General features: G+C 41.1%; 2 protein-coding genes across 15 annotated transcripts; both read left to right on the forward strand.

Annotated features, from left to right (window-relative positions):
* The first annotated feature begins 12,025 nt into the window (after nt 1–12,025).
* Nucleotides 12,026–197,339, forward strand: Nrg1 (neuregulin 1). Of its 14 annotated transcripts, XM_032918891.1 has the most exons (15): nt 12,026–12,530; nt 55,658–55,835; nt 64,519–64,640; nt 70,682–70,732; nt 73,747–73,797; nt 166,134–166,263; nt 177,916–177,974; nt 182,347–182,424; nt 184,327–184,350; nt 188,950–189,052; nt 190,629–190,755; nt 192,892–193,022; nt 193,761–193,964; nt 196,100–196,241; nt 196,613–196,728. In XM_032918891.1, the coding sequence occupies exons 1-14, from the start codon at nt 12,431–12,433 to the stop codon at nt 196,218–196,220; spliced, it is 1,479 nt and encodes a 492-aa protein (XP_032774782.1). In that variant the 5' UTR covers nt 12,026–12,430; the 3' UTR covers nt 196,221–196,241; nt 196,613–196,728. The 14 variants fall into 14 exon arrangements, with proteins under 14 accessions (XP_032774782.1, XP_032774773.1, XP_032774783.1 ...); XM_032918882.1 differs by lacking the exon at nt 196,100–196,241 and having other exon boundaries at nt 196,613–197,339; XM_032918892.1 differs by lacking the exon at nt 182,347–182,424.
* Nucleotides 197,340–242,499: 45,160 nt separating this feature from the next.
* Nucleotides 242,500–243,057, forward strand: LOC116914640 (oogenesin-3-like). The gene has a single exon (XM_032919034.1). The coding sequence runs from the start codon at nt 242,500–242,502 to the stop codon at nt 243,055–243,057; it is 558 nt and encodes a 185-aa protein (XP_032774925.1).
* Nucleotides 243,058–288,358: the final 45,301 nt, after the last annotated feature.

Consider the following 288,358-nt stretch of genomic DNA (forward strand, 5'->3'; position numbering starts at 1 on the left):
GTGAAAATAAAAGTTCCTAGTTCTATAGGTGAGAAGTCTGGACACAGTATAATTTGGTGTGGTACTTGTGGCCTCACGAGATTAAACTCAGAATGGTGACTGCGTTTTATTGTGACCTGGAGCTTAGGTCCTTCTTCCAGGCCTAGTCAGGAAGTTGACAAGATGGTTTCCTGTGAGCAGTCAGAGGGAGTCCTCCGTTTTCTCGTCAGTTGCCGGCTGTGGAAAGCTCTGTGTTCCCAAAGACTTAAAGGTCTTAAAGGTTATAGGGAGATCTTTTTTCAGACCAGCAGAAGAAACTTTCTCTCCATGAAGGGCCCTTTATTAAGGGCTCCTTTGAGTAGGTCAGAATCCTTAGGCTGGATGGAAATCCTCACCATTTGATTCTATTGGAGGCAGGGAGGTCATATAGGCTATGTTTAGTTGGGAATAAGAATTGTGTTCATTATCTTGCGATTCTGTTTGTCATATCCATAATGCAATCACCTCTCAAAATACATGAATATTTGGTTCTAGGAGACCATGTACATGCAAGCTGCATACGCTCAAAGCTGTTACATCAAATGACATAGCATTTCCACATTACCTACAGCTTCCCCAGTGTACTTGAAATCATCTCTTATTGTACCTAATTTACTTATTGTACCTAACACATAATATTTATAGATGTTATAGGATAATGGTGGGAAAATTACTGTGTATACTCAGTCCACAAACCATTTTTGCTTCTAATTATTTTTAAGCCTCAGTTGGTTACACTGTGTCCCTCAATCCTGTTGGAATCAGGGGATAACTCTATTGTACTAGACTGAGTAACTTTTAAAAAAAATCCATCTCTCTGCTTCCTCTGACTGGGATATGGGAGATTTTTAAAGACCAGAAAACCCATGATCAGTTCCTATTAGGAAGTGGATTTAGAGCAGTGTGGTGAATATGAAGCCTAGAGAGATGCACAGGTTTTTAATCACTATTCTTAGCAGAAGTACTGGCAGTATGGCCTGGGACCATTCAAAAATTAATTCAGTAATTAGAATGGTAAAATGCTATATTTATTAAGCATAAAGCATCTTTTTGCGAAGTTGGCCTGAATTCATAAAGAGATTGTGGGAACATCTATGCTGGTTGGCAGGAGCCCAGGCCACTAGAAGTCAGGGGACAGTAACATCCAGAAGATCTGCCAGGCTTTGCATCACTGACTTCGGTCAGAGCACTGCTCTTGCTCTGACCTCACAGGGGTGAGTGGACACGTACAAGTGACGATAACGTTCGTTTCACAGACAATGCACGTCTGCGAAGCGATAAATACAACCAGAATTCTGATCGCCTGGAATTTTCCCAAGGATAGGCTCCTCTTCGTCAGGTTTTCACCCAGGTCCATGGCAAAGTCAGCAACCCTGCTGCTTCCTCGACACTTGAGGTTTTTAGAAACTAAGACCACGGCTGCGTGCATAAATTTAATTTTTACAGAAATTTTCACAAACGAAGTTTCGCATGGGGTTTATAGCACGTAAACTACCACGCTCCGAGTAATAAGTCTATCTTTATGTGAGTATTTGTTGCTGTAAGGGTATCGAATGCAGATACCCTTAGATCAAATGCTATAAGGGTATTTGCATAAGCAAAAGGCTGAGGTTGATGTAAGCATATGAAAGTAGGAAATCGAAGTGAGTGACTTTGTTTTGGAAACCCTGTGAACTACAAATATATATATATTTTTATTTTTGGCTCAATAATGCTGCACATGCTACTGGATATCTAGTCTGAACTGAAGCAAAAAGTCAGACTTGGCCAACGCTGCATGTTTTCTGTAAAGGAAAATTAAGTACAAACTTGGAATTCTTTACATATGTTTAGATTCTGCTCTCTCTCTCTCTCTCTCTCTCTATATATATATATATATATATATACATATATATACATATATATATGTATTTATATATATTCACACCCGTCTGTAACTTCAAAATGCGATACCCTCTCCCAGACATATGTATATGTATATACGTAGAGAGAGAAAAAGAGAGATGTATATGCATACATTTGTACACATACATACTCAGAGACATGCACACACACACATTACACATATTTCATTACTTCATAATAGAAAGATAGCTTTGAAGTAAAATAATAAATAACAAATTGAAATATATACATATATATTTACTTTTACTTATAAAAAATTATAAGTAAAAGATCGCCTGAAATTTAAAGTATCTACTTATGGTGGCTCATGAAGAATCATTAAACCAGAATATGTTACAATGAGGAAGTCGAATGTCGAAAACATATGCAAACTCTGAAGCTTTTTTAGAGCACACACACACACACACACACACACACACACACACACACACACACACGGTTTGAGATAAACAGCATCAATTAGCTCTGATTGGGAACATCAGAAAAATAAAATCAACAACAGAAGATGTGAGTTTTGATTCAAACATTATAGAAACCTACCACACAAATATGAGGAAGAGATTCAAGGCAGAGAAAACCCTCCACAATGTGACTGGCACTGTAGAGTTAAAGGTATGTGCAGTTTGGTGTGGCCAGAGAACACCAGATGTACAGAAGAGGCAGAGGGAGGCTACCTGTCAGTGAGACCAGGAAGGACATGCCCAGCTTCCACGGAGAACTTTCAAAGTTACGGCAGCAGGAACCCAGTAGAGTCTTCCCACTAAGGCCTGACAGGATAATAACTGTATTTTAGGAGATTAACTCTGGTCGCAGGAGGAAGAATAGCGGGCGGGCTGTGAGAACTGAAACCACAGGAGTAAAAGGAGAATTTCCAAGTTCAGGTCGAGAATGCGAGGATCCAGAGAAGGGTAGAGGTGGAGGAGGTGGAGGAAAAAGGTGGAAGGAAGGAGGGAGGGAGGGAGGGAGAGAAGGAGGGAGGGAGAGAAGGAGGGAGAGAGAACTGAGATGCCCCACAGGTAAATGGCCAGGGACTAGGAGACCAAATATCTGGAGGTAGTCAAGAGAAGCAAGATATAAGAAGAAAAATGGAAACCGTTCCTGAACAGTTGAATTTGGCCTTGTATTCTGAATGTGTCTAGTTTGAAATAGTTAGAAATCCAGTCTGGGGAGGGTGAGAGATAGCTCAGTGGTTAAGAGCACCGAGTGCTTTTCCAGATGACCCAGGTTCAAATCCCAGCACCTACACGGCAACCCACACCTGTCTGTAACTCCAAGATGTGTCACCCTCACCCAGATATAAAACATGTAGACAAAGCACCAGTGCACATTAAATGATAAAAAAAAGAAAGAAATGGAGTCTTGGAATCCAGACAAAATTCAGGGTAGTAGATATACACTTGTGGATTAACGTTTGAGCTCATGACAGTGAGGGGCATTTTATAGGATTAGCGTGCAGTTAAGAAGAAAAGCATTTTAAAGAGCGGGCCAAGGGCCAGCGGTGCTTAAAACCGGCAAAAATAAAAACCTTCGCGAAAGAGACAAGAGAATTTTCACCAGCTACTCTCCGAGTCCCGTGGATGACAATTGAACAGGAGTGGATACTCATCAGCAGGCCCGGGCAGGAGGAAGTCAAACGCGGTCTGTGAGTACTGACCAGGTTACTCCGGGAAGGTGAGGCCGCGACGGATTCCATGAGAGCATAAAACAGCAAGAACTAGAAATGTTTGTTGTGAAAGGAAAGGCTCATAAAAAGGTTTCCTGTTACGGAATGATGCGTTTAGAAGATGGGTTTCTCGGGGCGATCTGGTACCGCAGTGCGCGGGACAGGTGCACACAAGGGGGAAAGGAATCCCTTGGCAATGTTTTAATGGAAAAGGGGTAGATACTAGAGGGAAAGGGGGCATTTTAAAGCGAGTTAAAATAGGCTGTCAGTTATGTTCCATACATGAGAGGACTGAGTAGAACCAAACCCATAACCCCCATAATACAGACACGCCGGTACCTTCCGTTTAATATAAAAAAATTCTCAGCAAATTGCTGACTCAGCAAGCGCTGTTTCTTAAAATTTTGAGTGTATGTGCATGTGGGGTGTGTGTGTGCGTGTGTGTGCGTGTGTGTGTGTGTGTGTGTGTGTGTGTGCGTGCGTTCATGCGTGTGTGTGTGTGTGTGTGTGTGTGTGTGTGTGTGTGTGTGTGTGTATCCGCTGAGGCCGGAAGGCTTTCTATTTCTCCTAGAAGTGGATGTCCAGTCAGTCGAGAAGTGCTGGATGTGGGTTCTGGAAGTCACCTTCAGATTCTCTAAAAGCAGTGCTCTTCCCCTGGAGCCCTTTCCGGTGCCACAGGGGTGCGCTTATTGTCATGTAAATAATGGTTCTTCATGTCTTTCTGTAGCACCTTCTCTCAGAAATATCAACAAGATGGGCAAACGGAGTCAAACCATCCCAGAATAGGAGAGAAGCTGCCAAAAGCAAATAACTTTCTCTTCCCCACTGCAAAACCAGGGCTGGTTTGGGTCAGTCTCAAAGATAGGAGTCTCACAGGACTACAATCACCTGGGTGTATGGGTCTCATGTTTTATGGGATCCCAAAATAGTGTAGTACAATCTGGGGCCAAAGAAATGTCACTGAGAAGTACGAACTCTGAACATGTTCTTATGTAGTCATTTGAATAACTAAAATAAACTCTAGGGTTTCTGTACATCGGATAATGTCCTAGGTGAGACTAAAACTTCCTGTGCCTTATAACGGAGGTGTGTTCAAGGCTGGGCATGCAGTTAAGTGGCGGAGTGCTTGCCCTACCATGTACAAAGCCCTAGGGACACAGGCACACGAACATGCACTCGCTCACAGGTAAACACTGATGTGTGCACAGGTGAACAGGTGGTTTCATCTGTACCCTTGGGGAAGAGTTGGAGCAAACCCAGTCTTCATGATCAAGCAAAAAGGCAACACTTTAATACTTTCCATATGAATATTATCTTCTGTATGTTGCTCACCGGCTTTTTGTTCTCTCTTCTCTTCTCTTCTCTTCTCTTCTCTTCTCTTCTCTTCTCTTCTCTTCTCTTCTCTTCTCTCCTCTCCTCTCCTCTCCTCTCCTCTCCTCTCTCTTACCTTTCTTTTCTTCCTTCCTTCCTTCCTTCCTTTCTTTCTTTCTTTCTTTCTTTCTTTCTTTCTTTCTTTCTATTTCTTTCTTTCTCTTTCTTTCTTTCTTTCTTTTTTTCTTTCTTTCTTCCTTCCTATTTCTTCCTTTCCTTTCCTTTTCTTTCTTTCTTTTCTTTTTTGGACATTCATTTGGTTTTTGTCAGGTTGGTTAATTGTTTTACTAAATCACCTTTAAAAGTTATCTTACTTTCTTGTTATTCTTGTTATTAATACTTGTAAATTTCTTTTCTCATATGAAGGAGGCTTGAAAGACATACATGATTTTTAATGTACCCACGCAGAAGTTCCTATATTCAGAGTGTTGACAGTTGGTCTGTAAAGTATTCTAACTTCCAGGTCTAGATCCAGGCTGGAGATGACTGGAACATTCCACTGAGAACTTCTCAGTTGGCTCAGTTGGGAACAAAAATCCCTTACCAAGGGATTCAGATCTTTGAAGTATTGGGCCCAGGACATACGGGAACACAGAAGGGTCATTTTTATAAAGATTTTAGTAATAAGTTTCAAATTACGTGTGAAAGAGGTTAAAATACTTGTGGTGTTATTCCTTGCCTGGGCCAGAAGTGGAATAGCGTGGGTCAGCTCTTTGCAGCCCAGCTATCCTAATGACATTTCCTATAATCTGTTTTAGAATGCTTCCTACCAGGTGCCTTTTATGGAACCTACAGAAAGGAGTTGACCTGCTAAATTACTCTTGCTGTTCAAATATTTGACATGCTAATTCATCACCCACAGCATTTAATTTATATTTTAGCATCATTATACATTTAATAGGGAGGACACCTTTTCCAGTCACGAGAAAGTGGATTTCAAAGGAAAAATGCTAACCTTGGAGAGGATCTTGTGGGCTGATGCTTAAAAGCCATCAAGGCATCTGGTTTCTCTCTTGGCTATATATTAAATGCTCACAGAGTCTGAGCTAGGAGGATTCACAGAGAAACCCGTTTTCATCTGCTGCGTGAAGTGAATACAGACAGTGGGACACAGCAGGATGTAAAGAGGACTTACAGCTGAACTCCAAGCTGGTTCCAAGACCGTGAGGGAGGGCCACTTGATTCAGGGACTGAATGCAGGCAGCCCACTGTTGTGTGGAATGAGAAATAATCTGATGGAGAGAGAAACTGTCTATCCCAGGCTTGGGGCAAGGAGAGGTCATTAAGCCTGCTCACAATGCTCTGTTTGCAGGTTTCGACCAAGGGAATAAATGAAGCCAGTAAGAGTGGCACACAGGTGAAACTCACAAAAGCAGCAATTTAAAGAGACATTTAAATGACACCTTGACATTTTGTCATTCTGTGGGAGCCACCATCTCACCTGTTAGAGACTGGAGAGATAAGTGAAGATTTTTAACTTATAATGTTTTGAATTCTCCCTCTATTGAGTTGTTGTTTTATGGGTTGTGAGCATGCCTTGTGCCCGCAGAGGTCAGAAGAGGGCAGCAGATTCTCTGGGATGGGAGTTACAGGTGGTTGTGAGCCACCATGTGTGCTGGGACTTGAAATCAGGTCCACTGCAAGAGCCACAAGCCTTCTTAGCGGCTGAGCTAATTCTCCGGACCAAGATTTTTATTCTTCAATTTGTTTTGAAAAGGGTTTCTTTTATTGGCTACATAGAGGGCTTCTCTATTTACACACAAATATATTGGGTTACACCCCCAGCATTGTAATAAACGAAAATCAATCAACCAATAGATTGTTTTAACAGAAGTTACCACAAAATGCTAGGCTTGATAATTATATGCATAATTACCATTTAAAATGAGATCAGGAAGTACATATTCAAATGTATCTCACAGTCTTATGGGACGTGGGAAGGAAATTGTATTGGTCTTAATCTGTTTACTAGTTAACAAATTATATACCGGCTTAGAGACATGCAGTGTTAGACAAGATTGGTTATAAAATAGTCTGCCCTCAGGGAGATGCATGCCCAGTAGAAGCAGATTAGTAAATACTTCACAAAAAAAAAAAATAATAATTACAATCTGGGAGAATTGTTATTTAGGATTGAAAAACGTGCCCCTGCCTCCAGGCTCCTGCCTGGACTTCCCTCTGAGACAGACTGTGATCGAATGGATGGGTCAGTCAAGTAAGCCCTTGCCCACCTCCGAGTATTGCCAGTGTTTTACGACAAGCAGCAGGAAGCAAACGCAGTCAGGTGGCATGCTTTTCTCAAAGGGAATTAAAGTACTTTAGTAAAACACTGTGTTCTATATTTGCCTCATCACCAGAGAGATACGATATCAGCTAAATTTACAAAAGAAAAGGACAGTTTGGACTTCAGCTTGGTGACCACACTTGCCTAGCAGTGTAAGGACCTAAGTCCAATTGCAGAGATGGCAAAGGAAAGAAACAGAGCAGGGTTTGGGGAGGAAAGTAAGTAAACATTAATATTAGCCGCATCATCTATTTAAGCTGTGGACCATGGGAGCATCCTCATGATTAATCGTCGTTAATAATAACGACAAACAAAGGTGATTGTCAGCGCGTCGTAACCGTTCAAGTCACAGGAGCAGAACCACCTACCCATCCTGTTTTAGAATGTTTGAGACTATAAATTCACAAATTTGTTATACAAATTTCTTCACAGCAGACAGAATGTGATTAATTAGCGACAATTATTCATTGTTTGTTAAATGTAATGGAGGAATCACCTCAGTTTTTGCTAGGGCGCCATGCTTTTCAGGAGTACTTTGTTCAGCTTTGCACGAATTTTTTGCTTATGTGTTAATAGGGACAGTGTGTACAGGGATATTGTCTAATCTCTAAATCTATCATTGTCCTGTACATTATTATAACCATGGTAGAGATGACAGAATATACTTGGAGTTAGTAGAGGTGACTTCTTCATGAAGCTAATGACTTTTCAAGACCTGGGTACTGTCACAAGCCCCTTTAGTGTTCTTGTACCCATGTTGTTGGTTTGTTCCTGGGTGTGTGGAGTTAGCCCAGGACTCCTCATACTGAAGCATACATGTATCTCTGATTTCCACTGCCATGGCAAACCTGTGTTTCTACATTTGCATTTTGGCTCTGTTTTCCTTCGAAAAGTTTGGGCAAACTTATGAGCTTCAGGCTTTAGAAGATGTATGTAGCCTTGCTGAGTTTTCTTTATATATTTCTCAGAAGATTTTAGTTTTAGGTGAACCAGGACAATATTTGTGTTCTTCCACTGTCCAGCATTGCCCCGGGAGACGCTTGGTACACAGGTGAATCACACAGATGTGGACTTGACTCTGGGATCGTTTCCTTTCATTAATTCAGGTGCTATCAGCATCAACATCCGTCACAAAAGATTTTCAAAAAAACAATCTTTTTTTTTTTTTTTTGGTTCTTTTTTTTCCGGAGCTGGGGGCCGAACCCAGGGCCTTGCGCTTCCTAGGCAAGCGCTCTACCACTGAGCTAAATCCCCAACCCCTTCAAAAAACAATCTTTGTTATCCCATTTTACTTATTCAAACATAAACCTCTGTTGTTGTTTTACTTTAAAAAGCAAAAAGTATCTATCCGAAGTTTCAGGTTTAGCTCTCATTCCTGTCAAGAATGTAAGTTTGGGGGAAAAAAAATGAAATCACATTAGTTCTTTTTTTATTTTGTTTTTTTCTTTAATTTTTTTCTTGTATCAGAATGGAAAGGGATTATTAAAAGGACATATTCAACCAGCTTTGTAGATTCTACGAGTTCTCAAAGGCAAGACTTGAAGTAGAAAACTGCAGTGGCAAACGATGGCACTTGTGAAAGCTGTTGGTTTACAGAGGACCCCTACACCTCACCTTCATGTCTTGGGATGATTTCAGAACTTCCTGATCTTCTGCCAGTTGACGTATGTTGACACTTTGGTGTGTCAGATGGTAGCCGGCAAGTCATACATGATACCTGTTCCAGGAGCCGAGCAAAACATAACAAACTCATTAAAATCACAAAGTTATTTCACTTTGAAATGTTTTGATTAAAGCTAACATTTAATATATTCTATTTAACCCGTTATTTTCGTTACATTTTGGTTTGTGTTGTTTGTGATTTTCTTCTTCTTTTTTAAATTTTTTTTTTTTCTTTTCTTTTTTTCGGAGCTGGGGACCGAACCCAGGACCTTGCGCGCGATTTTCTTCTTTAATGGAGACAGAGTCTCCCTGTGAAGCCCAGGCTGGTGTTACAGCCCCTGGTGGTACTCTTGCCTCATTCTCCAGAGTTTTAGAGATTACACCTAAAACTTGCTTTTATAGTTTTTTTTTTTTAAAAAAAGAACACTTTTTTTTTAAAGCCCTTAAGCCCGTTCCAAGGTATTTTTAAAAACACAAAACCATTTCATTTGCTGCTTAATGACCACAGAAATGAATAATTTAAGGACAATTTTCAAGTCTTGACAAATTTCATAAATAATTTAGCTACCAAAGAAAATGGCTTCTTGGTTAATCTTTCGGTTGGTTGTAAATCACGTAGTAAAATACACTCAAGAAATTAACACGAAATGGCATAGAGAATTAAGAGTTAAACAATACATTAGTAGGGGAAAAAAATGGCTTTGCGGTGAATTTCCTGCTAATTCAGCTTCAATTGACAATAACACAGGACTCCAGAATCTGGGCCTACATCTGGAAGCAGCGGTGAAGTTCAAGTGACACTCTATTATGTGTCTTGAAAGTTCTGTCAACACCTACTGCAATTCTTGTGTCCGCTTCTCCCCCTCTCCCATCATCATCGAACCAAGAAAAAAAAATCATGTAATGCTAGTTACTCTTCCTTCCTCGTCAAATCCATCCTTACTCACCCCCCACAGTTTCCATGGGAACACGGCTGGTATTTTATTCTGAAGTTACTGGAGCATCAGTCATTTTTCTTGGTTAAAATGGTTTGGAGGTTTGTCACCCGTCACAGTGGTTTCATTCAAACAGAAAAATTTCAGGAGGTGTAGTCTCCTTTGAGCCTCATGGAGATACTCGCACCACTAAGAAGGCATTCTGGGAAAGTAAGTATTCAGACCCGGAACAAGAGATAGAAGTTGGTGTTCTTGTAGCCTTGGGTTTTGATTACCCTAAGTATTTGGGAAGATCTTACATTTAGTTTTTAAGTTCCAAAGTGCAAGTTTGTTTTCCGGTCCTTTGGTTCTAAAATGCTGGTGTTTTGACAACATGTGGTTAGTAAATCTCAGCTCTCTAACTGCCTCACATCCTCCAGACAAACAACCCTGTGAAATGAAAAGGTTTCTACTCTCAGCTGCTTGCTGCCCCTTGCTGGCTGAGCAGTGGCCCCTCCTGGGAAAACGGAGTTATTCCAGCCGGCTCTGGGGCCACTTCCCCTCCACTCTGAAAAGCTGCGCAGTGCTTTTCCCAGAGTCAGAAACTTTCCTGGGGTTCTGCTGCTTGTTTGGCACAGGGAGATTGGTATGTGGTATTTGCTGGAAGGCTACCAAGAGGTCTGGACGCTAAAGGTTTAGAATAAAAAAACGATGGCAGTACTATAGAGGTATCTTAACAATTGCACCCATCTCACAGAGTTTGATTCTTAGTCCCGGGAATGTTAAAGTAAGATATAAATGATTCTTAAGACGATTTAAGTGAACACCTTGCCCGCTTCCCTTCCCACCCATGTGTGAAAGGTGTACTCTGGATTTCACCTTTCTTGAAATCATGGCAGCCAGAGAACACAGAGAAAGCTGTAGACAGCAATGGGTCTGTTAGTGTTAACTCCAGGAAGTCAAAAGGAAGGAGACAAATCACCCTGAAAGTGGGATAGCTGTAGAGTATTGATCGTTGGTGTGAGCTGTTCCTCGACCACAACTCTATACCACTGTAAATGAGCAGGCTAAGTTGGCCACAAGTGTGTGTGTGTTGATGACAGTGTCTCTACATGGAGACCATTGTGAATCACTTCTTGGTGCGACTACTCTGGCCTCTGACTCCTCCTCAGAGTTCTCCACCTGGGTACAGGAAAACTAGAATTCACTAGCAGTTCTCAGAAAGTCTAATGGGGGCGTGTGTGTGTGTGTGTGTGTGTGTGTGTGTGTGTGTGTGTGTGTGTGCGCGCGCGCACGGGCAGGGTGGGTGGCATTAATGAACTAAAGATCTGGACTACACAATTCATTGTTCTACGGTCCCAACTCACTCCCTCACTCGAGGATCTGACCCTACCCATACACCTTAGACACGTTACTGTCGATGGTGAATTATGGCTCATTAGTTCTTTTGGAAATTAAGTTGTAGAAAGAGATACGTGTGCTTAGGAAGAAGCTAGAGTGAGTATTTAAAATGGAGATGTGAAATCCAATAGTCATGCTATTAGGCACAGGAAGGCAGACACGTGCTCAAGTGGCTGATGGTACGAAGTGCAAACTGTTCATGCTTGAGGTTCACAGAACCCTTCCTCAGTACCTCAAACTCCCTTCCACCCCAAACTGCACCTTCGCCCTTAGTGCCAGAGAGAAACTTCCCTAAAGCGAGAGAGAAATGAACTCTGAACCCTTCTGGGAAATAGCAATTGTTCCTCCCCCTCCCTGGGATTCCAGGTCTCCAGAGCAATCATTGTGGAGCAGGTGCTACAGTTACAAACTTTTCTCCATCTTCCACCCTTTACTTCCCCTACCACGCACTTTTCAAGGCTTGGATCAGCTCCGCAGCCTGCCAGGGACTGCGAGCACCAGCGTCCCTTCCAGGGCTCTCCAGACTGCTCGGTTCGGTCTGGCGGCGGCTGTGGCGGTGTCAGCGCAGCTTCCAGCGACCCCTGTCGGGAGTTCCCGGCAGCCGCTGGGCTCGGCCGCCCCCAGCCTGGCCCGGCTGCCAGAAGAAAGGGGCTGAGCCGCGATCGCCCAGCTCAGGCTCCTCCCGGTGGCGTGTCTGCGCCTCGGGGTGGGGGTGTGGTGGGGAAGAGGGAGGGGGCGAGGCGAGGGGAGGGTGCGAAGGAGGCGCCTGCGTCCAACCTGCGGGCAATTGAAAAAGAGCCGGCTAGGACTTCCCCAAAACTTGTGGGAACTCCGGACCGCGCGGGCAGCAGCAGCGGAGCGCAGCGCAGCGGCGGCAGCTGCCGGGAGATGCGAGCGCAGACCGGATTGTGATCACCTTTCCCTCTTCGGGCTGTAAGAGAGCGAGACAAGCCACCGAAGCGAGGCCACTCCAGAGCCGGCAGCGGAGGGACCCGGGACACTAGAGCAGCTCCGAGCCACTCCAGACCGAGCGGACGCTCCAGGTGATCGAGTCCACGCCGCTCCCTGCAGGCGACAGGCGACGCCTCCCGAGCAGCCCGGCCACTGGCTCTTCCCCTCCTGGGACAAACTTTTCTGCAAGCCCTTGGACCAAACTTGTCGCGCGTCTCCGTCACCCAACCGGGTCCGCGTAGAGCGCTCATCTTCGGCGAGATGTCTGAGCGCAAAGAAGGCAGAGGCAAGGGGAAGGGCAAGAAGAAGGACCGGGGATCCCGCGGGAAGCCCGGTCCGGCCGAGGGCGACCCGAGCCCAGGTGAGTGCCAGCCGCTCCGCTGCTCCCAGGCGGGCACCTACTCCGGTCCCGTGCGTCCCTGCTCAGCTCTCTTGGCGCCTGACCCGGTCCCCGAGCTGCGGTGCGGGGGCCGCCTCCACCTGGTGCCCGTGCGCTTCCCGCACCCCGAGCCTGCTGGCCATCCCTCCCGGGCCCTTGGGGTCGGCTGTGCGCCGCGCTCCCGGGCTCTGCCCTCGGCCCCCGCGTCAATCGCGGAGCCCAGCCCGGGAGTGCGGCTCCGATTGCGGGATCCCTACGGGCTGCGCGTGCCCTGCGGCCGGAGGACTTTGAGCGGGCTCGGTCTGCCCTCTAGCGAGAGAAGCGGGAACCGGCTCTGGGTTCGAGAGCCTGCGCCCCTCCGCCTGGGCCCGGGCTGCGCAGAGGGTGGTCGGGGAAAGGGTGGTGTGGGCGCCCGGGCGTCGGTGAGGTGGGCGGAGGGAAGCGGTTGGACAGCCGCTGTGCGAGCCTAGGATCGCTCTGATTGCGTGCGGCGATAGAGAAAGCCAGAGCGGCTGAGAGGGATTCCTAAAGGTCAGCGAAGCACGCAGAACCTGACCCGGTGCCAAGATTCAGGTCCGCTCTGAATAAATTTGGCTTCAGCTGTTGAAGTTTTTCAGGGCTGCCCCGATAAAAGATGGCTAGTTTAGTTTCCCAAGAGACGTCAGAAAGGAACAATTTACCCCAGGTTTTGAACCCCATTGCTTACCGGTTATAAATGGAATGAAAAAGGGGTGGGGGGAGTTAAGGTTTTTTATTACCAGATCTTTTAAATCCACCATCAGAGCGCAATCTAAAGGCCACTGCCACCCAAGATATCTCAAGGGAAGGCTATTACACTGACTTGGTCAGAAGAAGTATAAAAGGTCGCCTGTGACCAAAACTTGTCAGAGTTATTAAATAGATGCTTAAGGGGTGGCGCCTGAAAGGGTCTTTACCGTCCCTCTGCAGTCCCCTACGGTGGATCTGGATGCCTTGTGACTCTTAGAGCATCCCCAACACATTGTGAAGTACTTCAGGGAAACTAACAACACTTGTGCAGTCTGTGCCTAAAGGAGATAAGCAGAAATATCTGCTCCGTGCAGGAAGAAAACAAACCACATTTTCTTAGTGCGCTCCTTGGATTCGCTCAGCATTTCAGAACCTGGGTTGTTGGCAGGGACCCTAAGCAAGGTTTAGAACAAAACAGAAACCGAACAGAGAGTAATTGTTTAGCCCCTGGCCTGCTTAAAAGGCGCTGCTGATCTGTTTCACCTTAATTACCCCGCGTGAGCCTTCCTGAAGGTAGACGGATGTTTTCCCAATATTTACTGTATATTTTGGAGATTAACTGCAACATTGTACTCAATAAAGTACGGAACAACAGGGATCTGGGTTAATGTCATCATAGTATGTTAAAGAGACCCAGAACCGTAAAGGTATAAAGAACTTTCTGTTTCACTTGTCACCACTTGTGGCTTTTATCAATGGTTTGCATGGGCTGCTTAGACGGGTGGTTCTCAACCTGTGGGTCGCGACCCTAGGGGGTGCGAACCAAAGGACCCTTTCTTTCTGCGGGAGATTCATAACAGTAGCAAAATTACAGTTACTACGTGGCAACGAAATAATTTTATGGTTTGAGGAACTGAATTAAAGGGTTCAAGCGTTAGGAAGGCCTGAGAGCTTAGTTGCTCTCCTGAATTGAGATGGGGTGGTGGCTTGACTAGGAAGCGACTCTTTCAGTAGCAAGCTTTATCTCTCAACTAGGGCGCTAAGTCTACAACATACCTCAGATGTTTTAGTGAAGGCAGTGGTTCAGGTGGGGAGAGGTTAGACGTCTCAGGGCTGTCTGCAGCCTTGACTCACCTGGTGGGCATCCGTCTCAGGGCTACCTAATGTTCTTAGGGAAGTCTAGAGTTTCTTCTCTGGCTCCCTTGTGTATCTGTAGCCCCACAGCTGTGACTCTAAACCAGACTCCATGATATAATCTTCCCCGTTTCCCAGAAACAAATTGGGATGATGTCTGTGGGCTAGATTTTAGTTTGTTTCCTATCATGGTATGATTGGGGGCAGGAGGGGTGAATGGAGAGACACTTTGCTCCCTCCAGAGAACATTTTTTTACCCCCATTAGGATTCTGTCAACAGATTAAACCAGATTAAGAGCATTTATTCTTTTGGTTTGCAAACGGTCACCTTGAAATTTGCGTTACGTAGAAATTCAGGGCATTAGATTGCCTTGCTTTGGATATCACTGTTTCTGCCTTTGCCTTGTCACTCTTCCTTCTAATGGTAAGTCCCAGTCTGATTTTCCCTATTGAAGAAGATGAGTAGCTGTGATTTGTGGGGTAAATCCACGCTTCTTCTGGTTCTGGATCTTCCCTCTGGCCCGTGAGTCCAAGGAACCGTCAATAGCCTTCACATTTGCCAGGTAGTCAAATTTAGGATTTGCACGGACAGCCATCTCTTGAATTGTTCCTAGGTGTCACCCTTTCCTTAAAGCAACCAATGAAGTGCTACGTGTGTCCTTGGCAATGCAACGCTGAGCTTTTCACGCCAGTTTTACCACAGCGGAGATGGCTGAGGGTGCTTAGCCCTGCTCTGTACCTTATCAGACGCATAGGCATGTGGGTGGGAACTCTTCAGGAGAAAAACACCCTGTAAACTGCTACATTGACAGATGTAGTGGATGATTGTACAGACCTGGCTGTGTTTCCTATCTGCATTTTGAGGTAATTAGCCAACACTGGACTGCATGCTGTTGTGGCTGCTGATGTCCAATAGGATGATCTACTCTGTGATGGTAACTGTCATGGGTCCCATGTCTTTGAGGTCACAGATCTTCTTTGTTCAGAATAAACAACCTAAGGAAAATCCTGGGTTTTGTGTCACAGACCCATGTATCAAGGGTCCCCTAATGTCCTGAGCCTCCTGCAAGCTGGCGCTCCCAGATCCTGCCTCTGACTAATTCACTCAGCTTAGCATGTTCCTTTAGAAGCCCGAATTACAAAACTGGTTTTTCTTTTATCCTATCAGTTTGCCAGTTGACTCGCGACCTTCCTTAAGACTGCTGATGTTTACCATATGCTGTGCAGTATGCTTTTGGTCATTGTTTTGACTCTTAAGTGACCTGTAGCAAACCTGTTATTGTACCTGTTTCAGATCTAGAACTGTGGGCTCTTTTTTCATGCCTGCTGGAAGGGGTATTTGTGAGTGGAAAACTTCAGAAACTTAGTATCCCTAATAGACGCAGGCTGTGCATGCCTCGAATGATATCATCCACCTGTTTCCTTAACTAAATGGCTCCAAAGGCTGAAGTGCCTTGTAAACGTTCTTGGAAATAAAGTGCCCCGTCACTAACAGGGCAGTCTGTGTTTACAGAAGGAGAAGGAATGTCCAGTGATCTGTTTCAACCTGGTCACTTGTAACTGTTTACATTATGTAATCATTAAAAACATTAAAGCTTATTTATAGAACAAAGTGGGACTTGTTATTGCGAACTAAAAAAAAACAGGAAGAGTGAGGAAAGGAAGCTTGGCTACTGCTTTAATATATACAGAATGATAATGGTACTAATGAGGATGAGGAGAACATATATATGCTTATGTATATACGTGCATGTGTATGTGTGCTTATATATGCACGTGTATATGTAGATATGCACATGTGTATATGTGCTTCTATATGCACCTGTCTATGTAGATATATCAGACAGTCTTGGGCCATCAGGTGAACAGTAAATATATTTCCAGTATCCCCAGTCCTTTTCTATTCAGAACAGTGAAGATTATTATACATTACTTAATGTCTCCATTAAGACAATACTGTTAATGTTCCATGTAGCATATTACATGCATTGTATGTTATATCGTTTTTAAAACAGAAGATACAAAAGTGTCCTAATGTTAGGCAGAACTAAGTCCTAGTCCTTAGTTCTCTAGACAGACTGCTTGGAAGTAAATTTGAGCATGGCCAAACACCCGTTAGCTGTAAATTCATGGGAAAGTTACTTAATCTTTCTGTGCCCAAGTTTCCTTTTTTTGTAAAGTGGAGATAATTCCTGACTCTCTGGAGTGTGAACAAGATAACCCAGGAAAGCACGCTGACTATTGCCCAACAGGGAATCAGTACACAGTAAATACAAGCTGTCTTTATCAGATTACTCAAGGAAGGAATTGTTTGCAAGGATATGTGACATAATTTTCAGAATTCTCCTTTTATGGGAAGGAAAACCCAGTGCTGACCTCGGGTTAGAGTGGATGTAAATATTAATATGCACTACCTGTAACGAATGAGAAAAGTGAGTACATCAAGTTTCATAACTGCATATATGTATTATGAAAACATTGCCGAGCTCAATCTAAATATTGAAAGTAGACTGAGGTGCAACAGGATTTTATCTGGCAGGAAAATGTTGAGGTTTCAAGCTGCAAGATTTTGAAACCCGATTCCTTTTCTGGCAATGCTTTAAGAGTTGCTGTTCAAACCTCCTTTTGTAGTACAGAATATGTCGCCTTCTCCCTTGGGACTTGTCTAAGCCACTAAAACACAGAGTGGGCATCATCATGTCCCTTGCTATCTTTCTCAGGGAGTAACAAAGTGAAGCTCGTCCACCTTGGTGCAGGTATTTTGAAATAGAAGCAAAACAAGGAATGCAATAAATCCACATTTCTCGGTGTTTGCTCTTTTTTCCTGCCTCACTAGAATGATTGTATGTCATGTTTCAGGTTCTGGGAATAGAAGTGTCTCTTATCAGATATATTACCTTTTACCAAAGAAACAAGCTAACTTGGAATTTAACAATGCTGACAGTTTAGTGGCTTCTGTCACTAGAGAAGAAATCACACCATGTTTCAGTATTTTTTGGGGGGGGGAGTTATCAAATTTGCTCCAAGAAGTGATAACTATACTTCTCTTGATTGGTTAACCCTGAAATGCTAACCCTTGAAAAATAGAAGAAGGAAAAAAAACCCATTAAATTGTATTATTTTACTTTATTTTTACCATGGGAAAATATATCTACTAAGTATACTGTTAATATGCATAAAGCTAACTTTCCCTAAAGCGCCAAGTGGCATTTCCGCCCATTCTAATCGGTTTTGTATCTGCATGAGTTTTAATTGGCTGAAATGAAAGAACAAAAAGTGAGCTACCGAAATACCAATAGATGTCACTGTTTGTTGCTTTAGAAGATATGAGGTGTTAGGAGAAAAACAAACAAAAACAACAGCGCAACAAAAACAACAAAACCTACCTAGATTAGTCCATTCTGTTTATCAAACGTGAAGCTAGCTACTATTAAAAGCTTGTTGATTTAGGTTATACAATACTCTTTTGTTTGCAAAACTACATTTTGTTTGTGAATAATCAATCTGTTTCTTCTAAATATGAAAAGTGTCTTGCAAGCAGGAAGACCTCAGTTTGCTCTCCAGAGTCCACATTCAAAATAAGCCTGGTGGTGTCTGCATGTCAATCTCGCCCGGGGGAGGCGGAGTCAGGCAGGTCCAGGGGCTTTCTGGGAGACAGCCTACCCGGCAAGTTCCATGCCAGTGAGAGACTGGAAAACAAACAAACAAACAAAGCAAAACTGTATGGCCCATGAGGACTGTCGTCTGTCCTCCGCATGCCAGCCACGTGTGTGTGTGTGTATGTGTGTGTGTGCGCGCGCGCGTGCAAGCGTGCTCGCACATCCCTGTACACATAGGAACAGGAACAAACACAAGTGTCTGTACATTCAGTTCCCCCAAGAATTCAGAATGTAGGTAGAAAGTTTGCTGATCAAGGCTTTTGGAAAACAAAGTAGCAAACTTATTTGAGAATTTTGTGGTATATGGGATGGGTTTCTCTTGTATTTCAAACTGCGAGCGAGGCCCATTTCTCAGGCCCTCTGGATGACAGGAGTTAGGTTTATTTTCCAGACTGGTCAGATACTCATCGGTTTCTTTCTTCCTCTTAGAAGTGACACCTTCCTCTGGCCTCCAGAGGGTGCTCCGAGAGCACTGTACTGCTAATTCCCCAAAGACAACTTCTGCCTTTTCCTTTTTCACTTTTTGCAGGATTCTGGGCAGAATGGTAAAATGAACAGTGTCTTGGTTTAATCAAGGTTATCTCATTTGGATAGATTTCTCACCCCACCCTCAACTAGTCAGCAACTCCTCCCCCTAACTAGACAATAACTCCAATTCCTTAAAAATTCTGCATCGGGGATATTCTCAGACTTCATAGTGCTGGTGCTTACCAGGATGCTTCATTTGGTCAGAATAATTCTCGTTGTCACTTTTCTCCAGAGAGCCAAGCATCTACAGGGTCTTTCTAGGCACCCCCTGTCCAGTTAGATGCAAGTGGTTCTCGTGAGGAAGTTTAGTTACATTGAACAGTTTTCACCTCGACCTTGGGGAAGCTCCCAAGTTGAATAAAAGGTATTTGGGGACAGATTTGTTACTGTTGTTTTATCAGACACAGAGGCTGTCTGTCCCATTGAAGAAAGCTCCTTTGACACAGACATTTCCAAAAACAGGTTAGAGTTGTTCCAGAGGATGTTGCATGAAAGTTGGAGTAGCATCGACCCCTAACTCCTTACTTATGGGTCTCCCATTGTGTGTCTATATCTGTGTATGTGCACTTGGATGCAGGTGCCCATGGAGGCCAAGAGGGGGCGTCAGATCCCTTGGAGCAGGAATTATGGGTGTTTGTGAGCTGCCCAGAGTGAGTGCTAGGAATGAAACTCAGCAGGCTACCTTAACCTCTGAGCCATCTCTTTAGTCGTTCATAATTGAGTCCACCCTCTGCTGGCCATATCTGTCTTGATCCCCACATTGTATCATTTCGTTTTATAAAGTGTGATACAGTTTACATTGCATATTGCTGGAAAGGAGAGCTTACTAGGAGGAGTAGCCTTTTCTCTGCCACAGTGTCCCCAGTGCTTTCCAGCTTCCAGCTTCAATAGGAAGGCAGCTGACTGTGCCGGCAGCTGTCCGAGATTTACTGTAATGATGTTGGAGTCAGGGAATGTTATTAGGCTGAACCATATGAAATTGTCAGTTTTATAGGTCATGCATGGCTGATTACCCCACATGTCAGAGAGTTCAGGATCAGATTTTTCTTTCAGTAATTTGACGTTATGCCTTATTTATTATTTTAAGTAATGTGGTGATAATGATAACTCTGAAAGCGCCTTAGAAATTTTTAGTAATGAGATTAGATTAAAAGTCATGCACGAAAGCTACACGAGGGAATAATGGAGGAAGTAGCATTTTCTGCAGTCGGTAGGTAGGTTAGCCTCCTCAGACAGCTACAGAGGAAGAAGTTTCTGTAAAGTTACAGGGTTGGCCAACTAGCGGTTTTTACACAGAGGGAAAAAAAATGGCCATTTTGACTGAGAAGAGAGTCTTGTTTACCTTATTAATACACTTTTCCATGTATATTTTCTTTTTAATGATATACTTACTCTTGTGTGCTTTGGTGTTTTGGGTGTTTTTCCTATATGTGTCTGTGTCAGAGCCCCCAGAACTAGAGTTACAGACATTTCTGACCTGTATGTAGCTGCTGGGAATCGAACCCAGGTCCTTTGGAAGAACAGCACGGTGCTCTTAATCACCGAGCCACCCCTCCAGCTCTCTCATACTCTATCTTAATCACCAGGTTTCTACAGAGAGGTACTCCAGGTGTGATTAGGGAACATTGATAACTGGTAAAAAAAACAAACAAAACAGGCTTTATTTTATTGAATAGCATGAAACTTGGAAAGACATTCATCCCAACACTTCCTTTATTTTATTTTATTTTGTTTTTTGTTAGGCAGCGTCTTTCTTTGTAGCGCTGCCTGGCCTGAGCTTGCTGTGTAAACCACATTAGCCTCAGACTCACAGAGATGGCCGGGGTCTGCTCTTTCAGTGGCAGGATTGGGTCATTTCACTTTTACCCTATTCCATCAGACTGGGTTTCCCCGTAGTATCGAGTGAAGATGGGTTTCCTGATGTTTATAGTAATTTATTCATTCTTTAAAACATATTTATTCCATCTAACGTGTGTGTGTGTGCCTGAGGGTGTGGTGTTCATCTCAAGCGTGGAGGAGATTTCAGAGGTCAGAACCCCTGGAACTAGCATTACAGGTGGTTGTGGGCTGCCATGTAGGTGCCGGGCACTGAACCTTGGACCTCTGTAAGAACAAAACCTGTGCTCTTAACCGCTGAGCCATCTCGTCCTTTTATAAGATGGCTATATTTATAAACTGAAGATTCAGGTAAAGCCTGACTTGAAAATATACTTTTTCGAATGCTAGTCATCATTCTCCAAATGTCCCAGTTTTAGAGTCCAAAGTGAGAGTTATAAAGTACAACACAATATTTTTAGTTATTCTATAGTGAATCTAAAGCCCGTCATCAAATGGAATTTCTTCATTCCAGTTTTGAGAGCTTGGGCTACAGCTCAGTGGTAGAGTTCTCACTTAAATTCCAATTTTGAGGGGTTTTTTTTGTTTGTTTTTTCAAATAAAGGCAATTTAAAAATATATAGTGAAATGTTCTGAATATTAATTCTCTTAAAGAACTCCCAAAATGAAAGTTGAAATTTCTACACACTTAAAAACTTTTGTAACTTCGTGTTTCAATTTGGCTTAATATAAGATGTGAATATTAAATTAGTTTTAGAAAAAAACTTCATGTTTTGTAGGAATGATTTATTTTTATTTTATGTGTATTGCGAGGGCCTGCACGAATGTATATGTATTACATGCATGCCTGGTGTCTCTGGAGGGCAGGAGACGGTGTTGTACCTCCTGGAGCTGGAGTCACAGATAGTTTTAAGCTAACTGTTGTGTGTGCTGGAAACTGAATCTGGGTCCTGTACAGAGATGCTCTTGACCACCGAGCATCTCTCCAGCCTAACCCTTTAAAGAAGTCTCCACGGGAAGAACATCACACATTTAAGTTTTAAAGATTCCACTGAAAACCTGCCCAGTCCCAAACTTGGAGCCTCTCAGTGACGTTCCGTGTGGTCAGAATGAGGAGTTTGGAGCCATGGAGCTTTGATCAGTGTTGTACACTCTCAGTATCAATTATCTTTTTAATCAGTTATCCTACACACAGAAGAAGAAGGAGAGGAAGAAGAAGACAAGAGGAGGAAGGGGAGGAGGGGAAGGAGGGGAAGGAGGGGAAGGGGGAGAAGGAGGGGAGAAGGAAGGGCAGGAGGGGAAAGAGGGGAGAAGGAGGGGCAGGAGGGGAAAGAGGGGCAGGACGGGGAGGAGGAAAAGAAGGAAGAAGGAAGAAGGGAGGAGGGAGGAGAAGAAGAAGAAGAAGAAGAAGAAGAAGAAGAAGAAGAAGAAGAAGAAGAAGAAGAAGAAAAGAGACAGTAACAATGACAGCTATCAAAGTTGATAAATAGTACCTTTTTATCCTCTTCTGAGTTAATTAGAATGAAGTGATGCTACTTAAAAAACAAAGAAATCTCCCGATTTTGTACTTGAAAATGTTTAACTTAACTGTTTCATATGTTATTTATTTCAGAATTTTCCCTTGACTGTAGTTATAAGAAATTGCAGCTAATATGTAAGGTCACAAGAAAGGCATCCAGAGCCAAAGAATAGGAGGTGTCAGATGAAAGGTATTTAATAGAAAACTGTCATTCACCACAAGAGCACTTTTATTGAAACAGTGCGTGTGCTATTATGTAACGTTACATTAAATTCTTTCTCTGTTCAAGTTTGTCTGCCCTTGGAAAGTTTTCTAGTTGCCACTGAGCATGTCTGTTCTTCCCTGCCTGTTTGGGTTCCTTGGGCTTTCTTTCTTCCATCCATGAGGACAATGAGGTGTTGGTAACCTTCTTTAATAGTAACTGAGAGAATTTCAGCTTCAAAATAAGTAAAGTTATTTCATATAATTTCATAATCACCATGTGATAATTTGTATTAAGTTCAACAGTGTTATAATATTTTTATCAGCCTCTCCCTTTTTTTAATTTTCCATCCTCTCTCCACTTCTAACCTGGAGGGTTTACTTTCTTAGTATGAGTTAATACTACATTAAGGATTATGGGTTATAGGTAAGAGGATTGTACATCTTTACTATTTTTATTCTTTCATGCAGATTTCTGGACACTAGCCATTTGTAAGCTCGGCTGGGCTGAATATGAGGCTAAAACATGAACCTGTAGTCAACAGTTCATATGGAATCCAGGACAGGACATTTAAAACCATAACTGAATGATTCTAGCAAGCTTGAATGATGTTTATGCTAAATAACCTAGTTTTATATCTCTCAGCTCATTAGCATGAAGTATGGGTGATAATATTTTCTATCCATTCATTTATTCATGTGCACATGTATGTGCAATGTGTTTGAATGTACACTGTGTGTGTGAATGCACACTGTGTGTGTGTGTGTGTGTGTGTGTGTGTGTGTGTGTGTGTGTGTGAATGGACACTTGGAACCTTGTGTGGAGTGGGCAGGGGACAACTTGTGGAAACTGGCTCTCTCTCTATCACATAGGATCTAGTGATCTAACTCAGGTTGTTAGGCCTGGCAGCCAGCACCTTTTCCAGGGAGCCATCTCGCAGGTTTCTACATTTTGAATTTACATCTCCACGTTCTGTGAGGTGTTGATAGAATGAAATCTCCTTGAAAGGATATTCTTGAATTCACATGCTGGTGTCCCCACCCCCACTTGTGACAGTTGATTTAATCTTGTCCACTCAGGGACAGTATTGATTCTTGTATTAGTCCAGAGCCAAGCAGATCTTTGTCCTCTTCCAAGTTTGTCTGTCCTCGTCACCTTAAAGTAAAGCTCTCTTACCTGAAGGTGTTCGCTAACATGCGGCAGTCTAAACAAAATGATCTTGCAGTGTTCCTGTGTGTGTGTGTGTGTGTGTGTGTGTGTGTGTGTGTGTGTGTGTGTGTGAATGTGAATGTGTGCCCATATACACATAGTGCTATTAATCAGACTCAGGGCCTTGAACATGTTATCTAGGAATCATTGTGCTGTTACATTAGGAGTTTTGCCCTATCCCTGACAATTCTTGTCTTTGAGTCCAACCTGGTAACATAGACCTCTCATCCCAGTTATTCAGAAAGCTGAGAGGCAGGATGGAGACATTAAAGAACTACCTGACCTACAGAGTGAGTTCAAGGTCCATTTAGATATTTTCTCAAAAGTAAAAGGAGGGCTGGGGTGCAGTGGTGGAACACTTGATTTATGTGCGCAAACCCTGGGGTTCCGCAGTACAGCCCCTCCTTTTGTTATCTTTGCGTTCAGTGCATTTCACATGCCTCAGGAAATACTGATTTGAATAGAATCCATCAGATGTTTCTAAGACACATCAGTGGTAGTGTGGCTTGGAGACTGATGCTAGTTTTAGGAAAGAGAAATACCTGGCTTAATCCTGACTGTGGCAGGGATCTCATTGACCATTAGAATAGAAAAATGATTATTAATGGACAAGGTCCTGGCTGTGTCTCTGATTGCTTGGTGTGAGTCAGACGTGATTCTTCCATACCATGACTTGGGCCTCACGTCCACATTTACAGTAATCTATGAGATTCATGGCTCCAGTCCTGGGGTTAAGGTTTTTTATATTGTGATTGATGTAGAACCAAGATTAAAATGACAGTTTTATTTAAAATACCAATTTTATTAATAACATATCCTAAGTACTTTTTCAATCTCTTTTCCTCTAATGTTATGTTCTTCATGTAGTTACGAGCGTTTATGCCCGTAGGAGGTAACTTCATTAACACTGCATATCTTTTTACTGGGTCTTATGCATAGAGGTTCTTGGTAAGTAATTGTGCTAGCACCATTTATGAAATATGGTTTTTGTAATATTGGTGAAGGTTTTATATAAATATAGAATACATTCATACAAAGAACAGCTAGGGATTCTTAATTTGAGGGACTTGTACTGTACTCTGCATAAGTTTGCAGAGCAAATGAATGAAACTAATATATATGACTTTATATACATTTCCACATGTGTTATATATGTTCTATGTACATATACATGTGTATATGTATTACTATTGGCTATTTCCAGAAACATAAGGATAAGTGATTATATTCTGTGAATTGATTTAATAGTCATTTTATTGTATTATGAGGCATAGTATAGTCATTGTCTGAAGTAGATTTTCATTAGTATAGTAAGTAGATCATAATTTTGTGCATATACATAAGATCTGCTGTCATATTCTTTTAGTTTATTCTATTTCTTTTAGTTTAGTCTATTTTTTAGTTTATTCTCTGCCAACAGTGAAATACAAGTATATTGATAATAAGAATGGCATTTCACTGTCAAAATTTTTGATTTAGCCTCCACTCAAAAGTTTTACTTTTAATTTTTTGGTTTATTTGGGAGATTATATTTTAATTACAATAATCCTCTCTTCCCTTTCCTCCCTCCAGATCTCCACATGTCCCCTTTTCCACTCTCCTTCAAATTTGCGGCCTTTTTTCTATCAGATATTATTACATGCATTTTTTTAATAACTAAGAAAGGGAGGGTCTGCATGAGGCCCATGAGATGGTAGATTTTTATGAACAGCTATAATTTCAGTAATACCAAAAATTATTACCACCTACTTCTGGGAGAAAATATTGAAGGCCTATATTTTGTCCTCAGAAGGATTAGATCAAATACAGAAAATAGATTGTGATTATGGCTTGGAGTGAGGTCACCTTGCCCAGGACGTGGACTCTTCTCTGGGGAAACCGCTTGTGCGTTATCTAGCCACTTTGGGAAAGAATTATACTTATAGGAATTATGGAAATGAGCTGGTGGGTTTGTCAGGAGAAAACCAATTATTTGAATACTGAGTTGAATGGAAAATGAAATACATGCTTTTCCATATATTAAATTCAATAGGAACAGGAGACTTATGTCCTGAGGGTTTGATTTGTTTTTAAGCATGTTGATTACATTGCGTGTTCCCAGTTGTCCTCAATTTGACAGGAAGAGAGTATCTGTAGAAAATAATTACTCTATTTCGATACTTGGGGGAGAAATAGTGCATTTTAAGTGGACTATTTATTATACTTTTAACTGTCCAGCAAAAGAGACCATGACCATTTCTAGAGATAGATAAGGGTCTCTGACTTGGGGAGTGCGCGAGCAAAAGCATTTGACTTCCCGCAGTGTTCTGCCACTTACAGAAGAAATATGAGCCTTAGATCTTGCCCAGTTTCCTCTTCATAAAAGCCCGACTTCCGCTCTTTGAGAAAGAGGCCACATTCTGTAAAAGAAAAGGTGTTTTCAGTGTTGACTCCATTCTTTCTCTCATGCACAGTGTCAGAGGAGAGAACCACTAACTGCAGGATAAAACTTTGTAGTCTGGGGACGGCACTCTACAGAGACAGAAGGCCATTGGCCCTGGTCTCGCAGGATATGGATTAAGACATGCTGTTTGGGAAGACTTCAAGGTGCCTGTGCCTCTGACATGACAGGACTCAGCAGAAGAGAGGCGCCTTTTGTGTCATTTTATATAGGTTTTTCAAAATTACTGTCAACTTTAACACAGACAGATACGTCATTGCCACGCGCGCATGCGCGGTCTCACAGCCAGGTGCGGTAGCTTCTCTTTCTCAAGACACAGATGAATGGGGAAAAGAGTTCACCATCCTAAGTTGTCTCACAGGTCTCGCAAGGCAGAGATAACTCTGAAAGATCCCCAATGTTTTGCTAGTTATGTTAGCTAACTTTGAAAATTTCCCTTATCGATCCTCAAGAATCTAGTACTTGGTTAAGAACGGAACAGCTCTTTGTTGTCCTAAATCAGGGCACGTTGGTCACTGAAAGCTGCTTTCTTATCACTGATGGCTTTATGAAAGTTTTTTGCATTATCTTGAGAAATAAAGAATGTGAAGTAATTACATGTTAATTTCATGCTTTAGGTTCTGAGTATCAAGTTTGCACATGCTCAGACATGTGATCCGATAGTCTTATGGTCATAAATGCTTCCTTTGGACTTAGTTTCAGTGGGGCTGAAAGTCTAGTGTAGCGCAAATCACGGAATGCAGAGCTCCCTGGCTTTGCTCCCAGCACCTCAAAACAAGAGTATTAATAATCACAACTAGCAGTTATAATTGACCAGAGCTGCTTCCTAAGGTGGTAGATTTACCTTTCTATAGGATAGCTTCTTACAATTACTCATTGAAGTGGCAATTCTAAGCTTGTATGAATTCTGAGCTATTAAGCCACACACGAACAAATGTAAATAACCCATCATTCCCTGATGAGAGGTTAGAAGAATTTTTGAGTGGTTTTAGGAACTTACGTTAGTATCTTATATCTCCACGATTTTTAGTGGAGGCTGATATTTCCTTAGAACTAATCTTTCCTTACACAATATGATGTCATCAGAGGCCAATATGGAGCTGGGACGTACTCTGAAGTGTGCAAGTGTTAGTGACAGGTTTAGAACTATCAGTTGTGACAGCAGATTGGCTCTTGTATCATTCTAGAAAATGCCAGTGCAGGTCACCATCACCCTAAACTGACCAATCACTATGTTTGTGGCTTAAATTTTCATAATTTATTTTAAAACTCTCAGAACATATTAATCGGTGCTTAATGATTCTGCCCAAGGAATAGGAATTAGAGGTTCTTTTCAGTCTAAAAGTCTTACTCATCCTGAAATACTTTTGTTCCATTTTGTCTTATGAACTTAGAGGCAGCTAAGAGGTAGATAGATACAGTGTAAGGAGCTAATACTCATAGATTATTTTGCCCATTGTCTGCACATAATGTTTGTATGTTACTACATATAGATATGTACCAGTCATTCCCAGCAAATGAAATAATCTTCATATTAAAAAATCTGTCCAGTAGAGGTAATGCCAATTGTGAACTTGACACTCCTAGGAAGAGGGAGACTCAACTGAAGAATTGCCTCCCTTGGGTTGGTCTATGGGTCTTTGTATCAGGAAGGTTCTTAATTGCTAATTAATGTAGGAGGGCCCAGCACAGTGTGGGCAGTGCCATCCTGGGCAGTTGGATTTGGACTGTATCAGAAAGCAAGCCAAGCCTTCTTCATGGGGAGCAGGCCAGTAAGCAGTATTCCTCCATGAACTTGGTGTTCCCTCATGATGAACTATGAACCATAAGGCAAATAAGCCCTTTCCTGCCCAAGTTGTTTTTTGGTCATGGCTGTTTTACATCAAGAGAAAAGGAAACGAACACACTACTTAAACATGAGGTTCCTGTGTATACCATCAGTCTTGAGTGTTAGTACTAGACGGTCACCTAAGTGGTCATCTGCTTGTGTGGTGATGGTGATGATGATGATGATGATGATGATGATGATGATGATGATTTTAGATAACAAAAATTGTTGGGTACAAGAACATGGATTCCAGAATTAGAATCCAATCTTTTAGATTTCAGCACAGAGATTTTAGTTATTACAATATTATGATATAAATCTAAGGTTAATTCTGGATATGAACTCACATTCCAGAAGTTTGGGCATATTGGGCTTTTAGAAAGAGACACAGATTTCCGTGTCATTAAGTGACATGTTGGGGGACATGGCTGATATGATTGTACTTTAATACCAGCTGTAAATCTAAGTCGACCACACCTTTGTATCTTCCTGTTCCTTATTACAGCTTCTTACACAATACACTTGGTTCCTTCTGGAAAGATGGCCACTGAGGTCATAATGTCTTGACATGGGAGATGACGGTATTAGAATCGTGGTCACGAGTGGGATTCCTAGGTGCCATGAGTGCGAGCTGCCGCAGTGCTCTCAAAGCCCTTCATGTAGGATACCCTCAGATAGAGAAGAGAGGCCTGGGTGTGCTATAGATGCTCTTCCTCGTAAACCGCATTCTCATCCCCAAAAGGCCAAGAACCTTTGTACCTAGACAGCTGCAGAGACATGGAGTCACCCTCGGAAATGTTAGCTACTGGACAGCCACTGATGGATGTGCCATTTACAACAACCCAGTGGCCAGAGACTTTCTATTCTATTACTGTTTTCGTAGGGTAAACGTTCTGTTTTTACTGGATGGATTTATTATTTATTTTAGAAGTTAGGTTGTTATTGCTACTACTACTATTACTACTATTACTACTACTACTACTACTACTATTGGAAAAGCTTAGTAGGGATGAGAGATGCAATACAATTGTGGCTATACTTATTATTTACTTCTCGTCATTTGGATTTGGCTAACGTACCCAAACTAAAGAAGACTTGGCCTATTGTAGGTTTTGTCTGGGCCTCAAATGGAAATTTCCCAAGGGATGGAGGGAGTAAGTCTTCAAGTTGGAGCTTCACAGGAGGCTGGCACTCTGTGGGTTATAGCACAGGGAGGAGCTTTGCCTGGAGGATAATGCAGCTCCTTTGAGGCTAGTAGAGACACATAAAGGTTGCTGACTCATGCTCAGCCAGCTCCATTAATGAGGGAATTAAACAGTGGCTAGAAAGGGACCGAAGAGTCCATTGGGAGTGCATCCAAGGAACTGTGAGGACAGCTACTGCTCTCTAAACGCATGGGTTGAAAGCGTTTCTGGGTCATACACAGGAAGTGCTTTTGGACCTGGGCTGATAGTACTAGTGAGTGAAAAACCTTGTCAGTGAGTGTGAGCATGTGCTTGTGCATGCATGAGTGTGTGTGTGTGTGTGTGTGTGTGTGTGTGTATCTGTGTGATACAGAGAGACAGACAGACAGACAGACACATGGAGAAAGGCAGAGAAAGACAGAAATAAAGAAACACACAGATCTATAGACAACCTTCTCCTGGAAGGAAGAGGAGTAGGAGCCTTGGTCAAGAAGGCCCCTATGGTGGCCCAGATAGGATTCTAGGCAGTGATTAAGAGGGAAACAGCCCATGTTCCTGTGACTTTAGCCATCATTTTTATATTTAGGCATTGTCCCCTTCTCTGGTAACCAACAAGTAAAAATCTTAGGTGTAGCAGAATCTGGTTTTAGGTGGTCTCTAGTCTTGTGTGGTATGCTCCTGGGTCATTGTTACATGGAGTCTTTGGTGGTTAGTAACTTTGGGATGCTAAGGTTAGTTGGAAATGACTGCTCTAAAGACCTAGGCAAGTAATAAACTGGTGTTGTGAGGAACACAGTTTACCTCCCATGGAGCAACTCTTGGTAAGCAATGCAGTAATGAAGTGTAATTCATCTTAGCAACCACCTCGGTTATGGATGTATGTGAATAACTTAGAGAAAATGTGGAAAAGAAGTATTGCTAGTATACCATAAAGTGTATATACTACATATAGAAAAGTTCTCCATGGAAACTGGGTACTGCCTGTGAATTGTAGCCCCTCAGCTACCCTTTACTTATTCCTTCCAAGCAGGTTACAGAGATAGAACTTTATGGAATTTATGCCCTACTGGATCCTGGGAATACACGAAGAAGTAAGAACTAAAGGCGAGGAAGTACCCTTGAACTAGATTTTAGTAGCAATTAGTTTTGTAATGATGGCGCTAGAATCAAGCTCTGATACATAGCAATTGTGTGCTTTAACCCGGAGTCTTGTCCTAAGACTCAAGAAAGTAAGTATCTGGAATTTTGTCTGTCTCCTCCTCCTCCTCCTCCTCCTCCTCCTCCTCCTCCTCCTCCTCCTCCTCCTCCTCCTCCTCTTCTTCCTCCTTCCTTTCCATCCTCCTTCTTTCTTTCTTCTTCCCTCCATCCCTCCCTCCCTCCTTTCTTCTTTTCTTCCTTTCCTCCTTTCTTCCTTCTCTCTTTTTTGTTCCTCTTATTTTTTTGTTTGAAGCTCAGGGCTTGAACTTTTGACGTTTTAGTTTTCCTTACTGTGCTGGGGACAGTACCAGGCCTATTCTTTTCAGGCCATTACTCCCCTCCTCATCTTCACCGTAGCCCTGTTGGTCATTTTAGCCGAGCAAGCCCAATATTCAGCCGCTGTACAATACCGTGTCTTTCATATGTGGTAACTGGGTTGTCATCAAGTACATTGGTGAAAGGACACCTGTTGAGATTTTCATTAGTAATCCCCCAGTGAATCTGTTCCCCTATCAATAAAGCAGGTATTTCATGTGGCAGGCTGCAGAAAGCTGGGTCAGTAAAACAGATTATGGATGTGTTTATTAACTTTTAGTGATACACGGGAAGCTCATTCTCTCCCACCCTTTTGGTATGGCTTGGAGGGAACCTAGAGTCTTGTACACGCTAGGCCTTGCTTCACCACAGAGCTATATCTAGCTCTGAGTGGTCACATTTTGATTGCTTTTTTAAAAATAAATATATAAAAGTATCATTGAGTGTCCTTACTCCAAAGCATAAGATGCCCAATGTCATCATAATCCTAAGTAATTAATTAGATATAGGATATAAGTCAAACATCAAAGGAGGACCAAGAAAAGGTTGACCACACACACACACACACACACACACACACACACACACACACACACACACGCAAGAATCAGAAGCTTCATCAGTGGTCCAGAGATATTTAGTTGCTGCAACTCCAGCCCCATTTGTCACTGGGAAAGAATCAATTCTACTTTTTCCCTTTCTTTCCCTGTGGCCCAGATCCAGGAAGGTATTTTAATTGATTGGTGGGAAGATTTTAACACAGACAGAACTTACAAGGTAAGTGCCATTATTTCTAGTACAGTGGCTTCCCCACATTATTGGGTAATAAAGCAAAGAGCTGCCGAAGGTTTCGGAGTTCTTTTCAGAAATGGATCTCCTCTTTATTGCCATTACCTTGAGAAAGAGTTCAGACAAAGGACTTAGTCAGCATGCAATTATGATATTAAGTACCGCATAGAGCTTGGTCCAGAACTGAGACGAGGCTGTTTGCCACTGTGCTTTCCTAATCAGGAGCCATTGAGGAGTCAGCTGTGGGTCTGACCGCCACTCTTTGAAGGTAATCTGCCTTTCTTCTCTGGGAGCGTCTCCGTCTCCGTCCTCTTGGCTCCGAGCCTTGAGTTTCGCTATGATGTGTTCAGGTGTGGGTTCCTTTTTCTTGACTTACTTGCCATCACCACCAGGCTTCTTGGACATTTAAGTCTGTTTCGTTCTGGAAAATTCTCTCGTCCTTTTATCGTCAACAAATTTTCCGCATCTCACTCTCTCTGACACTTGAACTAAAAGCGTACTGGGCTGTGAAACTCTGCTCATTATATTTGTTGTTGCTGTTTTTTTTTTTTTTTTTAATTATTGGATTTTTTTAATTTACATTTAAAATGTTATCCCTTTTCCTGGTTTCCCCTTTAGAAACCTGTTATCTCCCCCTGCTTCTATGAGGGTGTTCCCCTACCCACCCACCTCCCTACCCTGACATTCTCCTACACTGGGGCGTCGAGCCTTGACAGGACCAAGGGCCTTTCCTCCTGTTGATGCCTGACAAGGCCATCCTTTGCTACATATGCGGCTGGAACCATAGGTCCATCCCTGTGTACTCTTGGGATGGTGGTTTAGTCCTTGAGAGCTCTGGGAGCTCTGGTTGGTTGGTATTGTTGTTCTTATGGGGTTGCAAACCTCTTCAGCTCCTCAGTCCTTTCTCTAACTCATCCAAACCTTTTTTGCAAATTTGCCATTATTTATCTGATTCTGCTGTTTCTCCTGATCTGTCCTTTACTCACATGGCTCTGCGCAGTCTTTGTTAAGAGTTCAAGTTCTTCATTTTAATTATAGCTCTCCTCTTCCTTTCCTTTTTTTTTTTTTTTACAAAAAGTTTTATTTTATTATATTCGTGTATGTGAGCATGTGTGAGCATGTACTTGCAGGTTCCTACAGAGGTCAGAAGAGAGTGTTGGATATCCTGATGCTGGCAATATCTATCGATGGTCGTAAACCCCATTGATGCTGGGAACCAAACTCTGGGGCCTTCTGTAAGAACAGTGAGTGTTCTTTATCACTGAGCCACCTTCATGGTCCCAATCCCTTCATCCACTTCCAGTTGTTTTGTTTGATTTTTTTCAAATTATGTATATTACATTTTGTTTTCCTGATATCCAGACAGATTTATTTTCATATTTAGTTTTACAGATGAAGTAGAAAGCTTTTGTGTTTCCTTGTAATTTTTAGTCTGTGGTGGTTCTCACTCTCCCCTTGCTTCTTTCTTGTGTGTTTTTTTGACTCTCCTGGTCATTACCATTTAAAAATTTCCAACCTTCTTTAAGGCAATCGAGTAAAGGTGTATTTCTCCTACATACTGCTGGTCACTCCCAAGTCCATGGTTGGAAGTTCTATGTCTACTAGATATGCTTCTCAGGCTTGCAAGAACTGATCTGTGGTATAGACAGTCACTTGGATTCATGGCCAGGACAATTTGTTTCATTCCCTGGATCTGAAAGCTGGGAAGGCTTAACCTTGGTTATCTGTGAATACAGTTTTGTCTGCGTTCTGTACAGACAAAGCCCTTGGGGATCTCAACTTATAATATACTCTTCTCTTTAGCTATGTATCCTAGTCCTTCAATATTATATCATTCCCTAGGAGCAGATGTCTTTAAATAAGTCTTGGCAACATGATTGGTCATTAGCTTATTCATAGAGTCCTTTCCTATCATGCAACAAGACCCTCATTTCAGTTCTCAGCACCGAGAAACAGGCTACCTGGTCTGGCTATTTTGCTATGTCTTTAAAGTTCAGCATTTTACTCAAAATTAGTTCCTAGAGTTCTCTATCCAGTCAAATCTTTTCAAGGTGATATTTATTATATTTAATTTTATTGGTTCTTTCCAGAAGGTTATTGTGAAAATGTACCTTCAATTACAAGAGGGGTTTATTCATGGTTAAGAGGCTGGCCCTTTTTGGTACTCTTAATGCCTTCAGAAAGATCTGCTGACCTGAAGAGTGTTCATGGGAGGGCTTCCAGAAGGTGGCATTTTGAGAAAGAATTGACTATCATTGCCCTTTGGATAAGCAAGCTCAGTACCTTTTCAATTTTGAGAAGATCTCTAAGGAATACCTCTAGTATTATTTTCCTCTAGTGAAAATAGGCATGGAATTTGGAAGCCAAAGGTCAGTCCTGAAAATATCAACGAAATATGTGCAAAACGTGGCCCAAAATATAATTTGAAGTTGGTCATGGTGTTACGAATGTATAATGCCAGTACCTAGGAAGTTGAGTCAGGAGGATTGTTGTGAGTTTAAGGCAAGCTTGTACAACAGGGTAAGTTTCAGGCCAGCTGGGCTATGTAGTGAGACTTTATCTAGAAACTAAGCGAATAAAACTAAATAGCCAAGCAAACAATGCAAACATGTCCTTGGGTTTTCACCACATTTGTGAGAGAAAGGACAGTGTTTTCTCAGGGGTCAGCGGGACCCGGAAGTACAAGTCTGTCATCTCAACTACTGGAGAGAAGGAAGGAAGAGGATTTCAAGTACAAGGTTTGCCAGGGCAGTTTAGTGAGACCCCTGTTTAAAAATAATAGAAGAAGAAGAAAAAAACAGGCCGAAGATATTTGAGTGCTCATCTAATCCAGGACACATGAGGCCTTGGTATTTGAATGCTTGGCCACCATGGAGTTGGAACTGTTTGAAAAGATTAGAAGGATTAGGAGGCGGGGTCTTGCTATAGGAAGTGTGTCACAGGGGGTGGGCTTATGGATCGGAATGTAGCTCTCAGCTACTGCTCCAGTGCCATGTGTTCCACTAGGTTCCCTGCCATGATGTTAATGGACTAAGCCTCTAAAACTATAAGCCACCCCTCCCCCCCCCAGTTAAATGCTTCTCTTTCTTTGTAAGGCTTGCCATGGTCATGGTTTCTCATAGCCATAGACTAGTGAGTAAGACAAAGTCCTGTTATCAGTCTCTGGAATCGCCCTTGCCTTTTCCAATCCATAGTCTTAAAGAGAATATGATATATGATATGATATGATATATGGTCATATAAGAATATGGTATAAGGTCATATGATTTGTCTATGTTTTCCAACCAGGATGGGGCCAGGCTCCTGCCTGTATGTCTACTGTCCGCTGCCACGTTTCTCCACAGATAGACCTGATGTTCTGCTTCCTGTTCAACCCATGACTTGCAGACTTTGATATCCCTTGATTCAAAACCTATGTCAAATGCTGTGTGGCACTCAAAGGTTGTTGTTTTACACAGCAGTGCCCTTATGTCGGGTCATTGTCCTTGCAAATACATCCTTGCCATTTCTTGTGCTGTGTGTACCACACAGACTGAGGGAGACATTGACATTCTAGTTGAGCTGGCTGTGGATGGTCTTGCTGCTGCTGGAGTTCTGGCTGGAGAAATAGATTCTCTAAAGGGGGAGGAAGAACAGCTGTGAGGCCCAGAGAATATGTTGAACGCAAGTAATCATATTTGGCAGGTCAAAGGTAAGCTTCAGCCTGCTGGGATTTGGACTATATCCTGGGCTAAAGTAGTGTTAAAATTAACTCCAGGTGTTCCTGTTTGTCTTAAGGCTGGAGTATTATTAGAGCAAAAATATAATGTGTTTGAGGATGTGAGTGGGAGGGAATCAGTGCTGCCCGCCCGCTTGGGAATAAAAGTGCTTATAAAAGTGCCTGTTCTCTCTTGATAGTTCTTGCTTGTTTATAAGCACCTCCATCTCCAAGAGATTTCCATCACTCAGCTAACAAGGGGACTGTTATCGCCTCTGTCTTCAAAAGACTGCTAACTCACTGAGTGCCTTCGAGTGTAGAATCTGGACTTCCTCTGTGTATGCACACATTCCTAAGTTAGTTTGTAGATGAAGATGCTCTGAGTCATGGTCCTTGGTTTGAAAAAAACCTCAGGTATTTCCAACAGACAGGTGGTAAGAATATGCCCAAGCTGAAACGGTAGATGTTAGAACATCTGTTTCAGGGGAGCCGCTTCTACTGGTGGTGGAGGAACCAGGGTTGCGGTTATGTTACTGAGGAGACTTGTAAGGCAGCAGTTCTCAACCTGTGGGTCTCAACCCCTTGAGGGGTCACATATCAGATACACAGCATATCAGATTTTTATATTGTGATTCATACATAGCAAAAAAGTTTATGAGGTAGTAATGAAATAGTTTTATGTTTGGGGGCATCATCAGAGCCTGAGAAGCTATATTAAAGGGTCAAAGCATTAGGAAAGTTGAGAACCATTGTTGTAGGGGGAAGTTACTCTATATGTGTTTCCTCAGTAGTGAAGACACTTTTGACCTGAACCTCTAGGGTAACTTACGTCTTTTTTTACTTGGAGTCATTCTGCTTGGCAGACTGTAATTACCCCATGGCATCACCATCTTTGTCTTTCTCTTCCTGTTTCTACCTCTGTTTTTTTACCTTGGTACAAACCCCAAGGCAAGTTGTTGTCTGTCTTATTGTTTCCCAGGGAACAAGTGTCTCACGGGGAAAGAGCATGGAGCACAAGTCAAGGTGACCCTGGACTTCATAAGCATTCTCTTGGAAGCCAGCCCAACATAGGTTGACTTACTTGTTGTGACTGTGTCTCTTATATAATCAGAGCTCCGCCAATATCAAATATGACTTGGCATTTTCAAGTTGAATATTCTAAGGGAATATTCTTTATTTTCCTACTGTGTTTTCCATACCTGAATATAGGCCATGGTGTCTCTGGTAACTCAGAAATGCTCTCAGGCAAAGTCTGGAGTTCACCACCCTCCATGCCTCTGATGAGCTCTTTTTGCTTTAGTCAGCTCGTTTCCCTGTCTGTTCAGTTTTAGCTCCACTCCCAATTTGTTCTCTGTGCTGCAAAGTAAGTTACCCTGTAAAGTTTGAGTTGGGCCACAGCAGTCTCTTGCTTTAAAGGCATTTGTAACTCCCTTTTACTTATTTACTTAACCTTCTAACTACCGTTCTATTCTTTATTCCACAATAAGAATTTACTAATTCCAATCTAATACTGGCTAGAGAAGTGATGGACATATGACATTATAGATAGATAACTTAATAAGACACAAAGAGTAAAACAAGCAAAATGCCTGCCTTTCTTTTGCTGTTTCATTTTTCTTTTTTCTTTCTTCTTTTCTTTTGTTTCTTTGTTTTGATACAGGGTTTTTCCAGATAGCCCTGGCTGTCTTGGAACTCACCGTGTAGACTAGTCTTGCCTCCAATTCAGAGATCTACCTTTCTCTGCCTCCCAATGCTGGGATTAAAGACATAGGACAACACTGCCCAGCTGAAAATGCCTTTCTTAACACAGCTGTATTCTGGTATTTCTTGGGAGAAAATATGGTTCTCTGGATATAGTCACTGAAAGGAGCTAACATTATACAATTCCAGATATAATGTTCCTGTTCCCTTCCTTCCATTCTCCTACATACTGAATCTCCATCGTATGATCTCAGCAGAAATAAATATGGCTCAGTGGTTAAGAACACTGGCTGTTCTTCCAGAGGTCATAAGTTCAATTCCCAGCAACCACATAGTGGTTTACAACCATCTATGGGGGATCTGATGCCCTCTTCAAGCAGGTAGATATATGTGCAGCAGAGTACTCATACATTGTTAAATAAATAAAAATTTAAAAAGTACTTTAAACAAACCATGAACGAAGTGGAGAAGAAAAGAACTTGCTAAACAGAAAACATGTTTTGAAAAAATGGCAAAGGACAAGGGATGTTCATCCTCTCGTTGCTACCAAACAGGAGTTTCTCAGAGGTGTGATTGGTGAACCTTATGCCATTTTACCAACAGTTTTGCCATGAGAATGAATCCCAAGAACTTATTCGGGTTTGATTAGCTGGCAAGTTTGTATATCTCTAAATCCCTATCTAGGAGAGAGTCTCTGAATCCTCTCTTTTATGCTTTTTTTAAAAATGCCATGGTTTGACGATTTTTCTCTTAAACTATTTTGCACACTGGAGCTGCTATACCTTCCAATTAGGTGACAACAATATGTTAATGCTTTCTAAAGTTTAGCTTAGAAATATAATGGCACATCCTCAGAGACAGTTGTGTCTGCTTTCGTTTCCTGAGAATAAGTTAATTTTACCTACGTCTCTCAGCTTGGCACTGCAAGGCCCTCGTATAACCTGCCCAACTTTCTGTGGACATTTTCCCCAGGCTGTTCCCTCTACTCCACTCTTGGTGTTCATTGTCCTTCTGATAGCAGCACAAGCTCACAGATCGGCAATGCCATGCAGAACGGTGTTATTACATGGAAGGATCCCCTTGAACTGGGAAGGGTGGGGACATAAAAGAGCACATACCTGGCTTTATCATGTGAAAAATATTGGATTTTTCTTCCACCATTGTGGGGAGTGGGATACCCCTAATGGTGGAAAGAGAGAAATGTTAAGCAATAGTTACTTTCTGGGACCCAAGACTTCTTCCCTGAAAAGAAATGAATCTCGAGTTATTTATACAGCTCACTTTGTTACCATTTGTAAGTCCTAGTTTATATCCCATTCAAAACTTAAGGTAGGATCCACATAAAGGTCACCAGAAGCTTGGCAGGGGTCAGGGGTCATAGGGTGGCACACATCTGGAATCCCGGCATTAGGGAGGCAGAGTAAGATTTATCCTCAAGGCTAGTCTTTACCATGCAGTAAGACTCCATCTCAAAAATCTACACACCACTCCCTTTCCCACAGAAAATCTCCTCAGGGGTCACAACACAAGCTCCTACATTCTGCAAGATGCCAAAGTATAAATACTACGTAGCAAATGGAATTTTTATTCTGGCCATTTATGTCCTAAAGACATAGAAGTCCAGCCAGTCATAGGTCAACGCTTAAATCCAAGCACTTAGGAGGCAAAGGTAGATGAATCTCTGTGAGTTTGAGGCCAGCCTAGTCTATAGAGCCAGTTCCAGGACAACCAGGGCTGCAAAGTGAGATCCTTTCTTGAGAAAAAAAAATATAGAAATATTTGTCTTTAGACCTTTACTTAAAACCCGCTCCTTTTTTTGTTTTAGGAAACTGTTGAGGTCTTTTAGTTTTAAACTTAGTTTCCTTGGGAGATTACTAATGGTCTGTTGGTGTGTGTGTGTGTGTGTGTGTGTGTGTGTGTGTGTGTGTGTGTTAATTTTTTTCTGAATGTGTAAAGTCCCAGTGATTCACAAGTGTGGCCTCATGACCAGCAACATTTACATCTCCAGGAAACAAAATTGCAGTACATGGCTACTGGCCTAGCCAAAGCTCCTAGTGTGAGAACTGAAGAGATATGGCCCAGCAACCTGGGACCAAAAAGCTCTTCAGTGATCCCAATACTCAACAGAGTGTCCGCACCATGAGGAATCCCAAGGCAGAATCCCAGTTATCATAAAAATTCCCATAGGCAATACTGGGAGAAGGATTGTCTGTGTATACAATGTAGTTAGTGCAGGAGATTATATTAGAAAGGGGGAAAACCCACGATACTCCATTCAAGAGCAAAAGGGGCAAAGGGGTTCCTACGGTGCCCTGTGGGAGCCTGATTGAAACACACGGGTCGGCACACACGAAACAAGGATGCGGAGTGCCAAAGGCACATGCTCACCATCGATGCCTCAGTTAGAGTAATTGGGGCAGGGTGGCCACCATCATTCGTAGGCTCGTCTTCATTATTTGCTTGACTTCGAAAATGTTTCCTTTTGAGAGACTGTACAGCAGGCTCGCCATTGGTATTTGTCAGAAAAATATTGCAAACTTGATCATTACTTGCTTGATTTGTTTTTTCCTGCACACAGACACCATAATCCCTGAATTTATTTCCTGTGATCTTCTTTCAAAATTCATCACGAAGAAGGGCTTATAGAGGTCCCTAGTTTCTTGTCAAAGATTGTATATTCATTTATTTAACAAATAATTATTGATGGCAACATCTGCTATGTGCTAGAGAAAAACAATGAATAGCATAGATATGATTCTTACCTATACTGTGTTAATTTGTATGTTAATGAGGGTTTTTTATATACAAAACTTCAAAAAGAGTAGGCCTCACCTCCCATTTTTAAATTATGTTTTCTACTTATATTTCATTCAGTTCATCAGGGAAAATTTGAAATGGGATTTCTTTTTTTATTTGAGAGTCTCATGGAGCCCAGACTGGCCTCAAATTTGAACTTCTTATCTTCCTGCTTCTACAGGAAGGTAGAAAGTAGGAGGTTACAGGTAGGCAAGACCATGCTTCCCCATCTGTCTTCTGGGGATCTAACTCAGGACTTCATGATTGTTAGGCAAGCATTTTGCCAATAGAACTACATCTCAGTCCTTAACTATATTTCTAAATATGTATTTGTTCCACTCTGTTGTTTAAAAATAAATGTTAAAACTCAACCAATATATTTTAGATGCAGTTTCATTGCTAATTTAAACTCTCAGTTTAGAGTTAATGGAATCTTGATCCTCGTTTTGAAAGGAAACCTTTCTTTAAAGATAAAGTATCACCTAATTCTTGATAATTGTGGACTGTTTAGGTAGTCAATATTAAGATCATGCCAAGTGAATAATTACTATGAATCATGGTGTGCAGCACCATGGTATAGTGTGTGTGTGTGTGTGTGTGTGTGTTCACCATACTTTGAACCAGTCCTCTATGGAGTAATTATGGTACTTAGTCTTTCCTGTTCATGAAAGGAGAAAACAATTAAAATGTAACAACCTGGCCAGAATCCTGCACACACATGTTAGCTCTACTTAGTAGGACTTAGAAAAGACTCTGAGGAAGGTGGGTTCAGAGGGCTGAAGTTAGGAATGAACATGGCACAGTTTTTATATTATCTTATAGACAATAAAGTAAGTCAGTGAGGACAGAACTTCTGGTTAAAGGTAGAGCAAAGATGTTTCCACTTGAACCAGTAATAATAGGTGCAGGGCTGCATTAGATCCCTGTCTAGCATTCCTCACTCACTGGGAATGTTTTAGGATCATGCCTCCTTGGCAGCTTGAGGTGCTTATAAATTCATATTGCTCAGCTATGAATAGCATACGTGGAAGATTTTCCACACCACTTCTTCACCTCAGCTCGGGCTCTGTATGTAGGACCATGACCGTTTCACAGCTCACTTTCAGGTCTTAGCTTCCGGGACTTGACCTGCTCCTTCTCCAGCTCGAGGCTCCTCTCCATGCCTGCCTTTGTCCTCAGAACAGCCTTCATGGACACCTTTGACTCCACACCACTAGACAGGGAGCAGGGTCTAGATTTGCTTTTGCTCATCTCTCTCCTAGGCTATATTTATTGTATGAACCTCCACACTGACTAGCCATGATTTTTTTTTTTTTCACTTTGTCCATTTCAAAGCTCAGTCCAACCTTTCCTTGGGGTTGCTGATGGGAGTGCATTGAATGATTGGCAGTTCAAGTAAAACTGGATAAAAGTTCAACTGTGAGATGATAAAGTAAACCAGTACAACGAATCACACAATGTATGCTCTCAGTTGTCGATCTGCACCTCGCGAGAGTCAGGGTCAGACTTGGAGTCCAGTCTGTGATTCCAAACTCCATTTTGGTGTTCTATGTGGTTCATTGCTAACCCTTAGTTGATGCTCTGTCTTCCGTTTTCTTACATTCTTAATCTTAATCGCGTGTCTCTTCTTTCCTAGTATTCTATCCTAATCCACTTGTATTATTCTCGCTTCCCCTTTTCACAAAACAATTGCGACATGTTTTAGAAGAGCAGCGGAAGTGGCCCACTCCTTGGGTCTTCCTGTAGTCAAATCCCTCAACGTTTCAATTGGAAAGCTGCTAAGTAGTTCCCATTATAAAAGGCTGGCACAGTTTTACAAACAGTAAAAACGATCCCAGAGTCCTCACAGGTACAGATTATTTGTAGTATCCCCCAGACAACCTAAGCAAGAAATAGTCAAGTCTCAACATAGGATACTATCATAGTACACAATATATAAAAATATATAAAAATATAATATAATAAAATATATTGTGTACTATGATATTACCATTATATGGATTTCCTTCATTGTTTTATAGTTCTAAGGCCAGCATAGTTCCTGTTCAACTGTGGTGCCTTAATCCAATGTATACTGACATTTCAATCCAGGCTCTCTTTATTATTGTAGAAAATCCTTGACAGTCATTAGGAGCATGAAACCATAACCTATCAAATTGAAACAGAAGTAGAGATTTAAAACAACACAATGATTTACTTACTTTTATTTTATATGTATGGGTTCTTTGTGGACCTGTATGTCTCTATCACATGAATGCCTGGTGCCTGCAGAGGCCGCAAGAGGGTGTCAGATCTCCTGGACCTGGAGTTGGTTCTGAGGTGCCCTATGCATACTAGGAATTGAGTCTAGGTCCTCTGAAAAGGCAACAGATGCTCTTAACCACTGAGCCATCTCTCTAACTCCTTCCAAAGAGGAAACCTTTTAAATGACTGTTCTAACAACAACAACAACAACAATAACAGCATTTTTGTGTATTAGATAGATGTGGATGTTCTGATTCCAAATGGCAGAGATCTCCCATGATTATGTATCTAACTTTATGTTCTATGAGCCTTAGTTGGTTCTGGTGGTGACACTTACAGCTAAGGTGCTAGGCAGGCAGAACAGACAGGTCTCCAGGGCTCACTGATCTGTCAGCTTACCTACTTGGCCAGTTCTAGGCCAAGGAGAGAAAAAGGTGGCAGCGCCTGAAGAATCGGTCATAGGGCTTTTGTTTCTGTTTTGTTTTTAACATGCTTTCCAAAAGATTTTTGATAAATGTACTCAAATGTATATCCCAAGTTACCCCAAGTTCAGCATTTCATTTGTGTGATCTCTGACTTGCTTTATGCTACAAGTTTGCTGGCTACTTCAGGATTCGTTGAGCTCCCAAACATCATTCGGAATGTAAAAACAAACAAACAAAACAAAACAAACAAAAAACAACCAACCTTGGGAAAAGCAACTTATGCTTCTGTCTTAAAGAGGTGGAGTTCTCTGCTGTTAAGGGAAAAAAGATGTCCCAGGAACAGATGTGAACCCAGAACACACCCAAGGCCAAACAGACTAATGCTAACAGCAAATTCTAAATCCCCTCCCTTGCTTCCTCGGCATATGTTCGTCATCTGATCCTTCCCTGAATGTTTCAGTCAGCTTCTGACAGGGTCCATTCTGACTAGACATTCCCCGTGGTATGGGTGTGCAGGATGAGCACTGCCCCCTCGTGACGGCTCTTTTCTGGGCTCTTCCCCTTTTCCTGTGACGCGTGCTGCATTGCGTGTGAATGCTGCTTTGCCTCTATGGCTGGCCGACTGCTTTCTTGACTTTCCCACTTCTGTGGTTACATTGGCCTGCTAATTGCCTAATCCTATCAAAGTTGCCTTCCTGGAAGATCTGGGGCTAGAAATGGGGCAAGTATTGGGATGGGGTGGGCAATGGTAATAAAACGAACTGAAATGTGGCATGGATACATGGGAAAATGTTTTACATTTCTCAGTTGAATGGATGTTTGCTCCATTTTGAGTAAAGTAACTCTGGCAAAAGGATCTCAAAGCACAGATCAAAGATGGCGCCTGCCTAAGGTCCCAGCATTGTTATTCTTGGTTCCTTGGGAACAAATATAAAGAAAGCAGGTAAGGGGGTGGCCTTCTTATGAAGATTGAATGGAGATGTACTAGGGCAGTAAGGGAGATAGAAGTATCTGACTGTTAGCTTCTTTCATAAGATCTTCCTGAATTACAAAGACTTTCTCTTTGTCCCTTATGGCTTTCCACTCTCAATGTAGGAACAACATAACATGTCTTATACATGGGACCTATGTATGAGGGGAGTGCAGGCACACGGAACCTCAAGACATTTTTCTTCTTCCTCTCCTTTTGCCACCATCATGGTTACAGCTCTCTTGATTGGATGCTGAGATCAAGGTGTCGTTGTTCATAGGTTTGGCCCTGTAGTTGTTAAAGAACAGTCCTCAGGACCTGCCTGTTAGCTGGGCTGAGCTGTATTCTTAAGCATCTTTATTTCTATGGCTTTTGAATTATTTCTGGAGGGTTTTCCTCAATATGAATAGATTCACTTAAACTTCTCTAGACTTGCTGAGCCCTGCTGGTTCTGTTTCACAGTGTTCCCTTGTATTATGTAAGATATCTGAGGTATATCAATGTTATGCAAGAAATAGCTTTCCATAGAAATTAAGTTTAAACACAAATTAGTGAGTGATTTCATTTAGACACAAACCAGAGTTGAATGTAGTATTTCTGAAGCCTTCATTTTGTTTAAATTGTCCTACTTATTAAAACATGGTCTGTAAGTGATATATTTTTTTCAAAAGCAACAATTATTGCTGTGTAAATTACATAGTCACTAGGAAAGATCTTGCTTCATTAACTTAAGTGTCTGGTTAAAGCCCATTCCTACCAATATACAGGCTTGGTTTCTTGAAACCAAAAAGCCTAGGAAATGTTGAGAGAAGTCCTTCCTTGATTTAAGAACAAACAAACAAGCAAACTGTGTCCTGTTGGCATTAGGACGTTTGTATTTATTCAACGGTCGTGCTTCTGTATAAAAATTATGCCTGTAATTTTGCTTCTACCTTCTGCTCAGAGTGTACATGGAGAAGGATCGCTTTTCTGGCTGGCTTTGAAGCCTAGCAGCCTGAACCATGATCGGAGGTGAAAGAGATAAAATGGTCGCTGGTATTTGTGTTCAGGGTTGACCTTGATTTTCTGAGCGTCCGGTGGCTTGACAGTGTGCTCCTTAGCATCTGTAGCTATGTCAGGTTTCTTTTCTGGACCATGAGTTAGAATATCGGGGAGGTCAAGAGAGAAATAGCCAGCAACATCCAAGTATATCTTCTTTTTATAACCTAAAGTCCTACATAGAATAATAAGATAGACATTTCATAGTTGCTGACATTCAAAAAAAAATCAGCCCACTTGGCATGGAGAATTGTCTTCGTTTTCCCTTGCTGTTGAAACAGGCTTTTGTAACTTAAGGGTTAATACACATTGCTGTCTTTCAGTTCTAAAGGGTAGGATTTCAAGAGGAGATTCACTGAGGGTTAAATGAGGTAGTGGCAGGGACAGGAGGGTCTCTTGGAGCATCCATCTTGCCTTTGCTTCTTGAGATGGCCTGAATTGCTTGGCTCAGGGCCTCCTCCTCTTTGACTTGTACGATTTTATTACAATAAGGAGGAGAACCTATCTTCCTTTAAGGCTCACGTGATCAGGTGGGAGCGCCTGTAGAGTGCAGCATAACTGTCCTTTTTAAGATCCTTAGTCACAATTCTCAGGTCTCCTTTGCAACTTCTAGGCCTTTTGGCCAAGAACTAGGGTCAAGTCTTTGCATGTAATGTGACATTTCCTGGGCTTTGGGGATTAGGATTTAAGAATCTTTGGGAGTCCTTATTCTGTCTGCCACAGGAATGAAATGTCTTTTCTTTTGTCTCAGCTCCAAGAAGGCTGTTACTTGAAAACCTTCTATGAGTTTGGAAAGCTTCCTAAACTGCTAAAATTTTCTAAGGAAATTGTTACTGTCGGCTTTCAAGGTGACTTTACGTCAGTGTATTAGTATCTAACAGCTTAACGTTAATTAGTTGTTTGCATATTGACTTAATTAGCGACTTTCAGGTTCAAATTTAAGTAGAAAACTACATGACAAAACTGGATGGACACAGCCACCCAAAGATAACTCTCTCTGTTCTCAGATTGTTCTGATGAAAGATTTATTTTATAAATCAGATTACAGTGGAATCAGTCAGTGTGTTCTTCATCTGTCTCTCCATAACCAAGATATAAGTGGCAGGATACTGGGGATCATGTTAGTCTTATTTATGTCTGTCTGTCCAGGACTTAAAGTAGTGGGAGCTCCAGGGGAATGCACGATAACGTGTGCATGGTGATTGGAAATCATAGAATGTCTAAGAGTTGAAGTTATTAATATGAAGGGGCGAGGATATGGGTACTAGAAGAAGGCCTTATAGATCAACATGGAACACTCTAGTGTCTTGTGCTAAGAACGAGTATATAGTGTTAATATGACATATATTGACAGCTCCAATAAATCCAGTATGTGTGGGGTTTCTTTTATAAATTCTGTGCATTAGACAGGAACTAGTAGCTTGTTAGACACAGTGCACCGTTGCTCATTTATTCTCCTACTGAGAAAACATTACTGTGCTAGTTAAAAAGAATAAAAGATACAGTTGAAGAGTGAGCTTCTTGTCCCCTTGGAACAAATCCTTGTAAAGATAGCAAGCATTGAATTAAATGGAATGGTAATGGCTTTATGGGAACACAGGACAGAGATGCTTCCTGTAAAATTGAACTTAGTCATCATGAGTTCTAGGGGGGGAAATCATTTTAGATTTATAGACAGGTTACAATGATAAGAGAGTTCCTTTAATGTTACATAATCCTATTATGTTGCTCAAAAGAAGAAACAGGCCTTAAAACTGAAGACCTTAGTTAGAGCGCACCAACTTCTAGCGCTGAAGTGAGATAATCTAGAAAACTCCTCTGTGAACAGAAGGCCAAATTATAGCAGCATGCGAAATGCCACCCGGGTACTCGAAGGTCTCTCGGGGTGAAAGTGGCTCTCTCAGAATGCAGCTTTAAGCATCTGAGCCTGACATCTATATTTTAAATTCTACTAGAGGAAGTTCGCAGACCAACAGTTCTCACTGTCAATTTAGTTAATCTCTGCAAATCTGTTATTTCTTTTGTGCAAGGTACCAGGGATGGAACTTAGGGATTCTTATTGACAGGACAAGCTTTGTACTACACTGGCCCTCGGGCTTCTAAAGGAAATGTCCTTGGCAGTGCAAGCTGGACACATCCCCTTCCAGGCAGGACACAGCGTTTGGGTTCTTGCCCTCAGCTTGTGTTCAGCAAACCCACTTTGCAGATCAACATGGTGAGGCTCCGTCATGTAAAGCACCTGTGTGGTCATGGAACGTTCAGTAGGAAACGAAGAACTGAAACCCGGGTCTGCCTGGCCGGCCCGAAAGCCTGCGATTGTAACTTTTTTTGTCTCCCCACCCCCTTTCATAGGCTTCCTGATTCACTTTCCCGTACAGTGTCGGAGAATAAGCATTTTCCAAATTATACTTATTATGCAAAACTTCATTTCCTGTTTTATTCTAAAGCTATTTGCTTAGTACGTCAGAAGTTTTTTTTATGAATTAGTGTTCCGTGAATCTGTTAAAAAAAAAAAAATGCCGGGGTTGGGGATTTAGCTCAGTGGTAGAGCGCTTGCCTAGCAAGCGCAAGGCCCTGGGTTCGGTCCCCAGCTCCGAAAAAAAAGGAAAAAAAAATGCCTTGGTTCTCTAAAGACCCCAGTTGCTTCCCGTTCTTGTCTCTTAGGATCCCACCATCTTTGACTGTTGCTCCTTTTGTCTGTTTTAGTGGCTTTTTAATAACTGCCACCTCTTCAACCCTCATCCCCAAGAATTTCTGTATATGAAACTTTGTCCCTCTGGCCTTTCCCGTGAGGGCAGAAGTAAAATGGTGAGCTGCTTCTCTCTTCAGCTGTCTGAGGACCATTGGTAATGGTGGAAGCCGCAACGATCTTTAAGCTCTCAGAAAGTGCAGAGACAGTCTATGTGCTTTAGCAAATGTAAAAGCATTCCCCTTTGCAAGTGTAAAAAGGAATATTTTAATGACATCAATGAACTAAATGTCATTCAGTTTGAACAAAAAAGTGGCTAAAATGGTAAAAAAAAAATTAGCACTTCAAGATCACAGTAATGTGCTGGAATGAATATAAAGAAGATAAATCTTAGCATGTTGAAGCCATGCTTACCTGGCTATTCAAGTAAGAAGTGCATCAGTATTTGCAGTAAGGGGGGATGGGAAGAGCAGGAGGAGGAAGAGGAGAGGAAGAGGAAGAGGAGGAAGAGAAGGAGATGAGGCAGAAGAGGATGAAGAAAAGGATGATGAAGAAGATGAGGAGAAGGAAAGGATGAAAAGGATGAAGAAGGAGGAGGAGGAGGAGGAGGAGGAGGAGGAGGAGGAGGAGGAGGAGGAGGAGGAGAAAGAAGGAGAAAGGAAGAAGAAGAAGAAGCAATTAGAAGAAGAAAAGGAAAAAAGGCAGCAGCCAATTATAAGAAAAGGAAAAAGGCCCATATGTCAATAATTTGCTAACAACATCAGTTGTCATTTTTTTTAAAGGTTATGTCATAGGTCTATATAACAAATAAGGAAGAAAGACTTACTAACAGAAAAGTTAGTTTTAAAGCTCATATCAACAGAGATTTGCTAGACACCCTCAGGTCAACTCATCCCTGATCCGTGCATCCCAAGTAGACAGCCTGCCCAGAAGCCTGCAATGTCTTCATTGAGCTGAAAGAGAGGGTCCCTAATTGGGGGCAGCTGTGACCACAGCCCTAATTAGCCAGCATCCCAAGCTGCTGGCAACCTGGCCATGACTTAATCCAGCCCGTTGTCATGGTGCGTTGCCTTTATAGAATGACATTAATCTGTTAGGACCCTTTTGTTCCTGTGTCCTCACCTAGGGCTTCTCACATTTCAGTGAACACAGGCATAAGAGAGAGTTCTTTGGCCCTTGTGGCATGAGGTATGTGTGACAGATGGGTAACCACGCAGTCTGAGGCATTTTTCATTTTTATCACAGCGATTTCATGTATTCTACTTTCTTTTATTTTCCCATAAATCATGAAGGTCTCTGAGAAAAATTATACAGATCGCAGGAATTATACAGATCCCCTTTTCTCCCAGCCTCTCTTTCATGTTGGAAGTGAGTACAGAAATGATCCTACCACTCGTGATAGCCCAGAATTCTTGGGGGGACGGAGAATAACTTTACTATTAAATCTTTTAAGTCAATCTTGAGGACTTTTTTTTTTTAACCATAAAATATGAAGTTTTGTAAAGAACTGTTTCTGGACTCTTGGGTCAGGTTTGTATGCCAGGTTGGGGATCAGGCGGGATGGGGCTTCAGAATACCAGCCGTGTGATGACAGGCAGGCTACTGTCTTTCTGTTTCCGTTTGTTCGTCTGCAAACCTGGTATAAGTACAGTAACACTCCAGCCCTGAGAGTGTTATGTAACAAGAGGCGATGAGTCTAAAGCTCTTAGACCCAAGCCTGGCACATAACAGACGTTCAATAGGCCCTTACCATTCTAAGGGGATTTACTGGTGCAAGTACTAAGAGGAATTTATTTACCACTCTTCTTCTGTTTTGAGGAACGCTGTAATAGTGGTTTTTTTTTTTTTTTTTTTTTTTTTGGAACTGGGGACCGAACCAGGGCCTTGTGCTTGCTAGGCAAGCGCTCTACCACTGAGCTAAATCCCCAACCCCTGTAATAGTGTTTTTATGCGTTTACTCCAAGTGAACTACTGAGAGTAGATCAGAGTTAAAACAGTTCCGGTTGTGACGTGAGTTGTTTGGTACCTGTAATCCCAGACTGGCCATGCAGGAAGCTCGTGGCTTTAAACTGTAGAGAAAAGAAGGCTGGCTAATGGCAGCAAGCATAGTAACACCAATTTTGAGTATGAAAAATTGCTCTTATCTATAAATTCGCACGCATCCTCCTCCACCCCCTGCCCATGTGCCTCCGTGTAGAGGAATGCGCTGAGTTCCGTCATAATTCTTCAGAAGCTGCATACAGGCAAGAACAGGCTGCTGTCTGCTCACCAGCAGGTGGGAAGGGTAAACATTTGCCTCATGCGATGTCTAAACCAGGACTGCTCAGAGGAGAAGGAGTCGGATGCAGATGACACATTCGGGGATATGTGAGAGCAACGTTTATTTTGGGAGGCAGGAGTAGATGCCAGCCACATAGAGGGGACCCAGCTGATGGAGTGGAGCACTAGAGACCTGAAGGCAGAGAGATGGGGGAGTGACATGTAGGTGTAGCTTCTCCCGTAGCATGGAGGATGGCTTGAGCACAGTGAGCAGTCTCTGAGAGATGGCCGAGCTACATTTGTGAAAGGTGCAGGACAAAGGTCTTAGCTGATACAGGTCAACACACTCTAATAGTGATAGCCACGTATGGGAAGGTCAGAAGGGCACAATGAATGAAGAGGCAAAACAGCACACTTCATAATCTCCCATTTAGCCCTACATCTTATGAGTGGTGCATGGCAATGTCGTCCCACAAAACACCGCTAAAGAGGCCATTAATCCCACATGCGTAGACATACCCTAGGTGGATATCTATCGTCTTCCGTAATCTCTCTCTACTCTTAAGCTTTGAGACAGGGTCTCAGTGAATGGGAAGCTCCCGTTTGTCTTGTCTAGCTAGCCACATAGTCAGCTGTACCCACCTCCCCAGTACTGGGGTTACAGGCATGCTCTACTGTGCCTGGCTTTTCATATAGGTATCCCCAGGTCAGTGTTCCCCTGCTTGCGTCATGGGTACTGTACGAAGTATTCTTTTCTCCAATTCGCAGGCTTGGGTTTCCAGCCAACCTGTGGAAGAGCTAGGCCCCTGACATCCTCTCTTCCAGCTAAGACATTTGAGAATTGGATACAGTTCCGATCAAAGACACACATACACACACACACACACACACACACACACACACACACACACACACACACACACACACTCCTACCTGTGTGGGCACAGGCTTTGTAAAGGTTTTCTGTAGAGACAACTTTCTTGGGACCACAAACAAAACGCTATTGCTGTTTGATATTTTTCAGATTCCCAACTTAATTTGTTCAGCATGGAGAGCTCTTCAGATCAACTGCAGAGCACAGTGATAACAAGTTAATTCTGGGCAGTCAGGTCCTTCAGGGAATAGAAGAAACAGCCTATGTTGTCACGTGTAGCTCACATCTACATGTTAAACTTTTCCCGTCTTAACTGCACAGTTGCACTGCCAATGTTGCAGCAGTGAGCAGATCTGAGAAGTACAGAGGAAATCCCGAAACAGGGTCCCTTAGTGGTGGTTCTCAACCAATGGGTCACAACCTCCTGTCGGGGGTGGGTGTAATGACCCTTTTCACAGGGGTCACTTAAGATCATTGGAAAATACAAATATTTACAGTGTGATTCATAACTAGACAAATTACAGTTATGAAGTAGCACCATAAAAACTTTTATTGCTATGGGTCACCACAACATGAGGAACTGAAAGGGTTTTAGCATCAGGAGGGCCGAGAACCAGTCTTGGATAAAACATTCTCTTTCTATTTTGCTAGTTCACTTTTGCCTCTACCATGAATATTTGATTACCAATTAAATTATTGGAAGGAATGAACATATCGCGTTATGTTTTGGTATGAGGCGGAGGAAAACTTAAGTATTTTGTATGGCTGTCACCAGTTTTTTCCAAGTGTGTGACATATAAACTATAGACAACAGAAAAGCAGAAGGAGACTTTTAAAATACTCTCAGCATACCTGCTGTAATCTTTTAGAACTTTTTCTTCTTGTTCGACTGTTTGTCTCTGTTAATGCATTACTAAGGGCGTAGACATGTTCCTGTGATGTTAACCAAGTTTAGGAAGAAATAAATTTAGGAAGAGTCTGCTTAGAACCAGCTCCGTCATTAGATCATTTTAGAGTGTGAGGCTTTTACATTCTTAGGAACACTTACAGAGCAAAATTATGAGCTGTGGTAGACCAGACCCAAATATATCATGGCCAAGATGCTCTGGACACCCACATTTAAAACATTAACTTGACATTGAGTTTGCCTTCAATTATCTTTAAATTTACAGGCCATTTACTCTTAGAAGAATTGAAAAACGAGATTATTTTTTTCAGTTTCAAGATTCAAATATTTAGTTAAAGATGCTGACTCTAATTTTTTTCAACCAGCCCTGGGCTTATAGTTTATTCCTATTAGAAAGCAGTTGGTGAAGTAATTTAGAGTTTAAAATTATATTTTTATTTTCTCTTATGAGACTGAGTGGATTACCTGCATGGATGTATGCACACTATGTATATACAGTGCTTTCAAGTATCAGAAGAAGGCGCCAGGTTTCCTGGAACTGGAGTTATGTACAGAGAGTTGTGAACCACCATGTAGGTACTAGAAACTAAATCAGGTCCGCTGCAAGAGCAACGATCGCTCTTAACGACTAAGCCCTCTCTCCAACACTAATTAGCTTTTTAATGAAATAAATAGTATTATATCATTAGAATAAAGCACATGTCTGAGAGACACATTTAAATACAATCCACTTCCAATTAACTATTTTAAACATCCCTGGCTAAAATTACCCTGCTGAAAATTGCCTCTGGATGAATGAGAAAGCACACAAAACATCAGGGCTCAAATAATTGCTTTGAAGTTTTATGAAAGATCTGAGGAACATTCGAGGCTGTTGATCTAAAATCACAAGGAAGGATTTATATTGTCTTGATGTCCTTTATGTCCTGGAATTTGGGCTCTTCTAGGTGTGAGCATTGCTAGTTTCTCTTGTGGTTACCATTAGCAGTAGTACTCGTCAGTCAAGGATGCAGTCACATGCTCCCTTTGGGGACCATGATTTTGCTTCTCCATCCACACTGTGGATGATTGTTACTCAGTTTCTTAAGAACTGACCCCTGATAAGGTAGATATCCTTATGTCTTAAATGTCATCCATGCCATGGAGAACACACACAGGACAAATAGAATACTTAGGAATGCAAAATGAGAGAGCAGATAGGAATAGCATCTTCTGTGAGACTTGGAAGGGCCTGACACACAGAGAGAAATTAAAAGTAGTTGCAAATAGTGTCCTCATGGGTACACATTTATTTATTCATCCAGGTCAGTTGGGGAAGCAGACATATTTAAGACCTTATGTATAAAGGCCTTTGCCTCTGTGCATTGTGTGCCTTCTCATAAGGGAAGGGATGTTTGCCCTCCCTTAGGGGCTATTTGGTTAGGACATGCAAGATATAGACCTAACAGGATTAGCCCCCAAAGTCAAGGTTATGGCATTAACCTACTTAACAATTTCAGTGTAACACTTATCATAATTAAAAGACAGCAAGGGTGGTTCTTGATCAATTTCTCTTCACAACTGTAAACTTGCCTAAATTATTAAGTGAGGAGTGAATCAGTAGCATAAGGTGAGTGTGCCTGTAACCAGAGTGGGAGGGGAACATTAGGTCCATGTTAGCCTGGGCTATATAGGAAGGTCTTGTCTCAAAAGGGAAAGGAAAAAATAAAAGCTCCTTAAGGTAACTGGAGATGCAGCTCAGTGATAGCCTAGTTCCCTGGTACATGTGTGGCCTGGGTTCATCCCCAGGACTTCAGGGCAAAAGAAAAATGCAACTCACCAAAAGTTGGAACCTTCTATTTCATGTCAGAAAGACCAGATGAGGAAGGCACAGAAGCAAAGAGAAAACCAAGGCTTCCTTTTCTCCTTTCTCTGCATACGTTCTCTTATAAATAGTGTAGGTATTTGCATGTACTTATGACTCATTAAACCGTCTCAAGTTTTCTTGAAGGCTTTTCCCCTAAGATGTCAGCAGATGCCTTCTAAGAACAATATTCTTTTTCATGACCATAGTGCAGTAATCCCACCAGAGAAACTCAACCCTTGTACATTATTTTTATTTGGGTTTCCGTAATAATTCCAATGATGTCCCCCTCAAGTGTGCTTCATAGAGTAGCTCCACTTTTGATTGATAACTCACGTTAAATCTCCTTTTAGTCTAGCCTGGCTTCGTGGTTGTCATTAGTTGCTCACAATATTGAATATTAAAGGCTTAAAACAATTTTATGGAATAGCCCTTATTGACTAGATCAGTGTGAGAGAGAGAGTGTGTGTGTGTGTGTGAGAGAGAGAGAGAGAGAGTGTGAGAGAGAGAGAGAGAGAGAGATTTCAAGACTGTAAAGAAATAAGAAATAAAGACTAAGGCTGGAGAGATGGCTCAGTGGTTAAGAGCACTGACTGCTCTTCCAGAGGTCCTGAGTTCAAATCCCAGCAACCACATGGTGGCTCACAACCATCTATAATGGGATGTCCTCTTGTGGTGTGTCTGAAGGTAGTGATAGTGTGCTCACATATATAATAATAATAATAATAATAATAATAATAATAATAATAATAATAATAATAATAATAATAATGACTAAAGAGAGAAGGTGAAGAAGAAAGAGATAGGAGAGAAAAGGATAAGGGGAAGGGAGGGAAAAATTTGACATTTACTCCAGGAGAAAATATTTATGCAAATGAGAAACAATAGTTTTATAGTTTGTGTTCAGACTTTTTTGCTGATTTCGAAAGCAAATACCTGGAGTGGTTAAAAGAGGGAACACAGACTTGCTAGGTTTAGGTATCTCTAACTAGTGGGACATTTTGTTTACTAAAGCAAGGGACTAGACCTTGAGAATTTTGGTAGAGTTTCAACTTTAATTTAAAATCCAGCTGCAAACCTCCTTTTAGATACATAAATGCAACAAGTTATTCTTCTTAATAAGTACGAACTAGTTTCTTTGTTGCCACTCGACTCTCTCCTGTTGGTTTCTTCTAAACCTTTCAGCAAAGTCAGACAATTAGAAATGACCTTAAACAAAGCTAATGGAGACAAATACAGGTGTTTGTCAGAAATATTAGAATTTTGTGTTTTTAAAACTTCCGGAGCAGAGAACCATATCTCACAAGTAAAAGCTCTGTGAAATTTGTTCAGAAAGCCAGTCTAACTTTGAGGCTGTCAGAAAAGGAAAAGAAAAGAAAAGAAAAAGAAAGGAAAGGGAGGAAAAACAGAAAGAAAGGGAGGGAGGGAGGGAGGGAGGAGGAGGGAGAGAGAGAGGAGGAGGGAGGAGAAAAGATGGGTACTGGTTGGTAGGGGAAACACAAAACAAGACCAATATAACCTTCAAGTACTGAAACTTGGGAGCATCTGGGTAAGTTTCCTAACCTGCTCCTGTGTCTGCAACATTATGTTCCTGATGCTCTACCAGCCACCAAATAAACGAGGGGGGGGTGCTTAGAGGGGGTACTGTTAAGAAATGGCAGCAATCAAAGGTTTTAGCTTTCAGTTCCTGGACTCTCTTCTGACAGTTTTGAGGTTTGCCTTATAAGAGCTGAGCTGTAGCAAAACAAAGAGCCTAAGAAGCAAGGTATCCACTTCCTGTTCCTGAGTAAGGCGACCTTGATTGTGTCCCTGGACTCTCTTTACCCAGGGAGTAATTATGCCCTGGGTCAGTGAGGCAGAATCTCATTTACTTGGTTTGTTTTCTGGGATTTCCTGTTAATTCCTGAACTGAGCAGAGAGGTAGACTTTGTCATCCCACCTTTGCAAGACTCAGCGGAAACTATGAGCTGTTGAGGTCTCGGGTTCTGTGGTGGTTGATCATTAAATAAGTCTGTGTGTGTAGATAGAAAGCCATCTTTTTCTTCTTTCATTAAAAATGTTTTATTATAAAAACTCAAGTATACCCTGTAGACCTTTATAACAAGCCGTCACTCAGCTTCTCGGTCGTCTGTTTTCATATTTATGCTCCTTTATTACTAATCATCACCATATGATTTTTATCTATACATATCATAGCACATATATATATCGAAATTACATGTATATTTTGCAGGATAACATAAAGTATCCTGCACAAATGGAAGCATAATTTTGCTATTCACAGCTTTTGTTCTGAAGAAACGCTAAGTGTATGCAGTGCCCAGGGTGTGGTGGTGCTGGTCCTCTGGAGCAGTCAGTCACTATCTCTGGTGTAGACACCACAGGTCTGCTCAGGAGCGATACTGCTGAAGGTCTTCGAATCTTGCCGAGAACAGCTTTGTGGGTGGGGACGACACCTTTGATGCTTAGTGAGATGAGCCCAATGATAGTTTCTACAGATGCCAGAACCAAGAGGGGGAAAAAATAGTGTTTACTTTCAAGTCAGTAATTTATAAAATTCATTTACTGAAAAATGTATATGGTAGTCCCAATACCTTCCTACAGAGGTTAGGCTAGTGCGTGATACGGAGCCATGAAGGTGCTCTGAAGAGGAAAAGTGTGGTTCATGCCTCTCGTAGCACTAAGTCATTAAATCATGCGAGTAGCTACTAAGAATGTGGTTTTAGAAATGAGCTTTTCACCCAGGTTCTATACCAGCCTCTTTTCATGCTTCGTTTTTATTTATTTATTTACTTATTTATTTTAATTTGGACATTTTATTTTTCTTCTAATTTTTGGGATCCATTTTGTTCCACTCATTTAAATTAATTCACATATATTATACATCCATTAATTAATATATTAATAATTAATAATTAACGCAACACATTAATAATTAATATAACGATAATTATAATTACTATTATTAGTAATTGCTAATTAATAATTAATATTTATGATATTAATAATTAATATAAAACTTTGATAATGGGACCTGATCAAGCTCCTCCAACATGTTTCCTTTTGAAAGGCCTGGTGATCACAGCTTCTTTTCCTCCTCCCTTTCTTTTTTTTCCAGCACTGCCTCCCAGATTGAAAGAGATGAAGAGCCAGGAGTCAGCTGCAGGCTCCAAGCTTGTGCTCCGGTGCGAAACCAGCTCCGAGTACTCCTCACTCAGATTCAAATGGTTCAAGAACGGGAACGAGCTGAACCGCAGAAATAAACCGGAAAACATCAAGATACAGAAGAAGCCGGGGTAAGTAAGACGCCTTTCGTAGCAGAATCCGTGCCGATAGCGTAGGGCCAAAGAGGACAGAAAATTACGAAGACCCCAGTTGTGGATTTACCGTGACACACGAGGTATGGTGAACCGAAGGAAGGAATTTTGATTGTAGAGTAGCCAGACATTGTCTTATCAGGTAGAAAAGAACTTGGGAGTTTGCGATTCTAACGACTTTTGGATGAAGAAATGGGACCCAAAGAGAAAACTGTATGTAGGAAGTCGGATGGGGCTGGGCGGGAAGAAAAGGAAGAAGGAGTTAGTGGCAGGTACAGTAATCCTCACAGAAGGTGAAATTCAGTCTCCTTAAATGATGTTTTAGTGTTGATGTCTAATGCACTTAAAATGCCAACTTCGTTATAAAGCTCAACAATTACCTTGATTTATGGGATACAGTGAGTTTGGACTATTTTTTCAAAGGGTTAATACATATAATTATGTTTTATAATAAGATATTTTAGCTAACAATGAAAGGTCCATCAACATTATAGCAGATTTAGACAATGTGGTTATCTTTGCAATCAAAGAACCTTACGTTTTCTTCCTCCTTGAGCATGGCCGTGTTTGCAGCATGACATGACACTTGTGACAACTCAGTGGCTTTGTTAAATGTCTCCTCTGAGTGAAGGCAGTTTCTACTCTCCCAACAGTCTCTGTCTTAATCTATTTCCTTCTTTACGAATCCCTTCCACAGGGACGGAAATACATTTTGAGGAAACTGGGGAAGGGGATAAGCTGTTACATGTTTTTTGCTTATAAGCTGTTCATTAACCAACATGATGCCTTTAACGTGGTTGTCATCTCTGAGAGGTTTTATTCACTCCCATCTGAGAAGACTGCTGAAGAGGCAGGTTTGATAACGACATCAACAGCAGAGGAAAGCCCACCTCCTCTCTTTGGATTGCATAAGCTGTAAACCAAAAGTTGCGACACACGCATGAGCAAAGTGGCAGCACAAAATGGCTCTAAGGAGAATGTAATCGAACGTTATCAAACTGTTTAATTACTCAGATGACAATAATTAGGGATTGTTTCCTAGTTCTTATGGCTTTATTAATTGTGCCATTTTTCTCTTGTTACTGATCATGTCAGCAAGATCTGTTGATTTGGAAATATGTTAACAGGTGAGACGAGAGACTGCAGATCACATTGTGCATCGGTGGTATTTCAGACACAATATCAATGGCCAAAACACCTGAAACAATTTTTTTTGACATACTGATGTGTAGAAACAACAGTCGTACTGGATAGTTGTTAGCACATACCTTTAACCATAGCTCTCCAGAGCGGAGGCAGGCTGAGGCAGGCAGATCGTCAGTTCAAGGCCAAACTGGTCTTCAGATCAAGTTCCAAGGCAACCGGGACTACACAGAGAAACCCTTTCTAACCATTTCATTAAAAAAAAAAAAGAAGAAAGAAAGAAAAGAAAAAGAAACAACAGTGTTCCAACATACAGTAAAAGCATTTGTGTAGTTGGCTTATGATGGTTAATTTTGTAGGTTGGAAAACTAAGAGTCCAGCCTAGTGCGCACCTGTAAGCCTAGACCGGAAGACTGAGAGAGCAAGATCACCACAAGTCTGAGGCTAGCTGAGCTACATAGCAGGAGTCTGTCTAGAAACAAACTGAAAAAAAAAATGGAAAGAAAAATTGAGGGTCAAATGGATTGTGCTTTACCTGGAGACATGGCACTTGTAAAAAGCTCACTATTTTTTTTTTTTTAATTTCTTATGCCCCACTCTGTCTTTGGAAGCGGGAACCAGGAACCATGGAGAAAGGAGGCACAGCAGAAGAGTTGAAAAGATAATGATTGTGAAGCTTAAGACAAAACCTACTTGTTAGATTACTGGATTGAACCGGTTTTGCTGTCCTGATTTCATCAATCGGACAAATTAAGTTATAGATACATACCACGTGGTCTTTCATTCATAGCTGTGAGCTGGCCCAACAATAGCAGGAGTATTTAAGAGTTTGTGAGGGGCTTCATGCCAGCAACGTAGCCAAATCAAAGAGGGAGATGGCCTCATCCTCGTGCACAGGCTGTCCTGAATTTGTGTAGAGATGATCTAATTTAATCCTAGTAAAACATGGGAATTTGAGACTGCGCACTGAAACACCCTGTTGGAGTGATTTGGGGAGCAGAAATTTTTTGAAGCGCATGTATACTCCATCTCATAGGCGGAAAGAAGCAAATAAAATTGAGTAAATAAGATGAGGGGAAAAAACCCCAAATGTGAGAAGACTAACACAGTGTGCTTCTGAAGGGGGCACGTGTGCGCTTAAAAGCTTAACCGGTTGCCTGGCTTGAGTAACAGGTAAAGTAAAGTGCCATTAGCATTCAGGAAGGTGCATTCATATTGGCGGCATAGGTCCAGACAGCTCTGAGCACTGTCTACATACTAATATAACTCCCACAATATCCGAAAGGCCAATGTTCAGAAATTACTCGCTTTAATTCCAGCCTTGCTGCAAAGAAGTAAATGGGAAGAAATGTATTCAGGCCATGTGACTGTAAATTACCCTTGGCATGCATGTGTGCTCGAGCGCGCACACACACACACACACACACACACAGTTCATATATTTGAGCTAAAAATAAGGCCTGCTTTGTATAGCGTATACGGCTGCTTCGGAGAAGATCACCTGATTATTTTTCACAGTCAGACAACTTGTCATTTCTGAAGCTCTTTAAAAATAGTGTTGTCAGATTTTGGAGTAGCTAAAAAAAGAAATCTAAATTTAACATTAGCAAAATGCTGTGGCATATTAGTCCTGTAAACAAACAGAATGGACATTATTATTATTATTATTATTATTATTATTATTACATTGTTTAAAACGCAATCACCCTCGAGAATGAATTTATGCCAGTTTCTTTCTGTGGGTCTTAATGCTAATAAATAAACCGAGAATTTAAATAGGTCAGTAGTCCCTAATGTTCATGTTATTTCATATGACTATTATATGAAGTCAAGAATACAGAGGTTGGCATTAGTTCAAGCTATCCATAAAATCTCTTGTCATTTTTCATGTTTAAATATAAATAATACTAGGTACCTAGACCCCATGACTAGGAATATGTTTCAGTGGTTAGCTGGTCACGTGACTTAAACTTACTCTCCTGCTGTGAACAGCTGAGCAGAGGGGAATTTTCATTCGAGGTGTAGGATTTCCCTGGGAGTCTGTTTCCATCAAATGTTGACTCCTTCAGTCCTTAGTCTAGGCCTTTTCCTTCTTTTATTATCTGATTGTTCATGGCAGCCAAAATTTCCCTTTAATCCCTTAGTGTTATGAAAAGACTTCACAGCAATATATAGTTTCAATCATTGTGTAAACTCATCTCCCCCTTGAACTCTGTCTCTCCTTAAGAAACAACTTTCCTGCATGTTCTCCCTGTGAGTTCAAATTTACATTTAAGCCTTTGTTTGTTTTAATTGGTAAGCCACGTGTGGGACCAATCGAAAGAAATGGAAACCACTCTGTGTTGTGCATCTATTTATTCTGTTCTTGTTGTCTGTGCCTGGTGGGTGATTTGGATCAAGGAAAGTAGTTGAAGGCTTTTGGCATGTCAGATTGGCCTCGCTGAAATATCTGTTCTGGATTAGCCTTGTGAAAGGCAAATTTCTATTTCTTGTCTGTTTCACTCACACATGTTTATGTAACCCTCATTTTGTTTCAGCTTTTCATTGCAGCTCATATTTTAATTTGGGTTGGAAGTGGTTTTGCTTATTCAAAACCCTTTTGAAGATTTTACAAGTCATCTGCTTTGGGGCTGGTGAGGTGGCTCAGTAGGCAAACAGGTGCTTGCCACCAAGTTGGCTGACCTGTGCTCAGCCCCAAGAACCCACATAAGGGCAGAAGGGGAGAGCCAGATACCACAGGTTGTCCTCTGGCTATCACACATGAGTGGTGGGAAGAGTGTCCCTTCACACACAGAGAGATAGATGGATGGATGGATGGATGGATGGATGGATGGATGGATGGATGGATGGATAGATGGATGGATGTTCTATTGTTTTCAGAGGTCATATTTTGGATGAAGAGCTTTATATCAGAAAAGTTTATATACAGTCTCCTTCTTAGCCACTCAAGCACTTTGGCAGGCCATTGGAGTGCTGTATAAGGAATCCCAATTTCCTTATACACAGAGTAGTCATTTTGTATGGTTTATGTCCTCATTTCAGTATGGGTATCTTGCTCTATCTTGTCTAAGAAGTTCCCGTTTTCCTTCTGCACCCTTCTCACAGAAAGCAGGTTGACATCTGAATCATACTTGAAGACATGCATACACACACACACACACACACACACACACACACACACACACACACACACTCATGAGCTGCATAAATGGAGACTTTGTAAGAGTTTCTTTGGCAAATGGCTCTCCGGTCTTGATTCTCTCTATGAGAACACCAAACTCTTTCCTAGATTCCCAATCTGGTTCTGGATCACCAAGATTCTCCTTTGTAAGACTACCTGATATTTCCCCTTTTCCCTACAATGCTCGGTTTTCATAGGACACTCAGTCACTCTCAGTCGGGTGATCTATTTAAATAATTGCCCATGCGACATTCAGAGGGCTTGCTTGTGGGACTTGTTCCTTTAACAGAATCCTTTCTCTTGTTAGGATTTCTAGAGTCTCTCCAGTTGTAGTCACCTTCTTCTAATGTCCCCGAGTTAATGGTATTTTTCATTGGATGTCACGCCAAAATACATTTCAGCGTTCCAGCTGTGACCCAGCCAGTTCACGATGTCCTAGGACTTGTAGCCAACTTGATTTGTACTCTGCGTGAGCAGTAATTTAACCCAAGAGTAGATGCATTTTTCCTTCATTTCTTACTCAGTTTTTAAGAAATAGCTTCTTTAAAAGGCCGGTATTAAAGAAACCCTTGCCTCTTTTGTATTTCTACACCAGTTTCTGAATCTGATTGTATCTGTTACAAATCTTCATGAAGCTGAGTCTTGGTCTTGGACTATTGGTGTTCTATGCTAGACTCCCAGGGATGTTCTCTACGGTAGTGATTGTATGGCCACTTCTAATGCCTGGAAATGCACCCCAGGGCTTGTACGAAACTACCAAGAAGTATGTACTTATATAAAGAAACCTGCTTTCCATTGTTTCATGGAATATTTTTTCTGAACACAGAATAGTACATACACACACACACACACACACACACACACACACACACACACACACACACACACACACCACACACCACACACAATCCCTCTGTCTATCATAGCATTTGATTACATTACTTGGGTTTGTGTTCCAGGAAGCATGGCCCAGGCTTATTAGAAGAATTTAGATTTTAAAAGTATCATTTTAAAGATTATGCCAACTGGAAATTTAATTACCTTGTTTCTTATAGTTCAATCCAGTTCAATAGTTAAAATATTAAATTGTGCAGGGTCAAGAAAGAAGTCTTTATATACCAGGGTAAGATTGTTCCTAGATTTATAAATTGGGAAGATTGGGGCTTTTTGGTTCTTGTACAGCCTTGAAATATTGCTCTAGTTGATTTCCAGAATTTTGGGGCTTAAAATAAAAAGTCCCTGAGGTTTTTTGTTTATTTGCTTGATTTTTTTTTTTTTAGGAATTAATTCTTCCTCTGATATAAAAGATGAGGATATTTTCTAATTTGCTTCATAATTTGCTGTAATAATTTGCTTCATAATTTCACAAATCAGACATCAAAATTCTTTCAAAAACTTTGCTGTACTTTTAGCTAAAAATTTTTATTGCAATGTTTATGCTTACAGGGTTTTTTTTTCTTTGAAAGTATCTACCATGAGGCAAACTTATCACAGACAGGCCAACTGTATAGGAAGTGGATTATCCATTGGGAAATGTATACTTGAGTTTCCTAAAGCTGGCCCCATATCAGAGGAGCCTGAGAAGCAGTGTCGTAACATTGTTACACTTGAATACTCTTACTTATTTTTAGCATGGAGTATCTATCTACTTGTGAAGATGTATGCTGTCTTACAGAGATACTTTAGGGAAACTTTTCTTTGAATAGCCTCTGTAGTTAATGTGTGGCTATCCCCCACACAGTTCTTGCTAGTCCCATTACTTAGATACACAATGCTCTCACTAGTAAATCTTTCTGATAGTTTCTTCTGTGGCCTATTATTTTCCAGAAGTATGACTAGGTGTGCTATGTGAAAGAAAAGACATTGGCTAGGTTGAGAGATTTTACTGGATGATCAGAGTCTTCTTACTCACATTGAAAGTTCTGAGAAGCTTGAAGGAGGTGGGTGGGTAGAACGTTAATGGTTTCCAAAGTTTTGGAGTGTAGAACCCATTTGTTATGGTTCCCCTGTCCTCCACCCCTAACCCCAAACTTGTAAATTTTACTATTGATTTTTTTGGGCATTACAACCAATGGAGGTAACTTTTCAGCCAATGAATTGACCTGGCCATGGCTGCCTGGGGTCTGTATCGCCTAAAACTTTCACTACCCCTTGCACATCACATCCCACTTCCTGCTGACTGCGTTTAAGGATGTCAGGTCCCATGACTGCATAAGCAGGAACATCCAGAAACTTCTCTGATCCATTCATACATGTACCCAGTATTGCTTGAGGATCTATCAGGAATAACACAGTTTATGTTATGCTTTTGTGGGGACACAGGAAGCTTAAAATTATAGACTGTCTGGTCTGAAGTGTATGTAGTATGTCTGGGCAGGAGACATAGTGAGAGAACTGGAATGAAAAAGGTTTGGAACAGTGAGAGTAGAGGTGGCCAGAATCTAGATATGGAGAGAGAACTTCACTTGCATGGTTTGACCCTGAAAAGCCTGACCAAGTGCTGGACACTGAAGGTGGCCTTTGAAGTCAGCTAAGATCATTAAGGTAGAAACGTAAGGCACTCAGTGTGGGGGCAAAATATGAGGGGCACAAGACCGTGAGGTGTGAGTGTGGAATTGTGGATGCTGCTACCTTCTAGGCTAGAGAGGAGGAGGAGTAAAATTTGGAACCAGAGTTTCTACCTGGTGATTGTAGCACGTGGCAAGATGACTATAAAGAATGGAGAAAATAGCAAAGCATTAAAGCAACCACAAATATTGTCACCTTCCCTTCCTGTCCTCTTTTTGTCCCATTGTCCTTGCTACAGGGCATGACTCCCAGATTCCAAGCTAGAATACAGAATCATGCTTTAATAGTCAATGTAAGCTCAGCTCATGCCTATTGCTTGGGAGAATGAGTATCTTAACTAGGGTTTTATCGCTGTGAAGAGACACCATGACCAAGACAACTCTTATAAAAGAAAACTTTTAATTGGGGCTGGCTTACGTTTCAGAGGTTTAGTCCACAACCATCAAGGTGAGAACACGGCATGGGCAGGCAGACATGGGGCTGGAGGAGCTGAGAGTTCTACATCTTGATCTACAGACAGCAGAAGGAGACTGAGTCACATTGGCCAGACTTGAGCATATATCACCTCAGGGCCCACTTCCACAGTGATAGACTTCCTCCAGCAAGGCCATATTTCCTGATACTGCCAGTTCCTTTGAGCCAAGCATTCCAACACACGACTCTACAGGGGCCACAGCTATTCAATCAAACCACCACACCGAGGCAGGAGGTTGCTCAAGTTATCCTTTCTCTCCTGAGTTTCAGGCCAGCCTGGGCTACTATGGGAAACTCCCCAACTTCCACCACATGAAGTCCTTTGCAAACACTGAGCTAATCCTGTTAGCTCTGAGCTTTTGTAACCCATAGACAGCTTAAATTACAGGCCATGTGCAACAGTAAAAGTGACAAAAGTACACATTACAATGTATCCACATTAAAGAAATGGTGAATATCGATTTAATGTTCAGAGGGTTATAAAAGTGTACTACTGTAGCAGGAACATTTATTCCAGGGTTCAGAACAATTCGTGTAGTACTTTGTCCCTGGCAATGGCAGGCTTCAAGGATGATAACTTTTGTTTCTTGTTTCTTAGAATGATAAATCTACCCTATGAAAAATTACCACGTTTCTGAATGTTATCCCACTGAGAAGTTGTGGAGCATTCTTATCTACCATAGATAGCTCATTAAATCTATGAGGCTTATAAGAAAACATTTTAAACATTTTTTTCTTTTCTCAAACCTTTTAATGTTTGAGATTATAATCAAATGATGACATCTCCTTTCCCCAAAGCCTAAAATCTATTTACTCCTTCCCACAATCCTTCAAACCCATAGCCCCCATTGTTCAGTAATTATTACAGGATGCATATATATATGCATAATATATATATATATGTATATATATATATTCCTCTTGGTCAGTCCATGTAATGCTACTTGTATATATGTTCTTCTCAGGGTGAGGATATGTATGAGGGAGGGAGGAAAGAAATTTTGCCAGCTAATTTTAAAGAACTCCAAGGCATAACGTGATTAGCAGTAAGTGGCAGAGAATGATGGTTGTAACCAGAAAGGACCAACCTTATCCACCTATGGGATAAAGGCAACGCTTGGTCTGGCTGAAGCATCTAGCTGAACTGACACAATAGCAAGTGATAGTTTCACGTTATATGCATAGGGTTGGATGGGAGAGTTTGAAAATTCTGAAGCAGAAAAGTGTATGAATTATACCGACCCTAAGGATGGGCTTCGGCCACTCACTTACCCTGCTCTGGTCTCTGTCTCACAGGAAGTCAGAGCTTCGAATTAACAAAGCATCCCTGGCTGACTCTGGAGAGTATATGTGCAAAGTGATCAGCAAGTTAGGAAATGACAGTGCCTCTGCCAACATCACCATTGTTGAGTCAAACGGTAAGACCCTTGCTGTCCTGTTTCTCAGTCTGTGACAGGAGGGATGGAGACGTGGGATAAATTGATGAGTGAAGTCTTATCTTGTACAAAAGGAAAACACGGGAAAAGAAGATAAACATTATTGGCATCTTTTGTGTTCTCTGTCAAGGTCTTTATTGCATGTGATGATATAGATGACATATGTGGACTACGTAGTTATAGAATATATATTATATACACATGCATTCATATATATACATATATACACACATATATATACATATACAGGTACAACAAATGTATTTAGTATATGTATAATGTGTATGTATATGGTATACAAACACATGAATGAATGCATCTACTTTAATTATATGCAAGTCCTGACAAATTTTAGTGTTCCAATATGCGTTTTTAAGTGATTATACCAAACCCATAGAGAGTTAGATACATTGACCTTTTAAGGCTGTTAGTTTTGAAATTAGGAACACCTTAGAGGCAATAAATTTCCTACTTTGCAAAAGCTTATCGTTGAGCTGAGAGCTGATCCAGGGAGGCTTTGCTAAGCAATGAAGGACTCAGAGGAGAAGTACTACCTGCCAATTAACACTTCCCCCAGGTCTCCTAGGACATCAGAGGGTGACAGTTGCTGGCTGTGTCGTCTGTGACTCAGTATCAGGACCTCTGAGGATCATGTCTAGGGGCTGATGATAGTCCGGCAAGGTTTCTTGAAACCTTGGTTCTTTCAAGAACCTTACGTTGCGTTTTGTGGCTTTAAATGATTGTGCATTTTTGCAAGGCCAATCCTGATTTCTCTACTTCTCGGAAGAGATATGGGTCAGGAAAATCCAGGTTCGTGCCTATTCTTCTCTGGCCTTCCAAAGAACATTCCAGAGTGGCATAATCAAATCCATTGCATTTCATTTTAGATACTTAGCTCTTTTGGGAGAAAAGGAAAATCCACAAAAAGTAGTTTCAATCACTAATTTTAGAAACCTTGCTTATGATAGTTCAAATGTGAGTGCCATTTAAAACATAAATGAGCAAATACAATGTCGCTTTGTAGTCAATCCAGATTAGTCAGGGTGTTCGGCTATTATTACTTTATTTCACATGAAGTTTTATAGAATTGGTGCACAAAATTCAAAATTTAAGGTTTCATGAACTTCAGCAGCTCATTCTTTTCTCTGGTTGAATTCATGATTTTTGAAAACAATAATTTGTCTTTTTTTACTTGAGAACATCATGAACTCTATGTCATGTTTCGAAAATTGTCCTTTTCATTCTGTTTTAGTATATCTTTACGATAAATGATTATGAATTATGATTCCAACATTTAGATTGGATTTTTGTGACCACATATACTATAAGCAAAATAAAATTAAAGTTAGTATCGTCACTGCTTGTAGTATAATTATGGTGATTATTCCATGACTCCTGGTTTAAAGGATTAAACAGTGATAGGTCGACCACTGAGTTAGTCCTGGTAAAAAATCCACAGGATCCTTTTCTATTGTTACTTTGAGATCATTAAAGTTTGATAAGACTCATTTTCATGTTTCTTACATAAAGAGCTCTCTAATCACTACCAGTTCTTGGTCTAGTGGTCGAGCTTGAATATATAGTCCAGATAAAGTTTATGTTTGAGAAATGAAAGTTAGAGGCATTTATAATATTGACTCTTTTTTTTTAACCTGACAAAAATAAAAAGTTCATAGCATATTTTATAGAGTATATATGTATTTTTTTGTTGTTGTTGTAATTCTAACATAGCAGTTTATGTTTACACTTTGGCTTCTCCAGGGCTCTCTTTAAAATCTTCTTTGAGATTTAACTCCTTTTCTGTGGCTGGGTCCTTGGTCTCCTAACTAAATAAGGGCTAGCAAGAATATGATTCACAGGGATTGTGCAACACCATGCCATAAGACCCAGAGAATTTACCCCTGGCCAGATGTTTTGTCTACTGCTCAGCCAGTAGAGATGAGGCCCCGCCCACATGTGACTATGTAATCTATCTAAATTAGCACCTAGATATAAATTAAATAATAAAAATGTAAGAAATTCCCTTTTTTTTGTAAATTTATTCCAGTGGAATAGTGGCATTATTGCCAAAATACTCAGGTGCTTAGGCAAAAAACAAACAAACAAACAAACAAACAAAAACGCATGCCTAGTCACTCTTTTACTAAGCTACATTTGAAAAATTTGTTTATCTTTTGCCCTTTTCTGATGCTGTTTCACTTCTTTGGGGAATTTGAAAAGAGAATTTGCATGTGCAAACATATGAAACCTGCAAGTGCCCTGATGATTCATAGAAACATTGTGTCAGGTTGTAATCGTCCTGCAGTGAATTCTAAAATGCATGATGGCAGGAGAAAAAGTCACGCACATTCTCTCTCAGCTCATACGTTCTGGGTTCTTTTTTATCTCGTCATTTGACTTGCTCTTCTTCTAACAAGTCCTAATTTCACAATTACTTCTTAGCTAACAAATGCTAGGACAACTCTTCTTGGATATCAGAATAAAGGGACAAAGACAAGAACCACAGACATAATTGTCTGCACACTGATTAAGTAATGCCATCTTTTTTGAAAGGGTAATATGGGAGAATATAGTCAATTATGTCTTTTCTTATGTTTTCTCCTTTGACAGGAGGAAAAAATTATGAGATACAAGCTGTCATAGGAATAATTGAGTGTTTAGCCATCGCTCTTCCTTGTGAGAAACAGAAAAAAAAAAAGATTTTTTAAAAAATAAAGTTTAAATAGAGAATCATTAGTGTTTTAAAAATTTGGCTATGTGGACCATGGGCTTAGTTAGCCCTTTCCCCCTCTCCCAAACAGTGTTGTGGGAAATATGCCTATTCATGAACAGCTTCCAGAATCACACTGAAAAGAATGTCAAATAGGTTTCATATTTTTATTAATGTATTTATTTATTTTAATGCAGGGTCTCAGTGTGCAGCCATCTCTGGCCTAGAACTTTCTATATAGTCCAAACTGGCTGTGTCCGGAGCCAAATAGGGTTTATAATTCATTTGTCATTCTCTACATATGTCTTGTTATGTAGGGTGCTCATAAAAGCTAATAGGCCTTAATAATATGATTAGAATATGACAGTTCTTGCATAGTACACTGACAGTGTTTGTTAATTTGAAAACTTCTCAGCTGCTTATACATTATGGACAATACAAATTCAGATACTCAGACATGTTCTTAGGTTCATGTTTTACCATTGTAAATAAGTGCGGACACTTTAAAAATTATTTCTAATCGCAGTTTTTGTATGCATAGTAGAGACATAAAAGTTCAGGGAAAATAAAGAATCACATAATGTATATTAAATGTGCACAGAGACATCGTGTGTGTGTGTGTGTGTGTGTGTGTGTGTGTGTGTGTGTGTGTGTGTGTGCATTTTAGTGAATGTTGATGCTCTCATTATGCCCATGACAAAGTCTTGAACAAGTCATGTATTTGTATTGATTAAAAAAAAAAATCACTTTCCAGAGAACATTTATCAGCCATTGCAATTTGAGACTGGATGTAATTTACTAAAGTAATCCATGAAGAATGCCACAATGTTGTTTATGGTCTCATGTCTGCTGAGCATGAGTTGGTCAACAGTGTTCAGTTCCTGATGATTCTGAAGCCTCACTATTTACACCACGAGTAGACGTTTGCAAGTGTAACGCGCCAACTTACTGTGCTAAAACGCTCTGCTTAGCTCGAATCAAGGAGACCGTAGCACTTAACGATTTCTAAATCTGTAAGTGGGATGTAAAGTTCCAATCACACCGAAAGCAAACAAGTTTCCTTTGTTTGTTTTTAAATCTTTGACTCCTGCACACAGAGGGAAAAAGATTTCTGTGTAGCATTAACAAGTAATACCATTACTAATTAATAAGATCAACTTTTCTTAATAGGAAAGATCCTTTAAAAGTATCTACTGTTTTTTAAAGATGAGTTATTTTTTTAAGCTCTGAGCTTGCATTTCCTCGATATTAATTCAGGAAGTATTTTTTGCAGAAACCACAGTCATTAAAGATGCTTTAAAGATCTCCAGAATAAATATCTAATTTAGGAAGAGGGTTATTTTCAGTAGTCTCCATGTATAAGTATTGTAACCATTCGCTGCTATGAACTTTGGCTAATGCAACATTCAATTACAACAGGAAGCTATGGTTAACCTGCCCTCTTCCGAGGTCTTTCAGAATGGCTCTTTTTTTTTTTTTAATCTTCTTTGAAGGTCATGGTTGTCCAAAACCACTTACCAACAATCACTTGGTTTACCAAAAATAAATATGAAGGAAATTTTGATGTAGGATTGGGTTTGGGGCTTTGCCCAACCCTTTTCAGGCATTGTTAGAGCAGAGTGTCAATGTAGTGGTCAAGTCATTGATGCATTCTAAGGGCACAGTGAGGAGGCACCTCTTGGTGTGGGCACACAGTTTGACAGCACTACGTGCCTTCCAGGGGTGCCCATGGAAGAGCAACGATTGTGAATCTTGGATTTGGGAAAAAAATGTTTCTCTAAGATTACATGTTTCCAAAGAAGAATAACTTTGTTTTATTGTTGACAGCCCCAAATCATTAAAGCTACTTGTTGCTGATTCAGGAACAGGTGTCAGCCCTTGGTGGCGCTGAGAACATCCTCTCCACTGCCCGCTTCATGAGGGAGTTTCAGAGAAGCCCTACATCCTCATATACAAGCCTTTTTTACTTTGTGCTATTTCTAGTGGGTGTTAACACTGGTTGGTGTAGGAAACTTGGATGTCACAAAAGCAGTCTAACTCTGCCACTAATTGTCCTTAGAACCCTTGATGAAGAAAGATTGATCATCCACACTTAACTTTACACTAAGAGCTTAACATCTGTGCTGAGCAAAGACACATTTCTGGTCATTGACACTTTTACCCACGATACTTGACATCGCTCGGGAATCTCATGCAACTTTTTCTTTCCTCCTAGTTTCTCAAACTTTTTTTTTGTCCCTCGAGAAGTTTCAGAAGTTGAAGGACTATTATCACTTCAATCTTCTTTCCGGCTAGGCTGGTCCCATCATGGTGGCAATGAGCACGCCCTACTGTAGGATGAACCATGGATTGATTTAGATGTAAAATGGTAGCTCACGTGACCTTCTCAGGATTTTCAGGCAGATGTAGTGACTTTCATATGGTACCTGGCTATCACAGGAGACTCAGCTTAGTTTTGTCTTGGCCAGGGCGGACGAAAAGATATAGCATTTGGTTACTTAACAGACAGTCAAGGTTGAATGATTCCTTCATTATTCCTGGGCATCTTGCCAGTACCACAAAACTGTCTTTCAAAAGAAAAACTTAAATCTGACACACTAAAGCTAGTCTTAGAACTACATACTGAGCTGTTTAGACAGTGTAACCCCTCACCCCTTTATTTCTTTCTTAAGGCATTAAGAAAGCAACTTCATTCTTAAATCAGTCTCATAATTCTCGGGGTAATGAATGACATTCTCTACTATGCCCCATTGTCTTTCATTCCTTCAGGGATCCTATCTGGCCACGTATGCCTTCGTCCAGAGTAGCCAACATGTATCAGATGATAATGCTACCATCTTGAAAAATTCTGACCATTCGAAGAATTCCATGCTAGAACTCAATGTTGTTTGCCAGTCCCTACCACCACCCCCACCACCACCCCCAAAAAAAATCATTGCATGCTTTCATTTTTGAACACAACAGTAAATTTCAAAACTCCTCAACATTAGAGATTCCACCTCGGTTTGGTATGACAGTGGCTTTGACGCTCTTAATTCCCCATTTCTTTTTCCTTTCTAAGAAACCCACTATCTGTCTCTCAAGCACTCCTTTCTTCCTCATTCTCCCCAGGGGGAGCAAACGGTTCCTCATGATTGCGTAGCACAATGCATCTCACGCTCTTCCTCCACAAAAGGAGAACTATGTATCTGGACGTCTTCAGCCACCGCTCGCCCTTCCCCACACTCGTTTGCAGTTGGGTTGCAGGCGATGGTTCCAGCTCCTAGCCTCCTGCCCTGCCCCATAATCGCCTGTCACCTTTTGTTTCTTGCAGAGTTCATCACTGGTATGCCAGCCTCAACTGAGACAGCCTATGTGTCCTCAGGTAAGGAAGAGATCCTGGCAAGTTTGACTAACCGGTATGAGAGGCTTGCCTGCTGGCTGCTCGTCATACTAACCAGCACTCCCCTTGCATCCAATTTCCAGCTGCTCCTGTCTTCTGCTCCAGTGTTTTTCTCGGCTTCCTTCTGCCCTTTTGAATTTTACTTAAGGCTGGATGGTTCTTTGCTGCAGGTCTGAATGGTGGCTCGAGATACAAACCAGAGAGAAAAGGATCAGATCTATATGCTCCTTGGTGATGTTAGACAAGTTAAAGGAAAATCTGGGGTGCAAGATGAGATTTTTTTCTCTCTTTTGGGGTGCTTCTCTTGGTTGCTTGGGCAAGCCATCGGATTGAGACTCTGTGCCTAGACGGTGGACCCAGCATCTTATGTCTGACCTTTGAGATGCCACTGATAAGTTCTGCTTCACTACTTTTGAAACAACGGCAACCAGAACCCATAGCTTGACTTTTCAAAACTGTTACTGTAAGGTTCTGTTTTCTTTTCATTTTGCCTGTAACATTTGCTGATGATCGGTGCAGTCTGAGGAGACATGAGCTCGTTTCACCCAGCTCTACAAAGCCGTACATACAGTTCACTAGTTTATCTACTAGTTGTGCAGCAGCGACGTAATCAGCTGTGTTTTCAGCTGGTTTAAGACAGACCTTTGCTATGTGGCTCGGTCTAGCATCCCTCTTGGGATCCTCCTTTCTCTGCCTCCTAGGTTACAGCCATGTAACCACCATGCCCAGCTATTTAATTTATTTCTTTTACTTTTGACATTACAGGTCATTATATCATTTCTCTCTTTTCTCCCCTCCCTCAAGCCCTCCGATACACCCCTCCTTGCTCTCTTTCAAATGCATGGCCTGTTTTTTTATTAATTATTGTTATATACATATATGTATATGTTGCATATATGTATATGATTCCTAAATAGAACCTGTTCAGTCTATATAATGTTGCTTGTCTACGTTTTTGGGGCTGACCACTGGTATTAGATAACCGGTTTGTGTGTTTTTCACTTTGGAGGACTATTTCTCCCACGCTCTGCGTTCCTTAGTTGCCTGTAGTTCTTTATGTAGGGTTGGAGTCTTGTGACTGTCCCCATCCACTTTGCCATGTCTGTTGCTGCCCTTATTCATTCACCTCACGTCCAGGCAGCCATGCTGTTGAGACTTCATGGGTGTTGTTCCTAACATTGCTGGGATAGACAGTTTTACCACACGCTCTCTGAGCCTCTGCTGTTGATATCTTTCCACCCCCTGTTTTGCAGTGTTCCCCGAGTCTTAGGTGTGGGAGTATTTTATAGGTGTGCCCACTGGGACTGAGTGTCTCAACTCTACATTTTGATTGGTTGTGGTTTTCTGTAATGGTCTCCATCTATTACAATGAGAGTTTCCTTGATGAGGGCTAAGGAGTACAGTTAACTTTATTTTTGTGATTTTTATGGTTAATAGAACCTTGTGAAATTTAAAAAAAATAGTCTTTATTTGGTATTAAGTTTATGGACAGTTGAGATTGAAAACTCAATTCATTTTAATATTATTATTTAATTAAATAGAATTCTCCTTCCTTTTCCCCTCCAAACTCTCTGATATGCTCTCCTTGCTTTCTTTCAAATTCATCCTCCTGTCTCTCTGCCTCTCTGAGTTTTAGTGATAACTTGTTTTTATCTGGTTTCTTTCAATTGATGATGATAACCCATTTGCTAATTTTGACAAAATCATGACACTGCTCATTATTTTTCCTCCTTTTTACACACGAGGAAAATTAAAGCACTAGGAACATTATGTCGTTATGTCGTGTGTCTCAGAAAGGAGAAGGGTGGGTGCCCGGAGTTGAGTACTCTCTGCAATGCTCCCCACTCTATTCTCCGTTTGGCATAGTTGGTGTTTTCCACCACGCCATACCTTTTGACAGCTATAGTAGTTCAGAGAGCCCTACGCAACCTTCTCTTCCTTCTCCTCTTCCTCGTTCTCTTCCTTCTTCCCCTTCCCCTCTTAGTAAGAACTGATTTCTTCAAAACCACTCTTCAGAATCTGAGAGAAAAGGGTGGTGTGGGGTAGGGAGAAAAGAAAGACAGGAATGGGGGAGGGGATGTTTTAAGTGGGAGGAAACGAAGTGAAGTAAATTCTGTCAGCTGTCATTTGGACATTTGTGCAGTGTAAGGGCTGCATTATCAGGTCGAGTAGACACTGTTAGGAGATTGGCCTTCGAACGTTCTATGTTCTTCTGTGGGGAAGTTGGATTGTCTCTAGCATTTCCTGAAAGGTGACGGGAATATGCTGCTGGACCTGTCGATTTTCAACTTTCTTCAACACTGAGCTTTATTTGCTGTTGTTCTGATTTCCTGAGGTTGAAAATCTTTAAGTCTCATTTTTTTTTCTCTCTCTGTCTTCTTTATGGTCCATCAATTCTAAAATGATATTTTGTTTTGTTTTGTTTTGTTTTCCTCTTCTCCATCCTTGCTACTTAAGCAAATCTTGTCCTTCCCTAGCTTGTTTTGCTTGTTCAGCATGTTCTGTTGGCTCCCCATGTGGCTGCTGCACTGAGACTTGAATGGCCTCCGTTTGGCACTGCATGGGTCAGGATGTTTATGCTGACCCAAATTCCCCTAAAATATTTTCACTCTTGTTAACTGACTGTGAAAGCTGACCATTCTGCTGCCGTGGTATTTCTCTATACCTTTAAGCCTATATATATATACCTAAGAGAAAGGATGATCTTTTCCACCTGTAGTGTGGCTTTGCTAAGAGTAGTATTTCTCAAAAGCTCATGTCACAGTTGGTCTGTGGGATCGCCTGACAGAAGGGTTCTCTCCTTTTCTACCTCTTTCGGAAGTCTCTTTGCTGTCCTTGCCTCGTCCGTGCTCCCATTGGTTTTTAGGGATGCTTCTGTTTGGCTCTTTGCACTGCATTTCGGCCCAGCTTTTCTATGCCACCCCAGAGCCTGGTGACATTCTCATTGTTAAGCGGCATGACTCAATAAAGCTTCACTCCACTTTTATGTTTTATAGAGTCTCCCATTAGAATCTCAGTTTCAACAGAAGGCGCAAACACTTCTTCATGTAAGTATCCTTACTTATACTCGCTAGCCTTTAACGGAAGGTAACACCTTCTGCCAGAGAGCGTGTTCACATGCACCCTTGGACTTCCTGGAGCTTAGGACAGGACGAGATCTCTGTCTGGAGTAGAAATGGCTTCCTACTGTGCTTCAGACTAACTAGATATAGATACCTGCTCCCTGCCAAATATATTTCAGAGGATACCATGATACCACATGCATATCAGTTTCTGGATAATCTGGTGCCCTTGAATATTAAAAAAAAAAGTTGCATAGCATCTGAAGCCTAGTTAGGGGTAGATTTTTGTGGGGTGTGTTTATTTGTTTGTGCGGTTGGTTTGGTTTGGTTTTTTGCAGCTTGTCTTGACATCTTTGGCAACTGCCAAAGGTCCTATACCTAGTTGCTTGGGACTTCTATCCCAAAGTTCCTCAGCTTCGTATTACAGTAAGACAGAGTAAGGGAAATATATATAGATGCCCTTAATTAAAATCGATAGCTAGTGAGTAATTGTGAAGAGGTTGGGAGGCGTGTCCCTAGGCAAGATCCCAGATAAGTTTGGCTTGTTTACCATGAAATGTGCTTCGTGCTTGTAGACTTCTTCCTCTGTTAGATGGATTGGTGCTGTGTACGAAGTCAAGGGAGCTTAAAAAATTGCCAGTGATTAGTAAAACTAGCTCCTGATGCTTATTAGCTGAAAGCATTGAATTAAATTTTGATATAAAACAGGGGGGCATATTAGATCTTGACAATAAAACTGAGAGCTCTTCTTTCTTTTTAATTTAGTTCTTAATTTAAAGCATTTCTTTGATGAGCTCTTCATTAAATGCATGTCCATGTTCCTCTCCCAATTTGCAGAATGTGCTAAAGAGACAGTATCTTACTTAGCAGCCATGGCAGAAACCCAAAGGCATTTGGCACTTTTTGTAACTCACCTCAGTCTTTCAGTCTGTTCACATAGATGATATTTGGTAGTAAAGCTTTCCCCTCCAGGTTAGTAGAGCAAAGCCTGAAACTCTATGATATTAAAACACGTTATTTACTAGAAGTATGGGTTTCATCTCCAGCACCCAGATTAAACAAAATGAATCAAAAATCTATCAATGCCTGAGTTTACCTACACAGAGCAGCATTTAACCGGCTGGATATCAGCAATCTAAGGATATCAAACAGGAAATGAAATTCTAGGAGAGCTAGCAGGCTACCTCAAGCCCCTTGATACATATTCAAATGACAATTCCTGCTGGCCTGCTCACAATATTGGTTATTTGATTCTTCTTATGGAATCATTAGGACAAATGTATGGATTTTATAAAATGACTCTAAGGAGTCGTATTGAGCTTCGCTTTAAAAAATGATCCATCGAAGAGAATGCTAGGCTCTTTTCTTTGGCGTATTTTCTGGAAATGATTTCTCCCTATATGATTCCTTGGAATGATGTCGTTGAGACCCTTGTGACTGGAGCCTTTCATGCCATCATGGGTAGGGTGGTGGACAATGTCCTTAAACACATGCGAACACTTCTGGAAAGGACAAATTAGTTTAATTTTGGTTTTCCAAGACTTTGGGGATCTGAAATGAACCTCCAGTTTACATATCTGTTGATTATAGTGCTATGGAGAGTTTGGAATCTGACTCTGTCTCTTGAACTCTCAACAGAGTTACTTCTCGCTGTTTGGTAACAGCTTAGGAGTAAGAAAGGCTGCGTTTCTGTATGTCGTTCTCCTATGTCATGCTGTTCTTGGTAGGTCATTATTGTTGAACTGATTAGCTAATCCTTTTCTCATCTCATGAATATAAGCTCTATAATTCGAAATTATAAACCGAGTGCAGGATTCTAGGCCTACTGAGAACAGTACAGGGAGTAAGGGAGGGTCAGAAGACTCACTTCAAGACAGCATTAGTACATCAGATTTAAAATTTCAAAATTTTTTTTTTAAAGTAAAAAACTATGGAAAAGTTCACATCGGTAGCCTGAAATTTCCTGGGTAGGTGAGGCTGGCCAGGGAACCCAGAGGTCCACCCGCCTCTTCCTCCACTTTCCTTTTATTAGGTGTATCATCATACCCAGATAGAACTTGGGTCCTCATATTTACAAATACTTCATTGACTCAGAACCCTACCTGGGTGGCTGAGTCTGTTTGTCCCCTGGACACTGCCGGTCCCAGACACCTTCCCTGATGATGCCAGACCCAGAGCAGCCCTCACTTTTCTAACTCAGAATGGATTAGAAAGAAGAACCAGTAGCAGTTTAGAGCTGTCTGCACCATTATGGGAAAGTCAGCACCAGCGTTAATGTACACTTTCTTCTGGTCTGAGTTTCCCACTCTGTCTGGCTACTCACCTGCTATCCCTCTGTGTACTCAACACACCACACACACTCTGGTCCCACACTTCCCATACAGACACACTTTGGGTTTTGCTTTGTTTTATTTTCTGGTAAGAAATAAGGCTTTTGTGACTAAAAGAGCTATATGGATGGCCCAATAAGTGTCCTGTTTCTCTGAGTGACAGATTTTCTAGGAGCCTTGCTCTATAGTCAGTAGAACTTGCTTGCTCCCTCTTTCATAGACTCAGCAAAAATGTAAATGGATTGTTTAGAGCCACCGTAATGATTCCGCACGGAAGTGTCAGCTGCCACTGACCCCATTTTGCAGACAATTCACTTAAACGCTATAAAAAGTGTAATTCTGACAACAATGACTGCCTTGATTTAAGCTTTATCCGTTCCAATCCAATGCATGAGTGAGAGAAGCAATAACGACAAGGCTTCATGGATGGTCAGGAAAAATACCGTACTCCTGGTAAACAGCACTAAATCGCAATGTGTGTTTCAAGTAATATAACAGCGGCATTCTCCGTCATCATTACCTTACTGTGTGCTGGTTACTGCGCCCTCCTGTGGCAGCTCAGGGCTCTCTCTCTCTAAACCTCTGACACTTGTAAAGTGTCGCTCAAAGCTACCTTTGCAGCAGGGTTCAAACCCAGACAATGTACTCCCTACCTGGTCTAAGGTTTTGTTTCCTCAAAGCGAAAGCCTTCCACATTTAAAGGAGTGCGATTCTGCAAATGGATGGGAAAGCAGTCTTTAGTGCAGAGGAGGGTGTGGGTGTGGTAGTGGAGGTCATTTGAGTCGCCCTAGACTGGTTCAGTTTGCGTGCGCAGTTACAAAGATGGACGGCAAGGCCCGGCAGGTGAACAAACCGGAAGGGGATAACTAGTCTGTGGCTACAGGGAGAGCTTAGCAGGTTACCTAACTTCCTGAGCCACGCTCCCTTTCTGGGTCTGTTACATGTTTCAAACACATATTGGGCACCGTAATGAGAGAAAACAGATGTAAATGGTTCTGCACAGCTGGGGCTCACGGGTGGTCTGTCCCTTGTACACGTGGAAGAGAGTGAGAGGCGAAGAATGGACGTATTCTTTGAGTTTGAAAAATTTTATCCTTCCAGTTGGCGAAGCAAATGAGTTCATGATTTTCATCCTCAATGGGGAGGTTGAAGGTCCTGTGCCAGGAAATCCCTGCCACTTCGATACATCATATATTCTCAGCAAAGGCTGCATTTTAAAAGAAGATGTCCAGGAAGTCCTCTTTGAAGTCTCTGAAAGAAACGAACAGCTCAGTCTTAGATTTGGCACCCACTCGAGCGAGCTAAAAGGGCAAAAATGTCTTTTGTCTGTGTCTTAATGAGACACAGCTTTAGCCCTTGGGAAGAGCACAGTGATATGGATTGACGAGCTCGGACCACGTCTGGCTGGCCCGTTGGACATTAGAGTTATGGTTCTTATCTTCTACCTTCAACTGTAACCAATGGAGCCACTTTAAAGGTGGAGAAAACCGCCCTGATCTTCGCTAAATATTTCTCAGCTGGGAAAATGGCATTTCATTTCTAGCTCTCTGGTGGTGGTAAACTGAGCTCTTGTACTGGAAAGCTCCTTCTAAGTGCCTATTGTGCTCAGGTTTCTTCAAACATGGCGTTTCCGAGGGGATGGTAGTTACGCCCACTGCGACCGCTGAGAAATTACTGTGGTGCATATAGCCATGAGATAATTCAGAAGGAAAATTGGCCAACTGGCATCGTTTCACTCTTTCTGGTTGCTTAGATAGAGGTTTAGGGGCAATTCAGTAACTTGTGAAGGAGCTGGGACATATACGTCCCATCACTCCTATATACAGACAAACCACCGATGTGATGTTTAGCTCATTCTTTTTGTAACTGGCTATACATTGATTTTTTTTTCCTACTAATACTTTCTAGCCATGAGCTACGATTCTTGAGTTTTGTGTTACCCCACTGCAGTTACTCACTGCCTCTCCCTGTAGTCCACTGCTAGATGGACCCTGCCTGTTTTGTTTTTTTTAATCAAGATTAACTTTTCGTATTTGATTGAAAAATTAACCTTGTAGAAAACTATTCTTTTGAACCTAAAAGACGTGTGTGCACATCCACACATGTGTGACCCATATGTATAATGGGTCTCTTGATATAACACATTTTTTTTTGCCAGACACATTTTTATAAACTGAGTCAGCTGTACAGAGAGCTCTGTAGGTTTGATTTTATTCTTGAAGCCAGTGGTTCTCTCCCTTCCTAACACTGCAGCCCCTTGATATAGCCATGTTGTATCAACATGACGAGCCCCAACCATAAAATTACTTTCGTTGTTACTTCGTAACTGTAACTCAACTACTGATATGAATTGTAATGTAAGTATCTGATATGCAAGATATCTGATATGTGACCCCTGTGAAAGGGTCATTAGACCCCAAAGGAGTAGGTAATCCACAAGTTGAGAACAACTAAACAAGCATGGGGATTGCCACTCAAACACTTGTGAGTCTAAATTCAAAGACTAAGTAGAACAGACATTGAAAATGAGTCTTCTGAGTTCAGATCATGGGCTCGTAAGAAAAAGCTTTATGAGATCTATGACACTGTGAGGGAAGACCTTTTTTGTTTTGCTTAAAAAAAAACATCAAAATAGAATTGTTATAAGGACTCAAGAAAATAATCTATTTGTCCTAGGTAGCCTAAAGCTAAGACTTATGAAGAAGTATATTCTCCACAATCAGCCAAGTAATGAAGTGGGTAAGCAGAGGCTTCAATTGGTGGTAGAATTAGGGAGAGCCATTCATTCAAGGCTAATACTACAAACCCAGAAGAAGCAGTTGGTCTGGAGCCATTGAGAGGCTTGGCCGTTGGTAATAATGTGGATCTGTTTCACAACATGCTCTTTGTCTTGGGGATACTGTGTTAAGGGGAAGCTGATCTCCCCAAACATGAGACTCTTAACTCTGGTAAATTCAGTCCTCAGGAAAGCTGTCTGGGCTATTCAAGGCCAGGTGATCATTTATTATCCACTTCATAAATCATGAAATTATTTGCATGATAGTTAAATTTCTAGGAGCCATTTATTAGGTATGGAGTGATTATGTCCCTGTATTTTTTTTTTAAGTTATTTTGAACCCATGGATACATGACTGAATCTTTGTCAAGTTAAAATATCTACTCAGACATTTATTGTTTCTGTTTACTGAAAACCTTCGAAGTCTTCAGCCTTTCAGGGCACACAGTTTCATTGTTCCTTGTAGTCAGTTACCGTGAGACAGAGCATCAGGACAGCCTGCCTCTATATGTGTTGAACTATTCAACTGCCCAACCTTTTCCCTACCCTTCCCTCTGCCCTGCCACTGTGCGCAGCTTCTGGCAAATTCTCAGAACTTCTGCTCCCAACTTCTTTGGGAGCAAAGACTCCTGTATATGACTCATGTGGGTGAGGCCATGCAGGATCTAAAAGAAAGAAAGAAAAAAATCCGTGTTAAAAGGAGGTTTGCAGAATTGGTCATTTTCTTTCACCAGAGTAATCGTGTATTGAAAGAGGCTGTTTCAACGGAAAGAGAAAGAGGATCACGATTGGCTTACTGTGGTTAGCGTTTTATAGCAGGTGTGGTCGAAGTCTGAGGAAATGCTGATTGTGACTTTATCAGGGTCAGAGACACTGGGGAGGGAAATGATGGCCGAGAAGTTCATCCGGCATTCCCCACTCACATCCCTGCTCTCACACTGCAACCAGCATGAGAGCTGCCTGGTTATTCATTCATTTCTTTAACAAAGGTGCTGTGTGTTCACATCTCCACTAATCATGGACAGGGCTGCTGGACCAGCACTTTTCATTTTATCTCTCGGTCTAGAGAGGTCAGCAGTGTCTTAGAAACCAATTACACAGGCTCACGGGCCTGATGGCCCCAAGATGCCTTCACATCCATTTGGCTCTTTAACTCGCTTGTATGTAGGAAGGGTTGGTTTAATTGTATTTGTTCATCAGATAGGGGCCCACACCCCTGGGTTTGTTCAGTACCGACTGCCAGGAGTTTTATTTGAAACAGTCAAAAGTTTAATCAGTCCTTGTTTAGACATTTTAAAGGAATTAGGCCATTTCAATAGATAAGTAACAGGAGGGCAGAACTGAGTGACAGTTGAGCTCCAGGATTGAAATGTGATGTCACCTTTTCTGCTCCTAAATCTCTAGAACTCTCTTTCTCTTTTAAAGTAAGCTATATCGCCCATAATCCTGTTTCTGCTGTGGTTGGTCCACCATATGCTAGGTGGTGTGTGCTTTTTCTGGGGTTATAGGAAAGTGGGGACAGGCATAGTCTACAGCTGAAGAGGTCTGCAGTGAACTGCAAAGGTCAGTTGTGCCAGATGGTGCTGGTCTTGTGTAACAACACCCAATCATGACATAAACTAGGTAAAGCGAGGATATTATTAAGCCAGGGGTTTAGAAAAAGACTGTTTCGGAGAAGCCATTTGAAAAGAAACTATTGAGTAATGATGTCTGTCATCTTTAAAAGGAGCAGATCATTACACTGTGTGGAAATCTCAGCTCAGCAAAATGACTGTCTTACTAGGAAATCAGAATCCTGAAATGTCCTTCACATTTCTGATGCTATTCCACAATTTACCACTAACTGTGAAATACTAATAAGAGGCGATGGGACTAAAACACAGGACCTGGGGACAGGAAGGCAGTTTGAGAATTTAGAAACTTGGCTGAAAGCTTTTAGAGTAACATCATCACGACATCACAGTCGAATCACTGTTGATTGTGCAAAAGTCACGGCAAATACATAGGTGGCTCACAGGGACGTAGCCAAGGAAATGTTTATACTTAGACCGTGTGGAAACGTATGGAGAGTTATCATTTCTTAGTTTCATTTTCATTAAACAGTAAGACTTCATTGAGAAAAATAACTTCCAGTGATTATTAAATTGACTCGAGCGAAAGTGCAGTAGGGAATTTTATGATGCGATATGGAAAATTAAGTAGAGGAGGGGATCCACTTGTTAAATTTAGATCATAACAAGTTGAAAGCCAAAACTTGCCTTTTTGATAATCCCCCCATCATTGAGAGTAACAACTAATTAATAAGAAATCCGTGTTCCATTTGATCATGTTTCAAAACCTACAAATTCCCTCTATGAGAAGTAAGATATATTAAGGAAAAAGAAACCCTTCAAGATGGAGTTTTTAAGATCTCATTCTCTAATGTCCAACATAAATCTTATCATGTATTCAACCAGATCCAGCTATGTAGTCAACCTGCAAAAATCTATGTCCTCCACAGGCCATGTAGCTTTGAGAACAGATACTTATCTTAAAAATCTATTTAAAACCCATATTCTACAAAGCTAGAAGTTGCTAGCATTCTTCGCCAAAATGAAGCTGCAAAAACTATATTATCCCACTATGTTGAAACGAGCAGTCCCTCTTTGTCATGCTCTAAGTGTTAGATGAAGAAAGGAAGAAGAATCTTGTTTTGTTAGATACAAAATTGTCTAATCATAAAAGAATTTCTGTGACATTTGTGTATCTCCGTTACTTGTGCCCAACAGATTCTCTCTACTGTCTCCATGGCAGCTTCTTAGGCTAACTTTCCTCAAAGCTCAAAAGCAGCCATGTGTCTTTGTTTGGACTGTCTTCAATTCAGCTGTAAAATATAAACCACACAAACTCTTCCTGGATCTGTCTTACGATGAGTAGATGTAAGGGAGGAAGAAGTCCCTTATGTGCACATGTGACCATGTGTGCAAACATGATAAGCTCTGTGAGGGACCTGAGGATTCAACGGCATAAAAGAGGCTTACCAGAGTCTTTGAAATAATTCAACTTCAGGCACAAATGTCTAAGATTGGGCAATATCATATTTCGTAGAAAAAAATAAAAGCGAAACCCAATACCTGTGTGTGGGAACAGTTAGCCTCAAAAAAGCATCTTGCTGTTTCTTTAAAAGATGAAGAATATTGTCTGGGCCTTTTGGTATAAAACTTGCATGGGGAAATGACTGATAGAAGTTTCTAGAGGAGAGTGTCTTGTGAGGACTGGTTGGTGGTGCTGTGAATTCTCTCCCCATGCGCAGTACCAGTAGTCATCTCTGCAAACTCTGAGAAATGGTGCTCTAAAATTGGGAGAGAAATTGTCTCCTTAAACTGTAAACAAATATAAGGGGCTTCAGATCTTTTGCTGTTGTCTTGGATGTCAGAACAGTTCCTAACTTTCAGATATCCTTTCTTGGTCCTATAGCTCTTGTTGTAACTGGTCGTTACTGGTATACCATGATGTGAACATTGCTCCCCACACCAAGATCTAAGGCTGTGAGGAAGAAGAATCATGAATATATTTTGTGGTTCCGTTTACATAACTCTTGCTGTGTCAGTTCCCAGAAAGTAGTAAATGGATGCAAACAGCAACATTGAGTTAATGAACACTTTTTAAGGTCATGGTCATTTTCAGATCATTCATCTATATAATGGAAGGAAAAATACCTTAATTTACGAGAAGCTCCATAAATATCTTAAAATCAGCATTTTGAACTATAACACTGGCTTCAGTGATGATTTTTTTTTTTAGAACACTCGTAGTATTTTCAGAAATATTGTCACTCTGTCTACTTATCTTTTCTATTATTTCTGATTTTTATATCTAGAAACTTTGGTGTTTTGAGGCCATATACTTTTTATATAGTGATTTTTAAGAATCTGTTTCCCTTTGTAGGGCTCTCAGGAATTTGGGCAAGAATTAGCTGGTCGCTGTCCCTCTTTATGGTGCTGAAATGTGAACTTGGCTGGAAGTGAGGGAATTGTCACTAATAAACCAGTTCTTACTATAGTGTGCAGTGACAAACCAGCAAAGACATTTTGTATTAAGTGTCTAGTATTTTAATTTGCCAATAGATATGACTAGTCCCATTATTCAGATAAGGAGGGAACTGGCTTAACAATTCGGTATTTGCCAAGGGTATATAATAAGCAGGCACAAACAGTACTCAGTCCTAGACTTTCTGCACGGTTTTTTTTTGTTTTGTTTTTTTCTGCAGAGAGTAAAGGTAGAAAGTAAATGTAAAACACTTGGATAGCTCCTTCTGTGTATCCAAAGGCGATAAAAGACTACACCTGCTTTTAAAAATGGCCTCCCCCACCCATCCATGGGATAGATGACTTGGACCAAATTAACTCCGTAAATCTGGGTTGTAAATAGAAGTATAGGAATGTGTAAATACATTTATTGCCATAAATGCTTCTCTGGCATGTTCAGACTTGAGAATCACAGGCACCGATTTCCATTTGTTTAGAAGGGATACCTCGAATATCTCCCTCCTTCCCACCTCTGCACATTTGGATGGAGGGTAATTGTTGAGCAAGGTGTCACAGGTAACATGTATTTGCTGTACCTCAAATGTACCGGTCTTCAGAAGGAAGAATACACCTAGAACAGAATGTGCAGCCTCAGTTATGACATCTTTGCTTTGGAGGAAGCAGAATGTAATTATAACTTTGTTTCATTTTTTTTTAAGGCTTACACAGGATAATTTGCTGTAGTTGTTAATCTAGGGTTGAGGCCCTGTGAGCTCTATCCCTTTCACATAAGTTTGTGGCATATTTGTTCAAATTACTTACAAAAAAGTTTTCATAGTAAGTTTTCATTTTTTGCATGTGTTTAGATTGACTTATTAGTTTTATGTTGCATCCCCCATCCTCCCAAGCAAGGTAGAGTCTTATCCTCTGGTGGTGTTAAGAGTTAAAGCATGAAATATTTTGTTGTGTGGTGGTATAAATGCCAAGTGATTGACAGTGATTAAACAGGAAATGAAATCTGAATGGCTCTCTCTCTCAAAATCTACTTAAAGCCTTGACAGGTATCTGTCTATAACAATGTATCAGCTTGAACATGTGAAGAATAGAAACGGTTGCTTACTATAGCCGTGTTTCTTTTTCTTAGACCTCAAACAGGGAAACAGTTTGTATTGTAGTCCTTGTTGCTGATACTTATCTGTAAAAATGTAATGTGCATCTTTAAACATAGTGGTCTGTAAGCAGTCAAAATTCATTATACCTGACTTTGGGTATCATGTGTGTCTTAATGCCAGTTATAATCCCCAGGTTGTCTACAGATACTGTCTTAACTTTTAGAAAAGAATGCCCGACTATAATTAGGAACAAGCACTCGTGGAGGATAAGGCATGGAGAATTAATTGGGGTTGCAGCTCTTGTCTGTGCATTGACTGCAAAGCTTGGTGATTTCCTCAGCTGTCTCGGCAGTGATCTCAGGCCTCTCTCTCCAACCCCAAGGCTCTTCCTTTTTAGCGTTTGTTATTACTTAGCTATTTTATTTGGCAGAACTCCCGTCTATCTCATCTTCTAATGCACTGGCAAGATTCCTATTGACAATAGCTTTGAGCCTAGTACTGCTAGGGTAAGCTGCAGAGCCGAACTTTCTAGCTTCTGCATCCTTATAAATAATGTATCTGCTTTCCTGTAACTACATGAACCTTCAGACTTTAGTGGACCTTTCTTTGTTATTCAGGGTAGAATTGTTGGGAGATAAACTATAGTAGATAAAGTTGTAGGCAGTTATTATCAGTGACCTAAACCTGACTTCCACGATATCTTCTGTATCACGGGCTTCATGCTAATGAAGTACTTGTGATGTATATTATGGACATAAATAAGGTATATATAAAGGATGTCTTTGCTGACTAATGGGATGGCTTTCTCTATAATCAAAGCCCTGGGAATGTTAGTCTAGGACCCTATGATAATCTAATAGCTGCTCTATAGCCGATAAACCTCACAGCTTAAAAACTTTCCATTCCAACAAACAAACGAGCAAAAACTTGTCTTTAGCATTTGAAGAAGATAGCCTTGTCTCTGAAAATAGTCCTCCTGCCTCAGCCTCTGACATTCTGAGAATTGCAGACAAGAGACCACCACATTTGGTTCAGAATTTTTGGGAAATTAGTATGTTTCCTTAACAAGTCAAGAAATGGGACCCACTGGACTTCAAAAGTTTATATTGACAGCACCTTCCTATAAGTCTTTAATTCACCAAAGAAATAACAAAATATAATAATGCCTTGTTTTATTTAAATCGAGTCACCACAGCCAGTTTTTTCATTTTTATAAAAATAATATTTTTTATATCATAATATAACAACAGCATTTCCTCTTTCCCTTTCTTCCCCCCAAACCCTCCCATGAACCCCTGCCTTGTTTTTTATTCAGGATCAGCCCCGAAAACATTCATACAAGTAATACTATATGGACAGAGCAGCTTATATTTTTATATTTAGGAACGCAGACACATACACACGTGTAACAATCAGGCTTTAAAATAGTTACGCTGTCATCCTACTGCTACCATAGCCAAGTCTGTTTTGGTGAGTATTTTGTTTGGTGGTTCCTGGGAATGGAAACAGATGGATTACTTTCGATGTCTATAACCATCCAGTTCCACTGACAGCCTTTTGTCGAGCCATGATCCTGTCCAGGACTGAATCTTTGCATTCTTCTTCTATCACTAGTCAAAACAAAACATTATCAGAAGAAAACATTTTCCTAACCGGCGCCTAAGTGAAGGGAATTCTCAGATGCTCAAGCAAGTGTGTACAATAAACAGTATTTCCTGACAGTCTCATTAAGAAAAAAAAAAAAACCCACCAAAAAAGCCATCCGTGTCGGCTACACAAAGTGGAAGCTACTGTAAGCCACATAAGACTGTGACTGTCACAACTTCCCAAGGTGTCAGGTTAAGATGAAGAAAGCTGTGTCATTCATTAGGATGCAATCATCCTGGGAAGCAGTTTGTTCTACTTCTCCTTAGTCTTGAATGAAGCCTGATTCTAGTAAGCGTTTGCAGAATGAGCGTTGAGTGAATGGATGAGTGAATGAAGGAATGAATGGGTGAGTGAATGAATGAAGGACAGCCTCAAGCTGGAAAGAGTCTGAGAAACCTTAGGGAAAAGAGAAAGAGAGAGAGAGAGAGAGAGAGAGAGAGAGAGAGAGAGAGAGAGAGAGAGAGAGAGAGAGAATATGCATTTAAGAACATCAGTGGAAAAAAAACCATGTGGCTACACACACACAGGCATTTACTATCTACCACATCCCTTGTCAGTTTAATTGGATAATCGATATTATTGTTGTTTTTCAACACAAGTTTCTCTGGGTAGCCCTGGCTATCCGGGAACTCACTCTATAGACCATGGTGACCTCCAACTCAGAGAACCATCTGCCTCTGCCTCCTGAGTGCTGGGATAAAAGGTTTGCACCACCCCCACCCCCCAGCTAATCTGAGAAATTTCTAACTTAGTGGATTTGTCCAGTGTCTTCAGATACTCTGATTCAGTTTTTTTGGGGGGGGGTGGGACTTAGATTGAATTTTTCTGTATGCGTTTTAGATTCATGGCTCATCTTATTGTTAGAAGAAACCTAAGGAGGGACCCTCATGAGGGTCGGTGTAGGATATTTTGGTTCATGTACTCACTGCCGATATTACTAAAATGTGTTGCTTTTATCACGACCAGAATAAGTCGAACAGGATAGTTAAGTAGGTGCCTCATGCTGGAAATGAAGTCCTTATGTTTGACATGGGCATAGCACTGCACATGTGCATAGCAGTGAATCTGAGCAAGGCAGCAGTTACACATATGTGAGCATGTGTGTTCTTAGCATCACGTTTGTTCTGGTGTCCACCTCTCTTTACACACACACACACACACACACACACACACACACACACACACACACACACACACACACACACACACACATACACACACACAGAGACACACACACACACACAGAGACACACACAGACACACACACAGACACATACACATACACACATATGTATGTATGTATGTATGTTTGTCCAACTTAAGATTTGACTGGAGCACTGAACAACAACCATCTTTGTGTAGTTGATTAATTGATGGTTGTTTTCTAAGAGTATTCTTGCATGGACACTTTTCATGTGGCATAAAGTGTTGGTTCAGTAGAGGGATAGGGCTCTGAAGTCACATGGCCTAGATCTCAGACTCATGGCTTCCTAGCTATGTGGTCTTTGTATCCTCTCTAACCCTTCTTTTTTCCACATCTATAAGGTGGGAATGGTATCACTTGCTCTACAGGCTAAGATGATTTCATGGACTTACTATAGTATCTGGACTTCTCATCTCCACTTGGCTTTCTCTTCTATCCTGTAAGGTGACCCCGTCTGGCCGTACACTGACTTATGCAGTCTCTATCCTTTCACAGAGGAGGATTCTTTTAACTTTCTGCAGCCACATCTACACAGCCCAACACAATGCCTGCCACGAAACATATGAGGCGTAGACCACACAGTCAATGCACATTTATTTCAGCTCTTTGGAAACACTATCTGTTTTTATTACATGTAATGTACGAACTTAAAATCTGAAATCTGCTTTTGGAAATCAGGGTTATCCTGAAGTTTCCCAATTTTCCTCCCTGCTGACTTACTTAAAAAGAAAATCATTTTAAGTGCCGAGCTTCCAATTTCTTAATTAGTTACTGAATGTTGGCTGAATTACAGAAATGCTGTTTCAGAATGAGTTGGAAAACTGAAAGCATCCAGCCTTGATTTTCTGGTATTTTTGTTCCCATTCAACACATTTATTTCTTTTTCTCCAGCTAGAGGTGATTGTAAAATTCGCCTTCCCTCAGAAGTCTACCTACCTCTATCCATCTTTCTGGTGGCTCTGCTGTTTGGTCTTTCCTTTTACCAGATGTGTAGCTACCTTAGAAGCTTGGCTAATTTCTAGCATTTTCCTCTGTACCTTCTTGGTGATCAGGGTATGCATGAATAGCAACTTAACTTTGAGAGACCTTCATGGTTCTCAGCCCCAGCTTTTGCCTTTGAATATTTTTTGTTTTGTTTTTGGGTTTTTTTTGTATTTTGGAGGGAGGGGTTGAAGATATAGGAGAAGCATGGGGCCCAATTGTACATAGAGAACATCTAGATGCGGTTAGTCCCAGAGAGTCCCTAGCAGTTGGCACTTAGAAAAGCCAGGGTGTGAGTCAGCTAAATCCAGGCTCCTAATCGGTCATGAGGAGATTTAACTTGCAGACAGGTAATTTGTCGGAACTCCAGGGAGTAAGTCATAGCAAAGGCGATTGGAAGGTTTTGAGAAGCACCCTGAAAGATTTACAAGCCCATCTAGATAACTTAGAACCGTTTAATTCAAACTGATTCTTTCTTATGGGAGGCGTATGAAGACAAAAGAAGTATATGGTCGGGCTCGCTGCACTGTGGTGATGTATAAAAGTCCCTTCTCCACGAGCTTCGGTGGCCATGGAGGCCTCTTGCTGTCGGCGATATGATTCAGTTAAATACAGACACTTTAGAGGGGCTTTGCACAGCATCATGGATGTTTAATAATTTCAGCAATATCTATGAACATAACTGGGTAGAAATCACCTCCGGGGAGAGGGACCTGCGGCCTGTGGTGTTTGTCAACCAACTGGCTGTCAGCAGTTACACAAGCGTTCCATGTTTGCCGTGGGATGGGTGTGAACAACTCATTTGCTCAGCAAGAGCTTGCTGTCCTTCTGGTTTCGTCAGCAGTGTGAACCTAATGCCTTCCCTATTCACACCGAGTTCTCTGGTAATAGAAGTATTGCATTTGCATTCTCAATAAATAACTGGTACTGGGTTGGGGTAAGGTTCCAGAAAGAGCTCTTAATTCTGTAGTAATTAATGGTCTGTCATATCCTCCATTGCCAATAGAAAATGGTCCAAATTATGTGAATCTTAACTTCAGCTATAATTTTTATATTAGTGAAGAGGGAGGGGATGGGGGTGTAGTTGAGGGGCTACGGTTGAGGAAGGAAAGGGACTTGTCTTAGTTTTCCCAGAGTGGATTTGGTAGAACATTTTTGTTTCTCTGATGTAAGTATATGATAACAAATATGCTGGGTTTTTCTGTTGCATGGATGTGGGGGAAAACCTGCCACGAGAATGTCTTTAAGGGTCTCAGGATTTCATTACCACTATTTGAACGAATTAGGCATTAATCCAAATATTTGGATTTTATGACTAATATTTCCTATATTTGCTTTATGAAATGTACTGATCAATCCAACAACTTTTTTCATTTTTTGCAAGTCCCCAGTATACGTGGTATGTGTATCATGTAGCCTTGCGAGGAATATATAAATATGTAAGCTTGGGTCTACATCAGAGAAGAGATGTAACACACTACCATAGCTCTGGTTTCTTGTTGTCATATTTCAGAGTAAGTTGGTCATCAGATGCGTCTTTTCCTGCTCCCTTGTCTCCTGCCCATCCCAGTCTGACTGTTCTCCAAGTTCAAAGAAGACATAGCCCTGTCCAGTTCTCAGCTGTGGTTAGTTCTAGGGAGACCTAGTGTTTGATCCACTGTGTGATGACTTCTGTTCTGAGGTGACAGTTTTCTTCCCTGAGGTCCCCTTCCCTTGGAGTCTACCCTTCTTCCTACAAGGACAGTTAGTTGTAATGTTCCCATTAGTTACTGATTTCTAGTCTCCAGCCTGTCCTCAGGGAAGGTTCCTGGGTACTGTAGCTCACACCTTCTGCACCTCGTAGCTTACGAAATACTGTCAAAAGCTTAGATCTAGCTAGGAATTGCAGTCTCTGAGTTCCTTCTGGAAAAGGAAGTTGTGCCCACATGGTGTCATGCAGGCATTACATAGCAAGCCTTGATGTAGAAGCAATTCTTGTGAAGGGTCAAGCTGGGATTTCTTTTTAAAAACTGGCATTGACTGGCATGGCCGCAGTAGTAGTTGGTAGGCTTCGACCTAACGGCTGACACTGGGATGAATTTCCAAGAGACTATAGGTAGGCAATTTTTCTGTCTGAGAATGTATTTTTCTGGCACAAAATAAAATAAAATAAAATTGATGAGCAAACTCCAACTTCTGTCAGTGAAACATTTAAATCTAATTAGGGTTGAGATTACTCAGGGACTTTGTAATAAGCCTCCATTTTTTTTCCAGTCCAAATAACTTCTGAAACAATAAAAGAAATTATTCTTAAACCGGTCTGATTCTAGCAATCCTATATTATGTGTAAAGGAAGATGCTGAGGTCAAATTAGAAGATATTTTACCTTATGCCTTTCAAATTCATACCTTTTAAAATAATGAAAATTGAAAGAACGAAGAGAAAGTCTCTACCCCCTTGGATCCAGGAGTGGCAATAGAAGATGAACCTGGCATTTCCTTTTAAATGTAGACTTCGGTTTCCATGTCCCCCATAATGCTGTGACCTTACAAGAGAAACGCTGCCAGTTGGTTGACTCACTCAGAATGTAAAATCAGTTCTGGAAGCTACGTATGTATTTCAGCTTCCCTCCCCTTTGGCACAACTTGACATCCCCTTTTGGATCAGCATCCAGGAGAGAGAATGCCAGAGACTTTAATTGAATTGTAAGCTACAGGATAGTTCCTTGGTCCAGTGTCTTTCATCTTTAGATGTACGGATCATTGTAAAACGTATGGCACTAGGTGATGCCCTCCCTGGGTTTGCTTTACTCCAGACATGCACACTGCATGATTTCTTACATATACAGGTTTGGGTGAAGTTTCGTCTTCAGAGTAACACACGGCTCTCTTCATGTGCTTCTATTTTAAGCAAGGATCAAATGAACACACATTTCCATAGCATTCACTATAAACAAAATGCTGTGTTCCATTACCTGAATTTCTGACTTATTTAGTAATCATTTCATAAAGCAACCCAAAAATCAGTGTTTTGTTATTTTCTTTTTTTAATAATTAGATTTTTTTGTTTCCTAGACAGGTTTCTCTAAGTAGCCCTGACTATCCTGGAACTCACTCTGCAGACCAGGCTGGCCTTGAACTCACAGAGCCCCTCCCACTTCTGGCTCTCAAGTGTTGGGATTAAAGTCATGCACCGCCATACCAGAATGGCTTGTTTTCACTTTTTTGAGCCAGGGTCTAAGACTCAAATCATTAAGTAGTCCATGTTTTGTTGTTGTTTTGTTGTTGTTCTGAACCATTTTTTAAAAGTGTGTGCGTATGTATCTGCATGTTTTACTTGTGTATGAGTGTGTTTTATTGTGTATGTTTGTGTGCGTGCATAGGCCTGTGCATGTGTGAGTGTTTGTACATGGGTCTGTGTGCACATGCATGCATACATGTGTTCCTATTCATGTGTATGAGTGTGTGTTTGTGTGTATGTGTTTGTCAGATCTCTTTTAGAGCTAGAGTTACAAGCAATTGTGAGCCACCGTGTGGATGTTGGATCCTCGGCAAAAGCAGTGTATGCTTGTAACTTCTGAACCATCTCTCCAGCCTCCTATGTGAACTGAACTTTAAAAAAAATATTAGTTCCTATGTGTAAGTCAAATTCAATTTCTTCCATGTTTGAAAATTTGCCAGGCTTGGATTAAGATGGTATTAGTTAACAGATATCTTTTCCCCCATATTTTTAACTTTAAATTCTTCAACTAGACTAATATGCATTCTGTACTATTTTGTTGAGTAAGATTGTGCGTGCGCATGCACACACACACACACACACACACACACACACACACACACACACACACACACTTAAAAGATAAACTGCCTCTGAATATTTTTGTTACATTTGCCGTAAGACTCAAGGGGAAAACCAGACAGAAAGTCTCTGCTAGCTAAGCTGCCTCATGCCTGCAACGTCATAGAACCTAGGGACAAATCCAAAGAGCAAGATTTGTGCTTAAGGTAGCTAAGCCAATGTATGTAAATGACCTCCTAGCCACAATACCACAGGGAATTTATATAGAGATATTTCCTTTAGGTTTTCCCTATTTTTAAAATCACAAACAGGCTCCCTCTTCCTACCCCTTCCATTTAATATCATTTGATTTACTCAACCAGGTAGAGCATTATAAGGAGTACCTGGCTCTTGGAGACCACCCCCACTGTTTTATACCTCCCTCCCTAAGATAGCACTGCATTGTTATCAGTGTATTAAAAAAAAAATACCTCTTAAGTGCTTCTGCGCAGTCTGTATGTTCTAGGTGCTAGAAATGGGTAGAAACAGATAAGGGAACTTGTATGGCCTACATTCTGCATGTAAGTGCATTTGATTAAATGGAAAAAATCTTATAGGAGTCACAGCAGACAGACAGCTGCCACCTTCCTTTGCTCATAGTTACGGAACACGCTAAACAGGGAAATGGAATGGAATTGAACAGAGAGACATAGCGCCTTTTCCCATAAAAGATGTTTTCAACTCATTGTCTCAATGATCTATTTGTTCCTTATATCCTTCAGTGTACTTCTGAAGTCATTGGCATGAGTTATAAATTGGGAGATATTTAATGCTGCAAACCCATCCTCCCCAGGTCAGCTTTCCTTTTTCCTTTCTTCCTGTGCTTTGGATTGAGCTGGGATTCATACGTGCTATAAGCGCTCTACCTCAAAGCTGCGTCCTCAGCTTCTCTGCATTATATTCCGATCCTTTATAGAAGAAACGGCAACCTATGCAATAAAGTGTTATTACTTGAGTCTAGTAATCCCAGGCATAAATAACATAATGGCTGTTAACAATTAAATAATAGAGAAGCTGAAACTACGGTGAGCTTTTCACTAAACGTAAAGTCACCTTTGGTAGCTTTAACTGTTTTAGAGTGGATGACTCCGTGGCCGTCACACTTCGTAGTCATCACTTCCACTGAGGTGTGAGACATACTCACGGTAATCTCAAAGGAAAGTGACAGAAAACAAGATGCATATTAAAGAAATCATGTGGAGGCAAAAATGATAATTCGGTAGCCTTTAATAATGCTATCTCGAATTATCTCCCTGTGCTACACAAATACGTACAATTATTCTTCATTTCCGATATCAAAACTGAAATGTTCCACCTACAGAAGCGGGCTTAGCTGCACACTTCATTTATGGGGAAATGCAACATCATCTCTCTGTAAAATTAAAAATCAACTTATTATAACTTTTATATATAATGAAGAGAACTGTCCTGATGACCTTACAGCCAAGGCCGTCTACTGGAATCGAGTAGGAAGGGTAAGGCGTGCCAGACCTAATTGATCATCATGTTTCAAAGGGAGCACAGGGAACTACAGGCCATCGACAGGATGACAGTGCAGCCTCTCACAAAAGCATCTTAGAAATTGAGGAAGGTTCTCTTCTCCGAGATCATTCCAGCGGATAAGAAAAGGGGATGTACACCATCTTGATCCCCCGAACCCAGTGGGTGCAGCATCCTTGCCCCAGAGAGAAAATGGCATTCTGTCCATCCCCGTCTGCCCTGTGAAGGACCTTGAAACACCACGCAGATTTAGTTCATCAGGTACCTTCTCCCTGGGCAGAGAGAGTTAAACACTGGGTGGGTGGGGGGACCCAAATACATATTTCTCTGACTCTTCTATCGGTGTGGGTAGGATCTGTGATGGCCAATAATCAATGTTCACTTAAGACAGATTTTGGGACATTTAGAAAGCTTTACAAGGAAGCATGTGATCTGACCATTTAAGACTAGGAAAAAATGTGAGGGAATACATGGACAGTTTAGACGGACAGGTGGATGTTAAATGCCTGCTGGTGTATTCAAGGAAGGAAAGTCTATGGCGTTCCATCTCAATGTGAAATAAAAAAAAAATGAAACAAAATAAATGCTAGGGAGCTCACAAGCCTACTTTTGGGATAAGCAGTTATCGAGTTATCGATCATTTTGATCTTCCAGGATATTTCCTCCTTAACCGTGTGTGTGTGTGTGTGTGTGTGTGTGTGTGTGTGTGTGTGTGTGTGTATGTGTGTGTGTTGCATCTGAATAACAACATGTGACTGAACGCATGTAGTACATGATGTTGTCAAGAAGTCTGACTGGAAGCCAACTATGGTGGCACATGTCAATAACTCCTGACCTTGAGAAGGCAGGGCAGGAGGAATTCTGCAAGTTTGGAGTCTCACTGGGATGCAAGATAGGTTCTAGGTGAGTCTGGGCTGCACAAAGGAAGGAAGGAATGAATGAATGAATGAATGAATGAATGAATGAATGAATGAATGACAAAGCCCTGAGTTTTGGGAAAGTCTGAGAAGCTCCGTTGTAGACTGGGGGATGTTTTGGCCTGGTAAAGACTTTTGGCTCGTTATGGTCTGATAAAGCAGCCAGTTTGTAAAACTCCACTGAGGCCCGTGAGCTGTCGTGTAAGCCATCCCAGCAGTTTCACATTTCATTAACAAAGAAATAGATGATCCACCACTTCTGCCTGCGATTGCCTCAAAATGAGGGTTCTCCGGTCACCGCTCTATATTATACAACGTGAAGTAAATTCTCTCTTCTCGAAGCGGTAAAAATCGGAGCTTTGGTAAACGTTTTCAGATGGGAAAATAAAGGCAAAAGGGAGAGAAAATAAGTTTGGGTTATGTGGTCAGAGCAAAATGACATTTGTCAATATCTTCTATCTCCTAAAGCTAGCTGATAATAAAAACAGAAATGAAATGAGCACAGACATAGTTTCCCTTGTATTCAGTTCACTGTGGCATTTAAAGGTTGATCCTTTGATGATTGTTTTTTTCTCTTAATTGTTGGTTTAAGTTGTGGCGATTGAGCTGGGGTCACTTGTATGCTAGACAAACATTCTCTCACTGAGCTTCATCTCCAGCCTTAAGCCTTTTCATTGATAATATAGTGTGCTTTTTATTTTTTCCTCTGTTGATCCTGGCTGAGAGGGAAGCTAGAGTATCGGAAAAGTGGATCAGAAACACTCGCATATTTGACTCGGTGCTGCCAAATCCATTCTGTGTTCTGTGACCCCTCTTGACCCTGACTTGGTTTCTAGCACTAACTTCCATGCCTGAAGTGATTGGCGAGTTGTGATTGCAGCACGTTGTTTTTTAAATCCCCCTCTCTGCTAAGATGTATCACTACTGCCCTGAGTCTGGGCTGGCACCATGACTACTTAACAACTAAGAATAATGATAATATCTTGTGCAACTCCCAGAGCCAGAGTGGTAGCTTGAGCTTCCTGTCTCTGGGGATAGATGGTTCTCATCAACAACCACCATGCTGTGAGGAAACTCAAGCCTCGAGGAGAAGCCCCGTGCTGGTATACCATTTGACATCCGGTGTTCCCAGCTGATGTCTGGTTTCCTGTGCGAGCCACCTTGAATACTTCAGCCTCTGTGTGCCCTGAGCTGAACGTAGCCCCAGTTGGTGTCAAACAGAGCAGCAGAAGCACCCACCCGAACCCAGTCAGCCTGCAGCCTAGTGGTTGGGGGTTGTAATGCTATTTCAGAACAGTTGCTTTCACAGCAGTACATAATTGAAATCTCTTCCCCAGAAGAGTCCTGAGACCGAGGCTGTGGAAGAACTCATTCCATTTAAAATAGGAAAAGATAGTCTTTGAATTTATATGTCTAATCCTCATAACTAGTTTTTGAATGTCACTTGGCAAAACTTAAGGAGTTTTATTTTAGAAACTAGACAGACACCTTTAAGGTTTCTTGCATTAAAGTCTTTTATTTATGGCCGTATATTCTAGTTCCTCTATTCTCCCAGTGAACTGGCACATTAAAAATTACATAATAAGTATTATTTTTAAAGAAAAGGAATACTGTGTTTTGGGGGGTTTTTTGTTTTGTTTTACTTTTTATTTTCGTTTGTAGAAACAGCAGGAGTCTGGCCTTCTTAAAATCTTACCCTTACATTTAATAATTATTTCCATCTTAAATTACCTGAGTTACCTGACTCTTCGTTTTCAAGGTGAGCAGACTTTAAAGGATGAGAGAAGACGAGACATTATGTGTATTATGAACTTGGGAGTTCCTGGCACATAGGTGGAGCTCAATAAACATAGCTTTGATTGTTACGAAGGAGGTGGTAATTATAGGGTTTTAGAAAGCAGTAAGATTTTTGTCTCATTTCATGTTTCTAAGAGCACACGGGAATGGGTGTTCCTGGGTTTCATTAAAGTGGACTTTACAGGGTTAACAGTGGTATGCCCTTGAAGCTCTCCCTATAAACAAATAAGTTGTGTCCCAAGAAGTGTCCAGTGGTAGCCCCATGGATGCTGGCTTCCTCCTACTTTATTGCTGAAAGGGATCTGAGGGAGGGTTAGAGGTAACTCTGGTACCTGGTCCCCAGGGGAGAGTAATGGAGAATTCCTTTTTTTTTTCCTTTACTTCTGTCCTCCTTTCCCCTCTTCCATTCATTTTCTAATTTAATAGAAAAGAATAGCAAAACATAATAGTTTTACAGGAAGCTGGATTTCTGCAGGCGAATGGGAACCAGGAGCCACAAAGTAGACAAAATGCACATCTAAGGAGGGAACATACATCCTCAACTCTGATTCCTGTAATCTGAGCCCAAGGATAGTTGTGACAGTTCTGGGAGCCTAGTCCCTCTCTGGTGTTTTGTCCTAGCCCGTAGGTAACACGATCCTTTTCCTCATAAGTGACAAGGGTTTTAAATGGGACAGCCAGAGAATCAGCAGCAACCTTCCCTGTGATTAAGGTTAATATGACAACCGGAGAATGAACCAGCGACCTTTTCTGGGACTGAGGTAAGGCCGGGGGTAATTGCTATGGGTGGGAGTGATCTCACACCTTTTCAGAGCTCAGGGTTATGTCCTCCGTGTTCCCTCACACCTGTCAGGCTTGGAGCTGACATTTAAATGACCTTGGCTATGGATAAGCTCCTGTTCAGTACTTGAATGTAAGGTTGGAAAGCATCACATATAATTAGACAAGGTAATCCTTGAAGGAACTATAATCATTGAGTATATCAAGTCGCTACTCCTATTTGAATATTTGCATGAATATGGATAATTAAAATCCTAAGCATCAAGTGCTTTAGCAATGATTTTTCTATACAATTTCATGTCCATCACAAGAATCTTTGTTAAGAAAACTTTCATCTTCTTAAAATCACGTCAATGAAGCCAGAACATGGTCATATGACCAACTTCAAAATACTGGTGCACACACATGCACATTGTGTAGAGGTGGATTTATGATGACTCATTTGTGCCTGTGAGCTTGGTTACAATTATGCAAATCCAGCCAGGCTTTTGTTGGTGGCAGGGATAGGACCGAAAACGTAGTTTAAGATACTAATGCCCTTTGAATCATTCATAATTGTGCAGTAATATCATCTGGAAGGAAACGATAATATTCTTACCTCCTGGCATCTGAAAAAGGCTTAAATATATCTCAAAGCAGTAGAATTGCGCTGCACACAATGAATTGTGTCTAATGAGGGGTTCTTTAAGGGTTGAGCATTGCCTGTCACTTGACCTGGGTCTGCATAGGATCGTGATGTGGTATATGGATTTAGAGTGGGTTTGTACGAACCCCCTATTGATGGAGTCGAAGAGAATGGTTCTTCAGAAGCTATTTGGATGTCCAGGCGCAGTGAAGTGTGGCTTAAGTGTTCGGCTGCACGGAACAGACACTGACGTACCACAGAATGCTCCCTGGAGCCTGGGCTCTCTCTGACAGACAGTGGGTTTCTTCCAGTTCTTCCAGTCCTTCAAGTCCTGTCTCAAAACAAAACAAGCAAGCATCCAAAAAAAAAAAAAAAAATCTGCATGGAAGTTATTTGTAAATGAAAGCTACGGAAACCTAAACCACAAGGCACACTCTTATAGAAAATTCTCAATCCTGGCAGCGCGATTATAGCCGAGGGGATGTGGTGTATATTACAGTGTCCAGGGAATTCGAGCCTCCTCCGTAGTGTGGAGTCAACATGAAAGGCTAATTTGAAAATGAAGCTGTAGATAGCTAAGTGTTCCTCTTAACGTTTACATTATTCTAGCCTACTCTGGGTGGAGTAAGGGGATTGAAAATGTAAAGGGCAGAAAGACACTAGGGCTCTTCGCCCACACCCCCCACCCTGCCGGGTCGCACACTCAGCAGTTTGCACGAGGCATTGCAAAGTCTTGAGCCACAGGAAAAGAGGGGAAAGCAGAGCTGTCCATGGTGAGAAGACAGCGTTCTAACTGCTGGTTGAAAAATCAAGGGATAAGAGTCCTGTGAGTGAACAAAACTTATTAGAGGACTGGCTACGGGAGGAATGCGGATCAGCAGCCGGCAGGAAGAAATTGCTGCTGAAAAGCCTACCTCTCTGGGGAGGAGTCAGAGATCAGACTTTGCCAAGCCTCAGGTTTAACCCAGAAGGTCCCACCTCCACCCTCCACCCCCATCCCCCTCCATCCCAGCTTTGTTAGATTGCCAGCATCGATTCCCTGCCTTTTTCTGACCCCACAGTGGGTGAAGAGGAGAAGAGAGCCAGCAAGACTGAAAGCAAGCAAGGTGGAGTGTGGGATGGGAGACTGGGGCCTGCTTTGGTAGAGGGAGCTATAAAGGGGGAGGGGGAGGCCAGGGGGGAGACCCAGTTTAGCTGGTTCCCGGCTGCTTCTCTTTTGCTCTGGCCTTTATTCCTTGTAATTGGATAAATTAGGAACTCGCTGGCGGACCTGTGTTGCTGGGTGTACTGTACTTATTAGAGACCAGCTCGCAGTAGAGTAGGGACTCGGGGGAGGGAGGGGGGGTGAGGACAGGAGAGAGAGGAGAGAGGAGAGAAAGAGAGGGAGAATATGTATTTAGGATGAGGAGGAGGAGGGAAGGAGAGAAAGAAGCTACGAAGAAGGAAGATTGCAGAGGAAAAAGTGACTGAGCGCAAGAAGGACAAAGAGGAGTGGTTGGGGGTGGGGGTGGAGCAGGGCGGGGAAGGGAGTTACCGCCCCTCCAGGCTCCTCCTGCCCTCGCATCCTTGTGCAATGGTCCTGTTTGCCGCGATGCTCAGAGGGCAGGCACCTGCTGCTCTGTAATGATTCAGCCTCTTTCAGCCGCTGCGTTAACACGACAGGATGCTGTTGCTACTGTCGCTGCTGCCTCTCCTGCCGCCGCCGCTGCTGCCGCCGCCGCCTCCTCTGGTCTTGCTTTTGCTTTTACTTCTCCTGCATGACAGTTGTTTTCTTCCTCTAAGCAGACACCAGCTTCAGACGCTTGAGGTGAGAAACATGCCTTTCAGTTTGGGATACTGGTTTACTTAATCGGCTAGGCGGCAGCTTGCTTCCTATTTTTGGTCCCCTGCCTTCTTGACCAACCCGGCATGGTTTGGAGAAGCATTTGAAAGAACTGAAAAAGTGTCCCAGAAACAGCAGCTCAAGATATTTCGGTACACTTCTATTTCATAGTTGCTAGAAGCCCGTTCTTTTTCGGTTTTTTTTCTTTCTTTTTCTTTTTCTTTCTCCTTTTCCTGCTTCCTCCTAAGCTCTGGTACTTTGGGTAATTGCCTTGGACTTGGGTGCCTTATCGATTTCCCCCTCCAAGATGCTGTCTCATTTGGTTGGGGGGAGCTCTGCGTGGTAATGCACTGTGAGAGAGGCCAGGCCTTCTGGAGGTGAGCCGATGGAGATTTATTCCCCAGACATGTCTGAGGTAGCTGGCGGGAGGTCCTCCAGCCCCTCCACTCAGCTGAGTGCAGCCCCATCTCTGGATGGGCTTCCGGCGGCGGAGGAACATATACCAGACACCCACACAGAAGATGAGAGAAGCCCTGGACTCCTGGGCCTGGCGGTGCCCTGCTGTGTGTGCCTGGAAGCTGAGCGCCTGAGAGGGTGTCTCAACTCCGAGAAGATCTGCATTGTTCCCATTCTGGCTTGCCTAGTCAGCCTCTGCCTCTGCATTGCTGGCCTGAAGTGGGTATTTGTGGACAAGATATTTGAATACGACTCTCCTACCCACCTTGACCCTGGGGGGTTAGGCCAGGACCCTGTGATCTCTCTGGATCCAACTGCTGCCCCAGCCGTTTTGGTATCATCCGAGGCATATACTTCACCTGTCTCTAAGGCTCAGTCTGAAGCTGGGGCTCATGTTACAGTACAAGGGGACCACGCTGCTGTGGCCTCGGAACCTTCAGCAGTACCGACCCGGAAAAACCGGCTGTCTGCTTTTCCTCCCTTTCACTCTACTGCACCGCCCTTCCCTTCTCCAGCTCGGACCCCTGAGGTGAGAACACCCAAGTCAGGAACTCAGCCACAAACAACAGACACTAATCTGCAAACTGCTCCTAAACTTTGTAAGTAGTGAGAGAAAGAGAGATGATGACGTTGGTGGCAAAAAGAAAGGGTGGGCGGGAGCTTCCAGAAGGTGTTCTCCAGGGGATTAGCTATTTCCTTTGCGTCTGCATTTGAACCGGGCGGGAGGTTTTATTTGGTGAATCACTGGACAGGGCAAAACAAAATAAAACAATCTTATAAACCCCTAGGATGAATCAGGTTTTATAAACAGCAACTCCATGTAGCCAGATTGTTAAGTCTGAGGTTGCCAATCAAGAACCTCGAGCATCTTTAAGTTGGGCTTTGGATGTCAGCTATGCTCAATTGATTTATGGTCGTTTTAGAAGTTAATATCTGACCATCCTTAATATTTTAGTAGGCATATAATATCTGTATGCCAATAAGTATTATCTGGTATAGTCCCCTGCCCCTCTGGAGAGTTTAGTTCCCCCTTCCCCTTCCTCCTCTGTCTCTCTGGAGCCCCAAGCTGCCTGACTTCTTTCTCCAGCTCCTCCTCCTGTCGCTTCAGTACATCTCTGCACTTCTGAATTGTCCTTGTTTGCTTCTGATCCTGCAGCAAGTCTGAAGACACAGTCCTCCCTCTGCTGTCCTCAGACCATTGCTGTACTGCGCAGGTCACACTCTTGGTTACTGAGAACTTACCAGAGGCAGTTTTTTATTCAGCGCGAGACAGACTGCAATTCTCCACAGAGGGAATTTCCTAAATGAATTTTGTCTTCTGTCATCAAGTATTTAAATAGATTCCCTGTCAGGACCCTTGACAAGGTACCTTTTTTTTTTTTTTTCCTGAACATGTGTCTCTTAACCCCATCATGTTAACAAAACCTGGTTTAATAACCTGTGGGGGAGAAAAGAGTCCACACTATTAAGACAACCCGGAATGAAACACTGGTGCGTGCAGAGGTCATTGCCTTAGCTTTATGATGGAAAGCAGCTATGAAATGATGACAGATTGTTCCAAATGTCAGCACCGAGCTGTTACGTTGGCTACAGTATTTAAAGAAATGTTTTTTAGTGTCTTCTGTTTCTGTCTTTGCCTCTCTTCATTATTACCACCGATGAGTCTACTTAGTAGGAATTAAAACCCGAGCTGAGAGAGTTCGATTCTCAACAACGCGTGTGAAACACTACAGGGTTAGAGAGTCTGCAGTAAAGCGAGCCTCTAGACTGTACGGACGAATAAATAAGACCCCCTCCACACTAAGGACTGTTCAGAATGAACTTGTGCAGTGTGCTAGAGAAACTCAGGGAAAAAGAAAAAAAACTTGGTGTGGGCACGCGATTCAAGAGCCTTTGACGTATCCCAGCTTCCCTGCAAGAGCTTCAGAAGGATGCCTGCTTTTCCAGGTGTCATTAGGAGCCTCCTGTATGCAGACGCTGCTTTGCATTTTCATCAAATCCCCAAAGCATCATTAAAAATCTGACAGACTCTGCCTTTGCTGCCTCTCCCCACCTGGCAAAGTGACCGGGAAATAATACCCAGATGAAATGATGGGCTATAAAAAGCAAGTGCAGATCCTGCAGAGGCAGCGCTCTCCACACAAGGCAGACAAGGTTACCTCTTTGTCTTTATTGTTTTCAACGGAGAGCTTCACGCTTTGAAATGTGTGCAACGCAGCGTTGGTCGAAGCGCCCGGCGAACACTAAGGTAGCTCTTTGAAAAACTCTTCAGGCAAACTGTAATTTTGTCATCTGATGAGCAGACAAAGAAACAGACAGCACACGTCTCTGAAGGAGGTCCCCAGTAGAGAGCACTCAGAACTTTTGAGAAATTGGTTTTGAAGGGAAATTCTAAGTGTTTTCATAGGCTGTGTATTCTAATCCAACTCACCCCATCTGTCTGTCTGTCCATCTTTGTCTCTCTCTCTCTCTCTCTCTCTCTCTCTCTCTGTCTCTCTGTCTCTCTCTCTCTCTCTCTCTCTCTCTCTCTCTCTCTCTCTTTCTCTCTCTCTCTCTCTCTCTCTCTCTCTCTCTCTCTCTCTCTCTCTCTCTCTCTCTGTCTGTCTCTCTCTCTCTCCCCCTTTTCTTTTTCCGTTGCCAAGGCATTGATTTTCTTGGCATTAGCAATAAGTAGGGGAGATTTACTGCTGCTTAAAAGCCTCGCTGAAGCCACCTCTGGCCTGAGCGCAGCTGCAGCCTTCTGAAATGTGTCCAGCACAATGTCTGGGAAGCAGTTTTCTCTTGAAAAGTTGGGGGGTCTGGGGGGAAGAGGGCAGTTGGTTAAAGCTATAGACCTGCCGGGTTCTCGATGTGGAACAACTTAACTTTTTGGACTTAGCAAGACTGGGCATCAGTCAGCTGAAGCTCCGTGAGTCCAGGAATGTTGGTTTGCAAATCTGCCGTTGGTTGCTTTTCTGTCGTTTAGAAAGGCCGTGGTCATTATGTGAAGGGAGAAGACAATGGCTAGCCATCTCTTGTCTGCTTTTTCATCTAGGTCGGTTGAGAAAGTTCAGTTGAGCTCTGGAAAGAACTGGGCTTCCTTTCTCTGTGTAGGTTTGGCATCGGCTTTGCCATCATGGGTTTGGCTAACAGTTGACATGATGGCCTCTGAAACCTGCTCGGCCATGCTTTCAGGATGGCACCCTCCCCTTCCCGAACTTCTTCCGTCTCAGCATAGTCAGCATCTCGAGCACAGAGCTATGGCCTTCAAGGTCACTGTCTGTGAAGGGCTAATTGATTCTTCTTCATCCTGGAGCCTGAGAAACTGGAAGAGTGACAGACATAGCGTTTTCGTCTGCTCTCTTAGGCCCAAGACCAATTGACTGCTCTGCCTTGAGATTTTATATTATAAACACTAGAATTATCCCTGTCTTCAAGACAAGTTCTCTCTGCTTGCTAGAATAAAAGACAAAACACAGCATTCTTTTTAATTGCCTGCAGGTAGAGTATCTAGGATTATAAAAATGTAGGATTTTTCATAAGGTAATACAATTTTTCATGTTTTCACTACATTAAGTATACAACCAGACTTTAAGAAATTGATTGCAAAATTGGAATGAAAATATCTGCACTTATATTTTTTCATCACAGTGGCTATGTTGTCATATTAATCTTACAGTTTTTATATAGTCACATAATACTGGAAACTCTTGTGCCTCCGTGTTGGCATAGTATAAACCCAAGGCCTCACATGTGCTGGATATATGGTCTATTGTATCCCCAATCTCAGCCATTAACATTTTTCTTTATCTCAGCTTTAAAACTTTTTCTGTCCTCCATTTATATGAATAGAACTGGCTTTGGGGAGGTCAGAAGCTTCTATGGCTAGAAAAAGAGCTGATTAATTAGCTTTTAGCCAGGAAAGTGTGGTACCATTCTGAAAGAAATTGTTTTTTAGGTGTTAGACCCTACTTGAAAACAGACTGTTGGAGACAAGAGTTTATTGGTATTTTTATTGTAGGGCAAATTTGTTTTTCTTTGTCTTAAATCTTCACTGGGTTGCTTGAAAAGCTATTGTGGCCACAGCGACAGTTTGGACCCTGCCCTCTGCACAAGGTTAACATGATGAGTTGACGATCCCAAGTAGTCTCTTCCCTTGATTTCAAAGCACCTTCTAGTTTTAGTTCAAGTGGATCCTTCTCCTTCTGGATCACTGGAGGGCATTTGGAGCAGTGCACTTCTAGTAGTAACTTCTCTCCACCTTAACCATCACTTGTTTCAAATGGAAGACAGTAAGAATTGTAAGAGGCTGACAAATGCCGCCAGTTTGAGTCAAATGATTAAGAGGATGAATGCAATGCTATTGCCGTAAATCCCTAACCTGAGTATTCGGTGACACAAAACAACAGAAAATATGGTGTCCTGTGCTACTGACTTTAAGTGTGATTCAATCATGTGAGTTCATGAGCATACATGCACACATACCACACACACACACACACACACACACATTCTCACACACACATACACTCACACACACACACCAACACACACAAACACACACACACACACACACACACACACACACACAAACACACACACACTCACACACACACACACACACACACACACACACACACACACACACACACACACACACACACACACACACACACACACACACACACACACACACACACACACACACACACACACACACACACACACACACAAACACACACATACACACACACAACACACACACACACACAAACACAAACACACACACACACACACACACACACACACACAGACTTCCACAATCACCACTATTTCCTCCTGTTATCTCTCCCTCCTGCTTGACACTTGGAGCTAAAGACCACCTCCAGTGTTTTAAGTGCCATTCAACTAACAAATTAAGGCAGTACTTTGACCAGGACCACTTGCCAAGCATGTAGGAGTCATATGACTAAAATTGGATTTTACTCTCATCTTCCCGTTCTGCTTTTATTGAATTTTCTACCACGGTAGTCTTTTCCCTCTGTGCTGGATCATCAGTACGGCTTGCTGCTGGAAACAGCTTGAGTTACCCAGGGTGAGCTGTTTTCTAAGACGTAGCAGATGGCTGTGTGGCTCACCTCTTCCTTGCATATCGCACTTCCGAGATTTCCTCCTTATTCCTTTGTGATACCCAGATCAATCATTCTCCATCCCACCTTGGCAACTCTGAGTCTGTCTCATTGCTGTGCCCAACGCCATTTGGCTTTAACATCAACATTTCACTACATTCTAAACATCTCTACCTATCTTTTCTTGTACGTCTATTTCATTTTAATGCCGAATGCCATTTTAAACCATTGTCTCCCACTAGTCAAAGCACATACGTGTTTCTTTTTACAACAGTCAACTTAAGCTTCCTTTCCCTTCCTCATCTGTCCTTCTTTCCCTTCCCTGGGCTAGATGCAGCCCTCTCTGCTGACTCAGCGATATTTCTGTGCCCGTCACCAATTAAGCATTTCCAGAAAGTGATTATGCCTTCAGCCAAGCACCTGAGTTCTTTCTTCGTTTCCCCTTCCTTTTAGCAACACTTCAGTGTAGCTTCCCTTCAAAGCAGGAAGGAAGGGACTGTACTGATTGAATAACCAGTGCATTAGAAAGTTAATGGCTGTCTGGGCGCCCCCGGAAAGCTCGGGCTCTCACTGATCCTACAGAACTTTCTAGTAAGCCATAAAAGAGACCACAGCTAGTGGTCACCTTTTTCATTTTGTATCTTCATTCTGTTCAGCACGGCAGGTCTCCTCCTCCGATTTCCTCCTCTTTGCCCTTTTAGCAGGTGTGTGTTAAGTGTACAGTGTGGACTTGTCACTGTGCGTGTCCAGACGCCTGTGTGGTACAGTGTGGGCTTGTCCCTGTACATGTCTAGATGCCTGTATGGTAGGGAGATCATGGCTCCCCTGGGTCTCAAGCTCTGCTTCATTACAAGGACTCATTTTGGGATACATCTGTCCTTTTTTAAACACACAGATTATCTCACACTAGCATTCCCTCTCTGGGCCTTCATTTAACTCTTGCTTCCTGGCATATACTGAGCATCAATCTGTCTATGAATGTCCTTTGTCATTTGATGATAATAATCGCACTTCTATAACAAATAAGGCAGGTGGCCATTTGTGGCACTATCAAGGCCCTTTAAGCAGAACACTCTCTAAAGACAGAAAGGGCACACATAATTCTTCCAGTATATGTGAGTTGGAAGCTTATTTTCTGATTCTAGTGAGCTCACAGCCATAAAGATTTTGATTTCTATATTCTACTCATATTTCCTATGTGTTGTCTTGGCCTGCAGAGGACATCAGCAGTAATAACATTTTCAAGGGATTTTGGGTTTCACTGCCCAGAGAAAGGATAGCATCTGATTATCACTTAGGAGTTCTCGACCTGTATAAAGACCTAGGTCTGCACACAATTTAAATGAAGAGTGGTTAACTTGACCTGAATGAAGTCAGCTGCTGCAATCTTTATTGTGTGGCACCTTTGACTGGGGATGCATCCATGCATGTGTGCATACATGCATCTGTGCATGTGTATGTATATATGCATATATGTATGTATATATGTATACACTTGCAGGTTATATATGAATAATGCATAAGGCATCTGGTACTTGAGGCACTGGGCTTGCTGAATACTTTTGAAGACTAAGTTTCTTCCCCAGTGAGGAAACACAGGACGTGGATGATGAAGTGACTGGACAGTGAAGATCTCTATAACCAGTTAGTGTCAGTGAGGAAGATTAAGGCTCAAGGAACCCTATCCTTGCTCTCTGATCCCCACACCCCCCACTTTTTGCAATTATATTTAACAGTAAATATTAATATAATTCAGCACGTTTTAATTTCTCATTTTTCAAATTCTAATTAGCAAAGCTTTTTATCATTCGCTGCAGAGCAAATTTTACACCTATGATTTTGCTCAGCCCTCTGGAGATTGGACAGTGATTGGTATATGAGAGAAGGTTTTTTTTTTTTTTTTAAAATGATCAAAGTCACCCAAACTAAAATGTGTCGGTTATTGAGAAAGAAATTAATTCTTCATAGAGTACTGGAGCAGAGACAGACCCTTCAGGGGGATTTCATGAGCCAAGCACATTATTAAGTATTTGACCTCTGATGTCCCTCACAGCTGTGGTCTTCAGTCTTTTCTCTTAAGGCACTGTCTTAGACCTGGGTAGACTTGAAACTTAATCCCACTCATCCCTGTTCATGACAAGCAAGAGCATTCCTCTGAGTGTGCTTCCTTTTTCCTGTCTGCATATGGTGCCCTTGTACTAAGGCTCTTAGAGCAAGAGATCCCAGGCTTGGAACATACTACAGGTTTCTCTTGTTCTACGTTTGACTATCTTTTTCGAGTTGCTCCTCCCCTCTTGGGATCCTGTCAGTGATGGTTTGTCTACGTTTTAAGGATAAGTGCAGCCGTTGAGGATTTTATGCAGACCTCACATGCAAGGGGAGGGTTCAAGATGTATATCAAGTCAAGGCCACAGGAGAGGCTTGATTTCAAATGCCAGTTTGGCAATTGCCCTGGCAATTTTTTTTTCCATCCAAACACATGGGTCTTTCTTTACATTTCTGGCTCATATCTGTGTACAATCACAATTGTGAACATCTCTAGAAAAAAAGTATAAGGTGTCTTTATAAATGAACCTGGGAAGCGAGTTTAGCTGGAAAACTCATGAATCCTCGCTTTGGAAACAGAGCATGTGCTCTCCCTTTGTTATTCCAAGCTGAGGTTGCCTAATCCCAGAAGACATAGATTGAGGCCTGTGGGGCTATATTTAGTATTTAACAAACACATGGAAACGGCAGTTTACATAGAACAATTTTATATGAGCTAAATCAAACATAACCATTATTAGAATTTAAAATATTTAAATATATACAATCTATTTGTGCAGACTGAAATAAATAATTCATATATTATAATGAATATCTTTAAGTGAAAAGGAAATGATTTTATGATTAATGGATATAACCGGATAGATATGGAAAGAGCTGTACGGGAAGAGATCGCTCATTAATAGATTTGGGCAGGAGAATGGAAGGAAAAAATGATCTGGGACTATGTACAATAGCCAGAGGTTTTTAAAAAGCAAAAGTGACAAAAAATCTGTTAAAATGAGATCTTAGTTTGGAGGCTACGGATTTCAGTCCTAAGGAAGTACAACTGACCATTTTTTACAAAGAGAAGCAATTGTGTAAGAGCTTGTCATATATAAAACCGTATAGTAATAAGCATAATAAATGGGTTTTCATTTGCTCCTTCATGTCGAACTAGGAATAGATCCGGACTTTTATGGTTTGATCATTGTGAGTCTCATTGGTTCCAGTCCGAAGAATGTAGTGTAGAAACTGAAGTGAGAATCAATAGCAGAGTGGGGTGGAAGCTACATACAAGGCAGAAGTAACTGCTAAGAATCAAGGGCAGCTCTCTTTTCCCTGGGTAAAAGGATAGGATGCCTCCTTGGGTGAAGCATTTTGATGTTTTCATGAGGAGCATGATGCAAGACACTGAACTTGATGTGCCCTAGACTTCTGTTGTAGGCCCTCAAGTGCTGAATTGCCTTTCTTGGGACGGCCTTGTCCCAGCTGTCAGTTCTCCAGTACAAAAATATCCTTTCTCCAACAAACATCCTGGTAAGAGAACATTAAATTGCATATTCATTTACATAAATGCACTCAGAAGAACGGAGAGGCTGAAGACCCCAGTGCTACAAGACAGCTTGGGGGTGGGAAGTAGGCAGAACATTGACAATAGGTTTCTCAAGCCACAGTGACATTGGTACAAATGCAGGTATCCATTTCATTTTCCCAGCTTGCACCTCTTCTCCTTTCTTCTATAGTTCACCTCTCAGTTACGTTTCTCTTTCCTCTATGAGCTAATGGGTCACAGCTATTTCTTCTTCAGAGGTCTCCCTAAATGTCCCTCCTCCCTGTTCTAAGACCTGTGTCAGGGTTCTGGTGTAGGTGGCCCAGAGAAGCTGTGTTTTCTTATTTCATGAGTTGGGGGAGAGAGAGCCCATGAGACTTTAACCACAGACTGGACCACTATTAGGCTGATGACTTTGATGTTGTTCCTTCCTGTGCTAAGTAGCAGGAAGTGTTTACATTATGAAATATGTTGGAGTCACGGCAATAAAAGCTCCATAAATAAATGAAATAAGGACAGTGGGACTGAACTCTTGTTACCATGTGTTTGAAATCCCTTGGTGAGTTTCCTGGGTCATAATTGCTTGCTCTTCTGGGAGCAAAAGGAATCAGTAGCCATTGATTGTTACATGATGCTAAGTTTTGCCTACAAGGCAAATCCTAAGACTGAGTAGTAGCGTGATTCATATTGCAACTCTGATCTCCCCTTTACTGCAGTCCTATAAAGCTAGGGGCCTTGGTAGATTTCCCAACATGAAGCTCTGGGTCTTTTTAAGGGAGAGAAAAAAAATGTCAGATAATCAGCCAACGCATTGTTGAGAAGTTAAAAAAAAAACAAACAAACAGTTAAAGTCTTTTTATCTTTTTACTTAACTGATAACTGAGAGAAATCTAAATTAATCTCTGTTCAGTAAGTTCAGGGTTGTAGGAACCTGATCAATAGTTTTACCTGGAACTTGAGGTATAATATTCGTGGCAATGATTGGGGTCATAGCTATAAGACTTTAGCTTTTTTGTATGTTTAAAACTTTTCTAGTCAAGCTTGTTGAGTTTTCTATGTAGGTAATGACTTTTTACCTTGACATTTAATTTGTTTGGGGTTGCGATTTCAGTGATGCACAACACCTGGTCATTGGCGTGCTTTTAAATGACACTAAATAGAAAACCCTTCTAATGTCGAATTCTGTGATATTTTGAGGATAGATTGTAATCGCGAGAGTTCAGATATGAAATATGAAATAGAAATTCTAATCTTGCTCCCGAGCAACCTTAGGCCTTTGTGTATTTTAAATTTATGTTGGGTTATTTCATAACCAAGATTAGGAATACAGAGGGTTATGACATTCAGAGGGAGAACATGCCAAACCCCTTTGCTACAGAGAAACAGACTCTAAGATATCACATTGTTTACCAGCAATTGTACAGAATTAGATAATTCAAACTATATTTTACTGTATTCTGTGCTTTCTGCTACAATAGTGTATGTAATCAAATGATTTTTTTTCTATATTTCCAATTTGTAGTTCTCTTCAGCGAGACTTAGAGGTCAAATATTTATAGAATTTTACAGTTTTACCCATTCATTTTTAAGTAGATTTAACTTTTATAAGAGAATGCAGTTTTCCTTAAGAAAGGCTCAGTTCTTTAGGAATCAGTGAGATCTGAAGTGAGAAGGACAGTAATTCCTTGGTTCTCAGGGTCCTTGGATTTAGTAGGGCAGAGTTGAGCTCCCAGACGTCTTCATTCTCTGTTGCTACTGCCTCACATGTTCACTGGAGGGTGACAGATCGTTAGACATTGATCATAGCATTTAATGTTCTTTGAGCACATAAACACTACCGGATTAGTCATTGTCCTTTATGGGACTCGTTTTGAAGCTGATTGTGAAATTGCGTGATTCACAAAGTCAGAGTTCTTTCGTTTGTATTCTTTGAGCTTGTCATAGTCAATATTTAGAAAACACATCGTTTCATAAATTCTTCTCTAGTGTGTGGCGTCCTCCCACAGAAGGACCCCAGACTTGCAATCTAGGGAACTCCAGCTGTCCGCCACCTCCCACCCATATGGACCACATTCTCACCAGCTGGAACCCAACCCTGGATGTTATTTTATTTCTTCCTTGGATTCTTTTGCTCTACTTTTCTACCATAAATTTTTGTTCCGTGTAATCTCTAACCTTTCCAAATTTTCCTCAGGCCTTGGAGTTTGATCTTCTAAAGTTGTGGTCCCTTGTCCTCCAGTGCCCTCTTGCTTCTTACCTAAACTACATTAGGACTTAGTCCCAAAGATGACTTGTGATGATCCTGCCGCACTGAACATTTTCTAAGGCCTGGACAGTAACAAATAGGTATTTCATATAGAATAGCCATGCCCTCTGTATATTTCTAAGAATAAAAAACATCATGCCAAGGGCTCCCTGAAGGCATATCTTAAATCTTTGAATCTAGCCATTGAAAAATTTATCAAGGCAAAATTAGACATTTTAACATAGTTTACAAAGTCACATCACCTACCTGATAACCTGAGTTCAATCCATGGGACCCACACGGTGGAACAAGAGAACCAAGTAGGTAAGTTGTTCTCTGGCTGCCGCACTTTGCATAACTCTGTGGTGTAGGTATTTGCCTTCATTTTAAAGGTTCATAAAATGGAGAAAGTAAACGGTACAGGCAGCAACATATTATTGATGGCATAGTGATAGTGTTGGGGATAACCGGGATAGAGTGAGGAAGTAGGACATATAGCAGAGTTGTAGGCCAGGCCACAGAGACAGAACTCCTTGGATTAATCTAATGTGGAAGGAAAGAAATGCTTCTGCTCACATCCTGACCTAGACGTTGTTCAATTAACATGTCTCTGAACAGCGGCGTCACTCATTCACTCAGCATGTATTTATTAGGCTCTACTAAGTGTTTTCTTTATTCATTAGTGTAGGGAATCAGTGGGTTTGTGATAGGAAATGACTGTCCCAACTTGTAGGGAACATGGCAACGCCTCTTCCTGATGGAGCCCTCAGACAATGTGAGTCATCCTTCCCTTGCTAAGATGTAAAAATTAAAACTGCTAAAACATAGACTCCGAAGGCATTTTCAATTTACTTTTCAGTGATATTTCTTATTGCTGATGGACCTAGCCTTTTAGGAGGCGCATCCCTTTTAATAGACACTAGAGAAACGTATGTACAAATATACATTGGAGTATTAAAATTATAAATGGAATAACAGATTAGGATTGTATCCATCCCACAGTTCATAGTCTTCGGCGTAGAGGGGTGTTGCAGGCTAATGAGCATTGCAAATTTCCTCGCCACGCCCCTTTGTGTACAGAATAACCAAAGCTGTCCCCACTTTGCATTCAGTTCAGAATACGACTTCTAAATTGCAGCTGCCACATGCAGCCTTGGCGGACATTCATTAATGCCCTCCTCGATTTGTAGCTCGTGTCATTTGGTGATAGCTGCTGCACTTTCTTCTAGGGAACAGGGCTATTACAAAGCGACAGATGCCATCATGTGTGTACAGGCATAGCTCTGGATTTAGAAAGCTGGTAACTGAACTGGAGAGATGGCTTAGTGGTTAAGAGCATTGACTGCTCTTCCAGAGGTCCTGAGTTCAAATCCCAGCAACCACATGGTGGCTCACAACCATCTATAATGGGATCTGATGCCCTCTTCTGCTGTGTCTGAAGACAGCTACAGTATACTTATATATAATAAATAAATAAATCTTTAGAAAAATATATAGAAAGCTGGTAACTGAAATAAGCTAATGTAGCTTTGGGTACTGTTCAAACGCTAGCTATTGATTTCTGGAGTTTATTACACATAGATGGCTGTGGATGTAAATAATCATGGTTCAAAAAAATGAGCATTTTTTTCTCTTCGAGCTGCGTATTTAACGTAGTGATACTTTTATTAATACCATTAGTAAGTCAATTTTAGAGTGAAAACTTTCAAAGTGCAGCGAAATAACCTCTGATAATTAAAGCAACCTGTAAGAGTCAGTTCCACGTCGAGTCTTTGGAGTCACCGGACCAGATGGGGATTGGTCAGAGGTCTGACTGTGTCTGCCTGTCTGTCTGTACCCTGTCCTGTCACTTCAGGGTAATATGAAAATTGCTAATATTTCCAACTGAAAATCTAGATGTCAAATATAAGAGAACTCTGTTCAGACCCACTGACTCTCACCTTCAGTTTTTAACCTTGTAAACAGAAGGAACATTTTTATGCTTTCCAAGGGTGAGGGTCAGAGAGGGAGGGAGGGAGGGATACCAACCATATCGTATTTTTACCTCCTTGTCCTGAGCTGACACTGGCACAAACACGGTGGGTCCCCACGTGAGCTGCCTGCTGTTCAGTTGTTAGAGCTGAGATGAAATATGTATAATGTATAACATGAAATTTTCATCCCCATCATTTTACAGTGTGCTAAGGTGGTGTTGGGTTTATCTACATCACCGTGAAAGAGACCGTTCCAGAACATTCTCAGCTTGCAAACCTGAACCTGTCCTTGTGAACATCTTGTTATTTACCCGAACCCTTCAGTCCCAGACACACACCTTTCTACTTTGTAAACTTAGTTCCACTGGACACCATATAATATCTGACTTTACCAGTGGGATTCATTCATTCATTCCATTTTATTTCATTTTTTCCTCCCTCCCTCCTTCCTTTCTTCCTTCCATTTCTTTTTCTTTCTTTTTTTCTTTTTTTTGGCAGTATAGTGCCCTCCAGGTTCTGCCACAGTGTAGCATCCATGAGGAACCCCCTTGTTTATAAGGCTGAATAACAACCTGTTGTACACATCCATCTGCTCACGCTCGTCCATCAATGAACTCTCAGTTGTTTTCTGTTCTTGATTACTGTGAAGGATGTTGACGTGAACTCAGGTGTGACAGCAATCTTTTTTTCTTAAAATGTGAAGTTGTAATGCTATTCTTTTCCATAAATCAAATTTGTGAAAAATATTTCCTATGGCAGCGTACTAATAAACTCAATTTCCTTATTATATATAAATAATTCCTCTGGGGAAACGCTGGCCCTGACAGTCCTGTGGACTGGAGGAGATATGGAATGCACTTCCTAGACAGATGCTTTAACCATTTTGTTTTCTTTTCTTCCCCTTGTGATCATTTGTAACTATCCTCATCAGGTGCCTTAAAACTGACTGTCTACTCATAAACATAATATTTCAAACAGTCTCAAAATGACATCGCATTATGGAATTTTTGGGAGAAGGATCTTGTGATCCTGCTCTGCGAATGGTGATGGCTGGAGGAAAGCGAGGGCTGCTATGTTGAATCTTTAAAATGCAAGGTCTTGTGCTGGTAGGATGGCCTCCACAGGGGTGGTGGTTGAGGGGCATAGGTAGGGGTGGGAGTGAAATGTTCATCCAGGCAACGGTGTCAGGAGAGATGTGACCTCACAGTTAGGCTCTGATCTCCACATTTGTGCCTTGGCATATCTCCCCCAAACACACACATCATGCTAAGGATAAACACATCCATGATAAAGATTAATGATAAATGAAATGTAAGGTCTCCAGTAAAGGTAACTAACTTTCTATATTGTCCGAGTTCTATATTTCCAACTATTGGATCCCTAGAGAAGTCTCAGCCAGGACTCCCTGTTCAGATTGAGCGCACAGACATGGTCGGTACGTTTAATCTAACTGAACCCTTAGAAATAACCCAGGTTAGACCACAAGTGAGTCTCACCTGGAGAGATGAGTGTGTGCATGTGAAGTATTAGGACTATGGTGGCCTTCTTGGGACATCATCAGACTGAAATTCCCTGCTGAGCCTTCTGATGAGGGACTTGTTGGGGTCACCGCTATCTCATGTGGGACTTTTAGAAGTGCCCTGCACTGTGTTTATAAACGCTGAATACATGTTCAGATCATATTTTGTCATGTTTAATTGCACCAAAGTATTTTAATGTTTCCTTTGCTGGTGTTTTGTCTGTGATTGCTTCTCAGTGCAAAACATCTTTTTTCCTTTGAGATTGAATTCTCTTAAGATTCTTACTGTTTCAGGAAATCATAAATATCTTCTCAGTAGAGATACCAGCTTAGGCACACAGCTTTAGAGATGGAGAGGTGAGCTAGGGTCCCTTGCTCTTATCTTATCAGTACGGGTACAATTTATGCTGCAGACAAGAATCTTTCCTTCTTTTGCAGTTACTTAACAACCATCTTTCTTCTGGATGACCAGAATAGATTTTTTTCCCCCTTGATGTTTCTCGATAGGGCAAATTTCTTTTAGCGCACAGAATAAATTAAAGTATCTGAATGTTTCAAGGCAGGATGTGGCACTGCACTCTGTAGGATTCTAGTGAGATTTTTGACAGCTAGATCCTTTCTGGGAATTACTTCCTTAAGCCTCAAAATAGCCCTGCTGACACCCCGCTCATTTTATATTGTTTGAGATGTTCATTATCCATTCGTCATCCATGACAAGGGACAGGATTGATAAGGGGTCGACGTGAAAATTATAGAGAAAAGATGCAAATAGCAGAAGGGAGTGCACGGCGTGCCTAATGTGCCCCTTGCCCAATTGTGCGGATATGGACTCGTCTGTAATATATGAATCCCACCCCGGGATTCGTGGCCACAGAGCCAAACAGTAAACATCAAACCCGCTGCAAAGCTTAATAAATCCCAGCTTCTGTAAGTAGCTAAGCTTCTACTTCAGTGGACGGCTGAAGGCCGGATCAATTCTGGATTGTTTAGATGCTTAAAGTCCAAATGGCTAACTGCGTCCAGAAGGAAGCGGCGCCGATAGGCGGAATCAGATCGGAGCTGCCATTTGGACGTAAGCGGCTTTTCACGGCTGCGTGCTGACATTTAAGTTAATAGAGTGATTTCTGAGGGACTTTTCCTCCCACTGTTACAGCTCATCTGACATTTGGCTAAAAAGTATTTCATTATTTAATTTTGACGACATGATTAGGATTGGTCTTATGTTGGGTGAGGGCTCTCTAGGTCCAGAGTTTTCTTTGCCCCATGGCCTGTGCCAAAAGGCACATGATTTTTTTCCTAGGCAGCTCGAACCCTAAGGATGCCGTTTGGAAATGGTCTCTGTTGTTTTCGCTCCTGTATTCATTAAAAAGCTGTTAAGGGGAAAATGCATTGCAAAAGGAACGATTACTGCTGTGGTGTATTATTATTTACTTTTTATTGTCTTTAAGAGTTGTGTACATTACATTTACATCTGGCTGAATACTCTTTCTTATGATTTGTGTCTTACATTTTAGCAGCACGAGAAGTACTTTTTAATGACACAAAGTGCGGAAGCACCTGAAATGTTCACGTTCGATTTGTTATGGCAAAACCAAAGTTCTTTGCATTTTTAAGAATTTTCTTTTTCAGTCAAAACATATTTTGAGGATGCACCTCTTCTCATGTAGTGGTATTCTAGTGTATACTTGACCTGTTTTGGTTTTTGGATGACAGAGGTTTGGAAGCTATAAATTTGCTAACTGCCAAGCCAATAAAGGCTATCACCATAGGGAATTCCCAGTTTCTTCTTCTCCTGTTCCCTTGGCTTCTCCTTCCCCTCTGATGCTGCAAAGGCAGTGACTTGAAGTGCTGGTAGCTGTATTCTGTCTCCAGCCAGACTTGGGACCTCCTAAAGCAGGGAAACTTACTGCTGTTCTTGGGGTCTTAAACATCCTTCCAGAAACTGTATGAAAGGCCCCATCCTCAGCAAGGTGCATTTGCGAGGCAGTTGGGCAGTTGAAGAGGTGGGGCCTAGTGAGAGGTCTCTAAATCATGGAGGACATGGCCAGGAAAGAGAATACTGGAACCCTGACCTTTTTCTTATCTTTACTTCCTGGCCATGAGGCACATGATGTTGCTTGGCTGTGGGCTGTGTCATGACGTCTCACCACAGGCTTCAAGCAACAAAGCCTATATCTGAGACCTCTAAACTGTGAGGCAAAATACACCTTTTCACTTTATAATGTTCTTTCAGGTGTGCGTTAATAATAAGAAGGACTATTTTCTACATCCAGACATTTGAAGTGGTCAGTAGCAGAAGAAACAATGAATTTAATAAACACCAAATCTAATAAACGAAGCATGGGGAGATATTTTAAAATATAAATACTTCTGCCTTCTGCACACATTACATATTACAAAGCACAGGTTCAGTGCTCAGAAATCATGCACAGAGGGAGCTCACCTAGCCAAAGATATCTCTCTCTCTCTCTCTCTCTCTCTCTCTCTCTCTCTCTCTCTCTCTCTCTCTAATCTCTATCTATATCTATCAAACAATGAGGAAGTGGATGCTCAGAGAACCTCCTGGATATGATGACAATCACATGTATGTAGAAAGTGATAACTATGTCCCCTATTTGTCATGTGTCATACATGTTAACTGGCTTAACTATCCCATGTGTACACACCCTGTTGCACCTCATAGATGTATGTGATTTTGATTCGCTAGCTCAACAGAGACTCACAAGGCTAGGTATAGACGATGCACTGTATAGTCCGAACACCAAAGATGCTAAGACAGGAGGATTGCTGCAAGTTACAGTCTAAGCTTCCAGTCTACCTAGTCAGGTCTAGCCAAGTCAGCCAGGGCTACAGTGTTCTCAGTAAGGAAATGCTTCTAAAAGGGGAAAAGAAACACAAAACAAGTGAACGAAACCATGTACTTCCTAGTGAGAGGTGGTAGCTTTTAATCAGACTTCAAGTTTGCCTCAGCAACTGAGGCCATTGTGAGAGATTGACAGACAATGTGTATAGGAAGCCTTTCTTACTAAATTATTGTTTCTTCTCTTGGATTGCTTTTGGGTTTGTCTTTATGCTGCTTAGCCTTTGTGTGTGTGTGTGTGTGTGTGTGTGTGTGTATGCACACGTGTGCATGTGTGTGCATACATGTGCGTGCACACACACTGTATATTTATCTGTATACAGTATAATATTTTATATATGTGTGTGCACATTGATGTTTGCATGCGTATCTTTAACTAGATCCAGTTTAACTTTTGGCCTAGTGGATGCTGGGAGGGAGCCCAGTGACCCAGGCCAGGGTGGCCTTTGACCTTTACTGGCCCTTCCTCTCTCCACTCTCATCCCACACAGCGCTCTGCTTTACGGTCCCTGAGGTTTTCCTCAGGATTGACTGTGGGGCCTGACTCAGACCTGATTAGGGACTTTGGTGTTCCAGGTGTCTCTCCTCATTGGACAGCTTTTATAACAATAGGGAGAGCAGGTAGCCATTTCCTAGGGATCATCTCTGGTTTAGACCATAGGGAAACCCTTGCCATCACTAATTGAGGCTCCTGTGGAATGTGAGAGGCACAGGCAAGTTCATTACGACGGGGATGATATTCATAAATCATTAAATAAATGCATGATGCTGAATGGACACGTATTATCAGTTTCTTGCTACCTTCTTCCGGCTGGGTTATTAAAATGTAGGTTTTTATACTAAGGGATAGCCTAGAAGGAGAAACTCCTAGTGTTAACATTTCATGAGATCTCAGTGATGAGTATCTTCAGAGGAGACCTCTGAAAGAGATACATACATTTAAAGTGGTCTGACTTAAACAGCGTGGCCAATCAGCTTGGCAACAAGTACTTGTGCACTGATGTCACAGACTAAACTTGTCGCTCGACTTTCTGCACTTTAGTGAGGTGTCTTGTCCCTTTCTAGCTGTGCCTTTTGCCTGCCTGAAAGCTACAGCTGTGTCTTCTTGTCCTCTTCCTGTCGTCTGTCTTCTCTGTTGTGTAGCATCTTTAATTCTGCCACTTTCAACATTTCTGCCTTCACAAACTGATTTCACCACTCTATTGCGTCAGCATGTTTTTTACTCATCGGGAGAGCATCATACCAGAACGCCCAAATTCAAATTTAGACTGATTAGTTCAAATTTGAGTTAATAATTTTGTTAATAACAAAATTCTAAACTGAATTGAAAGATTCATGGGGTAAATACATTATGATATAATGTAGAAAAGTGTGTGTGTGTGTGTGTGTGTGTGTGTGTGTGTGTGTGTGTGTGTGTGTACACATGCAGGCCAGAGTTTGGCATCAAATATCATCCTCTCTTGCTCTCAATCTTACTCTTTGAGATGGTGACTCACTGAACTTGGAAATCATTGATTGAGCAAAGCTAGGCAGGGAGCTACAAGGACCCTCCTCTCCCAGCTCCTAAGCACTTGGAATTATAGGCTCCTATTTAACCACATCCAGCTTTTTACATGGATCCTGGAAAGCTGCATTCAGTTCCTTACTCTTTGGTGGAGGGCACATGACTGACTGAGCATCTTTTCAGCTCCCACATGATATTTTTATAGTTAAAATCCATTATGTGTACAGCGAATGCTTCATCAAGCTTTTACAAATTAGAGAATGTGCCTTTTACATTCAAATAAAAATGCACTATTGGCTCACACAACACTATTATTACTTTCTATTATAAAATACAGCCATTATTATTATATTTATACACTGATATTTTTGTGTCAGAGAGTAGTGAAAAGACCCTACAAAGCACTCTTGTCTCTTTGATCCCTGCTTCATAGTCTTGGATATAAAGAACTTTTCAAAAACTAATCACAAATGGTAAGTAACTACTTATTAGACATAATAGAAATATGTGAATTACCCAAATTATTCTCATTGAGCGTAAATGCTAAATCATATGTAAGAATAAACACCAGTCATTGACTAGAGCACTTATTTGCACGGCTAAGCAGCAAAGACATGTATGCAAATATTTTCATGTCACATCATAAACTATTTCAAAGGAATTAGATAATGCTACCAACTGCAGATCGTCTATCCAATTAATGTGGTTCCTTCCTTAGTACACTTTGCAAAATAAAATCTTTCAGTATTTTCAACTGCATTAATTGTACTAGGAGAGGTGGTAGTGTGGCCAGAGGAGGTAGATGGGAAAGATTTGGTCAGGTAAGACATTTCCAAGTATGCTCATATAGAATCCTACATTGGGGCAACTGTTTTAGTTTAGTTGAATACATTTAATACATGTGTAGAGTATAAGAACACAAAAGAAGTAATTTTAAACAGTGATTGTGTTTTACAATCTCCAGTGTCAGCCTTTTGGTTGCTAGGTTAAAAGAATAAATAACGAGCTGTAATAGTAAATCATAGGTCTTTGACAGTGGTGAGTAGCTTAAGAAATCAACTCCTAAGTCTTAAATTCTCCCTCTGGTAATCAGCTGCTGATTGGATATGAAGAGTCCAGCCTGCAGGAAGTCTCCCCTGTGGTTAGCTGCTTCAGCCCTTCTCCACCAATCGCCTTTGAGGACCTTGGCATTGGCTCTGAATTTTCATGAACCCCTGAAAGGATGCCTTGGATCACCTGGTATCTTGTACATTGAGGTGGTTTGAGCCTGCCCTACAGTAACACTGACTGTCTTTGTCCATTGCTTTAAGGGTTGAGACAAAAAAAAAAAAAATCTTCCCAATTTAATGAAGACTCTTGTGTAAGTGAGGGCACCAGGCTTTTCTGGGCTAACATTACTGTGTCATGATGAAAAGTCCATGGAATGAGTTTGTCTCCTTTTAGCTGTTTATCCCACACCTGATTTCAACGTTATCCTAATGTGTGCAGGGACAAAGGGATTTCCATGGAGTCTCTACTGCCTGTTTCTGCACTCCATAGTAACCTTTGAAAATGTAAATACGATTTTTTGTGTGTACTTGTCCTTTCAGTGCTAAGCATTTAACTGAGGAAAAACTGGTTTGATACATAAAGGGCTAACAAAGCCGCTCAGTTTTATTTTACGAAACATCTGTAAATCCGAAAGGCGCAGAATGCAAGCTGAAAGTAGCCAGCCATGTGTCAAAGCCTAAGAGAGCAAAGCTGAAACTCTTTAGACCAAAGGGCTCAAGAAATATTTGCACCCCAATTTTCCTTACTGGAAGCACAGACTTCACTTCACTTTGTTCACAGTTTTAAGGGATAGGTAAGGGAATTAATAGGCAAAAAGTAGCCGCCACTCACTGTCAGTGTGTTGTTCTAAACACTTCGTCACTAACTTGACAAGAAAACATGTAGGGACAGTCTTATTGGGACCACACAGAACTGTTTGCTGATGCAGACTTGAGCATTTGACACGAGAGTTAAGTGATGGATGTTCTAAAGCAGAGAAGAGAAAGGTCTGCAATTTAAGATATAATTTTAATGTAGTAACAGGTCAATTCTATTAGATAATAGGTCAATTCTATTAGATAATAATACTGATAATAATAATCATCATCATCATCTAATTTAATTTCAATCTGTGCAACTTTGTTTTGTTTTCTAGTAGCTTAGACAAGGTAAGGAGGGAATAGGGAATGTGCCACAGTTGGGGGAAGCGACAGATGATAACATCAACGTCACGTAGACTTCCTCACCGTTTGAGTCCAATTAGGTGTTCTTTAAAGTGTTCATCTGTAGCATTAGATGGTGGTCAGGCTTAATGAGCGCTTAGAAGTGCTCTCATTATACACCAGGCTTCCGAAATGAGGCCCTGTCTCAATCAATCGCTTTGCCTTCTACAAAGCAATTAACTTAAGTAGAAGAGAGGTTTCATTGGACTTCTGGGCTTTGGCGAAATTAATTAATAACACTTCAACCAGTGGGGGACAAGGGGTAGATAGCTGTATTTTTATTACTTTGTATGAAAGATGGATTATCATGAGGGCAGCATGCAGACGGTGACGGTGATAACCCACTCTGTATGGGTGGCACTTCGACCCACGAGTTCCTAGAGACTTTACTATAATTTTCTCAGCCCAAGAGTCAAAAGTTCCAATTCACTGATTAATTGAGCGGGCTTCTGAATGTCAAAGGCTGCTTAGGTAAGGTAAAAATGGACACATGTATAGAGAAAGAATGACATAGGAAAAGTCAACACTCAGACAAGAAGACAGTCCGACCAGACAAAAAAGATTGCTTAGCGTTTTGCATGCTGATTCTTATATCTAAGAAGGTAAATGTCTTGATACTTGGCATGACATCTCATGGCAAGCATAGAAACCCTATACTCAAGAGGCTTAGGATGAAGATTAGGGGTCCATGACCAGCTTGAGCTGCATAGAGATTTTTCTTTACTTCTTTTACTTTTTGAGATTGTATATAATTATGTATATAATATCATTATATATCTTTATATAATATTGTGTATATATAAATGATATATAATTATATCACTTCCCCCTTCCCTCTCCTCCCCCTATATCCCCTCACATACCTCTCCTTGCTCTATTTCAAATTCAGAGTTTACACTGACCATATATATATATATATATATATATATATATATATATGTATGTATGTATCCCTAAATACAACCCATTCAGTTTGTGTGCAGTTGTCTGCAGGGATGGCCATTTGAAACTGGATAACCAGTTAGTGTGTTCTTCCCTGGGGGAAGGCTATTTATCCCACTCTCAAGGTTACTGAGTTACCTGTAGCTCTTTGTGTGGCGCTGAGGCTTGCTGGCTTTGCTACCTTCCCTACTTAGCATGTCTGTTGTCATTGTCCAGCCATGGATAGGCAGTGATGTTGGTGAGACTTAATGGGTGTAGCCTCTGATGTTAGGAGGAGACATAGTCTTAGAGCCAACTCTCTACCTCTGGCTCTTAAAATCTCTCTGACTCCTCTCCTGCAGTAGTTTTCTGGTGGATATATACTTTGGGTCTGGGTTCCATAAATGCACATTTTGATTAGCTGTGGTTTTCCGTAATGCTCTCTGTTGTAAAGAGAAGTTTCCTTCACGAGGGGGAGGGCACTACACTACACTTATTTGGGAGTATTGGGACAAGTAGTAAGAAGCCAGTTAGGCATGATGCTGGTTTAGTAATCATTGTGAGTTCTCCAAAATCCAAGACTTAACTACCCCTTGGTAGTTGGCTAGGCTTCCAGCACCAGGCATGGTTTCTCTCTTGTTGGACAGGCCTTACGTCCAATTAGAGAGCTGTTGGCTACTGCTAAGACTGCATAAGGACTTTGATGTCAGCCTAGGGTACATAATAAGACATTGTTTCAGAAAGAAAAACAAAAGCTCTGTAGCAATAATAATGTTCAGGTTTCTAGAATGATAATATCCACAGCTTAAGTCTTGATAGCTTAATCTTAACAATATTTAATGCATGTTTTTCTACATTTTCCTAGGGATTAACTTTTAATTTTTATAAATGGAATTTGTCTTTCCCAATTTGAATGGAATGACAATAGGATCTATAACCCACAATAGTGACCCAGTGACGATTTTAGTGTGATCATTATAGGTGAAGCATTTAGCTCTTTTAAAAATTCTGTCACATTAGGTTTTTACCTTCCTATGCTAACACACTTGAACAGATAACACTCCTCCTTGCTGCTTTCGCATAGTATAAGTATCAAAAATGATCTTGTATTTATGTTTAAGGATTTATTTAATGTATGTGTGTGTCTGTTGGAGGGTATTGGCACAGGAGTTTAAGTGTCATAGAGATGAGAGGGGAGATTCACAGCCCCTCAAGATTGCTAAAGGAGTTTGTAAGTCTTCTGATGTGTATACGGGACTCAAACTTGTTTCTCCTGAAAAACAGCATGTGTTCTTAACCATTGATCCATCTCTCCTTCATTCTTATTTTTAAAGACTGTCGAGATGGTTTTGGATTTGAGCCAGGAGCATGCCACTAGTCTCACAGAGCTGTGGCAGAGAATCATAATCTTGAGGGTAACTTAGGTTAGTTATATAGTATGACACTTTTAAATAGAGGATTTTATTCTGTGTAATCTCAGTGGCAATCAATTCTCTGGTCATATATATTTATCAGAGAGCTCAGTGCAATGTAGTGATAACTCTGAGATTTACCAGTGGGAGCATTCGGTTTGATTAGAATGAAAGGAACCTTTGCTAATGTGTTTACAAACTTGCTTAGTTCTGTTACTATGCTTGCCCGCACCTGGAATTCACTGCTTTTCTCCTTCCTAGGAGATAAAACATGATTACTTTCAAAATAATAGAATGACATGCTAATTTTGCAAATTGAGGCTATCAGTTTGTCAATTAACCTATGGCATTTTATCATATGGCTAAACCTACAGAATTACCTTGATGGCATTTAACTATGAGTTATGGTAATGAATTGAATTGGATATAGTGTCCGGCATAATTACACCTATAATGTTATTGGTTAAAGTGTCTAATGGTTGGTGGACTAGAAGTCATCTCCAGTTCTGCATTTTCAAAATGACCGTGAGTGGCCTGTCTCCTAGTGACCCTTATAGTCATCAGTGTAGATCTGGTGAGACCAGCTAGCTGTCCTATTTTCTCAAGAACGTATCTCAGACTTTCAGATTTGAATTGTTACTGAAGTAGGGAACCTGACACGCTGGGCTGGACCGTTAGTGCTCAAAGCAGGCGAGTCTCTGAGAAGAGATGTGAGTGGATTACCTTCATTGATTCTGAATGAAGCTTAACAAATCCTGTTTGTGAAGCATGATCCTGTTTCCCTGTGATTACCATGAACAAGGACATTTGGCCACTGATGGGTAAGATAAAGGAGTATCCTTCAGTCGGGGAAGAAAGTATAGATGCCTACAGTGATGCTAATGGCCATAATGGGACTAATTTAGTCATCAACGGATTGAATCAGTTGAAAGGGAAACATGTGACTCCCATGTAAAGTGGAATCAGAGCTAATGTGTTTAAACCAGGCAGTCTGCACACATGCTACACCCAGCCAAGCAAAAGTGTCAAATCTGCTCTTGGCAATCAATAGATAATTTCTCTTAACACAATTAAGCTTCTGCCTTTAGGAATTCCTTATTTACCATGTATATGTCTCTGTGGCCCCTTCCTTCCCAGCCTGTTTTTCCATGGGTTGAGTCATAATAAAACAACCTGGCCTCACTGAGGAGTATTAATTATGTGACCATCTTCTCTTTCTCACAGCGATGGGCCAAATAAACAAACAAAACAGCAAGTTTCACAACATTTATAAACAACATTTCATCATAATTCTCGGTGCACTGTTACCCACACAAATCCCGCAATATTTAGGACTGACACATTTAGGACGTTTATAGGAAACTTTACAAAAAATGAACATGTCCTTCAGTTATTGAAAACAAAATAAATCATTTATTACTTGCGTTATGGCAGGGACTTTGAAGATATCACAAAATACTTGGTAGAAATGACCCATTTAATAGTTCAAATTCCTAGTGCAGGTAAGATAGACAAATTGTATACTAAATAAATGCATTCTTTACATATTAAGTTAATACCTGCACTGCAAGGAGCTACCATGTGTAAGCCATGGCCGAGTATGTATTAATAAGCAGGATGATCAAATACATGTAAATTTGAAAACAGCCCCATTTGTTGTGTTTTACAGGATCAAAATCATCTATACACATAATAAGTTACCACTGACAGCGATCACATGTAAAATAATCTCGATTATGTATAACACTGTGGGGAACTGTGTTAAAGGTCACAGCATTAGGAAGGTTGAGAACCGCTGCTGTAGAATCACATGTAGACATTCTGACCCCAGTGATTCAATTGCTGGGAGTCAGGTTTCCCTATAAGAAGGGCGGGGCTGTTCTCCCTTTTATGCTTTCTACTGTGGGACTAATAATACCATATGAGCCACTCTTCTATATTATTGCATGACTCTGCATTTGGGTCACAACCATGGGCTTAAATACATTTCGTGTGCATATTACCATTTGCAAGACACCATTGGACATAAAAGTCCTTAGCAGTGTGCAGTATTTAGTATTTAGGAGTTTACTTGGGTTTGGTCTGAGAATACTTAAGCACATTTTATATCCTAAACCAGTCAAAAGTTATTTTGTTTTTAAATTCCACCTATAGAAAGCATTTTCTTGGGAGTGTTCTGTTTCGCACATGTTTGCACATGATAAGGAAATCTTATAAGTTTTGGATGCAGGGCTCTGAGTCTAAACCCACCAAATGATTAGCTTACAGCAGCGCCTGGATGAATAGGGGCCTTGCTAAAGCTCCCACAAGGCCACTGCTGCCACAGAGATCTCAAGGGAATAGGCACACACGATTTTCTAGGCCCAGTCCTTGGATTAGGTGTGAACACAGCTCGTTTGCAGGAGTAAAGACCTGAAACCACAGAGCTTGATCATGCCAGACTTAACCGTCCCATCATTTTCCCAAGCCCTGGGTTCTTTGCTCTTCAGATCTTAAATGAATTCTTTTCTGAGGTTAGCTGGGAATTAAATAGTTAATACAGAGCACTATTCTGAATCATCAAATAAACAGCTGCAGAACACTGTCATTTGCTAGGTAGCAATTTTGTGATCTTCAGGTTTTTAAAAACTAAATTCAGTAAATCGTGCAACATTTTTTGTTTGTTTTTATGTTTTATTTATTTCTAGACATCATTTTACATTCTGATGGAAACCCCCTACTTCTCCCAGTCCCATTTTTACAAATCCCTCCCCGCTGTTACTCTCTCCCCTTCTCCTCAGAGAAGGAGAAGCCCCTGTTGGGTACCACCCCACCCAGGTACATCAAGTCAAAAGCAGGACTGAGAGCATCCTCTTAAAGATGAATAAAAGGTATTGTTACATGGGCAGTGTTGACAATCGCTTTGACCCTGGAGAACTACATCAGCCCAGGAAGAGCTCAGTTAAGCCGCCTGCTTCCATTCCATTTCATGATTCTATTTTGAATAGCTGAGGTTGGGGCCCAGAGCCTGATCAGTGCTAAGCAAAGGCCTCAGTGCTGAGCTACACATGTGGCCCCAACCCACTTCTTACAGTTCAGTGTTCCGCAGAGACCTACTAGCTGTCTCTGTGTTTGTTTCTTTTCTGAATACCCATTCCCTTCTGGAGATAGGGTTTTCAGGGGAATAAATTAGACCACGTACTAGTGAATAATCCACAAAGAGTACTTCCAAGTAGGGATCTTTTGAATTTCCCGTTTTGCCTCTGTTGTCCAGACATTAGAGTGGGAGCAGCATTAGCTGCTGAAACTGTAATAATCCACTTTCACTGCTGTCTTGCTTTCTCTCAGACTGAGCAAGTAGACGTTGGAGTCTCTCTGTTGAAATTTTGTTTTTATGTGCATGGTTTTGAGAGGCTGTGCTTTTTTCCAAATGGACTGACTGGAAAAAAAATTATGACGTTTAATGGTATAGTGGGCTTATTAAAACTCTCTCCTTTGACTGTGTGTCCTCTTCCCAGATCCGCTTGCATTTGTTGAGTAAAGTACAACCTCCCTGGAAGTCAAAGCTCAATTGCTTAAGAGCTGTTTTGAAGACCAGGCTGTCACTTGCTTCTGTAGCCATTGTCATGCGCAGGGTAGCAGGTATGGTGGGTGTCCCTAGATAGGCTGGTTTCATTTTGGTAGATACAGTAGTCGTACCTACCTCAGTTTTGCTTTGTGAAACTCTAGTTACCGGTGGCCAAGGACGATCAGAAAACATAATCTATTATCAGAAGACAACAGAGAAGAGTCCCCTTGCTGCTAGTCTGTCTAGTTTATGAATTACATTTTTTATTATTCACACATGTAAAGACCATAGTTACAGCTAAAGGGTGGTACTCTGGATGGTTTCTGACATTCCCTGGTGGCCGTGTGGAGCTAGCAATGTATCATCTGCAGACCGGGGAGGGCTACTGTTCAAAATGTTAGAATAATAAAGACTCAGGGCAGGACTTCTAGAAATGAAAACAACTGTAAATTGTGTAATTTGTAGCAAACTTATTTGGGGAAGCTTACTGTTTTCATTTAAGCAACCCTCCTTTATCATAATTTAGTTTAAAGACTATATGCCTTATCTAAACTGATTTATGGGGCATGTGTTATTCTTACAAATATCTAAGGAAACTCAAAGATAAACTTTGGAGCAACAACAAAAAAATGCCTAATAGCAGTGTCATTTTTTTCTTACAGTATAATTAATATCTAACCTTTTGTCTTTAGGATAATAAATACTATTATAGCCATTTAGAGCCAGTGATTTTAATTTATACCTTTTGGCTTATGGCTTTAGGAACTGTCTGTGCATAACAAAGAATTTTAGTTCTTAAAATTAACTTGAAAATATCAGGTCAGTACCATGACAAAAGGTGCTTCTGGGTACAGACAAACTTTAGACGCTTGCCAGTCCCGAGTTTATGACCAGGCGCCCTCTCTTTCCTTGTTTATTTATTTTCTCTATCAGTGTGTTAAATCCATTGACAGTGTTTCAGAGCTCGTGTTGATCTCAGTTGCCATAAACACAGAAACTCGGCTACAGAACTGTCAGGATGCTCAGGGCTGCAGCACATCAGAGTTGAAGCAGGCATTTGTACAAAGGTGCAGTGTCAGTCTCTGGAAATTGACTCTAAATGCAAATTGGCCTCCCCTCTGGAGCCTCTCAGTAGGAAAAGATGGAAAGAGAAAAAGCCCCCAAACAGGCTGAAGGAACGCATCAGTAGGAACGCCAGCTTTCATGAGGACAAAGATCGGTCCCCATTTAGATTCACAATAGACATTCAGACTCGACACTCTGCTGGCCTGTGTCTTGTTGGAGCCTGTAATTCTCCGAAGGCCTGCCTCATTCTACTTCATCTTAATGCACCTCCCTTTTCCAGGACAAGCCAGTGCTCCATCCCCCCACTTCTTATGTTTGGAAGGAGACACTTCCTCTTAAGCCAGCCGTCTGTCTTGATGGGTTTTGTTTTTGTTTGTTTGTTTGTTTTCCTTTTAAATGAATGAAATACTATTAAGTTTACTCATGCTTGAATGTTGCTAAAATTCATTATGGATTATTAACAGAGCACCTCGTCTAAAGTTGTTATATAAAACTTTGAGCTTTTGTTATTAGCTTTTTGAACTCCTCACATGAGATGGGCACACACACACACACACACACACACACACACACAGGCAGGGGAGGCACACATTTACACACACAAGGAACAGACCATGAGGCACATATCATTTTCAAATGTTGTCATGCTTATTCGCAGCCTTCCAGAAACATTACTGGCATTTAGAATGTTTTCTTACAAAAGGCGTATGTGCACAGGAGTAGAGGATTTCGCTTCAGCCATTTTGCCTGCTTGCTTTCTCAAAAGGTATCTCAATTTTGAACAGTGATTTTTATCTAAGGTTGACGTTTCACCCATACTGAAACGTTGTTTCTGTATCGAAGCCATTTTACATTTAATGCAATCCAGTGTATATTCATTTATCTCTTCTTTAGATAGTCTCCATTACTGAAGAAAACAGTAGTGTTCGTCAAGGAAGCAGACCTATAACTTCATTTCTAAAACTAATAGGGACACTTGACCTCTGTCTGTCTGCCTATCTATCTATTATTATTATTATTATTATTATTATTATTATTATTATTATCTAATCCAGCCTATCTGTATCAAGGTGAAATCAGGTGGTAATATACTTTAAAACTAAAGATAATATTTGAATTGAAAAAAATTTACATATATGTATGCAGTTGTAAGAAACAATTTGGAACAATCCCCTGCACCCTTATTTTCCCCCATGGTGACATCCTACCCACTGCAGAAGTATCACAAAGCATAATTGACTTTGATCCAGTCATGGTACAAGATAACTCCCTCACCTCAATTTAATAATTGAAGAGCCAATAGAGAGATTTTGCAGATTATTCTATTGTCTATTCTTCATCTAGAAAAACAGCTAAACAGCCGCTTACAGAAAGCATAGTTTTGTGGGGCTCAGTAAGACTCAGTGCTTCTCAGTCCACCTTTCTAACTGGGTTACTCATGCTGTAGGAGTCCCGGCTTCGTTGTGCATTAAATCAATTCTTTTCCTTTTTAGAGGGAGATTTGATCTAAATATTTATTCTCAATTAGGACAGAATCCAGGACTGGGCTCTCGTTTTATGGAGACTTGGGTTGTAAGTGTATTTTAATCCCAGTCAGTACTCTTCACTTACACTGCCATCTCCACCCTCCACCATTGTCTCACCGCATCACTATTATCTCTGCCTTCCCCATCACCACAGGCAAATTCTGATCCTTACTTCTCCTGCTCTCCATTAAAGATTAGGCAAACAAGTGTATTAACTAGTGAGATACAGGTTGACCACTTGTGTCTCTTAGGATCATTTAAATAAAAAAAACACGATTTTTAAAAACATAGAGTGGACACATGTGAGAAAAACACATTGCTTAAATGTATTACTTTGTCTGCTGACTTCACAATTATATCAAAACAAAATTAAGTAAAGGCAGATTAATCCAGAAAGGGGGACACACAATCAAAACCAAAGCAAGCAAGCCAACAAACAAACAACCCTCACCAACACAACTACATGGCTACAGCAGATACTGAAATACTCCATATTTTTGTCTTCAGTTGATGAGGGCTAAGAATGCAAAGAAGTCTATTTAGCTCAGGATCTGAGTTCAAAGTGGGGCATGAGTAAGGCCTTCTCTACCAGAGGTGGCAGGAAAAGGAAACAAAGAAATTTGGACTCTGGGGAGCAAGATGCTGGGAAACGGAGTTCCCCAGGGCGTTACTCAACCAGCCTTTGAGTCTGACCTAAGCCTTACTTTCACCCAAATGACAGTATTTGTAAGTTTTTAATAGGTAGCTTCCTCTGTATTTTTGACTCCTCCCCCCATTTCAAAAACAGTTTTGCTGTAAAAATTACTGCACATTGGAGGGAGATATGGTTGTTTTAGCCATTACAGCCACTGTGGTAACTGCTACTTGGTGTGGTCCAGTGTTGGTTGCTATGCCTCTGTAGCCTGTGCTCTGTCAGGTTCCTGTTACCGATATGACTCCTTTGCCTCTCCCTTGTGGAGCCAAAACCCCATTTTTGAAAAACCATCCAGGATTCCAGATCCCTTACCTAACTCCTATCAGAAAATTGAAACAAAGCAGCGAGTTGTTCGGCGCTGAAAACTAAACACGGAGGTGAGGAAAGAAAAAGGAAATGCAGGGCTTCTGTATCCTGTTAGGGATCTTGCTTGAAAGAAAAGATTGAAGAGAGCCAAGAGTAACAACACTTTGTCCAGAATGACAGCTAAATGAGATCTTTCTGACCTCTGCTAGAATGAGCTAAGTCCGGGAAGAGAAGGGGTAGGAATGATGGAGGAGATGTTCTGTGTGTAGGGTCAACCCCTGTTCCTCTGTGTGAACAACAGAGTGATGCCGCCGTGGACCGGAAGTCTAGTCAGTTAGACGGAAGAAGCTGATGTGAATTATTCCAGTATCTGGAGCTAGACCGGAAGTATAGCCAGTTAGGCGGAAGGAGCTAACTTGAATTCATCCAGTATCTGGAGCTGGACCGGAAGTATAGCCAGTTAGGCGGAAGAAGCCGATGTGAATTATTCCAGTACTGAATTGTGTGGGAGAGCCTGTCCAGTGCCAGTTGATAATACATTCTTCATATGTTAGCTCTCCAATGACACCAGATTCAGGAGTCTTTGGGATTATTGTTATCTTCTCAAAATCTTGATCATCATGAAAATCACCTATAATCAACCATATTCAGCACATTCTTCTACGTGAATAGGATAGAAAAGGTTTCAAAATCATCAGCCAAAAACGGTTACAAGACAAGGCTAAAAGCAAAGAAATCAGTCAAATCCACAGTATATTATTATGACTGGGAGTGTGGGTCTGTGACAGGCACTCTCGTGAAAAAAAAAAGTTTAAACCTATCACCAAAATTAATACGTGTACATAATATATAGTTAATATATGTGCATAGCCACTGACAACACCTTAATAAAGAAAGCAAGGTTGTTGTGTCGTTTGTGAGACTTTTAGGTGGGCTAATTAAGAATGAAATAGATGATGGATACATGGATGAATGGGTGTCTGCTAAAGGGGTTGTGTGCATTGTTTAAAAAAAAAAATAGCCCATCAAAGAGCTTTCATCTGGTCACTTTAAGTTGCTCCAGGAGGGAAAAAATAAATAAATAAAACAGTGGAAGAACAGGAAGCTGTGTGTAGGATTATCAGGAGCCTGGATACATTTCTAAGAGGAAGCACCATTGAGATTGTCAAACTAGATGGATGATCCATTACCAGTGGGAACCAAGACTCTCTAAGCCATTAGTGGAGGTTGTAATCCTCTCCGGCAAGCACTGGGCTCCAATTGCCTGGGGAGACAATCAGAATCCACCCAGGAACAGTTGTTGCTTCTTAGACAAAGATGAAAACACAGCAAGACCTTCAACCACAGCTTTGGTTGTGAAATGCTGGGGGGGGGGGAAATGGTTAAAATTGAGGAGACACACAACTGCTGTCGCTCTGGAGCACAGGGTTAGTGACAGGGGTGTGTAAGACACCTGTGAGAGTAGTAAGCTGGGCTGGATAGTTACTGCATTTAAAAAAAATGTAATTTAAAAATCACTTCTTCCACTTATGTACGGGGACAGGTTGGGTCATCACTTTCAGAAATGGTATATTTGTTTGTTTCCATCCACTGCAGACAAGATTTAAAAGCACAGGCTTGTCTCTGAGCTCCTTGGGTTAAAGCAGCACCTAGATCATAGTGCGATGCTGAAATATAAAGCAGGTTGGCAGAGTCCATACAGCAAGGCCCTGCCTGTATGGCTACCCCGTGGGTTTATTTCTGTTCTCAGCTATGATGCATGCAGCCGCGGGTGTGCACAGCACAAGCCACAGCACAGACAGTAGCCAGGGTCGGGACCAACAACGTAACCGTAAGGGAAGAAGAGTGGGTTTCTTTAACTTTCCACCTCGTTCTCACAAACAAAATGGCAGTTAGCTTAGGACATACAGGAGGAAAAAACAGGCAAACAGGTCTACTGCTACTGGGATTTTTAATGTATGTAAAGAAGAAAACATGACTGATATAGGTAGAAAATTGGAAGCTCTTAGGCCTGTGGTGATTCTCCATTGTTTATTATGAATTGCAAATCCTTTGTGCCTTCTCCACCTGTTCCACTCGCCCACCTCGAACACAGCCCCATTACTGGCGTCCGTTGGCTGTTTACACGCCTTGGGAAGGATGGAGCTGCGTACATCCTTCATCCCCAGATACAAGGATTTGTCAAACTTTTCATTACGGGTAGCTTTTAATTCGCCTCATTTTTTTTATTGGGCTGCAAGTGAAGATGAAGGGTCTGCTGTCCTATCATCAGTGCCATCTATCACTGTCAAATTGGCTGCCTTCTGCCAAGCCTGAGGTGCAGTATGTGCCCAGTTAATAAGTGAGTGGTGCAGATTTGTAAGGATTTCTGTTCTCTGATAATCTCCCAATCTCTTCCACACCCCAGTTAGACTCAGTACAATATTAATGACAGCTTTTCAACCTCGGCTGAAGTAAACCTTGCCCCCTCTCGGTTGTTAATTACCAAAGAAAACCTAAGTATTCTTTGTGCTGTTAGATAAGTGTGGATTCTTGTTCCTGTTTTTATTGTTCTCTTGGAAGCCCAACTTGCTGCTGGTTCATCTATTAGGCATTTGAAACGTTGAATTACTTTGCATTGCATTTGCTCTTGTATTGTCTAGGCCCTAGCCAGCCTCCTAGGGTCGTCACACCATAATCTCAAACATAACATGTGCCTTGTGGCCCAGATGTTTTCCAAGAGGGAAAGCTGCAGCCAAGAAAAGCAAGATAGTATCCTGAATACCCAAAGGAACAGATAGGACTGAAAAGCAGCCTCACAGCCAACACCGTAGCTGTCCAAGAAAAAGTGAACCCGTTATTTGTGTAGTTGGGGTTGCTGTGATCAAGTAGTAGAATTTGAAAAACTGTGGGTGATAAGATCTTTTGCTTCACAGATTCTGGTAATATCTGCTTTTGTGGTATGGACTTGGGTATTTGGCAGTTTCCAGATAAAGCCGGTTTCGTGGCAGCAGTAAGAGAAATAGCAACAAAAGAGGCAAGAGTTCACGAGAGATGTGTTGTTTCTTCATTCTTGAGACACAATTAAAAATTGTCTTTGGAATTTGCTATTTGAAAATAATACTGAGAATAGACAGATTGTACCTGGAACTAAAGCTGAGCTGAGGAAGTTTTTTAAAACTGTTTGTTTTAGATTTGGGTCCTAACAGAATTGGCTTTCACATTTTTGCAGTGGGTAAAGATATCTGTAAGGGGCGGCCTGGGGGAGAGAAAGGAGAAGGATGGGGGGAAAGGATGAGAGGGAGGGAGGGAGGGAGAGAGGGAGGGAGGAAGAAAGAGAGAGGAGAGAGGATAAATGGAGATGGATGGAGGAGAGAGAGAGAGAGAGAGAGAGAGAGAGAGAGAGAGAGAGATTGGGATTCCTTTCTTTTCAATGGTTATATTGTCTTGTGCATCTTGTAGCTAGTACTCTCTTTGTCTTAGCTTACCTATAAACAAATTAATAAGTTCACAAAGGTACGTCTGTGATTTGACTTTTATTTTACAACTAGTTCACACCATTTGCATAGCTTGTCATGGCTAGGAACCCATGGCAGTATGGTTGAGGTAACATGATATGTCGTGGTAATAGTTGTCAGGTTTCATCGGACTTCAGAAGCTGACTTGCCTTCTATTCTCATCTAGGTAGACCAAGTTCTCTTATAGTCTGGCTTGGTCTAGATGTGAGGAAGGAGAGAGATGGGAGTGTGGTTCTTAGATCTGTTCAAGGCTTTAGGTCTGTCATCAGAAAAGTGGTCAAAGTACCTTTGTTCTTTCTCAGCAAAACCATGCTACACCCTCAACATGAAGAACTTGGAAATGACAAGAGCTATGCATAACTGAATTAGATCCTTGTGTCTCTTGAGTTTAAACTTTCAAATGAATTCTATATGCATGAGCATATGCCTACATGAACGCATGCCATTTGTGTGTAGGAATCTGAGGAGGCCAGAAGAGAATCTCCTGGATAGGGTGAGCCGCACGATGTGGGTGCTAAGAACTAAGCTCTAGGACTCTGGAAAAGCAGCAGGCATCCTTAGCCATTGAGCATCTCTCTCCAGCCCCTTGAATTTGAACTTGGAAATGCAGTTGCCTTCTTGTTTTGCTCTCCCCACCTACCCCCAAATGAAGTCTTGTTTTGTCTGCAAAATATTATACCAAATGTCCTGTGGTAGAGGTAATTATGGGAACCAAAAATCGAAATCCCATCGGATGCAGATTCTGCGTCTCTCATAGCCAGTGAGGCAGCTTTAAAGGTTTGCCAAGTCATGTGACAACACAGCTCTTCTCTAGCCAGGCTGGCCCAGGGTTCTTCTAAGGTCAACATAAGTAGATCATGTGGTGATTGTGGGAATCCATATAAGCAAGGGAAACGCCTGTGCAGAAGGCTCCTTGTTGCCTCTGTGCCCGTGACAGAGTTGCTGCTCCTGCAGTCTGCTTCAGCTAGGAAAGCAGTTCTGCTCCATTTTCTATAGGTTCTGATGATTTCGGCTCATGATCATTCTTTAAGGACCAGGAGCCAGGAGGACCCATACCCTCAACATCACCTGCAGATCTGCTGGATGCATATTCCCTGGGCTGAATGGAAGACAAGAAGTGACTATGATAACCTTTGTTCCTTTAGGAATATCCCCAGTGACCACAAAAAAAAAAAAAAAGGATTCATCAGAGCCTTGATACTCACAAGAGGGAAAATAAAGAAGTTGAGATGATTTTATTTTGTTAACTATCTTAGGGATATAGAAGGATATGTTTAAAAAAGTCACATAGAAATGAGGTGGGAGAAAGTTATTGTGGCTTAGTGTCATACCCTGATTCTTGTTTTCCTCTATCATATGTGAGTTATAAGCTTCTGTAAAGTCCCTTTTCAGGCAAGTAAAGAGATAACACGGAGATCCTCTTGCTGACTCTATACCTGGTCTGAGGCCCCATTTCTATTGTTGATGAAATCTCAAAGGATGTCACTACAGCTTCAGTTCTACAACCGGCACCAGACACTGCTGAGGGACATACAATGTGAAAATTATCCAAAGAAAGGTCCCATTGCAACCTCCAGATAGCCTTAAGAAGAGGGGGTGTGTGTGTGTGTGTGTGTGTGTGTGTGTGTGTGTGTGTGTGTGTGTGTGAATTCTTCTCTCATCAACTATAATTTCAGGAAAAGGAAGCTTTAAAGCCAGAAGGTATTGCAAAAGTCACATATAGGCACTTATGGAGAAGGAATTGTGGGTATCACTGATTATAACTTCCTCACTATCTGGGGAGCTGTGTTCAACTGACAGGGCTACTTCAGCTGCCCGTCCTTAGCTTTTATATTAATGCATGCCTTTCTTATGCCTTGATGGTTAATAGAAAATGTATCTATCTTGTTTTCCCTAAAGCCAAAATATGGTATCAACTTATCACCATTTGAATCCTTCAATCTTGGGAGTGTGCTTTATTGCGTATCTACTGTATGCATAAGAGTGCTGTCCACCAGGACAACAAATCAACACGAGGTCTTTTCCTATTCTTCCTCCTTCATTTCCATAACTTAATTATCTGCCTCCCCAAACTCAATTCTAATATACACACTGTTTTAAGTATATCCCCAATTCAATATTTTTTTCTTGTTTTCTTAGGCCTGGGTCAAAATTAAATATTTGCATAGCTACAGTATCAGAACTTAGTACCTTTGGCTGCTGGCAGGAGACAGAAAGATTTATTCTGTAGTGCCTAATGCTTCACCAGAGAACCAGTTTCCTGGAGCCTCTCTGCAAAGACCACTCCTCCAGGGAGGCTCTTTGCCTGGCATTGCCTCGAGACACACAGTCTATGCAGACTGGCTTCCATGGATCCAGAGCGCGAGTTGGCCCAGGAACACTTACTTAGTAAGCCAGAATCCTCACTTGAGAAGGAAAAGTGCAATTCAACTGTAGTCACAAGTGGGTCAGGGAGCAATCATACTCATGGGTTAAGTTGGATTCATATTTTTATATGCAGGCCCAACTGATCGTTTTTAATATTGGGAAAATAATGAATGGAGGGCGTGTCTTTAAGGACCTGAATGACTGCAGTAACACACCTGAAATCCCAGCCCGGTGTGGGAGTATCTATACAGCTCCTCCAAAGAGAATTGGCCTAGTGTGTGGAACAAGTCTGCCCAGGAGTTGAGATAACAATGAGTTCTTTATAATGCCTCCTGCGGGATTCATGTACTTGAAATGCTTCTTCTAGGAGACTTTGCCCCAAACATGACCCTGTCTGTTCAGGTGGCTGGCAGGGAGATATCACCTTGATGTGCAAGTTTTAAACAAAAGGAAGTCACCATAGTCTTTTTGGATGGAAGCCATATGCTGTAATGACTGATCGTCTTGATTGATTGTAGACAACCAGAAAAAGCTACTTTCCTAGGAAAGATACCAATGCACGGGTGGGGGAAGCTGCTGTTTGTACACACACATGATCTTTAAGAAGATTTAAAAAAAAAGCTCGTTATGCAAATGTATGGTGGCTTTAATGGCTCTGCAGGCAGCCCAATTTGTCTTCTCTGCAGGACACTTATTTTAGAGTGATACTTTCAGTTTTTTAAAATACTCACAACTCCCAAATTGCCAAGCAGGCTCAGACATTGGTAGTTAAAAGACAGAGACAGCGTGCGCATCCTTTCGGGCTAGGTCTAAGCCTGCAGCATTTTGGTTCCTCTTGGAGAAAAGGTACTCCACATGTTTCACGGTTCCCTTCTATCTCACGGCAGTAAGACCAAAACCTGTAGACACTGTAGAAGCATCCTGTGTTCCTTTGCTCATGGGCTGTGTCTGCTGAACATGGAAAGGCAGACAGGCTAGCATGAACTGTATCTTTAAGAATCAGTAGCATTTCCCTAGCCTCCTAGATTCCCTTCTGAGCAAGTGTTCCTGATGGCGCTGGTTCATCCACCCTTGCCTTTCTTCCTGTCTAGCCAGTTGAGCAGGATTTTGGCTTCAGTCCAGCTCTGCTTTCTCACAAGGTAGAGAAGACCATTCTCTGTCTTCTCTTCTAGCCTATCTCTCGCTTCTAGCATTTATCCCGTTAAAACTCAACATTTAAAAAATAAGTGTCCTACGCTGTATCTTAACACTTGTTAATATCAATTATTATCATAATTTAAGGCCTAAATTGCAGATGTTCACTGTAATTCTTTGCCAACTTCTTAAGACTTTTTCCTCTTTCCCATAGATGAGTGTTCCCACTTAAAATTGTTTTCTCTTCCAGAGTGTTCTATATGTAGCTCTTCTGGCACTTTAGATTGTGCTATTCCTAATATTTAGTCTCCTGAGGTGCTTCAGTTTTTGAAAACACTCTTACGATCCTGTCTTCTTTCCTAGTCCATCATTGTTCTAGACTGGCTCCTTATTTTCTTTTGAGCATGACTAACAATAATAAAGTCTGAGTTGCTGTCTCACAGTGCATATTTTCATGGTATAAAGCAGCTAAAAAGACCCACACTGAGAAGACTTTGAGCCTAAATAAGATTAGGTCATGTCTAAGGAAAAATCACCCTGCCCATGGAGTAGGTTGTGAGGATGTCAGCATGTGTGTGAGAGACAATATATGTATCCACATCCCATGGTTCTAATGTTTCCTCAGACAGCTTCTACTCACTGTCACAGGAAGGTGGAAGCAGCTTTGGGTGGGCAGGTCTGGCTGGCTTTAAAGATAAAGGCCTTCAAAACCAAGAAAAGAAATCTCCCAGTTCCAGTCACCCGAAACTAAGACCTCATTCTCCCAGCATGCACCTCACCTAGGGAATCCTCACTCTTCCTTTTCAGCCATCTTTGAATGGAATTTAGCCCCGTGTTTGACAATTAGCTGTTTAGAGGCTTCTAAATGTAAGAGCCGGTGAAACGCCAGCATTCCAGTCAGTTTAGAAATACCTAACAGTGAACTCAAGAGCTCTTCAATGAGACTACACCAGGGCTTCTTTATCTCGGTTTCACTGGAAAGAAACACAGAAATAGAACAACAACAAAATAATGGTGCTTGTTAGATCCAGCAAATAAGGAGCTCACAAAGCAGTCAGGGGAGATTTTGTTAGTGGTCAAATGGTTTTTGTAAGATTTAAAAAGGGGGTTATAAAATGCACACTTTGAAATGTTGACACCCAGTGTGAATGAAGTTGGTTGGTGTATGGAGGGTAGTGGTCTCCAGTATAGACTTTTAGATACTGAAAATAATGTCCCAAGGACGGGTGAACTGCTTTTTCTTTTCATCCTGGGGACATTGAGTGGCTTCTGTAAAGAATTAGGAACTTAGAAAATGAGGATATTTGCAGAAGCAAGGTTATGTGTGACCTCTATTATCAAAATGTAATTTCAAATAAGGGTATTCTGAAATGAACTCTCCTAGACCAAGAGCAGAGCCAAGGAATTTCCAGCGTTTTGATCCAAATGTCTGGATGCTTAAAAATAATCAGACTGACTAGTCAATAAGAATGACCACAAAATTGGGTGATCGTGACTCAGAAGAATGCATCAGCCTCCCTTGAGGAGTTTGCCAGTTCTCCACTTCTCTCCTTCCTCCCCTCTGACCCATCCCCATGGAGGTGGACACGGAGATGACTTTCTATTCTGCTCGAGCTGCAGTGATGAAAAGAAAACTGGTCAGATCAACATTCTTGGAGACACGAGAGTCAAAAGACTCTGGCTCTGGGGTTTCCCTGGATCGCATTGAATAATGTTATTACCGTCTTCGGTTTCGACGTTCTCCCGTTACCTTGGAGGAGGAAATAGGTAGTAGGAATTCATGTAGCACTCTATAATTGAAAATTGGGCTCCCCTGTGCTGGAGATAAAATAAGAGCCCTGGAAAATAAATAGCACTCCTCCTAAGTTAACATCATCATTTTGGCTACTTTTTCCATTTCTGGTACTGGAATTGACTCAAAAACTCTGATTATGTTAAGCACATTAGCACAGAACCACCCTCTCAGGCCTCCCTTCGCTTTTTGTTTTCAAGACAGGGTCTCCCTAAGTCGCTTAGGCAGGCCTTGAACTTGCTATCCTCCTGCCTGCCTAAGTAGCAAAGATTACAGGTGTGTACCATCAGACCCAATTAATTCTTTACCCTTTGCCGACAGTTGTCTCTATTATTTTTTTCCCCCACAAGCTTAATTAAAAATGGAAGTAAAGCCCCAGGATTTCTTTTCAAGGCCCTTAAAATGCAACATAGTCTACCTTTGGGATTATGTTGGGTATCCAGGTCATGTGCTGAATGCAGAGTGCTGAATCTAAATCATATAAGCTATAGTAGATGGACTCTCCGTGCAGAGCATTAAGCATGAATACTGGAAGAGCAGAGTCCTCAAAGAAGTTCATTGAGAAGTTGTGAGACGCTTTTGTGAGGCCTGACCTAAATTAGCCCGTTCTGCTAAAGACTCTAAGTCACCCAGAGAAGACAGTGTTGGAGCAAGTCATGAGCTTTGACTTGCCTGTCATTGTCATCCACTCTCAGTCCTTTAAGTAGATGCTTCTTGGAGATGTGTTCTGTGAAGTTCTGAGAGAGACATGTTGGTGAGTTCTGAGAGACTCCAGTCTATTATAAATTGTTTCTTCCTCTGTGCAGTCTGCTGTTCACTTTTGACTCCAACCTTCCAGAGAATTACTTTGTTGCAGGTACTTCCTGCCTCATTCCAAAGAGCAGTCCTCTAAGTTTGGCAAAGCTTTCTTCTTTCTATGCGATACCACAGGACCATCCTTCATGTCAGCTGACACAGTCCTCCAGAACAGATACATCACACAATGGCGAATTTGCCAAAATTCCAGAGCAGCTAATCAGTTTTTTAAATGAAAGCGACCTGTATGTCACATATGTGTGCATGTGCTGGAGGTAGATAGTGACAAGAGCAGAGCAGTCAAGGACACAGCAGTCACATAAAGACACAGGTGCAGAAGCAGGTATGGTGTCATAAATCAGTGTTGTATGACTCACTTGGTCTTTATGGTGTCAGGATAATGACACAGGCTTATGAAGAATTACAAAACCAAATATCCAAAGAATAGATGATAGCTTTGTACAAAATGGAGCAGTCTGTTGGGCAGCCATAGGCTGAAGAGGTAACAGTCATTTCCAATGGGTAAACCTGTAAGAGAAGCACAGAGGGGGAAATTGCCCTTTTATCTAACCGTCAAGGAACATCTGGGAAAGAGAAGGCGGGTAGAACAAAACACTGCCAAGTACGTGTTAGTGATCCCACTGTAGGGAACATCATTGCGACAGACTTATGAGGGCTGAGACGATCTTCTAGCTATTAAGGGATTGCTTTATGCTTGCGATGTGCCACATCTAGCAAGGGCATCGCATGACGCATACTCAGTGCTAAAGTATTATGTAGCAGCTGTGCCCGTCTTTGATTACAGGGAAGGGACAGCATGTGAGATTAAGGTAGAAGCCACTCTCAATAAGGGACATATAAAGGAGTTCTGACAATGCTTAGGGATGGAGAATGGCAACCTAGAGGCCTAAAGGTCTAGTCCAAGAAAATAGCTCAAATTCTCCACGCCTACTCTAGGCCACAAAGTCAGTCTGTGAGATTTATGATCTGTCTAGTTTTGGGATCACCTATGTCATAGACATGAGACGATAATACCCCACAAAGTTAAACAGGTTTCAGTTTTTACATGCAATAGTAACGTCTTAGGCCAAGAGTGACTTGTAGAAGCACCGATTCTAGTCCCTACCTCCGGAGAGAAGTCCATAAGGAAATAGAGCCATACGCCTTCTCCTCTCACAGATAAAGCAGAACCCTTTCCGGGAAGGAGCTCCACAGTTACCGTGGATGTTTCCAGGGAAAGCAGAACCTGAAACTGACCCGTGGCTATTCTGCTTGTAGGGGTGATGCGCCTTCTCTGTGTTGCCAGTGAGCTTGCCCTGTGTTTGCACTCCATCTTTGCCTTCATTCTGCGTTTAACCAGTTGAAGTCCAGCACGGGCAGTATTGCATGCCTAAGACTACCGTAGAGCTAGAGCTTGAATTAAGTAATCATTAAAAAGGAAGCCTGTCGACTTCCTCCTAGTCTGCAGCTGACAGAGATTGAGAGGTTCAGTTTGCCTGCAGTGACAGAAAAATTGAATCAGTAAATTAGTGCAGGTCTTGGGCCCAGATGCTAATTAGTTAAACAGCTTGCCTGGCTCGGTGATGAATGCAGTCGGAGGGAATAGAATCTGATTTAATAGAGTCGTGACAGTTGTCTGGTTCTATAGACCGACCGTCTTTGAACTTAGTCAAATGTGGACATACCTTAAGGTTGGGGCTGGAAACCGAAGGTGAGTTACATTGAAATGAGAAGAAGCAGAATTTCCTAGAGTCCTTTCTCATTTGTTGACTTGACATTCTCATGTAGATGGGCTCGGTGCTGCTTCTGAGCCTTCCTCGTTCACTGTCACAAATGTCCTTCCTCCGGAAATGATGTTGCTCATGGTTTCTTTTCTTTTGTAGTGTACCTATGGACATCACTACTATGTACAGGAATATGGGAGGAGGTGGGAGGACCTGAGTTCTATTCCTGGAACTATATAAATTGGGGAAGAGAAAGCCAAGTCCACAAAGTTGTCTTCTGATGGCCATGTGGGTGCCATCACACACACACACACACACACACACACACACACACACACACACACACACACTAATAAATTTTGAAATAGTAAATGTATGTATATATATACATGCATATGTATATATACATGCATATGTATACATATATATACATGCACATGTATATATACATGCATATGTATATATATACATGCATATGTGTGTGTGTGTGTATATATATATACACACACACACACTCATATGGGTTTGTTTATCAAACTACCAGAAAAAGGAATTAAAATATTCATATGCAACTCTTCCCTGCCCCAAGGAATTTTTAAACTTTTGATCATGCTATTGAATTGTAATAATTACCGTTTTAACACAATAACCTGGTAATGCTTTAATATTTCACAAAATTATGCAAAACATGTCCTCTTCCCAAATCTAGGACTTTTATAGAACCCTCACACCCATTGGCGGTCATCTCCCATTCCCTTTCTCTTCCATTATTCCTGCTATTTTTGAAGCAGGTATCTGATTAGGATTGACTTCTGTGCTGTTAGCTCACTGAAGTAAATGGGTTTAAGGCAATGGACTCTGCACACACACACACACACACACACACACACACATACACACACACACACACACACACACATCGCTATTTACAATTTATCAGACTTTATTTCATTTCTAGTGAAGCAATGAATAACACACTATTCTAATGTACTGTGCTGTTTTCTCTTTATCATGTGTACATTTTTCTTCCCCTGAAATGTTTCTTTCAGGACTTTGAGGGCTGATGAGTATGCCTAAACCTTAGCCTATCCTAGGTATATGTTTCTTAAATATGAGTTCTCAGGTTCTTTTGCTGTTTTCATAGGTTAAATAGCATAATTCACTTTCTTCTCTTTATCCTACTTACGGGATAGATAAGACACTACATCTGTCAGAACCTTTTGTCCTGACCACTGCACAGGATTTACCTGGCTTAATGCATACACTCAGGGAATGTAGGCTACCAAAAAGTCTCCCTGCCAATACTGGAAAGTAGTTTCAAGTATCTGGACTAAAAGTGCCCACACCACTTACTAAAGGATACTTTAGCCTGTATCCTTCAGCAGACACTATTGTAAGACCTGCAGTGACAGAATAGCTACTGTTTTTAGGAAGGGGTGCTGCAGTGCATTCAATGTTTATGAAAGAAAGCCATCGCTTCTCCAGGAAATGCTGTGCCTATGTGTGTTGGTGACTTCCTGCAGAAGGAGGATCTTACCATCACCATCCCTTTTGTTCTCTGCCCTTTTGCCCAGATTGCAGCACATTGATTAATTTCAAATACTGTCAGCAAGAAATGCAATCTGCTGAGCCAGCACCTATAAGCTAATGGTGCTTTATAGAACAGAGCTGTGGCCTTTCAGTAACAAAGAATGATACGGAGGAAATGAGTTAATTTAACAAATTGCCAGTTGCCTGGCAGACATCTGAGCAGAGAAATGATATATGCCGGTGTACTAAAGACAGTCTTTCTCCCCCATCCCAACCCCACATCTTCTATCGTGCAATTCCCTCTAAGGAGGCAGCAAAGAAGAGAGGGAGAACTTGGTGAATTTCCACAGTGATCTGTTCAGCTGAATTAAGTGAATTTACGCTTGAATCATTAAAATGGTCACTTTTTCCTCCCTGGAGGTTGTTGATAAACTTGGTATTGTCATCTGTGGAACAAGGATACTGTGTGGCTGGAGTCATCTAAGATTATAGTGTTCAGTGGCTTTGCAGAAGGCCAATCAACAGGACACTAGGTTAATCTGCATGTGGCAGAAAGTTAAAACGGAACAATCGTGCATCCCATGATACAACAACAGGAATGTAAACAAACTAAGGGACTCACGTGTTCCAAAGATCAAAGCAGTTTATAATTTTCACAAGAGTATCCTGGTCCTGCCTACGTATGCAGCAACTCATACAGTTCCATGTCTTATGTTTCCTCCGTTGTCAGGAAGTCAGTAGAACATGTTCAACCATTTCTGTGTAGGAAAACATCTCTACCATATTGTATTCTTAAGTCTTAGCACGAGCAAACTCACATGCATCATTTGAAGACAGATTTTATTGGCCCTCCTACATTTAGTCAGCCCCACCCCCATTCATCTGCTGATGGCCAATAAAAGCTATACCATGTCTCATCAATGAAATTAGCAATGTGGGGAGACAGAGATGTTTTAATGCCTGCCTTTTTTGATCTATGGTCACTGGGATGTGCTTTGTAGGGAGAGTTAAAAATACTGGTTTGACTTAATAAAACTCGGAGATGTTTCTATTCTTGGCTGTGTTTAATAAAATCTGAAAAACCTAAAGAATTCCATTAGTAACAATTTAAGTTAAAATATATGTAATTATATATATATGTGTGTGTGTGTGTGTGTGTTCGTGTATATATATATAGTAATAGCAATAAGCATGGTGATCACACATCTTAAATAATTTGTTATGCTTTACAAAAAAATGCTTAAATCAAATGAGCTGTACAGAAGAAGAAAATCAATACAGATCATTAAATACTTTTCCATTTTGGATGAGGTCCTCTCCTTGTTTTTTACCCAGTCGAAACCAATTAGTTAGCATTAGATCCTTGAAATGAATGTAATACTCCAGTTCTATAACAGCTATATCACTTCTTCCTTAAAAATGAACAGTTTTGACTACCTGAAGCTGCTAGGGTTGATATTGGGTTTCAATCAGAGTAACAGAGCAACTAATGTAGAAGAAACCATGAGTAGCTAGAAGTTCAGCTCTGTCTCTAGGGCTCTGAAGAACCCTTTCTATATATTGTCAATCTGTGGGGTTTTTTTTTTCTTTTAGTTCTTGTCTGTTGAGGCTTACCCATTTTGTCTTTGGCTAGCTCTAGAATCATTTTGCATATTCCCTAGAACATAGTGTTCCTATAGTTTGTATTAGATGGACCCAGTTTCTACCTGTTATAGATACAAACCAGTTTTGACTTGGATCGAGCCTCCAAATTACCTATCTCCCCATATCGATCAGCAATAGGGCACTAATCAGGTGCTTTTCATTGTGTAAAGCTTGAGGACCTTATCAAAAGGTTCTCTGCCCTCTAAATCAGGAACACTTGGCAATGTCTTCCCTCTTCTTTCCTGTCAGAAGACTGTGGCCTGGGGGACCTGGTCAGGGCACAGCGCCCGAGTGGAGCAAGTGAAAGGGGCAGATGGTACTCAGAGCTCCGGTGCAGGATGGAGAACTGCCTCTGCTCCTTGCCCCAGATTCTCTCCTGTAGCTCTGCTGAGCATCCCTCAGTCTGTGACACTGTTCTATGTCATGTTCACCTTGATTTGGGGATGGGGAGATTCCACGTGCTTTCGACTCTGCACTGAAGAAATGCTTATAGAAAAAAAGTATTGCTAAAAAAGGGCGACCCTGAGAAAGTATACAGAAACTTTTCCTAGGCTCCTTCAAATGCAAAGATAGCCCTTCCGTTGATAGGATTATTGACCTCTAGGTTATTAATTGCAGTTTCATCTGGAGCCCCCCCCTCCGCCCCCCCAGACTCTGGAAGACAGAGAAAGGGCAACAATATGTGGGGAAGGGGGTGGCTTTGTTCGCTCGAAGTGACTTTTTAATTTGAAAGCTTCCTCTACCCTGCACAGTTCAATCACAACAGAAATAGAGTAGAACTCCCTGAGGTACAGCAGCAGGGTAATAGGGCTTTGTAATCTTTCTGCCAATTTGATGAAGCCAGTTTCTGAACTGATGAAAAAATATAGCCCCATGGTTGTTTTCAAGATACTCTGTATATGTGTGTGTTTGGGAGGGGGGTGTTAGCCTGTCTTTAGCAAAGAATACATTGGCTAAAATGATCATGGGGTCGCATAGGATGTATTCACACACCAAAAGATACCATCATTTTATGAAATCTTCATAACACTCAAACCTTAGTTCCTCCTACCCCACTATCAGCTCAGAGCAATTGGAAACAAAGATTTGGTATTTATGAAATTTATATAGGCATCAAAATTTTGGCAATCTGCTTTCAAGGAGGCAATCTGCTCACAAGGATGTTACCTTGTAAATCCTGTGTGTGCGTGTGTGTGTGTGTTGGTGGTATGACCCCATGGATGCTAGGTAAGTGCTGTAACACTGAGTAATGCTCTCAGCTCCAGCTTGTGAATTCTGATCCAGTAAAGGAATTGTACTTCTCTTTCTAGAGAATGAAGCTATGGTTCTGGTAAGCTGTCTTTAGACACATAAGATGTTCCATCATTGATTAGAAAGTACCAAGGGTCTCAGCCCTGGTGTCACTTGCAGTGCTAAGATGCTGGAAGTAACTGAAGGGCTAGCCCTGAGGAGTTCCCTTCCAAAGCTTGGTCAGCCTGATAGTTTTGCAAATTGGCCAAGAATAAGATCAGGGAGGATCATAATGAAAGTATAGCCCACATCATCAGTATCAAACCTGTCATTAGAAGCAAGGGTCTAATTAGATCCAAGGGAAAAGAAAAAGAGTGAGACACTCTGTAGAACCTTGAAACAGTTAATTAATTTAAATTAATAAATCAAATGATAATTAATAAATCAAATAATAGGGGACAGAATGGAAATGATAGACACCATGCATCTAAGAATGTAATTTTGGCTTCGGGGGGTGCTTTCAAAGATGATCTATCAATCAGATAGACTGTACTGATAAAAGTTAATCAGACCAAGGTTTCCGTACCTATACATTTTCATAGCTAATCTCTGTCCCCAGTGGGTCTGGACTGGTAGGATATTTATTTACCCAAAGCTTGTGATTGTTTTGTAGATTTCTCTCCTGACTGAAAATCTCAGGGATGATTTTTTTCAAATTCCAATTTTAAATATAAGCAATGCATGTCCTTTTTGAAGAAAGGGAGACTCAGACCTCTTGTATAAATAGCTGGCCAGGAATTAACCCTGATATTTGAATTAAAAGTGCCAGTTTTCAAGCAGTAATTGTAGTAGTCAAACACAACACATACTTTTTCTTAAATTATAATATTTTTTCTTTGTGCTTTACACTTTACCTCTTAGGAATAGTCTGGTAATATCAGAACAAAAATATGGAGATTAGCTTCATCACATGCTTCTGAAAACTTAGTAATCAAAATAATATCAAGACTTACTTAAAAATGAGACGTCAAAGAACCAAAAGGGTTCTTTCTGGAGCCCTCTTTCTGTTGAAATCGAAATGCAACGAATTAGTTTACTCCTATGGCTTTTAATGACCAAGTAGGTCAAAGTAATGCCAGCAAGATCAGTGTTTGGTGACCTACTATGTAAAAGCAGCTGAGGTTATAAAAGAAACCCATTGTTATCCCTCAACTTTCAATAGCTTTATTTTTATTGAAATTAGAAAAATATATTTTCATTAGCTAGAGCATTTTTCCTAGAGTTTCACATTCCCAAGTAAAAATGTTGGTCAATTTTTCCTTAATGACTTCCTATAGCTAAAGTCTTGGAAAGTTAAATCTCTCTATATATCTGTCTAAATACATGCACGTATTGTTTTCCGACGTTCTTAACAAGTTGTGCCTAGGGAGAAAATAAGCCAAGTGGCCACTCTGTTGTAGATTCCTTTCCTCAAGTACCATACAGAAACTATCCTATTGCCTGTTGTATAGCAATCACGGTATCACAAATAAAATGAGAAAACGTAGATGTTTTCATAGTTCCCATTACAGATACTAAGTCCCATTTGTCTAGTGACAGTAAGATAACTGAGAGAAGTGATATGAAACATTCAAGTATACCTCTGTGTACCTATCTGATCTATTGGTAAATACATTGGCTTAATATAGCTAAAATTATCCCACCCCTTCATGGTCAATAATTTCTGGAGTGGGAAATTATACAGAAGAGAAGGAAAACAGTATGAAATGAACTGCTCCAGAGAGCTGTTCAGGCAGTGTCTCCTCCCTTGTATTCAATGCCCCAAATACTTCTATATTAGAATGGATCTCTGTGTTAGTCAAATAATTGAATTTGTAATAGAAAATCATACTGTAAAGATTAATCTACAATTGTGTTTGAAGCTTTATGCATTGCCAACAGTTAAGAAAATCTTGGTATTTCTATTTTGGTTTTGTTAGAAGGAATACATTTTCTGTTGAAATAAAGTATTGCTGTATCTTCCTTGTAGAAAATTAGCCTTTTCTATTAAATGCTAGCCCAAACTTGGAATAATATTTAAACATGTATATGCTTGTTATATATATATATATATATATATATGCACATACATACACATACATACATATGAAGACTCTTTTATCCTCTTCTATCTCATAGTTTTGTAGATCATAGACATAAAGCATGTATTTTCTTCAGACTAGAAGGGTATCATTTAAGAAATTATTCTTTCCTGGGCATAGACAATCTGTACATCAACTATAGTAGGTTTTTAGGGGCGAGATCATCCTTCTTATCCTTAATATCAGGACTGAATGAAGTTCTCATTTTATGAGTTACATCGTCAGTTACATGGTCTGCAGTACTGCTGCTGAAGTCCTTAGCTTTCCTACCTGCTGCTTCTATGGCTGCCAAACCGTCCCTGTTTTGGTATAAGAAACCGCTTTATTTAGATATGTAAATGAAGCTCTAGCTTCTACCAAGTCTGGAAAATGTTTGCTCCTCAAATTAAGAACTCCCATTGAAAAAAAAAGAAAAATCCCCCAATACCTAAATAGCTTCTTGGAAGGCACACAGACTGTCGTCAGAGATGTGGGGTTGAGTTTTGGCTCTGCTTTTTTCCCATCTGTATGAAGTTGGCAAACTCCTTCGCGTCTCTGAAACACTGTTTTTCTCCTGATAAGTTGGGGGGAAATAATAGAGAACTTTGGGTTATTGTGATAACTCTGTGAGCTCATGCTGAAATCACTCGATAAATGGGATTTCCTTTCTTCTGACTATTTAGAGGCGACGGGAATATGTAGGTAAAGCTTCACCATGGTACCAGACTAGGATGTAACCAACCACAAGTGCTTGGAGAAGCAGGCTACCGGAAAGCTCACACAGGAGCATTTTTAATGCAATTCAACAGCTCTAACTGTAGTATGACCCAGGGCAGCCCTTGACACATATCCTATAAAGTAATTTAAGCTATTGCCTTTTGTTTTTATTGGGAACAGAAAATATAAGGCTTGACCAGGATGAAGCTTCCAGTTTTGCCTTCAAAGCTTCTCTCAAGGACATTAAACACTCTTCCTAATTACTTTCTATTGATTTTTTTTTTGACATTTCTGCTCAAAATTGACTCCTTATTTTTAGGAAACGAAAAGGATGCTAAGCAACAACTGTTAATGGTGCATTTGGAAGAATAGACTTCAATATTTTAGTCTTGTTTCTTACAGGCATTTGCAGCTAAAAGAAACCATATAACCATCTTGCTATGTGCCTCAGCGTCTCTTACTATATATAAATAACGTTTCCTTCCCAGCCTCAACTGTGAATAATTTTGTGACTTACCCTGCACAGTCAACATTCAGGAAAGATGATGTTTATCATAGTCAAGTAAAAAATAGCTTTTACTCAGTTTCTACCAAGTAGAGATTAGAAATAAAAATTAGGCACATAACTGTTTTGTGTATTATTTTTCATATATTCTGTGCATTTCCTGTTATTCTTTCTCTGATTTATAGGACTAACATGTGAACAAGTCTGGTTAGATGACCCTTCCTTGTAACTCAACCAAATGAAAGGTTATAAACTGGAGCATTTAGAACGCAGTTCAACGACACTAACTGTAGCATGACCCAGGGTCTCGATGTTGGGTCTGGAAACAGCCAGGTCTTTTTCTTTTTTTCTTTTCTGTTATTGTTGTTTATGGTTTGTTTGTTTGTTTGTAGAAATTATTCATTTAAATTTACAGGGAAACCAAAGCTTAACTTTCATTTGAGAGGATCACCCATTTGAAGATGGGTGATGCACTTTTCAAATCCCACAGTGATGGGGCAGTGAGTAGGGCTGACAGTGGTGAGTACACACAGACTTCTGTGACTATGAGACTAGTCAGGGTTACCCTGTCTCGAAACCAGCCAACAATACAAACTTACTACATTATATAGAAAGATGTTTTGAAGGTTAAAAGAAAAATATCAACCAGCCAACAAAAGTAGCCTGACTGCTACCAAATATTCCTAGAAATAAATTTTCACCTTCTCTAACTGAGCTGCCTGGCTTGCAGTTTTTCTTTGCCCTTTTCTCCTTCAGCTCTAGGTATGTACCATCAGCTTTTGGAGGAGTTAGTGGTATTAATTTTACATGGAGGTCAGTCAGATCTTATGCAAATATTAAATACTGCACAGACATCGTAACTAAATTTAGCCCTTCGTTTGGTACAGTTCCTGATGTCCCCAGTCCCCACAGTGCCTATAGCTCAGTTTATTTCTATTCATTCACCCATACACTCACAGGTACATGCATTTCTTAAACTGTGGATTTGTAAAGGAATAATAAGGGTAATACTTTTCTACCCTTGAAATGGTCACTAAATGAAAATTGAATTTTCTTAAAAGCGTTTTTAAAAGGAAGACGAGGATAATTTGATTGGAGGCCGAATAGAATCCATTATAGCATTCCAGCCGGTCGGTCACTTTCCTAATTTAAACTCAGCTAGTCAGGATCAGTTAAAGAAAGCTTAACAGAAAAGCCTGAGCATTCTGTTCGGAAGGAGCAGAGTGGCCCATAATGGGACCCAAGTAGTTTCCCAGAGTTAGGACTAAACTAGCATGGATTTGACAGGCATTAGCCTCCTGCTTTCTACTCAGAGTGTGAAACCTAGAAGTAATAGACCTTACGTCTCCTTCTCTGAAAATATGGTTTAGAAACAAAGGGAATGTTAATGTGAATTCCCGGCTGGAAGATGGAAGGACATGATCTCCACATTCATGGGGGCAGGGGTGGGGGCGGGCTACACTTTTTCTGTTGTTTGCTTGTTTTTACTACAAGGTCACGCGTATAGTTACGAAATAACCATCATGAGCCAGAGTACATTCATGGATACATTATGAGCCTTGGCATCAACTGCCTTGGATGGGATTCATCTTCTTTGTTGTTTGTTGGTTTCTACTCACTTTGTTTTGTTTGAGATGAGGCCCTGCTCTGGAGCACTGGCTGGCCTTGGACACACTCTGGTACAATCTGGTTTCAAACTGAAAAACACAGAACTTCTCCCTCCTGAGTGCGGTGAGCCCACATGTGTGCCATTGAATCCTGCTGGGGAGACTTCTCTTCTTTTCTTTTCTTTTCCTTTCCTTTCCTTTCCTTTCCTTTCCTTTCCTTTCCTTTCCTTTCCTTTCCTTTCCTTTCCTTTCCTTTTCTTTTTTAACGCTGAGAATAAGCATAATACCATCTAATTCTCCTCCTCCCCAGTTTCCTCAGCTGTGAAAAATCAGGGAACATTCTTTTTTGCTATGGTCTATTGTGAGGATTTGTTATTTAAACCACTACACTACCTGGCACAGAACGGTTATTAATGAGTCTCGGGTTTTTTGGGATCTTTTTGTTTTTGTTTTGTTTTGCTTTGTTTGTTTATCTTGGCGAGAAGCGTTGTGGTCTTTACTGTACAGCTGCCTCTCATTTGCCTGTTTCTTCTATGGTCGGGAGGCAGAGGAGCAGGAAGAGAGTCAGACAGAGCTGTACCTTTGCATGCACAGCCGACGTTATCTGCTGGGGCGAGCAGGCTGGATGACTATGGAACGGGACGCTTACACCCTGAAGCTAAGCTCCAGTGCTGGGCCCTAAAGTTTTTGTGCTATAGAAAGGAGCATCTAAAACGAAAGATGATCCAGAGCACTCCCTCCTCCAGCTCTGCAGTCACAAAGTACCTTCCATATTTACTTCCAATTTCCCATCCTCTTGGTCTGGCCGTAGGAGTAAGCACCTTAGTGCTAGTCTGTGGCAAACAGCTTGCCCATTAAAACAGGGCGCTCGTGAGCATTCTTAAAGGGCTTTGCTCACCTCAGAACACAGTCTGTGGTTGTTTCTGTCTTAGAAAGGTGACTATTGGGATGAATCATGCTATCCCTTCTGTCTTAAGAGGGGACAACAAGAGAGTTTAGAGCATAGGGAACACCTCACTCCTGTTTGAATGCCGGATACCTTAGAGAGTGAGCCTCCTGTGTGTCTTTCCCTCCTGTTTCTCTTCCGGTGTCCATGCTGACACTGATTGTTGAAACCTTCTTTGCTTTGGAGAAACCACATCCCAGGCGGTGTGTTTTATAGACTTCATTTGTAGCATGTGACGGAATCAAGACTTCTCGCTGGTACTCATGCTCCTTGAGCAGGAGAATGTCCATCACAGGGTGTCATAGCCTCCAATCCTAAGTCACCGTGACGGTCTCTCACTGTAAAATTAATTTCCACATTGGATGTTATCATTAGTGGAAATCATAGCCTTTGACAGAATGGCAGACAGGATTAGTTATTGTTCTTACTAGGGAGAAAGGGAACAGTGGAGAGAACTGAGTACACCTCTCCCCATTTGGCAGCAACTGTGCCTGTTATCCAATTTTTGAATATTTATCACTAATAAGTCTTTTTTAATAAGTCACACCTGGTGAGTTACAAAGTCTCCATATAAGTTCTTACCTTGAATAACAAAAAGGGTCGTGTAGGCCTCATTAAGGTGATCATTTGTCTCCTCTTGTCAACCACATTGTTCTTGCCTCCCTCATGGAAGTCCTCAGTTAGCTAAGCATCCGAGGTCTGTTCTCTTTGTTATTTGAATTATAAAACATTCCTGACCTGCCAGGGTCGCCATGGGTAAGCACTCAATGTATTAACTCATGAGGGCAACAGATTCCTTCTGTCTGGACCTCTGCTCTTGTGGTTCTGTGATCTAAGCACAGCTGGAGCTTGGCTGTGACCTCATGCGATGTCTAGTCACAGAAAAATAGAAAATTTAATTGGCTTGGACGTATCTCCCGTCTTAAGAATTAGATCATTCACGACTTCTTTCTCAGGGTTACTAGAATGGTCACCACTGTCGTCTGGAACCAGTCTCCCTATTCCGAGGCTTCAGGGGTAATTCTTGCTCACACATCTTCTGTCTTTTGTTTGACCTTTGCATCCATGGGTTAGCTGGGTTACCTGTCTCTAGACAGCAGCGTAGATCACATGGCTGGTTAATGGATGAAATCTCATCTGACATTTTCAACTCTACTGTAACACTTGCTGTTATGCGCTGTTTAGTACAAAAGTTTCAATCTTCTATCAAGACTTGAAGCTATGTATGATTTCCCACACATTGTAGTAGTTCCACATCTAGCAGCCCTCTGCAGACTATATATTCATTTCTCAAGAGGCAATGAGCTAAAGAAAGTAGCCTCCTCTGGGTACCAAGAGCCCTTCTTATTCAGCTTCTCTCTCCTCCATGTCTAACCTTAGATCAGGAAAAGGTAACAGTCTGGCTTGCCTTACACATTCTGACATGAACTTCATATTCGCTGTCTATAAGAAGTGCTATTTCACACGGCCACCATGCTTCTGGTTTTCTCATTTTTCCACCCATGGCCAGCAACAGGAGGGATTCTCGCTCTTTCACTTCTCCCCTATTTGTAAGAATGTTCTTAAATGTACACGACCTGTGGCAATTTCTGTGAGTGTGTCAAATATACTACCTAGGTTTCTCTAGCTAAAAATTATTTTGGATCAGTGATGAATTATTATCAACTGACTAGAATTGAGCAAAAAAAATATTCAGAAAACAAAACTTGGAAGGTTCTTGGATGTCCTTGGTGTTATCCTACTTGCAGGACAATCACTTGTTCTAGGTTTGACGAGATATAGTTAAGAATGAGGTAGCTTGTGTCTAAATTCCCCAATAAATGCATTGGTCCTTGTCATTTCTTGCCCAAAAATGAACGGATGAATGAATGAGTGAGTGAATTAATGAATGAATCGACTTTCAGACAAAGGGTAGCAGACTATTTTGAATTTTGAAAGGAAAGGCATACTCAAGCACACACACACACACACACACACACACACTTGCATGCACATGTAACTATTTACATATGAAAGCACTAGCAAATGGGGAATTCATTTCCCCAAACTCGAGCCACATAAGCCTATAAAGTCTGATGACCTGGTCTAATAGAAAAGGGTCTGAAAGAGCAAGGAAGGAATTCTGGGAGTTCTCTTCATACCGTCTGATAACTGTTCTTTAATCTCACTAAGTGATCTACCTGCTTCTGCCTCCTAAGTGTTGGAATTAAAGGCATGCTCCACCACTAGCCAGCAGAGGATTCTTCATGGAGATGTTACACAGAAATCAGAATAGAGACAGAGATCTAACTTCTTGTTTATAGTCTAGTTTTCCTGTTAAGACTTTCTCTTACACTTAGAAACAATACCAAAGCTTACATATAGTCCATGTTCTTCTTTAGAGGGCTTCGTAGGATACATTATTCCCAAGTCTCCTGCTTATGGTGGTTACTAAATACTGTAGTCTGGATTCCCCTTCCCCACTACCAAATCTGAACTTTCCTGTAAATAAACACTGGTCACAAGAGGTTTTTTCCAGACCTATGTGAGCTGAACAAGAAGTGCAGGTTCTACTAGATATAGACGTACTATTTGTCATTTATTTACAGTGTGTTTTAATAAATGACCAACTTGGGCTGAACATAACCTGACTTTTCGAAACCGTTTGGGAAGTAAGGAGTAAGCTGGGAAAGGAAGAGACCAGGGTTTGAAGTCAAGTAGCTTTAAAGAGCATGCTTCCCTTAGTGTGCTGGACCGTCATGATCCATTCCTGGTCAGTGCTAGAGTGTGAAGCCCTTTCGACATGGATAAAAAGAATGACTGCAGCATCTGCCCACCACCCCAAATGGTTTATGTCCTACAATAAAGGGATGAGCTCAGCCACTTAGAATTACTGGAGCTTTGGGAGTAGGAAGTAGTTTATTAGCCCAAGTAAATGGAGTGCTACCAGGAAAAAAAACAATAAATTATAACAAGAAGCTAATATATTGAGTGTCACATCCGTTTCTGGCCTAGCAGGGATGTAGCCAGGCAAACGGAGACAGGCCTAGCTTCTACCAGCCCTTATAGAAGGTGTTTGCCACCTGGATATTTTCCAGCAACCGGTTGATAACAGTAAGATGCAAAACATATAGGTCCAGTTCATCAAAAATAGTGTATGAATTAGGAAAGAAGTTTGATCGCATAGATTTCTCTCTGGGGGCCTAAAACTACAGCCATGCCTTGAAACACCTCTTTATTCTCCTGTTCTCAACAGCCTTTACTACCATTGGTGGGAAAACAGGTGACTGGTAGCTTTGAGAGTGGAGGCTGTGAAAAATCAAAGCCTGTACCACATGTATCTGGGTGCTTACACACCCCTCCCTGCACAGGTTCCCAGCTGTGGCCTATGTGTAGTACACCCAGTTTAAGCTTATCTCCAACGAGCTTGCAAATAAATGAGACTTGCACTATGGTTAGTTTATGTGGCCTTAACAATTACTGGGGATAAACCCTAATCTGCTTTTCTAACTGATGGCCTGGCTACTTCCCCAGCAGTGTGCCCCCAGATACTTGGCGTCCATCTATCTCCCCACATGGGGGCTTCCTCTCTCTTCCCTTCTTCCATCTTCTCTTCTCTTTCCCCTAACCAGGTCACTCCAAACCCACCTACCTCTAATCGTTCCAGTAATTGGCTGTAGCCAATTTTATAAGACCAATAATTTTATTCAACCAAGGTTTGCACAACAAAAACGTGTAAACGTGAGAAGTCAGTCGTAGGCCTAGACCTCCAGGTAGAGAATTTAGCATTACGATACATAACAGCAGAAGAAACCTCAACACCTATGTTTTAAGTATAATTCTTGTAGACATTATGCATTCAGAGTCTATTATTTTGTCCCTGCCCCTGTAACAACACAAGTATTACCTACAATATTACCTTGTCACCGCACCATCTTGGACCTTGTAGCTTTAGAGAAATAAGACAGAGTATGAACTAAACCATTGGGACATTTGCTGGGAGTGGGGTTGGATTTGGGGAGCAGAGGAAAAGGGAAATAGTTTTCTTGAAGTGAAACATTTAATATTACACATGTTTTCTTGAAACCACGTGTTCAGGATGATCACACATGAAGCATTGACACAGTCTTGAAAAAGATCAACTTCTGTGTTGTTTGGTTAGGTAGACTTTATACCAGGAGCATGAATATTATAGATATCCCTCTAATAGCACATTCTATTACACGTTGAGATGGTTTACTGCTCTGATCACAAACCTAGGAATGAGGAATTCCTGGAAATTTCAGTTAGTGTGACCAAGTAGGACACACCGTTTACTGCTCCTTGCCCTGCAAGCATTAACCTTTGACCTTCTTGAAGAAAATGTACCTGTAGAAACAGACATTGGCTGCTTATTTCCACAGCCATCTTCCACACACAGAATTGCAATTGTTTGGCTAACTGGCCTGTAGTAGCGTATATTCAGTGTTTTAACGAGACATACTGTATGCTGTAAAGACAAGTATTCTAACAATATTATATTGGATTCTCCCCTGAGATGGCTATTAGTCCTAGAGATGTCTAACCTCAAAGTTAAAACACTTGGAGCATTATGTCTGTCTTTCCAGAACTGTTTTTAAGTTATTTTCTTGGTTGCTCCTTGACACAAAGCACAAGAACTTAAGATTATTTAAAACACTCATCAGAGTTAATTTTCCATTGTTGAAAACATTACTGCCTGAGTCCTTTATGTAATGAGTGATTTCAGAGGAAATTGTTACTTTCTTAAACTAGAGGGTGGTTTGCATGTATATGTGTGAGGATTAATCCCAGAATCTCGTGTATACCCCACATGTATTCTATCAGTGAGCTGCAATCCACCAGTACGATCTGTTGTTAATGGAGTCTTTTATGCCAGTGGACTGGTGGTAATGGACATTAGAGTTCTACCAATGGATATCAAATATCAAGCAAAGCCCAAGTACCTTGCTCTGATCTCATGGGGAGGGGGCATTTCATTGATGTATAAGGAGTGAGGAGAAAATGTGTTAGGCATTTGAATGCCTTAGGAAGAGGAAGAATTGAGGTCCAAATATGAATGAACTCTGGTATTTAGCTCCTAACTTTAACATACACAAATACAAAGGGTATATGTGACGTCTTTGGATTATATTGCCAATACTGCAATAAATAAATGCAGAGTGTTTCTTGGTTGACTTATGTTCTTCCTGGCCCTTACCTGTTCATTTGAACTCTTTCATAGCTGGACCTTTGGAATGGCTCTGTCACTCGCTGGTCTTCTCATCTCCTTTTGCTCCTTTGTCAACCATTAAAGGATAGATCATCAATTTTCTTAATCATGACTAAACTCAAGGTCTCTCTATGATCTGCCTACTGAATATTGATTCCAGCCAGGAGTGTCAGTATGTCTCAGATATGGATGCTTGGTTCTGCCACAGCGTCCTTACCTTCTTCACTGTATTGGAATCTTTATGCCTTCAGTCAACACAACCCTTCTTCCCACCTCCACAGATGTGATTTCTTATCTGTTCAACAGTGTTTCCTTTTCACACAGCCACAGGCCCTCAGTGCCCCTAACATATCATCCTAATCTTGGTCTCTGCATATGTCATTAGATTCGTATGACATAATTTATTATTTTTTACTACAATGAATATTCCTATATTTCACTGGGGTTTCTTGTTAACCAAGATTAGTTTTCATGCATGCATGTTGTCAAATAATGATTTTTCATTCTCTTTTTCTAAATCTCTGTCAGAAACTTAAGCTTCTGCCTATTGCATTGATTAGAATTCTTGCATAAATATCAGCTAAGAATACTTAAAGCCATAACCTTACTTGTTCTTCTGAACTATGGAACTATCCTCCTTCCAAGAGTTACAATGTTACATGCATTTTAGGTTGTTGGCCAAAAGTAAATACTTTCACATGTTGCGGAGGATTACTGTTTTTATAAAGAAAAGTGGGTTTGGAAAAAGCTAAAATCACTTCTTTGTAATTTTTTATTTTAAATATACAATAAGCACATATTTAAAACCCACTCTATAGGACTTGGATGTATATCTGTGTTAAGAGTACTGGCATTTCATGTATGAAATCTTGAGTTTAATCACCAATACTGAAAATAACTGTATAGTATAGACATGTTTAGTATAAACATGGATATGAATGGCTCATGAAAATACAGAAAATGATATAATAAATGTTCATGTGCCATAATCGACCATAACATTTATTATCTTAGTTTCCTTATTGCCCTTTCTTCATACTACCTCAGAGCAGATCTCAGATATCTGACCATCTAATATATGCATATTTTAATATGTATTTCTGAAAGATAAGGAATATGCCATTTTCAAACATAGCCATGAGTCATTTGACCCCCCCATGTACACAAAAAATAGTGGTAATGCTAAGTATCATTTGTTTTTTAGATAGTGATTACCTCTCTCACAAACCTCACATTTATAACAGTTTCGTGGAGTTAGTTTCCAAGTGAGGGTCACACACTATGCTTGGCTGATGCCTCTTGACCCTTTTATGGGCTTGGTGTTAGCTCTTTCTCTTCTTTCATTCTTAGCCTATAGCTAACACTCTCCTGTTCATGCCACCTTTTATGTTCTTCAAGAGCTCTGGTGCTCCACACTGCAGAGCTCTGTGCTGTTGGGCTTTCACTGGTCATGCACAGTCCTGGTAGCTTTGAGTGCGTTCCTTTTTTCTAATTCCCTTCCAAGTCATTTTTACCTACATGCAAATATCAAATTAAGATAAAATTTGGAGACGAATGCTTGATGGTTTTACAGACACTTTTTTAATTAAATGCTGATTCAATATCTATTAAAGTGACCACATTGCTTTTATTTTTGTTGGTTATGCCATGGTCTTTGCTTAAAATATTGGCTATAAAGCTGAATCGACCTCACGGTTTCTCTCTCCTGACCTTTCATCTGCTTTTGTTTCCAAACACATTTTAGAGGATGAATAAATTAACGGAGGTCATTAAATGCCACATGGTAATTCTAGCGACAGCTGAATAACTGAATCTCTTATCATAGTTGGGAGTTCATTTCTTTTGGTTTATTCTGTCACTGCTAAAATTTTTGGCTAGCCTGGACAATAGCAGGATAATATTCTCTATGTCGGCATGACCTTCTCCCAAACAAATTGATCGTGGTAGAAAATGCAGACTAAAGAATGGAGACCTTCAACATTTAACACGGTAAGATCTAGAAATATACCAAAGTGAGCCAGGCAGATGGGCTGCTGATATTTGCTTTGTAGGCAGCTCATCTAAGACTGTACTCTTTTAGAATATCCTTTAGTGGGAAAAGGATCAAAGGACAGCTCACACTTAGACTCATAAAATGTCAGTAGTTTCTCAGAAAATACATAGAAGAACTATGTTTCTGGAATTCCTTTATAACTAAAGAAATAGATAGATAGATAGATAGATAGATAGATAGATAGATAGATAGATAGATAGATAGAAGATAGATAGGAAGATAGATAGATAGATAGATAGATAGATAGATAGATAGATAGATAGATAGGAAGATAGATAGGAAGATAGATAGATAGATAGATAGATAGATAGATAGATAGATAGATAGATAGATAGAGCGAGCTATTGCCTTTGCAAAGAGGATAGTGTACATTTCCTGTTGTCATTCTACCAGCTAGTTACCCAAAGATATTCTGTTTCTCTTTGGAAAAGCTGTGACATCCTCCAAGACATTTATGCAACTATGATATTGTCTTAAGTTGTAGAATGGCATGATTAGACTGTCGTGCATAAAATGTCCTGTCAGGGAAAAATGACATCTTGTACATTTAAAAAATAACCTTGCCGACAATCTTATTTTCCTAAGGATAACATTGTCTAATAAGACCAAGTAATTTTCTTAGCAACTCCTGGGAACTGAAAATGTCCTTTCTGTTTAACTACAGATGACCTTGGTCTTCCAACAGCAACAACAACAACAACAACAACAAAAATCATAATTTTGTTTTATCAGGGAAAATATCCAAAGGTTACTTTTCATTCTGCTGGAAAGGAAGAAATAATATTAGGGGCTTGTCATGGCTTTTAAGGGAGAGAATTATCTAAAAGTTGTCTTAATACCTGCCCCCCCAGAGCCCTGAACGAGATTTGCTGAAATAAAACACAGACTGTTCCTCATATATTTACATGACCTTGGGAAGTCTGCCTCTGTGTACATTTTTGAATTCTTAACTGGTGTATACTATTAAAGACTGCAGAACCATCTCATCTTTTGAGATGACTTATGTCCTCTTACAATACAGGATGTTGTAAGATATACTATTGTCATTTCCGGTCCATCCATTCTACAGGAGTCTAAAATGATAGCCAAACACAAGTTCAGCAATTAAGCTAGTTAATCTCCATTGGACTTTTGTGTCAACTTGTTCTTCAGATAAATGACCACCTTATAGGGTGTCTGCAAACTCTTAAATTTCCCAAGTTTATTAAGTAACTCTTGAGTCCCTGCAGTCAGATAACCTAGTCTGCTAGTGAAACTTCTGGTTACATGTTGCAGGGTCTCGTGGCATTTTCTTTGCTAGTCCTATTGAAGACTTCCTCCCTTCCTTGTCTGTCTGTCTGTGTTTTTGTCTGTCTATATGTCCCTTCTTCCCTCCCCCCTCGCTTCCTCCTACTCTACTCTGCTCTCTTCTTTCTTCCCTCATTTTATCTCCTCCTTTCTCCTGTGTGGACCCATCTTGTCTTTTTCAGGGCCGGGGATGGAACCCAGGGCTATGCACATTCTAGGCAAGGACTGTACCAATGAGTGATGCTTACTTCTGTCCTTTCCTGTGTTTTTTTTTTAGCAAAGTCCAGTGAAGGAACAGTCATATACATGGTCATCATAAGAGCAAGGATGGCATAAGCTATCTGTGCTTTGTTTGCACGTAGCCTTACAGCCTTTGAATTTGTGGCTACAACGACTTTAGTTGCGACTGTTACTTTCTACGTTAATGTGATTCCCAGGAAAGGTTATTTTTCAAAAATACAAGTTGCTGTTTTTCCCTCACAGCCCATTTTATTCATGAGAAAGTCTAACCATTCTGTTCTATAGCTACTTAGACAATGTCTCAGTGACACAGATGTCTTGAAGAATGTCACAGCTTTTCCAAGGAAAGGGAACTGTCTTTGGGGAACTGGTGCATGCCAATCCTTTTCTACTCAGCACCAGCTTGTTTAAGCTGGACTTCTTAGGAGATGGTTGTTCCTCTGAGGTGTGCTCTGGCCTCTCTTGATCTCCCAGATCCAGAAAAGTGTCTGCCAGGCACTATTCTCCCTTTACAGCACCTTACAGCACCTATATGCTACTCAGCAAAGGATTGAATTACTATGCAGGGGTGGGGGAAAATGCCAACCCAGAATGACAGTGCATCTGTGATTCCGGTGTGGCTCTGGCTTTTCCTGTAGACAGCTAATGACTGCTCCCATCATCCACTTACTGTGGAGAGAAGCCAGGTGGGCAGGACAGCACAGTTTTTCACCTCCAAAGTGCTTCACCCACAAGAACCAGCTAGGCAGTTTCCAGCAGTGCAGTGTGCTTCCAGCGCAGGAGTTCTCTTGCATTCTGGGTGAGAATAATAATTTGATGGGATTTGGGCTTAAACAAGCCGAACATAAAAAACAAACAACCAAAAATACAGGGTATGGAAGAGCAAGAAACCTTGCAGATTCCTAAATACATAAGCATTGAAGATACAGGTAAGGTTAAAAACTTTCCTTTTGTAGTTTGGCTGCTTCATATAGGAGAGTTAAGAGTTTTGTTTGTTTGTTTGTTTTTTTGTTGTTGTTTTTGTATATATAGTTTGTTGAATTAACCTCATATTTACCTAATTATCCGCAAGTAAACCAGTAAAAAGTGTCTTGAACACATGGTCATTCAGGAAGGATAGACTCTCCAGATTGCTCTCAGGAATCCAAGGTTACTCCTCCTAATTCCTGCTCTTTGTCCACAGAAACTGGTCTGGCTTCTTAGCAGAAGTATGTGTGTTATGGTCCCAGTCAGTGGGTCTCTCTGCCTGCTGTACTAGTAAGGAAAACGGTGTTTATAGCCAGGGAGTGGGGAAACCATCTGCCTAGCGTTGCTTTTTTTTTTTTTTTTTTAACTTGAGCTACTCTGCAGAAAAAAAAAAAAAATATGTGTACTGCCAGGAAGAAATCCTTAGTAGTGAGTAGAAAACACCAAATTGTCATTCAGATTTTGATCCAGTGTCTTTACAGAAGTAGGCAGCAGTGGGACGCTCAGGACTTAGTGTACACATGAAATCTGGCTTGTATTTCATATCCTATAGACATTATTCTGTTATAAAACTTAGGGCCACAACACTCGCCTACATCCCCAGCCACTCAGAAGGCTGAGGCAGGAGGATCTTGAATTCTGCGTGAGCCTGGGCAATGTAAAGAAACCCTGTCTTAAAATAAAGTAAAATACAGAATTTAAATGGTTATAGTGATTTGTGATAGTGTACCTGTATTTAGCTTTTGTAATGTAGAACTTCTGTCAAAAACATGATAGAACTGTGTAGATACTTAACGTAGGGCATAATCATATTTGAAAGAGACTCAAAAATTCATTCACCAGTTTAATTATGTGAACCAATTAATGGGCTATGAATTCTCGGCATGCAGTTGCGAGAGAGTAGTCTTGTCTGTGTTTACTGAATGCCTCACAGCTATTTGGTGACGTCTATTGCAAACTAGGCCCTCACCCATCCCATTCCCCAAAAAACAATGAAATTCCAGTGGGGACAGCGATTCCGTCTTGCTTTGCTTTATCCAGTATTTATGCGCCAATGCTGGGTCAGTGACACTCATCTGGGTACAGTACAACAGAAAAGAATCTTGCAGCAAACTTCATAACAGCCCTTTGCATCTCAGTTTTGTTGCTGAGTTTAACTCACCAGTCTTCTTGGCGGGACTCAGTCGGTCATTGACACTGTGGTCATTGATGCTTTTCCACAATAATAGTGTCAGTAGTCATTGCTCTATAGCCAACTTAATGGGTTCCTTTTAAGGGGCATCGGCCATAGTCAGCTTTAGCTATGACCATTACCTGTACATGTAATGGACAGTCAGTGAAGTTCGAAGAGACAGATGGAGAAAAGAAGGTGATAGGGTTGGTGGTGGGGGTGGAGGATGACAGAAAGGACTCATATGGTTGACCCCCTGCATAGTGATTTGTGGTTTCCAAAACTCTGCATTAATGCAGAGAAATGTCCAGCTTCCTTGACAATGATCAGTATCCCTAATTTATATTGCCATAGTGGAGTCATTCTCTGGCAATAAGTTGCTGTTACTGATGCTTTTTCTCCTCCCGTGTTATTTACTGACTCACTATGGGAAATACTTTTGGGTTAAAGCATAGATATAGACAGACACACAGACAGACAGATGCTGTCAACACAAGAGCGATCAGGTTCTACTTATCCATGTTTTATATGTCCAGGCAGTCTCATTCTATAGTTCAAACTGGTCTTGAATTCTTATTCTTAAAGCATTCCATATACCCTATGGCTGGGACTATGGGTCCCGTCATTCATAACACTAAGTTAAAGATAGCATCTGCATTAGGACACACTGCTCACAAACCAGAGGTGGATGGGTAAAATCAGCCCAGACTGAGCGGGGTCCAGCTCACCTTTTGTGCAGGACACCCTATGTGTATTGGAATGCGTTCTCCCCACGGTCCTTAATTATTCCTCCCAGCTCCCTCAAAAACCAGGTTATTCTCTTGACTTGGTTCGTAAGTCCTACTCTCTCAGCTTCATTGTTTCCTTGGCAGCATTGACAAATGGAATGTGACCTACCTAGCAGTGTATGGGTAGAAGCCAACAAGTAAGGCTATCGCTATGAGACATGTAGACTTGCCAACCATACTCAACTGAGAAGAGAAACTGACTAACAGGGCGGGCATAGTACTCTGTCTGGCAAGTTCTTCTGACAACTACAGCTTACTCTTGAGTTTAGTTGCCGCTTCAGAGCAGCGGCACCCAAGTCAGTCCATACTGCGGATCACCTGGGACTTATTTGCTGCTTTACAACTCATGAGGTGTTGGATGCTGCTGTGGCTGAAAGTGCTAAGCTCAGTAGCCATGACTGTGTGAGACAGCTAACACCTCATTCCCAGGGATTACCTTATATCAAATGATCAAATGTCGTCATTGCTACCTTTAACTAATGACCTAAGACTTTTTTTTTTTTTTTTTTTTTTTTTTTTGTAGTGGAAATGTGTCAGGGGTAGGTACTTTGGGAGAGCATTCTCCAAGAATAATCACTTCACGGGAAAATCTTTTAGGAGCCACAAAGATACCTTCTGTTGATGTGCATTTATTAACCTTAGTTATTTTGAATATCCCACAAGATCAGCAAGTTCATGGACTAAGGGTGCTATATCTGTCTTTGGCTTCTATCATGGCCTATTTTCATTGTTCATTTATAATTTATGGAGAAGTGTATCCATTTGTGAGGGATGTTGGTTTTAGTAAATGCCTTAGGATTTATTCTGGAAGAGACTTCCAAGTGGGCGATGCTGGTGGGGCAAGGGTCATCCTTAGCAGCGTATAAGGTATTCAGGCACCACTGGGCAGTGCTCGTGGAAGAGCACCCTGCTGACAGCTCACTGAGGTGGTGCATAGACTTACTGCTGACAGGGACAGGTAGGACACTCCGCCAAATTTGTTACCAAATGGAAGGCTGTCACCAGTTGGAAATCTTAAGACCAAAACCTTTATCAGTTAAGGCAGCCTTTTCCCTCATCAATTGAAAGCAGTTCCCATGGATTAAAAATTAATATAGCTACAGAACATTCTTCATGTGGAGACATATTGTTCGGTTAAAAAGATATGCAGTGTGGTGTATAAAACTGTTCTCTATGCTTTGACTTCATGAACCAAATGATGTCAAATGGCATCCTCCTCATTGTAGTAAGGATTCTGTTAGCATAGCTGATAGAAGGGTAGGTAATCTCCAAGCTTGGGTTTGGTTTATAGATTCCTCAAGGATGCCCTTAGTGACCTTTTGAAAAAGGTTGTTTATTGAAGTAAGAAAGAAATGTCTTAGGCAAGAAATGATTAGCTCAATGCTTGAACATCATCTTACTTTGTGGAAGCCCCTGGGTTTACTCTCCACACCACAAAAGTCCTAGCAAATGAGACATCATGGAACTACTATCTTAGACCCCTTGTCAAGGTTTTCATAAATTCTGATTGTTAAATAAGGAAATTGTGGTTCTTCCTTAATACCCTAGTACCTAATATTTTACCTAGAGTGAGCATGCTCTCTGTAAAAATCTTTCAGTGGTTGACATCACCCTATTATCTAAAAGAGAGATTTAGGAGAGTGAGGACCACAGGCTTCTAGAAGGACCGTGACTGAGATCACTCCTTTAAGTTGAAGTGGTTTTGTCTCTCCTTCACACTTCCGTATGCCATAGACAGGAGAACAGGAAACAAGAAAGGTTACGAGAAATCAGAAATGGAACAGTCAAGACTTTGACTGTTCCAGTCAGGAAGAAGGAAAATAAAAATGTAGAAAAAATGTTGTTAAAAATTGTAACAAAGGGCGCTTTAGAAACATGAAAAAATTCAAAGCAGAATAAAACGGTTAAACCATACATAGTGGGTCAAATAGATGTACAGAAGAACATTGACCCATGCAAGTAATAAACTAGGACTGATAAGCAATAAGGGATTTAGAAATCTACAGGAATAAGCCGGTAGATAAGATAGAAGTTTTCATCTCAAAATAGATTTCTTCCTAAAGAGGGAGGCGGAATCTTGACTGACCTGATGCTTCTCATCCTGATTGGTATCAGTGGTGAACACTGATTGACAGTAAGCCCTACCACAGCCATGTAAAGTGGGGGGAGGGGGATTCTAAATGACCTTGAGCCTCAGGAGTGGGTAATTGGTTTCATTTAGTGTGTGTGTGTGTGTGTGTGTGTGTGTGTGTGTGTGTGTGTGTGTGAATGGGTGTGTACACGTGCACGCATGCTCAGTGGTCCGTCACTTTTCAGCTTTCTGTCCATAAGACTGTCAGGTGGGAGATGTAAACGTCAAGTCACCACATGAAAATTTTATGAACTAAAGGATGACTTGTTTCTACGTTCCCAGTTCCAAACAGATGAGTTTTATAACAGATTGATACCTAGAGACATCAAACTGTCTCCATTTCTCCGTGTTGGCAATCAATCAGACACTCTGTTGTCAGTTGTCTGAAATGGGGAAGGTGAATGGACAGCATGGACGTGCCAAAAATAAATGAGTTTTATCAGTTATTGCTATTAAAAATTCCTCCCGTTGTTATGGTCTGTTAACATCATGCTTGAGCCTCGCTAGAGAACTTAGATTTAATCGCGATGGTGATTCTCACCTCAGAACGAAGCGTGACTTCCCCCTCTTTCTTTCTCCTATCCAGCCACATCGACATCCACGACTGGGACCAGCCATCTCATAAAGTGTGCGGAGAAGGAGAAAACTTTCTGCGTGAATGGGGGCGAGTGCTTCATGGTGAAGGACCTGTCAAACCCGTCAAGATACTTGTGCAAGTAAGAAATTAATTCCTCTCTGTGCCTTATACCTGTAACTGCTTATTCCAGATCGTCCTGTGTTGCCTCACTTTGTCGCATCTTGTTAAAAAAATACTCATTTATTTGTGGAGGGTTTTTGTTTTTGTGGTTTTTTTTTAAAATATTTATACCATCTGCCATTGCCTCTGTCATGTCTAGAATTGATTTACTTTTCAGTGTTTTAGGGCGTTGTTTATTTTTGGTTGTTGATGGGTTCGGTATTTTTTTTGTTTGGTTGCTTTGGTTTTTGTTGTTGGGGGGGTTGTTTTGCTTTTGATTTTGTTTTTACCTTCATATGTATAATTTTGCATTCCTCGTGGTTTTCCTTAGTAGCTACTGAAAGAAATGTGTAAATGTTGTAGAAGGCTGTCACTTTGGTTCCCTACTTCTTAACTCTATGTATAAATTGAGCCGTGAGGTAATTTTATTTACCCCAGTGCTTACCTGTAAGGTGACCAGGACAAATAGGGGGCCGGAGAGAGCAGAAAGTGACCTGCTGAGGCATTTCTTATACTTGGGGTTATGTTATTACCTCATAATTACTTTTCAAAACAAGTTTTAAGTTGCCTTTTCTACTTATTAAAACAAAAAAAAAAAGGAGAAGCAAGGTGTATATTTTCAGAATGCATTCAGTGCATTGTAACAGCACTGTTGTAGGGGAGCAGGTTTTAGATTGTGCTAGCATTATAGAAATGTCTAGATTGTCCATTTCCTTCTGGTGACCAAGAGGAGAAGTAGATTCACAGTTAAAAAGTGCCAAACCGAGCTGAGTGTGCTGGCACACACGTTTAACCCAGCACTCGTGAGGCAGAGGCAGGAAAGATCTCTGAGCTCAAGGCCACCGTGGTCCTCAGTGTGCTCCGGGACAGCCAGAGCTAAACAGAGAAAACCTATCTTGAAAACAAAAGCAAAACGAAAGCCAGCTAACAGCAGCAAACAGAAGTATCAATTTTATATTCTCTCATCAGCAATATAAGACTTTGGGGTTTTTTGGGGGGAGGGGGAGGGGCAGGTTGGGTAACAACAAATATTCAATCTTTATAGTAAAAAGTCAATAGACTGATTAAAATGCATGTGCTTATTTCGTCATCGATTTAAATCTGTTGATACTTGTCTCATGTTACGTGGACTCCTAATCTGATGTGGAGAAAGCATGTTTTGTGTCTTATATTAAGGCCATAGCACTGTTGGTAGAATGCTCCCCCAGCCCTTTTAAAGCCCCAGCTGCATTTAAACTGGATCTAATGGTGACAGCACGTGCCGTTAGTCCCAGCACTAGGGAGGAGCAGAAGTTCCTCCTAGGTGTCATAGTGAACTCCAAGCCAGCCTTGGAAATGCAAGGCCCTCTTTTTTAAAAAAACGGAACTAGATAAGTTCCTTGCGTGGCTGCAGGGCCAAGAAAGCACATGTTAATGGAGGAAGTGTAGTGGACTTTATCAGTGGAGACCATTTACAAAAGGCAAATCATGTCTCAGAGTGAGGCATGGGATTCTAATTGAGGTTGCTCAACTGGGAAAGCTTTTAGGTCGGTGTCTCATTAGGCTTTTCAAAAGCAAGGATAGAGAAAACTAATTGGCTTCATACGTATATGATGCCACACTCTGTGTCTCATTTTTTGGATTTCTCTTGAAGTTAAGATTAGTGGCAATCATAAAAATTATTCAATTGCGTTTGTTTATGGCCAATTTTCAGCTTTAGCCTCCAATTCTACTGATTAGCTATGAAATTTAACACAAAAAGAGACACCCCCCACATATGTAATAGTGAGTGGGGATGAGTACATTTTATAGCTTCCTATAAGATCTTCTTTTATCACCTGAAAAATACAAGCTGCAAGGAATTACAGTCTCTAAGACGTGAGGTTCATTTATTATACCGGGAACCATTGTGATTTTCCTCCGGTCTTCCCCATAAGATACCACTGTGTTTTAATCAATCTTCTTTGAAAAAAAAATACATTTAAAATGTAATTCCTTAAACGTTCCACCATTAAAACAACCCTACCCCCGTATTATCTATGTTTTGCACTTTTAACTGCAGAAGAACACTATGTTTTAATTACCATGGTGAAATACGATCATTCCTTATCACGGGCTTTGCAAAGATTTACAAGCTGCCTGAGTACATACGATAGTTCCTGAATACCTCCAAGGAACCAGGGCAGTGATTTTCCACAGATTAATTTTACCTATTCTATATAGCCCTCCCACATCCTACATGAAACACACAACTGCAGGCATGCCGTTCATCTGTTCCGTTTGGGCACAGTGCCAACAGCTGTGAGCTTTCTTCACCCACACAGTGTCTCATTAAATTTTAAGTGCTATCCAGGAAAGCAGAAAGTACATCCTTTTCTTATATAAAAGTCTTGAAGTGAAGGGTTTGTCCTATCTCTTGCAATTATTGAATTAGCAAGTAAATACTTTACACCCTCCAAACCAATTGTCTGATGAATCAGGTTTGTCTCCAACTTGGTAGAAAAATCACGTTTTCTTTTCTCTTTCATTTTTTCCTTCCTTCCCTTTTGTCATGACAAGATTTTTTTTTCCTTTTAAAAAGAAAATCTTTGATAGTGCTGACTTTGACTCTCCCCTCAAGTTAGAGTATAACTTGATCAATGCATCAAAATAATTCAGTGCCTTCCATTGAGAATTGGAATACATTTAGCACACATGCAAAATAGGTCACGCCTTGTAAAGAAAATTGTCACATTAAAAACATCTATAACAATAAAAATAATAATTCAGCCGGGCAGTAGTATCACTCCCTTTAATCCCATAACTTGGGAGGCAGAGGCAAGAGGGTCTCTGAGTTCAAAGCCAGTGTGATCCAGAATAGCTAGAAATGTACAGAGACACCCTGTTTGACAGAAAAAAAAAAAAAAAAAAAAAAAAAAAAAAGAAATAATAGTAATAACTCAGAATTTAAACAAAGTCACATGATGTGCCATGTCCCATGATGATATGTTGTTCACTAAAGCACTTGAATAGAAAACAGGAAGCATAAAAATGTTTCATGGGCTCCTCAAGGTCCTGCCTATGAAACCAGTTCAGTTTCCATATGGCCCGTCTGCGTGGAGCAAACACATTGCTGAAGCATGAGCTACATAATTCAAAGTCAGCTTTACCCTTGACCAGAGACATGACTCAGAAACACCACAAGCGTGGACGTTTCCAAGGAGTCTCCCCGGCCACCTAATCCACCGTTGTCTTCTTGGGAGTTGAACTGGATTTTACAGCAAATCTCTTTTGTCCCTTTGCTCAGAACAAGGTGTTCCAAATGCCTTTGCCACAATGCAGTTAAATAGCTCTCCTGGGAGATGTTTGATGGTTTACATGGATTTGCCCGTAGGGACCAAGTTGAGGATTTGAGCGTTGGTTCTCATCCTTTACTCTTCTCTCCAACGTAAGTTAAGATGTATCCAAGAAAAAAGAATTAGTGACTATTCCAGATGATTCAAAGAGGAGAGAGAAGCGGGTCCAGTTCCTGTCCTCTGATGCTCTGTCATCAAATGATGCAAAGCAACAAGATCATTTGAACATGAAATTGTTCAGATTATGTCCTCACTTCCCAATGTAAGAGTTCAGGAGAGAACTTGGAAGATGTGGATGGGAAGTTTTTTAGCCTAAAATGTATCCTTCCAACAGACAGTGCTTATAAATGTGATATATTGCCCGGTGGACAGATACAGGCTTACAGTGGGGGATTTGGGTTTTAACCACCAATTTTGGTAAGCAGTTCTATGTCTTTCCAGTTTCAACCCTCTGGACACTGTCTTCATTTATAACATAGAGTTACTATGTTTTCCAAAAGTTTCCCCAAGGAATCTGAAAAATTAAATGAGTTCATCTCTGCTAAAGTACTTTTAACTCCAGCGACTTTTTTTCTCTCCTCTAATATTAAAAAGAAAATGGTACTATTTCTCTGTAGACACTGGAAAAATATGGTGGTGTTATATTTAATCCCTAATGTTTCCTTTTATTTAAAATTTTATGTGGTTTTTTATGACGCCACCTGCTAGCTTTGTAATTTTCATGTGATTGATTATATCGCCGATCAGCATATCAATATTTTTGATCACCAGCTACCTTATTTTTTAAAAAATCAAAATTAAAAATCAGAAATCAATCTACACTTGAAAAATAGAATTTCCTTCACCCTGGACTTCTGGTGATTTTTATATAATTAATATCTATATATTAATATACTATATATTAATACCTATATAGTAGATCATGCTGTATATTGTTAAAAGAAACATCCTTATATAAATAAAACCCTTGGCTATCAAATCACAGTAATATGTTATTGTTACTTAAATTCAGTAAATGGATGGTAATACTTATCTGTAGAACTGCTCTATACTAGGTCCTTTTAAAAACATTGATGATAACACGAGGCATAGTCTCTGGTCCCCAGCAGCTAAGCCTGTGTAAGGAAATGAAATTGCTAAGTTACAAAACCCTGCAAGGGAGCGAATGTCTTCCAAAAAGCACAGCGCTAACTTTTAAGGCAATGACCATGTAAGTTTGTCAAGTGAGTCTTCCTCGAGGCAAGTATCTGGGAACTCTGAACTTATACAGTTATTCACAAGAGCACAGAATTGCAATGTGTAGGAATACACTAAATATCTATCTTAAAATGTGCACGGTCCACAAATGGAAGGAGAATATGAATTCTAGGGGGGAAAAAGAATTTAAAGGGAAAGACAGGACAGGAAACAGAGAAGCATTTACATATGTAGCTCTTGGGTTCCAAGTCCAGTCTACTAGGTTACCCTTGAACAGGCCAGAAAAAATCTTTTCTTTCCTTTATTACTGACATACCAAAAAAAAAAAAAAAAAAAAAAAAAAGATGTTTCATTATAGCATTTTTCAAACAATTTCTTTTTGTCACTTCTCCTTCCTGTCCCTTCTCTCTCCTCCTTCCCCATATTCTGTTCTCCCAACCCAGTAGCACTTTTCTTCTTTCATATCAAGTGCACCCTTATCACGACCCTTGTCCTTTCTTACCCCTCTCGTTTCCATGGTCTCCTACCTATACCCATCCTTATGCCTCCTTATACACATATACACGCACGCTAAAAGTTAGCATCCGAATATGAGGATGAGGATGCTGATGTCCCTCCATAGAACAGCACCTCCACTGCATGAAGTGAAACAAACACAAAAACAAAACAAACAAACAAACACACAAAAGTCTCTGTTCAGCAGCGCATGCTCTATAAGCTGGACAGGAAACTGGGTATTGTGATAGGTAATAAGGAGCCAGAGTAACTTTGGGAAGCAGGAAGAGAACCCCATGAACACAAGAATATGCTTAGCTACACACAATAGGGAAACCCAGGAACTAAGGAAGATTCAAAGAAAGAGTCAACAACACTAACTGGGGGCTAAAGTTTCACAGAATACTCTCAGAATGGGAACAGCGGTGACGTCTACACTACTGACCAGCAAGTGAGTTGACAGAAACAGGCATGACGAGAATTCACTTGAGTTTTAGAACACTGAAACTGCCACGCTGATTCCAACCGCAGAAGAGCTATTTTTTTGTTTTAGAGCAAACTTCTCTGTTCTTAGGTGTCACCATATTTATCAGAAACAGAGAGAATTTGTGAGAGAAATCAATGGGACTCTTATGAATCTGGACGCTGAGTTTGTCAGACAACCAGGGTATTCAGGGTTTTTTTTTTTTTTTCTTTTCTGCATGGAATCCTGCCACTCTTCATATTTGCAAATGTATTTAGACTAGACTTTGACTTCCTAGTGTAGACTGAAGAAAATCCTACAGGAACCAATTTAATTGTAGTTCTGTCTAGAATTAGAACATTGGCTAACCTCTCCGCATAACCCACTTCCTTTGTCTTTCTTGCATCAGCTAGCAACCATGTGTGTTGATTGGGTTCCCACGAGGCAGGCCTGAGGTCATGCTAAGCATCCAGGGATGGACAAAACCGCACTGACCTCTTACTTTAGGAGACATGGGCCAGTGAAAATAACACCCATGTTTCAAGCAATTGATTTAATAATCAGTTATTGATGTACTGAGTGGCATGAAGGCATTTAGGGAGCTAAGGGTATGTTTTAGGACCTTAAGGAGTGAAAGACAAAGGTTTTGTGGAGGGACAGAAAGTATGAAGCTACCACCTTAAGATTGCCTATGTTAAATAAGAATGCAGTCTCAAAATATTTCCACTGAATAATTTAAAAGAAACCCATTTAGATGTCTCATTATAAAACAGGTCTGTTAGCAGAGAGGATGAGATAGTGCCTCAGAGCCTTTAAAGTGAAGACAGATAGACCCACAGATGAGCAGCCAGTATATCATGTGTGGCATCGAAGTCGTTTGCCTTGACTTAAGGATACATAAAGTTGGATAAGCACTGGTGAGTGTTAGAGCCTTTGGGTGAGCATTCCAATAGAAACAGTACAAGCAGAATGTGAGGTGAGACCTAAGGCTCCGACAAGGAGAGATGTGTTCCTAAACACTGCCACACGCACTGTTAGTGAGGAAACACAACATTTGAGAGCCAGTGCGTGCTTTTCCTCAGTTCTTACTCACGAGCCCTAGGAGGCCACTCTATGTATTTTGTTATCGCATAGATTAAAAGTTAGTCCCAGGGTCATAGTAAAAGAAGGGGAAGGTACAGACCAGCTGAGCAGTAATGGGAGGTATACGCTAGATCTGAAAGAAACATTACTGGAACACTGTCTATTTAGTGTTTTCTTTAAAGACATTAAGGAGGGCATCCTCTTGAGGAAATGGATGGCTTTTGCAGATGACACTGTAAAGGACACACTAAAACACAAATTAGAAAAACATATATAAGCCTCACGCATTTTCACTCAGAGGCTGATAACAGAATAAGATTCATCTTAGAAAAATGCAGACTAATAGTAACAATACATTTGGGGGAAAAAAAAACTACAATGCAGATACTCAGCCAGTGAGTAGGCGAGCTCTGGCCAGAATACCAAGCCAGTTACAGGGTGAACAAAGTCTGTGCTTGCCATGTGATACCCCTGAGTGCTACATCCACGGGCGATGTGGGTTTCCAGAGTAACAGCAGGAGGCTTTGACAGCAAGCAGAGCAAGTCACCATCCCCCAGAATGAATTTGTTGATGTTTTCCTGACTTGATATTTGTAAATATCAACACCAAGTAGTTCACGTGTTTTGCAGTGTAAAAGGAAATGCCACGGTTAGTATTGAAGAAGAACAGAAAGACGTGATATTCTTCCTGACAGGGTGTTTTAAAAACTGGCCAAGTGCTTCATTGCAGAATGATGACTAATGAGTAAAATACAGGCTGTCAGCTTTCTTCCCTCCATGGTTCTCAAGGGACAAAGATGAGACCAGGAAACAAAGGAAGGAAGATGTCTAAAGATGGCTTACAAGTTGCCTGTAACTGATAAATAGTTTATAAAACCGGCCAACCCTATAGAACCAGATCTTTCATGGGAATTTGTAAATATCTTTGAGAATGTCTAGAGTGTTCATAAACTGATTCCCAAAGCACATGCATCTATGATTGAATCCTTAGTAAATATTGGATCATTCATGGAGTATTATCACTATTAAACCGCTTTGCACAAGGTTTCAACTATGCTTATTAACTTAATTAAATGAGTGAATTATTATTGCTCTTGCTGCTGGTTGGAAAGATTATAGAAAATTGTTAGGGATTATTAATTGGCTGAAAGAACATTCATGTGCCTTATAACCAAAGTAAAGCCTTGGGCTTCACAAGTAAGGACAAGACTATATTAATCATACCCGGACTCTAGGCTAAAGCAACTCTATGCATTCCTTAGAATTTATCTTAACATAGATTTAAAAATGAAATTATTTCATCAGGTACTATGTAAAATTATGAACACATAGTGTTATAATCAGTGTCATTTTTTTAAGGCTAATGTAATTTTGAGAAATTCTAGTATTTTTGCTACTACCGTAAGACAAAAGTCTTCGATTAGAACACAGTTTTGTTTTATTGAATCCTAGGTAAACTGGTGTTTAAATAACAAAATTTAGCTGTTAGGTGATAAGCTTTCTCATAAATAATCATAACCCTTTCTCTTTAATATGGCAAACTGTTAAAAGTTTCTATTTGGGAGAGAAAATCCCAAAGTACTGGTAATTCTTATTAAAACTTGTTTGGAAGTGCACAGATAAGGTTCTATTTTAAAATCTAAAGATAAAAAGTAGACACCAAGATTAACTTGTTTGGACAAATCATTTTCCTTGTGCAAGTTTTAGGTGTTTAGTTCTTTATCAGACATTGCACTTAGAATTAGACACCATCCAGGCTCTGGGTTAGGCTGGAGAGATACAGAATGGTACAGTCTGACCACAGTTCACATCGATCACACACAGCGCAGCTACAGAGGTCTGGACCAGGCATGGCACAAAACACAATGAAAGGAGGAGGAAAGGAGTCTCTTGCAGAGAAAGGAGGTGGAGTCAGCCAATGGGAGAAGGACGTACAGGCAAAGCCAAGCTGAATTTCCATCCCGTTAACAGTAGATGTATCGAGAACAAAGATCACTATGTTACAGTGTTATTGGACCCAAGTATTTTGTATGATTACATAAAGATTACACAACATCCCACAACGATTATCTCCTATGATGCAGACAAGGTTCATAGCGATTAGATAGTGGATAGCAAAGTGTTTTTAACCCCATTCTTATAGTTGACACATGCCCTTTAATCACAGGGCTGACATTTAAAAATGCCGAAATCATAATTTCCTAATAAATACCTTCCTTCTCTCAAGGACTCAAGACTCCTTAGCTATTTATTCATGCCGGAATCTTTAAATATGAGCAGTGTGAGCAACTCTTCCTCAGCTCTCTCTCTCCTCCACCCCTGATCTCTGTCTCTCTCTGTCTCTGCTTCCCTCTCTCTCTGTCTCTCTCTCTCCTCTCACACACACACAGAATTCATATTGTGCAGCATTAATCATAGAAAACAAATAACATACGATATGCTCAATATGAAATTTTAATTTTTATCAAAACAAATAGGTAGACTGAGACGTTCACTGTGGAACGGATCTGTAATTCTGGCACGAAGTATAGAAATGTCTTGTAGGCTTACGGTCCTGATTTCATGAACAAAGAAAAAAAAGTGTTTTATTCAGAAGGAAGCCACATGAAGTTGTTGGTTGTTTTTTAAATATTTATCTAGGCTTTTTTTTATTGAAGCATGAATGATGACAACTTTATAGAAATACTCCTACCTAGGTCAGTTCTTGTATATTGGTCTAGGTAGCTCTTTATCTAATTCCTCCAAGAAAGACTTATCAGCAAAAAATAATCAGATTGTCAAAGTACTTGTTAATACACTATATATATATATATATATATAATAGAAAACAAACAAAGGTTTATTTTTATAATTATGTATATGTATGGCGGGGGAAAATGTGCACATGAGTGCACTTGCCTGTGGCGGTCAGAAGAGGGCGCCCCATTCCCTGCTGCTGGAGCTACTGCCATTTAAGCCTCCTGGTATGGCTGCTGGGAACTGAAACTGGGTCCCATGCATAACACCACGCACTCTTAACTGCTGGCCCATCTCTCCAGCCCTGTTGATGCTATTCTTAATGATCACAATTATACAGTACAAGCACTCTTATGATAAGAGTTCTGGAACTGCTAGGATTTTCATATCTTCATGCAATAAAAGGATTGTATATATCACATTACTTGATAGCATTTTTTTTTCCTGCTGAGTTTGGTCAGAAAGTTAAAGAAATCACTTTTAAGTTAGTATAAGTAGTAGACTTAGTCATTTATTTAATGGCGAAGTGATAGTGTTCTGTCATATTTACTCTAGAGGCAAAATACTTATAGAAACACCACTAAGTCATAAAGCATTGGCGGAACAAATTATGTTAGGTGGGTAATTTTATACCAGCTATGATGAACTATGTGGCTATGAGTGTTGGACATTCAATTATGAGTCTTCACCTCTAAGCATATTCGCTTTGTAGAACTCTTCAGTACCTGCTTATTAGGACATGACTTTAGGTAAATCAAACCCAGTCTAAAATGCATTAGATACTACGTTAAAAAGCACCATGAACAGTATAGGTCTGTCATGTCTAAGCATGACCCCGCCGTATAGTCTTAAGAACAAAATTATGCCAAGAGTCTTACATATTTACAAGTAAATCGATAAGAACAAATAAAATGACTTTTTATGTAAGTTTAAAGTAGTCAACCATAAATGTAAAAGTCCATGTCATTATCTATGTCTGTATAAGAATAACTTTTAAGGGGTTGGGAATTTAGCTCAGTGGTAGAGCACTTGCCTAGCAAGCTCAAGGCCCTGGGTTCGGTCCCCAGCTCTGAAAAAGAAAAAAAAGAAAAAGAAAAAAAAAAGAATAACTTTTAATTTCAAGAACTTTTTTTTTTTGGTGGAGGTGGTTAGATGTATGAAATTCTACCAATAAAACAATACTCAGCAAATTAAAAATAAGGCTAAGTTTGTAATATCTTAGTGGGGAAAAATAGAGATAGAAATTGTCATGCCCTCATTATTAACCGTAAGAGAACAAGAGTACCTTATTTTGTTGAAACTTCTTTTTTATAGCAAAGAGCTATAAAATGAGTAGAAACCTCAGTGCATACACAGTAAGAGGAAAGGAGTTTTGCTAGCAAAATAGGGGGAAACCACAGAAGCTAATGTCAACTCGAGTGTTTTAACTCAGTGTGGGCTCAGCTCTCAGGGTGATGCAGGATGAGAGCCCTGCCTCGCCACCCCATTCAGCTCATAGCTTAACTTTCTCTAGTTAAAGCTCAATAACTAATCTGAAGACTGGAGGAAGCACAAAGTAAGCCGCAATTTGGTGGGGCTGGGTTTCTCGGTGTCCTGTCTCTTCTTTTCTGTGTTCAGCACCGGGTCATTTTTTTAGGACTCCATATCCCATGGGAGGAAAGGTACCAAGATGAAAGTTGAGTGTCTTGAGCGTTCGATTGCTTATCACGTTTTTGCCCTCTAGGTGCCAACCTGGATTCACTGGAGCAAGATGTACTGAGAATGTGCCCATGAAAGTCCAAACCCAAGAAAGTATGTTCAAATAATCTGAAATCTGCTTTCTCCCCCAAACTACAGCAACAATCGCAACCACTTGGTGCTTTTACAGCTCAGCTGTAACTGATACCCTTTGTTCGAATTGTGGCTTTTCCGCTCCGGGCATAAACCCATCCCACTGGAGTCTCGGTTGTGTGTCATTCAGTTATACCCCCGCAGTTAAAAACCACAGGCCGGGGGTTGGGGATTTAGCTCAGTGGTAGAGCGCTTGCCTAGGAAGCGCAAGGCCCTGGGTTCGGTCCCCAGCTCCGAAAAAAAAAAAAAAAAAAAAAAAAAAGTCATCACATCTGTTTGGATTTAAACTTTGGATTTAAAGCAGTCGTGTAGAATCCCGGGATTTGTTACAAGTTTGTAAGCGCTGGGGAAATGTCAGAGTGGGAAAGCCACGATTAGGACTCAGGGTCGGTTCCTGAGGGTGAGCCCACCAAGTTCTGTCAGTGACACTGCAGGAGCTTCTCTCTAGCGTGTATTCACCTCTTCTCTTTTTTTCTCTGTTTTTTCTACCATTGTTTTTTGTTTCTTCTCTCAGGTGCCCAAATGAGTTTACTGGTGATCGTTGCCAAAACTACGTAATGGCCAGCTTCTACAGTACGTCCACTCCCTTTCTGTCTCTGCCTGAGTAGGAGCATGCTCAGTCGATGCTGCTTTCTTGTTGCTACATCTCCCCTCAGAGTCACCTAGAGCCTAGAACCTTCTACCAGGTCTAATATTGACTGCCTCTGCCTGTCGCATGAGAACATTAACAAGGCCGTTGTGTGACTTCTCTGTTTGTGACTAGTCGGCTCTGAGTTACTAATAGGTGTGTGAGGTCCCAGAGGTTTCTGAAAATGGTACCGCAGAAGGTGATGCAAATCGATAGTCAACATGCCAAGAGTGAAATAATAATAATAATAAAGGCATTTCAAACTCGCACTTGTATTGGTAAAATAAAATCATTCCAACAAGTAGTCCATCTTCTGTATCTCATGTCAGCCTCCGGAAAGGCTGCTGTCAGACTGTGACCGCTGTATGCTTGAAATGACGGTAAGTTCATTTCACCTCAGTGTGTTATTTATAACAAATAAACATCACAAAAAGGGTTCAGGTGTTTTTCTTTGTTAGTCAAAGTTCACATGTAGGCATAAAGACAAACAAACAAAACACGACTAGATAGGAAAATTAAAAGCAAAGATTTCCCAGCAAAGGAAGTATCCAGGCTTATATTTATGTATCTCAGGAAATAGGTAATTCAGAATGAGTTTAAATAATCACCATCCCCTTAGTGTTTCTTAATATTCATGTTATCTTAAAAGGTAAACTTGGGAGGAAAAAGGCTATGACTTCTGAAAATTAATATGTCAAACTATAATAATTCAGGTTTAGAATAAATGGGTAATGTGTTTAATGTAGAGCTGACAAGTGAAACAGATGTCCGTGAGATCACAATGTTGTAAACATCATTTCTAAACTCCTCACTCCACATTGTAGGTAAGCGCCCGGGTAGCTAAACTGACGTTCGCCCCTCTCCCATGAACGGGGACGATAGTGTTTCTGTTCTGAAGCCCTCAGAAGATCCCATTTGCTTATATCCCGCTTAACCATTTAGATTAGGAGTTAGTGTTTCCTGGAAAGGTTCAGATAGAAAATATTTTAAGGTTTATGGTGATGAGGTCAAAGCTAAAGCCCCTCCTTGTAGCTTGATAGCAGTCATAGACAATGAGTGAGCTGATGGGCTAACCTGTGTTCCACTAAATCCTTACTTATAAATGTTAGCGCCAGACTGTGCTGGTCAAGCCTATTATCAAAAATGTTTTGCACAGCTCCCTGCAGTTTAAATTCTTAAGACATTAAAAATAATCACACAAACCGGTCATTTAAATGCCCAAAAGATCAGGGATTTGCCCTTGGTTCTGATCCATAAGACAAATGAAGTTCTGCCAACTGTCGTAAATGTCAACACTGGCAGGCAAAGGCAGGTCAAGCTCTGTGAATTACATGCCGGCCAGAGCTGTAGAGTGAGACCTTGACTCAAAAGAGTTAAAAAATTCCTGGATGTTATCAGACTAATAGTATCTAGTGAGATGATATTTGTATGCCTGCATAGACTATGTTTTCAAAGATTGTTCCATAAGCCATATAATTCTCCCTTGTTAAAAACTGGCAAATTGGCATTGCTAAATTTCGAGACATATTCACTGTATTAACCAATATTTAAATGATGGCATTTATCCAACTTGATCATTTTTAAGTAGATAGGATAGAAGGTAGAAATAGGAAAGAAAACAGAATTTTGTTTAATGAATTAAAGGAACTTTTAAAATTATGTATTTGTATTCAAATAGCATAGACTTAGCAAGCCCATGTGATAATATAGGTAGAAACCTATGCTTTCCAATTTACTGAAAAGAGATGTTATTCTATTCAAGGTACCAGATAGCTAGAGATGTGTTATACTTTGAAAGGAAGGTTAGCTTACTGGATAAAAGCAAGTATTAAAGCTCCAAGTAGTTCTCAGAACAATGGCTTACTAACCAACAAAAATGTTCTCATTGAAGCCACTTCCCCTTTTATTTGGCATTATTTAAAAATAGCCACTGTGTCTGAAGTCCAGAACTGGGGCTCCTTAGATAAATCCTTTAGTAAGCATTCAGTGACACTCTTGGAAGACATGCAGGAAATTAGCATTCACGTTTAACTTGATTTAACAAGGACTGATAGGAAGCTCGGTGATGAGGCCAGTATGTAATGGCTCTGTTATTAACGACACATGTCTGCAGGAGCAAGCGTTTCCAATCAGACACCATTCTGCAGAATCATCTTCTTGCCCAGAGTTCATTTTCTAATCTCTGTGTCTGATGTTCTCTCAGTTTGTGTCTTTGCTAGAATATAGGAAGGCAGAGAGATGATGCTCTGTTGCTCCTTGTTCAAATAACTGTGAACGCCAAAAGAAAATCTACAGGATCTTCCCCCAGAAGTCACTTAAAATTTTAATTGTTTGTTTATAGACACAGTGTCTTAGAGAACAGAGCAGAAATTTTAAGAAGATAGACTCCTCCTCAAACGAAGATTAAAAACTCACCAACCCATATTTACAGCTGAAGAGTAACATTCCAAAGAGAATATATACTTCAAAGTCTTTAAAACATAACTTACATTATTAAGATTAAATATTAATATCACCATATCCTATAGAACATTGACTGACCTATAAACACTGATTTCAATTATGAAAGAAAGTGGTATGGCTTATGACAGCCATTTGCCTTGTAATCTAACATATAGTATTTCCTAGGAAAATATCATTCACTTTAGTCAGCCATAAATCTCACCCATTCTAGTGCGATTTCTAGTTAGTAAGTTTGTGTGGTACTGTGATCACTAGCCTATGGTGATGTGTGTGTGTGTGTGTGTGTGTGTGTGTGTGTGTGTGTGTGTATGAGGAGGCCACACTCAATGGGTAGGCTTAGTGGAAGAAAAGAGAAAATACATTCATGCCTTCAGTACCTTGAGGTAACATGGGGCAAGTATGTCCTGAAGTTGTTGGCAAATCACAGGATCTAAATATAGAACAGCTCACACTATTGATTGTTTTAAAAGTGAACACTTAGAGCTTGAGCCGCATCCTTAAAATCCGTCAAACTGGCCTTTTGAATCATAGTTTATTACCATAAAGGCGATTTTTATTTCTTTCTAAATGTTTTAAGAACCTGTTAAGATAATGTACTTATCAAACATGTATCTTGCTAACATTAGAATAAAGAACACTCCACAGATGACAGAATCGTCATAAATTCTGAGCGTGAGATATTTGTGTGTGCGTGTGTGTGCACGTGTATGTACATGTTATGTGTGTTCTTCACATGGAAATTGGGGAATGAAGCAAAAGTCTATTACACTTCAAAGAATTCAGTAGCAATGAAAAGTGTGGGGGAAAAAAGCATCTACATTTGTAAAGGTAAGTCCGAAATTAGAGTCACGACACTAAATTCATCCCTTTTAGAACTGGCATTAGGAAAACTCTTTAGAAAACGCAGAGAAACAGAGAATGAAGACTGCGTGTCTTTGAGATTATTCGCATAAACCAGCCCAAAGATGGGGAAGAATAACATCCCGAATGCTGTGAAATTTCAACAGAAACCATAATAGCAATGACTGTATAAATTTGGTGAAAGAAAGTTATTTTATTGCTCTTCTCTCTAATGCAGCCGAAATTTTAAATTAACCTCCAGGTTAATCAGTTTTCGTCAAGTAATTATAAAATCCACACACAAAGGATTAGCGAGTCAATATTTAATAGTTTCTGGAGACTCTCGGATTTAAATTAATTTTTTATATTGCCATGGTCCTGGCAGGAAATCCCATGTAGAAAAGGAAACCCGATTGTTTACAGTAACCTTTGTGTCTGTGAATTATTAAGTGAATTTAAAGAACGTCGTGGCTAGCCGGAAGTTCAATAGAACGATGTGTTCCATCAATGGGCTAACATCAGCAGTAGACTAAGTAGAGCGGTTAGGAAGAATTTCCTCCCATAATGTAAAAGTTTGCATCTTCTGCTTCTTTTGTTAGATGTAAAGGGAGGGAGCTGGAACTCCCAATGACAACATAAATGAGAACAGATTTGCTCTGGGTCTAGAATGACTGATGCATGTGCCCTCTGCTTGTTTCCTTGTTAGGGCTCACAGCCAAAAGAGATTCCCATTTTAAGTACCAATTTCCCATTGAATTATTCAAAATTGGAGCTGCCTGATATGAATGACTTCCCTTGAAATGAAATTATCGTTAGACTCCCAGGCTTACCTATAAAACTGTAAATGCAATAATATGTATGCATGGGCATGCTACTAATTTTATTGAAGACTTAACCAAGCTTTCTATGCAACTAATGCAAGTCATTAGACGTGTTAACATAGGCATGGAATGATTCTTTGGAAAGGATTTTTTTTTATAGATATGTCTTGATTTTTAACCCTTAAATTATTAGTGACTTCTAGGAGGAAAAGGCAAGAAACAGAGAAGCCTCTAGAAAGAAAATTGGATCATAGCCTTGTGAAAGAATCGAGTAAGGAAATTTATTATCGATTTCCTTAGAAACTAAATTTTTTTTTCACATTGATGCTCCAAAGTTTATGTGAAAAAACAAGTGGAAAAAAAATGTCAGTTTGAGAAATTGCACAGAGGCGAGAGTAATTCATTTGTATTTGAATAGATTCATATTATTATGAACATATTGTACAACTGAATTAACCCTAAGGCTTCTGGTTCTTAATTCATGAAAAATTCAGGTTACTTGTGGGACTACACTAGACCCAAATCGAAAGTCTTTATAGGTCATGCTCCCAACTTCAAGATATAATTTTTATCTGGGAAGCATCCTTTCTTGAAGTGGCTATGAAGTCTTCAAGCCTATTGTTTTGATAGCTCCTAGGAGCATTCAGAATTCCCTTGCATACAGTTATTCTAAAGGTAACCCTGAATGCACTGACTGTCCCACGACACATCTCCAGATGTGTCTGTTTCTCAGAATTCTAGGTCCTCCACTGTTGGTCACAGTAGTTCGTTCCACAGGGTCACCAATGAGCATGTATGCCATAAATTTGGCCCATACGAGATAAGCAAACCTGACGAAAGTTACTAAGGAGGTAAGCAGGAGAGGCAGGATCTGAACCAGGATGAACCTTCGACTCTTCATCTCTCTGGGCTACTTTCTCCGTGCCCTGACATGTTTTTGTAAAAGCCACATTCCTCCACCACATTCAGCAAGCTTAAGAACTATCTTATTATATTAGCGGATTGCCTTATCTCCCCAATCCGTTAAGAGAGGGAAACGCATCAGTTTCTGATCTCTCCCTCCCGTTATCCTCTCCATGTAGTACTCAGAGAAGTCTATGATTCTACATGATAAAACTTGATAGTCAAAATTTTCGTTGCAAAAAAAGGAAAAATATTCTTCCTGGAGATTTCTTTCCTTTCCCTCTCTCCCAGTCCCTCATTTCCCCATTTTAACCTGTACAAGGCTTTGTAGAGAGCTGGGGAAAGGCTGGGCATGGGCACTTCACTCCCCTGCCCTGGGTGGTGTGAGGTTCTCTTGGCACCTGTACCCACTGGAGCTCAGAACTGGGGAGAGCTGATCTAACTGCCTCTAACTAATGTTTGAAAAAGCAGCAAATTCAAGTTAAAGACCCCAGAAACCTTATCTCCGCATACTTAACTTTATTTTATTTTTTGCAGCTTAAAAAAAAATAACCTGAGGTTTTAAGTTGCCCAATATGACACAAAACTTATATTAACAAAAATGGGGAACAATCACCAGTTATCCAATTCTTGTATTTTCTTTCTCATCTTTTTGGGTAGAAGCCTTTGCTGCTGCTTTCTGTGAATGAAATGGACAATGTATGTCTTGATTGTAGTAGGAAGTTAAGTAACAGGGGTACAATTTAAAAAAGAAACCTACTAAAGTATAACTACCTACCAGCAAGGAAAGGTAACTCCAATGGGATAAAAAGTTTAAACTGAATTACTTTTTTTTTTTGGCTACTATACTCCTCTCTGCCAGTTGAGCACCTTTAGTTTAAACAAATAAACAAACAACAACAACTAGAAGCCTCCTTAGAACTTCATTTCAAAACAAATCACCTCAGAGATGCTTTTCCTGGTAATAAAAAAAAAAAGTCTATTCTCCAAGGAGGAGTCAAGGATGGTTCAGCACCTAACCTCCCTCAGTAGAAGCTTTCGATGGTTCCTAAAGCCTCTGGGCTGATGCTTTCACGCTTCACTGGTGGGCTCGGGTGTTCCTGAGCATGCTTCCCTAACAGCTGCAGCCTGTCCTGTCCCGTGTGCACGCCCAGAGAGCTGTCATAGTCAGGTGTAATTTGTTTTGGAGTGCGCTGTGTTGCTCTTTTCTGAAACTTTTTTCCTTTCTTTCTTTTTTTTTCTCCCCCTTGTCAACTTTCTGCATTGGCAGAGCATCTTGGGATTGAATTTATGGGTATGGACCAATCATCATTCCTTTTAGCCTGCAGAATGTAGAGCCTCTGAACTGACCTCTTCTGCCCTTCCTACTCTTCCTTTTCAGTTCCTAACTAATTTCCTTTTTCTTTAGAAGGGATCATACAGCTATAACATGGGTTTCTCTGCCTTTAATCTATGACTAGTGTATGAAAATGTTACGGAGTGCAGCAGTTTTTGTTTTTTTTTTAATTTCCAAGCCTACCTTCACTTAGAGATTAAAATCTCCCTCCTGCTGCAACTTGTAGTAGATCCCCCCATTGTGTGACTCATTGATTGGACCAGGCTGTTATGTAAGAGCTGGGTAACAACATAAGTTGGAGTGGTGCATAGGCTACAGGAGAACTCAGAGAGGCCAGAGGACAAAAAAGGTTTTAGAACACCCACATAAGAAATAAATAAACAGATGGAAGTTTCACATATAACACAAAAATCACCTATTTAACATTGGCAGTATAAAAGTGTCTTACCTTGCAGTAGTCTGATACGCACGAAGTTGAATCAGCGAAATTTTTTTTGAAGACGCTCAAGTGTGACTCGAGTCAACTTGGTTTGTTTAGAAGCAAGGAAATGGACAGCGGATGATGCTGTTTTGGGTGGACATTCCAGTGCTGATGGAATTACATCACTAAGGTTAAGGTGACCCAGACAAGTCATCGTGTAGAAAACTTCACACTGTATCTGTCCAAAGATCTCAAAGGCAGATGAAGTATAGGCAAGTTCCAAATGACTCTTCATGAAAGAAAGGTAGGAAGGAAGGAAGAGAGAGAGACAAGCAGACTGACAGACAGACAGATAGACAGAAAAAGAAATGAAGGAAGGGAGAAAGGAGAGGAAAGGAAAGAAGAAAAAGAGAAGAGAAGAATAAAAAAAAATAGACAAGGGGTCAATCTCAGGAGGAACAGGAAACTGCAACCTTCCTGGTCTCCGGGCTCTTTGTGAAAGCTGTGTGAAGAACTAGAACAGGGTCTTGTGTCAATGACACCTTGTCCTGATTACGAACTGTTTGGGGCATGGTGACATGAAGCAAGTGTGTCCCATGGCTGCTCTCCCCTTTTGGCTGACACCACATCTGCTCAGGAACCCATAGGCAGCTCTCTGAGGTACGGAGACAAGCTCAATGCCCTCACTCCAAGAAAACAAAAATTTAAGAAGAAAACTATCGCATAACTTTTTAAAAAGCTCAAATGTATGTGAATGGGCTTTTCGTTTTGCATACACACACACACACACACACACACACACACACACACACCAGGGTGTCATGCATTCTTCACTTCTCATAGGAAACATCCCTCTGTCAGAAATCTCACACAACTGATCTTTCCTGCAGGAAATCAAAAGCCAAACCCTCAGAACTACCTCTCTCCCTAGCAGAAGTTTCTCACTCAGAGTTTTACTCTCTGACTGTAGACTTTACTATTTTGATTTCTGAACAGTGAAGTCAAATAGTTATGCTATGAAACTGTTCCTTAGCTCTTCTCACAGTTCATAAGGGCAGTGTGCTGTTAACCCACATATCCCTAAAGGCTTCAGAGAGTGTAAGGCCAGTCCATTACATCCTGAAATAACTCCTGACCCTAAGGGTCATTTAAAAATAAGAGAGCAAGAATGAGTCTGTCTTTTCTCCTAGACACATTAGAATGAAAATGTGTTTGATGTGACTCACCATGGTCCATCCAGCCAAACCAGAGAGACTTGGAGCATTTCCACTCCTAGAGACAGGCCAGACCTTTGGGATGATTTTGAGTACAAGCTCGGATTTGCTCTTGCCTTGTGGATACAGTCGTGCAAGAAAAAAATGATAGGAATAAAAATAATGAGAAGAGCAATAGGCTAAAACAACAGGTTTTATTTTCCTTTAAACACTCATATTGTAGATGGAGCAAAATCCTGAAGAAAAAAAAAATACCAAGAAGAAATTTAAGTGAGAAAATTGTAGTCAGTACTGATGTGAAGACAGAATTGAATCCTGTGTTCGAGATCCCTATCTTAAGCTGCTTCCTTTTAGTTCCTTTGTCCTTTACTGAGCTCTCTTGTCCCTGAAATGATTGTTTTGCTGACAAGCAATAAGAATTTTGCTGATCACTGGATGCTAGTGGTCCACATGTCCTTCCCTAGTTAACAAGGACCTAAACAGAGCTCGTTACAGGAATCCCTGAGAGTTTGGGGGAGCAACCCATGATGACCCCAATGCCCCCTTCAGCCCTTCTGTATGCACCCTGTTTATTTCCTAGCTTGTCAAAGAGTATTAGAACAGAGAATGGCTGCAGCCAAGGGCTTTCCTCCCCCACCCCCGACTTCCTTCTCCCCTCATCCATTTGTGAAACCAAAGCCAGGTTCTCATATGTTCTACACAAGCACACCAGGCCTCATTGGTTTTAAAGAAGTACGTCAGCCAAAAGGGGAAGGCAGGGCCTGCCATTTGTCGATGGCAATGCTAGTATTCCACTTCCTAACCAACTTGTGCGTATGTGAAGGAGTCCATGGAAGGAAGACCACGGAGATATGGTTGTGCTGCTTAGACAGACATGCTAAACACTATTTAGGATCCTAGGGAGGAAGGCTACAGGGTCATTGGTTGTCTAGGGGTGTGCAGTAGATACATGTAATTAACACCTAAGCCCTCACGCTTGTGTCATTGTTAGACTTGTACAGCACACACACAAACACAGCAACTCCACGGCACCAACCGAATGTCTCCTGCATACTGTGGCACCGCAATGCACCAACTGCTTTGCTTTTCTAATCATGGCTTCCCTGTCACGGCTAGCCCAGGTTAGGAGTTATGCTGTATGGAATACCCCTTCCCACTTTGTACTCACCTTTTCCTCCTCCCGCCCCACCCCAAGCATCTCCTCCCTCTGGTTTTCATCCCTTTATTTTTTTTTCTCTCCCTTAATATCAGGCATGCTGTGCCAGGGACTCCAGGTGCCTCCCTAACTTCTAACCTTCCTTTTCCCTTGTACCTGACTTTTTCTCCCTCTCCGTCATTCTTTCAGTCTGTCTATCCACTTGATTTGTTTTTCCTCTCCACCTCCAACCCTTTCTGTTTGTTTTTGTATAATCTTTTCAGTGTCGTAGTCTTCTACCTACTGACTTCCATTCTCCTCTTAATAATGAGTGCTCTATTAATTTGATTTGACAATGTTCTTGACCTGTTAACTGGGACTTGATTACCATGGACTCGGCTTGTAGGAAATGTTTTCTCCCATGATAAGATCCTCTCATTGATAGAGATTAAAAGTCACTTATTCGTGTTTAAGGAAACTTCCTGTGACTCTGCCCTCTTTCAGTGGGGAGAATGGTATAACTTCCAAGGCTGAACACATAATGGAAATACTCTTTCTGTATTTCTTGTTGATGCTCAGATAAGGACGATCCATTTGTACTTTACTCTCCAGTACTTGCCCAGGTTATTAATCTTAATGGCAAACAAGCCAGTTCCAGTGTGCACTGGGCAAACATGTAAAGATCTTCCAATACATAAAATTAGATTATTAGAAGCTCAGTTGCTAAGAGATCAGCCTCCCCATTGAGTCTGAAAATTTTGTTAACAGCCTGACTCACCTGTACATAAAATCAACGAAGCTACCCTCAGAGACACTAATTTTTAACTGGAAAAGTTTCCACACATTACAGACTTACTACATCTGGAGTAGAGTGGTACCTCTAGTTGAGAGCTCAGAATACAACACTCACTCCTTAGAATATTCAAGCTGCCTGATGTGGAACTGTGCAATCTAATCCAAAGTATATATCATTTATGTTAATGGTGGACTTAATACAAATTGGTTCTCTGACTTTAAATAACAGCGTAATAAGCATTTTCCTCCAGAGAACAAATCCCTTCTGTGGCCCACGAGTGCCCTACCCACCATGTTGGGATTTTTTTTGGCACAGTACCCTGTTCCCCCACAGGGTACCTGTTCTTCTAGTTCATCTACTCTAAACTGTAAGGCTGTTGCTTTAACTTACAAACTACAAGCCAAGTTCATATTCGCAAATACCTTTGAATTAAATTTTATTAAGTGTAGACATGTCTCTTTGTAAAGACCACTGGATATGAAGTGATAACTTAAAACTTAAGGGAAGCAGAAAGACAGTTGGGGTGGTGGGTAGCGAACGGAGGAAGGAAGAATGAGGATGGAAAAATGGAGGGTCTCCCCGGAGCCAGTCTTAGGTCTTTTTTATCAATATTGATTCCTGTTGTCTTTGCAAGAGATTTTGTATAGGATATTCAATAAATAGAATAATATCTATATAATTTTAATCAGTTATTTTGTAATGAATGTCTATGATTTTTCTCATATGATCTTATAAATATATAATAGCTGGTAATTAGAGGAATCATAAAATATAATATTTTCATTTTCAATGCCATAGCTAGCTTGCTGTTTATGTTTTAAAGTACAGCACAGAACATATTGTATTTTAGACATGAGTGTAAATGTGAACAATTGTCAAGTGTTAATTGTCTTGTGGACATGGGTAACGTCATTAAGCATGCCAACTGTTTGGTTGTAAGTCCTGGTAATGGTAGTTGACGTCAATGACTTCTACTCTCACCCCTTTCCAGAAGCGGAGGAACTCTACCAGAAGAGGGTGCTGACAATTACTGGCATCTGTATCGCCCTGCTGGTGGTCGGCATCATGTGTGTGGTGGCCTACTGCAAAACCAAGTAAACCTTCACCTCGTCTGTCTAGTCCCCTTAATGTAGACGTATCTTAGGCACGCAGGGCTTTGTAATGACAGATCCCATGCCCAAGGCTTGGGGGGAAACTTACATCCTTATATTCTCCACTGAGATAGACTTTGTGGACCTTTGCCTGTTTTGTGAAACTAGACAAATTTCTCAGCTACTATGGCTTTGTCCATGGATAAAGGCTTGTATAGGATCAGCAACCCACACAGGCACTTCCTACTTAGAGCATGAATGCCAAACAGCGGAACTAGGGGGCCCACAAACTTACGAAATAAAAGAAGCACTTTATGGTAAACAAGATGCAGGGTTTGGGAGGCAGATTTATTTTTTATTGAGTATTAATATGATTATGTCTTCATTCTATTCAATTTCCCACATAAATGCTGCATAAATGTGTATAAAAGAATTTTTGTGGAAGGAGAAGAGAGCCAAATTTGTTTGGGGAAAAAAGTTAAAAAGAAAATCTTAAAGATATATAGTCATCATGCTTACCTTGTACTGGTGTCCACGCTAGCACACACGTTGGCTCACTGATGAGCCCCTCTCTCTGCTTAGGATGTCTTCAAGTCTAAATGTAACGCCCAGCTAATAGAATGTTGTTTGACTGTGGCCTGATGACATATTTGCAGGTTAAAACTAATCACAGGAATGTCTTGATCTGAATGTTGCTCTAGAAAACAGAGGTAGCATGCAATTTTTTTGTCACAAAATCTACAGCATGAATTAAAAAATAAATTACATATATATAATTTATTAAATTTATAATTTATTAATTTATAATTTATAAATAAATTATATATATATATATAAATGCTCTGGAGACTGAGTGAGACAGGTTCTCATTGAATTAGCATCCTAAGTCTTCTTAGATACAAATTTTAATATTTACCACCTTTTTTTTTTTACAAAAAGCATTGCAAGTTAGAGTCTTGCTACAATTATGCCAAAATATAATGGCAAACTATACCCAAAGTCCCATAGATAAGCATGTGATATGCATACATAATAACTGTATAAGATATACAAATGAAAAGTTAAATTAATTTTCTTAAGCAATCCATAGGAAAGTTTATAAACAGAATCAGCCTCGTTGATCCCACAGTACAAAGTATGTAAGAGCAAACAATGACTATCTATGTGATTTAGACAAAGATGGTTGAGAGTTTAGCAAAATACTAATGCATTTGGGGTTTTTTTTTTCTTTCTTCTTCTTCTTCTTCTTCTTCTTCTTCTTCTTCTTCTTCTTCTTCTTCTTCTTCTTCTTCTTCTTCTTCTTCTTCTTCTTCTTCTTCTTCTTCTTCTTCTTCTTCAGTACAATTAGCTACATTTCTGTAAGAATCCCATCTAACCATCAAAACCTTCCTTCTCAGGATGTGTGGTACTGCTAATTCTGAGGCAGAATTATGAGACAATGTCACATACCTCACTTTGCTCTTGATCATCACCTATTGAGTGTCTCGAGTTACTCATTAGCGTTCACAGAATAAAGATTTGGCTGTAGAAAAGGAAAAAGAGAGTGAGGGACAAACACATGCTCCTTTTTCATCTCCAGGAAGCAGCGGCAGAAGCTCCATGATCGGCTTCGGCAGAGCCTTCGGTCAGAACGGAACAACATGGTGAACATAGCGAATGGGCCTCACCACCCGAACCCGCCGCCAGAGAACGTGCAGCTGGTGAATGTATGTTGACTGACCCCCGGAGAAGACCAAGCATGTGTTTCCGTTCAGGCACACTGGAGTTGTGTTTTCTAATCTTAGGCTCCTTACCTGCTGCCACTTAGCACAACGGCCTTCCAGAAACCCAAGGGTTGGCCAGGGGAAAACAGTGAAAGTTGTTTTACAATGGATCCAGTTATCAGCACATGTTCCCTTACATTGAGGCCCTTAAGACATCGGGATGATGCTTGGTTTGTCCTGCAGGAATGCCTAGGAAGACGGGAAAACAGCTTAAGTCATAAATAGTAAACTCAGAGTCGGAAGGAATGGTTAGTTCTAGTCACTTGGGAATGAAGGCTACTCCAGTGTATCAGTGACTCATAGCGAACCAAGCAAAGGGCTCTTTGAAATATTTTTATTAGGGTCCCTTCCAGGGACATGTGATTGATTTCTATGAAGAATTTGGAATGTGGAGCAAAGCTTGAAGAGTGTAATACTTGAATATTACCTGGCTCCTTCTATGTGATGCCATGGCCTCCATGTCAAGTGCACCCTCAGTCATTTGTTTTTATTGTACCATGCAAATAGCTTCTAAATTTTACCAGATGTCCTGTGCCCTGAGACCGTGTGCATACCAGCATTGAGTTCTTTCCCATATTAAGAGATTGGGCCCAGCGCTCTTCCCAGACCTTGTAGTTCGAAGTTTTGACTTTCATGTCCCAGTCCAACCCCCACTATTTCCCTTGGAATGTGTAGCTTTCTTAATAGTCAAAGCTTGCAACTTGTAATACCGTTTTCTGTCCTGTAAGAGAAGCTCTTGGGTGGTGAAAATAGGTCATTGATTCATGGCAGGAGCTGTGGTTACTACTGTACTCCCAAGTCTCATAACATAGATGTTTGGAGAGTGTTGGCGCAAAGGGCTACTAGGGATCTTTTGTTTCCCTGTCAATAATGGGATTCATTAGAATGTTTTGCAAGATCAATAAATGCATTCATTGCCAACATAGCTATAATATTTAGTACATCTTATATATGTTTTATATATATAATATGTAATGTGATATTATTATGTACAGTATAATATATATTAGCAACAGGACCATGACTGGATTGCAATTAGAGTACAAATAACTCCTTTAAATGTTATTTCATAATTATATTCGGCCTAAAAATAATGCCAACCTCACTAAACCAAAACACCTAGCCCACCGCACTTAAGGGGAGTTCTTTATAATTGTTAGATAACATTTTCATTAGGTCCACTGGGTTCAAAGCACTTCCAGAAGGCAAGGGTAGAATGGATACCAAAGCGACAGTGATGTAGCAGTTGTCCCCAGGAAGGGAAAGTATTTCCACAAACAGAGAGAGCCAGCCTATAAAGTTCGACTTGTATGTGTAGGTCCTTCCATGACAACCAGGTTCTTTAGAGTCCACATCTCAGCGACTCTAAAGAACTCTACCCTACTCATATCTGTCTATTCCTTTTCTCACGGTTTAATTTATTTCACTCAGATTTTTAGAAATACAAACGTTACCTGCAAATAATTTAAAAGGAACCTTTAAACACCAGCATCTCACTGTTAGCATGCCGTAAACAGTTACTGAGTTATGCTGACGAAAGTAAAAATTACTAAAGATAAAGCCCTGGATATAGCACGGGCTTTGTTCAAACCTGGAAAATATTTTAAGTCCTTGACATAGCACTGAGCAACTTAAAATCTCCAGCAGTATTGGTAGGGCCAGAATGGGCATTATGACATTTAAAATACCAGAGTTCACATTTTTCTAGTGACATGTAATTTGAAATAAATCAGATTCTCTGTACATGACAAACACACACACACACACACACACACACACCAGATATCAGCTAGTTTTCTTGACTTGAAGGAATGCAGACAAAAATAATACCGGACAGAATGCTTGGGACATTTCTGTTATCAGTTGGAACAGAGAGAACTGAAGTTGTGATTTTAGAACGTGTCTTGTGCAAACATCCAGCAAGGAATTTGTTCATGGATCTAACCTCAAAGCCAGAGTGGCCAGAAAAGGTCTCTGGCCAGCTGTGAGAGACAACCTGAGCCCATGTGTGCGAGCTAATTAGCACACTTGCGTTTTGACTAACATGGACTTTCAAGTTCCGTCTCTTTGTTTATCCAGCAATACGTATCTAAAAACGTCATCTCCAGTGAGCATATTGTCGAGAGAGAAGTGGAGACTTCCTTTTCCACCAGTCATTACACTTCCACAGCCCATCACTCCACGACTGTCACCCAGACTCCTAGTCACAGGTATGAAGGGGGGGAAAAAAATCTCAGAAGGAAAAAAATGTCCTAAGAGAATTTATTTTGTTCATTACCATTTTCTATCCATGCCTAACAAAAAGCAAAGGAGACAGATTATAAAAGCAGGAAAATTGACTGAGCGTGAAGACTAATAGATTTTGGATATAAACTGCTTTTACCTTGCTAAGCCTAATGCTTCCATTAGAAACAATAAAAAAGTGGTTAATAGTTATTACCTCGTAGCATTGCTATCCCTTGGTCTAGAAATAGCCTTGATTTGTACCTGGCTACTCATTGAATTGCTGCTCATGGCAGGGGAAAAAAGTCTGTCTAGATTCTGTGTGATACTTAGAAATTTGTTTCTAAAGCTTAGACTGCCCTAAGTACCACCCCCTGGAAATGCCTATGTAGCTAAGCACTCAGTTCTTAGATACCCTGGCTGGGAAGCCATGCTGTCTCTGATCGCTCTACCAAGTACAGCAGCAGACTTCCAGACATAATGCACACCGCAATGCCTTTGTTTAACCCAAGCCACTCAAGCACCGTGCAACTGCACTAATGAACTACATGTTCACAAGTCCAATACGAATCAAGATTCTTTTTACAGTAAAGACCTTTGTATCATTTCTGGGCCACAGATGTATCAATCACCTGAAATATTTGCCAGAATGACTTTTCGTTCCTTGCCATTTTCCGCATAAGCCAATCTGCCTCACTGCCTCTTAACGTTTCTTTTCTCCCCAGCTGGAGTAATGGGCACACGGAGAGCGTCATTTCAGAAAGCAACTCCGTAATCATGATGTCATCGGTAGAGAACAGCAGGCACAGCAGTCCCGCCGGGGGCCCACGAGGACGTCTTCATGGCCTGGGAGGCCCTCGTGATAACAGCTTCCTCAGGCATGCCAGAGAAACCCCTGACTCCTACAGAGACTCTCCTCATAGCGAAAGGTAAAACGGAAGGGTAAAGCTATCGTGGAGGAGAACCTCATTCAGTGAGAGAATCCCATGAGCACCTGCGGTCTCTCCTAAGGAAACTCATCCTTTCATAAGGGGCGTCATCAGTTCCCCGACGCTCCTAGTTGATGAAGTCATCCTCTTATTTGGTTGAACTCCTTTCTCCTGAGCTTCTCCCCTCATCCCAGTGGCTGACAGGCAACCAACTCCTAAAGAGCAGGAGTAATGTAATGTGGAAGGCCCAGCCGACTTGGAGTTCTCAGACCTGACCCTAAGGTCAGACTCACTGGGGTCTTCCTCTCGTCAGGTGCACCATTTTAAGGACCCTCATCTAATCCGATCAGCCAGTTGTCCGTTCTCGACCTCGATGGTTGTTCTGCCCTCCTCTTCTCATGCTCTAAGTACCCAGCCTCCAGCCTCAGTTAAATCAAGTCGAGGGCTGGGACACGGCTGATGGTCATGGCGGAATGCCTCCTCGGGTTCCACCACACTGTATCCATTTATGACATCCCTAGAAGTCATGGGTAAATAAAGTTGTTGTGTGATGTGCCTGGCAGCCTTCGTGGGTGATTTTCAAAGCAGATATTGCCTCCGATGTTACCATCAATTCCAGAATGTTTGCGTTTCCTTCGGAGGGAAGTCCAGTTTGGGTTAGAGAAGTAATGGCAGAGGTAAACTAAAGGACGGAGGAGAGTAAACTGGAGAAAGTACTACGGAGCGATATTGAACGTGGACATTCTGTTTAGCCCTTTTCACCTATGCTAAATGAAAGTCACAGCCAGATGACTATTTAGCCCATCTGCGGGCTGTTACCTATTGATCTTCCAGTCCAGTTCACTTATTTCCTCATTGTTATTTCAGGTTAGTCTCTTTCCACTGACTAAAGGGTCAATATGATGTCAGGTCCACATGTGTGCTTTTATAGTTTCATGGGTGGAGGTGATTTCAAAGAACTTCTCACTGATGGACCTGAAAGTGTGGCCAGGAATCCACTGGGGGCCTTCAGGTCAAAGAGCCTGCTGTCCACCGTGTCCCCAAAGCAGTCTTAGAACAGGATAGAATTTATGAATTTAGTAGTCTCTTTATAACGCATCTGCAGAAGAGGATGGTCTAAAAATGGCTTAGAGCATTAACCTTGTGTGATTATACTTTTGTATATTGAAGTCTGTCCATTACTCTTCAGCCCCTTTAAAACTTGCAGACAAGGTAGGGTAATATTTCTTTTATTACCGTGGCTTGGTTTTGAGGGTTCTGTCTGTTAAAGGAGGCATCCAGGCATGACCCAGACACCATCTAGAATGTCAAAACAGTCTTAAACCGAAAGATCTTGGGGAGAGAAAGATGAATCACTTGTATGTGTTGGTTGAACTGTGACTAGCATTTCTCAGAAGGTCTAATTTAGGTACCCTCAAAACATGTCTGCAGGCTTAGGGCCCCCAAGTGTTTCAAATTCTGAGACACTTTCTCCCATTTTAAACACAGTTGGGCCTCACTTCCATATCACCATGAGTCATGGAAAAGTGAGAGAATTAATAAATAGGCTTCCTCTTCCCATTAGCTTGAGTTTAGAAAGCAGTATCCTGTGTCATCTCAGATCACATCAAATTAGACTGTGAATGTCAGTGTCAGGAAGAGTCACCCAGTGCGAGCATCGTTATCCAAAAGATGAGGAATATGACTCAGACTCAGCCCAGAGGACATGACTTCCTGCTCTAGGGAAGGCACAGTATTGCAAAACAGGGACACAGTATCTGGACTATGATGGTGGCATCATCCAACATAGCAATGGCATGAGATACCATGGTACACCAAACCCTTGTGCGTACACAGAAGCTTGCTAGGCCCCTTGGGAGGATCTTTGCAAATTGCTTCCGGGAGGAAACCCAAAGCTGATGCAGTGTTGGGATTTGGGTGAGAAATACACAGGACATTGGACTTAGTGTCCACGGCGGTGACATGAGGCCAAATTATGGTTCCTCTCAGGCTTGCCCTCTGATGTATTACACCCTGAAATGGACAGTTGCAAATCGAATGTTAACGAGTAGCATTTCGTGAAAAGTTCAACTTAAAAGCACACAAATGTATTACGCTGTGATTTTTAAGTTACTATGCTCTTTTTTTTTCATAAGACATAACCTTATAGCTGAGCTAAGGAGAAACAAGGCTTACAGATCCAAATGCATGCAGATCCAGCTGTCAGCAACTCATCTTAGACCCTCTTCCATTTCCCATTTGGGCTTCATTCTCTAAGACCCCTTGGCCTTTAGGAAGGTATAGTATTTAAGAATACTTCTTTCCCTTCTACGTCCCCAAGTCTTGGTCTTTATAAGCTGAGATGTTCTTGGAGCCCCCTTGTCTTGGCTCACATACTTTGATTTAATTTCAATTCGTGACGAGACTGAAACTGTCACAAGCTTTAATGAGCTGGATGGTTTAGTCAATCTTTGCATGATTTGTAGAAGGAAACTCTTGGCTTTTTAATGATAGGACCCAAGGGTGCTGAACTTGCTAGTGTAACACTTAAGTACTCCATGATGACTGTTCTCTGACTATGTCCCATGGTGAACTCCGCCCCTACCCCCTCCCTGTTTCATGCCCTCCTAATCCCCCACACTCATGCGGGCTATTCTGTGCTCACACAGGTATGTATCAGCCATGACCACCCCGGCTCGTATGTCACCTGTAGATTTCCACACGCCAAGCTCCCCTAAATCGCCCCCTTCGGAAATGTCTCCACCCGTGTCCAGCATGACGGTGTCCATGCCCTCTGTGGCAGTCAGCCCCTTTGTGGAAGAAGAGAGGCCTCTGCTACTCGTGACGCCACCAAGGCTACGGGAGAAGAAATATGATCATCACCCCCAGCAACTCAACTCCTTTCATCACAACCCTGCACATCAGAGTGCCAGCCTGCCCCCTAGCCCATTGAGGATAGTGGAGGATGAGGAGTACGAGACGACCCAGGAGTATGAGTCAGTTCAAGAGCCCGTTAAGAAAGTCACCAATAGCCGGCGGGCCAAAAGAACCAAGCCCAATGGCCACATTGCCAATAGGTTGGAAATGGACAGCAACGCAAGTTCTGTGAGCAGTAACTCAGAAAGTGAGACAGAAGACGAAAGAGTAGGTGAAGATACGCCATTCCTGGGCATACAGAACCCCCTGGCAGCCAGCCTTGAGGCGGCCCCTGCCTTCCGTCTGGCTGAGAGCAGGACTAACCCAGCAGGCCGCTTCTCCACACAGGAGGAATTACAGGCCAGGCTGTCTAGTGTAATCGCTAACCAAGACCCTATTGCTGTATAAAACCTAAATAAACACATAGATTCACCTGTAAAACTTTATTTTATATAATAAAGTATTTCACCTTAAATTAAACAATTTATTTTATTTTAGCAGTTCTGCAAATAGAAAACAGGAAGAAAAAAAACTTTTATAAATTAAATATATGTATGTAAAAATGTGTTATGTGCCATATGTAGCAATTTTTTACAGTATTTCAAAAACGAGAAAGATATCAATGGTGCCTTTATGTTCTGTTATGTCGAGAGCAAGTTTTATAAAGTTATGGTGATTGCTTTTTCACAGTATTTCAGCAAAACCTCCCATATATTCAGTTTCTGCTGGCTTTTTGTGCATTGCATTATGATGTTGACTGGATGTATGGTTTGCAAGGCTAGCAGCTGTCTCTCTCTCTCTCTCTTTCTCTCTCTGCTTCCTGTAGCTCCCAACCAGTACTGTCTTGAAATGGCACATCCATCCAGATACCTTTCTACTTTGTATGAAGTTTTCTTTGCTTTCCCAATATGAAATGAGTTCTCTCTACTCTGTCAGCCAAAGGTTTGCTTCACTGGACTCTGAGATAATAGTAGACCCAGCAGCATGCTACTATTATGTATAGCAGGAAACTGCACCAAGTAATGTCCAATAATAGGAAGAAAGTAATACTGTGATTTTTAAAAAAACAAACTATATTATTAATCAGAAGACAGCTTGCTCTTGCTAAAAGGAGCTACCATTGACTCTAATTTTGACTTTTTAGTTATTGTTGTTCTTGACAAAGAGTAACAGCTTCAAGTACAGCTTAGGGAAAAATGGGTTCTGGCTTGCTATCAGGATAAATCTATCGACGTAGATAGATTCAACTCAGTTTCACTTTCTGTCTTGGGGGAAATGATCCAGCCGCTCATATGATGACCAACCAACCACAGCTGCTAAACGTGCAATCCTTTCCGACATAGTTTTTAACTGACTGGTTGTACCCTCTTCTTGGCTCCAGGAGAGGCACATCGTGTCCTGAAGCCTCAGATCCAAGAGGACACTCAGCCATCTGCCCAACCACTTGTATTGTACAATGTGCCTGCGGTGACTTGGCCATTGTAGGAAAATGGTCCACTGGTAGAGTATTTAGGAGTGAGTGTGTAGAAGAGGAGACTCGTGAGAGTGTCACGAGGGGAAAGCAGCTACACTACCCAGTTGACATCTTAACTTGGTTTGGTTGGCTACTCCTCTCTCCCCATTATGTTTCTCTTGTGTTCAACATTGCCTTGGTTAGGTCATAACTATGCATGAATATATTTTTTCTTTTTGGCCAGGAATGGCCAATGTGCATGTGATTTGTGGTTAGCAAGAACTTTCCATAGTGGTGCCTCACCAGGGAATGTCAATAGCATTGGGAAGATTGCAGCTTTTCTTGCGGAAGTTTCCCCCACTCGTATACCGAACTCTCTCCATAAATAGCCTGTATCTTCTTCCTTTTCTCTTCTCTTAAGTAATTTTCCCCATACTGTCTCAAAAGCAGGACTAAGATTGGTTCAAACTTTGTGTGTTCTCTTGTGACTAGAAAACTAACGGACACATAGATATTAACGTATGAACAGCTGCTAATCCGGAGAGAAAAAAGAAAGTGGGGGGGGGGATAACCTCTCAGAACCTGTGTATCCTCTCTGCCTGTTATCTGTCAATCAAGACCGGAGTTTCCTGTGTTTCTAAGCAGGCTCTTAGGAGTTATATTGCAAAATGGGAAGTACTTGAACAGAGGCTTGGCAAAGTCAGTGGCAATTTTTGATTCTTGTTTCCAGTTGACCCAAATCTATTTTCTTTACTGAGCTTTGTTATAAGTCAAGGGAAGTGATAACACACAAGGAGGTCTTAGAAAAACACTACAGACTGGCCACAAGTACATGTGTTACACTCCTCCATGTTTCTAAGAGAAGCTTGACGGTAGGCCCTTCAAGTTACTCATAGTATTTGAAGTCTCTCGTTTCTTGCCATTGGTCACAGGACAGTTCTCTGAGCTCGAAGCGATTTTTCATTTTTAGAACACACAGAGAAATGAACGTCCACTGGTGGAAGCCTAATGCTGACTTCCCAATATTGCAGAAAGTGGTCAACTTACCATAGGGAAGAAAAGTCAGCAAGCCTGAGGGATATTCTCTCAGTTGTTTAATGTTGCCTTTAAAGGCCCTGACTCACCCTCCATTCAATCAAGGAATTTCTTTATTGTTATTTTAAAACTCTAAAAATTCAGTTTCAAATCTGTTAGTCACCAGGGTATTAAGAAAGTCCCTTCTGAAAAACAGACTCCTCTAATTTAAAAAAAAATTTTTTTTAAAGCAGCATTTTACTAGCATGAGAAGCTCTACAATTTTCAAATTGCAAATATATGTGATTTTTTTTTTCTTCTGTGCTTTATCTGGTAATCTCCACTTGAGTTGAGAAAGCCTTTTCCCCAAGAGAACAAAGCTTTCCTTGAGGAGAACAGCCACGTGGCTGATCTGATCGGGGCTACTGGTCTGGTCTGGTCTGGATTTCTATGTCTAGGAACGCCTCTCTAATGTTTCACTGCCAGGTCTCTCTCAAGCATCCCGTTTACGAATCCAGGCAGATCTGTAGCAGGGCAAAGGAATGCATGCCTATGGCCCCTCGGCATGTGCGAAGATGCCTTGCATTTTAAGGGAGTCTGAATTACTCAGAATTAAAAAAAACAAAAACAAAAACTACGTTTCCTGGGTTTTAAATCAAAACTACTGAGCGTTATACAGTGGGGTATAGTAGACATGAAACTCCTTTTGTACTTACTCAAGATTTGCTTTCTGTCCTGCTTTCCCCTCTGTTCATTCCCCTACCCTCAAGAGTGCCTGGTGGACATCCTTCTGCTTTCTACAAAATGGTCCTCCATGTAAGAGAGAATGTACCTCAAGCAGCAATATGCCATCTCTTTCTTGTGTCTGTGTGACTGTCAATATGGGCGGAGTCTATCCAGGGTAATGTTCTCTGTATCTAGTCCTCTTTTGGCCTGAGGTTGTAGGTCTATGGCCCTATTCATGAGTAAGGAAGATCTGGCCTTCCCTTTTAGTCCTGGCTGCATTCCAGCAGCTGTAGAGATTTCTAGCGACTAAGATCCATGAAACACTATGAAGAAATTCAGACAAAAGGAAATGGCCACACATCACGATTTCTATTCTATATTCTTTTGTAAATACACATTGTATAGTACTTAGATGTTTTCTTAAGTCACTTGCTGTCTTTATGAGTTAATGTTAGTTTTTACTCTCTAAACTTACTGTACCACATTGTAAATAACATGTCATTTATTATTTATATTTAAGCATCTAACATAGAGATTGTTTTCATATGAGTTTAAGATAAATGTTTAAAAATATATGTTTTTCTTTGCTTTAAAATTATGTACCTTTTCCTTTTTCTTCCCATTTTTTTAAAAGAATAATTTATTGTTCAGGAGAAAGAATATATATGTAATTGAAACTATTTGAAGAATGCACATTTGAAGGCCATGAGGTACTGATAAACTAAAGAATTTATTATCTCAACTACTAAGCAATAAGTAATTGTGATTTATTTAAAGTATTGTTCATTTCCCAAGAAAGTCATACTGCAATAAAAATGCTACTCTGTGGAGACATGGGTGTGTTGCTCAGCAGACTAACATTCAGTCTGTTAGAGTAGCACTTTTTGCCTTGCCAGCCATGACAGCTATGCTCTCTAGGACTGTGCTTCATGGACCCTGTGATCATCTTGTCTCTGTTGCTTTTGCCACATTACCCATCCGTGAATCACCTCCCTCCTGACTCTGTTGACCACGTCACTTCTTGCTGTAGGAAACACAAAATCAAGCAATAGGATGCTCCATTCCACAGCCACCAAATGGCCATTCACAGAGACATCAGAGGGAAACCCTGACTAACTCTCTGGATCCTGATCGTTGATCAATTCTGCAGTGACATCAAGAAACTTACTCAGATTAATGGCAATGACTGTGCCAATCCTATGCAATCTTAAGAGGGGGAATAAAGGACAAGCAATCAAGGTTCAAATGGTTCAATGTCCACAGTAGCCTCAAAGACATCTATGCTAAACTTCCCTACAATGTCTTTAAATTTACTTCCTGTCATGCACAGCATTTTATAAGACGGCTAAGGAGCAGTAACTTTGCTCTCCTCATTCTATTAAAAAAACAAAACATCAAACTGATGCCCAATGTACTGCTCAGGGAGGGGGCCTATGCATGGAATATTCCTCACATCATAAGACACTTCATAGTATGAAGGCAGTGCTTTTTTATTAAAATTAACCTTATGAAGCCATATTTTAACAAGTAGACACTTTGTGTGTAATTTTTATATATTTCAACCATTCTCATTATCTCAGATGGCGAGCATTTAAAAGATGTGTAAGAAGTCAGCCTGCTTCAGAGTTTGAGCATAACCTGAGATTTCCCATCCAAGTTCACCTTTGATGTAGACACGATGCCTGGTAAATTGTTATGGGGCACGAACATCATTTCCACGACATCTAGATGTCCAGGAGACTTGATGTTCTGAAGCCACATCGTGAATGCACTTGCCCACTAATCATTCAGCTGACAGGCCAAGCATCAGATCAGAAGATGAGAGAATACTTAAGCTAGGATGTGGATCTTTTCCTTGTTTATTCTACATAGTAATGCAATCCCATGCCCAAACTAAGACACAAGTTACTCCATACCTGAGAGAGACTTGTGCACCTAAGTGGTCATACCATTTCAAGCAGAAGAGTTACATAAAGGAAGGTAATGCAGAGAAATGAAAACTGGCATCTAGTCAAACCAAGAGTCTAGATAGTTCCTGTGATTCCTGAGTTGTGTTTGACTCCTGAGTGATGAATCTAGGTCAGTTCTGCCAACTGAGAAGGAAGGCGTCCATTTTCCCCAGCCAGTCTGCAGACGTTTCTCTTCTCTGCTCCAATGATAAATCGTCAAAGGCCTTGACATCAAGGATTTGCAAGGAGTCAGGCTGGCCTGCAATCTAAACACTTAAGATACTGGAAAAAAAATGGCGCATCGATTGATCTTAGTTAGCATCATGTTGCATTCTTTCATTCTGGATACTCTTCTGAAAGATGATGCGCTAAAAATAGCTTGTGGTAGGGACTTTATACCTATGAAGGGAATACCTTTCTGTTTTAGGAAGCCGGATATTGTACCCTAGGAGGTAGTTGTTGGATCAGGCAGTACATGCTCTGTACATATCTGTAGGCCTTACCGATACCCTCGTCCTGCACCTTCTGCATCTCTCTGGTTAGTTACTGGTACTTAACTGTGGTTGACCTTAAAGGCATACCTGCTGTAGGAAAAGGATTTTATTACTGTAAAATACCATGACCAACCTCTTTTTTAATAATAAAAATGAGAGATAGAATGGAGCGATGATTCGACCCAAGGATCTTTCTCTAAATTTCTTTCAAATGAACTTATGGGAACAGAAATTTATGGAAGAAAATATAGCTCTTCCTGCTAACTATGTTCCAACAAGGCTACGGAATTAACATCTTTACTGCCTTATTGTGTAGTCACATATGAAGAATCAAAGTACTAAGTGTCAATATTTTTACCGTTTATGACTTAAAACACCCTATATGGGTTTTTTTTATTTGCTTTATGCTAGGAAAAGTGGTAGAAATTTAGGCACAGGGAAGTTAAACTTCATTCTTAGAGCAACGTATCTACTGAGTTGTAGGCATGTTGTGGATAGCTAATTTCTCTCAGTCCCTCCTTGCCAGTAGCCTCGGTATGATCAGCATTTCCATGCCCAGCTCTTAACATAGTATGAGTTCTGTCTAAATCAGCTTCTACCTGGGAGAAATAAGCCTTCCTGCCTTTGGTTTACCAATATTCTGGAACCTACGTTGCTTATTGTAGCAACTGTCCATCTTCCCTAACCTCAGCTTTCGAAGAAAATGCACGAGAGTGAATTCACAATTTTGGTATGTAGGTGGCCAATTCTAGTAAAAAAGAAGAGGGCCTTTGTGGTAAAAATAATGGTCCTACCACTGAGTTTTTGTGAAGTACGGTAGTCCTGATGCCTTCCTCAACTCAAGGTTGTGGTTCGGTGAGATTTAAACTGGAACACATGCAAGGGAATTAGGAAGTGTCTGGAATATAGTGAGTATTCAGATGGCTTCCTCCACTCCTCCTCCAGATCCTTAAGTCCAGAGATCAACATTTCTCAGTGTCCAATCAAGTATACAGAACTGCATGGGCTGAGCAGACAGATCATTTCACCAATCCCACATAAGGAAGAAAAATGCTTTAAAAAAAATAGCAACAAGTAATATGTTGAGAAGCAACATCACCAAATAACATTCAATGTAGCAGTTGTAGAAACTAAGATCTTTGTGTAAATTATTAGTAGTTTACTTCTTGTGTACCCATGCCATTCCATGTCATTAATTTTTAATGGCTTATGATAATCTCTGAGCATAAGTTCATAGAAAATGAATACACCATGACTCATGACGTGGCCTTCATGATGCCACCTTCAAACTTTATTGTAAACTACTAATAGAATGATCAAAAACTTCTCTTAGCCTGGCAAACTCTCTGATCTATACACACGCATTGGCCTTAAGTTTTTTTCACATAAAGTTCACATACAATTTTTTGAAAAAGTATAATCCCAGCCAAGGCCTCCTGGGTGACAAAACTATATCAGATTAACACCAAGCTCACATATCTTTGTTGATTCCCATACCCACCCCACATCTAGCCAATTCCTTGAAGTTTCGACTTACTCTTCGCTCCTTTCATAGAACGAGATCTCATCCATATGATGAGTTAATAATTCTTAGACTAAAGTTGTTTGAATTCAGTCTTTTAAAACTTGGTCCTGCAAAACAGGTACTTGATTTAGGCTCATGATATCTATCATCACACTTGCAAATAAGCATCACTAATAGCAATGGAGTGTGATCTAATTGTTCATGTATAATCCTCCCTTTTAATGAAGCATTTTTTAAATTGAGAACAATTGTTAACTCTAGTCTATCACAAAAAAAAACAATGCAAAAGAATATTTTCTTTTTCTTTTTCTTTTTTTAAAAAGAGTCTTTTAGGTAGACACTTTGTGCCTCTGATCATTAGCATCAGGAAGTGAGCATCGGTTATCACTGTCTTTCCCTCTAAAGTGAGGGTTTTCTAAGCTTTCTAGATCTTGGCCAGGTCCCTGGAAATTTCCACTGCTGTGGTTACTCAGACTCTTGTGGTCCCTTAGAGCAGAGCCTAAAGTGAGTTTTTTACCCTTTTCTAGGAAGAGGCTTCACTGGGATAACCATTTGTAGCTAGTAAGGTCTCCAAACCCTCACTAGCTCCTCAGCTCTCTCCATCATGGAGGATGAGGAGGGGGGCGCTGCATGTGACAGCTTGGATATCCATTAACCACACCCTTCTGGTTATGAGCTCTCGCTGCTGCACTGACACAGGCACCCCTGCACAGCCACAAGTGTCCCCCGCCGCCCCCTTTTCAGCATCTCCCTGCACAGATTGCAAACGACAAATGTGCTACTTATCTTGAGGGATCATTGCAGATTGTTCACATACATCAAATTTCCACACTGTTCCTCATAAACATATGCAAATAGTATGTGTCCATTAAAATCTCTAAAATCATAAAACTATACAACCTTGATACCTTGATAAACTGAATTTAAAGAGGATCCAAGGCAACATTCTTGAGCTAAGGTGCCTGCCTTGGTAGGCCCTTGGGAAAGTTTTAGGCCTGGTGGTATGACATTTTTTTCTGTTACTTGGCCACAGACTTTTCTACGGCTCCTTTGGAGAGCAGTCTGTGAGGAGCCGGTGTCTAGCCAGGAATTAGGAGTAAGGCATCACTCTCTTCCTGTGAAGGTGTTGACAAGAATATGCTGGGTGTTGCTCAGGTTCAAAACACATCAGTTATCATCAAAGAAGCAACTGCTGTTGGGGAATATCTCCACATCTTGTCAGGAGAGGCACCTGCCACCCATAGACTAAACCACACTAGAACATGATTCTACAGGTTTCCTTCCACATCAACTGGGTGACAGATGACTGTCAAGTCTTTCCATCTTCTCCATCACCTTGCTTCTTCCTTCGCTTCTTGTTCTCATGCTCTGCCACAGGGCCACCAGCACCCTGACTGACCTGCTACGTCTGCTCCCCTGAGCCATCCCTCTTGTTCTGATGGTGAATCCTAACTCTCATATCTTAGCAGGCTAGACTGCTGGATAAACCATGGCTCCCCATGGACGAAACTCCTCAGCCTGACCTAAGAGGCCCTTCACAGTTGCTTCTATGAGGTGGCTCCAGCTTGTCTGTCAGCATCATTGTTCACCCCAAGTCTTGTGATTTTCTGTTTCCCGAGTACACCGTATCGATGTTATTGAATCCCAGTCATTGGCATACCAACTTCATATATTATTGTCATGTACCTCTTGTATTATTATTTGCATATTGTTTTTGATTGACTGCATTTTAACTAAAATAAAGTCATTTCAAATAAAACCTTGTATGGATGCCATGAATGGAAAACCGCAATCAGTTGCCATAATTAAGATAAACTGTAAAAAGAAGTATAATTAAAAACAAAGCGTTATCAAGTTCTAGCAAGATGCCACTATCTATAAAAGTCTCAGAACACAATGTCAATGCTCTGAGGAAGAGGCAGACCAGCAAGCATTACAGAGAGGAAAAATGTATTCAGGAAGCTTGGGAAGACTTATTTCTTCAGTTTATTAGAACTAGAGAGGAAGTCCTTCTGTATTTTATTAAGTATTCTTCAGTGCTTGGTGCTAGGTCAATGTGCCTACGTTTAGTCCTCCCTACATCTTAGGAAGCAGACGGACTCATGCCTCTGTGTACTGTTTATTTTGCTCTATTTTATTTTCCTGACAAACATTTCTATCTTTCCTATGGGTAAAACAAGTCTCCTTTGGAAAGCATCTTGTGGATCAGAAATTCTTCCCTTCCTGCATAGTTTTTCTTTTCTCTCCCACTGCCTCACAGCTATGCAGTCTTCAACAGTGTCTTCTAGCTACCTCACCCTGGTAAACCATCTGGAATTCACCCTGCAGAAGACTGTACATCGGTTGAGCACACAGACAATTGACCCAAGTGTGTTAATTGACTGCCCCAGCACAGGGCCTTGGGCATGGGACATACTGAACGTCAGAGATCAGAAACAGGAGCTACATACACAGATTTAAGACCAAGCGAAGAATCCATACAATTTCAAGCATTTTCAAAGCCAAAACAAAAGAAGAGTGGTCTATGGGTTATTTTAAGTGGGAAAATCAGATTAAGTTCCTAAATTGTAGTAAAAAGAAGCAAACCAAAGAAACACCCCAAACCAAAAAAAGTCGAGCCAAAGTGTGAAGAACAGAAGTCCCTGATGTATTCTAGATTCTGTAGTGAATTCATAAACATCGCATGTAACGTTTGCGCTCAGACTGGCTTTGTCTCTACTGGCCCTTTAACTCTAGCTTAACATAAAACCACCCCTTCAACTGTATTCACCCCTCTCCCCTCCCATTCATTTTCTAAGACCCTAAAATAAGACCTCTTAAGTGGACATGGCTCACCAGGTGGGTCTGTTAAATCAGATTTTTACATTCACTGTTGAATTCACACCAACCCAAAGTTTTCCAACTTTGTGTGTGTGTTGACCTGCGACCTGCCCTCAAAGAGATTTTCAAATACACTAGTGATTAAGCATGAAGCCAACATGCTGTATAAGCAAATGGTCATTATAACCTCATGCAGATTTGCAAGGTCTGTGGCCAGAGATCTAGTCTGGCTGACTCTATTTCACAGGTAGACGGGATATAACTAGTCACAAGGAAATGGAAGAGACTGCTGTTATCGGGCAAAACGTCTGTAGTTCATTTAGCCTAGAAGTGTTCCTTTATTCATTGAGAAAGTAAGTTATGTCAACTTGGCTACTAAAAAGTAAAACCTTTTGCTGTATGTTCCCTGGGGTGGGAGCGGGGGGGATTCTAGGGATGCCCATAACTTTAGTAATTCAGAAGCTGAAGGGGTTAAGTCACATCGTTATTTAAACGTGACCAGCTAATAAACAAACCCAAGCGACAAGGCTGCCAGTGGCTGGCTGGGGTTTCATAGAACTTTAAACTCCAAAACAGGCAGTTGTAGTAGAAATGACAGCACCGTTTGCAAAGATCGTTTCATGCAACTGGTGGAGCCAATACCACCGCTCCCCACTCTGTGGCTCTCAGATACCACATGGCTCCTGATCGCAGCTTTCCCACCTAAAAATGCACGGCGCAGCCAAGCAGATTCTGAGATACGAACGTCCTGGAATCTTGTAAATGTCCAAGCCTCTGAAGCCAACCTGTCTGTGTTTCAAGACGGGGTAGTGGTTTATTTTCTTCAAACCCAATGTCTGCAGCTGCGATGGCGCATGCTTGACATTGCTAAATTTAGGTGAGTGAAGCAGGAGGATTGCAAGACCTGGGAAGGCCTGAGCTACACTGAGAAAGCCTGCCTTACCCTCCCCTCACCACAATAAAACAACACCCAGAGGCCAGAAGCCCAAGCAAATCCCACTGATGTTTGTAACACTCTTCTTTAAAGTCACAACTTAAGACCACAGAACATTTTCCTTTTCACCATCACTGAGCCAATCACATGTGGGCCTGAGCTGAGAACCTGGCAGCTTTCTCAGTGACATAGAAATCAAAAGTCCGGCTACTCCCACTCTTTCTTGTACAGGTTCCTCTTTCAACCTTGTACTCTGAGAGTTCACACTGAGGAACTTACGCCACTGTTTGTTTATATGCAGCAAAGGCAGAGACAGTAGGAGCAACAGGAGCCCTGAAACCATCAAGATCTAGGTTCGGTTCCTCCTTCTCTCACATGGAGAATTTTGACCTACTCCAAGTCAGTAGGGGAAATAAGTGACAAAATTATTGGATCAAGCTTCAGCATGCTACCCTGCCATCTAGTAGTGCTCAATGAATGCACGTTTTATCCAGGCATGGCAATAATTCTAATACAAGAGGAGGTTGAGAATCCAGACAGGGGGATGAAGAGCTCAAACATAACCTAGACTGCGTAGTAAGTCCTGTCTTTCTTTGCAGACAAATCTCCTGTGTCTGACAGGAAAATGAACAGGTTATGTTTCTGACTTAGCAACCTGGCTTGTGTTGGTTGATCCCACCCTACCCTCAGCTGTCTTAAGGAGATTGGTAGAGGTTGTAACAGCTTCAGGGAACAGAATTTCAGCCTTTGTCCCCAGATTAATGCTCCCAAGCCTCTCTCAATCACCCGTACCCTCTTTCCTCAGCTACCAAAACATCAGAGACCCAACTTCCTGAGAACTAGACTGGCCTAGTGGAACAGGTGCTTCTCCCCCCTCCTCCCCCGGAAGAAAATAATTTTACAAAAACAAACAAAATTCGATGACTTGCTCCATCCAATTAATGAGAGCTAATTTAGATGTCAAGGCCATTCATTATGCATAGTCTCCTCTCTCACAGGCACTTTGACTCCACTCGAGATCCAGCATCACCACGAACCACGTAAACAAGCATGATATCCATTTTAGATTCGGTTTGCCTGCAGGGCTGCAGTTCCCATTTTGAGGAAATAGGTTTGCACCCCAATTGAGCAAATAATGAGGGGTTTTTGCTCATTACAGAGGTTATGGCACAGTGTTCTCCCTCATGATGACTTAATTTAATTAGCTGTGCTACAGCGATAGCTGGGCTGTACAATGGGCTTCTGTCTGCCCTAGGTAACTGCAAGACTAGCATAAATATGAGATGCAACTGATCGGCCTATGGAGAACGCAGTGAATCCTACTTATTTTTAAGGGGACTGGGTGAGGTGACTGAGAAGCATCCCTGGGAATTCTGAACCCACAGGCGCTTTCCAAAATATGCTTACAGAGAAGAAAGCAGCAAAACTACACTCTGCCTTTGAAATCATTCTGTGGCCACTGAACGTTGAGGACACTGATGGAAGCAGTTAATACAGCCATCTGGACCTCCATCATCAGAATATCTGCTTCCTCCCCACCTCCTGAGACTCCAGGTGGTTCAGCAATAGCATCTTCTCCAGGATGAGGTCCACGCACTCGAATCAGGATGTCAAGATGTTTTTCCTTTTCTGACTGATACCCAGGTAGGTAAATCTTCTGAAAGGTTTCACATGTGCACAAAGACTAAGACCTAATCTTGTTATGGTTCCTCTTGTTGTGATGAAACACCAAGACTAACAAGTTTTGGAGGCACAGGTTTATTGGCTTACACTTCCACACTGTAGTCCATAATTGAAGGAAGTCAGGGCGGGAACCTGGAGGCAGGAGCTGATGCAGAAGCCGTAGAAGGGCTGCTTACTGACTTGCTCGCAACCTGGTCTTGTGGAGACGTTTTCTCAATGGAGGCTCCCTTCCCTCAGATGACGCTAGCTCCCTTGTCCTCAACCTTCCTAATGTGTGACTGTGTTGTAGCAAATATTTAATCTCAATCTAATTTCTACCCTGCCTTTGATCATTCAGCTCCCAGATAAAAGATACTCAACTTTGTCTTTACAGTAAGCTTCTAATGCACTAGAACGTGGCACATATCTACCCTCTATGCTGTTATGTCTGCCTCCCTATCAATAACACTGAGATATGACTTCCCATGGTCCACATGGGCTGCTCTTACTCCAACTGGCCAACCCACATGGCCAGTAATTATGATCACTTACCCTGTAACATCTCCCTCTCTCTCTACTTCTATTTTCTCCTTTTGTTCTCTTCGCTGACCCCTAAGCTCAGGAACCCAAACTTAGCCTATCTTGCTCTTTTGTCCAGCTATAAGTTGCCAACACCTTTATTCAACCAATAGTTTTAAATTAAGGAGTAAGGTCATATAACATTACTTTATATATGTGCAGGCTCTCTGGGGTAGCCTGGGCCCCCAGGGGCTAGTATTTAGCATTATGATACATAGCAAAAGACCAAACCTCAACATGACTGAACTTGTAATACAGTTTCTTATGTTGTGATGACCCCCCAACCATAAAATATTTCATTGTTTCTTTATAACTATACTTTTGCTATTGTTATGAATCATAATGTAAACACCTGAGATACAGGATACCTGATATGCAACTCCTGTGAAAGAGTTTTTGACCCCCAGAGAAGTCATGACCCACTGTTTGAGAACCACTGCTCTAGACTGTCGGAAGTTAATATACAACTAGCTAACATAGGGAGATAGAAAAGTCTCCAGATTTTGCTCTTTGAACATAACAAACTAGCGTCCTGAAGCCATAGGATGTTTAGCATTTCTGCTCAGGTTTGTAGCATGGTATCCTTGTGGGAGCAGAGCTGTTCTCTGGTTCCACTTCACTTGCTGTCTTCAGAAGGTGGAGTATTGAGTGGGGGCATGAGATAAAACTTTCAATCATAAGATGGAAACAAAGGGAGATTTAGACAAGTAATAAATGGCTTCTTGAGCAACTAGTGTAACCAGCCATCCATCTGTCAACAGTAGTACAATGTGAAGACACCACTGAAGATTACCCGGGAGACGATGTTCAGTGACACTTGGTTCAGTTGGTTACTAGGACCACCTGCCACCTGCCAGGCTATCAAGTGAGCCCTGGTGACACTGTGAATCTATGCATTGCCACAAGCACATGCTAATGGTCCCTTCAATGTCTGATAATTAATTCTCTCATTGTCCTTCGTCCATTCTCAAACTTATCCTTATTCATTACATGACAAGCATGCCACCATTCTACATACAAACACTGAATGTATGTAATACACACCACACTGTGCTAGAAGCCCCTGGTACAAAGAGAACAGTGTACCTCATCTGAACACATCTTATCCTTCAGAGGGGACACATTCAGGATTTTAATAATAATGCATAAACAACATCTGTATGAGTTCAACAGAAAAGAACACAAGACTTACACTGTCTCATATGTTCATTGCCAATTCTGCGATGTGACTGCGAGGTGAAGCTTGGCATCTCATGAAACAACTTGAGCCTTCATTCAATTTAACTCTTAGAGTTCTATAACCTTTAAAAGATATGACCATTACTATAGGACATTTACTGAACATCTAAATTATTATTTGGCTCAGGACAACTGCTCCTTAATGACTTTCATGGGACTGTAAAGTTCCACAAGGGCTATGAGAGCCCTGAGGACACAGGAAATGTCTGAGGGTAGAGTTAAACTAAGTTTGAAATACTTGTTGCTGGGGTTGGGGATTTAGCTCAGTGGTAGAGCACTTGCCTAGCAAGCGCAAGGCCCTGTCTGATCCCCAGCTCCAAAAAAAAAAAAAAAAAAAAAAAGAAAAAAAGAAAAGAAATAATTGCTTACCCAAAAGACAACAAGAAGTTCCTTTCCAAAGGAAAATGCCCAGAGATATAACTTAGCAGGGACTTTTCAACTTGGCATGAATAGTGCAAACAAACGTATCATTACAAATGGTTTAAAAGACAGGCGTGTGTAGATAGCTGCAACTCAGGTTTGGGGTAAGGTCATTTGTTCACTGTGTCAGTCCTGGAGTAAATTAATAAACAAGGTAACATGCTTAGAAATGGGATTTATAAAGTTGTTTTTGAGGACCATAATATGAAAAAAGGAAAAGAAAGGGGAAGGGAGGGAAGGAGGGAGGGAGAGAGAGAGAGAGAGAGTGAGAGAGAGAGAGAGAGAGAGAGAGAGAGAGAGAGACAGAGAGAGACAGAGAGACAGAGAGAGACAGAGAGACAGAGAGAGAGACACAGAGAGAGACAGAGAGACAGAGAGAGAGAGCGCGGGCACAAATCAATGATGTAGACAAGCTGGTGACTCGGGAAGGGATTGGAGGGGTATAGGTGGACAATGATAGTCCTGATGACTAAGATGACATGTAGTGTAAAGATATGATGCCATTAACTTGACTTTGGAAGAATCCCAATACCTGTCTAAAAGAAATGCTTGCTGAGTATGAATCATGCTTGAAAGTCATGCTCTGAGGAGATCACCCCTTTAAATGAGATTCATTTCCCTCCATGGTAATAAATTCTTTCACTTGGCTTTAGATGTGAGAACACTTCAGACTGAAGGCAGCCTATCATCCTCTCTCAAACTGCTTTTAATAGAAGTGACATTTTGACAAAACCAGGCATGATGCTCACATCCTATCCCACGTTCTAATCCATTTATTTATTTACCACAGAGTCATCTACCACCTAGTGATAGCATCCTCCCAACACTCTGTTTCTTGTTTTGCTTTGTTTGTTTTTTTATGGTGTTGTAGTATGTTTCTCTTGTTTGATGATGTCTGAAATGCTTTGGGAAACCTGGGCATTCGAGAATTCATTTTGGGGATTTCTTACTTGTTTCTGAAATCACTGTAAATGTTGCAGATTATTTGAGGCACTATGCTGTGATCAGCTCTCGCAGTCTTTCTGGAAATGAAGGTTTTCAGCTCAAATTAGTCTTTGTAGGGGCTGGCTGGCTTACTGATGCTCTAGGTTGCCTGAGGTCTGGGCATTTTATCCATGGAACATGTTTGCTGAGCAGTGTTAGTAGATACACTGATCATTCTTACATTCCTGCCTGCTTTAAAGCAGAAGACCTCCCTTCTAGAGAATACACATCCTTGTGCTCATAGATGAGCACTAGAGAAATGAGGAATGCTAAACATGCAGGGTTGTTTCTTCCCAGGAAGAGATGTATACCTGTTTCTACCCAGAAAGCTGGAATTGATGTAGTTAATAGCCTGGTGATCTGTGCTAGCTGTAAGGCCAGGAGATACCCAGACTATTGTGTTTATACCAGTCTCTTCCTCCTTAGACCTTCATTCTGAGCATTGTTTCTCACTCAATAGAATCCATCCTTGGGAGAAATGTCATATGTACTTTGTAGCTTGATGACCTCTACAATGATCTAGAACACACGAGATCCACCCCCCTAGGCCTTTAAGCTATAGACCCCATTTTTATGGTATATGTCACATATACTTTGCAAAAGAATTTCAGGTGTAGTTATGCCTTAAGCTTTGTTGCACACATGGAACTGAGAAAATTTACTAGGAAACCCTTTTTTCCAAAACTGTACTGTACTTAAATATGCCTAAATAAACTGTCTGGAGTCAGACCATACAAGTTTAAAGCAACACTGGCTACGAGTTACATTGAACTGGATTTCCTTCTTGTGTCATGCAGATGAGCTGCAGATGAGCAAAGACCCCCCCCCCATTCTCCCTTCCATGTTAGCAAGTCTACTGATATTGCCTTTGCACCTATCTTGTTTCTAGAGTCATTTCTAGAAGAGACTATCACAGCAGACTTCCTGGAACTCTGACTTTCGTGATCTTTCCACCCATACCCCCTCTTTCCCGATGTTCCTTGATCCATACAAGCAGGAGCTATGATCTAGATAAACCCTTTGAGGCTGGGCTCCCCACAATCTGTTGATCTTTGCTTTGTGTCCTGATGTGTGTTTCCATGATGATCTCTGTCTGCCATTAGGAGACATGTCTGGTGAGGAGTGATGGCTACACATATCTGTGAGTACCAGGGTAAGACTTTATAATGCAGAATGGAATTATGTGAGTCTAGCAAAGAGGGACATGGGAGAGGATGTAGCGAGGATACCTGGGAGGGTCTGGAGGGAGAAAAAGGAAGGACAAAAATGATGTAATTCCATTTTCATTTAAAAATGTATTGAGGGGTTGGGGATTTAGCTCAGTGGTAGAGCGCTTGCCTAGCAACCGCAAGGCCCTGGGTTCAGTCCCCAGCTCTGAAAAAAAGAAAAAAAGGGAAAAAATGTATTGAAAAATAAGACCTCCTACCTAAATAAAGTGTTGTACAAAGGCAGTCTAACATCACATGGTCATGTCCACACATACCAAAATATACCTGAATTACATACACACACACACACACACACACACACACACACACACACACACACACACACGGCTCCAAAGTTGAAATTCAAAGGGAACTATGGTACATGTACATTGCTGTGACATCAAACTTTGCTTTTTTCCCTTTGTTTTTAAAACTATCACCACCCACAACACACCCTACTGTATGCCACAAGCACACTGTTTCAGAAACAGACACATTTGTGTCTTTCTGAAAACATCAGAATGTGTTTAACAACAATAAGTTCACAAGCTACAACAGATTCACTGGCATCCATTTGCTAGGGAGCCTCCCTTTTGTTGATAGTCCTGGAGGAGACAAACCACAAGTTTGTTTGTTCTTTCTTTCTCTCTCTCTCTTTCTTTCTCTTTTTTTTCTTTCTTTCTTTCCTTCTTTTTGTTTTTGATTTTTAGATTTACTTATTTTTATGTTAAGTGTGTGTGTGTGTGTGTGTGTGTGTTGTTTGTTCCACAAGTTCTTTTATGCCAATTTTAATTACAGACATTAACTCTCAGTTCACACATTACATGTGGTAATATATCTCTATAGTTGCATATGCAAGTTTCAGCATGAGAGCAAAGGATTAAGGAAGCAAAGACTCCAAAGATGAGGCCTTCTCAGTCCTACCAAAGAAGTATGAAAAGTCCTAGCTGGCGATGGGTTGAAGTGCAAAGGAGTCTATGGGGATAGAATAAGGAACCAGCGGGATGTCTCTGGAGAGGTTCTGTGGCTGCTGCTGCAGAGTCTGGCTGCAGGGTCAGAGTTGAGTATAACTTGCAGAGGTAAAAGTTAGGACTGGGGCTGGAGAGACAGTTCAGAGGTTAAGAGCGCCGCCTCCTCTTCCAGAGGTCCTGAGTTCAATTCCCAGCAACCACATGGTGGCTCACAACCATCTGTTATGGGATGCCCCCTTCTCGTGCATACATAGAATATAGTGTATGCATATGCATTACATAAATACAATTAAAAAAAAGAGTTAGGATTGAGCCCAGACTAATGAATGGGTAGATGGATAGGTGGCATGCTCAGATGGGTGGGCAGGAGGACAGGAAGACAGTAATTTGAGAGGACCACATTAGCAGAGGGGGCAAAGCCAAACTGAAAACCATGGGACAGGTCAAGAGTTTTCTGCCTGTTGGACCTTGACACACAAACTGTATGCTGAGGTGAAAGTCTGGTGGATGGCATGCCAGTGCTAAGTGTCCAACTATTGTGACATGCAGAGGTAAACATTACACCTTTTCCTTGCTCTGCAGCAGCCCATAAGTTTTGTTCCAGGCTTGAGTTGGCTGATATTTTAATACACCCACGTACCTCTACTTCCCAAATTTATCCTGATAAACTTTTAGGGTGGTACCCTTTCTATTTTCAGGAATAAGTTAACAGTCTGTGCCTTATGGATGGTGTGAGACAGATCATGCTATTTTTGTGTCCACCCACATACACAGAATTAAAATGCAGTCGAAAACTGCATATAAATTGGAGTCTTTCAGGGCGAGACTGTGTAAACAACAACAACAAACTTAATGAAACACTGCTTTATGTAGTGTCTCTGTGTTCTTTCTATTAGCTGTGAATAAAGACCATGACTACACTCAACCTGAGGAGGAAAGGGTTTATTTTACCTTACAACTTACAATCCTTTATGGAGGGAAGTCGGGGCTGGAATCCGAAAGCAGGAACTGAAGCAGAAGTCATGGAAGAACTCTCCTTATTGGTTTGCTCCCCATAATTTCCTCAGTCTGCTTTCTCATACAACTCAGAACCACTTGCCTAAGAGTGGCATCACCCACAGTGGGCTGGGCCATCCCACATCAAGCATTAATCAAGAAAATGTCCCACAGGCTTTCCCACAAGACAATATGGTGGCGGGGAGGGGGCATTGTCTCAATTGAGGTTCCTTTTCTCAGATATGTCTAGGTTTGTGTCAGTTTAACAAAAACCAGTCAGCACTTACCCTGTGAAGCACCTCCGTACAGGACACAAGCTGATCTCAAAACTACGCTTCAATTTATGGCTGCCATTTGGGGCTTTGAGAAGTAGTATTTAGGAATTATGCTGTAATCACCTTTGACCTTTACATTTAGCAGTGCCTGGAATGTTGAGTGTTCTTAGTAGTGTAGGTTCCTGTAACTGAGGCTCCAGAAAAGGAAATGATTTAATTTGTCCAAGATTTTTCTGTTGAGGTTGTCTTGCTGTCTATTTAAATGCTAAGTGAAGGTTTCGAAAACAGACAGTCTGCGACCCTGCCTCCAAGCTATTTCTGATTGGTAAATATGGCAATAGCCAGTAGCTGGGCAGAGAAACATAGGTGGGCTTTAGGTTTCCTGGGCTTGGAGTCTGAGGAGAACCATGAGGAGAAGAAGGTGAATGGAGGAGAGAGATGCCATCATGGGTTAGGTGAGCCATTAAAAAATGTGACCCTGAGGGCTGGCCTATTGGAGTTAAGAGCAACCCAGATGAAACATAGTAATTAATAAATCGGAATTATTGATAGACAAGTAGATTCTAATAGCACAGAGGGTAGGTATCTGCTGTTTAAGGTTTGTTGTAAATATTAAGGCTGTGTGTGTCTTTTATCCAGGAACTAAATGGTCAAAGGCCGGATGGGAAATCCAGATTGGGACTAAAAATTTCTACAACATTTTTCCCTGTGTGAGTTTTACCCAAGATGAATGGCAAAAGATGTCCTTGCAGGAAGTGGGGTTAGATGGCTCTCTAAATGAAAATAGATGATAATATTACAATATTACAATATTGTTCTTTTTTAGTATGTATCTAATATGTCATCAGAGTCACTAATGAAAAGTAGACAGAATTACCTTTGGTCATTTCAATTAGCGTAATGGGGAATCTGAATTTAGCAATGAGAAAGATTCAGACATGCCCAGGCATGTTTATAGAATTGGTGGGAGCAGCTGCCAGAAGCCTGTTTGCATATGGAATGAGGGTCCTCTGGGGATTTTTCTCATTCTGAAGGAAGAAGTTGCCTGGCAACAAGAGTTTGACCCATGGGGAGGTCCTTACCCAACAGAGGAGCAAGGAAGTCTGAGTCCAGCGAGGCACTTGTCATTTAGCTCTGTCTCCCAGCTGGCTGTCAATAATGTATGACTGTGTGCTTCACAGAGTGAGCTTACAAAGTAGAAGACGTTGTCTTCTTTTTCTTCTGGTTCTATTTAATAGACCAAAACCTAAATAGGAGGGAGCTGTCTCTCCTTTCCCCATGTTTTTACTTTGCATATAGTAATGTTACTAAAGCATTCATAGCAATTCATGACACAACAGCAGAAGTCCCAGGAGAAAAGCCCTGAAGGCCATGGAAACATTAAGAATTGATGTGGTAGCATCCAGATGGCATTTCCTTTTCTATATTAGTACGTCTCTTGGTACTGCCATTGGTGCAGTCTTACTTAAGCAGTGTGAAAGCCAGTTGGTATCCTGCAAAGTGAGATCAGATATAAGCCAGAAGGCGTTGTGCCCAGTATGGGAGGTCAAAGAATAGCAAGCAAGAGGCATACATGATCTTCCCTATGATGGGAAATACTGAGAATAATTCACATAATGTTAGGATCTCTAAATCCTGACATCAATATTCTTCCTGGAATGCTGAGTTACACTTTCAGATGAACATTTTAAGTTTTCTTTTAAAGGACAGAGGTCCTCCTTAAAGAATGTGGGACAGTTTGGTGGTTAGCTATTTGTGGAAATTCCTGTTATTCTACCTGATGACCTATGCTCTCACCTCTTCCAAATCTCCGTCAGTTATATAATAGGGATAACAGGAATGGGGTAATCTTGTCCATAGAAGTACAATGCTCATAAGAGACACATTAACTTCGCTGACACGTGTAGAATTTTAAAGGATGCTCAATGCTATCTTTACACAGAAGTCTTTCCCTGGTGTGATATTGACAGAGATGTCTTGTGAACACTGTTATTCCTGGGAGATTTGCACATGGCACTCAGAGGGAAAGAAGAAGAAACAGAGAATTCTCAACACAAAAGCTTCACTATGACCTTGCCATCTGCAAGATATTTACACACTCTACATTTTCTTAGATCGTCCCCAAGTAAAATTATTGTATTCTTAAAATTTTGATGTGCCATTATGATTGTGTTTTCTAATGCATTTAGCTTTGTTTAGATTTGGTACCTGATTGGAACTTATCCATGCACTGTTTCTTGAGGCTACCTATTGGACTTTTCTCAGTCTCAGTGTCTTTATTGCGATAACACAGGAACTAATATCTCTAACACATGGCTCTTGTGAAGATCAAATAGGATTCAGCTCCAGCACGTAACAGATACTCAGCAAGTTCACAAATTTTACAGTTAAAAATAAAGGAATAAAAAGCCCCCCCCCCCATCAACAATGCTTGAACTCTGGGTTGTAAAGCTGTATGTATACTTCTTAGGCGTTCCCTCTTCACGCGTGCTGAATAAGCCATGCTCATAAAAACGGAGTGTTTTCTGTAAGCCAGCATCTCTGCAAAGTCCTTTATATGGATTATCTCAGATATACAAGACTGCGTTTGTCTGTGCCTTTAGTTGATGGTTATTAGAAATTCTGTCTTACTCAGGAATTTGGATGCCCAGGAATTTTGGAAAAGTATCATAGACATATTTATCTATCTACAACTCGTTTTACTCCAACGTCAGCATTCCTGTTTGCTATGGATTGGATAGAAAGTATTCTCCTCAAAAAGTAGCTGTTGTATTGAAGAAGGCTTGGTACTTAGCGAGTGGTCATATTTTGATAGCTTCGGGAAATATGAGGAGATGGGGCTTAGCTGGAAGGAAGGTCCTTGTGAATTCTATTCCAGTCCTATTTCCTCCTTGCTTCTTGTCTACTATGAAGTAAATAGCCTCTTGTTCCACCCATTTCCATCATGATGTCGGCTTTGTTTCACATCCAATGGATTGAAAACCCAGAAACTAGGAGCCAAAAATGGATGTCATCACTGTAGTTGACCCCTCAAGCTATAGAAGTCGCCTAGTTGGCGTCCATTTATTTTTCAGCTTCTGATTAATGTTGCTTTCATTAAATCACCATCCTTGAAGAAGGTTCATGTTCCTCATGTGCAGTCCAGTGGGGTCTGAGATTTGGCATGAGTCCCACCATTGGCATGAGGAGTCCATGTTGTTTTTGAGCTAGGAATCGGTACTCCAAAATCCATCCATCTTGCCTCCATAATATGGCTTAACATTGTCACTGACATTCCATACTCATCTCACCATCCAATTTCTTAGGTTTACCATAAGTCCAGTCCTGTATGGGTCTGTGAACTGGGCATCAAATAACAGCTTTTCCTGCTATAAAAAGCAGGAGAGACTTTGGCCGATCTGACTTACTTGGACCAATATGTAAATCCAGTTTAAAGTACTACAGCAAGTTGAGCATGGATGAAGGAGGGTACTAGGCAAACAAAAGGGCCCTCTACATGTCCAGAACACAGTTGTGGCTGGACTTGTACATAACTGGAGTTCTAGGAATAAAGCAAAGGGTGAGCGAATGCTGTGTTAGTGAGTTTGAAGGGGGATTTATAGATCAGGTATCCACCACAGGAGAAAAAGCAACTTATAACCAGGAGATGAAGGTAATTTCCACAACATGCCCATCTGGGGAATAAGGCCTCTCAGAATGGGAGCCAACCCAGCCACGTCCCTAAATGTGTGACCAAGGTTGCCAGCAGTTTTGAACTTCTACAATCATATGACACTTGGGGACACAAGACCTGACAATGAACTTTGAAGTACACCACCCAGGGTTATCACCATACTCCCATACCTGTGTCAAGGCTGTGAGTCAAGGCTCAAGAACTCATGCAAAAGAGACAAGCAGAAGGAATGTAAAAGCCAGGGGAAGGAGTGAAAGTGTTGTCTAACTAACTTCTGAACCAGAACAAAAGAAAACAAGAAAACCAAACCCACCATCTGGAGGGTACAGCTCTGACTCCTTGCAAAAGGTCATTCCATCCAGGCTTGGCCTGTCTGTCTACATCCACTCATGGTGGGGTGGGTAGGTCAGGACCTCACCTGAGTATCCAATCACTCCCTACCACCAGCTGTCTGCAATTTTGCTCTACTGACCTAGCCCGAGGGAGGGGCTAGAGTATACAGATCTGGAAAGACAGCTGGTTGGAGGGCCTTGATCCAGGAAGCTCTGTTTGTGGAAGCCACCATGCCTGCTGGTTAAAGACTTCCTAATCCAGACTTCAGTGGAGGAGCGCTAACATTCCAGTAAGTGACATTCTCGTAGCTCTGCGTGTAAGTCTAATGAAATCATTGGTTCCCGGGTGACCTTTGGTGAAATAGTACCTTGGTTTGTCACTGGAAGTTTAAGAAGATGGTGGTTATTGCTTTGCTTATGCCTACCCTGGGAGGGAAATTTTGCAAAAAGTGCAGTACATAAGGCTCTTGTGAAGAGTTTAAGCAAGCTCCCATACAGTGTTGTTTTGAGATTCTAATAAAATATTTTATTAGAGAAGTCAAAGGAAAGAGTGGGGTATCCCTGTGATGTAATTGTTTTGAGGAAAGTGTGAGCTGAGTGAGTCACTGTGGGTTGAGGAGCATGGACGCTGTGTCACACAGGACCATCTTTTCGTGTCCTCAGTGCTCACAAACTTACAATTACTGGGTAGCCCAGAGTGATGCCTGGATCTCATGGGATTGCAACATAGAGCAGTGTGGGTGGTTGATGTCACACTGTGGGAGGGGACTTCCCAGTTCTCTGTGTCACAGAGAATGTTTATATACTCTTCTTTTCCTCCTGTGAGACAAACAAGAATTGCCATGATGTATTCACTCCTGAAGCTTTCAGTATTATCAGGAGTAGAAAGGAGGGGAAACTTAAATACAGCACAAAGTTAGCTGAAGGAAAAACAGCTATTGAAATTAGTGAGCAAACAGGTACGACACAGATGATATGTAGAAGCATTGATTAGGAAGGAGATTGAGGAGGTGTGGGTAAAGGTTCCAGGTGTGTGGTTTTCTGTTAAGCAGGGTGACTAAGCTGTAAGAGTTGATGGTGAACACCGTGCCTACATTTAACAACAGTGTTTTTATGCTTAAACTATGTTAAGTGAGTAGATCCTCCGTTAACTGTTCTCATCACGATGAGAGAACGGCAGTACAGTAGCAGAAATATGGAAGCAGTACTAAAACAGCGTGGCTTCAGGCTTAACTTTGTGAAGAAATCCTTCTTCAGGGCAGTTTATAGGTACTGGTGGGGTAACTTGGTAATCCAACATGGTTTTGCAAGAAGAGAAATCTTGGAAGCCTTAAGTGGTGTGGGAAGTCTCTGGAATGGCGGGCAAAACTAGAGCTCTTGTCAGGTAGGATGGTATCAGGATCCATCCAGAGAATGTGCTGACGCCCAAGAGAACACAGCTTCACTCTGAACAAACTTCCCATGTGAGGGACAAGACAGCCACAGTGTCCCTCTCTGGCTAGCAATGCGTGTCACATGCTATTGGATTTTGGCAAAGCCTTTTGAGTCTATATTCCTACTCTGTGATGCCTTGTTTAGTGCCTTCTGCTAAAAGCTAATTACTTCTATGTTCAGCCTCTAGAGAGTACTGGGTTCAGATTTTTTAATTTTTATTTATTTATTTATTTGCTTTACATCCCAATATCAGCCTTCCATCTCTTCTTACCCACTCACACAAAGCCTCCCCGGTTCCACCATCCTCTTCTCCTTTGAGAAGGAGAAGGCCTCTGCACCACCCCACCTTCCCAAAGAATATAAGGTTCGTTTACACAGTGGAATATTACTTAGCTATTAAAAACAAGGACATCGTGAATTTTGCAGGCTAATGGGTGGATCTAGAAAATACTATTCTGAGGGAGGTAACCCAGACCCAAAAGGACATGCGTGGTGTGTACTTTATAAGTGTGTGTGTAATTATAAGTGGATATTAGCCATAAAATAGAGGATTAAGATACTATAATCCACAGACCTGCCCCCCCCAACAAAACCAGAACAAAAAAACAAATAACAAGGAGGGCCCAAGGGAGGTTATTGGAATCTCCTTCCCCAGGATTTAATGCTCATCCTGTTCCAAGCTGCTGTTGGTTACGAGTCAATCAGAGTGTTGGATCCTTGTTCCTTTACTAGAGATGGAATGGTGACCTCCAAAATTATAGACTTCTGTATGAGTGCACGTTCAAAATCACACCCTCTTTGTTTTGTTTTCATTTCATTTCTTTCTTTTCTGCCTTCCTTACTGATTTTGCCAGGAAGTTCTTCATCAATCACTGCCCAGAGCTCTTTGCCTCTCTACCTTCTGGGACAACAAAGCTATAGTGGAATGGCAAATGGCTTGGAGATAGTTAGAAATTAAGATCAGAAGATGTCGCTTGCCGTAGCTATTTCTGTACCATGATCACTGTCAGTATATTTGGGAGGATGACACAGCCATCCTGATTTTCAAAGTTTCTAACAGGACTCTGTCCGTGAGAAATACTGAATGACCCATATGAAAATGAAGTCAGTTTACTGTGTAAGTACAGCTACTCAGTAACTAAACTAAACCTGTGGTCGACTCTTCCTTTCTCCCCTCTCTCTCCCTCTCCCCCTCCCTCTCTCCCTCTCCCTCTCCCCTCCCTCTCCCTCCCCTCTCCCTCCCTCCCTCTCCCTCTCATCTTTCTTTGAGACAGGGTTTCTTTGTGTGGTCCTGGCTGTACTGGAACTCATTCTGTAGACCAGGCTGATCTTCAACTATGGAGGCCTACCTGCCTCTGCCTCACAAGTGCTGGGATTAAATGTTTGTGCCACCACTGCCTGGTTATTTACAAGCAAAGGAGTCTCTACACTACCCTAAGAACTATTGTGCCATGATGGTTGTTGTGATTTATCAATATCATGCCTGGGTAGGAATATTGGTTGCTGCCCTCTTTTGGAAGCTTGCTTATATGTTGCCTTCTGGTACCATGAAATCTAGTCCTCAGGGTGGAAACATTCATGTTAATATCAGATTAGGAGAATAGGGACCCTATGTTCAAAATGCGTGATATCTTCAGGAATAGGAACTTACTCTCCACCTCTTGAGTGACAACCAGAAAGAACAATACACTGTATGTTTTGGGAGTCTCTTGGCCAACCCAGACCAACAAAGCAAGAGAGGGCCTCTCATGCCTTGGGTTTGAGGTTTTTGGTATGTGGTTTTTGGCTCATGAAGGACCACTGTCAATACAGATGAAAATTTTTACTTAAACTATACATGTATATTTATACACAGAATTACCTGCATTCTAAGTTTTTTTTTTTTAATGTAGAGGAGTTTTAATTCAACAACCTGGATGTTCTGACAAGGAATCACATCCAAAGACCTTCTAGGTCTGTACCTAGGAATACAGATACACCTTTAATCCTCCTGACTGGAATACAGATATAGCCGTAGTACACATGTTTAATCCCAAACAATGTAGGCGAAGCTAGCTGTGCATCCTGCCATGATGCTGAATTTCTTTATCATTTCTAGAAGTTTTCTGGTAGAAATGTGAGGGCCTCTAATGTATAGCATCATGTCATCTACAGCTAGAGATAGATTGACTTCTTTGTCTATTTGTGTCCTTTCCTCTTTCTTCTTTTGGTCTGGTTGCTCCAGTTCTTGCCTCAGGGTTAATATTGAAAAGGAGTAGGGATGGTGGACATTGCTGTCTCATTTTTTACTTCGGTGGGATTCCTTCAAGCTTTTCCTCATTTAGGGTAATGTTAGTTGTGTGTTTCCTGTATTCAGCTTCGATTGTGTTGAGGTCTATTCTCCACAGCCTTATATTCTCCAGGACTTCAATCAAGAAGGCCTGTTGGATTTTTGCCAACAGCTTCTTCTGCGTCTACTGGGGCAGTCATGTGATTTTTGTCTTCAAGTCCATTCGTGTGGTTTATTACATTTATTGACTTGTGCATGTAGGACTATCTGTGCATTTTAGGGATAAAACTAGCTTGGTTGTATTGTCTAATTTTCTTTGTTAATTTTATTGTTTGTAATAATTTTGTTGAGCACGTTTGAGCCTACATTCATCAGGGATATTGGCCTGTAGTTTTCTTTCTGTAGTTATGTCTTTACCTGGTATGGTATTTGAGTGAGCTTAGCATTGTAAAAGAAGGTTGTAAAAACAGTGTTGCTTCTGTTTTTCCTTTCCTTTCCTTTCCTTTCTTTCTTTTTTCTTCCTTCCTTCCTTCTCTTTTTTTAAATACTTTAAGAAGGGCTGGCTTTTAATGCCTGGTGGACTTCTGCTGTGAACCCACCCCGTCCTAGACTTGTTTGAGCTGGAAGGCTTTTTAACTACGATTTCAATCTCCACATTTGTTATGGGTCTGTTTTAGTTGTTGACTTCTTGGTTTAACTTTGGTGGTTTTGTTGAGTCTAGAAATGTATCCATTTCTTTTATGTTTTCCTGATTAATGGAGTACAGCTCTTTAAATGGTTCCTTACAGTATTCTGAATTTCTTTGTTGTGGGTGGCATGGAAGCTTTTGTGCTCACAGACATACATTAGAGAAGTTCTTCCTAATGCTGGGACCCTTTAATATAGTTCCTCAGGTTGTAGTGACCCCAACCATAGAATAATTTTTATTGCTACTTTGTAACTGTAATTTTGCTACTATTATGAATCATAATGTAAATATCTATGTTTTCTTATGGTCTTAGTCGACTCCTGTGAGGGGTCATCCTACCTCCCAATGGATGGGGTCAAGACATATAAATTGAGAACCAAGGCACTAAGGCCACCTAGACTTTTAAGCACACAGTGTTATCCTTTCAAGAGAAGGAATGAAAAACCTGTTTTCTACCCAGAAGGCTAGAGCTGATGTGTTCTCCAGCTAGCTGGCCTGTGAGCACTCTGTGTAGCCAGCACTGGATCCTCCCAGATCTTTCCAGCAATGTTATTTTCCCTAATCTATAGAACCTATATTTAAGGACACTTGTATTTTACAGACAGTTTTGATGTAGGCATGCCTGATCTACATTTAGCTTTCTTTGTTTCTCAGTGACATTTAAGTCTGCTTTGTTGTATATATATAGAATTAGGTTAATCATCACAAAATCACTTTTAACCAGATTCTACTATATTTAAATGTGCCAAAAATCAACAATTTGGACTCAGACTCCTGAAATTTGAACCAACACAGGCAATTGGAGTCATAGGTCCTCTCCTGGTCTCTGACATGGAATTTTAGAATAGTAAGGGGGTAGAGGAGTTGGTAAGCTGCACTCAGTCAATTGAACCAAGAGACCCAGAAGTCAGAATAATAAGGAAACAAAGTAGTGGGCCGGCTGCATGAAGTCAATTGAGTCAAGATGGGCAGCACATTTATGACGTGTGTGTGCCTTGGTTTAGATAGCAGGATAATAATATCTTCTCTTTGCATTCCTTACTGGTTAACAGACAAACATGGAACACCTGAAGAAGCAAGATAGATGGTTTTGGGGCCCGGGAACATGAACTCAGTATTAACCCTGCCAGCAAGGTGGAACTTGTTCCTGAGTGTTGTCTCCTAACACTTTCATGTGCTGCCTAGAATATGTATACTCTAGTGTTTGGATATTCTGTAGATTTCTCCTAAGTTCATTTGGTGTATGGTGTCAATTAATTCTGATGTTTTTCTGCTGCTTTTTCATCCAGATGACCTGTCTTTTGGAGAAAGTCAGGTACTGAAGTCACATTCTAGTAATAGATTGGTGTTAATCAGTGTCTTTAAGTAAGACATTTTTTAGGAATCTGTATTTGGTACAGATATGGTAAAATAGTAATATCTTCTCGGATAATTGTCCCTTGATTATAATACATTTTTTGATTAACTTTAATTTGAAGTCTGTTTCGTCAGATATTATGATAGCAATGTCTGCTTGTCTCCTGGTCTCATTTGATTGGAGTTCTTTTGTTCATTTTTTTACTCTAAGGAAGTGCCTATCTTTAAAACTAAGGTAAGTTTCTTGTAGGCATCAGATAGTTGGGTTTTGTTTCTTGATCCATTAAATCAGCCAGTCTTTTTTTGATTGGAGAATTAAAGCTAATTATATTTAACGCTATTATTGAACATTGTGGTTGTTGGGTATGGGGTTTGTGGGATTCCTAGCAGTGGGAATGCAGGTGTCTCTACTCTTTCGCCTGCTTGTGGAACTCTTTTCCTCCTATTAGGTTGCCCCTGTCAAGTTCTGGTAGGAGGGTTTGTGAATAGTCTTATTACATCATAGTATGCCATGTTCAGTTGATATCCCTGAGAGGCCTGTTCTTCTTTGAAAGGAAACAGAGGAGCAGTGGATCATGGGAAAAGGGAAGGTAGGGGTCAAACAGAGAGGAGTGGAGGGAGGGAAGGCTAAGGTCAGGATTTATTGTATGAGAGAAGAATAAATTAAAAATAAAGTTATTACAGAAATATGTGTGTTATCATAAAATTGTGGTTATCATATTGTTAATTTTTGTTGTTTGTTGCAGTGGTATTTTGTGTTTTAATAACTAAGCTTCATATTTCTTTCCACCATCTCTCTGTTCTGCTCATTCCTCTCTTCAGCCTGAAACATGGCTTCCTGTATTTCCTGTATGCTGGATTTGTTGGCTATAAGTTCTTTTTAGGCTGTTTTTATCAGGGAAAGCTGTTTTTTTCTCCTTCAATTAGAGCAGAGAGTTTTGCTGTATATATTCATCTAAATTGGCTGTAGTAGTCGTTCAGGATTTGGGATGCCTTGTTTCAGGGTCTTCTGGCTTTCAAATTTTCCCTTGGGAAATCAGCTGTTATTCTGATGGGTTTTCCTTTTATGTGACTTGCATTTCTCTCCCCCTCCCTCCTCCCTCCTTCTTCCCCAGCCCCTCAGTTTTCTTTGTTGTGTACACTTAGTGTTTTAACTATACTATGCCCTGGGGATTTTCTTTTCTGGTATTTTTCGACTTGGTGTTCTGTTTGCTTTCTTGTAACTAGGATGAATTTCTTTATGGATTTTGTTTCTTAATCTATTTAGCTATCCTTTGTCTTTTTAACTAAGCATTGAGGTTATTAACGATTAAAGTCATTATTAAACAGTTTCTGTTGGTTGCAGTAATTCTATTACATATTTGCTGTTTGTATTCTTAGTCATACTTTGTGTTCCAATAATTGGAGCTTTGTTTCTTGACCATGCTTGGTGTTCTTTTCGGTTGTCAATACTGCTTCCAGTATTCTCTGGAGGGATTGTTTTGTGAAAATGAATTGGTTTTAATTAATTAATTTTTATTTACTTTACATTCCCAATCAGAGCCTCGCCTCCCTCCTCTCCTTCCAGTCCTTCGCTTTCTCCTCAGAGAACGGGCGACTTTCCAAGGATATTAACCTACCTTAGCACATCAAGCTGTAGTGGGACTGGGTACATCTTCTTCTCTTGAGGCTAGACAAGGCTAACCAGTGAGGGGAAAGGGATCCAAAGGCACTAAGATAGCCCCTGCTCCTGCTGTCAGAGGTCCCATATGAGGACCAAACTGCAAATCTCTTACCTATGTGTAGGGGGACTAGGTCTGTCCCATGCATTCTCTCTGCTTTGTAGTTCAGTCTCTGTGAGCCCCCGTGTGCCCACATTAGTTGCTTTATGTAGGTTTTCTTGTGTCCTTGACCTCTCTGGCTCTTCCGATCCTTCTTCCACATCTTCCCCAAGATCACCAGGGTTCTGCCTGATGTTCGGAGCTGTGCCACTGCATCTGTTTCCATTATCTGCTGAGTGAAGCCTCTCAGGAGATAGTTATGCTGAGGCTCCTGCCTTCGAGTATAGCAGAATATTATTAATACTGTCAAGGTGGGTTTTCCCTCAGGGCACGGGACTCAAGTTAGACCAGTTATTGATTGGCCATTCCCTCACTTTCTCCTCCCTCTTTATCCTGGCATTTTTTATAGGCAGGAAAACTTGTGGGTCGCAGGTTTTATGCCTGGATTAGTATCCCCATTCCTTCATGGAAGTCTTGCCTGGTTACAGGAGGCGGCCATTTCAGGTTCCATATCCCCTATTGCTAGGATACTTAGCTTGGGTCACCCTCACAGATTTCCTGGGCATTTACATTGTTCTAGATTTCTAGCTTGTTCAGAGACACATCGCCCTCATGCCTACACTCCAGTTATCTCTCCCTGTTCTCTATCCAGCCCCACACTTGATTCCTTCTGTTCTCCTCCCCAGCCCCTCTCCCATCCAGTTTCCTCCATATCCCAGATATCTATTTTATTCCCCATTTTCACTGAAATTCAAGCATCCTCCCTCGGGCCCCACTTGCTACTTAGCTTTGTTGTGTCTGTGGATTGTAGCATGGTTATCCTGTACTTTATAGGTAATATCCCCTCATGAGTACATACCATATTTGCCTTTCTGGGTCTGAGTTACCTCACTCAGGATAATCTTTTCTAGTTTCATCCATTTGCCTGCAAATTTCATTGTGTCATTGTTTTTAAAAGCTGAGTAATGTTCCATTGTATAAATGTACCATATTTTCTTTTTCATTCTTCAGTTGAGGGCCACTTAGGCTGTTTCCAGTTTCTGGCTATCATGAATAAAGCTGCTATGAGCTTAGTCGAACAAGTGTCCTTGTGGTATGGTTGGACATCTTTTGGGGATATGTCCAGGATTCTTGTCTTTCTACTTCAACTACGGCAGATAACTTTTCTAGGTATAGTACTCTAGGTTAATATCCATGGTCTTTTAGAATATAGAGTATATTGCTCCAGGTTCTTCTTGCTTTCAAAGTTTCTGTTTTTTTTTTTTAAAAAAAAGTCTGTTATTCTGATGGGTTTGCCTTTATAGGTCTTTTGTGTGATTTCTTTTGCTGCTTTTAACAGTTTTTCTTTGTCCTGTTTATTTAGCATTTTAACTACGATATGTCATTAAAAGCACCTTTTTTTCTGTTCCTGTCTATTTGGTATTTTGTATGCTTCTTGGATCTTAAGTATAAGGGATGCTTTCTCCTTTGATCATTTCAAGGAACTGGTCTAAGCCACTGCCCTTGGTTAAACTCTACTCATTTGTCTATGCCTATAATTCAAAGATCTAATCTTTTTATACTGTCCCACAGGTGCTGTATCTTTCTTTCTTATATTTCTAAAAATTTCTATTTTTTCTTCGTGTGGTCTGATTTCTCTACTTTATTCCTGAGGACTGGTATCCTGTCTTCTACTTGATCCATTCTATTTATAAGAATTTCTTTTGGGTTTTCTAACTGGAATATTGAGTTTTTCAATACATCTTTACTCCAGCATAGCTCTTTTCAACATTTCTCTGTATTGAATTCAGCTTTCAAATCACAGATCGTCATTGTCATGCCATTAAATCTTGTGTTTATGTTTTCTTTGTTATCATTCAGGCTTGTTGAGATGTTTGCTCATGTCTTCTTTAAACACCTTGGATTTTTTTAATAAAGTCTATGATTATTCTTATAAGTTCTGTATTCTGGGGTTAATGCAAGTAATTTCTGGATTTTCACAGACACATACTTCCTTGATCTTTCTTATTTTTTGTATTTTTGTGATGAGAAGAAATAAGTGGATGCAAGGGTTGGGCTAATATGCATTTTGTGTCCTAGCCCAAGTCTAGGGGTTTAAAATGGTACAAGAGGGATCATACAGCCTTGTCTTAGGCACTGGATTTGAGACCTGGCAAGATTTTAGGTTTGGGGAGGGTTTGAGAAGGCAGGATCAGTATGTTGGGCCCAATATAAGATATTGTGTTAATAGATAGGTCTGGATGTTGGATATGGCATGGGAAGAATCACAAGTAATTTTTATAAGATGGTATATTAATCAAACCATATTAGTTTTAATGGAGGGGAGGAATATGACTCAGTGCTAGAGCACCTACATATGAGGCTCTGGCTTTAATTCTCAGTACCACAAAATGAAGACAAAACAAAACAAAAGTTAAGTCAAACCAAACAACAACAATAATAATAAAAACAAAACCAGCTTTTAGTGTATAATATTCTGCTATATTTCAATATTGAAAACAGGTTGGTTATACACTCTATATTACACCCCACATATTATATAAGCTAGAAGACTATAGTAGTATTGTACTTCCAAATAAGCATAATGGGTGTTTCTAGATATTAAAGTCATAGAGTATTATTTTCTTCTTTAAACCATTATCTTTTTGAATTTTCAACCATAAATAAGTGTAAAAATGCATTACTCAGAAAGGTCAGTTCTGTCCAAATATGTACAGTTTAGTCTTGAGTGAAATGTGAGGAAGACTGTCATACCATTTTGTACTTGTTGGATTTTAAGTCTGTTAAAGAGAGGAGACTTTTTCCTTTCTTGTTCCCTACACTTGCTGATATGTCCCAGAGATGGACAGCTATAGAATGTTTTAAATGGTGAACAGGGGAAAATGATGATGAGGATTGTAGGTGGGCTGCAAAGGTAAGCACTTTGAACAAATGAATAATTCTGCTAAATATTATTGCCTAGTTGAATAACTGTGGAGATAACTCAACATATGGACAACTGAGCCCCTAGAATGAGAGGGCCCAGAGGAAAAGCTTTCTGTTCTTGTTATTGTGTTTTCTAATTAGTTTTATGACAGCCTATGAGGCATTTATTACTACTTCTCCATATTAAGATGAGAACTATGAGACTCTTCAGGAAAATATGAGCTGTTCAAAGCTACAGCATTATAAATAGGGTTGAGTAATGTACCAGTGTTGGTTTGCCCTTGACAAGTCTTGCTGTTCTTCTGTGCTACAAAGGTAGTGGCCCTGAAAAACCTCTCTAAATGGTAAATGAATTCATTTTTTTCCTAAGAAAATGCATTCTAATTGGATTATTTTATTTAAATTTCAAATATTATCCCCTTTTCCGGTTTCCCCTCTGGAAACTTCCTATCCCCTCCCCCCACCCATTTCTATGAGGGTGCTCCCCAACCCATGCCCCCACTCCTGCATCCCTGCCTTTTTTTTTTTTTTTTTTTTTTTTTTATATTTTATTTTTTTTTATTAACTTGAGTATTTCTTATGTACATTTGGCAAACATCCCCTTCCTCCCCCCTTCCTTATGGGTGTTCCCCTCCCACCCTCCCCCATTGCCGCCCTCCCCCGACAGTCTAGTTCACTGGGGGTTCAGTCTAGCAGGACCCAGGGCTTCTCCTTCCACTGGTGCTCTTACTAGGATATTCATTGCTACCTATGAGGTCAGAGTCCAGGGTCAGTCCATGTATAGTCTTTAGGTAGTGGCTTAGTCCCTGGAAGCTCTGGTTGCTTGGCATTGTTGTACATATGGAGTCTCAAGCCCCTTCGAGCTCTTCCAGTTCATTCTCTGATTCCTTCAACGGGGTCCCGTTCTCAGTTCAGTGGTTTGCTGCTGGCATTCGCCTCTGTATTTGCTGTATTCTGGCTGTGTCTCTCAGGTTCGATCTACATCCGGCTCCTGTCGGTCTGCACTTCTTTGCTTCATCCATCTTGTCTAATTGGGTGGCTCTATATGTATGGGCCACATGTGGGGCAGGCTCTGAATGGGTGTTCCTTCAGTCTCTGTTTTAATCTTTGCCTCTCTCTTCCCTGCCAAGGGTATTCTTGTTCCCCTTTTAAAGAAGGAGTGAAGCCTTCACATTTTGATCATCCGTCTTGAGTTTCATTTGTTCTAGGCCACTAGGTAATTCAAGCATTTGGGCTAATAGCCACTTATCAGTGAGTGCATACCATGTATGTCTTTCTGTGATTGGGTTAGCTCACTCAGAATGATATTTTCAGTTCCAACCATTTGCCTCTGAATTTCATAAAAGTCGTTGTTTTTGATAGCTGAGTAATATTCCATTGTGTAGATGTACCACATTTTTGTATCCATTCCTCTGTTGAAGGGCATCTGGGTTCTTTCCAGCTTCTGGCTATTATAAATAAGGCTCACGATGAACATAGTGGAGCACGTGTCTTTTTATATGTTGGGGCATCTTTTGGGTATATGCCCAAGAGAGGTATAGCTGGATCCTCAGGCAGTTCAATGTCCAATTTTCTGAGAAACCTCAGACTGATTTCCAGAATGGTTTACCAGTCTGCAACCCCACCAACAATGGAGGAGTGTTCCTCTTTCTCCGCATCCTCGCCAGCATTTGCTGTCACCTGAGTTTTTGATCTTAGCCATTCTCACTGGTGTGAGGTGAAATCTCAGGGTTGTTTTGATTTACATTTTCCTTATGACTAAAGATGTTGAACATTTCTTTAGCTGTTTCTCAGCCATTCGGCATTCCTCAGCTGTGAATTCTTTGTTTAGCTCTGAACCCCATTTTTAATAGGGTTATTTGTCTCCCTCTTGGTCTAACTTTTTGAGTTCTTTGTATATTTTGGATATAAGGCCTCTATCTGTTGTAGGATTGGTAAAAGATCTTTTCCCAATCTGTTGGTTTGCCGTTTGTCCTGACCACAGTGTCCTTTGCCTTACAGAAGCTTTGTAGTTTTATGAGATCCCATTTGTCGATTCTTGATCTTAGAGCATAAGCCATTGGTGTTTTGTTCAGAAATTTTTCCAGTGCCCATGTCTTCCAGATGCTTCCCTAGTTTTTCTTCTATTAGTTTGAGTGTGTCTGGTTTGATGTGGAGGTCCTTGATCCACTTGGACTTAAGCTTTGTACAGGGTGATAAGCATGGATCGATCTGCATTCTTCTACATGTTGACCTCAGTTGAACCAGCACCATTTGCTGAAAATGCTATCTTTTTCCATTGGATGGATTTGGCTCCTTTGTCAAAAATCAAGTGACCATAGGTGTGTGGGTTCATTTCTGGGTCTTCAATTCTATTCCATTGGTCTATCTGTCTGTCTCTGTACCAATACCATGCAGTTTTTATCACAATTGCTCTGTAATACTGCTTGAGTTCAGGGATAGCGATTCCCCCCGAAGTCCTTTTATTGTTGAGCATAGTTTTAGCTATCCTGGGTTTTTGTTATTCAGATGAATTTGCAAATTGTTCTGTCTAACTCTTTGAAGAATTGGATTGGTATTTTGATGGGGATTGCATTGAATCTGTAGATCGCTTTTTTGGCAGAATGGCCATTTTACTATATTAATCCTGCCAATCCATGAGCATGGGAGATCTTTCCATCTTCTGAGGTCTTCTTCAATTTCTTTCTTCAGAGTCTTGAAGTTCTTGTTGTACAAATCTTTTACTTGCTTGGTTAAAGTCACCGAGGTACTTTATATTATTTGGGTCTATTATGAAGGGTGTCGTTTCCCTAATTTCTTTTTCGGCTTGTTTCTCTTTTGTGTAGAGGAAGGCTACTGATTTATTTGAGTTAATTTTATACCCAGCCACTTTGCTGAAGTTGTTTATCAGCTTTAGTAGTTCTCTGAGTGGAACTTTTGGGATCACTTAAAATACTATCATATCATCTGCAAATAGTGATATTTTGACTTCTTCTTTTCGATCTGTATCCCTTGACCTCCTTTTGTTGTCTGATTGCTCTGGCTAGAACTTCAAGAACTATATTGAATAAGTAGGGAGAGAGTGGGCAGCCTTGTCTAGTCCCTGATTTTAGTGGGATTGCTTCAAGTTTCTCTCCATTTAGTTTAATGTTAGCCACTGGTTTGCTGTATATGGCTTTTACTATGTTTAGGTATGGGCCTTGGATTCCTATTCTTTCCAGGACTTTTATCATGAAGGGGTGTTGAATTTTGTCAAATGCTTTCTCAGCATCTAATGAAATGATCATGTGGTTTTGTTCTTTCAGTTTGTTTATATAATGGATCACGTTGATGGTTTTCGTATATTAAACCATCCCTGCATGCCTGGGATGAAGCCTACTTGATCATGGTGGATGATTGTTTTGATGTGCTCTTGGATTAGGTTTGCCAGAATTTTGTTGAGTATTTTTAATCGATGTTCATAAGGGAAATTGGTCTGAAGTTCTCTTTTTTCTTTGTTGGGTCTTTGTGTGGTTTAGGTATAAAAATGGTGTGGCTTCATAGAAGGAGTTGGTAGTGCTCCATCTGTTTCAATTTTGTGGAATAGTTTGGATAATATTGGTATGAGGTCTTCTATGAAGGTCTGATAGAATTCTGCACTAAACCCGTCTGGACCTGGGCTCTTTTTGGTTGGGAGACCTTTAATGACTGCTTCTATTTCCTTAGGAGTTATGGGGTTGTTTAACTGGTTTATCTGTTCCTGATTTAACTTCGGTACCTGGTATCTGTCTAGGAAATTGTCCATTTCCTGCAGATTTTCAAGTTTTGTTGAGTATAGGCTTTTATAGTAAGATCTGATGATATTTTGAATTTCCTCTGAATCTGTAGTTATGTCTCCCTTTTCATTTCTGATTTTGTTAATTTGGACACACTCTCTGTGTCCTCTCGTTAGTCTGGCTAAGGGTTTATCTATCTTGTTGATTTTCTCAAAGAACCAACTTTTGGTTCTGTTGATTCTTTCTATGGTCCTTTTTGTTTCTACTTGGTTGATTTCGGCTCTGAGTTTGATTATTTCCTGCCTTCTACTCTTCCTGGGTGTATTTGCTTCTTTTTGTTCTAGAGCTTTTAGGTGTGCTGTCAAGCTGCTGACATATGCTCTTTCCTGTTTCTTTCTGCAGGCACTCAGCGCTATGAGTTTTCCTCTTAGCACAGCTTTCATCGTGTCCCATAAGTTTGGGTATGTTGTACCTTCATTTTCATTAAATTCTAAAAAGTTTTTAATTTCTTTCTTTATTTCTTCCTTGACAGGTTATCATTAGTAGAGCATTGTTCAATTTCCACGTATATGTGGGCATTCTTTATTGTTATTGAAGACCAGCTTTAGGCCGTGGTGGTCCGATAGCACGCATGGGATTATTTCTATCTTTCTGTACCTGTTGAGGCCCGTTTTTTTACCAATTATATGGTCAATTTTGGAGAAAGTACCATGAGGAGCTGAGAAGAAGGTATATCCTTTTGCATTAGGGTAGAACGTTCTATAAATATCCGTTAAGTCCATTTGGTTCATGACTTCTCTTAGTCTGTCTACGTCTCTGTTTAATTTCTGTTTCCATGATCTGTCCATTGATGAGAGTGGGGTGTTGAAGTCTCCTACTATTTTTGTGTGAGGTGCAATGTGTGTTTTGAGCTTTAGTAAGGTTTCTTTTACGTATGTAGGTGCCCTTGTATTTGGGGCATAGATATTTAGGATTGAGAGTTCATCTTGGTGGATTTTTCCTTTGATAAATATAAAGTGTCCTTCCTTATCTTTTTTGATGACTTTTAGTTGAAAATTGACTTTATTTGATATTAGAATGGCTACTCCAGCTTGCTTCTTCCGACCATTTGCCTGGAAAGTTGTTTTCCAGCCTTTCACTCTGAGGTAGTGTCTGTCTTTGTCTCTGAGGTGTGTTTCCTGTAGGCAGCAGAATGCAGGGTCCTCGTTGCGTATCCAGTTTGTTAATCTATGTCTTTTTATTGGGGAGTTGAGGCCATTGATGTTGAGAGATATTAAGGAATAGTGATTATTGCTTCCTGTTATATTCATACGTGGATGTGTTATGTTTGTGTGCTTTTCTTCTCTTTGTTTTGTTGCCAAGACGATTAGTTTCTTGCCTCTTCTTGGGTATAGCTTGCCTCCTTATGTTGGGCTTTACCATTTATTATCCTTTGTAGTCCTGGATTTGTAGAAAGATATTGTGTAAATTTGGTTTTGTCATGGAATATCTTGGTTTCTCCATCTATGTTAATTGAGAGTTTTGCAGGATACAGTAGCCTGGGCTGGCATTTGTGTTCTCTTAGGGTCTGTATGACATCAGTCCAGGATCTTCTGGCCTTCATAGTTTCTGGCTAAAAGTCTGGTGTGATTCTGATAGGTCTGCCTTTATATGTTACTTGACCTTTTCCTTACTGCTTTTTTAATATTCTTTCCTTATTTTGTGCGTTTGGTGTTTTGACTATTATGTGACGGGAGTTGTTTCTTTTCTGGTCCAATCTATTTGGAGTTCTGTAGGCTTCTTGTATGCCTATGGGTATCTCTTTTTTTAGGTTAGGGAAGTTTTCTTCTATGATTTTGTTGAAGATATGTACTGGTCCTTTGAGCTGGGAGTCTTCACTCTCTTCTATACCTATTATCCTTAGGTTTGATCTTCTCATTGAGTCCTGGATTTCCTGTATGTTTTGGACCAGTAGCTTTTTCCGCTTTACATTATCTTTGACAGTTGAGTCAATGATTTCTATGGAATCTTCTGCTCCTGAGATTCTCTCTTCCATCTCTTGTATTCTGTTGGTAAAGCTTGTATCTACAGCTCCTTGTCTCTTCTTTTGGTTTTCTATATCCAGGGTTGTTTCCATGTGTTCTTTCTTGATTGCTTCTATTTCCATTTTAATTCCTTCCACTGTTTGATTGTGTTTTCCTTTAATTCTTTCAGGATTTTTGTGTCTCCTCTGTATGGGCTTCTACTTGTTTATTTATGTTTTCCTGGAATTCTTTCATGCATTTTACGATTCCTCTCTGTAGGCTTCTACTTGTTCTCTAAGGGAGTTCATCATGTCTTTCTTGAAGTTCTCCAGCATCATGATCAAATATGATTTTGAATCTAGATCTTGCTTTTCTGGTGTGTTTGGATATTCCATGTTTGTTTTGATGGGAGAATTGGGCTCCGATGGTGCCATGTAGTCTTGGTTTCTGTTGCTTGGGTTCCTGCGCTTGCCTCTCGCCATCAAATTATCTCTAGTGTTACTTTGTTCTGCTATTTCTGACAGTGGCTAAACTGTCCTATAGGCCTGTGTGTCAGGAGTGCTGTAGACCTGTTTTCCTCTCTTTCAGTCAGTTATGGGGACAGAGTGTTATACTGGAGCATCGAGCCTTCATAGGTCCAAGTACCTTTCCTCCCATTGATGTCCAACAAGGCCCAACCTCTGCTTTATAATGCATCTGGAGCCATTGGGTCCCTCTATGTGTACTCTTTGGTTGGTGGTTTACGAGGTCCCTGGGAGCTCTAGGTTGATATTGTTGTTCTTATGGGGTTGCAAACCCCTTCATCTCTTTCAGTCCTTTCTCTAACTCCTCCACTGAGGACCCCTTGCTCAGTCAGATGGTTGGCTATGAGCATTTGCCTCTGTATTTGTCAGACTGTGGCAGATCTTCTCAGGCTCCTGTCAGCAAGCACTTCTTGGCATCTGCAATAGTTTCTGGGTTTGGTGTCTGTATCTGGAATGGATCCTCCAGGTAGGGCAGTACCTAATATTGGAGCTTTTGGGCTAATACCACTTATCAGTGAGTGCATACCATGTGTGTTATTTTGTGACTGGGTTACCTCACTCAGGATGATACTTTCTAATTCTATCCATGGGCCTAAGAATTTCATAAAGTCATTGTTTTTGATAGCTGAGTAATATTCCATTGTGTAAATGTACCACATTTTCTGTATCCATTCCTCTGTTGAGGGACATCTGGGTTCTTTCCAGGTTCTGGCTATTATAAATAAGGCTGCTATGAACATAGTGGGGCATGTGTCTTTGTTGTATGTTGGAACACCTTTTGGGTGTATGCCCCGGAGTGGTATAGCTGGGTCCTCAGGTAGTACTATGTCCAATTTTCTGAGGAACCTCCAGACTGATTCCCAGAGTGGTTGTACCAGCTTGCAGTCCTACCAACAATGGAGGAGTATTCCTCTTTCTCCACATCCTTTTGATCTGGTGTGAGGTGGAATCTCAGGGTTGTTTTGATTTGTACTTCCCGGATGACTAAGAATGTTAAACATTTCTTTAGGTGTTTTGCAGTTATTCCATATTTCTCAGTGGAGAATTCTTTGTTTAGCTCTGTATCTCATTTTAGTAGGGTTATTTGCTTCTCTGGAGTTTAATTTCTTGAGTTCTTTGTATATATTGAATATTAGTCCTCTATTGGATATAGGATTAGTAAAGATCTTTTCCCAATGTTGGCTGCTGTTTTGTCCTATTGACAGTGTCTTTTGCCTTACAAATGCTTTAAAAGTCACAGACTGCAATTACATTTTGCAGTTTTGAAATGACCTACAAGCATGAAGCTTGACAAAGTAGCAAGCCACTCTTCTTCCATCTGTTGTACCTCTCAACGGTCCTCATCTAACACCTGAACTTCTCAGATTCCTTTGCTAATGTAAAGAATTGCTCTGGCAAAGTGACACTGTTACTGGGGTTGTCCAAGACCTGAATGACTTTTCAGTATATCAGAGGCATAACAGCAGAAGAAACTGGACAGATATTTTTAAAATGTAATGGTTCTTTTTTGTTTGTTGGTTTTGTTGTTTTTTTGTTTGTTTGCTTGTTTGTTTGTTTGTTTGTTTTAAATGGAGAGAGAACCAACTGCACTCTGGTCTCTGCTTAGTCAATTCATTTATACCACAATCGAGATCCATACTGTCTCTGCCTTTGGCAATGGGAAACAGAAGTCACCATTTTGTTGACATGGGGGAAAAAGGGGGATAAACTATTTGAAAAGGTGAACTGATGAAGTAGACAGAATCTAGGCAGGAATGAAAAGCAAGTGAAGCTAAGATATGGCAGAAGCCTCAGGATGGCATGCATGGTAGTGAGAAAAAAAATTCGCAACCTTATAGGAAGAACAACAATATCAACCAACCAGACTCCCCAGAGCTCCCAGAGACTAAACCACTAAACAAAGAGTACACATGGAACACAGATGGCTCCAGCTGCATATGTAGCAGAGGATGGCCTTGTAGGGCATCAATGGGAATAGCAGTCCTTGGTCCTGGGAGGGTTCAATGTCCCAGTATAGGAGAATGCCAGGGCAGGGAGTCAGGAGTGGGTGGGTAAGTGGGGGAGCACATTCACAGAAGCAGGGGGAGGAAGGATGGGATAGGGGGAAACAGGGAAAACCAGGAAAGGGGATAACATTGAAATGTAAATAAAGAAAATATCCAATTTAAAAAAAAAGAAAAGAAAGGCAAGAAGCTGGAAATTTTCATTTTCTGGTAGAGACTGCTTCCTTTGTCCTAAAACATTGAAGTGGCTACTCGTTTTTCTCTGAAGAATCTCTCTCCTAAGGAAGGAACTAGCATAGCAAAACTCCAAATGAAGCTGGCTTGCATGAGAAAAATGAGCTCTGAATCATTAAGAAGGCAGTTGCTGCTCCATGCTAATGATTCTGTTTCCCCAGCTCTCATCCTAGACTAATGCACCTCCTGGTATGCACTGAATGATACAGAAATGATTAAAGGCTTTGGAAATCTTCCTGGGCTTGATTGTTTTGTACCATGCACCACTCGTTTAGGTTCTGAATTAACTAATAAATCTGTTGTTCCCTAAGTTTTAAGAATTAAAAGGCCTTACTCTTTTGTCTGATACCAATTTAATGTCACTCTCTTTGGTGACAGAAAAATGAAAACCTGACAATGGCCATTATCATGATTGACTCCATGTACATTAGATCCCTAAAAGTGCCGCTCATCTCTCCTAATGACTGAGATATAGGCCTCTAATAGTATGAATAATTCATAATGAATATAATGTCATTTGTCTCAGCTCATAACACATTGACCTCAGTGGATATTTACTTAATGTACCATGTGTTCATATACATTGACCTATAGGAGACAAGAATTTTAAAAAGAACAAAACTCAAAATATATCAAAGGAGAGTCACTCTGCCCTAAAGGTACAGGGAAAACAATCAAACAAACAAACAAACATCCCACTCACATACTGTTCATTATTGGGATGTCAAAATTTGTATATGAACAGGAATAAGCAAAATTAAACTTTACAGATTTTTATAACAAAAGCTTTTCTCCTATGGAACTGCTCACATCGTAGGAAGTTTTTGTGACAATGGGTCCCTTTACATATCATAGTACCGTGACTGGTAAGCTGTGTCAACTTGACACAGCTAGGATCAAAAAAGCAAAAGAAACTGAGAAGTAGCTGAAAAAAATTCCCCCATCAAATTACCTGCTTGAAAGTCCTTGGGGGCATTTTCTTGATTGCTAATTGACAGAGGGCCCAGACCACTGCAGTAGGGCACCTGGTCAAGTATGTGACCCTAGGTGATATAAGAGAGCAGGCTGAGCAACCCATGAGGAGCAAGGCAGCACTCAGTATCTCTCCATGGCTCTGCTTCAGTTCTGGCCTCTGGGCTTCTGTCTTGGATTCCTGCCTTGACTTCCTTCCATGGCAGCCTGTTATCTTCAAGGAGAAATACAACCTTGTAGGCCAGGTTGGTTTTGTTTGATGCTTGATCACAGCAATAGAAACATAAAGAATACAGTGTCCTGTGAGTAGACTTCTGGCTTTGCTTTGCCTACCCGGGGAGAGCATCAGCTCTCAGTTCTCCCTGTGCACTTCCCTTTCCATATGTTCTATGTCTTTCTCTTAGTTTTTAGTTAGCACATACCCATTATCTAAAATGATGTTTCATAGTGACATGTCCATCTAAGCACATCATGTATTTTGGCCCGTGTTTTCAGATGCTATACTTTTAATACCCACACTTCTGATTGGACCAATATAACTTGATTCAACAAGTGTCCCCATATTTAATCCCTCTCACAACCTTTTGGTAGCACATAGCAGTTTCAAATAATTTTCTAGCATGCCTTTGAGAACTTGTGGAAAACACTCTACCTATGCTTTCCTAGAGTGACCCACTTCCACCAGCCATGCCTTCCATCCCAAGAGCTCTACCTCTCAAAACAGTGCCACTACCTGGGGCCCAAGCAATCAAACCCATGACCTAAAAGGGATTCTTTTATCATGAAGATCGATTCTGCAAATGTACGAGGAACCCTGCAGCTCCTTGCAAGCCCAAATACCTGGAGGAATTTCTGGAGTATGCAGGTCAGTGTTCATGTTCTTTCCAGCTAAGAATTGACCCAAACATAAGCCATTCTGTAGAACTCTGGAAATCCACAGTATCATCCTGACAGGTTGAATATTTAGTGGCAGTTTATACTGTTGGAAATTGGGGTTGGGTGAGGATTTAGGGGGAAGGTTTATGTATCGATCAGATCAGAAGCATCTCACCCTCTAAAGAGTTCTTAAGGGTCACAGAGCATATGCCCTTCCTTATTGGAGAAAGTGGCTTAGTGATAGAATAATATGTCCTATCCAGACTCCTAAATCATCTCTTTCTCACATATTAGACTAGCACTGAGGAAATCATCAATGTTATAGGTCAAAATAATGGAATGTTATTAATTTCATTTACTTGGCCCAATATTCTTTCACATTGCTGGCTGCCATTCTCTGGGATCTAAAGAAGAATCTCATCAACAAACACACAAATATAATTAGTAATATTTACGGATCCCTGAATTCTCTAACAGTAACATACTGTTATATTTTTAAAGCTCTGACCAAAACATCAGATCTATGGCTCTAAAATTTCCCAAGTAAAAGTGTAACATTTATGCATTCTACAATATACATTCACCTGTATATATACTTGTATTCTCCACACTAGGAAGGCAGAGGCCTGAGGTTCCCAAATTCAAATTTAACTTGAGCTAGATAACCAGATCTGATCCCCAAAACACAAAGAAATTGAAAGCAAGCCCCTTTTTAAAAAGGGATAAGTGGATATCGATTTAGCGGTGGTCACTTGCCATTACTGAGCTAACTGATTCAACAAGTGTCCCCATATTTAATCCCTCTCACAACCTTTTGAGCTAAGGGCAAAGCCGGTCACAACAAACAGATGCTTAGCTTCCAGTGCTGGAGGAAGATCATTTTACTTGAACATTAATTACTCAAGTTGCTCTTAGCCACTTCAAAAGCACCGCATTGTCAAGCATGTACTATGCAAGGCTGTCTATATGTTAGAATAGTGTAAAAGAACGGTTTGTATTCTATTTATAATAGTATGAGTAGAACATGTTAGAATAGTATAAAAGGTAAGGAAGAGTCAATAAACTGTAGCTTATGTATTTTACAGTATTGCCAGCATCCTCTTTTTTTTTTTTCTTTTTTTCGGAGCTGGGGACCGAACCCAGGGCCTTGCGCTTGCCTAGCAAGCACAAGGCCCTGGGTTCGATCCCCAGCTCCGAAAAAAAAGTAGGTTTTGATGAGTTAGGATTATCTTACAATTCCTAAGTCAAGCCTAGGGGCATGGCTTGTCGCTTGCTGCATTAAGTATGAAAATCTGAAGCCAGATGCTTGGTCTAGAACAGAGCAGAACAGGGTCAGACCAATTCTACCAGAAGTTCAGGAGTTTTAATGAAGATGTATATATACAGATTATTCTGTAAGCTTCTGACCAGTTTCTGCAGAACCCAAATGTCTGCATTTGACAGCTTTATCAATTTTTCCCAGGGCTACCATAAGAAATTGAACTTAAACAAATAGATTTAAAGTATACACACGGGACTAGAAATCTTGAAGTCACCTCATCACCCTGCTGAAATAAGAGACCTGTCACTGTGTCTGGACTCCCCCACCCCCTACCTGAATCCCTAAGGATGAGCGACCAGGCTCTCCCCACACTCGAACACCTTGCAATCCAGGGACTGGCAAGTAATGAACGCTTGGCTATCTCTGTTGTGGAGGATCTGCCCAAAGTGTTCTTTCCGCCACTGTTCAAGGAGGCCTTCATCAAGAGACGCAAAAAACTTGTTAAGCACATGGTAACAACCTGGCCCTGCCCATACCTCTATATTGGCCCCCTCCTGGACCACTTCGATGTTGATACTTTCAAGGCTGTGTTGGAAGGAGTGGATAGGCTGAATTGCCAGAAGGTTCGGTCTAGGAGGTGTAAACTCAAAGAGCTCAATTTGTTGGATGTCCAACGTGACTTCCTGGATATATGGACTCCAACACGGGATATTCTCCGTGTTCCAGAGGCCCAAATAGAAGAAGATTCCAAAACAGTGCTGAGGCAACCACTAAGAGTTCATGCAGACTATGGCTTCCTGTTGGGCGTTCTCAATCAGTACCATGCGCACTTCATGAAGTGGGTGAGGCAGAGATTACATAAAATGCGCTTCAGGTTTTATAAGTTGGTACCAAAAAGGAGATGAAAGTTGAGACAGGAAAAGCTGTGGGATCCCCTGGGATATTATGGGAGCAATCTGTACTCTTAACTCTTTAGGTATCTGTCTAGCCTCAAAATAATCATTATGTGACATAGGCTGGCTTAGAACTCATTATGTAGACAACCTCAGTTTCTACCTCCGGAGTACTGAAAGTAAATAAAGCAGTGTACATCCCTTCAAAAAAAAAATGGGGTGGGGATTAGCTCAGTGGTAGAGCGCTTGCCTAGCAAGAGCAACGCCCTGGGTGCGGTCCCCAGCTCTGAAAAAAAAAAAAAAAAAAAAAAAAAAAAAGTATACACACGGAAAGGACATCACGTAAACCTGAACTAGCTTTTCGAAAAGCGAAGTTCAGAGAAAGCATCTCCTCAAAGGGCAAGTGAAGAGGAATTGCAGGACTGCTGTAACGTTGCAGTAATTAAGGCAGCATGCAATTGTATAAAAAAATAAAGGTTGCAGCTGATGAAACAGGATGAAAATGCCAAAGGCGCATACTTACACACCCACCATCTTTATAGGCACATACTTACACACAACCATCTTTAGAGGCACTTCCCTACACACACACCATCTGTAGACGCACATACTTACATGCACAACCATCTTTAGAGGCACATACTTACATGCATAAGCATCTTTACAAAGACGTGGTGATAACCTAGGAATGACAACCGTCTTGGCAGAGTATATATCATGACCTGTGAATGGCTGCACAGGAAAACAAAGCTGATGCTTTACTCTCCAAGTTAGAAAACAAAACCTTTGAACTGCATTGTACATCAGTCGGCACAGGAACTATGAAGCTTTTACAGAAGGAAACTCCAGAAGGAATCTTTGGGACTTTGTCCCAGGTAAAGGGCTCCTAAAGATGACATCAAAGCTATGAGTCACAAAAAGAAAAAATGGCAAGCCACACTCCAGTCCAAAGACATTCAAAATGTTATACTTCAGAAGACATTACTAACGTCAGTATGGCAGTACACAACTGTAATCCCAGGACTCGGGAGGCAGAGGCCGGAGGATTTGAGAAATTGAGACCTTTCTGTGTCAAATCATGAGAATGTGCCCCATAAAAAGTAAATAAAGAAAACAATGGTAAAAGACATCATTAGAGTCAAGATTATCTGGGAGAAAATACTTGCAAATCATTTAGCGTGTATGTATGCACATGTGTATTTGTGTGTAGTGTATGTGTGTATAGATGTGTATTCATGTGAATGTGGGTGCTTATGCCTATGCATGTGCTGAGGTCAGAGATGTTGTCTCCTCTACCTCTAAACTCCTTTCCTCTCCCTCTCCCTCTCCCTCTCCCTCTCCCTCTCCCTCTCCCTCTCCCTCCCTCTCAATTGTGCCTCTCCTGAGGCTCCAGCTTCAAGCACTTCAGGCTAGGCTACAGCCAGCACACTCCAGTGATTCTTCTATTCCCAGGCCACCTCCAGTGGCAGGGCTCCAGGCCACACCAAGTCTTTTAAATTGCCGCTAGAGACCTGAACTCAGGTCCTCATATTTGTGCTGTTACACTCCAAGATATCTCTTCAGCCCTTACAAAGTAACAGTGTCCATGAGAATGCTTACAAGATGTTGTAGTTAATATTTTGTTTCTGTGATAAAATTCCATGAATAAAAGTAACTTCTATGTGGGGGGAGGGGAAGGGGAGAGGAAGGGGAAGAGAGAGAAGGAGAGGGAGAGGGAAAAGGAGAGAGAGAGGGAGAAGTATGACAGCAGACAGCCAGAACAGGATGCTAAGCGATCACATCTTCATCCATAAACATGAAGCAGAGAGAGCGTTGCAGGAAGTGTTGTGAGAGCATAAATTTCAAAGCTGGCCCCTTTGTGGAGCACTTGCTTCTAGAGGTTCTGGAACTTGTCCAACAAGTGCCACCAACTGGGAACTGAATGTTAAAGTAACTGAACGAGCCCAAGGAGACATTTCTCATTCAAATGACCACACAAGTTAATAGCTAGAAGAAAACTATCTACTAGAAGAAATATTTAGGCAAAGGAGACAATGAATGACTAACCACACATCTGAAAGCATTCAGCATCACTAGTTATGAGTATTTTTTCTTTGTTTATATATGTGAGTTTTGGGAAGTACTGTAGGACCTGGAGACACAGGCGTTGGTGAGCTGCCTTACATGGGGGAGAGAAAACAAATGGGTTCTCTAGGCGAAGGCCAAATGTTCATAACTACTGAGCCATTTCTCCAGCCTCAGTATCATTAATTATTAAGAAGCTTGTGTGAAAGGCACACTGAGATATCCCTTAATGCACACTAGAAAGAAGTTAATAAGGAAGATAGCCCATCTAAAGTGTAAGCAAAGTGTTGACACAGAAACAATGAGAGAGAGAGAGAGAGAGAGAGAGAGAGAGAGAGAGAGAGAGAGAGAGAGAGAGAGAACGGACAACCGAGAAGTTGGTAGGAACAGAAGCAGAAGCCCTGACAGATGGTACACATGACCAGTTAGAAAATTTCAAAGACCAAAGGGATTGCTGGGAATACAAAATAAAACAGCAGACAACCTAGTAAAAATTTCATAATTTCTTACATTGTTAGATAGAAACAAACTACATGAGCCATTATTTCTGAAAATAACCTGTATGTCATTCATTAAAATGAAATTTAAGTGCTAGAGAGATGGCTCAGTGGTCAAGAACACCCACTGCTCTTACAGAAGATTGAAGTTTGATTCCAGGTATGCACATTCAGTGGCTTATAACTGTCTATAATTCCAGATCCACAGGATCTTATGCCTCTGGTCTCTATAGGCACCGGAACTCATGTACACATATCCACAAAGAAAAACACAATGCATAATTAATAGTATTTATTTTAAAGTGGAACTTTATGTATGTATGTTCGTAAACTTGTGACTAGGTCAATAAAATGGGGCATATTTACACATGGAACACTGCTCAGTAATTAAGGAACTGAGTGTGGACATATACCATGGAAAGTATAAAACTTGAAACCTTTATCTTGGACACCCTCCCCCATCCCATACATGCTAGCTATTGTTTTAATCATTGACATAAAAAATCAGATATAAGGAAGTAGGAAAGGATTTCTTTTAGCTCACAATATTAAAATGTGGCAAGTATGGCAAGGAGGTAGCATTACATATCATTACATATCATTACATATCGACAAATCAAACAGCAAAGGAACAAGTCTGGAACCAGACAGCATCCATAACAAGTAAACCCCACTTCTGTGACTTAAGGTTTTCTAGCTAAACTCCAAACACATGAGCCTCTTGGCAGGGGGGCAGTTCCCATTTAACTGGTGCCCCCATTAGAAGAAATGTCCAGGATAAAAAGGTAAATTACAGAGATAGAAAGCATCGGTGGTTGCAGTGGGCTGTGCTTAGGAGGTAAGATTGACTATAGCCATCTTCTGGGGACTATTCTTGTGAGTGACTACAAAATTCTAGACGTGGAATTCTAGACCGTTGTAAAAACAGTCACCATTTTGCCTTTACTTCTGGGCACACATCTCTGCCTCACCATTTCCTGCTCTTTCTTGACATTGCAGGGTCTTTCCCAAGGCACAGGCTTTAAGATAGAACCAAATTTAGATGGACTTGTCCCTTTCAAAATTCACCATATGATATGATCATGCAGGAAAGTCTGCCAGGGGGGTTTACCAGTTGTCCTAAACTTAGCACCATTAATGGAAATAATTTGAGTCTCTGTGCAGGTTTCAGAACAGCATATGTATTCCAAAACCACAGCAAGGGAAAAATATACCTGCCTACTTCTCCCACCACAGATGTGCAGCAGAAAGAGAATAGGAACCGTGAGAACAAAGCAACAAAGATCAAGAACTGAGAAAGAAAAGCAGCAACTGACAGCGTTGTTACCACAGAAGACCACAGTTTTCACCAGAAGAGCATGGCAGCCAGCGTAGTGTGAAAACAGTCCTCCTAGGCCTTCATCTTCGGAATAATATTTAATTACTGTGGATTCGACTCCAAGTTTCTAAATTCTCAAGGTCAGAAAATAAATCTGGAAGATATAAAAAAAGCCATGAGTTGTGTTTTTATTTCCCAAGTTTGACAGCCATAGAATTCCTACAAATGATGGATAATGTTATTCTTCAATATTTTCTGCCAACTTTGATCATTTTCAAAACTATATACTCGAAAAGCATTCTTTAAACAAAGCCATTTCCTAAAGATAGAGAGGGGAAGAAAATTTTCATTTAGTCATTTCCTTTAATGAATGCTGTCTTTATTGGAAAAGTTCATAACCATACTGAAAAATATATGGTATCAATAATTAATATGTGGACGAGGCATCGCACTGCTATAATTTTATACAGCTAACTTGTTCAGCCATAAAGAATGGTGGCTACCTATTTAGATCTGGTTTGGAGGCCTCTCATCTCAGCTACCACGAAGTCGAAGGCTGGAGGTGCAAGTTCAAGACCAGCCTCTCAATTTAGTGAGATATTGACTTAAAACTGGGAAAAGAAAAAAAAAAAAGATTGGAGTTAGCTCAAGGGTAATGATCTAGAGCCCTGCCTTGCATGTTTAATCCCTACATTCAATCCCAAGTACAGAACAAAAAAGAAAGAAAGAAAAGAAAGCAGAGAGGAAATGCTCACTGCAGTGAGCAAACCTCAGAATCGCAGGGAGCCAAAGCCGTCAAACACAATTATGCCAACCTCAGAAGCTGTCTGAGCAGCAAAGGTGCAACCTGCAGGGCGCAGAAAGGAATAAATGCATCGTACTGTCAAGGGGTGACATTCAGAAGAGATAAAGGACTCTAAAACCCACCAGCAGAATGTCAAGCAACCTGAATAAAAATGAACAAAACATCCAAAGAGAGAAAAGGCACCAACCGCCAATGTGCACGTGAAAAGCAATGTTCACCCACTCTAAGCACCAGAGAAGCAAAAATTAAAAACCATATAGTTCCCAGGTCCATGAGGGTGGCTATCATCAACAAAAGTAAAGATAACAGTAATGACGAGGACATGGGTGATGGTGATGGCGGAGGGGGTGGTGTTGGGAGAATGAAGCCTGAACACCGTTGGTGGCAAAGTCAATTAGTACAGTCATTTTGGAAACCAGTGCACAAGTTAATAATAGAACTGTTATGTGATCAGTCCTAGTAAAGGAAATGTATCCAAAGGAAATGAAAGAAATATGTCCAATAGATGTCTGTATTTTCCATGTTCATTGTAGCAATATTCACAACGGCCAAGAGACAGAACGTTGTGTGTGCATCTGCTTATGAACGAGTAACTAATGATTTCTGTGGTGAATGCTGTCCAATCATGGAAATCACGAGGCCCTGTTTGTCCGACGCAGCAACAAATGAAGTGGGAGGTCATCGTGTTAAGTGAAATAGGGCAGTGACAGATAAGTGCATGCTGCAGGATCTTCCTTATGTCTGGAAGCTGGAGTTCTTTCATAGAAGTTGAGCATAAAGTATTGTTGACTAGTTGCTGGGGGGTCGGAGTGGGGAATGGGGTAGACACTGATGATCCACGAGTACTAGGTCACAAGTGAGAATTTTTCTGTTCTACTTCATACCAAGGTGACCGTGGAGAACCGTGATGTGCTGTGCAAGCCAAAAAGAAGCGAGAATTGCAAAGCCTTCCCTGGAAGGAACTAATAAATGCCTGAAGAGCATCTTTAATCTGATTTAAACATTATATTATGTATTGAATATCATACAGTTCTCTGTTTATAATACAATTTTCATGTTTTAATGTAGCAGCTAAAATAAAATTTAAAAAGCAACACCCCTGTAATTCTATTATCAATAACAATGGGAGAATTTATTAGTGCCTTTGGCACAAATATAAATGAGGAAGTTGTTCTGTCCATAAGCTGCAGGACATTGTAAAATTCTTTTCTTTTTTTGGTCTCATTTCTGGAGGGGTGTTTGGCAATGACCAGGAAGATTGCCAGAGATGAGTTGCCAGCTCAGAGGTAGCATGAGCTCCCAGGGGCTGGAAGGTGACAGGTGACAGATAAAGGTGACAGTAGAGAAGACAGAAGAGGCCCTGGTGGCTTGATGCATCACACTTGTGAAGTGTCAAAGGAACAGAGAATGATTTCCCTCCTGTAGACTCTGCCTGGCCAGGCTCCTTAAATGGCTGAGAGGACAGCTGAGGCGAGAAGTTGAGTGTGTTGTCATGTATGTCATTGCTGCAGGGATAAAACACCAACAAAACTCAGCCCAGACCTGCAAAGATCAAAGGGGCATCAAATAATCCCCAGGGTAATTTCTGCCAAGGCATCCCTGGCAGGACACCAGACACTGAACCCTCATTTCGGTACCCAGTTTGAATGAAGCCAGTTGCCTTTCTTCCTTCCCCTCCTCTGTTACCCTCCCCTCCTCTCCTCAGCCCTTCTCCTTCCTTCTCTTTCCTGCTGCTGCTTCTTTCTTTGTCACAAGTTTCCCTGTCACCCAGGTTGGCCTGTCACTCACCATCCCCTGCTTCAGCCCCGCCCCCCACTCACCAACACTGGGATTGCAAACTCTCATTTTCTTATACCAGAGGTCGTAAATGCCAATTTTAGAAAATGTGGAAAAAGTAATAAAGGAAAACAAATTATATGTCCTTCTAATTCCCCAGATAACAACCACTGACATTTTTATGCAGCTTCCTTTTGCTTATGTAAATGTTTGATATTGGGATTATAATAAAAACTTAATCTCCTTACTCACTGATTTATATATTTTGTTATTGTACATACCCAGTAAACATCATTTTAATAGCTCCCTGATTAAAATCCTTCTGTGTTATTTTCTTGTTGTTATAAATGATACTGTAATGAACATGGTTTTGTATAAATGGTATTTCACTACATATTATAAAATATTTACTTAGGAAATATTCTCAGAAATAACAGTCAGTAGGTTAGGCGAATAGACATTAATTTTTGTCTCTTATCTTTATTCTTGAGATATTTCACCCTCTTGCATGCCCTCCAGCAATACCAGGCCCCTTGCCTCTACCCTCAGCAACACGGTGTAGCAGCATTTTTAGAACGTAATTGCTAATTTTGTATTCGATATCCAAGATTTTTTTTTTTATAACCATGGCTTTTCTTATGTAGCCCAGGATGACGAGGAATTCACCGTCTAGCCCAGGACAGTCTTAACCTCATGACAGTTCTACTGCCTCGGTTTTTCAAGTCTGGGGATTGCAGGCTTATGCCACTGTGACCAACTGTAAACGAGCAGTTTGAAAAACACTATGAGGAGCTAGTGAGTGGCTAAGTCCGTGAAGACACTGTGTTACTGAGATTGCTATCCAGCACCCAAATAAAAAACCTGTTGTGTTAGCACAGGCCTCCGACACAAGAGACGGGGACGTGGGGACAGGAGGATCTTGGGATTTACTCACCTATGTGGTGAGCTCCAAGCCAATGGGAGATCTTGTCTCAAAGGAGACAGATGGAGGTCCTCGGGACGGTCCCCGAGGCTGTCCTTCAGCCTCCATGTGCATATTTGTGCATACAGGCTCCCACATACAGGCACTTATGGTCACACGTGGACACTCATACACAAATACAGATGAAACCAAATACTTAAGACCCAGTAACAGACGGAGCATAGTAAAGCAGTATTTCTAAATTCTGTCTGTGCCCTTATGTTGTTCCGCAGCCCTGATTCAGCAGCTGATAGTTGCTGTTCACAAATGAGCAATCAGCAAACAGGGAAACCATCAGGGTTCCGTTGCCAAGTCTAAATGCCTGTTGCGTGTGTGTCTAATGCAGTGGTTCTCAACCTGTGGGTCCCGACCCTCAGGGGAACCCAGATTTCTGATGAGCCTTAGGAACCGAGACACCGCTCAGTAGCACAAATTCAGCTATGAAGTAGCAACGGAAATAGACTCATGATTAGGGGTCTCTAACATTATTGGAAGTATGTGTTTTCTGCTGGTCATGATCCGCCTTACAAACCTGTCCTATTTATAAATGAAATGTTTTTGCTTTCCCTGCTGACTCAAGCACATTCTATTCTTTCCCTTTCTCTGTGTGGGCCCCCCACTGCTTTTACCTACTGCAGAGGGAGGGAGGACTTGTTTTTGAGAGTAGAGTCCTCAGTTGTGGGGGAGTTCCTCCCAGTCGACCATACATTCACCCAGCCCATTCTTGCACTTAATGGTCCCACCACTCTGCATTAAGCAATGTCAATGTTACATTTGTCTGTTTCCCCTGCTAGAATTTAGCAGTGCTTCTCAACCTTCCTAATTCTTTCACACAGTTCCTCATGTTGTGGTGATCCCCTCAACGCCCCCACCACACACGCACACACACACACAATCATAAAATTATTTCATTGCTACTTCCTAAGTATAATTTTGCTACCGTTATGGATTATAATATAAATATCTGATATGCAGCATATCTATATGTGACCCCTGTGAAACGGTCACTCACCACTCCCCTCTCCCCCGCCAAGGGGTCATGACCCGTGGTTTGAGAATCTCTGGCTAGACCAGGAGCTCTGCCTGATGCAGAGAACATGTGACACTGTAAGGTTCTGCTTCTCGCTTCTTTGTCTTAATGGACATCACCAATCCAGGAATAGTTACTGCTGTTTATGACACTTCCTGGCACTCGCCATTTTGACAAAAGTGGCAAAGCTGATTATATGGAGGCAGGATTTAAACCAGGCAGGGTGGCACTCCATCTGCATGGTTAAGCTGACTCGATGAGGGAGTTGAGGGACAAAGGGATGAATTCAACCTAACCTTAAATTGCTTATGTTTAAACAGAAAACTCATAAATAAGAAGGCAGGGGGTTGGTTTAATTTCATTAATAAAACGTGTTTACATATTCAAAACCAAATGAGCCATGCACGGGATAGTTAGCATGATGAGTTCAATATTGGGCCAGAAATAAAACTTGACAGAGAAAAATTATGCAAACCATGTTTACAGAGGATAACAGAATTTAAAAATAACAGATTTTTAAGCCTGGTATGTTGACTCGTGTCTGTCTGACGACTTGAGAGCCTCAGCCAGGAAGATTGTTGTGAGTTCAAGACCAGCCTGGGCAACTGATACCAAAAGCAAACAAATTTCATGATGGGAATGAGTAGATAGTTCTCACAAACCTGAGTATATCTTAGGAGAAGAAATCATAAGAATTATAGAGTATGAGCCATTGTTTGGCGTAGAAACCATGCATTAAATGAATAAAGGCATAAGAAAAGACACAAACCACATATCAATCTGTGCTATTTCTTCCAAAGGTGACGCAGCTGGTTGGTGTGTGACTTTACCCATATCCTCCTGCAAGCATGGAGTATGGTGGACATCTCATGCAGGACAAGCACTAAAGTCCACTCATGACACAGATGGTTGTGCTTTTCCCACTCGTGGACTTCTCCCAGAAGTCCCTAATACGGGTCAGACACAATATCAGTACTGTTTGCCACTGCTGAATTCTGTGTATCTTAAATTGGTTGCAAATTGGGGGATGAATTGGGCTGGTAAATTTGGGGTTTCAAGAGTTGAACAAAACAAGTATGTGTCAGGACCCTAGAAATTTCCCCCCTTGAAACGTGTTCACATATACTCGTGCGGATTGTATCACCACACACATTTGCAAAACTGTCTGCCATTGGAAACACTTCTTTGAGTCCCTGGACTGATTCTCCTCTGTCTTCCATGAAATTCTATTAAATCTGAGTGTCTCTAATCAACGATAATTATCTTAAAGATTCCATCATACAGAAGCCGTGCATTAATATCTTCATTAGCGTTGGTCAATGGGCCAAAACATTAATTTCGTACTCCTATATTAAATTGTTAACATAAAGCCTTTTCAATACTTTCCAAGGCTAAGTTACTTTCTGTTTCTTCTGTCTCATTCTCTTTGGCTAGCCCATGAATACCATTTCTTGTCATTTCAGAGTAAATACACTAATAGTCCCCTTCTTTAAGGGTGACACTATTCTCCTGTGATGACTGATTTTTTTTTTTTACAAGTGCTCATATTCTCTTCATGTATTCGAGTTCCCTGTATGAGAAATATGGGTGTTTACACTCAGTGTGTGGGCCGCTGAGAGAGAACTTCACATCTTTTGTTCTGTCTGGCCTGTATTCCATGTATAAACACATGCAGAGACATGCTGTACTCAAAGACGGAGTTTCATTCTCAGACATGACTTGGCAGATTTTTGTCACTGAGCCATCCTGGAGTGTAATTTCATGAAAGAAGTTGGCTTTCACACCTACTAGCTGATATAACATCTGGTGTTATCACCAGAAACACATCAATTCTTGATTGAAACATTCTTGTGGAATTCATGCTATGGATACTATCTATAGGATATATAGATTGTATGTGAGTTTAATGCATCCTATATTAATGTGGAACGTAGATATAGTACTTTGCACAGATTAGCTTTTCGGCAGACATCTGTGACATAAGGAGGCAAATGATGCCTTTGTCTTCTGTAGACAATTTACCCCTTCTTTTCACTTCCCTTGACTTACCTGCATTTTTCGAGGTTAATTATATGAACTCTGAAAAGGTGTGCTCTTTGTCTGGTCTGTGGACTCTATATACCATGAGATAGATTATAAGCATTAGGTATTTCTTGTTAAAACACAAGTCATTGCTCTTTAGAAACCTTTTCAACCATTAGTGGGAGGAGAGGCCCTTGGTCCTGTGAAGGCTTGATGCCCCAGTGTAGGGGAATGCCAGGACAGGGAGGCAGAAGAGAGTGGGTGGGTGGGGGAGCACCCTCACGGAGTCAGGGAGAAGGGGGATGGGATTGGGGTTTCTGGAGGGGAAACCCTGGAAAGGGGATAACATTTGAAATGTAAATAAAGAAAATATCCAATAAAGGAAAAAACAAACAAAAAAAGACCAAGCTTTTTAATTTTTTTATAACTTTATTAAATCTTCCTGTAGATATTTTTATGTTCAAATTCTTTTCTTTTTAAAATAGAGAATTCTTTTTTTTCCCTAAATATTATCCCTTTTCCTGATTTCCCCTCTGGAGTCCCCCTATCCCTCCCCCCTCACCCACCTCTATGAGAGTGTTCCCCCAGCCACCTACCCACTCCCTCCCATCTCCCTGCCCTGGCTTTCCCCTACACTGGGCATCAAGCCTTCCCAGGGACAAGGGCCTCTCCTCCCATTGCTGCCCAATAAGACCATCCTCTGCTACATATGTGGCTGGAGCCATGGGTCCATCTCTGTGTACGCTTTGGTTGGTGGTTTAGTCTCTGAGAGCTCTGGAGTGTCTGGTTGGTTGATATTGTTGTTCTTCCTACAGGGTTGAAGACCCCTTCTATGCTCAAATTCTTGTATACAAATCTTTTAGCTTTCATGTAAGAATAGAACAGTTCCTGGGACGTTTCCTCTTTTTCTATTCAAGCAACATATGTGTGAAAAGAATTATGAACGACTTCATTGGATTTGCCCACATTTGTGTGTAACTCGCTCATTCATTTTGTTCCTACCTTTTCCCCTTCTTATTGGTAATTGAAACATTTCCAACTAGGCTGACCCATATCATTGAGTTCTCTATATAAAATAGAATTATGTTTTTTTGCATATTCTGACATACACACACACACACACACACACACACACACACACACACACACACAGGAAATATTCACTAACATATCTTTTGATGTATATAGTAGATTCGATTATCAGTTCACAAACATTCTCTCTTCTCGCTATGATGTGAGTGGAATAATCACATATGACTTGGCCGCAGGACCATGGCAGCTGTGACTGGTCCTCAGTCTTCCTGCACAGCTGCCCCTACAGAATGAAACAGTGAACCCAGACAGGAGCAGTTGCTTCACTCTAGGCCTTTAGATGAGCAAACTTACGCAGTAGCTCTGGACCTGATATTGCCTAGAAACTACCCACAGGGAGGCGTGAGCATCTGATGTTTATGGTGGCTAGTGTCTGAGATACGGTGCTGTTACTTATGTAGTATTTTCACAAGGGCTATTTGTCTAGTGAGAGAGCTTTCATAGACAGTGACGGTCAGTGCTAGTTTTTCATGTCATCCCGGTGTTTCATATGTGTGCGTGTATGTGTGTGTGCATATATGTGTGCGTGTAAAATGTCTGGATATGCTGCTATGCAACACAAACTAACTCAAGATCCTAGGCTTCCAACATTAACTTTTGAGGTGTCTTCCTTAGGGGGAATGCCGGGGTTTTATTATGAATTATCCCAGCAATAGGCTCCGAGACTGAAGGCTTGAATGCTTGCTCGGAAGCTGGAGAGGGTAAGTCCACCTGGCAGGAGTGGGTCACTCGCTGGAACTGTGTCCTTGAAATCTGTATCTTCTTCCGCTCCCCGTTGCTGTTCGCCCTTTCCCCTCTGTATTCTGCACTAGTGGTAGCATACATTTGAAACAGCCTTCATTCAAAAAGCTGAAATTCAGGATGGTCTGGAATCTGCTCTGAAATCCAATGTTCCGCAAAAAGTTTCTAATTTTGGAGCATTTCCGATTTCAGAGTAGGGATACTCAAGCCTTGAAGTTATGTAAATCGTTCAAAATCCAAAAAGGAATGTGTGGAATCTGAAGCACTTGTAGCCACATTTCAGGTAGGAGACCCTCGGCCCTGCCCTTAGATAAATTTTCTGTGCTGTTAGCCCACCATGCAGGGCAGCGGGCACCAGCCCACGTCATGGTGCCTGCCATTGCCAGACTAGTTCTGGAAGTAGACTTACACCATTAACAGCTGCCGATCTTGAAAACATGACAGTTGAAATAAGCAGCAGGCTATGGTACAAATAACGATGATAAACTTTTGTGGGGGAGTTCTTTATTTCTGGCTCAATCTCTAATTCCTTACCTTCAAGTTCCAAGAATATTCATCTATATTTTCTAGAAGTCGTTAAAATATACATGGATACATTTACCCCACACAAATATATTTATTGTTGTTTGATCCAGACCTCACACTGGTTTTGGTAGTATACCTAGGAAAGTTGGAAAGTAGCAAACCACTGAACTGAGAACGGGATCCCCCATTGAAGGAATCAGAGAAAGGACTGGAAGAGCTTGAAGGGGCTCGAGACCCCATATGAACAACAATGCCAACCAACCAGAGCTTCCAGGGACTAAGCCACTACCCAAAGACTATATACATGGACTGACCCTGGACTCCAACTGCATATGTAGCAATGAATAGCCTAGTAAGAGGACCAGTGGAAGGGGAAGCCCTTGGTCCTTCCAAGACTGAACCCCCAGTGAACGTGATTGTTGGTGGGAGTGCGGTAGTGGGGGGAAGATAGGGAAGGGAAGCCCATATAGAAGGGGAGGGGGAGACGTTAGGGGGATGTTGGCCCAGAAACCGGGAAGGGAATAATAATTGAAATGAAAATAAAAAATACTCAAGTTAATAAAGATTTAAAAAAAAGTTGGAAAGAAGCAAATAACCTCAAAAATGCATGGCGTATAAAAATCATGATCAATTTAACAAACATTTAAATGCAAATAAAGTTTTCTTGATGAAGGCTTTGAGGAATCTATGCATTTTTCAGAAAGCATTATGATTTGAAAATTAGTAGTTCTATGATGACAATTCCTTGAATTTCAAATGGACTCTCCAGGATGTGTATCTTATGAAGTAAAGAGGTCCTGATGTTCTGATGGCAAGTTGCAGAGTATATGAATTAGCGTGTTGCTTAAACCACGTAGCCAATGTTAATTTGATTTTTAAATAAAATGTCTTTGCTCTTTCACTCCTTTGAAAGGAAAAGTTAAATTGGGAGCCACAGACTTGGTCAGCTGCTGGGTAGTAATATGCTGTAATGGAATACAGGTCAGCTTTGGAGTAAAATCCCTAATTCTGACTCTAGCTGGATGTTTCCTATGAAATATCTCTATGGTATTCCAGTAATTATCTACAATGTGGCCTTCAACTTAGCATTAAAAAATGACAAGAAACTTGAGATAAATAATACGTTCTTGGGACATAGCATGAGTTCAATAAAACTGGAAATGTTTGTAGTGTTGTTTCTGGCCAAGGATTCAGTGACTTCTCTGTTCCAAACGCTACTGAAGAAAAGAGTTTGTCTTTAATATATGGTTTTGCATGATAATTTAAAAGTTTCTGTTAACTTTTAAATTAAACTTTAAAAGTCAGCATGAAAAACAATTACTTTCACTGGAATTTACATTCATGTGTTTGCGTATGTGTGTATGTGTGTATATGTGTATGTCTGTGTGTGTATGTATGTGTGTGTATGTGTGTGTGTATATGTGTATTTGTGTGTATGTGTGTGAGTGTGTATGTGTGAGTGTGTGTGTATATGTGTATTTGTGTGTATGTGTGTGTATATGTATGTATATGTGTGTGTGTGTATGTATTTATACTTTGCTCATATTCTCTACCTCCCCAATGCTCTTCTTGCTTTCCCAATATATGTTTGACTGGAATATTAACTTCCTTTTCAGAACTACTTATGATTAGGTGTAGTTTTGCTTGGAAGGCACAAGAGGAGTGCCACAAATTTGAGGCTAGCCTGGTTAACACACCTCAGACCATAGTCCCTGGTTTATGTAGCTAGTTTTCACAGATGAGGCATGGCTACATGGCAATGACCCCATCTCAAACCAGTAAACCTAAAGTGAAACCAAAGAAAATTTTAGACAGAAAAAACCAAAGCCAAAACTCCTGCTTTCTGTGTCTAGTATGTAACAAAAAGACTTGCATGAGCAACTTTTCCCAAGGGAAGGCCAGTGTTGTAAGACACTGGGGTAGGCCTGGAATCTTAGCACTGGTAAGACTTGGCAAGAAGGGGCACACGTTTGAGTCCAGCCTGGGCTATATAGTGAAGAAAAATCATGTACTGTTACTCCAAGATCATTATTTCAACTGACCGTAGTGAGGGTCATGGTCAAGTTTGCTGTTCAGGACTCTCCTTTGAGACCCAACAGTATGGTGGTAAGCATCAAGATTAGCAAGCTTTTCCCTGATAAAGTATACTCCTGAAGTCACTCGAGTTTGGGTAGGGACATGGAGGGAGCCATAAACAAGCTAAATGATGCAATCACTGATTGGCTGCAAGTCCATGGCTGCCGCTTCTGACCTGGTAAGCAACCAGGTAGGCGGGGTGTCCTGGGAGGAGTAAAAGGAGGAAGATTGGACCCCACTTCTTTCGCTTGTGTCTTTGAGTTTGGGTATGCCCTTTGCTTCCTTGTGGTTGGTTGTTATATTAAAGATCATAGCAGAGTGCCTCCCGCCTTAAATCTAGCCACATACTTACTGACAAAATCAGCCAAGCAAAAATAAGGAAAATTGGAGGGATCAGCTTGGTATCATTCGCTTTCAAGGAAGATTGTTTTAGTAATTTCCTATTCCCACAATCCTATAATATTTCTAAAATATTTCACCTGCATTGTCATTGTATTCTTTCAGAGAAGGAAGCTCATGTTATTCCAAGCTCCTTAATTCTCAGAATGCTAATATATTGGAAAGTAAAATGAATGTTTCATGTAATTTGAGCTTGAGACCTTATTGTATAACATAGGAGGGCCTCAGGGTTGACTCGGCCCAGAAAAGCTTTCAGGAAGCTGGCCTATGGATGGTCTCAACCACACCCCCAAAGCCTCGCTGTCCCCATGTTCCCAAAGGGCACTTGGCAGCCAACAGGATCTAGAGGCAATCAAGGAAAGTGGCTATTAAGCGCTCACAAGCTTTACTGCAGGGAGAGAAATGACTTTCGATAAGAGCTGAATCTGTGGCTATCCCTGAAGCTCTTTTCCCTCTTGACCTGTATGTGTGGCCCCGTGTATGCATATTCACATTTTCCCCTGATTCTTGTGTGTGTGTGTGTGTGTGTGTGTGTGTGTGTGTGTGTGTTGTGGCAATCGTCCTCACACATAGTTAAATGTGACATTTGCTGAGCACCTCCGTGGCTGAGTTAAATAAGAAATCTCTTGAGCAAGGTTGGCTCATTGCCATTCCTTGGGATTAGCTTGCAGGCAGAAGCTAGCCTCTTAATTGTTTTACGTAATCAGAACATTGAATGACAAAATGAACTCTAAGACCTGATTCCTCTTCCTTCCCAGGCTCGGACAGGTACCTGTGCTAGAGACTCTTCATCTAGAATCTTTGCAACACTGGACAGTGGAATCGAGGAAAAGATTGGCAAAGGTCTTTGCATCTCTCTTCAGGGGCAGTTCTCAAGTAGATGCCTCCTTCCTTCCTCCTCTCCTCTGCACTAGCTGAAAACTCATTATCTTTGCTTCGTGGCAGCCAAGTGGAGGGTCATATATCACTATGAGTTTATAGAAGCCTTCATCCTCTAGATGAATTCTCTTCTTGTGGCCACCAGAAAGACAAGAACGGGTCCAATTGTCAATTTATCATGAACTTGAAATGGGAATGAAAGAGAGTGCATCAAAATTGTGCAAGGACTTACTTCGTAGGGTGGAGTTTTCTAGAAGTTACCAGACAGAAACTGCTCAGCAAGCTAAGACTCAGCCGTACTTTCTTTCCTCTCAAGGTTGAGGTCATATTACATAAGGCACATGAGCCTAAGCTAAGGTGTCTCTGAGGAACACTGAGAGGCACAAATGAATGGTATGAAAGCTTAGATGTTTGCTCAACCAACGGTGATGAGCTTTTTCACCATCATTTTAAAAAATAGCTCTACGAATTCCAGCCGTGCGTAATTGCATTGCGCTGGGATGTTGGAAGCAGTGTGCTCTGGCCTGGACCAGTGTCTGCCCAAGGATCATATGTTCTAGTCTTATTCCTCAGCCTGCGCTAGGGTTGAGTAATTGAGACCCTTTAAATGGTGAGATCTAACGGGAGGTTGAGGTCATGGGAACCGTGCATCTCTTGTCCTTTTCTTTCCCTAGACTTCTCTGAGGCCATGAGGTGAGTAGGACCCTCTCCCATGGTGCAGTGCCTTCTCAGTGGCTCAAAGGAAGGTCAATTGACTGACACTTCCAAAGCTGTGAGACATAATAGCATTTCTCTCTTCAGGGTCACGGCGCAGAAAAGTTGGGTGGTTGACGGAGGTGTGCTCTACGTGTTTACACCATTTGCATGTAAACGGATGCCTAAGTCTTTAACCTGAATGTATGCGTCTCAGTGTGCTAAGGAGATCCTGGATTGTGAGGTGTTTTCTCAGGAGGCTTTTCTATCTGGAAGATGGCTCACACACCAACTGGCCTATTTCCTGCTTCTTGGGGTATTTGCAAGGTTTATCCAAGGGCATTGGGGTCATCTTAGATTCCCAGCAGCTTTCTACACTAATCCGCTATCCTCTAGGTTTGGTCTTGTTGTCCCTTTCCTTCTCTGTGAGCCCGGCTCTGTCCAGCTGTTACTTCTGTGATTCTGCGTGAGAGAGTAGTGACACCTGGTGAAGGCCTGTGCGTGAGGAGCTTCCTTCCTCCCTGAACTCATCATATGAGCAGCTACCTCAGGGGCAGCTGCACCCGCTAGAGCAATCTGCCCAACACTCAGTGATTATTTCTTAGGCCAGCCTCTTTACTTATTTACGGGAAGAGTTGGCCGTCCTTGGCTAATAAATTATGTCTTTCTTCTAAATCTGGATGGCTGGCCACTCTGGTGGCAGAGCAAACGTGATTTCCCCAGAGGGCCGGTAGTAAACAGAAAGCAACTCCACCCTCAGCGAGGATGACAGATGAGGCCTTTATGTATCTGGAGATGTAGGAAATCAGGCTCCTGCTGTTTCCCCAGGACCCACCTTCCCAGTTGTTCTACATCAGCAGACACGAGCATAGGAAGCAGTTGATGATTCCATAACTGAAGACACAAAACAGAATCATAACATGTTTACCAAAACTTGGAGAAGCCAGGGATTGTGCTAAGCATTAAAAATATTTCAAATTTATAAACCTTTACTGTGTTCAAAAAGGCAAGTAGTATTACAATCACCATTTGCAGTGGAAAAAGATGAAGTTCAAAAGGTTAATCATTGTGGAAATATTTCCAGCTAGAAAAAGGAGCTGGCATCCAATATAGGATGTTTCTCTGTCAACCCTGCATCTGTGCCCGTCAAAGAACGACTTGTGAACTTGATGACTTAGGGGTCTTGTTTTATGACTAAAAACATACAATCCAGAGAGCCAAGGCTGTAGAAGAGAATGGATGCCTGTGGTGGAGTGATTTGCTCTAAGTCTGAACTTGCTTTACATTGGCTATTGATGCTAGAAAACATATCTGTTGTTATGGCCATTTGTGGATCAAAGGTCTTGGATTATTTACCTTCTAACATGTCCTCTAGTTCTCATGTACTGGAGTCAGGGTGTGACTGAGCCCCAGAGAGTGGGACTTATCACTTGATTGAGTACAATGCCAATGCTGCACATGAATTCCGTGCCTATGCAGAGCAAGTCGCAAAGCCATGATACATAGACCATACTCTGAAAGGGCTTTTAAAAAGCACTTAATTTACTATTATATTAATTTTCTTCCTATAATGCTATGATTATTGAATTTAAAAATAGAAAAGAATGAAAATTTATAAAAAAAAACCATAAATTTTGCCTATGATTCCATCACAGTTTTAATATATCACATATAATAGTTTCAAGAATACATTTCCAGGCTGCCCTCCTTTTCTGTGCCTGTATGTGCAGCTATTCTTTACCACCACCTCCTCCTCCTCCTCCTCCTCCTCCTCCTCCTCCTCTTCCTCCTTCTCCTCCTCCTCTCTTCTTTTTCTCCTCCTCTTTTACTCTTCTTCTCTTCTCCTCTTCTTCCTTTTTCTCCTCCTCCCCCTCTTCTTCTTTTTCTCCTCCTCCTTCTTCTTTTCTTCTTAGGTTTGAGACAGGATATCTTTTGTAGTCCAGGCTGACCTCCAACTCTACTAACTCCACTATGTGTAAAAAGCTGGGCTTACTGGATAGTTGTAACACTCCTCTGGCCTAGCTTTTCTCTTCTGTTTTTCCCTTCCTTCTCCTTCTTTCTCCACAGTATGAGATAGTGTGTGTGTGTGTGTGTGTGTGTGCGTGTGTGTGTGTGTGTGTGTGTGTGTGTGTGTGATAGACTTACATGACTACTTAATATTCTACAGAGTAAGTGAAGAGTGTTTGCCAGCACCTCTGTTTGGTTGCTTCTGTTTTTAGGAATCTCTGACTTTCTATTTTTGATCAGGAGTAACTTGACGAACACTCACAGTGATAAATAATGATTATCTTTATTAGAATGAAAGAATGTGAAAAGTGCTGTATCAAGGACGATTACAATCTCTATAGGAAGGGTCTTTGTTCTCATTTTCACCGATAGTTTTCCATTTCCAGTTCTCCATAGGAGACTGCTGATAGTCCTGTCTCACATCGATTCTATTATCATCTTTGTCACGTACCATTAAGTGTGCTTTCCAAACCTCACAAAAACAAACTGCAGTCACCAAACTCGTATTGCTTAGGTGGGAACAGTTGCTGCTTCTAAGTAGTGTTGATATTTTACAATTATCTTAGTTGAAAACTCTTACTGTAGTCTATGTAGAGAGTCATATTAAATCACCATTTGGAGTGGAGAAACACAAGGCTCAAAAACTTACCATTACTTAACAGTCACCTACATTACATGGCATCACAATTAGGAAAAGGAGCTGGAATGAACATGGGAATCTCTGTGCCTAAAAAGTGTAGCAAATAAATAGAACTGGCCCCCGGGTAGCATGTGATCTGAGATGACATGAGTGAAGGAATCTTTGTTATCATTATTCTTCCATCACTGGCACATCTGAGACCTTTAACCTCCATAGGCTCGTTAATCACTTGTTTCTTGTTTTCTCGCCTCCCGATTCTCATGCTCGCTCCATTTGATCTATTTATTTATTTTATCTGCGAGTCACTTGTCACCCACAAAGATACACAAGGGGATTCCAGTTAACTTGACAGATGGAACATAATCCAGGCTTAATGTGCTGTGGTGAAAAGTAAAACAGAGCCATGATGGTCCTTGCCAGAGCGTGGGAAGCCGAGGCAGGATGACTACCCCAAATTTAAGTCCAGCCTGAGCTACACAGAAGGCACCGGGCCAACCAAGGCTATAAAACAAAAGGAAAGGAAAGGAACAAAAAGGATGGAGTATGGGGTGAAGGAAGGAAGGATGAAGGGAAAGAAAGGAAGAAGGAAGGAAGAGAAGAAAAAAGAAAAATCACTTCTTTTGTAGCAACTGTAACTACTGTTCTGCTTTTCTATAATTGCTCTCTGTGGGGCCTTCCTTTCTAGGAGTGCTGTACTTCTCAGAGAATGAGTCTAGCTGGTCATATCCAAGCTTGAGCCCCCGTATCTGTGTTTGACTGGAGCCTCAGAAACTGCTTCATAGGCTGCTTAGGTGGTGCTTCTCATACTTTGCAATGCTGTGAAAACTTCCCCAGTCATCTGCTAGGTCACCTCCCACTTGCCTTCCTTTCTCAGAACTCTATAGGCTTATTTCTAATGTTTTACGCTCTTGGAGTAAATGACAGGACTATGTTTAGCCTATTTTCATGCCCAGGGTTCACCCTCTTTTCTCACGTCAAGGGCTTTTAAGGGAGATACTTCTGCTCACTATCAGCATGTGCCTAACATGTGATCCTGGGGACATCTTCTGTTTCCTCATTCACTGTAAATAAATGCCATATTTTCAAATAAGAAGCCTAGGAACCACCAGTGGAGATAAACTATGGCCTGTTCTGAGCTGCTCTATAGTTTACAAAACAATAGGGTTTCTGCTACATCCTCTCCTCCATTATCCGGACTTCATACCACAGTGTTCTGACTGAGTCTCTCTTGCCTTATGTCCCTCTATTTTATAAAAATGGCATTTGGTTCCATTTTGAGTGCAAATATATCTTAGTTTGGCAAGTAAACAACTGCCCAAACTCCATGGCACAGAGGAATAACTAAGTAATCCAGGCAGGTAAAATATCACCACCTATGGACTAAACGACCAAGTCAGGAATACACGTATATGGCAAAACCATGAAAGAAAAGCCAGGCCTGTATAGGCCCAAGACATATCTGACCCAATAAGAATGGAGCCCCACTAGCAGACACAGAAAAGCAGGCCCCAAGGTTGAGATGTGACACTACATTGACCTATCACCCAGCCTCCGGTCATAAGCTTTATATAGGAAATTTGTCACAGCAATAGATCTCTGCCCTTGTCACCCACCCCCAGATTATGCTCAGCTTCTCCCATCAGCGACACTCAGGCCATGGTGAACTCACACTTGATACAGCCGCCCCCCCGGGTTCTCACTTGTCAGTTCTGCATCTGGAACTGCTCTGTGCCTGATCTGAAACATCGTGGATCTGGTTCTCACGGAGCTCTCAGCCCTGTGGACCATGTAACAAGATGCCCGCCATTGCAGCGTATACTCGAGCTGAGGTGGTAGTCAATGATCACGCTTGGGAAATACCCACAGAGTCTGACAAAAGCTGGATGACTTGGTGAAGTTTAGTGGCTGAAGCTGACATAGCTAGCGAGTCTATTGTTAATCAATAAATCCTGACATCGTGGAAACCCACACGACTCGCTGTATGTTTCTTTTGTAAAGAACTCACAATATCCTGTTGCCTATCATTCTAGCCAGGGCTCTTCTTGTTGTGTTTATTTTATACTTATTCTTCAAAACACTTGGATCATTTACGGTTTTCTACTCGTGCTGAGTGGTCTAGATTCTTCTTCTCTTTTTCTTCAGGGTCAGTTTAAATTGGATTTAAATGAATAAAATTATACCTTGTGACCAAACAAACCTCTAGAGAAATAGTAATTCTTAGGGAAACGTACAATTAACTTGTGTCTTCGGATGCTTGTTTACACTGGTCTTTATGTATCAATTTGCACCTCGAGAAAGCTGTGCTGTTAAGACTGCACTGGGTCTGCACTGTCCCCTCCCTGGGGTGTGTGTGGGGGTACCTGTGAGTCCTTTAGGCTTCCCTCTTTTGCTTATGTGACATTACATAGCAAACTGGGCGAACCTTTTGAAGACGTAATGAAGGCGCTGGTTTAATTTGGGCTTAACCAAAGAGAGAGAGCGAGAGCGAGAGCGAGAGCGAGAGAGAGAGACAGAGAGAGACAGAGAGAGACAGAGAGAGACAGAGAGACTGACTGAGACTATCCTTAATGGTCTTGACTAAATGAAGAAAATTTCTTACAAGGGGTTACTACCCATACAAAGAGCTTGGTCCTCTTGGTGATTGATGGATGAGTCACACCCAGCAGAACTTTAAGTGGCTCCTGGGGCTGAGCCCCACCCCTGGCTAACAGCCAGCCAGGAAGTAAAGACTTCAATTCTAAAGCACGAGAGACAGAGCCTTTGCCAATGAGCACACACATTCAGAGGAGGCCCCTGAGGCTCAGAGAGGAACACAACTTGGCCAAAGCCAGGGAAGCATCCTCATGGGAGCCTGAACAGAGGACTTGGCTAATAATCCTAGAACCCCTGAGCCATGGAAAATAGAATAGTATACTGTTTTAAAGCCACCAATTTGAAGGTGTTTGTAACATAGCAGTTAGCATTCCTTGGCCTTGTGTACGTGTAGCACTTCTTCCATGTATGTTCTTGTGCGTTTTGGCATGTGTAGATAACACACTCACTTTAGAAATTGCACTGATCTGTATGTGTCTTGGTATATCTCAGAAGAGTGATTTTCATATGACAAGAGGCCAAGTTTCCTCTACAAGCGCTTGGAGGATGCTAAATCCCCCAATAGCAGTACCAGGATGAGTGTCGGCAGAGCTATGTGTCTAGTTGCTGCTGGAGGCCCTCCTGCCAGATGAATTCTTTATACAAAGTGGAGCCTTATATGTTTATATAAACCTAAACTGAGCAATACTGTAGTAGAGGTAATTAGAATTTAAAACACACACACACACCTGTCTCTGTCTCTCTCTCTGTCTTCCCCTCTCTCCCACTAATACACCCCACACGTACACACAAATGCATGCATACGCACTCAGTACCAGATTATTGGCATCTTTTGTGCAGCATGAGCATCTAATTTGCAGCATGAGCTTCGCCACGTCACATGACTTTCCTGAACCCTGGTTGCTCTCCTGGATCAGTGAAGGATTTGGACCCACTGCATGCTCTCCAGGCGAAATTCAAATCCAAGGTACAAGACTCCAAACTAGAAAAGAAATATATCTGGAAGGAAAAAAAGCTAAAGGAAGCAAGAAATTTAGTACAAAAGGAAACAAAATAACTGTGGACATAATATCAAACTAGGCTTCCTCTAGTAAGATTGCAACTCTGATGAGAAAGTCTTAGCTCTCGTTCTTAATGAGCTTGACATCACCTTTCCCTGTCTTCTCCCTACTCCTCCCTATCCCATACTCCTCCTCTCCTGAAACCCCTCTTTCCCCATCCCCCCTCTCTCCTCCTCACCTGTCCTACTCTGATCTGCCCTTATTCTGTTCGGCTGTCCTATGACTTTTCAGATGTAGAAAAGCCACAAAGAAATCTGAGCCTTAAAGGGAAGAATAAGGAAATGATGTTCCTGGCACAGCAGTAGCAGCGGTCGCGCTGGTGTTTCTTTATTCTATGTCAATTATTCCCACTTAATTCATTTCTATATGAAAATGAACCCGTTAGCGCCAGCTTCCAAGTGCTATTTTTCACAGAGGTCACAGAGGGCCTTCCAGGAGCTACAGAAACCTTGCAAGTGATGGGTGTTGCATTTGCATATGATAATTAGTTTTTCTATAAATACAGTTTCTGCAGCTGATTACCATTTTTGTGTCCTCATTAGATAGCAAACATTTTCATATTAAACCCACAGAGCTGCTGCCAGAACTGGCTTTGCTTACATTGCATGATGGTGTTAATACCTCTGTTTATACCAATGCCAATTAGTAGTACTCAGCCTTGGAAGAGTGAAAGAGATCCCTAATGCTATTAATATAAACAGTACTAATAAAGCTGAGAAGCTCTTGCAAACCTTGTTAACTTAAAAGATCATTAGCAGTAAAGTACCTCTGGGTGGTAAGCGCCTGCATTCTTGGGCACGTGAAGCTCGAGCAGGTCTTGAACTCTTTGCTCTGCTCTGGAGTAATAAATAAACAGGAACATGCAATTAAAACATTTTGTTTTGCTACTCGTATTATCCACGTGCTGCAAACAATTATCTAAGACGAGTTAGATGTACTCTAGCCAGGTAAAACAACAAGTTTCTTCAACTGGTCAGACTTAGTGCAGCATATTTTACTCCGGACCAGGAGGCCAACTTCTCCAAGGGCATGATGTATTTTATAGAGCCATAAAAGGGTTTTATAAAGCAAGATGCACCAGAATTTCCCACAAGAGAATTGTCTTTCTTTCTTTCTTTCCTTTTTTTTTTTTTTTTTTTTCTGGACAGGAATGAAACACTCTGTTGAGGGGATATGAAGGTACGAGAGAAAGGACAATGTTTGTCAGGCGTGCTCACACACGTGTTCACACACACATAGGCTCGAGCACACATCTCTGAACTGATGCGTGATTGGAGGAAACTGCTTTAGGCAGATGCTGAGCTTCAAGTGTGGCAGAGGCAAGCAGATAAAGAATCACTCACCCCCAATTATATAACGAAGAGATGGCCCTGCAGTCACCACTGGAAAGGTTATGTATGGGCGGGGAAGGGGGCATAGCATCAAGTATATTGTGTGTACATGTCACAATGAAACCTAGCATTTTATACAAATAATATACACCATGAGTAAAAGAACAATTCCTACAGAAACAAACCAACTTTACTTCCCTGGTGACAGTTTGAGTGGATACAGTACACACACTTAGATTCATCAAGAACTTAAAAGCATTGATAAAGGAACCGAGCTGTTAACTTCATATTAGACTGAACCGTAAATATATTACTATTGAAAGTTAGGCTGTAACACAGGGAAATGGGACTAAAATGTAGAATTTTGTATAATATTAGAATCAAGGCGTTAAGGGTAAGTAAAAATAGCCTTGTCTCACAGGTCTTCTGTGACTAACGACAATTTTGGATAGTAGTTTCTGGGGGGTCTTAGTTTTCTTGTCTGTAAAGTGGGGGTGAAAATTGCATATAACTCATGGGGTTGTTTTGAGGACTTACATTTAACATTGAACCCAAACCATGCCTGAACCTTAAAATGGACACCATAAACAGTTTGTTCTTATCGCTGCTGGGGGAGAAGAATAACAGAAGATCTTTGGGTAGATTGATAAGAACTCTAACTTTCTCCTTCCCTGTGCTAAAGAACTCAGAGCCTTGGGCACGCTTGGCAAGTATGCGGCCTCTGAACTCTCTACAGATGGTTTTTAACATCTGTTGCTCTAATGCAGTGGTTTTCAACTCTCCTAATGCTGTGATCCTTTAATACAGTTCCTCATATTGTGGTGACCTTCTAACCATAAAATTATTTTGCTACTACTTTATAATTATAATTTTGCTACTGTTATGAATCATAATCCTAATTTCTGCGTTTTCTGATGGTCTTAGACGATGCCTGTGTAAGGGACATTCAACCCCAAAAGGGTCGAGACCCACAGGTTAAGATCCACCACGGTAGTAGCTTTCCTTCACCACTGGTTTTTGTTTGTTTGTTTTTACCTCCACTGCTGTCCTGCTACAGAGCTTATGTTTCCTCTCTTCTTATACAGGGTGGTGCTCTTCTGCACTGCAGCCCTACCCGTTTTATCAGATATAATAAGCCAAGTTTCAAAACAATAATTTGCAGTCTTGGAGTTGGCCTTTAATTCTTACCACTCCATCTTCCTAAGCATTAGAGTGTATTTTTAGGAGGAGGAAGCAAGTCCTCATTCTTCCTTTCTCATGCTGACTCTTGAAGAATGACTCCCAGGTCAATATGGTTGTTTGGGTGTGGTCCATGTGTTCCTTGGAGTTCACTATGCTTGAAACTTGGTCCTCGTGGAGATGCTAATGAGAGGTATTGAAACCCTATGGAGATAGGGACTGTGGAATTCCTGCATCCTCAAAAACTTCCTATTTGGTGATGTTACTTGTTCTTGCAACATTCTCCTTTACAACGATGTAATGCAATTGGAAAAGAAGAATCATTACAACTGAGCAATTTGGTGGCCATGGCCTTGAACTTCTAAACAAAGATCAAAGGTAGGTAAGAGTATCTTTTTCATATAAGGGCCACCTCAGGGATTGTGTTATAACACAAAGCTGACTGGTATTAGTATTAGTCATTATCTTAGCTCTTCAGTCCATCTTAAACAGCAGGATCCCTTGCTGGCTTACTACTTCTATTCATGTTTCAATTCTCAGGGAATTCCCAAGTTAAGACTCTCATTTTACATTTCTAGGAAACAAAGTAAAACTCAGGGACATTCACTATACAGGAGGCCAAGTTTAGTAGAGAGATATCAGTTCTCTAGATATCTGAAGGATATCCAGGATTTTCCAGTAGAAAGATTGATGTGTTCTGACAACAAAGACCTGTGGTGGAGACTGTAGGGAGGTCCAAAATGCTAGCTAATAGAGACGAATACTGCGCTATTTAACTGTGTAATAAGGACTGCTTTGGGAGGAAGTGATAGCAGTTTTCAAGCAAAGAGTGAATAACAACTCATGAGAGATTTAACCACACAGACTTGTGTATCAGAAAAGAGACCAAGTGACCTAGGTCAGTGGTGTCTCCGTGTTTCCTTTCAGGGTGGTCTTAGAATGCCAGTACAATTTGAAATATATACTGAAGTCAGGAGAACCTTTAATAATTGTCTGCCAGGTATAATTTCCATAGCAATTTACATATGAATTATCAGTTATCCTTATCACAGTATGATGTGAGAAACTGCAGGTGATGTCATTTATGACAAACATTTGCAAAGGACTTATTATATGGCATGTATTAGGTATCTAAGTTCTAAAGGAGGACGATGCATAAGATAGAGTTGCTGCCCTCTGGAGCATGCATTGGACTGAGAGGCAAGGATAAGGCTGAAGGTGAAAGAGAAGGTGGATTGTGAAAAAGGCAGATACGGGATAACACTCTGTCTCCCTTGCCTCTTCCTCTAGGAAACCTTTTAAAGTCCTCTTTAAGTCTCTGTGGAACACTGGAGAGCTCTCTAGGAGCAGATTAGAGGGGAAGCTGTGAGAAGACTGAGTCTTTGCTCCATAGAATGTGAACAGTGCATTTCTCCTACCACTTGCTTCTCTCATGCCAAGAAGTATGTACATGTGTATGTGTGTTGATGGGGGCGGGGCATAAGACCTCTTCACAAAATAGATGTTAAATAAACAAATCTATAATAAAAATGTAGATCGGATTGTGAATAGTCATTATGAAACCCTGCTCTATATTACCTAGGAGAAAAGGGACATAGAATCGTCTTTCTGAGTCAGGTGTTTATGAATTTCCAAAGACCAGTCTGCATATTTCTCTAAACCCCCACTATTTCTACCACAAAACAGATTCTTGGAAGTGAAACAAGCCTGTTAAAAACTCTTTTTTTATGCAATGAAGGATGTAAGGAAACTGGAGAAAGTTCAAAGGAGAAGAACAAGAAAGATTAAGGGGCTGAGAGCATGATTTATGTTGAATGATTAAAAGGATTAAAATGCAGGACTTGGCCAGGGCTCCAGTCTCAGCTATAAAAGAAAAATCAAAATTAAGTGCCAAAGCTCTTAGCTCCCATGAAAAATACAAATTTGCATATAATTTGGCACTTACTTCTACTCAGAGTTCAGCAGACCCTTGCTGAGGCAATGCACACAGTGCCAAAACGACTAGTCGATTTGGTCGGTTGAAAGTACTGTCTGATATCAAGAGAAACTTGCCATTTGATTGAGTAGGCAGACACAGGATCCCCACTGTGCCCACCTAGGACCATCATGTGCAAAGAAGATAAAATAACGTAACGCATCACAATGTACCCAAGTATCATAGACCAAAATCTCTCTCCTAAAGTAAATATCTGGAGTGTGCAGACCCTTAGAACTGGAACAACCACTTTAGTCTGAATTATTGTCTTCATGAGGAAATTTTAGCCAAGAGCTGACCAATCTTCTTGTCTGTCAAATGAAGCCTGTGATTCAACAATGAGTAAAGGAGGCACGTGTGGAACCAGCTCTTCTCAGAACTGCCTATCTCCAGAGAAGGGAGAAAAGAGATGGGTCAGAGGAAGCTGTGTAGACAACTGTAGGGAGAAAGCCAACTGATAGCGATTAGAATTGAAAAATCACATTTTAATGAAATTTTTATTTTTTTAAATATAGCTTTCTGTGAATATCAGTTTTCATTCACTTGCGTTGTCTGGGTAATTTCCTTGTTTTCAAGGAGGGAAAACCAAACCTTAAATAGAGGAATCATCAGGGTAAATGCTGCTGAGACGCCATGGCTTGGCGGGTAACACAATCTGAACAATTTAGGCTTAGAGCCTCCAGCTTCCTTTTCAATGCTTCTTTCTGTTGATGACATACACAGTGTCATATTTTCCACCCAACCCATTTTCTAATGGAAACTTCAGTGATGGTTATGTTAAGACAGTTGTACAAGGTTGGTCTCCAAAATTGTCTTCATCTTGGAAAACTAAACTCTACCCATTTCCTTCCTCCTCCAGCCCTGATTGTCACCATTCTAAACAGACCTTCCAAACTTTAGCTTTCATTTTTTTTCCATTTCTGGGAGAGCGAACTGAGGGTCTTGAACAAGGTAGACATTGGATCAACCTTTGACCTCTATCTCCAGCCCTCTCTTAATATTTTATTTTGAGACAGGATCTCATTATGTTTTCCAGGTAAGTCCTGAATCTATTCTATAGCTCAGGGAAGCCTTGAACTTGCCACCTCTCCATGTTAGCTCCTGAAATGGCAAGGACTACAAGCTTGGGTCAATAGTCCCAGTGACTCTCTATAAATTTACCATGATGTATAACTCATAAAAGTGGCATCATACTTGACTTTTTCTGGTGGGCTTACAATTATACTTTGTATACCATTCTCAAGTTTCATTCATATCATATAACCCCAGAAAATGCCAGCATTTTCTTCCTTTTAAAATCTGAATAATATTTCACTGTGCATATACCATATTTTCATCAGTAGTTTATGTGTCACTGTACATTTGGGTTGCCCCTCCTCTTGGTTACTGTATACTGTATAACAAACATCATATTGATAAGATGAATTGTCACGAACAGTTTAAACTCACTAAGAATTTGCCTCTGGCAGCTCGGTTGCTTCTTCCTCATGTCAGACTGAACATATTTATCTCTAAAATTCCTCTAAGACCCCTTGTTCCAGGGGTTTGAGAGTGAGTACCCTCAAACTTTGTAACAGGAGGGGAAGAGAAGAGCAAAACAGTCCATAGTATAGAGAAAAACATATGTATCCTTGAAAACAGCGAGAAGGTCAGCCATTTTCAACTATCTACTTTATGGTATAAAGATACTTGCAGTGGAAGTGAGAGCTGGGACTTCAGTCATGGGAAGCTGAATCATAGAGCGAAAGCTCAACCCAGAATTCCTCTCGTTTCTGTGGGGTGACTGCTAATGCTCAATTTGTTGATGGGAGATGAAACAGGTTGGGTAGAAAGAGAGTCTTTAGTGATCACCATGCCCACACAGTGTTACAAAGCACACAAAATGAAGGCAGAGAGGCAAGCTTTCATCTTGCTTCTCATTATCTTATGGCCCCACGTCAGAGTTAATGCTTCTCGGCAAAAGTGACTCGGTATAGTTGCTGTAAGATTCCGGGTTCTCTAGAACATGGGTTCTCAACCTGTGGATCACAACCCCTTTAATGGTCACATAACTTTTTCATAGGGGTTTCCCAAGACAATCCTGCACATCAGATGTTTATATTGTACTTCATAACAGAAGCAAATTACAGTTATGAAGTAGCAACAAACATGATTTCATGGTTGGAGGATCATCACAACATGAGGAACTGTTTTAAAAGAATCACAGCATTTGGAATGGTTGCTCTTGTTCTCTGTAGGATTGAGGCCCTGTGAGCTGTTTTGTTCAACACACATTTTAGAGATCATTTTTCTGAGACTGTATGGGCATAGCTTCTGATGTTGCTAGGAGACACAATCTCACAGCAAAACTTTTGATTCTATGGCTCCTTCTTCCACAGTGTTCCTTGATCCTTAGGTGTGGAAGTGTTTTGTAGATGTATAAAATGAGACTGAATTCAACAACTCTGTATTTCAGTTGGTTATGGTTTTCAGTAGTAGCCTCTGTTGTGAATATAAGTTTTCTTGATTAGGGGTGAAGACTAAACCTAATCATATGTATAAAGACAAATGTTTATAGATTTTTGATAAAGATTATGCTGGTTCAGTAAATTCGTGGTTATAGATTCTTGTCCAATAACCATGGCATCACTAGCACTTAGTAGCTAGCAAGGTTTTTAGTACTAAACATCGTATTCCTCCTGTTGAGCAGGTCTTATGGCCAATTAGAGGGCTGATGGTTGCCACCAAGGTATATGTGCCACTACTGCACCCTTAGGGTTAGTATGACATGTTTGTCATTGATGCGGTTCATAGGTATCATATCATCACAGCTGGGTAGGACTGTTGGATGCCTCCCTTATTTAGAAGTTTACATGGACCCTTCTGGTACCATGAAAGCTAGTCTTCAGGGAGAGGACATTCATGTCAGTTCTAGTTCAGATGTCTCTTGGGCCCTGTTTCTGAGGGGCATGTTGTCTTCAAAAATAAGAACTTTGCCTCAACCTTGGGGACAACCAAGGGCAACAGTAAGAGGATATATCTGTTTGAGAGTCTCTCAGACAGCCCTAGTAGAATTTTCTGGGATCTCTAATGTATAGTATCATGTCATGTGCGAATAGGGATAGTCTGAATTCTTTTTTTATTTATAGTCCTTTCAGTTTCTTCTCTTGACTTATTGCTCCAGCTAGTACTTTGAAAAGCTTTCATTTTTTTCCCTCTTGTAGCTTTCAATACACTTCTGATATCATGTAGACGTAGTGATAATCCCTTCATGGTGAGGAAGACATGGCTTGGTGGCAGAAGCAGGACATTGGATAATTACACTTCATCCATACACAAGAAGTAGAGAACAAACAACAAATGGGGCAAGGCAGTAATGCTCAAAGTCTAATAATGCACTGCTTCCAAAAAGGCTCCATCTCCTGAAGGTCCCACAACTTTTCTCAACAGCACCACCAAGTTTTCAAATACATGAACCTATGGGGGACATTTTCTTTTCAAACTTCCACACTAGTATGTAAGCTTGTATTTTTCAAAACCCTACTTAAATAAGTACACGTAAATGCTTTCACCTCCCTTTTAGCCCACCACCCACCAGAGGAAGTGGAAAGGAGAGGTTAATAGGGCAAAGGAGGATTTGGGCCTGTTTAGAAATAGTTCTTTGGGGTGAATTCGATCTGTGTTGTCAAGAGGTCAGCAGTTCAGTTCACATGAATTAGCCGAGGTTGCTCTACCCACTTGCAAACACCATTCATGAATCAGCAACAGCAGTTAGATCCTCAAGAAACCTTGAGGCTCTCCCTATAAGCCACGGAAGCAGCAAGAAGCAGCCAGAACACCACCAGAAGTTCTTTGGTGGCTTTTCTCTCTACAAAGTCATAACACATAATGACCAGCAAAGAGTGGCAAGGAGAACCAATACCACAATGCATTGTCCACTGCCTGTTGGATTATATTCATACCCTTTCCAAACATCACATGTTCTTTCAAGCATCAGCTCTAGCAAAACATCACATGCCCCCTTTCCAGACTTCTTCCAGAAAAACACCCCATGTCTTTCTCAATAAAACAGCCTCCCACATGACTACTTCAACAAAAACATGTTCTCATATGACAGTTTCCAGAAAAAAAAAATCACATGACACAGCTGAGTCTCCAAAGAAACCAGAAATTTCTACTTCACTAAAACAAGGGGGGATAAAAAGATAATAATATTCGGAGAGGGGATGAGTCAGTCCTTTCATTCTCCCAGCAATCATTTCAGTCAGAAGGTGAAAGACTATCAACAATAGCGATTACTTGGACACAGAGTGCTTGTGTTCTTTATCTGTTCTTCTATGATTACAGACATTAGAGAATGACTCCCTAATTTGTACTGGGTATGGATGGACATTTTAACCCACCTTGACTCTTTTCAGTTGTATTATAACTCATTCAAGAAAATGGACATATGTGTTTATCATGGGCTAAGGGAGCGGGTTGCTCTCACCTGTAGAGCTGGGAACTGACATTGACATAAATTAACAAAATGAACCATCCACGTCTTCCCCTGGAACTTGCACACCCTTCATAGACGTCAGAGTCTAGAATTACTCTGTCAGGCAGATTCTGCTGATGTAATTGTCTGAGTGGGTAGGAGGTTCCTGATGGTTTCTAGTCTCTCATCTTTCTAGCACCTTCCCATAGCGTCTAACTTTTCTATATCTGTTAACTGGGAAGTAAAGAGTCTGGATAAGCTGGGTTTAAGGTCCTGGAGGCTCCCAAGACATGGATAAAGAAAATGAGCCTATCAGTTGTGATTGTAATCCTAGCATGCATAGTTACCATATTTATTTAACAAATATTCTTATGTAAAACACCTTCAATGGGATTTAGTGAAAATAAGTGAGGAATTTTGAAAAAGAATATTTTAGGAATGTGTTGATTTGTTGAGGATTTTATTCTTTCTTTCATTCATTCATTCATTCATTCATCTTTTTCTCTCTTCTTTTTAAATGAGTCAAGGTCTTGCTATACAGTCCACATCTCAACTCATTATGCTCCTGCCTGTACTTTCTTTATGCTAGATTAGGATTCCAGGTGTGTTCTACCATTCCCACTAACTATTAATGAAAATCTTAGTGTAAAGTGCTCCACATGTGTGGCGTTTGAATGGGTATGTTCCCTATAGACTCATGTGTTTGAATGCTTGGCCCAATGGGGAGTAGCACTATTAGGAGGTGTGGCCTTGTTGGAGGAAATGCGTCACTCTGTGTGTGGGCTTTGATGTCACCTAGCAATCAAGCTCCTCCCAGTGTAGAAAGAGACCCTCCCCTGGCTGTCTATGGAAGAGTTTCCTGCTGGCTCCCTTTGGATCAAGGTTTACAGTTTCTCCAGCATCAGGTCTATCCGCATGCTTCCATGCTTCATGCCATGATAATAATGGACTAGACCTGTGAAAATAAGTCAGCCCTAAATAAATGTCTTCCTTTATAAGAGCTGCCATGCTCATGGTGTCTTTTCAGAGCGATAAAACTCAAACTAAGACAGTATGTATCACAGTAGGTAAGCTGTTAGTTTAGCACTGTGAGCCCTGCAACTTTGGAATAATTCTGTTGTTGACGATAGAGACATATTTTCCAAATCAGGCTAAAATCCACTTGTCTAATTGCTGCCTTTCCTGTTCATTATATGCCCCATGACCATCCACTGCTGCGATGGCATCTCGAGGGAGAAGCAAAACAAAGTCTCAAAAGGGTGGGGCGCTTGTTCTGACAGGTGAGGCAAAACTTTCAGAAAGAGAAAATAGTTTCCATTTCCAGAAAAGGAACACTTATGCTAAATACCATGAAACATTTGACAGTAAGAATTATGACTAGAGAAATATGCTGTAAAGGAAGTGGTGGAGACCCCATCCCTGGAGACATCTGAAAGTCAATAGGATAAAGAACTAGAAGAATCTGTACCGGGAAAGAATCCTCCCCCGAATCCCCTGGGACTGAGGGATGACATCATGGGTATCTTCCATGTCTAATAATAATAGTCCTCAGACTCCATGCATTTCCCGGTTTTATAATGTTAAGCCAAATCGTTCTGCTGCTTCCAAAATGAAGGAAGAAAATCAACCAAACCTGAACTAATGACAACCCCTAAACTTGTTATTCCAAGGAGCATAAGGATGTTCCCAAATGGAAATCACGTATCATAAAATTTTCCAGTGTGAATTTCATTATGTCTCGAAGACAGTCCACAAAGATAAGAGGTGGCTTCATATATCTGTTTTTTTTTTCTTGGCTTATTTTAATTTCAGGGGAAAAATCAATAGGGGAACAAATTTTCATAGGGTTGACTGATTATAATCTGTGTGTTTTTCTTTCCTGTCTATTGATTTTCAACCAACAGCCTTGTTCCCTTTGACAAAAGAGATGGGGGAAATCATACACATCAAGGGGAAATGGAGGCCTCCTCTTTGCCATCTGAAGGCTGGCATGTGTACATGTTGGAGACTTGAAAACTGAAGAGAGCGCTGGGTCCTCTCCGAGAACTGAATCTCAGGGGTTTTTGGGAAGCAATACTAGCTGAGCAGAACAGCTCTGGCTATTTTCCCACATTTCCCCACAGGCCTTTGCGTTTGCTCTTCACTGCTCTGGGCTTATAGATGACACTAGCATCTTGGAGGCTTTATTTTAATGCTTATGTAACACCTAAGGCACACTCCATGGTCAGGTACACAGTGTTGGTATTACAGGGTCTTGCTTATGGCTAGGTCCAGGACACCCTAGTAGTATAATCCATAACCACACCAACTGAGAGGAGCAAATGTTTTCCTAAAATCCACACACAACACAAATTATAATTTGCATCTTGGATAAACCAGTAGGGGAATTGGCACTACATTTCTCTTATCTTTTTCTAAGTCATGGAAAATCCTCCACGGCCCAGGTAGCTATCCATGGTTTGCTACCTACATTATTTTGCCTACGTATCAGAAAGCTATACTTAGAAATCATTCACTTTCTCATAAGTTTTAAGTTTTTATGGTCTTTTGGTAAATATTTCTGTGGAGAATTCCAACGTTGTTTGGTCTGAAATGATATGAGGTGTCGTTCTTGTGGGCAAGGGCCCCAGAGTATCCCAGTGACCAGATGTTCATATTGAAAACATTACTGCTCCTAATTGCAGAGCTAATGACCTTGAACTAATGATTACAAGGAAGATCTGAGTCAAAAAAGGAATGAAATTATTTGAACGCTGATATCCTCCTGTGAGTATCTCTCTTGATGACTTAGAATCAGACTTCTAAGAGTTTCTGGAACACCAGAAACTCTTGTTTAAACCCACCATTTAGAATGAAAACAAATAAACAAACAAACAAACAGACAAAAAACAAGAAGAAACCAACAAATGCCATAGAGCCAGGTCCTGGACTGATCATTTTAAATTGTGCATCTCCAACTCACAGATGCCGAACTCTCCTGCATTCTCCCATTTCTTTCTCTTCCTCTTCAGAAATTTCTAACGACATTCTCTTAGGAGGATTTCTTTGCCCAACTGGAAGCCACTTCTTTAGTACTTTGTCCTTCGTCTGTGTCAAGAAACATGTGCTTTGGCATCTAGTCATAAAGCCTGTATGCTGAAGTGACGATGTCAAAAATGTTCGATGATATCATAAAGCCCCGAGAGAACTAGTGAAAGGGAAACCTCCATTTTATGTCCCCAGGATGTTACTGGTACCCAAAGGACCACCATGTTTCTCTTATGTACACCCGTTGTAGAAGCAGTCAAGGCCCAGTTAGCTTTGGGCATTAGATGTTTGGCCAATTTCTGTAAAACACAGTGGAGAGGATATGGACTTAAGGAGATGAAGTTATTAAAATGGGGTGGGGTAAGAGGAAACATGCCAATAAAAACAGACATTGTGGCTTTTTAATCCTTGCACTGGAATTCAGGCAAGAAGGGAATAAAACAATTCCACAGGGTCGCTTGTAATTCAGCTAAAACTAAGCTCAAGAAACGGAATATTATTTCTCAGAGGCTGATTTATGCACTTAAAGTAACCAAGTCCCAGGTGCCACAAGAACTAATCCAACTTCTAGCCGTGGCTTAGCCGACATGCTCACACTAACTGCCTAAATCAATTTCTAATTTCTCTCTAAAACATTTCAGAGTGAGTTCTATGGGGACTGCTACAGCCCTGAATTCTCTGTTAGCACAGGCTTCACGGAAAGACACGCAGGGACTAGGTAGGTTACACATTGCAAACAAAGCGTGTTCCAAAGCTGGCCTGGGAATCATTTCTTTGGTAACCCTAAATGCTAAAAGAAAGAAAAAAATACAAAATAACAATAGGAAAGAAAGCAGAAACAGGTAGACATGGTGAGAAAACCTGGCTCTCCTAACCCTCCAATCTCTACTTACCTTGTGTGCAAGTCAGATCCCCTCTTCTACCTAAAAACTGAGTAACACACTCATTGCCAACCAGAGAGGATTGGGTTTACTGAATTCCATTTTTCACTCTCCTTCCCCCCACTCTATTAATCTCCAAATTAGAAGAGGATAAGAGATCATTGGACATTCCGTAGACATTCAGACTAAGGTTTTTCAACATTTTCCAGTGTTTCTAAGACTTATGTGGGACACAAACTCCTTATGAGCAATTATGAATAGTTTGTCTTTTCAACACACAAAATATGAAGGAAAATATCTCAACAGAGAACAAAGCAAGAAATCTCTAATAATCATATCCACCCTACCGTGGCTGGGCATATGTTGGAAGCCAAGCATTTCAAAACAAAATTCACTAGGCACCACGAAGCTTCTTTTTTGATTTTCCTCCTTGGTTACAGTGACCTCATTCACCCAGGTCTTTATTAGGCATGCTAATCAAAAGCGAATAAAAACATTTCTGGCAACCTGTATCATTTCTTTCCCCCTCAGAAATGGCCTGCGGTGGCAGTCTGACGTGAAACTAACAGATCCCAAATGTAGGTATGCAGAAGGAGGTACAGGGGCCAAGGAGGGCCTGGAGGCTTTACATCTGGATTAAGACCTGGATAACTTGGTTGGCTATTTGGAATTTCTTTATTTCCTTTTCTAAAAGAGTCCAGGAACTGTGTGAAATGCTTATCTAGGACTCGTCAGAACCCTCTAACCATGTTGGCACAGAATGTGGGTGAAGCCAGGTAGAGTTTCTGGCAGGTATAAAGGGGAGAAGAGCTGGCCGAGTGTATTTTCTCACCTTGGTACAATCTCCACTCTTCTAGAATCTAAGGATTCACTTCAGATTAAGCCCAGAAGCAACTCAGCATCTCAGCCATATAATGATAGAACCAAAGCAGTTCAGAAATTCCTATTAGGACCATCACTGGAGCAGGCTGGCTAAGAAAGGAAGCTCTGGAATAGTCTACTTGGGACTTAGGGATAGAGTAATGGATCATTTTTAGCAGGTTACACCCAACTTCAAGTTAGAAGTCATTTGAAAAAGCCCCATTTGGATGTCCCGGGAGAGGTTTTGAGGAACAATGATGGAAGTGGTCAATCTATATGAAATTTAATTTATAGTTTAATTCAGAGGAAGCAGAGTGAACCAGAGCGCAGATCACACACAGAGTTTCAGGGGACAAGTATTATGTCCAGGAGTTCTTAAATCTTGGTTCACAATGAAAACTCTTCCCTTCTTCCTTCATAAATCAAAGCCATTTTTAATAAAGATTGAACATATTTAACCCAAAAAAGTCTAAAGCCCCAAACTGAGTTCTGACACAAAAGAAAAATTCCACACCTGGCTTCTGTGATAGACTGTGGTTAAAAGATAAAAAATATTGTCTAAAATTAACTTTAGCCTATGTGGAAAAGTGTATAGGAAACAGAAATAAATTTTGTGTTTTGATTTGGATTCCATTACCAGGAGATTTCTTTTTTTAAATTTCATTTTTATGAATTCTTATGAATTATGAGAATTTTATACATTTTTCATCGTACTCATACTCGCTCCACTAATTCTTCCTAGATCTATGCCTCCTTCTCTACCTACTCAACTTTGTGCCCACCCCCAATAAATGTCAATTTGGCTGTCCAAATATCCTTGGGTCTGTGTCCTCCCACTGGACTGCGGTTAACTTACAAGGACTACGCTCTTAGAAGAAACCAACCCTCCATATCCTAGCAGCTAACAATTGCCAATAGTTTTTTCAGCTAGAAGTAGACTTCTTCCTTTCCATCTTCATAACAGAACTTGGTCTGGGTTTAGCTTGCATAGGTTTTATGATTGCTCTCACAACTACTGTGAGCTCATACATGCAGAGGCCCCGTTATATGCTGAAGATAATATTTCCTTGTTGATATCTATGTCTGGCTCCTACATTCTTTCTGCCCATTCTTCACATTTATCTCCGAGCCTATGAAGGAAGGTGGATGGTATAGGTTCTCTTTGGTGATGAGCACTCTTCAGCCTTTTCTCTGCATTTTTATGTCATTTCCATTTACTGCAAATGGAAGCTTCTCTGGCAAGTGATAAGATGTATTAATCTATGAGTCTAATAATACAGGCTTGGAACATTTAGCAGAATAATGGCACAAGTTTCGATCTATATCGCCTGTGTAGTCATAGCTTCTTGACTTGATAATGGTACCAGGTATGGAGCAGGCCTTATATCCAGTCAGAACATAGTTCATTACTCCCATAACATTCATGCCACCATTGCTTTAGGTAGCATGTCTTCTCGGCCAGTCTTTATTGTAGTGCACAGGTTCACAGCTGACTAAACCTAATGACTACTTTCTCCTCAGGTTGTGTATGTAGTACCCCAAGAACCAGTGAAGCTAGCCTGTCAAGTCAGAGACTCCAAGTCAGTGGCAACTTAATTTCACCAAGTATCTGTGATCTAACTATGTGGTGTCTTTAGTAACGGGGTCTTACCATCATGTTCTGTAGGGTGACCAAGAGCCTTGCAATGGCCTGGGATGTTTGGGGACATCACCTCATATATTCAAAATCAAAAAAAGATTCCAATTTCCAATCATCTTTGATGCTTAGGATAATGGATGCTGAACTTAAACTGAAAATATGGGGAAAAACATTGTGTACCAAACTTACAAAAGGCTGAGTAAAGTAGTAAGAGAAGCTGGGTTTTTGTTTTGTTTTGTTTTATTTTGTAAAATTTACTTTAATATTATAGTTCACATTACCTTAATAGCACCCTATAGGACACTTGACATTGAGAAAGCATCAGATAAAGTCAGACTTTTAGTACGAAGTAAAGGGCAAGAAGAAGGGCAAACGTGAGGGATGTAATGGATGGGGTGTTATGAACAGAACTAGGAGAAGAACCCAGATGGAGACAAAATAGGCAGCAGGTAGTCAAGAATATAGGACAGAGAAAAGGTCAAAAGTTACAGGTGTGCAATATGGGCTCAAAGAGGAGTCTGCACTGCCCATCCCTCCTGGTAACCATAACAACTGTCCTGAAACCGAGAACACCAGAGGAAGCACAGGGAAGAAGAGACAGAGGCTCAAAATGGGTGAAGTATTTCGAAAATATTCCAACTCTGAAATGTGGGTTTGGGTCTAGACACATTCCATCTTCAAGTTCTGAAAGAGCTGAACAGTCAGGATTTATTGAAAAAGTTCATTTTAATTGTTAATATTTTAAATTAAATCTTAATTTTAAGTGTAAGATCGGAGGCTGCTACAAAGAGATATCCAGTGAGGTTTCATGCAAACCTTACCCCCACCCCCTGCCCAAGATTCCAGATGGGATTTCTTGTTCTAAACAAATGACTTCATTTCTGGGTCTTGATAGAGAACAGTAGGAATGCACGAGGAGACTGACAGATGAGCAAATATTTTTATGATGTTTTTGAAAGTAGTGGAAAGATCATTTCTGAATCCTATTATTTGATAAGTTTGTGGTGGGTTTCTTAATGGTTGTTCTGTTTTGCTTCCTTTTGGAGTGCTGGGCCTCAGTTCGAGGGTTGTCATAGGTAAGAGCTCTAACCCTTAGCCGTAGTAAGGTTTGCCCTTGGTTTTCTTGAGAAAGGGTCTTACTATGTAGCTCAGAATGGTCTCCAATTCTCAATCCACTTACCAGAATGAGCTCACTAGGAGCAAGCTGGAATATATATTCATTTATGTCTTTTGGGAGAATTTCATGTTTTTAAAATAATTAAACTGATTTTTAAGTTAACGTAATGAAACTAATGGGTTTCATCATGACTTTTCGGTGTGGCTGTGTCATAATACTTCATTTGAATTCATTTCCTTCCCTCCCTGTACTCTGGCTGTTTTTTCTCCAGGTCCCCAAATCCTCTGTTCAGTTTTGCTTTATGTCACCTGTATTCTACTGCCTTGAAATGGAATTTCTTAAGTGATAAAAACAACTGACTCTGGCCCGTTCTACATCTGGGTTGCCTCGGGCGGTTTGAAAGTTTCCTTCGTTGAGCATCTGTTGACAAATTGGTTTTAACTGTAGCTGAGTTTCTGAGATGATAGCTTGTGCCATGAGGTTAATGAATTGGAATCAAAACAGAAGGTGTTTCTTATTGTTGGAAGACGAGAGCCAACCTACCAAGACGGATTGTGATTCTTTTTAAAGACTTGTACTGTGGAAGTTCAAGATGTGAAAAATGTGTTTTTAATAGCAATAATTGTGAAAACGACTGGAATTCTAGTTGACAACTCAGTATGATTCATAAGTGGGAAAACACAGGCTAAGTTGGTACAGAATGTGTTTATCACAAGAGAGGGTGGAACCCCACCCCACTGTGTGCTGTCGAGTCTACCTGGCGAGTTTGAGATTAGCTTTGTTCCCGATTTTCAGTAGGCACTGGCAAACCGTTAGTCATTTGTACAAAGATGAGATTCTTCTTTGGATAATTTTTAGAAAGGAATGCTGGGACCTCTTAATTTTAAGTATAGGATCAGAGGATGCTACAAAGAGATATCCAGCTTCATGCAAACCTTACCCCCATCCCCTGCCCAGGATTCTAGATGGGTTGGTCAGCTAGTCATTCATATAGAAAACTACATGTACTCAGAGCTCTGATTTTCATGAGACAGCAGATATGGTAGATCACTGTAAATTAATCTATGAAAAATGCAAATTAGGCACAGGGGCCAAAGATCACCTTTCAGTAAGTTAATTGATGTGTGTTTGAAACATGAGGAAAAAAAATAAGAAAGGGTGATTCAGATTTGGGACAGAAAGCTTCTAGTTAAATGAAGCAACCAGGCAGTATTTATGGTGTGTGTTAATTTCCAGGAATCCATTTCTCTCTACTGCATGCCTTCCTAACAGAAAGAAGCCAAGTTGTACTTGTCTGTGTAAATCTCTGGGGGAAACAGGTTATTATGGTGCTCAGAATACCAATGATCTCAAAGCCCTAAAATTGAACCACTTATTGAATTTGGCCAGAAAAGAGTTTTGGCCAGTGCGAGGGCCCTTGAGATATATTCATCTTTCGTGGATAGAAATGTGCATAAAAGAATGAAAAGAAACATTAAAGAGGCACGAGGACAACTGGACAAGGATGGCGTGGCAGAGAAATCTGAACTGGTAGGGATGGCCTGCGGGTCAAACGCTTTGAAAGGCGTTCTTGAGACAAACAGGACAACCTGAGTGGAGGAGGGGAGATACATCTTTCAAACCAGATAACTGTTGTGCAAAGAGACAAGGCAGGAGTTGTCAGGGGCCAAGTGGCAGACTGATTTAAAATAAATGGTGCAAAGTGGGTTGCAAGGCGAAACAAAGGAAGGCTTTAGGTGGGGCAAGCACGAGGTTTAAGGACCGCGAGGGCACAAAAGAGGCACCGAAATACTGGGTATCTTTGCTGTTTTTAAAATAATATTTTATTTAAATTATTTTATTTATTTACATTCTAGTCATTGTCCACCCCCTTCCACAGATCCTTATCCCATTCCTCTTCCCCCTTACCTCCTAGAAAGTTCTCTCTTCCCCCTTCAAATCTCCCCCTTCCCTGAGGCCTCAAGCAAACACATCTTCTCTAACTGAGGCCAGACCAAGCAGAACTCTGCTACGTATGTGCCAGGGGCCTCGGGCCAGCCCGTGTGCTCTTGGTTGGTGGCTCACTCTCTGGGAGCGCCCTTGGGTCTGGGTTAGTTGAGACTGCTGGTCTTCCTGTGGGGTCGCTCTCTTTTTCAGCTTCTTCAATCCTTCCCCTAATTCAGCCACAGGAGTCCTGGACTTCATTCCAGTGATGCGTTTTTTTTTTTTTTTTTTTTTTTTTTTTTTTTTTTTTTTTTTTTTTTTTTTTTTTGCTTTGAGCATTCTTTGTCCATTGGGAGGAATGAAAGCCAATAAGGAGCTCCCTGAAGGTGTGAATAGGAATCAGAACGAAGTCTGAAGGGAAAATCGAGAGCTTAGTCTAGATTCTAGGACTCATACCATTAAAAAAAATAATGTCAAAAAAATGTACAGAAAAGTTCTGGGAACATCTAAGTGTGACTCCTTGGTGGCTGGTCTCCTGCAATGATGGTGGACCTGTGAGAGGAAGAACGGATGTGAGGTGCACAGAAGAGGCTGACAGCACAGGGCTTGAGTGTTGGATGAGGAGGAGGGACCAGTGTTTGGGGATAGGCATGGATGCAGGCCTGTAATCCCAGGACGGCAGAGGCGGAGGCAGGAAGGTCAGGAGCTTGGGGCTGGTATACGCTACATAGCAAGACCCTGTTTCAGGCACCTGAAAGTCGAACAGCCCATCTTGACTGTATTTTGTCTTCTGGTTATAGAAATTCTAGTGGGAAGTGCACATTTGGGTTGGATCTGGGAGTCTTCTGAGGGATGACACAGACTGAGCTGACTGAGCTTTCTGTCTGCTTTGTACAGGCAGAGGGGGACGAAGAGGGCTGGAAGAATCCTGTCACACATTGCTGAGATGAAATTGATATTCCTCATCTGGTCTCTCTTAAGAGTCAGGGATGTGTGTAGCATTTTAAAACTATGAATTGAACTATAATAACCCATATAAAAACACTTAGCTTATAAAGGAAGAAAAATGAGTCATACATCTGAATCTTGCTGACTGTCTTGGTTGCTCTAGTCCATGATAAAGCCCCTTTCCTGTAGATAAACAAACTCCTTGTGTGGAAGCCTGTGCCTTCTAAGACAAGGGGAATGTTCAAGATAAAGAATGGGGAGCCTTCAGGCCTACTCTAGGAATGTGATCTGGGCCTGAAAACTGTCAAGGTTAGACCTCAGGATCAAAGAGTATTTGCTCATGCAGGGGACAGGGTCAGGAGGTCCTGTGGTCTCCACCCTCTGTGACGATAGTGCCCTTATCACTCTGCTTTGCCTCTAAAACAGGGCACACAGGCCAGGTGGAAAGAGAGCCAGGAGTGCAGCGAACACTTGCTTCCTGCTTTGAACCTCACCAGCCCCCACCCCAATATTTTGAGTCTTTGCCAGAGTTTGTAAAGCATAAGGATCCAGGGATCAGTTATCACACAGACTCCAACATCCGGCAAACAAATCGGGGCTAGCATCTACTGGAAAGCCACACGTTATCAACTTGGGCAACTGATTTATTTAGTCTTTATATACTTCATCGTTCCCATCGCTGTTGAAGAGCCAAGGCTACTAGAGCCTGTGGACCCCTCAGGACCCACATGGAAGATTAGGTAAGGCCTCTCAGAGATGGAGCGCTTAGAGGAAAAGTGCACCTTGCCTCCAGAGCTTGCTAGAAAAGGAATGTAGCTAAATCCTTTCATTTAGCTTCATACCCCTGGGACCAGTATTTCTTAGGAGGGTTCTTCTCTTGAAATCCTCGTGAATATTTGAAAAGAGGTCCCTGCCGAGAAAAACTACCTCAGTCTTCAAGCGCGAGAGCCGCTGAATTATGCCGCACATTCTAGTGTGAATGCTGTGTTAATGCAGTCTCATGGACTAGCAAAAAAAAAAAAAAAAAAATGCACTAAGTCCGGGAAATTCAAATTTATGACTTCAGCCACAGTCCTAACTTTTCTGACTCTGGTGTGCTTCGTGATTTTTTTTTTTAAATATTGTATTGCCAGCAAAATTTATGCATTGTTGTGCTTCATGAGTGAGTTACCGATACTGTGGGAGTGTTAATTTTGCGTTTCTTGACTTCTGTGTGTTCTAAGGGACGGGGTTTCAGAATCCACTCCTCAAAACATCAGGCCAGCCCAATTGATGTGGTCAAATCTATACTAGGCTGGGTCTGCCTTCAAGCTGTCTTGAGGGGTAAAGGTAACACACAGGATGGAAAATGTTCTGCTTCAGGTAGAGATATCCAGTCTAGCTGACAACGTTAAAGTGTTGGGAAAGGAAATCTATAAGGATTCGTTATTATTGATCATGATTTATCGAAAATTTACCTTATTCTAGAATTGTTCTAAGCAGTCCAGTTTGTATTGCTTGGTTAGCTTTATTGCAAGTCTTTGGAAGAGGTGGTATCATCCCATCTGTGCACCAGGAGGACACTGAGTAGAGGAGGAAATCCATAATTTGCCCAAAAGAGACAGAAATCAGATCGAGATCTGTTGACCCTAAAGCACAGGCTCTACCCAGGGCACCTCTCCAGCCCTAAGCAGTCCTTGCTGGATGCGTGACAAAGACTTCGACCTAGGGTTCTGCTTTGGTGAAACAGATTTTACATAGCCAACAGACTGCCCTTAACTTGAATGGGATCGGGGTTATCACTCAGTTGATATAGTTGTTACTCCCTGCCAAGGATTTCAGGATTACAGCCAAAAGAAGAAATAGCAAAGCAGAAAGGTATGTAGTATGTTACTCATGGTTATAAGCTATCTGGTGGCCAGAATTATTGCCACTGTTGGTCATTTTGTATGTCCAGGGCTTAGAGGGGTGCCTTTCTACAGATGCTCCACACATATTGACTAAGAGAATGATTTCTATTAGGTCACCTACCAGCCTATGCTTTCTTATCTCCCAGCATCTTGGACACAGACAGGTTAAAAGAAATGTGTCCCCCGTCACTATAGCAGTTGACATTCTGCTTGAGAAACAATTTAGTGTGCTTCTCCTTTTGGCCATTTACAAATTAGCAGAGATTTTCGGTAAAGTCTATCATCACCCGATGCTATCCTAATGCTGGTACTTTTTAAAGCTGAGGAAAGCCTTGAAGAGTATATTTTGGAGGTAGCTACTGATAGCTGTCTAACCCTAATGGATGTAAGAGTCAAAACAGGTTCCTGAAAGAAAACTCTTACTGACAGTAAAATAAAATCAAGGATCTGAAAGACGGCCCAGCGGTTGAGAAAAATTGTTGCTCTTGCAGAAGACCTGGGTTCAGTTCCCAGCACCCACGTGGCAGCTCACAAGGATCTGACCTGTAACGCTAGTTCCAAGAAATCTGATGCCCCCTTCTGACCTGAACAGGCACTGCACACACATGGCACAAATGCATGCAGGAAAACACCCCTGCATGTAGATACGTGTGAAAAGAAAAAAGAAAACCAGGAACTCTTGGTCAGATATTGTTCTCGGGGGGAACTAGAGAGTGAGAAAACCGCAGGAAGTGAAAGGTTGTTGGGACTGTGACAGCTTTGTTTGGGAATCTGATTTTTCTTTGTCATCAGTGAAAGACAGACTTTTTAAAAACCTTTTTATGCAGCTTACTTCAAGTGAAAATTTCTTTGCCTTTCAGGGTCCACTTGTTCTTGTATTTCAGCAAAAATGTGGAGGGCCTTTTGTGT

This window comes from Rattus rattus, chromosome 13 (genome assembly GCF_011064425.1).
Source record: "Rattus rattus isolate New Zealand chromosome 13, Rrattus_CSIRO_v1, whole genome shotgun sequence".
Lineage (NCBI taxonomy): Eukaryota > Metazoa > Chordata > Mammalia > Rodentia > Muridae > Rattus > Rattus rattus.

Excerpts from the sequence above, each read along its gene's own strand:
- Nrg1 (XM_032918882.1), top strand. The coding sequence starts at position 12,431 with ATGTCTGAGCGCAAAGAAGGCAGAGGCAAGGGGAAGGGCAAGAAGAAG. Across the intron at positions 55,836-64,518 it reads AAGATACAGAAGAAGCCGGG|GAAGTCAGAGCTTCGAATTA; the intron begins GTAAGTAAGACG and ends TCTGTCTCACAG. Across the intron at positions 73,798-166,133 it reads AGGCGCAAACACTTCTTCAT|CCACATCGACATCCACGACT; the intron begins GTAAGTATCCTT and ends TCTCCTATCCAG.
- LOC116914640 (XM_032919034.1), top strand. The coding sequence starts at position 242,500 with ATGAGCGACCAGGCTCTCCCCACACTCGAACACCTTGCAATCCAGGGA.